Source organism: Cervus elaphus, chromosome 5 (genome assembly GCF_910594005.1).
Source record: "Cervus elaphus chromosome 5, mCerEla1.1, whole genome shotgun sequence".
Taxonomy (NCBI): Eukaryota; Metazoa; Chordata; class Mammalia; order Artiodactyla; family Cervidae; genus Cervus; species Cervus elaphus.
This window is the reverse complement of record NC_057819.1, coordinates 90,662,554-90,886,307: the sequence shown is the minus strand read 5'-3', so window position 1 is coordinate 90,886,307 and position 223,754 is coordinate 90,662,554. Positions and strand designations below refer to the sequence as shown.

The 223,754-nt window shown below is 41.9% G+C and overlaps 5 protein-coding genes and 1 non-coding gene across 22 annotated transcripts; 5 read left to right on the top strand and 1 right to left on the bottom strand.

Moving 5' to 3' along the window:
* Positions 1 to 8,171: 8,171 nt before the first annotated feature.
* ATAD5 (ATPase family AAA domain containing 5) lies at positions 8,172 to 42,993 on the top strand. Of its 2 annotated transcripts, none has more exons than XM_043903104.1 (23): positions 8,172 to 8,607; positions 11,543 to 13,455; positions 14,433 to 14,541; positions 17,676 to 17,831; positions 19,206 to 19,332; positions 19,874 to 19,955; positions 22,086 to 22,270; positions 23,915 to 24,072; positions 24,600 to 24,759; positions 25,211 to 25,540; positions 28,333 to 28,429; positions 30,004 to 30,083; positions 30,311 to 30,453; positions 30,546 to 30,696; positions 32,306 to 32,482; positions 33,234 to 33,367; positions 33,996 to 34,089; positions 35,078 to 35,142; positions 37,974 to 38,154; positions 39,755 to 39,936; positions 40,439 to 41,304; positions 41,755 to 41,910; positions 42,024 to 42,993. In XM_043903104.1, the coding sequence occupies exons 1-23, from the start codon at positions 8,542 to 8,544 to the stop codon at positions 42,100 to 42,102; spliced, it is 5,691 nt and encodes a 1,896-aa protein (XP_043759039.1). In that variant the 5' UTR covers positions 8,172 to 8,541; the 3' UTR covers positions 42,103 to 42,993. The 2 variants fall into 2 exon arrangements, with proteins under 2 accessions (XP_043759039.1, XP_043759038.1); XM_043903103.1 differs by having other exon boundaries at positions 41,752 to 41,910.
* On the top strand, positions 15,751 to 15,857 carry LOC122695724. Its single transcript, XR_006341482.1, has one exon. It is a non-coding gene; the product is annotated as a U6 spliceosomal RNA (small nuclear RNA).
* Positions 42,994 to 44,818: 1,825 nt separating the features above from the next.
* On the bottom strand, positions 44,819 to 49,869 carry TEFM (transcription elongation factor, mitochondrial). Its single transcript, XM_043903105.1, has 4 exons — positions 49,717 to 49,869; positions 48,380 to 48,843; positions 47,121 to 47,270; positions 44,819 to 45,473 (listed from the first exon to the last, which is right to left on the bottom strand). Exons 1-4 carry the CDS (start codon positions 49,835 to 49,837, stop codon positions 45,036 to 45,038), a joined length of 1,173 nt encoding a protein of 390 aa, XP_043759040.1. The 5' UTR covers positions 49,838 to 49,869; the 3' UTR covers positions 44,819 to 45,035.
* A 13,940-nt stretch (positions 49,870 to 63,809) lies between these two features.
* On the top strand, positions 63,810 to 94,334 carry ADAP2 (ArfGAP with dual PH domains 2). 2 transcript variants are annotated; one of them, XM_043903101.1, is made up of 11 exons: positions 63,810 to 64,044; positions 64,854 to 64,984; positions 66,805 to 66,896; positions 70,601 to 70,680; positions 71,918 to 72,030; positions 79,168 to 79,314; positions 83,802 to 83,885; positions 86,933 to 86,995; positions 88,315 to 88,392; positions 90,302 to 90,530; positions 91,796 to 94,334. In XM_043903101.1, the coding sequence occupies exons 1-11, from the start codon at positions 63,951 to 63,953 to the stop codon at positions 91,828 to 91,830; spliced, it is 1,146 nt and encodes a 381-aa protein (XP_043759036.1). In that variant the 5' UTR covers positions 63,810 to 63,950; the 3' UTR covers positions 91,831 to 94,334. The 2 variants fall into 2 exon arrangements, with proteins under 2 accessions (XP_043759036.1, XP_043759037.1); XM_043903102.1 differs by lacking the exon at positions 63,810 to 64,044 and adding an exon at positions 65,232 to 65,273 and having other exon boundaries at positions 64,850 to 64,984.
* An 8,289-nt stretch (positions 94,335 to 102,623) lies between these two features.
* On the top strand, positions 102,624 to 117,943 carry RNF135 (ring finger protein 135). Its single transcript, XM_043903100.1, has 5 exons — positions 102,624 to 103,062; positions 107,240 to 107,365; positions 110,429 to 110,588; positions 113,521 to 113,610; positions 114,574 to 117,943. Exons 1-5 carry the CDS (start codon positions 102,706 to 102,708, stop codon positions 115,101 to 115,103), a joined length of 1,263 nt encoding a protein of 420 aa, XP_043759035.1. The 5' UTR covers positions 102,624 to 102,705; the 3' UTR covers positions 115,104 to 117,943.
* An 11,085-nt stretch (positions 117,944 to 129,028) lies between these two features.
* Positions 129,029 to 190,527, top strand: RHOT1 (ras homolog family member T1). 15 transcript variants are annotated; one of them, XM_043903086.1, is made up of 22 exons: positions 129,029 to 129,261; positions 148,920 to 148,978; positions 151,113 to 151,194; positions 153,208 to 153,251; positions 153,569 to 153,622; positions 153,778 to 153,830; positions 156,459 to 156,567; positions 156,883 to 156,984; positions 163,484 to 163,582; positions 164,115 to 164,223; positions 164,980 to 165,100; positions 167,264 to 167,348; positions 167,932 to 168,077; positions 169,350 to 169,450; positions 171,399 to 171,529; positions 172,168 to 172,251; positions 173,279 to 173,398; positions 174,600 to 174,802; positions 175,865 to 175,960; positions 177,661 to 177,783; positions 187,860 to 188,003; positions 189,426 to 190,527. In XM_043903086.1, exons 1-22 carry the CDS (start codon positions 129,186 to 129,188, stop codon positions 189,541 to 189,543), a joined length of 2,259 nt encoding a protein of 752 aa, XP_043759021.1. In that variant the 5' UTR covers positions 129,029 to 129,185; the 3' UTR covers positions 189,544 to 190,527. The 15 variants fall into 15 exon arrangements, 13 of the variants coding, with proteins under 13 accessions (XP_043759021.1, XP_043759028.1, XP_043759030.1 ...); XM_043903088.1 differs by having other exon boundaries at positions 129,035 to 129,261; positions 148,924 to 148,978; XM_043903089.1 differs by lacking the exon at positions 129,029 to 129,261 and adding an exon at positions 129,391 to 129,495.
* The last annotated feature ends 33,227 nt before the right edge of the window (positions 190,528 to 223,754 follow it).

The following is a 223,754-nucleotide window of genomic DNA, read 5'->3' as shown; positions in this document are numbered from 1 at the left end:
CTCAGAAAATCTCCAGAAGATCTCAACTGGGTTCGATCCCTGGATCAGGAAGATCCAGTATTCTTGCCTGGGAAATCCCATGGATGGAGGAGCCCGGCGGGCTACAGTCCATGGGGTCCTAAGAGTCACACATGACCTAGCGACTAAACCACCACTGCCAAGTACATCAGTCAAGTGGGAGAAGTGTGTATTCCAGAATAACAACAGTGATGGCTATCAAGAGAAAATGGTATAATATTGGGGAGAAAATGACATCTTCCATTTTTCTCCATGTACTGAGTACATGTCATTTGCCAAAAAGCACTAAAATTTTATTTAGGAGACTAGCAATTTTGGAAACTTGTGTGAGCTACATTTCTAAAAATTGACAATAATGGAAATGTCTTCCTTACAAGGAGTATGCAAAGTCTGGTTAATATGACCAGGTAAAAGCACATACTTATGTACAAAATATTTAAAGAGTGTAAGGTATGTGTCTGACTCTGTGCCAAGTATTGGGAATCAAAACAGGAATGAGACCTAGGACTTGCCTTCATAGTTGACTGGGGGGAATCATACAAAGATAAATACAGAAATTTGTATTCTAATACATTGAATGCAATGAGAAGAAGCACAGAAACCTGCTGCCTAATCCAGCCAAAGGTAAAGTGGAAGGAAGAAGGAATCAGGGAAAGTTTCTTGGAAAAAGTAGCTTCTGAGGTGAGTCTTAAGGTTTTTCTTGGCATGGCCCCACGTGGGTCTGTCTTTTCCCTCCTGAAAACCTATCAAAATAACAACTTAAGGAGTTTAAAACTGGATTAGGAGACTTCCTTGGTGGTCCAGTGGTTAAGAATCCACCTGCCAATGCAGGGGACACCGGTTCAACCCCTGGTCTGAGAAGATTTCACATGTTTTTGTTGTTGTTCAGTCACTAAGTTGTGACCAACTTTTTGCAACCCCATAGATTTCCTTCCCCTGTCCTTCACCATCTCCCAGAGTTTGTTCAAACTTTTGTCCATTGAGTCAGTGATGCTATGCAACCATCTCATCCTCTGTCACCCTGCTCTCCTTTTTTCCTTCAATCTTCCCCAACATTAGAGAATTTTCCAATGAGTCAGCTCTTCACACCAGGTGGCCAAAGTATTGGAGCTTCAGCTTCAGCATAAGTCCTTCCAATGAATGTTCAAGGTTGATTTCTTTAAGGACTGACTGGTTTGATCTCCTTACAGTCCAAGGAACGCTCAAGAGCCTTCTCCAGCACCACAATTCGAAAGCATCAGTTCTACAGCACTCAGGCTACATCATGGTCCAACTCTCACATCCATACATGACTACTGAAAAAAACTATACCTTTGACTATATGGACCCTTTGTTGGCAAAGTGGTGTCTCTGCTTTTTAATATGCTGTCTAGGTTTGTCATAGATTTTCTTCCAAGGAGCAAGTGTCTTTTAATTTCATGGTGGCAGTCACTGTCTGCAGTGATTTTGGAGCCCAAGAAAATAAAACCTGTCACTGCTTCCACTTTTCCCCCTTCAATTTGCCATGAAGTGAAGGGACTGGTTGCCATGATCAAGCCAGTTTTTTCACTCTCCTCTTTCACCCTCATCAACAGGCTCTTTAGTTCCTCTTTACTTCCTGCTATTATAGTAGTATCATCTGCATATCTGAGGTTGTTGATATTTCTCCCAGCAATCTTGGTTCCAGCTTGTGAGTCATCCAGTCTGGCATTTCACATGATGTACTCTGCATAGAAGTTAAATAAACAGAGTGATGATATACAGCCTTGTTGTACTCCTTTCCCAATTTTGAACCAGTCAGTTGTTCCATGTTTGATTCTAACTATTACTTCCTGACCTGCATACAGTTTTCTCAGGAGACAGGTAAGGTGGTCTGGTATTCCTGTCTCTGTAAGAATTTTCCACAGTTTGTTGTGAGCCACATAGTCAAAGGTTTACCATAGTCAATGAAGCAGAAGTAGATGTTTTTCTGGAATTCCCTTGCTTTCTCTATGATCCAATGAATGTTGGCAATTTGATCTATGGTTCCTCTGCCTTTTCTAAGCCCAGCTTGTATATCTCAAAGTCCTCAGTTCATGTATTACTGAAGCCTAGCTTGAAAGATTTTGAGTATAACCTTGCTAGCATGTGAAATGAGTGCAACTGTATGGTAGTTTAAACATTCTTTGGCATTGCCTTTCTTTGGGATTGGAATGAAAACTGACCTTTTCCAGTCCTGTGGCCATTGCTGTTTTCCAAATTTGCTGACATATTGAGTGCAGTCCTTTAACAGCATCATCTTTTAGGATTTTAAATAGCCCAGCTGGAATTCTATTACCCCCACTAGCTTTGTTCTTAGAAATTCTTCCTAAGGCCCAGTTGACTTCATTCTCCAGGATGTCAAGCTTTAGGTGAATGACCATACTATCATGGTTATCTGGATCATTGCTACCTATTAGTCTCTTCTGCTTCTGTTAGGTCTTTACTGTCTCTATCCTTTATCATGCCTATCCTTGCATGAAATATTCCCTTGATAGCTCCAATTTTCTTGAAGAGATCTCTAGTCTTTCCCATTCTATTGTCTTCCTCTATTTCTTTGCATTGTTCATTGAAGAAGGCCTTCTTATCTCTGTTATTCTCTGGAACTCAGCATTCAATTGGGTGTATCTTTCCCTTTCTCCTCTCCCTTTCATTTCTCTTCTTTCCTCAGCTATTTGTAAAACTTCCTCAGACAACTGCTTTACCTTCTTGCATTTGTTTTTCTTTGGGATGGTTTTGATCACTGTCTCCTGTACAATGTTACCAACCTCTGTCCATAATTCTTCAGGCACTCTATCAGATCTAATCCCTTGAATCTATTTGTCACCTCCATTGTATAATCATAAGGGATTTAATTCAGGTCATACCTGAATGGCCTAGTGGTTTTCCCTACTTTATTCAGTTGAAGCCTGAATTTGGCAATAAGGAGTTCATGATCTGAGCCACAGTCAGCTCCAGGTCTTGTTTTCGCTGACCTGTATAGAGCTTCTCCATCTTTGGCTGAAAAGAACATAATCAATCTGATTTTGGTATTGACTGTCTGATGATGTCCACATTGTAGAGTCGTCTCTTGCATTGATGGAAGAGAGTGTTTGCTATGACTAGTGGGTTCTCTTGACAAAACACTTCTTAGCTTTGCCTTGCTTCATTTTGTACTCCAAGGCCAAACTTGCCTGTTACTCCAGGTTATCTCTTGACTTCCTACTTTTCCATTTCAATCCCATGAGGAAAAGGATGTCTTTCTTTGGTGTTATTTCTATAAGGTCTTATAGGTCATCATAGAACTGGTCAACTTCAGCTTCTTCAGTATCATGGTTGGGGCATACATAGACTTGGATTACTGCGATGTTGAATGGTTTGCCCTGGAAACAAACAGAGATAATTCTGTCATTTTTGAGATTGCCCGCAGGCACTGCATTTTGGACTCTTGTTGACTATAAGGGCTACTCCATTTCTACTATGGGATTCTTGCCCACAATAGTAGATATAATGGTCATGAGGATTAAATTCTCCCATTCTTGTCCATTTTAGTTCACTGATTTTTAAGATGTCAATGTTCATTCTTGCCGTCTCCTGCTTGATCACATCCGACTTACATTGATTCGTGAAACTAACATTACAGGTTCCTATGCCATATTGTTCTTTACAGCATAGGACTTTACTTTCACCACCAGACACATACACAGCTGAGTGTTGTTTCTGCTTTGGCCCTGCTGCTCCATTCTTTCTGGAGCTATTCATAATTGCCCTCTGCTCTTCCTCAGTAGCATATTAGACACCTTCCAACTGGGGGTATGGCCTTCTCATGTCACATCCTTTGGACTTTTCATACTGTTCATGGGGTTCTCGCGGCAAGAATATTGGACTAGTTTTCCATTCCCTCCTTCAGTGGACCACTTTTTGTCAGAACTCTTCACTATGACCCATCCAACTAGGGTGGTCCTGCATGGCATGCCTCATAGCTTCATTGAGTCACGCAAGCCTCTTAGGCACGACAAGGCAGTGATCCATGAAGGAGAGTGGAACAGCAGAGAACAAAAAGCACTAGTGAGTTCCACAAATTTTGGAAGATAGGAAGTGGAGGAGTAGTGATTGCCCAAGACTACTGCAAGAATTTATATCCAGAATTGCAGAAGAGGAACCATTCAGAAATGGGCTGACTCCCCCTGAAGACTCCAAGGAAATTCAGGCTATATATTCTTTAAAAATACTTAGTCACTTAAAAAACCCACAACCTATATTCTGACATTCCTCTTCTTATCCTATTTCCTGCATTATTTTCTCGTTAGCATTTAGCTCTACCTTACCTGTATAGCCCATGGGGTCCCAAAGAGTCAGACACGACTGGGTGACTTTCTTTTTTTTTTTTTTAGTTCTACCACTTTATTGCTACCAACCCATCTCCCTCCACCCTCATGCACACATGCTCAGTCATGTAATCCCATGGACTGCAGCCCGCCAGGCTCCTCTGTCCATGGACCTTTCCAGGCAAGAATACTGGAGTGGGTTGCCATTTCCTTCTCCAGACTGGGTGACTTTCAATCACTCACCGCCATGTATTTTACTTATCTGTCATTTGTGTCATATGTCTCTACCAACTAGAATATAAATCCTAAAAGGAGAGGAATTTTTGTCTGTTTTGTGTACAGCTGCTTTGTTCATAGCTGGCATGTATCAGATACTCAATATTTATAGAATGGATGGAAGGATGAATAGCACAGCACATTACAATGAGTTATGGGACTAACTTGGGGGTATCTGTTAATATTAGAGTTAGATATTTTAGGTCCATTGCCCTAGTCCATGCATTTAGGTGATTCCTCCCTACTGCTTCCATGAAACTACATGAGATATAAACACCTCTGCCCCTAAATAGGGGTTTCCCAGGTGGCACTAGTGGTAAAGAATCCACCTGCCAATGCGGGAGACATAAGATTGATCCCTGGGTTGGGAAGATCTCCTAGAGGAGGGCATGGCAACCCACTCTAGTATTCTTGCCTGGAGAATCCCATGGACAGATGAGGTTGGTGGTGGGCTACAGTTCATAGGTTTGCAAAGAGTTGGAGAAGACTGAGCGACTGAGCACCCACACATGCCCCTAAATAGATTGGAGAAACCAAGTCATCCAGAGAAAAGACCTCTACCTCTTAATACTAGGAAATTCCTCAGTGAAAATGCTGGTTCATCTTCTGATCATCCTACTGTAGAACCCACTAATGAGTCCTGTCCATGCTGAAAAACTTAAATCAGCATTAACAATTTTTTAAAACAGCTTTATTGAGTATAACTGATTTGCAATAAACTGCATGTATTTAAAACATATAATGTGATTAACTTTTTCATGAGGAAGCATTACCATAACCAAAATAACAAACATTTCTATCACTCCCCAAACTTTCCATGTAATGCATTCTTTTGTAATCCATGCCTTCTTCAACCCCTGAACACAGGCAATGATGCTCTGCTTCCTGTCAGTAGAAATTAATTTGCATTTTCTCAAATTTTAGAAAAATAGAATCATGCAGTATATACTCTTTTTTCATCTGGCTTCTTTTACTCACCAGAAGGATTTTGAGATTCATCCATGTTATTTCATGTATTGATAGTTCTTTTTTTTTTTTTTTTTTTTTTACTACTGAGTAGTATTCCATGGAATGGATATGTTTATTAATTTACCTGTTTGTAGGTTGTTCCCAGATTTTTACTATTACAAATAAAGTGTCTAGGAACATTTGTGCACAAGTCTTCATAATTTAGCTATATTGGGAATGTGGGAGGAAAGGAAGAGTGGAGGGTGGTGTTACAAGAGAATAAAATCCTTAACCGCCATAACAGAACATTAGTGAATACTGTTTAAAATTGTTAGATCAAGAAATAGCTGTGTAAAGATATTGAATTAGTTAAAGATAAACAGATATTTATAGTGCTAGAAGAATTTTGAAAGTGGTTGCCTCTGGGAAATAGAACTGGGGGTTGAAATAGAAATTAGGTGTTTTTTGATTAAAAGCTTTATGAAGCTCTTTGAATTTTAAACAAAATACAGGCATTACTTGAATGAATATAGAAGCTAATAATAATTTTTAAAAGTAAGGATTAGCCAGATGAAGAAGATAATAGAAAACAACACAGGCACATTGTAAATGCTAAATTGCCATACAAATATACAGCTCATTTAATTTAAAATTAATAAATGCCATAAGCTCCTAAATAAATTTCTGTAAAATATTAACTCGGTATCTAAAAATAAATTCAGTGCAAATGCTTAACAGCACAAGGCATTTTATTTTTTTTATTTTTTTTTTTAGCACAAGGCATTTTAAATGTGTAGTTTTTTGGAAGACTAAAAAGCACTGCATACTCTAGAAACCAGCAATTCCACATCTAGGTGTGTATCCTGGAAAAGCACTACCTGTGTTCAAGGAGACAAGAATGCTCATCAAATCACTGTTTGTCTAACAGAAAACTGAAGACAATTTAAACGATCATCACTAAGGAAATGGATAAATGAAAGGTGCATAGTTGGGTGAAATGCTCGGGAATGAAAGAGAATGAATCAAGCGGACCTGTATCATGGCTAGCTCTTGAAGACAACGAAAAAAATTGGCGAGTGATATTTAGGTTATTACCTTCCATGTAAAAAAAAACAAAGCTAAAGATTTTTCTACAGATACTTTTATATGTACTTTTACGTACATTATGTATCCACATACGTGGAATTCTGGATCGAACCCGGGTGTCCAGCATTGCAGGCAGATTCTCTACCGTCTGAGCCACCAGGGAATCCCCCAAAGAAAGTCTGCCATACTGTCCACTATCCACTGCAATCCACCAAATAGGTGATATGGGCTGCCTTTGCGGCTAAGAGGAAGAAACTGAATTTGGGGGTGCATATCGGAGAGACTTTCATTTTTTTTTTTTCAGTAATTTTCTAATCGATTCCTCTTCCTTCTCCCCCCACCCAACTCTAGCTCCGCCTCTTGCTCCTCCTCTTCTCTGTGCTCCTAGAGCGTGTTCTTATTCTACACGAGTTATAAACAAACCAAACCAAAACAACAAAACAGTTTATACTTAGAAGTTTAACCTTATCAGGGTTAACAATTTTCAAAGAGAATGTAATTACCTCTAATTTCATTGGAGACATTTGTACTTTTTATGTTGTCCAGACAATAGCAAATACCACAATGATAGACACAATTACTCAACAGTTAAAATCAGTTTGTATAACCCCATGAACAAGGTGGCTTCTCGTTATCATTTGATAGGTCTTTTACATGTCTTGTTTCAGCTCTTACACATCGTGTAGTTATGCACTCAAACAAAATAAATACAGTCTGTAAATTGCAAGTGTCATGTTAAAAAATGTAAAGCTAAACGTATGTATGAAAACAATGCAAAAGATATATGAAATTATCGTGACTACAAACTAGCATACTACTGGTACCCAGGGACAATTCGGACACACGGCAGCTAGCTGAGGCGATGACCGTGGGCTCGTAGCTGCTCGCGCGGACAAAATCCACAGGAAGAAATGAGTTCAATTAGGACTAGAAAGTCGCAGACACACACACACACACACACACACACACACACACACACACACAAATAAGAAAAAGAACTGGAAAGAAAAAAAAAAACGGAGTAAAAAGTCGAAATCTTGGATCCCCCAAGGGGGCGTGTCTCGAGATAGGACGCTTTGCCAAAATAACATTTTAGTCCGTGTGGGAGGAGTGTAATCAATCATTATTTCTTTTCCGGTACTTCTTGAATTTTCACTTTTAAATAGGGGCTAATCTGGGGCATCAAAATATAGGGGTTTAGGGAATTCCCTGGCCGTCCAGTGGTTAGGACTCCGCGTTTTCACTACTGAGGGTGCCGGTTCAATTCCTGGTGGGGAAACTAAGACCCCACAAAGCGGCCAAAAAAAAGTATACGGTTTTAATTTTGCCACCAACGGACTTAGTCAAAGCACATCCTCATGCGTGAAATTGGGCGTTAGAGGTTTGAAATCGGCAAACTCCCCGCTACTTTTAGATTCTCAACCAAACAGTCCCGCCTCCCGCAAGCTTGTCAAAGAAGTATTTTGGCCCTCTCGGCTCACCGTCCGCGCAGCCTCCGGAAGCAACCTAAGCTCCGCCCCCTGCGCTCCAGTCGGCGCGAAAACCCAATTGACAAGAACTCCCTCCGAAGCCGGGGGCTTGGTTCTGCGTTCGACCTGCTTTTCCCGCGGGACCCCTAGCCCCGATCACTCAGGACTGGAGTGCCCGCCTTGGGGGCACCCCGAGCTCACCGACCACGCCCGAGGGTTCTCGCTGCCCGCGCTTTCTCATCGCCTCTTCCCGCGTTCGACTCGGCTGAGCTGGGCCCAGCCTCTGCGACCACCCCTGGTTTTGGGCGCGGGGGGAGTCCGAGGCGGACCCCGCGGCCCAGGTCCTCGCTCCGGCTGGAGTCGGCCGCCTCCATGGCCTCCCGACAAGCCGGGCCGGGCCGCGAAAGGTCCTAGGAACTGGGATTCCGGAAAGCAAGGAGATGGTGGGGGTCCTGGCCATGGCGGCGACAGCTGCTCCCCCTCTGGTGAAGGACTACGAGATTGAGGTGAGCTTGAATATCTCCGTTTGTGAGGAGTGATCCCAGTTTAGGATCTATGAGGGCAAAGAGGGACCTGGTGAGGCCCCACAAGAGTTGTGACATTGTGTTCAACAATTGCTGGGGTGTATCGTTTCTTCAAGATGTGATAGGTGCTGACAAACGTTAGGATTGTGAGATGTTTGCGGGGACTTCAGGATGCCTAGTTAAGGACCAGCTCCCAGATCCTCAAATGTTGGAACTGGATGTTTTGGACTTGGTTAATGCCATGAATGTCATGAAGGATCCCACGGTCTGGTTTGAGTTCATGATAAGGAAGCAGAGAACTTTAACGTTGAAAAGAATCTTTTAGTTCTACTTGTCCACCCAAATCCACCTGCTCTAGGAATACCGATTAGATTGTCACTACAGAAATCAAACAGAACCCTTCATTTAAAAATCGCTTTCTCATTCTTCTATAGCTTAAGATATTGCAGTTAGAAGTCCCACCTTGCCATACTGTTATTCTCTTGTGTACATCAAGTTTCAGTGAAATGTACTAGCGGTTATTATTAAGAGCTTCTAACACCATGAAGTAGTGAAGTAGCATCTTAAAGTAGATGGTTGCTATATTTTTACACCTTTTCATCTCAGGCTCGCATTCTGTCTGATGTATTTATGCACTATATGTATGTCCTTGAAGTGAGCCAAGATGTGTATTTACTTATGTAACTGGGACACTTTCTTTTTAGAATTGAGTTCTGTTGTCTGCTTGTTATTAGTTGTTATGCTGGTGCTTGTTTGCTAAATCAAGGCAGTTGCTCTGCTTGTCTTAGGTGTGAAAAAGAACTTTTAATACTGGAATCACACAGTTCTTGCTTTTTGTTTGGGCAGTTTTCCCATCTTTTTGTTACAGTTTCTGCTTTTGATGCCCAGCTTAGAGAGTTATTTCATAGTAATAATATTTAATGTTCAGTATTGGAAGGGTATATCAACTCTGTAAATGAGGTGTTATTATCTGTATTCTGCGGATGACAGGTTAAGTAGTAATTAAAAGTAAGATAAACTAGGTTGTTGTTGTTCAGTCATTAAATTGTGTCTGACAGTTTGTGACTCCATGAATTGCAGCATGCCAGGCTTCCCTGTCCTTCACTATCTCCCTGAGTTTGCTGAAACTCACATCCATTGAGTCAGTGATGCCATCCAACCATCTAAATTAGGTTAGAAGAAGTAAATTAGAAAATTAAAAGTAATTTGCTTAAGGTCCCACACTAGTAGTTGACAGAACCAGCACTTGAACTTAGATCTGCCTAACTCCAGAGCCTATGGTATACCGCCTCTGATACCAGTTCAGGATAATAATACTACCAACTCGCTAGCATTTTCTTCTAACACATTTATCACTTCATTTTAAGAGGTAAAATTTTATGTGTCTGTAATTTATTTTGCCTTATATTTATCCAAATTTGCCCCAATACTTTTTATTGACTACTTCTTTGCCCACTGACTTGAGTGCTATTATTATCATATGCCAATTCTTAAATATCTCTTTTTCTGGTTTTCTAATCGGTTCTATTAAATTGCCTATTCATGCATCAGTGCTATGCTTTAATCATGATAGCTTTATAATACATTTAAATTTTCTAGAAGTATAATTTCTTTTTTTTTTTTTTTAGAAGTATAATTTCTTGATTATTTATCTTTTTTAAAAAAAAGGTTTCCTTGTTATTCTGACAAGTTTATTCTAACAAATGAACTGAAGGAAATTAAAAATAACGAAAAGACTGATGGAGATTTTTTATAAGGGCGATGAATAGTGTAGGAGTCAGGCAGTAACTGTTTTAATCGGTTCAGTTCAGTCACTCAGTCATGTCTGACTCTGCAACCCATGGACTGCAGCACGCCAGGTTTCCCTGTCCATAGGCAACTCCTGGAGCTTGCTCAAACCAATGTCCATCGAATCGGTGGTGCCATCCAACCACCTCATCCTCTGTTGTCCCCTTCTCCTCCCGCCTTCAATCTTTCCCAGCATCAGGGTCTTTTCAGATGAGTCAGTTCTTCTCATCAAGTGGCCAAAGTATTGGAGTTTCAGTTTCAGCATCAGTCCTTCCAATGAACATTCAGGACTGATTTCCTTTAGGATTGACTGATTTGATCTCCTTGCAGTCCAAGGGACTCTCAAGAGTCTTCTCCAACACCACAGTTCAAAAGCATCCCTTCTTTGGTGCTCAGCTTTCTTTATAGTCCAACTCTCACATCCATACGTGACTACTGGAAAAACCATAGCTTTGACTAGACGGACCTTTGTCAGCAAAGTAATGTCTCTGCTTTTTCATATGCTCTCTAGGTTGGTCATAGCTTTTCTTCCAAGGAGCAAGCATCTTTTTTTATTTTAATAGCATATTAAAATACTGGAAAATTTTAATTATTTGTAGTAAGTGCCCACTATAATTTTTGCTTAATTAGTAAATTTTGGGATCCTAGGCTTGTTCACTGTGTACCTGTTTCTTGGAAATAGTTAGAATAATTTATTTACTTTTAGCTAAAAAACCGTAAAGGGAATGGAAACAATGTTTATAAAGTTTCTATCATGGATTAGACTTTATGTGTTTGTATGTGACATGTTCATTGCAAATTCCGTTGGAGTGTGTGGTACTATTTGAAGGTTATTAAGTGAACAGAGGCCAACAGTAATTAATGTATTTGTACACAGATATAGTGTCCTTGAAACTTTCTATTGAAGTATACATACAATAAAGTACACAAGTTATAATTGTGTAACTCAATGTGACATTGAGATTTGATTGTAGATTTAAGTTTAAGGTTTTTTTTCTTCGTAATATATCGTGTTTATCAAGTAAGGAAGCCTTCTTTTTTTTTATCCCATTACGTAAAATAATAAATCCGTGAACTTTATAGTATTTTGCTTGAAATAAGTGCTTTTTTTCTTCTTTTAAATTGATAGGCATGCAAGAAGCGAAGGAAAGATGATGACAGAACTTCTTGCAGAACAATCACCAAGTATTTATCACCCATGGGGAAGACTGGAGACAGGGTTTTCTCTCCACCCAAGTCCAATAATATTCTGGATTACTTTAGAAAGACTTCATTCACAAATGAGAAGACTCAGACAACAAAAAAGTGCAAGACAAAGTCATCCACACCATTGCGTGCTGACAGCGGCAAAGACTGTTTGGAAATGCCCTCAAATACAGAGTGTAAGAAGAGAAGAAAGAGACTAAATTTATCTCATCGACTAAGTAGTATTAAAACTGAACATAAAACTCCAATTGGAATTAACAGTGATGAGAGCAAAGAAGATTGTTGTTTAGATAACGATTTTGTGGAAAGTAGTACTTCCGATTTACTTGACAAGAAACATGTCGAGGTACTTGCAGAAAGTATCCAAAGTCTCAAAAAACAATCAAGCACTATGACCTCCAAAAAAAGGTCTAAGAAAGTAAATCCTAAACATGGGCCCTCAAAAATCAATTGCAGAACATTGAGAAAAAGGAAGCACAGGGAGGTTATAGATCTATCTGAAAGCTTACCCTTAGCAGAGGAACTAAATCTCCTTAAAAAAGATGGTAATGATAGTAAACAGATAAGGCCTTCCCTAACTGATGAAATCAAAAGTACTGCGAATGATGCTGAGCCTAGAGATCAAATCACTGAAATACCCCTGTTAAATGACAGTACAATAACTGTCTCATATGAGGAATTTTTAAAAAGTCACAAGGAAAATAAAGTGGAGCAGACACCAGACTCTACAGTGTCAATTTGTATTCCTTCTGAAACTGTTGAAGATACAGTCAGAAGTGGTTGTATGAGTGACCCCGAAACCTATGAAATTTCCCAACAGACCCGCTTTAAGACAGTCACTGTTCTTGCACAAGTTCACCCCATCCCCCCAAAAAAGACAGGGAAAATACCCTCCATTTTCTTGAAACAAAAGCAGGTGGAAATGGAAAGTAGTCTGTCTGATCCTGAGAATGAACAGGCAGTTCAGAAAAGAAAATCTAACGTTGTTATACATGAGGAAGAATTAGAATTGGCAGTGTTGGAAGCTGGAAGCTCTGATGCTGTGAAACCTAAATGCACTCTAGAAGAAAGACAACAGTTTATGAAAGCATTTAGGCAGCCAGTATCAGATACGCTTAAAAATGGAGTCAAAAAGTCTTCTGATAAGCAGAAAGAGCTCAATGAAAAATCTTTAAATGAGGAAGAAAGAGATAATTCTAAAAAAGTCATGGAAAATCCTAATATCCAAATGGTTTCAAATCATGGCAGTTCACAGCCCCACACTGATAAAGGAAGTTTTCCTAAGGAGAAAAGTAAAACACTGAAGAAAAATAATAAAAAAATGTTAGCAACTGGTGGTATTCCAGCTGAAAATAAAGAGGGAAATACTCAGGAAAAAGAAACAACTCCTTCCTTTAAAGAGAAGCAAAATCAAAACAGGCTTAGAATGAGTTTAAGACAAAAGAAAACAGAACTTTTCAAAAGCAGCACATTATTTAACAAGGAAAGCCTTGTTTGTGAACGTACAGCAAATGATGACCCTCTAAAGATTTCCTCTCCGTGTAATAATAAGTCTTCAAGAAAAACCAGCTTACCAGTTAAGGATAAGGTTATACAGTCTAAAGCTGAGACTGAAGACAGCTTGGGAAATGTTTCTACACCCAAGTCAAGCAGAAGATCTGTAAGAAGTAGCAGCGCTCCTGCTACAGTAATCGTTCGAGGTACTGATTCTGAAGATGCACAAGAGGATAGTCCAGTCAAAGCTTCTACTCCAAAAGCAGCCAGTTTATCAGAGAAGCATCGCTTATATACAGCGGAATTAATAACAATACCCTCTGATTCAGAGAGCCCTATTAGGTAAAAGTTCTGTTTTGTCCTCAATTTCTGAATATTCTGTGTAAGTTATTAGATTCGAAGGAAAAGACGTCAAGCACTGGAGAATAGTTTGTTTGTTTTTTCCCCTAGAACACAGCTTATTTATAAGAAAAAGAAAACAGGGTTTCAAAAATGCTGCTTATTTTCCATACTTAAAGTCAGGCATGCTTTCAGAAGAGCTTTTATGTATTTCAGATGAGCTTTACACTCTTGTTTATCATAGTTGCTAATTCCTGGAGGAATATCCTTCAAATAAGAAATCTGTGCATTTAGCAAGCATGAGATTAAAAATAAGTTATAGAACTTTAGGTAAACTGAGACATATACTATGAGATATATACTTGCATGCTGGTTCTGGCCAATGTAAGAAAGATTTTGAAGTGAAGTGAAGTGGAGTGAAAGTTGCTCAGTTGTGTCCATCTCTGACCCCATGGACTGTAGTCCATAGAATTCTTCAGGTCAGAATGCTGGAGTGGGTAGCCTTTGTCTTCTCCAGGAGATCTTCCCAACTCAGGGATCGAACCCAGGTCTCCCACATTGCAGGCAGATTCTCCACCAGCTGAGCCACAAGGGAAGCCCAAGAATACTGGAGTGGGTAGCCTATCCCTTCTCCAGGAGATCTTCCTGACCCAGGGATAGAACCGGTGTCTCCTGCATTGCAAGCAGATTCTTTACCGACTGAACTATCAGGGAAGATAAGAAAGATCTTAGGGGCTAATTTTCTGGAAAACTTAATGATTTACAAAAGAAGCTTTATGTTTTCTAAGAGTTTAACATTGAGTTTGGCTTACATTTGAACCAGTAACTTGAAACTAATGGAGGGTTTGATTTTTTTTGTTTTTTACTTCAGAACTGTCCAGAAATTAGAGCTCTAGTTAGTTGTTTACTATATTTAATTGAAATTCTTAGACATTATAATCATAAAAATATTTGTCAATATCTTTCTGGTTTGCTTTCAGAATGAAATTCACCAGAATTAGTACTCCAAAAAAATCTAAGAAAAAATCTAAGAAAAGGTCTAAGAAATCTGAAGATGCTGATGAAGATTTTGAGACTCAGACTAGAAAGGTAATTGAAATATTAGGGAGTCCTGTAAGTGTATTCTGTTTTCTAAAACAACAACCGCTACTTTTGGAAGTGATACGCCAAAAGAAGATTCACATGATTCATAGATTGGTTTATGTTAACTACAACCCTTTACTATTTTAGATGATTCATTCTGTGAGTTAGCTTATGAAGAGATCAATATATCTTATTGTGAGATGAAAGCAGTTGATAAAGACCATGTAGTTTACTTAGAAAAGGTTTTCTTAATCATACTTATATTCCAATCATTTTCCTTAAGGCTGCTTACGGAAATAAGCATGATTGAATTTTTGTTTTATTTCTATAGATTAGAGGCTAAAAAGTGGGGTCTCTCAATCCTGGTACTGTTGACATTATGGGCTGGATAATTCTTTGTTGTGGGGGACTGTCTCATGCTTTATAGGGTGTTAAACAGTAACCCTGGCATCTATGGATGAGACGGCAGTGGCAGTCCAACTCGCCCAGCATTGGCAACCAAAAATATCTCCAGACATTGCTAAATATCCACTGGAGGGAAAAATCACCCTCAGTTGAAAACCACTATCCTGAAAGGAGAATGTGTAGGAATAGTTTAGCTGCTTTTGTAAAATAAACTGCTTATCCCCTCCATGAGAGAATTGGATTCTTTCTTGGGTGAGTAGATACAAGTGTGTGTGTGTCTAAAAAGCTACCAGGGTGATTCTCATGTAATCCTTGGGAGAAAGCCCCTGCCACAGAAAGTTGGTATCTCCTTTGTTTTTCTTTAGCAGCTGTCCTTTTTTTCCCTCTATTTTGACAGCTTACCACGTTCCAGGTATTATACTTAGTACTCATACCATTAATCTCGTGAAGTGAATATTTAGCCCTCCTTTGAAGGACAGTGGTGCCAAAGAAGGTTAAAACATTTTTGAGAGTTGGAGTGACACACAGTGCATTTTAAGCTGGGGGCATGGGAAGAGGGCTACCATAAGCTGATAAATAGGAAGAAAGTAGAGAACTGTCAGGATGGAAGTCCTGTTACATTAGGAGTAAGTAAGAGCTGGGAGGACAGGCAGCTCAGTCACAAAGGAGGGTATTGGCAATGGCTATTTTTTGAGGTGATTGGATTATGGTTGATTTTAATTTTCTTCATTTTTCTGTTTTTTGTTTTTCTATAAATAAGAACTTTTAAAAACTTTTATCAGAAAAATAACTATTAAAAAAAACAATTTCGTGCTCGCTTCGGCAGCACATATACTAAAATTGGAACGATACAGAGAAGATTAGCATGGCCCCTGCGCAAGGATGACACGCAAATTCGTGAAGCGTTCCATATTTTTTCTTAGGTGACAATAATGCCTGAGAGTTGCGTAAAAATAAAAAAAAAACAAACAAAAAACAATTTCAAGTAATAGCAGAATTTGCCAAAATGCTTGTGTATTTTTTCCCCATGCATTTACTAAAACAGATCTCTTTGTTAACTGGTTCAGTGATGGAGTTGTTAATTTAAATTTAGCTGGATTATTACCCTAAGGTTTATCACCAGCCTGTCAAAAATTTTGCTACCAGAACAACAGATATCTATCACTCTACTCCTGTAAAGCAAATTCCTAACATTCCTAACCTCCTTAGGTACTGAATATCCATGCCTGTTCTTTTTTATTTTTATTTTTTTATGCCTATTCTCTTTAACATTTTTTAAAAAAATTTTAAAAGTTTTGAAGAAATGGCAAGCATTTATTTAAAAATCACAGTAGTATATACATATAAAAGTGAAAGCTTTTTAAAATTTTTTGTCTTTTATTCTGTAAGGGTAACCCACTTTTAATAGTTATGAGTTTACTACTCCAAACTTTTTCCTATGCTTAAATAGATATATCATTTTTAAAAGAGATCATATAATGTAAACTTTTATAGCTTGTTTGCAGTATGTTTTTAATCCAAATGTAAAAACTTGTAGAACTCAAAATATGGAAAACACATTATCTGGAAGATAATATTTAAATACACAAAGTTGCTTAGTACATCAGTGACAGAGCCAGACCTGCAGAGTAGACTTTGTTCTTTTCTAGTGCTTTTTTCTATGCCTACTACCTTTTCAATTTCTCTCTAAAGGATTCAGCCTGTAAGTGACTAAAAACAAAGAAAAGATGCCATGAAGATGGAAATAACCAACAATTCCAATCTATACAGACATCTATTTAAAAAAAAATTTTTTTTTATATACAGTCATCTTTCTGGGTGTTTTTTTTACAAATGTAATTATATTTATCTGGATAGATTTCAAGTAAAAAAATGACGGCAAACCAAGTATAATTAGACACATTTTAATTTCATTTCCATGGTAAAATTTGAATAGGTATTTTTTTTGGTCCTTTATTTGGTGTGATCTGTGATTATATTTTTCTATTATGTATATATTTAGTGGACTTCATTTTTTAGAACACTTTCAGGCTCATAGCAAAACTGAACAAAAGGTACAGGTTTCCCAGATACCCTCTGCTACCACACAGGCAAAAACCTCCCCCATTATCAATATCAGAATAGTACATTTGTTACCATCGATGAACTTACATTGACACATCATTATCACCCAATGTCCATGGTTTATTTATTTATTTTTTTAAGTCTTTCAAAAAAAATTTATTTATTTAGGACTTGCTTTGCAAGGGCTCTCTCTAGTTGAAGCAAGTGGGGGCTACTTTTTGTTGTGGTGCCTGCCATTCTCTTCTGGGGCACAGGCTCTAGAGCTGCGGCTTCAGCAGTTGTATTGAATGGGCTTAGTTGCTCCATGGCATGTAGAATCTGCTCGGTCCAGGGCTCGAACCTGTGTCCCCTGTATTGGCAGGCAGATTCTTATCCATTCCGCCACCAAGGAAGTCCCCATAGTTTAAGTTAAGGCTTACTCTTGGTGTTGCATATTCTGTGGGTTTAGATAAATATATACTGACATGTATCCACCATTCTATTAATAGTATCATCCAGAGTAGTTTTGCTGCCTTAACAATCCTCTGTGCTCTGCCTGTTCGTCCCTTCCTTTTCCCCAGACAACCTCCTGTCTTTTTAGGGTCTCTAAAGTTTTATCTTTTCTATTTTTCTATTATTAAATATAAAATATTTGCCAGAAACCTAAATTATTATTTCACATTTGTGTTTAGGTAAGCCGTGCTTCAAAAAATGTATCAAAAGCAAAACAATTGATTGAAAAAGCAAAAGCTTTGCATATTAGTAAGTCAAAATCTCCTGAAGAAGTAGTGACACCTTTAAGGCGTTCGTCTAGACATCAGACGCTTCCTGAAAGATCAGAAACAGAAGTAAGTATTACAGATATTTAGTGGTATAAATTTTGTTCTCTTCTGTTTGAAATGAGAGAAGGAAACCCTTATAAAATTATAAGATAGAGTACTTGTAGGAAGCCTTGAAGTGGTAGGAAGAATATAATTTTCCATTCTTTTTTAAAGGACTTTGGCTGTCTTTTGCCCACAGAATACAATCTGAATCCTTATTAAGTCATTCAAGACCCTTCATAGGCAGAACTGGCTCTTGTCTTTCCTCAAAACAACCCCCTTCCTCAAGTACACACCTTTCACTCTGTCTTACTAAATTATTCATTTCTCTCCAAAGGGTACAGTTTTAACTCTTTTCAGTTTGTGGTTTCAGCTTGAAGTGTGTATTAGGTACTCAGTCCTACTGAAGGAATTCCTACTCAGATTTTAAGATCCTCTAAATGCCACCATCTTCTGTGTTTTTTACAACAACAACAATTTTATTACAGAGATATATAGCTTTATTAGAGAGATATCATTTCCATACCATATAGTTTGCTGTTTAAAGTATGCAATTCAGTCATAGAGTTGTGCATCCATCACCACAGTCAATTTTAGAACATTTTAATACCTCCAAAAGAACCCCCATTTCCTTAGCTGTCACCTGCCAATCTCCCCTCCCTCAGCCCTTGCCAAACAGTATAGATTTGTCTATTCTGGACATTTAATACAAATGATATATTATCACATATAATACTATATGTGGTCTGTTGTGTCTGGCTTCTCTCATTTCGCATAATGTTTCAAGGTTCATCCATGTTGTAGCATTAGTGTTTTCTTCCTTTTTATTGCCAAATAATACCCCATTATACGGAAATACCACAACTAACATTCATCAGTTGTTGGATGTTAAACTGTCCACTCATAAATTAGCTCTCCCTCTGTCCCCTAAACCCTGGTTCTAACCTTGATGCTATCTCTAGTTTCATTTGTCTTGTGTTTCAAGTGTCTGCTCTTGCCTATACATAGTAGATACTCGGAGATATATACTGACTGTATGAGTACTTATCAAACTTCATCTAAGATTTTTCTAGGATATATAGTTTTGAAAGGGAATAGCTAGAATTTTTATAGCTTGGTTGTGTTGATTCTTTTATCTGGAATATAGTTTGTTAGTTGCTTCTTTAAAAAAGAAAACTATGATCATAATAAATCTTTTTGATCATGTGAACTTGTATGGTGTAAGCACAGACTACTGCCATTCATATCATGTATTTTTTGTATCAGATAGTTTCTGACAGGGAGATGTATAGAATTGCTAATGTGATTTTCTTGTCTATGACTTCTAGCACTATAATCTTTTTGAAATTGTAATAACATTAACTGTATGTTATTAAAATTTTTTTTCTTATTCTGTCTTAGGACTCTGTAATAATAATAAGTTCAAGTCCTCCTCCTGTAAAGCAACCTGAGAAAAATCAGAAGAAACTTCAGTGTCTGAATGATGTGTTAGGAAAGAAACTTAACAAGACTCCTAAAAATGTCCCTGGTAATCAGATTTGATAATATTGATGGTAAACAGGAGGTTTGAGGGGGATTATATAGTTCTGAATTTTAGTTTAATTTAAATTTAAATTTCTTGTTTTATAACCTTTAATTATATTAAATATTTCTATTTTGATGAGTAAATGAGTGAAGTTATAATGTAGTTAGTAAAAAGTTTTACAAAGAGTAAGTGAGTATATTTTAAGTGATTGCATTTCTTTGTATCTGTTTAGCCTCAGTTAACTTAGTGATTCTGAAAGCTGACTGATCATCAAAATCATCTGGGTAAATTTTTAAAAATGTTAAGTTTTTAGGTCCTTTCCTAGACATTACTGACCAAGAGTCTCTAGAGATGGGTTGTGGGAATTTGTAACTTAAAAAAAAGCTCCCCAAGAAATTCTGATATTGATATTTCCAGATTGAGAGACCCAACTCATTATATAGAAAAATTTTAGTTAAAAAATTTTTTACAGAGTTCTGAAAGTAATTGAAGCTAAGTGGAAATGATAAGCCTTAATACTAACCTAAGTATTTATTTTTCTAAGGAAAAGTGAAAGTCGCGCCTTTATTTCTTACTAGAAAGACTCAGAAGACAGCTGATCCTGCCCTTGGTTTTGATGAAAGCAGGTCAGTGTGATACAGATTTTAAAATGCCAAAATATTCTATGGAATGTATTTTGTATTCATTTACTTTGATGAGAAAGATTTAAATTATCATTTGAAGCTTTAAGAAGTCCATTTTAAAAGATAATAATGTTGACATTGCTACAACTGCAATTTGAAGATCTTGATCTTTTGCAAATATTTTGTGGCCATCTCTAGACACACTAGTGGAAAAATAAATAGGCAAACCAAAAATACCAAAAAGCTGGTTTATGAACTTTGAAAATATTTAAATATTTATTATGTACCAGGCACTGTGTTTGATACTAGGAATATCATGGAAGTAAGACACATTCCCCATCTTCTTGACTGGTAAAGAACCTGCCTGCCAATGCAGGGGACATAAGAAACTCAGGTTTGATCGCTGGGTCAGGAAGATCCCCTGGAGAAGGAAATGGCATCTGACTCCAGTATTCTTGCCTGGAGAATCCCATGGACAGAGGAACCTGGAAGGCTACAGTCCACAGGGTTTCAAAGAGTCAGACACAACTGAGTGACTTAGCACACACACACCGTCTTCTTGAGGCTTACACTTTAGAGGAAAGACGATCTCTGATTAAGTGTTAATTGAGCCAACAAGTGAAGAAATGGAGTTGTGCTAAGGAGAGGTACAAAGTTCTATTAAGTAGATTTGGTCTGGTTAAGAAAGGATTTGCTGAGGAAATGATGCCTGAACTGAAGGATGAGCAGGAGTTCATTGGGGAGGAGCAGTGGTCCATCCAGAGGGACCATCTAGGGTCCCTGTGACTGCAAGGAGCATGGTAAATACAGGAAGTTGAAGGAATGTCCCCGTGACTTGAGCACAGTGAGCAGAGCGTGAGATTATGCTGGAGAGGGGGTACCAGCCTGTGTGGGTAGACCTTTAGGACACATGAATGGATTTTGTCACTATGCTAAGAGCAATGAGAAGCAGTCAGAGGGTTTTAAACATGAATGAAACTTAAGCATTTGAATTTTGAAAGTTTAATCTGACTGCTGGATTAATTTGGCTGTTGTACAGAGAATGGGATGGAGGAGGGATTAGAATGGATACAGGAGTCCTGGTGAGAGATAATGGAAGTGTGGACTCAAGTATTGGAGAGGATGTATGAAAGATTTTAGGAGATACATTTATTTGTTTATTTTTTGCCACACCATGTGGCTTGTGGGTTTTATTCCCCCACCAGGGATTGAACCTGTGCCCTTGGCAGTGAAAGCGTGAAGTCCTAACTACTGGACCACCAGGGATTTCCCTAGGAGATAAATTTAAGAACCCTTTATGATTAATTGGGCTTCCCTGATAGCTCAGTTGGTAGATTCTGCCTGTGATGCAGGAAACCCTGGTTCGATTCCTGGATCGGGAAGATCCGCTAGAGAAGGGATCGGCTACCCACTCCAGTATTCTTGGGCTTCCCTGGTGGCTCAGCTGGTAAAGAATCCACCTGCAATCCTGGAGACCTGGGTTCTAATTAATTATGATTAATTAGACACAGGGGCTGGGAGTGGGAGAGTTGAAGGTGGAAAGATGACACCTAAGTTCTGATCTGGGCCAGTGGGTGGCACAATGGAAGAAGACCAGGTTTAGGGACATGAGTTGAGGTTATTTTTTCTTTTTTTTCCTGTTTCAGTTTTATTGAGGAATAATTGCCTATTGTTAAATGCACATATCTTAAGCACACAGTTCTGACAAGTATATTATATCCGGATATAGCATCTTTCTTTTACTCCCGATTGGTTTACTTTTTCTTCTTCTGTGTCCCGGCCACCAGAGGAAAAGGTTGTCACCATTCTGGTTGATGTTACCATCGGCTAGTTGATTTCTATTGCCATTGGTTATTTTTTGTCTGTTTCCAAACATCACATAAACATTATATGTTATTTTGTGCCTAAGTACACGTGCTTGGTACACAACATACACACACATATTTTTTAAAATCAACTTTATTCAGGTATAATATGCGTATATTCATATGTACCCCTATTAAGTAAGTAGTTTGAACTGTTACGAACATTCATGTAGGAGCTTGCCATGATACGTCAACACCACTGTCTTATAGTGTATTTTTTTTAAGTGTTTATAACCTTAGCTGTCCATTTCTCATATTTTCTTAAAAGCCAAGATGCATCTGAAAGGTCTCAGGATTGTGATGTGCAGTTTAAAGCAAAGCGTGACTTCCTCATGAGTGGGTTGCCAGATTTGTTGAAACGACAAATTGCAAAGAAAGCTGCTGCGTTAGATGTGTACAATGCAGTGAGTGCCAGTTTCCAGAGAGTCGTTCATGTTCAGCAAAAAGACGATGGTGAGTTTATTATTATGAGATATTTTTAAACATTAGTAAGCAATATGAAACTATGTGAGTTGGTTTTAGGTGAGACAAAGGTTCAGGTATAATTCTTATGTGGAGTTTAAAGTAGCTTTTTATCCTCTCTATTCCTGGGAAATCCCATCAACAGAGGAGCCTGGTGGGCTACAGTCCGTGGAGTCACAAAGAGTCAGACATGACTGAGCAACTAAACCAGCACCACCACATCCTCTCTGCTGCAGCCTTGGGCTGAGAAAGGGGGTGGGGCAGGAAAGCCGAACCGCTTACCCCTGATGCCAGGGGAGGGCAGGCATGTGTGTGGTGCTGAAGTGAATGCTGTCCAGAGAGGTGCTGTGTTCTTGAAATCTGAGCCTGTGTGTGAACAGATCATCTTTGAAGAGTTTCTTAGATGAACTCCATCCCTGTCTTTGTCCAGTCTGCAGCTCACTGTTTAAGAGAAGTCTGTTTGCCTCCTTGCTGTAACAGCTTGTGCTGTTTGGTACCACACAAGTCTCTTGTGAACCATCTCCTGGAGTCGGTAACAGGGAGCCGTGCTCCATTGTTCTAACTCTCTCTACCCTCACATGTACCGCACAAGAGAGCGAGATGTTTCCACAAGCCTTGTAGGATGGATCCTGATCTAATTCTCTGTGGATTCAAGTGCACTGGCAACCACAGTCTTACTTGAGCTATTTAGTTTTTATAATTACTGATCATATACAAAGCTTTCTATCTTTGCTTTGTTGTTGTTCCTGAAAAGTGTTAGTCACTTCAGTCATGTCTGATTCTTTGTGACCACATGGACTCCATCCATGGAATTCTGGCTCCTCTGTCCAAGGAATTCAGTTCCTTCTCCCGGGGATCTTCCCAACCCAGGGATCAAACTGGGGTCTCCTGCATGGCAGGCAGATTCTTTATTATCTGAGCCACCAGGGAAGCCCCCTATTGTTTCCACCTAGTGCTTTTTGTCAGGGCAAAAACAGTTATCTTCTTCTCAGCTGGCTTTGTGGTTTGGTTTGGTGTAGTCCCTCTCCTCATGAAATGTTCACTCTGATCTGTCCTCCTTTCTTTTCCTTTTATGTTTCTGACCTTGATGGTTTTTGAGTTTTATTTAGCCTGTCTTTTCTCTGTTGTGTGACGTTCCCAGTCAGCCTTTCTAATAATATTCTACGTTTCCTTTTCTCTCAGTTCTGCTACAGCCGTTCAGTGGATGAAACCTTTCTTGTTACTTTCACCAGCTCAGTGTTATAAAGCATTTTCTAATAGTATGTTCAACTATAGAGATTAGTTATACTTTTCCTTAGGATCATGCCCATCATCACCTAGTAACAGAATCTGGATTTCAGGATGCTAATTGCCCCTGAAATTTTTAACCTGAGCAGCAAGGTTGATTTAAAAAAATGAAAAATGTGCAAATATTTGCTTATTTTTAACAATTAGGAGGGAAGACTAGGTAATTTTTATTAATTGTATTTGTTACAGGTGAGGATTTTGTTCCTGTGTACTCCTTTGAATTTTGATACTTTTGTGTTAACTGTGTAGTTGTTGTTGGGTCTTTCTGTGTTTGTTGACTTGGCATTTGGTAAATGGATAAGAATGTGAAGAATGAAGGTAATTAACGATTTTTCTATTTTTCTTTAGGGTGCCATTTGTGGCGTTTGAAACCACCCACTTGTCCTCTCTTAACTAAACTTAAAGAACTAAATACTAAAGTAATAGATCTCTCAAAATGTGTTATGGCTCTTGGTGAATTTTCAACATTGAATTCAAATTCGAAAAGTAATAATTCCACTGTTGGGGTAAGTATGAGAGCACTCAACATTATAGGACGTTTCCTTCACATTTTTCAGAGGGAAAAAATTTTACATGTCTACTGTTGGAGCCTAAAGATCATCTCTTCCTAGAGTCCAATTTTAAAAAATAAATCCCAATTGAAATACAAATCTCTTTTAAATTCTCTGAGAGCTTTAAAAACATTTTAAGAGTTAATGATAGCCAGTTTCAAAAGAATATTAGATTATATAGCACATTTAGATACTTTGTCAGTCAGAATTATACTCTAATAAATGTATAAAATACAATTAGTTTAAAAAAGTGCAATAAAAATATGAACTAAGTCCTTCTAAAGCTGTGCAAATGCAGCTTTGCCGTCAAGGGTTGTATTTAGTGACTAAAGTTAACCCTACCCTGATGTAGACTTACAGACAGAAAATAACTGGTAATATTCTGATTAATATTATTAATGTGAGTTTTTAATTAATTAATTAATTCTATATTAATTAACATAGAATGTGAGTTTAATTGAACATTTGGTTTTTTATTGCAGTTTATGGGGAGAAGGAAAGATTTGACTGAAGAAGTAAGAAATCTTTTGTTGGAGGAAATTAGGTGGTCAAATCCCAGATTTCCTTTGAGGAAATACTTCTCTTTGCTTCTAAAAAAGCGAACTGAGCACCAGGTACTTTCTGAGTGTCACTGTAAACAAGGTTAGTGATAATTACTATCATTTCCATTAACATTTCACTTTTGAAAATGCTGAGGTTAGCTATTGACTCTTGGAAGTGGTCACCACTGAGAGAACTTTTCTTGTGGTTGACAGTGAGGTTTGTTCAACTAAAGTAAAGCATCTTTTGTGATGCGTTGTTGACCTCTGCTGGCTTCCAGAGTGGCCAACCCCAAAACAGCATTAATTATGTTAAAATACTAATAATTTATTTAAGGAAAGTCTTAGATGAGGTAGTTTTTATAGCCTGTACAAAAGGCAGTCTAAATAACAATATAGCAACTAGCTTTCAGCATGCAATGTTTGATTCTTGGCTTTTCATTTTATAGTAATAAGGCTATTGGATATTTTGAAGTGGTATTAAGATTACTGGGTAATAAAATTAGTTTTCTGTTGATTGGTAAACACATGCATTTCTATAATTTCCCAAATAGAAAGTCCACAACTTGAGCCCATTGTCAGCCGAAAAGAAACCAAAAGGAAACGAGTGGAAACGGAAAATCATAAATCCAAAAGAAGGAAACCAAATAACTATTTAGAAAGTCCAAGAAAGATAAATGGGAAACCAGAAGAACTTGACAAAAGAAACAACTCCAGCGGCATAAAGCTAGATTCTTCCAAAGGCTTGTTTCCTAAAACATCCAGGAAGAAACAAACAGCTCTGAGTACAAGGTGTAAAGTGGAAACAGCAACAGTAGAAGATCCTGATATTCTGATCATAGATGATGACAAAGAGTCTTCATCAGAAGTGTCCTCTATTCCAGGTAAATTAGATTCTTCTCTCCTTCTGGTCCTAGACGGTTTTTGTTTGTTTTTAACCTCTCATTTTCCTCCTCTTTTTTAATGTATGCTCATTGCAGCATTCAAACAAAATAAGATGTGGAAGCCTCACTGATTAGGGTCTTACAGATAAACCACATTTAACAGATTTCTGTTTGGCCGTTGATTTTTCTGTGCTTCCCCAAATACGTATGCCTTTTTGAAAATTTGGGATCACACTCTACCTATTATTTTACACCTCTTTCACTGATTTTTCTGACATTAGTCCAATTTGGTCATCTAGCATATCTGGAGTATTCTATTGAACTGATTAATTTATTCATTTAGAGTATGTTTTGATCATTGTACAGCCGGTCTCTGTCTTTTTTTTAAGTGAAGTATACTTGATTTACAATGTTATGTTAGTTTCAGGTATGCAGCAAAGTGAATCAGTTATACAAGTACGTACATGCATTCTTTCTTTTAGCTTTTTTCCCCATACGGGCCATTTCACAGTATTGAGTAGTGTTCTCTGTGCTACATAGCCGACCCTTACTAGTTATCTACTTTTTATATAGTAGTGTGTATATGTCAGTCCCACACTCCCAGTTTATCCCTCCCTCCATCTGTGATTCTGCTTCTGTTTTGTAAAAATGTTCATTTGTTCCCTTTTTTTAGATTCTGCATATAAGCAATATCACATGATATTTTTCTTTCTGTGTCTGACTTACTTCACTCAGTATGACAATCCTAGGTCTATCCATCTATAATTCTTTTAAACTATTTTCAAGCATTACTCTACTAAATGAACTACAGATTCCCTTTCCCCACAAATTCCATGGGCATTTTGATTTTGCATTAGTTTGTAGGTTAACTTGAAGGGAACTGGTATCTTTCCAACGTTGTCTTCTCCGTCAGGAGTGTAGCCTCTCTCCATTTACTCAGGCAGACCTTATAGAATGTTCTAATGTATCCTTTTCGGAGAAGGCAGTGGCACCCCACTCCACTACTCTTGCCTGGAAAATCCCATGGACGGAGGAGCCTGGTAGGCTGCAGTCTATGGGGTCGCACAGAGTTGGACACGACTAAAGCGACTTAGCAGCAGCAGCAGCAATGTATCCTTTTAGTGGTCAAGAAGAGGCTTCATGAAAAGTATGCTACATTTGTCCTTTAGATCATTTCTTATAGTACAAATTATTTTTCATAATTTGCATTTCTTAAAGAAAGGCAATGCCAAAAAATGCTCAAACTGCCACACAATTGTGCTCATCTCACACGCTAGTAAAGTAATGCTTAAAATTCTCCAAGCCAGGCTTCAGCAATACATGAACCATGAACTTCCAGATGGTCAAGCTGGTTTTAGAAAAGGCAGAGGAACCAGAGATCAAATTGCCAACATCTGATGGATCATCAAAAAAGCAAGAGAGTTCCAGAAAAACATCTATTTCTGCTTTATTGACTATGCCAAAGCCTTTGGCTGTGTGGATCACAATAAACTGAAAAATTCTGAAAGAGATGGGAATACCAGACCACCTGACCTGCCTCTTGAGAAATCTGTATGCAGGTCAGGAAGCAACAGTTGGAACTGAACATGGAACAACAGACTGGTTCCAAATAGGAAAAGGAGTACGTCAAGGCTATATATTGTCACCCTGCTTATTTAACTTATATGCAGAGTACATCATGAGAAACGCTGGGCTGGAGGAAGCACAGGCTGGAATCAAGATTGCTGGGAGAAATATCAGTAACCTCAGATATGCAGATGACACCACCCTGGTGGCAGAAAGTGAAGAAGAACTAAAGAGCCTCTTGATGAAAGTGAAAGAGGAGAGTGAAAAAGTTGACTTAAAGCTCAACATTCAGAAAACTAAGATCATGGCATCTGGTCCCATCACTTCATGGGAAATAGATGGGGAAACAGTGGCTGACTTTGTTTTTCTGGGCTCCAAAATCACTGCAGATGGTGACTGCAGCCATGAAATTAAAAGACCCTTACTCCTTGGAAGAAAAGTTAGGACCAACCTAGACAGCAGAGACGTTACTTTGTCAACAAAGATCTGTCTAGTCAAGGCTTTTCCAGTGGTCATGTATGGATGTGAGAGTTGGACTGTAAAGAAAGCTGAGCACTGAAGAATTGATGCTTTTGAACTGTGTTGTTGAAGAAGACTCTTGAGAGTCCCTTGGACTGCAAGGAGATCCAACCAGTCCATCCTAAAGGAGATCAGTCCTGGGTGTTCATTGGAAAGACTGATTTTGAAGCTGAAACTCCAATACTTTGGCCACCTGATGCGAAGAGCTGACACATCGGAAAAGACCCTGATGCTGGGAAAGATTGAGGGCAGGAGGAGAAGGGGACGACAGAGGATGAAATGGTTGGATGGCATCACTGACTCGATGGACATGGGTTTGGGTGGACTCCGGGAGTTGGTGATGGACAGGGAGACCTGATGTGCTGCAGTTCATGGGGTTGCAAAGAGTCGGACACGACTGAGCGACTGAACTGAACTGAGTGCTTTGAGTAACATTTTTAATGTATACTTTTAAATCTTACAGTCATAAGACTTGTTTTTTGTTTGCTTGTTTACAGTCATAAGACTTTATGGTGGTTAGCGTTAAGGGGAACAGTTTTGATGAGAAGAATTTTCAGTGTAATGTTAAGTTTTTAAAATTGCCTTTTTTGGCAGTTTATAAACATTTCTACAAATACTTATTGTTACATGAAACAATAATGCAAATGTATAAGAATATATGTTTATGTCAAGGAACAAAATACTTCAATACATATTTTTTTCTTTAGATTCTGGAATTGAAGACATGCTTTGGACGGAAAAGTATCAACCTCAGAACTCCAGTGAACTCATAGGCAATGAGCTAGCTATAAAAAAGTTACATAGGTTGGTAAAATTTATAAAGGAATTGAGAAATAGTTTATGAATCTGGTTTTACTATTTATTTATACTGAAATCTAGACATTATGGGCTTCCCCAGTGGCTCAGATGGTAAAGAATCTGCCTACAATGGAGGAGACTCAGGTTTGATCCCTGAGTCGGGAAGATCCCCTGGAGAAGGGAGTGGCTACCCACTCCAGTATTCTTGCCTGGAGAATCCATGGACAGAGGAGCCTGGCAGGCTATTGTCCATGGGATCGCAGAGTCAGACACGAGTGAACGACTAACACAACACTAGAAATTATAAAGTTATAGATCACAAGGTAAAATCTTAAAAAATAACAATCCAAAGTGAAAAGTAAATGTACCTCTTCTCTCCTGTTTCTATTCCTTACTATTAAAGATGTCTTTTAAAACTTTCCAGAAAAAAATTAATGCATATATTTGCTCTTCATAACAGATAGGATCATATTACTACTAACTCAGGTCATAATCCTTTGTCTTCAATTCCCACCTCCAAAGAGTTCTGGAAATTGAAAGTTTATTAACTTTATTATATACATAATATTTATTATGACCTTCCCTGGTGGCTTAGAGGTAAAGAATGCCTGCAGCGCAGGCGATGCGGGTTTGATCCCTGGGTCAGGAAGATCCCCTGGAAAAGGAGAAGGCAACCCACTCTAGTATTCTTGCCTGGACAATCCCATGAACAGAGGAGCCTGGAAGGCTACTGTCCATGGAGTTGAAGAGTCGGACATGACTTTAGCGACTAAACGATGACAAAAGTTCATTATAGTTTTTATCGGTCCCAACCAGAAATATTCAGTGATTATAGATGTACTGCCACAGACCCACTAAAGGTATTATGTTACATGTAGTATTTGTTCCAAATTACATTTCTAGTATCTAAAAGATCCTGAATTCTAAAACTCACCTGGCCCAAAGGATTTCATATAAGGACTTGGGAGCCATAATAATAAACACTTTGAGATTGGCATTGTTCTAAGTACTTGATAGTTCTTAGCTCATTTGATCCTTAGAATGATCCTATGAGGATAAATACTGTTCCTCAGGAAGAATGAGTCCTAGAGAGGTTGAGTTATTTGTACGAGGTCACACATCTAAAAGTAGTGGAGCTCAATTTAAACTCAGGTGGTCTAGCTCTAGACGAGAATTTAATCTTTCTACTCATAGCGTCGTGTATGAGACATCTTTCAAGTCATTGTACAGTCTGTTCCATTTCTAAGTTTCCCTGTACTGGTTTCTTATGTGAGCATACCATGAGGTACCTTTTTCCTACTGATGCACTTTCAAGTTTTTCCTTTTGGAGGCTAATTTAAACAGTGTCATAGTGCATATCCTTGCACATATAGTCTTGAGTATTTAGGCAAAATTACTTCATTTTAAAATGTTAATGCCAGTGTAAAATTATTTTACTATATAATTGATTCAGAAGCATCATGGAATTCTTAAAATATATTGATATACCATATCTTCCCCCAACAACCATTTAACTTACTGTCTAAAAGCTATCTATATTCTGTGACTTATTTTTATTAACATACATTTTCTTTTGATAGTTGGTTGAAAGACTGGAAAAGAAGAGCTGAATTGGAAGAAGGACAGAATTTGAAGGGAAAAAGAGATGAGAAACAGGAAGGTATTTTGAGTCATTTTTTTTCCCATTTCGCTGAACATTTTTAGAATTAGATTAGCTAATCACTCTTGTGAGGCTTCTTATTTGGTATCTTATGTTTGGTTTTCTCGTTTTCGTACATTGAATTGCCAACATTTATCTGCAGGAAGATGTGGGATTTGGTCACTGGGTTTGGTGAGATAGAACTGCTGCCCATGCAATTGATTTATGTGTGTTTGAATGATTTTCAGATTCGTTGGATAGCAGAGACTTCAAAGGTAGTTCAGATGACGAAGAAGAAAATCGCCTTTGTAATACCGTTCTTATAACAGGGCCAACAGGAGTGGGGAAGACCGCTGCTGTATATGCTTGTGCCCAAGAACTTGGTTTTAAGGTTAGTTGACAGCTCTAGTGGATGAATACTAATGTAATGAAATGAAAAGAAATATAAACCATTCTGCCCCTTTTCATGTATTCTTCTTCTAGATATTTGAAGTGAATGCCTCTTCTCAGCGCAGTGGTAGACAAATTCTGTCTCAGCTGAAGGAAGCTACTCAGTCTCATCAAGTAGACAAGCAAGGTGTCAACTCACAGAAACCCTGCTTTTTTAATAGCTACAACATTGGCAAGTCACCAAGTAAGTGAATTATTTTCTTCAAATCACAGCCTTTAAGAAATGAAAATCTAAGAAAAGAATTTTAATAATCGATATTTTGCCATATTTTATCTCTTTCTACATATATATGTGCCTTTCAAATTTTTCTCGGGTTTTATGTTTTAAAACAAATCTCAGGACCATCACATAATTTTACTCATGTGTATATATATACTTTAGTATTTAGCTCTAACTGATAAGGACTTTTTAAAAGCATAATTGCAATGTCATAACCAGACTAACAAAGTTAACCACATACCTTAATTTGATCTGATATGTAGTCTGATTTCAGTTTTCTGTTGTTTCAAATGGTTTGTTCAAATCAGGATTCAAACAAAGTCCACACCTTAGATTAATGTCTCTTTTTTTTTTTGTATTAATGTCTCTTAAGTGCCTTTTCATCTCTCTTAACAACTCCCTCACTCTTTCTCTTCATGTTATTTGTTGAAGAACATGGGACATTGGTCATAAAATGTTTCACATTCTGGATTTGGCTGACTATATCTACATGGTATCAGTTAACACATTCCTCTTCCTTGTATTTCTTATAAACTGGCAGTTAGATCTGTGGGCTTGATTAGATTCCTTTCCGTTTTGGTGCTAGTATACATTCACAGATGGGGCTGCGCTTCCTGCAGTGTCATAGCAAGAGATACATAACAACTGGTTATCCCACTTTTAGTGATACTAAGATATTTTTTATTTTAAGATTATACCTCTTCCCTTGTGATGTTAAAATGCCTGATTTTTATGACATGACAGTGATACCTATGGTAATTTTTTTCAAAGCTCAAAATTTCCACTGTTTTTTAAACACCTATGATACACAAGAAATATAAGATCTCTGAAGGTGAGGGTATAGAAAAAGAATAGGACACAGTCATAGATATGTGCACGTATACTGGTATGTAAAGAAGATTCTGCTCTGAGTCCATGTGATAATAACTAGTGCATGTAAAGGCTGAATTGGGGTACAAGCTCTGGGATAAATGCCAGGCTGCTGTCAGGCTTCTGAAAGGTGGACATCAGCCATCTGTTTTTAACTTTGTATCCATCTTTCATATCTAGAAAAACATATCACTTGCTTGTAGTATCATTTACTGTGGGCTAAATCAAAGTTGGACTAGAAGACCTGTAATGTGCTCAGTGTACACCAATATCATTTTTCCTCCAGCCTTTAGTTGTGGCATGTGAACTCTTAGTTGCAGTACGTGGGATCTAGTTCCCTGACCTGGGATTGAACCCAGGCCCCCTGCATTGGGAGGGTGGAGTCTTAACCACTGGATGACCAAGGAAGTGCCCCTCTAGCTTCTTCTGACCTCTAGACAGAGTGAATGACGGGATTGTGAACATTATTTACTTCAAAAATGGAGAAGAGTATCTTTTCCAAATGACTGACTTTATCTTCTCTACTGATAGGCTAACAATACAGTAATATTTGAGTGTAAAGAGTATTGACTATAAGAATGAAAAAATTTTTATATATTTGCTTTTTAACTAGTATGAGTAGAAATATACTGTGGATAACTCAGTCTTGACATCTGTTTAATATTTAGAATATTTGTTTTTAAGTGCAGTTTGTTTTTGGCAGAAAAATTATGCTCCCCCAAGAAGGTTGTTACATCACCAAGAAAACTTCCTCCGCCATCACCACAAAGTAATGGACCAAAGCGAACACTTCCACCTAAAACTTTGGCAAATTATTTTAAAGTGTCTTCTAAGCCAAAAAATAATGAACAAATAGGAGCACTTCCAGAAAATAATAAAGGTAAGACACTAAATTGACAAAGAACCCCAATACATAAAAATTTGATCATATTTCAAAAAAAAAAAAAAAATGAGAAAAAAAAAAATTTGATCATATTTCATGAGTTCCTATTGTAATTTATTAAACCTCTGAAGGTCCTACTTGTAGCAGTCTTGATACTTTGTTTCAGTTTTGATAGGGGATTTCAGTTTAAACTTATTCTGTGGAAATAGCCAATGTTCAATCAAAAGTTGATTTGAAAGAAGATGGGGTACATATATACAATGAATATTATTCATCCCACTAAGAGAAACAAAATGGGGTTATTTGTAGAGACCTGAATGAACCTGGAGTCTCTCGTACAGAGTGAAGTAAGTTAGAAAAACAAATATCGTACATTAACGCATGTACGTGGAATCTAGAAAAGTGGTACAGATGAACCTGCTTCCAAGGCAGAAATGGAGACACAGACATAAAGAGGAAACATGTGAACCCGGCAGGGGAAGGGGAGGGTGGGATGAGCTGTGAGATCAGGATTTGCATACACATCCTACCGTGTGTAACATAGACAGACAGTGGGAAGCCGCTCTACAGCGCAGGGCGCTCAGCTCCTAGACGAGCAGGCTGGGGTGTGGGGTGGAGGGAGGCCCAAGGGGGAGGGGATATGTGCGTACATATCGCTCATTCACTTCACTCTACAGCAGAAACTACATTGTAAAGCAGTTATATTCTAATAAAAAAGTTGATTTTATATAAAATATTTTATATGCAGGAATCAAAAATTCTTTTGAACAGAAACAAATTATTCAGACGAAATCTACAAACACAACTAATTCAAATGTCAAAGAGTTTGGGGCTGAGGAACCCAACAGGAAAAATGCAACATCCCTCATTCTTTTTGAGGAGGTAGGTTTACAGAGGTATACATTTGTGATATCTCCTGATAAAAGCTTATTCTAGAGGTTACTGTATATTTTACTCTGACGATCTGTAGAACAGCCAAGAAAGTCAGGAATAACTGTATCTATGACCCGGGTTCAATCCCTGGGTTGGGAGGATCCCCTGGAGAAGAGAATGGCAATCCACTCAAGTATTGTGGCCTAGAGAATCCCGTGGACAGAAGAGCCTGGCGGGCTACAGTCCATGGGGTTGCAAAGAGTCGGGCACGACTGAGTGACTAACACTCATTTCACATTAAAGTGAATGAAACTGTCAACCATAGAAGAATTTTTCAGGAACATGATTCATGCAATTCGATTACTGTTTAGAGTTTGTAGAATTATACTGTCCCATACTTATCCAATTATATTAATAGGTGACTGTATGTCTTTGGTTTTAATATTTGATAATTTCTTTACTCTTTTAATAGTGTAAGATATTGTAAGTGCTCAGCGTGGTGTGAAGTCACACGGTTTACAAATTCATAAATTTTGTCTCTGACATATAGTGTATCTACTGTGTATACATAACTGATATTCAAGTAAGTGTATTGTTACTCACTATGTCAATATCCTAATAACCATTTTGTTCTTAGGTTGATGTCATTTTTGAAGAAGATGCTGGATTTTTGAATGCAGTCAAAACATTCATGGCAACCACGAAGAGACCTGTAATCCTCACGACAAGTGGTAGGTAACCAGTGATTTTACAATTAATTACTTTCAGTTAAAATATTTGGGGAAAGCTTCTAATTTTGGTTAGATATGTTGCTTTAGAAGTCTGCTGGCAAATTAAATTGGTTGTTTTTTTCCTAAAGTGAGGAGACTTTCTAGATCATTTTTATTAATCAACTAAGAATTATTCAGATTTGCAATTGATTTGTAGCCTTGAGTAATTATAAAACTTAATATATTAACTTGCAAATAGCAATGACTTTAAAAAATGAGTACTACTTTGAATTACTGTGTTGGGGTGTTAGACATTTAGGATGCCAACAACAGCCTACACAGATAGAGAAATTTATGGACAAGCTGGTGAAGGGGTTTGGGGAAGGAAAATAACAAATCTTTCTCTTTATGTCTTCCTCATACCTATAATTAGGTTACCAAACCTCATTTACTGGTCAGGATTTTTTATGGAACCTAACTTTTCTGCAGTTTCTTAATGTTGAACTTGGCCATTCCTTAGCCCCTGATAATGTTTCTTATGGATTAATTGCATATTTTAGCTGAAGTCAGCCATCATCAGCCTTACAGAATTGGTCCCCTTTTCTTCATAATTAGAATTTGGTTTTTAATTTTAAAATTTCATACAATATTTTTCATTATATATATTGTATTATAATATTTTCAATATTTGTTATTGCAGATATTCAGAATGTCTCTACTATGGATTTTTGTAGGAAAATGTGTTTGTGTTAGACTCAAACTAGAAATTAGAAATTAATGGCCCATTTAATAGTTAATGATTGTACTCTAAAAATATCGATAAAATCATATTAATCACAAGTGACTTGGTAGTTTAAAAGGTCAAGGTAGAAATTTAGTTCCTTAATGATTTATAATTTGTATGATGTTTTCATTACTGATGAAATATAGGATACTTTCATAAAAAACATATGACTAGAGAAAGTACCTTAGTGGTTTTAATGTTTAAAAATATGTTTTTTCACTATAGATCCAACATTTAGTTTAATGTTTGATGGCTGCTTTGAAGAAATTAATTTTAATACTCCTTCACTGGTAAGCTTTGAATTTGGATGATCATAAATTATATATCACAATTACATAACAAGTAATTTATTATAATATTTAGCTATATTTTGACTATTAAGGGGTATGTTAACATTTTTGAGTTTTAGGAGACTTCTAATTTTTTTGTTTTAACTTAAAAATTTTTTTTTCAAAATTTGAATATTCAAATTTTTGCTAGACTCTAATGTTCTTTAATTCTTTTTCATAGTAACCAGTGCTTTTTTAAGGTAAAATTTACATAGTTAAATTGCACTTAAGTATACAAGTTGAAAAATATGAACAGAGATAAACATCCATGTAACCATCACCCAGATCAAAATATAGAACATTTCCTTCACCTCAGAAAGTTCCCTTGGACCCTTTTTAGTCAGCACTTCCCTCTCCACCAGAGATAACCACTATTCTAATGTGTATTAACTCAGATTAATTTTGCCTGTTATGAAACTTTATGCTTTAATTTTCAAATTCTTTGTGTTTGCATACATTATAAACTCCTCGATACAATGCTCTGTTTTTTGCTTTAGCTGATCATATATCTTTTAAACAAATTAAGAAGGTAAAAAGTCAAGTTTTTGTTTACCTGTGTAATTTTGTATGTTCTTAATTTCTTTATGAAGATCTGAGTTTTTCTTTGGTTTTGTTTCTCTTTAGCCTCAAGAACTTTATTAGCAATTCTTACAGAACAAGTCTGCTGGCAGTGGATTATATTAGATTTCTTTCAGTTTTTCTGTCACTACTTTAAACATATCATTTCATTGAGTTTTGGTCACCACTGTTTCTTTTATGTCCCAGCAATTTAAACAGATTTTTAAAATTTATGTTTCTGCCCCATATGTGTAATGTGTCATTTTCTTCTAGATGCCTTCAAGATCCTCTCTTTAACTTTAGTTTCCAGTGGTTTTCTTGTGATGTTCCTAGGTATTATTTTTCTTCATATTTAACCTGCTTGTGATTCTTCATTATCAATTATCCTTAATTATATGTCATTCTTCCAGTTGGGGAACTTTGTAGGCTTATTTTTCCAAATTTATTTTATTTTCATTTTCTCTTTTTCCCTTCTGGGGATTTAATTACAAGAAGGTTGGACATTTACATTGACCCGCACGTCACTGAGATGTGCTGTTTCTTCCCCACGCCACCCCCTCAGTTGTTTTTTTTTCTGCTTATACTTCTGATTTGGTGATTTATATTGATTTATCTTCAAGTCTACTGACCTTTTTTTCCTGCCATCTTTGTTTTCCCATGAGGTCCATCCACAGAAATCTTTATTCTAATATTACATTAATTTTTAGTTTTATAAGTTCTTTTTGCTTCCTTTTTATGGATTCTATTTTTCTGTTGAAATTTCCTACTGTTCATTGTAAGCATGTTTTCCTTAAGCATAGTTTTACTAGCTGTTTTAAAATTCTTTCTTGCTAATTCCAGCTTTGTCATCTTGTGATCAGTCTGTACTTGATTGTCTTGCCTCTGAGGTATCGGTTACATTTTCCTATTACTTTGTATGTCTAGTAATTTTAGATTTTTATCTTGTACTTTGTGAATGATATATTGTACATTGTGAATGTATATATATATATATTCTGGACTCTTTTTTGTTCCTCTGAACAAGTGTTCTGTTCAATTCTTTTAGTTTTAGCTGGGCTGCTTTAAAACAAGCTCACGCACACGATCTTCAAGCATCAACATCAAGCATTGCGTTCTTTAGAGCTAGGATTTCTGTTTCTCTGCTTTCGTGGACCTCCCCCTCACTTTCTAGCTGCTGTGAGTTTTAGCCACCACTGTTACAGCCTGCACTCAGTCAAAAATCAATTTTAAAAGGTGCGGTGGGGATTCACCCAAGGCCATTTCATTTGTCCAGGTGTTGATTTCCCTTTGATTTTCTTCTGCCTTTGGTTATTCTCTTGTTCATTCAGATAATTGGCTTTTTATATTTTCTTAGGTTGATTATAGAACTTATTGATGGCAAGGTTTGTCTTATACTAAGTACTCTTTTGTTATTGAAAGGAGAATTCCTGGTCTGTGGGAAGAAGTCCCAGATGTGTGCAAGAATAATACATATATATAGAATAAAGTCAAAGATACCATAGGGAAAAATGTTTTTAATTGTCTTGTTTATTATAATGTATAAATGCTAGTAGTCTTGTAATTATCTGTGAACTGTGAATATAATTTTATATGTTTTAGCTTTTCAAGGTAAAAAGCTTTCCATAAACAATGAGAATTATATTGTTTTACAAAAAATATAGCAAATTAATTGTACACTAAATAAAATTTAAAAGTAAACTTTGTACATTTACTGCTAACAAATATCATGTATTTAAAATTTTTTCTTCTATTTCTCATTTACATACATTTATTCTTTTATGCATGCATTGATATAATTTACTAAGTCTGGTTTTCAAAAGTTATACAGTAAGTACTTTTCTTCCTGTATAGTATAATATTCATATTTATCATTTTAATGGCTGTAAATGTTCCATCAGGTTGTACCATTGGTCCTAAGGGATTGTCTTAAGGTTTAGTAAGATTGCCTTTAGTATTCAGGTTGGAGAATGTCCCATTTAAAAAAAAACCAAGATACAGTCTTGCTGTCTCATACTGTATACAGTTAATGAAAGCAGTATATATAGATGCTTTTAATTTGGTAACATATTTCCTTATATTTTTCAGTCATTCTCAATAAGAATTAAGATGTTTTAAAATTTTAGCGAAATCTGGCTTTTTGTTAGAGTATTGAGGTATTTCTGTTAACTCTTCAGTTGACCATGTTTCTTTCCTCTCTTTCTCCCTTTCTACCCCTCGCCTCCCCCCTACCCCAGCTAAATGTTGCCAGGTACCTACAGATGATCTGCTTGACTGAAAATTTCAGAACTGATGTAAAGGATTTTGTAACATTGCTAACTGCAAATACTTGTGATATCAGGAAAAGTATCCTTTACTTACAGTTCTGGATTAGAAGTGGAGGTGGATTTTTAGAAGAAAGGCCATTATCTCTTTGTCGTAAGTTGCTTTGTTAGAAAGGAAATTTCTGTTATGGGATTCTATATTAAAATATATGCTGTACCAAAATATTTGAAAAATTAAAAAATTTTAAGCATTGGGGTATTGTGTCAATATTAAAATAAACATATATACATCAACTTTGTTCCTGAAAGTTTTATAAGCATTAAATGTGGGTATTTACAATTAAACTGACTCTGAGACAAATGGTTACTTGTACATTTATAAACATATAGTTTCTTATAAATAAATAGAATTATATTATTTAGAAGCTTCCTTTTTTCACCTATTAAAAAATGTATTGGTGATTTTTCCATATGTAAATTATTTTTAGATGGCTGTATTGTAATTTCCCTGTTAGCTTCTTTAATAGCCTATAATCCTGTCTTTCCTAAGAATTCTCTTATTTCAAAAATGCTTTATTTCTTATCAATCTTCAGTGATTGTTACCTAATTCAAGTCACAGTCATTTTCTGATAACTTTCTTCATGCCAGGTCCTGTGTTCATATGAATAAGACAAGGTTCTTTCCCTCAAGAAGTTCATAGTTTGTGGTTTCCATGCTCCGTAGTCACAGTTCTTAGTTACAAATCTTGCTCTGGGAAATATACTAATATTTAAATTTTAAAAAGGTGAAGTTCTGTTATATTAAATCCCTTATCACTTTTTCAATTAGTTCAGAATTTAGTATCTTACTCTTTTCAAGTGTTTATTAATAATTCAATTTAAGCTGGCAGTTTCACTATTTCTTAGAAGCAAATATGATAAATAAGACGTGAAATATCCTATTATGAACAAGATAGTTAATAACTATCACCATATTACTGGATATAAAATGCAGTACCAAGAACTTTAACATTATTTATTTTCTTGAAGATCTTAAATGCATTTCATCCTGTCTTAAAAACACACATACATACACACAGATATACACTCAATGGAAATCAAACGGTAGAGAAATATATAACATAAAAAGTAAAAGATCTTCCCCACTTCTTAAAGGTAGCTACTGTTAGACCTTTATCTGTGCATATACAAATATTACTGCCTACTTATTTAGTAAAATTACCAGCACTATGTATAGTGAAATAATTTGCTTTTCTTCTACTTGACAGTTTATTGTCAGTATATAGTTCTAGCCCTCTTTTTCTCAACTGCATGCTATTCTGGAATATAAAATGGAGGTAACATAATTAACCATTACCTACTAGGCAACATTTAAGTCATCTTCAGTTTCTCATTAACGTATGCAGTGATTATCTTTTTAATTTTTCCCAATTTAAAAGGTGAAAAATGAATATCTTAATTTCCATGATTATTGGTGAAATTGTACATCTTTTTACGGTTTATTAGATATTTGTGTGTCCTTGCACTTTTTTCAGTTGGATTGTTTGTAAGCTCACCCCACATCCCACCCCCACTTAATTTATGTAGAAATAATGTTTGTATTGTTCTCTTTGTGAATTAGATACATAGATGGAGAATAACAAAATGAGGATTAGGTAGAAAAAAATGCCAAAGGATCGTGGGTGTTAAATAATTGCTTGTTACAGTCTGATAAAAATATGGATACTCAAGTTTTTCTTTTACTAATTTTCTAGGAGGAAATAGCAGAAATGTACCACTTGTTTGTTCTGAAGATGACCCTGATTTCAAAAATAACCCTAGAAATACAAAAAGGACTCCAACAGGCCTTCCCAAGTGTGACACCGGCTGTGCTGAGACCTTGTTCGGCCTTAAGAACATTTTTTCCCCGTCTGAAGACTTATTTTCATTTTTGAAGGTATTTTCAGCATCTGGTTTGGAATATTTATGTTCTTTTTCATCTTCCCAACACTCACTTATATCTTTTGAATCTAAGGTTAATTGTAATTTACCAATAATTTTTATAGGCTTCAGATTGCTGATTTTAACACATTGTACCACTTTAACAAATGGTGCATAGGCATTGCTTTAAATATATATTATAGAATATAGAACTTAGAGATATTTCAGATTAAAAAAAGTTTCAGAATAGTAGTTTTTAAACAAATGAACTGCTAATTATTGAATTAGGGTATATACTGACAATTAGAGAATTTAATTCTTCAATTTAACACTCCAAATTAATTTTTTAGACTCATAATACTGTTTTGATGTATTAAGGAAGTGTTAAGTTGATAAAATTATGAAGGGCAGAGACTCATTACTTTGAAGATAGACAGGAATGACACTATTCATATGGGTAGAAAAATGTTCAGACTGGGTACTGGTATAACATTTCTTTACTCACAACTGTTTTTCAGCACAAAATCAGAACAAAGGAAGAACGGTGTAAGCTCATCCACCTTCTTACAGAATTCCAAACGCAGAATGTGGATTTCTTATACAGTAATCTTGAGTTCATTCTGCCACTACCTGTTGATATCATTCCAGAAACAGAAAACTCTTCTGGTTCATCAATAAATGTGGACACCAGTGCAGCAACAGAAAACATGAGATGTCTTGCTGGGACATCTTTTGAAGGAGAGAAGCCTTTGAAAAAATCACCAAAAAAGAAACATAAGAAAAAGATGGTAACTTTAGATGACAGTGACTTATTTGACAGTGAATTGGACATTTCTGATGAATGTATTAGTCTTCCCTCTGCATCGTCTTCAAATTTAGAAGAAAGGAAAGCCAGAGATAAAGAAAGCAATCCAGAGACAAAGAAACCAAACAAATGTCTAGAGTCAAACGTCGAATCTATTCCTCGTCCTCATATAACACCAGCAGAAAAAAAATGTTCTGTCCTTGTTTCTCACTGTTTAAATTCTCTCACTGAGTTCGTGGACAACATGTCCTTCTTAGATGCCCTTCTAATGGATGTACGGGAACAGAGGGGGTTAGGTAAAGATGATTTTGGTTGGACAAATGGAAAGGTTAAAAGTGGACTTTGTGATGAGTTTAGTCTCGAGAGTAGTGATGGATGGACTTCGCAAAGATCTGGAGAAATAAAGGCGGCTGTAGAAGCTCTCAGCTTTACTAAATGTTCTTCTGCTATTTCAAAAGCATTGGAAACGTCTCTGAATTCTTGCAAGAAATTAGGAAGAGATCCCACAAAAGAGCTTACTTTTTATATTTCTCAAAGACGCAACAATGTACGCTTCAGTCAGTCTGCAGCTAATTTAGAGTAAGTCTTCTGTTTACTTTTTATTTTTCAATAATAAATGGTAAAGGGGAAGTTATCAGTTTCTTTCTCTTACTAATTTTGAAATGCTGGGCTTTATTGATCAGGTAAGCCCGTGATATTGTAGCTTCTAAGGAGACAGTTAAGGAGGCCAGCCTGATTTCTGGGAAGAGAAATAATGAGAGACTGGGGGCGGGGGGAGTAGATCTGGAAGACTCTTGGATCACAGGGAAGGGGTCTGGATTTGCTGTGCAGACAGGAGGTGGCCAAGAAAGTATGGAAGTGACTGATGTGTTGAAAATGGTACAGGAGGTTCATCTGGAATACAGTTAATCTAGTCTAGACTAGAATCAGGGTGGAGTAGAGACCAGAAGCTGGTTGTGTTTGAGACTGTTGCATTTTTATTGGACATTAAACATCAAAAGGTAATGCATTACTTTTAATTTACAGCAGTGCTTGGCAGAGGGTAGCAGTCATCAAAAGTGTATTTTCCAGCCGATCTCTTCTGAACCTGGGTAATAGACAAGCTAGTGTAATTGAATACTTACCAACTCTTCGAAACATCTGTAGGACTGAGAAGCTAAAGGAACAAGGAAAAAGTAAAAGAAGGTAAAGTTTCTTATAAAAAGAACATTTGACATAGCTGTTTACAGATTGATAAATATTCTTATCTGATGGAACTATTAATATTTAAATTGTATTTTTCCTTGTAATTTTGACAGATTCCTACACTATCTTGAAGGAATTCATCTTAACATTTCAAAAGAGACTATGAACACTTTGGCAGCTGACTTCCCTTAATATTCTACATTAAAAATCCCTTCTACAGAGTCTCACGTGGATCTCAAGATACATTTTTATATTGATTTTCATGGAAGTGTTTATTTCTCTTAATGTACATTTAAATAGACTACTTGTATATTTTTATTAGTGTGTAAATATTTAAAATGAAAAAATTGGAGTTACAAATTATTTATAATTATGGTAGTATTTTTTTTTCTGTACTTTTTTGCATTACCTGATTTAGCTCTGTTGGAGTATGTGTGGGGGCTGTTTCTAGAAGGTAGAGTTCCCTAAATATTTCTAAAGGTGCTTCAATGCCAAACTAACCTACACTTTCTCCCTTTCTCATGACCCTCAATCCACCTCTCTCCAACCAAGTGTCAGCGCCCTGTCAAATTGTGAATGTGAATCACCCAGGTGATGATCTTTTTAAAAATAAGTTTACACAATCCAGAATATGAAATAGCATGGACAATAGTAAGAAAACTTCCAAGGAAAGAAATTATGGATCATTTTTCAAAAAGTAAGTTTTTCCTGATAAATTTATTTTTAGTGTGCTCATCCAGGATACGTTACCATGTGAATCACTGAATACTGAGAAGGTGAAGTCAAGATTATGAATTGTAGTTTTCATAAATCTTTTTTTAGCAACAGTACAAATGTGATATCTTGTATATTTTGATAACTCAAATAGTTTGTCTTGTACATTTTTCTTGTATTTTTATATCATTGATGTTTTATTTCATAAAGATATTAATATAAATATTCTGGACAAACTGCTGTTCATTCAAACTATAACAGAGGATTCTTCTCTAGGCTTTCTACATGATAGCCATTTCCACTTAAGGTTATATTTTTGGAGAAAGTATCTGTTTTTAATTACAAGATTTTAAAATTTACAACATTTCACGTAAGATCATTTTTACAATCAGATAATCAGGGGTATCTGAAAATAGTTTCCTATTTCAAGTGTTTATATTACATATTAGCTTAATATGCAGTTACATTATCTGGTGAATTATGTTTTCACTTCAAAAGGTAAGGATCCTAATTTTCTACAGTTAAAAAACATAGACATATACCTGTGTACAAAATGTTTTTACCTCTTACAATATTTTTTCAATATATCTTGTATTGCTAGTACATTGATTTAATTAAAGGCTAAATGTAAGACTATGCAATGTTTAAACGGGAGTTTCAGATGAAATCATCTGGGTAGTATGGATATTGAATAGGTTCGGATATTGGCTCTATCTTATAGATTTTGTCCCTATACAAAAGAGAATATGATCTAAGGCACCTTTTTTTTTAAAAGTATATGGATTTATTTTTTCTACTGAATACAAGAGTCCACTACCTGTAGAGCATTTACCAGTTAATTTGGTCTTTAGTTATTAGAAAATTCTGACAGTTCTCATCAATTGAGGAGCTAAAGTAAAATTAACTCCATAGAATTGTATTTAAATGACCAAAAATCAAGAAATGAAAGAAGCATTTTCTTCCCTAGTATGGACACAGGTAATAGCTTTTTTCTTTTTTTCCGGTTTGGCATATTTTGGGGGAATACTTTCTCAGTTCTTAAAGTATCACCTTTAAGATATATACCTGTAAGACTTAAGATTTACTTTTGTGATAAAAGTAACCACATTTTGATGACTTTTCAGTACCTAGCGTCTTATCCTTTAAATGTCTTGAGTTGAACGCATTTCACCACAGCTATCCCCAGAAATAGGTGAGAAGGAGAATGCCGCCCACCTGGCCTGACCAACTGAACGGTTGGTGACGCTGTTTCCCAGAGCACAGCACAGGGGCAAACGAGGCGGCCTGGGGGAAGAGTGATTTCAGACATGTATTGGAGGTGTCTGCAACAGTTCCCAGGTGGAGATGCTTCTGTATACAGTCACAGAGGTAGAGATTTACAGCGTGCATGGCTGCAGGTCTGGAGTGTACATCAGAGTGCCTGGGGAGTTGGAGGCGCTGGAAGGGAGGACGTTCATGTATATTATTATCTGATTATTTGGACTTTTTTTTTTTTCAACAAGTATACTTCACTTTTAAAGGAAAGAAAAGACAATGCTTTGACATCAGGGTGACTTGGGTTCAGTGTAAGTGAGATATAAGGGGGGCCTGAGTTTAAGCAAAATGGAGAGAGATGGGGAAAAAAATTGAGTGCTACTTTTCTGAGAAGATGGTCTGTTGAGTAAAATATTTCAAAGTTAAAAAATGAGCCTGCACAAAATTCTGTAGAGCAATTCCCTTCAATTAAAAAAGTTTTAAAAATGAGCCTGTTGGGCTTCCCCGATGGTCCAGTGGTTAAGACTCCATGCTTCCACCACAAGGGGCACAGGTTTGATACCGGGTCGGGGATCAAATACCTCACACGCCACATGATGCGGCAACGAAGAAGAGAGCCTGTTAAACAAAACTTGTCTGGTGCTTAATAGACTGAGCTGATGAAGTGCCTTCTGAAGCCATCAAACCACACTGTACTCACAGAGCAAGAGGAGGACTCGACAAGTTGCATTATCAATTATATTTAGCTTTATTCCCACGATGAGCACCATCCAGAAAATTCATTAGTCCTTATTTTAACAATATAATAATGCAAATCTTTTAGTATAGATGGCACTTGCCTTTCAAGGAAGATAACTTTGTTTCCTGTTTTGGATGTTTAAGGAACATCATATTTTTTAACACTTAAACATGAAAGGGGGGTGGGGGGGGGGGGAAAACATGAAAGGCACAGAATCTCATATTGATTTAGCCTTGGTTTATTATTGTGTAAACCATTCAAGAGCCAAAAGTCTGACTCTAAACATCTAAATACATTCAAACGTGTGTTTTCTTCTCTGTTAACATGGATGTTGAAAACAGTTACTTTTACAACTTAGGAGCTAATAAATATAAATTCACAGAATATTAACAGCATGTAACATACTAACCTCAGAATTTTAAGATTCAGTATTAAGAACAGCCAGTTCATAGAAGGCAATAGCTTGTAATAATGAATCATATAACTCCTCCACTCTGTTGTGTTCGGTAGATGAAAACATCTGCCTGTAGCGGACTATCTTCTCGGGTGGGAAGAACACCCGCGGCTCATCTCTCAGGACAGACTCTGAGAGGAGCTGCTTCACCACCTCTTTCCCACTAGTCCGTGTGTCCCCAATCATCAGCTCAAAGTGCTTCCCCACTGCGTTTCGATTCACGCTCAGCACCTGATGACGGCCGTCCCGGGCAAAAGTTGTATTCAGTAAGGCGTACAGCATGGCTTCCGTCATGTGAAAATGTAACAGCACAGGAAACAGAGATGGGTTCTGAAATGAAGGTCCTGTTTTTTCCAGAACATAGAAGTCCGCTTTAGGCATCTTTGAAATGATTGACGAAATCTTTGGGAGGAAAAAAAGGTAAAATGAGTGAACAGGGCAACTAGGCCCGTGCATCCTAGAGCCCATGCTCTGCAGGAAGAGAAGCCGCCGTAATGAGAAGCCTGAGCATGCCAACCAGAGAGCAGCCTCTGCTCGCGGGAACTAGAGAAAGTCCACATGCAGCAATGAAGACCCAGTGCAGCCAAAACAAATTAAGAATTCATTGAAGTTTATTGTTTAGGCCTCCATCTCTGTCCCACTTCTGTTTGTTAAATATGTAACTTCCATTATATTGCCGTTGACAATTTTGAAGTAACTGACACAGACTTTTATGGAGGAGTAAGGATAGCCAAGTTCTTCTGGTCATGGTTCTAGCAGGAACAAGTTGAGCTAAAACAAGCCAGTTAATCCTCCTAATTACTAGTTTCTTCATCTGTGCAATGGGCTTCATAATCCCTAAGATCTATATTGCCTTTAAAACTGGACAAAATTGTCTTATTTATCTTTTAAAAAATTCTAGGGTAGTATATAGGGTTGGAATGACTAGCCTAGACTCAATCACCTCTGCCACTGACTAATCACGTCAGATGGTTGATTGAACCAGTTTGTATCAATATAATCAGGATGAACATTACTGCCCATCTCACCAGATTCTGAAGACTCAAATGAGACAATAAATGATAGTGTGTGAAGAACAAGCTTTATAAATATGGTGCAGAGCCAGAAAGATAAAGACCAATACAGTATACTAATGCATATATATGGAATTTAGAAAGATGGTAACAATAACCCTATATGCAAAACAGAAAAAGAGACACAAATGTACAGAACAGACTTTGGGACTCTGTGGGAGAAGGCGAGGGTGGGATGTTCTGAGAGAACAGCATCGAAACAAGTATACTATCAAGTGTGAAACAGATCAGTAGCCCAGGTTGGATGCATGAGACAAGTGCTCAGGGCTGGTGCACTGGGTTGACCCAGAGGGATGGGGTGGGGAGGGAGGTGGGAGGGGGGATCGGGACGGGGAACACATGTAAATCCATGGCTGATTCATGTCAATGTATGGCAAAAACCACTACAATATGGCAAAGTAATTAGCCTTCAACTAATAAAAATAAATCAAAAAAAAATATGTTGCAGAAATTTCTTAACATTGAGAACAGTATACCTTACCACTGATTTTCTCAGGATCGACCTTTGATTCATAAGGCATTTCTTAAATTGTTCAGTTTTTAAAAAGATCATAAGTGGGGACTTCCCTGGGGGTCCAGTGGTTAAGAATCTGCTTGCCCGTGCAGGGGACGCAGGTTCGATCCCTGGTCCAGGTAGGTCCCACGTGCCATGGAGCAACTAAGCCTGTGGGCCGTAACTGGCGATACTTGAGTACCTAGACCCTGTGCTCTGCAACAACAGAAGCCAATGCAATGAGAGGCCCACCCACCTCATCTAGAGAAAGACTGCACACAGCAGTGAAGACCCAGCACAGCCAAAAAATAATAAATTTTTTAAAAATTAAAAAAACAGAAGCGATGGAAAACGCAATAGGAACAGGTGAGTCTTAAGTACCCAAAGAAAATCCATCCTCACTATTTTATTTCATCCCTTTTAGGACTAAAAGATTCACAGGGAGCTCCAGCAGGTCAGGATTTGAAGGTGCAACTGCCTTACCTCTTCTAAATAGACAGATGATAGGTATGATCCTTTCATCAATTGGCAATATTCAGTTTGCTGCCAGTCCAGCACTGCCAATTTCCGATCGAGGTGAGCCCAGGCAATTCTTCGAGTACCAGAAACAATGGATACAATACTATTAACTGCCTGAAACAAAAAAGGCTGGTTTAATTATGTGTGAACATTTTAACAGACATAAGATTTAAGATACAAACTCAGAAATCCAAATTAGTTTATGTGATAGAAATAATATGTACAGTTTATGAACTAAGAATTATTAAAGAGTAGTTATTACTAAAAGGTAACCAGCAGTAGTCAGTTTACAGACAGAACTTTTACTTGTTCTCAGCACCTAGCTCAAAGCAAGTGTTCAGATATTCAGATGTTGCTGGGGAATGTGCTAGATACTGGGAAACAAGGGACATGACCCTACATTATAAGAAATACCACCATACGGTACGCTGTAGAGAGGAGAAATGGCCAGGAAGACTTACTGGAGGACTAGAAGACTGAGTAAAATGGTAACAGGAAGTTATTTCACCCAGATGTCTGCAGATATAGGCTGACACCTCTCAGACAGTGGAATAAAGAATGCAAGTGGCAAAAGGGCAGAGGGGTGGGTAGATTTCTGCAGAAAGTAACTTCCTTTATCCTGAGAGCTACTGGGAGCCACCAAAGCATGCAACATTCAGGTGTAACAGATTTACGTTTCAGAAAGAACAGGGACAGCTGTGAGAAAAGTGGATGGGAGATGGCTAGACTAGGCAGAAAGATCTGTTAGGTACTTGTTACACAATGAAATTTTAAGAATCTTAGTCACAGGGAGAAGCACAAACAGATTAAAAGCAATAGGAGTATAATTGGTATGTGGAATAGAGGAAACGAAAACAGCCAGGTAACTCCACATTCCTTCTATATAAGTCCTGCACAGACCTACTTCTCTACATGAACTATCCTTTCTTCCTAAAATGCCTTCCTCTTCCTACTAGCCTAGCTCTCTCTGGGATCCAGGCTGAGTTTTTCTGGTAAACATTCCCCAACACACAGTTCTCTCCACTAAATTGCCAATTTACTACCTGTACATCTCATGTCTTTGAGAATAACTATAAATAGATTGTTTATGTGTTTATCCCTGGGTCCACAGGACTAAACTATAATTGCCAGAAGAACCCTGTCTTGGTGCCCAGAATAGGACTTTGCAAAGTAGGTTGTCAAATATTTAGGCAATAAAAGAGACATTAAGAAAAAGAGTGTACCTTAACTCTCTCTCTTCCTATTTCTGGTTTGATGAGCTTTCTCAAGAGCCGACTTTCCTGTAACTTCTTTTTTTTCCCTTCGGTCTCTGGATTAAGAATGGAGTTACAAACTTGAATGGTGATTTTATACTGGAACAAGGGCACATTCATTAAACTCTCCAAATTCGGAAATGGTCCAAACTTTTCTCTGTGTTCTACAATATTGAGGGACTTTTTTCCACGAAGCAATTTGAAAGCTTCAAGTTCTTTATTCGATGCTGTATTCAACACATGCAAGATGGAAGCCTGCTGTTCTGAAGAGAAGAGCTTGTCCAGTGTCTTTCCAGACTCCTTTGCTGTCTCATCAGAAAAATCGACATGGGGAATGATTTTCTTTGGTGCAGTGGATTCTTTCCGACAGCAGGAATTATGTAGGGCCTGGAATAAAGAGTACCCTAATGGAAGTGGAAAACATCTCCATCTCCCTAAAAGAAAATTTTAGCAAAAGGTAAGTTGGACGTTAGTTACTTTTAGTGTTACTTGTGGCCCAACTAGGGCCTTTGCAAAGTGATACGGACTTTCCCATAATTTAAGAACTATCCATAAGAGATACAGTCTGATTTTTGTGGCTAACAAACCTAAATTTTACTGCATATAAATCTTATGTCCAATAAGAAGCATGTATTTAAAACGATTATTTCCAACTTTTTAACGTTTTTAAAATTTTTAACCTTAGAGAAATCTTCTTGCAATTAACTGATATTTTAAACAATATTTATCTTCACTAGTTTCTTTCTCATCCAGTGGAGCCAAATAAAACTAAATTTTAGAGAATTCCCTTACGCTGGAGTGGTTGGCGCTGTCACTGCCAGAGCGGGGGATTCAATCGGCAGGCGGGGAACCAAGATCCCGAAAGCTGCACAAAGCGGATAAAATAAAACTAAATTTTACCCGTTTACAAGAAATGTTTTAGCTGAGTGGTAAATTTAAGAGCGGTTTTTATTTTCTTTTGTACACTTATCACGATTTCTACCATAAGTCTACAAAGAAGAAAACACATACAAAAAGCAACTCTGTAAAACCAAGGGAAAGTTCTACATTGCGGTCACGGGACAATAACGCATCCAGAAGTAAGCAAGAGCCGTCAGACAGTGGACCCTCTGCCCTCGGCCAGAGTCGCTCGTGGACCCTTAACCCAGGGAAAGGAATTACAATCGCTCCGAGGCTAGGCGACCAGAACCGCCCCGTCTCCTCGGCAGAGTCTCCAAGAGGGAGACCTGGACACGGGACCTGAGAAGGTAAATACGCCAGGCGCTAAAAGCATATGGCAGATTCACCCAGTATTCCAGGTACCCTACCTCCCGCCAAGAGGAGACTAGGTACGTTCATCCTCCACGTTAAAGCAGTAGGTTCCCACGGTCCAGTCTTCCCCCACGGACTTCCGGTTCCTGCGTGCTTCGTCCCAAAGCGCCCGGCCATTCAAAGGTTCCGGCGGAAGTGGCGTTCCGGCCCGCCACTAGGGGCTTCCAGCTGGGCTGCAGGCAGCCGCTTCGTGGAGCTTCGATGCAGACTCCGTGGGCGTAGTAGTGCCGGGATCCGGAGCTCCCAGCTGCGCCGTAGGTTCATTCCTCTGCATCCGGAAAACGGCCTCGCCCACTGTGGCCCCTGAAGGTAGCAGGGCCGTATCTCTGGGAAGAGAACGCCTGGGCCGATTTTAGCTTGTAGTTGGCAAGATCCCTCCTTTGGGTAGCCTCCCTGGGTTTGGATCCAGGCATCTAGATTGGTGAACTCCTATCCGGGACCCTGTCTGGGGCGCAAGGAGGAGAGCTGGCGGGGGAACGTAGGCAGGAACATACATAACCAATACCCCAGGTAGAATGGACTACCTGGGACAGGCGCGAGGTGGTGTTTCAGGAGCCCAGCAAGCTGAAGACAAGCTCGAGGAAGGGAGCCGTAGGAGGAGGTGGCTTTAGCACTGGGCTTCAAAAATATCCCCTGTGGAAGGGATGGATGCAGATCAGGCTGGCACCAAAAATGTTTGTAAGGTAACTGGAAACCACCTGGACTTGTAGAGTCAGACTTGAGGTATCTTTCTGAAAAACTGACCATACGTTGAAGTGTGAAGCTCAATTAGAGGTAACAAAGTGTATCTGGAAGCTAGTGTATCCTCAAGGCATAGGCAACCGTCAGGAATTGAACCTGGGCAGTTGTGTGATCAGGCAACGCTGGATGGCTGTTTCTTGCTCTTTGTACACTCACTGCTAGAACAGTCCCCACTTCACCTACACCACGCTCACTTGACTGATCATCCCTCCTAGTCATAGAACCTAATGAGTAAATGCCTATGTACTTGCCCCCAGCCCCAGCTAGTGATTTTCTTAATCTATAGCTCAAAACATCTCTACTAGGATAGTTTATCAAAGGGGTGGTGAGGGGCATCCTCCTTCCCTGGTTTCCGGGCAACCTGGGGTCATTTCCCCCACGCCCAGTGAAGACAGGCTGCCTTGTCCTGCCTGCCAACATGCAGTGCCTCTCCAGAACCCTTTTGTTTCAGAGGTGTAAGATTCCTTATCCATAAAACCACTGATGTCTCTGTTGCTGACTCTGGGCTCTTCCACAAAAGATGCATGGTATGATGTGTGTCCTCAGTTGTGTCTGACTCTTTGCAACCTCATGGACTGTTTGCAACCCGCCAGGCTCCTCTGTCCATGGGATTTTCCAGGAAAGAATACTGGAGTCGGTTGCCATGCCCTCCTCCAGGGGATCTTCCCCACCCAGGGGTCAACCCCATGCCTCTTGCATCTCTTGCATTGGCAGGCAGATTCTTTACCACTAGAGCCACCTAGGAAGCCCATTTCATGAAAGATGGAGAGACTTTAATTTTGTGATGGACAGGGAAGTCAGGAGCATGGTGACTTTGGGAGGGAAAAGTGGTGGGTTTGTGTTTTTATGAGGCAGCAGTGTCTGTGTAGATACTGTCCAAGAGGTGGTGGAGATGTAGCCAGTTGTAGGTACTCATGAGAATTCTGGGATTCTTGCCAATTTCTGGGGCACTTATGAATCCAACACAAAGCCAACTTTTTGTGCAAAATTCTCCAAATCAATGGGAAATAATTTCCTTTTTACTCTGAGGCTTATTCCACTTAAGTGAAAGTAAAAGTTACTCAATCGTGTCTAACTCCTTGTGACCCCATAAGCTATACAGTCCATGGAATTATTCAGGCTAGAATACTGGAGTGGGTAGCTGTCCCCTTCTCCAGGGGATCTTCCCACCCCAGGGATCAAGCCCAGGTTTCCTGCATTGCAGGCAGATTCTTTACCAGCTGAGCCACCAGAGAAGCCCAAGAATACTGGAGAGGGTAGCCTATCCCTTCTGCAGCAGAGCTTCTGGACCCAGGAATCGAATTGGGGTCTCCTGCCTTGCAGGCAGATTCTTTACCAGCTGAGCTACCAGGGAAGCCCTAATTCCACTTAATAAAATGTTAATGAGTTGAAATGTATCTTTCAAAAAGATACATTAAAGTCTTACCCTCAGTACTAGAACCTGACCTTATTTGGAAAGATAGGCATTGCAAACACAATCAGTGAAGATTAAAATGAGGTCACACTATGTACATGGGATCAGCTCATCCAATATGACTGCTGTCCTTATAAGATGACCCTGTGAATGCCTGTGAAAATGGAGGTGGAGTTTGGGATGACATGGCAACAAGCCAAGGCCAAGGATCACCAGCAGGTCACACACACCACAAGCTAGGAGACAGGCATGGTACAGGTTCACATACAGAAGGAATCCACTTTGCTTGCATCTTGATTTCAGGCTTCTGGCCTCCAGAATTAAATGCTTAAAGTGCATTTCTGTTGCTTTAAGCCACCCAGTTTGTGGTGATTTGTTTAGCAACCCTAGAAAACCATAATATGGGGCCATAAGGAACCCTGGCGATTGATGCTTTCTGAGATGATGTGGTTCCCTGGTAAGATGCAACAAATGACTTTTTACCTGCTCAGCTTTGTAGACAGTTTCTCATCCTCTCTGAACCTCAGCTTCCTCATTTGTGAAATGGAGATCATGGTACCCACCTCATACCACCAAGAAATCCTGCTAAGAGGATTTCTCCTTAGAAACTGGATGCAGAGAGACTGGCATAGAATGTTACGTCCTCTATTAAAGCACTACCTCTTCTTTGGAGTTAATTATTAATGACCTTGAGGGGAAACGCCGTCATTTCTCAGAGCATTCATTCAGAATTATGTTGACCAGAGTCTGGAAGTAGCAAGAGGCAAACACTGAACATGATTTACTGTAAATCAGAATCAGTGGGTTCAAAATGAAAGACGTCATCTTCCCCAGAAACCAGCTCCTCACTTCCCTGTTTTTGTTGCTCAGATGCAGATGACCCTGGCTCCTCTCATTCCTATTTCTAGCCCATTTTACCCAGTTTCTATATTTTCAAAACTTTTTTTGACCATGACCCAGGAGATGTACATGTACATGTTGATGTACATGTGAAACAACAGCTTTATTTAAAAATACTTGTACCAACAAGGACCTATTGTATAGCAGAGGGAACTATACTCTATATTATATAACAACCTATAATGGAAAAGAATCTGAAAATGAACTTTACATATATGAACATTAAGAAAATTGTTATATATTGTTACATATTCATGCACATAAGAACATTATCAATATGTATAGCTCTACACCTGAGGCTAACACAATATTGTACATCAACTGTACTTCAATAAAAAGAGAGAGACGGGGACTTCCCTTGTGGTCCAGCAGTTAAGACTCCACACTTCCAATGCAGGAAGCACAGGTTCGATCCCTGATCAGGGAATGAAGATCCCACATACTATGTGGTGCGGTCAAAAATAAAATAAAATGTTGATTTTTAAAAAAAGAGAAAAATATTTGTGTTCTTATGTAGGATGAACTTTGACATTTTCTATTTCAATTTGTGTGTGTGTATCTCCACTTTTAAAAAACACTGATGTGTGTTTATTTGTTTGTAACCCTGGTCTGCTTTTAACCCACAGGACACTGGGTGGAGATGTCCAGTAGATGGTTAGATGTGTAAAGGAGAGGACTGTGATATGCCATAAAAAAAAAGACACTTTATCCCATGAGAATGTCTGGGCTGAGTCAGGGAGAGGGGTGGGTTGAAGAAAGTGCAGAGAGTCCGGGAGAGAACCTGGGAGCACCAGCCCTGGGCGCGAGTAGAGTATTTGGATTCCCCAAAAGATGGAGAAGCGATATTTGGAGAGATTCAAAGGGAGAGAGGACAAAGTCAACTTAAAACGGGGACAAAGGACACAGAGAATTTTGAGGTGGGAAAAAAAATTGTTTTTTAATCTGGGTTAATTGGAACCACTAAATTGATATTAATTTCACAACCCACTATTGTGTGGTATCTTACAGTTTAAGACACATGAAATTCTATCAGGCTTACCTGCAAAATGTCTTTTTTAACCTCTCCATTGCTGTGGCCACTCAAATCAGAACCTCCTGTCTCCACTGGGCTCCTGCAATAACCCCTCCCCCTCCTGATCTCTCTGCTTTCTGTCGGCCTGACCCTGTCACTGTCCTTCACATACATCCTCCCGGTCCGGACCCCGGTGCTGGTCGAACCTCCAACTCCTGCCCTGTGGAGGAGCCTCCCCCTGCTCTTCCAGGTCTTTCTCTCTGATCATCGCCAGGTACCCACGTACTGCTTCTCCACATTCTTGATGCATTCCTGGTTGTGGCAATGTTCCAGGAGGTGAACTCGTTATGGGAATCCCACTTCCCTCTACTGAGGATTAAGAAGGGGATGACAGAGGACAAATGGTTGGATGGCATCACCGACTCGATGGAAATGCGTTTGAGCAAGCTATGGGAGATGGTGAAGGACAGGGAAGCCTGGCTTGTTGCAGTCCATGGGGTCACAAAGAGTCAGACATGACTGAGGGAATGAATAGCAACAACAAGGATTAAGACAAAGGTGGATGTGCTGGACTTTCCTGGTGGTCCAGTGGTTAAGACTTCGTGCTTCCACTGCAGGGGGCTTCCCTGGTCATGGAACTAAGATTCCACAAGCCCTGTGCTGCTAAAAAATAAATAAGAGTGGGTGTAGTTCTGTTCGGGGACTAAGAGGAAGAGATTTTTATAGCCTGATAAAAAGTGGGAAAGATGTATGGGAGCGGAAGTGGCCACCTCCTCTTTTTGTGACTGACAGTGGGTGGGTGATATCACAGAAGCAGCCATCTCTCCATGGACAGGTAGCCCTGACAAGGGCTAGAACAGGCCTTGATGACATCGTGCAGCTGCAGGACCAACCCTGACACCGCCTACTTTTGGTTCAGTGAGGGAATAACTGACCTTGTTTAAGGCACTTTTCAATCAGTATTCTGGTACTTGGAACAGATAACTTCCTGATTAAGATACCCACTCAGGAGACAGTCCATGTGTTTTTGTTTGTTTGCTTGCTTTTGCTTTTTTTTTTTTTTTTTTGATGTGGACCAATTGTAAAGTCTTTAGTGAATTTGTTACGATATTGCTTCTGTTTTATGTTTTGGTTCCTTGCTGCAGAGGCATGTGGAATCCCTGCTCCCTGACCAGGGATCAAACCTGCACCCCCTGCACTGGAAAGCAAAGTCTTAACCACTGGACCATCAGGGAGGTCCCATGTCTCCTCATTTGACTCTGTCTTTTCAAGATGATCTGGAAGCTACCAACTAGAATATGTCAAAAAGTCATTTTTGGGGACGTTCCTGGTGGTACCGTGGTGCCAGTGCAGGGGACATGTGTTTGGTCTCTGGTCCAGAAAAATCCCACGTGCCCTGGAGCAACTCAACTCATGAGCCACAACTACTGAGCCCACGAGCCTCAACGACAGAACCTGTGTGCCCCAGCTACTGAAGCCCGTGAGCCGAGAGCCTGTGCTCCACAACGAGAGAAACCTGTGCACTGCAACCCCACTGGCCGCAACTAGAGAAAGCCGAACAAAGCAACGAAGACCCAGTGCAGCCGGTAATGAGTAAAGTGGTGTGTACATATCGATCCCAAACAAAACAAAACAAAAAGCATTCCTGTGGCTCAATAGGTCTCCTGGAGATAGAGGAGCTCAGTGGTTATGCTTAAACTTTGAGATCATTTAGTCCTGTGTTTTAACCAGGTTTAACCGGGCAAACCAGCAGCGTGAACTAGGGCAAGTGACATCACCTATCCGTGCCTCTTCAGATCCTCCTAGAGTGCATGAGGGATTCGAACCATAATTATATCTGTTATAATACCCAGCACATAATTTAAATTCTTAGGCCAACTATCAAAAGGAAAAACAGCATTCACACTTTGAGACCCAGAATCAGAATACTTGAACTGTATTATATATGTATTTATCAGTTCATTTCTATAAGAATAGTCTTCTCTTTTGCAAAATAAAGCTCAAAATACCCCTACCTACAAGGCAGTTGTCAAAATGAAATTATATAAGTGATTGGTAGATTAGAAAATGTTATACAGTGAGTGAGGTTATTAATTGGACAATTGGTTATATAGGTTGAGATGAGATGTGGTTGTCTAAGAAATGATCTCAAGGGGAAATACCCAGATGCTTTATAAGATAATTAGTTATGGAATTGATTTATGTGAAACTAAAAGAAATGAAAGTCTTTTATTTTGAACTCAATTTTAAAACTCTAGTTCAATAGGGAAGTACCCCAGCATTCAAATCAAAATGACACCCAAATCCCTTCAACTGTAGCAATAACTTCTCACTCAGGGCCCCAGGTAATGATGTAAAATGTAAACACTTAACTATCTTGTGTTTATTCAGGCTCTTCAGATTTCATAACTGGATTCTTCAACCCTCCAGATCCCTGGATGGTTGTATTCATAATACAAACTCCCATAAGCCTTTGTACCTTTGTGACGTGGCTCTCAACTCCACTCAATTCAAGTCAGTCAACCAATATTTTTTATTGTATAAAGGTACACATAAAATTCACCATTTTAACCATTTTGAAGTCTACAATTTAGTAGCATTCACAATGTTGTGCAGTCATCACATGATCTAGTTCCAGAACATTTCTAACACCCTAAAAAAACCCTTGTCCACCATGGAAGCAACCTAGATGTCCATCAGCAGACAAATGGATAAGAAAGCTGTGGTACATATACACAACGAAATATTACTCAGCCATTAAAAAGAATACATTTGAATCAGTTCTAATGAGATGGATGAAACTGGAGCCCATTATACAGAGTGAAGTAAGCCAGAAAGATAACACCAATACAGTATACTAACGCATATATATGGAATTTAGAAAGATGGTAACGATAACCCTATATGCAAGAGAGAAAAAGAGACACAGATGTATAGAACAGACTTTTGGACTCTACGGGAGAAGGTGAGGGTGGGATGATCTGAGAGAACAGCATCGAAACATGTGTATTATCAAGTGTGAAACAGATCGCCAGTCCAGGTTGGATGCATGAGACAAGTGCTCGGGGCTGGTGCACTGGGATGACCCAGAGGGATGGGATGGGGAGGAAGGCAGGAGGGGGGAGCGGGATGGGGAACACATGTAAATCCATGGCTGATTCATGTCAATGTATGGCAAAAACCACTACAATATTGTAAAATAATTAGCCTCCAACTAATAAAAATAAATGAAAAAAAAACTAACCACACACACAAAAAAAAACAACCCTTGTCCACACTACTTAGCAGTCCCTCTTTGTCCTCCCTTCCCCAAACCCCCGGCAACCACAAGTCTGCTTCCTGTCTGTATGGATGTGCCTATCTTGCACATTTCACACAAATGGATCAACCAATATTTTTCAGGCTCAGCACTGCTAGGTACCACGGGTTCAAAGATGAATATGACAACCTGCTCTTAAATGAGATCACTTCCAACTGGGATGAAAGAGAGTTAAAAAAATTAATGTACAATGTGATGTGATGATTATTGAAATAAAAGTATGAACATTGTGGGAAAACAGACGAGGGAGAAAAAGGATGTTGCAAGAAGTTAAGATTTGCATCTGGGGGTGGGGGCAGGGGTTTGCTAGACCAGCGAGGGCTGGGCAGGAGGATGGAGTAGAAAGGAGGGGGCTGGAGTAAGACAGGAAGAGTGTGAGCAGGGCAACCCCAAGCATGTCACCACCCCAGGGCCTTTGCACTTGCTGTCCCCTTTTGCTGGGACCCTCTTCTTTCAGATGGGTGCCTAGCTGGCTTAACCTTTTCCTTTTCAGATCTTTGCTACCATGTCACTTCCTCAGAGAGGACCTCCTTGACCTCTCTATCAAAACACAATCTTCCATATCCCTCTATCCCCTGACTCTGGTTGTTTTCCTTTATAGCATTTTCTGTCTCCCCCACTTGAAGGTAAGCTGCCCGAAGGCAGAACTGTTTGCTCTGATTATAACTGTACCCTCAGTACCTACTAAGCAGTACCTGCCACCTCGTATGCGTCCTGTAAATATGTCATGAGTAAATGAGCAAACACTTTGGCAGTATGGCAGTTGGGAGTCCCTCTCAGCTCTGTACTAGCTGCTGGTGAAGACAGAGTGGTATTGAACAGACAAATAGGTGAAATCCATCAGATTCTTCTGTAGGACTGCTTGAGTTTCAGCTGTTACACATTTTACACATGTAAAATCCCATGGACAGAGGAGCCTGGCGGGCTACAGCCCATGGGGTGGCAAAGAGGTGGACACAATTGAACAATTAAGCAAATGGCATTGTTGTTTAGTCGCTCAGTCATGTCTGACTCTTTGCAACCCAAGGACTGTAGCCCACCAAGCTCCTCTGTCCCTGAGATTTCCCAGGCAAGAGTACTGGAGCAGGTTGCCATTTCCTTCTCCAGGGGTCTTCCCAACCCAGGGATCGAACCCGTGTCTCCTGCACTGCAGGCAGATTCTTTACCACTGAGACACCAGAGAAGTCCCTATACTTCAATTTTTTAAGAAAGAAAGGAATACACTTTTGTGACCTCAAGTTCTCTCACTTTATTGCTTGCTATTTTTTTCACCCCCACTTGTTTCTTCATTTTTTTTCACAAATATTTATTGAATCCTTGTTTTGTGGCAGACAGGTGCTGGGGGTACACTGGGGATACACTGATCTGACTCTGTCTTCACAAATCTTGGATGAGTGAAGGAGACCCGTGAGCAAGTACAGCAGAGTTGGGTAGGTACAGCTTGAAAATTCAGTGTTAAAGAGGGAAAAGGCTTTGGGTATAAAGTTACTCATTACAGTGCTATGTGTAACAGTGAAAAATCAGTCATGATCTATGTGTCCAAGAATAAGGAAATATATATATCCCATGGACTATTATAAAGCTATTAAAATGATGTTGTGAAGCATCCATAGTAATATAAGATACAATGTAAAGAAAGTTTTAAAGGATAAGCAGTTATATGAAAAATATGGCCTAAATGATAAAAAGATGTATAAAAGACCAGAAGGAAATCCATGTAAATATTCATAATAATAAATCTTGGTGATAGGACCATTAAAAGAGCATTAGGTTGAACTGCACGACATTACTATTTTCATAAGTCAACTTTACACATTTTAACATAATATTTTGTTGCAAAGAGCTCAAGATGAACTTAGATTTGAATCCCAGATCCAGTCCTTTGTATCATCCAGTATGCATCGTCTCAGTTGTGTAACGCTGGTTGGACAAATTTATTTAGATTCTTTCTCAGGGCCTCAGGAGGCAGGTCAGGTGGTCTGATATTCCCATCTCTTTAAGAATTTTCCACAGTTTATTGTGATCCACACAGTCAAAGGCTTCGGCATAATCAATAAAGCAGAAATAGATGTTTTTCTGGAACTCTCTTCCTTTTTCAATGATCCAGTGGATGTTGGCAATTTGATCTCTGGTTCCTCTGCCTTTTCTTTCTTTTTTTTTTTTCCTCTGCCTTTTCTAAAACCAGCATGAACATCTGGAAGTTCATGGTTCACTTACTGCTGAAGCCTGGCTTGGAGAATTTTAAGCTGTATTTAAGCTGAGAAATCTGTATGCAGGTCAGGAAGCAACAGTTAGAACTGGACATGGAACAACAGACTGGTTCTAAATAGGAAAAGGAGTACGTCAAGGCTATATATTGTCACCTGCTTATTTAACTTAGATGCAGAGTACATCATGAGAATTGCTGGGCGGGAGGAAGCACAAGCTGGAATCAAGATTGCGGGAGAAATATCAATAACCTCAGATATGCAGATGACACCACCCTGATGGCAGAAAGTGAAGAAGAACTAAAGAGCCTCTTGATGAAAGTGAAAGAGGAGAGTGAAAAAGTTGGCTTAAAGCTCAACATTCAGAAAACTAAGATCATGGCCTCCGGTCCCATCACTTCATGGCAAATACATGGGGAAAGAGTGGCTGACTTTATTTTTCTGGGCTCCAAAATCACTGCAGATGGTGACTGCAGCCATGAAATTAAAAGACGCTTACTCCTTGGAAGAAAAGTTATGACCAACCTAGACAGCATATTAAAAAGCAGAGACATTACTTTGCCAACAAAGATCTGTCTAGTCAAGGCTATGGTTTTTCCAGTGGTCATGTATGGAAGTGAGAGTTGGACTATAAAGAAAGCTGAGGGCCAAAGAATTGATGCTTTTGAACTGTGGTGTTGGAGAAGACTCTTGAGAGTCCCTTGGACTGCAAGAAGATCCAACCAGTCCATCCTAAAGGAGATCAGTCCTAGGTGTTCATTGGAAAGACTGACTTTGAAGCTGAAACTCCAATACTTTGGCCACCTGATGTGAAGAGCTGACACATTGGAAAAGACCCTTATGCTGGGAAAGATTGAGAGCAGGAGGAGAAGGGGACAACGGAGGATGAGATGGTTGGATGGCATCACCGACTCAATGGACATGGGTTTGGGTGGACTCTGGGAGTTGGTGATGGACAGGGAGGCCTGGCGTGCTGTGGTTCATGGGGTCACAAAGAGTTGGACACGTTTGAGCGACTGAACTGAACTCAGGGCCTCAGTTGTCCCATCTGTAAAATGGGCACAAAATTAGTCTACACCTCAGGGTTATATTGAAGAGGAAATGGAATAATAATGCCCATACGGGGCCTGACATACAGCAATCCCTGAATAAATGGCCACAAGTGTGGGTGGTGTTTTCTTTCTTCTTTATTATGTATTCCAAATTTCCTATAATTATAGTTTTCAAATTGTGTACAACTAATAAACATAATTATTTAAAATTTCCAGGGAGTTGTGGCCTATCCCGTGGGGATCTTAAGCCCAGTCCAGGCTTGGGAATGTGGTTGAAGGCTTTCTTCCAGCCCTGTCGAGGCTGGGCTCAGCTCGACAGAGACCTTGACCCCGGGAGCAGCGCTGTTGTTCATGCTCTGAGGGACCCTGGGAGCTTTATTTACAGAGAACACTGTGTCCCAGGGCCCGACTGCCCCCTCACCCCAGCAGCTGCTGTATGGACTGAGCCGACAAGGGGGGTTGCCGCTGGCCGATCCCAGTGTTCCGCTGGGTCACAACCTCCTTTGGCACAGAGTTCTTCCTTTAGAAGCAGCTTCTGGCTCCCGAATGCAGAGCTGAGCTTGATTTTGATCACGTCCAATCCCCACGAGGGGGCTACAGAGTCTCTTCTTATGACTTTGAAAAGCATTTGGAACTAGATAATGGTGATAGTTGCACAGCACTGTGAACGGAATGAATGCCGTTGAATTGTGCATTTGAAAATGATTCAAATAGCCAACGTTATGTTAGAGATTTTTGTTGTAATTTTTTTTAAGTGGAAAAAAAAATCCACTTGTGGGAGGAAGACTAAAGGGAGAGAGGCTTGTCCTGTGGGGTTTGGTGGTCACTACAATAGGAGAACTGGATGTAAGCCCTGTTCCCACCCTTGCTGGCGATGACCTTGGGTACCTTAACCTCTCATCCTCCATGAGGGTAGCAAGCTGTCTTCAGATGGCCGTCATGGGACGCAAGTGTAATGAAATAGTGTAAAACTCTCTAAAATAACACTCAATACTTTTAAATTAGAATTATCTCCCCTTCCCAAAGAAAGAAGGAAAGGAAGAAATTCATCACCAGAAGTATAACAGTACTGGTTTTGGTTTGTTTCTGGGTTTTTTTGTTTGTTTGTTTGTTCTTGGCAAATCGTGAGGCTTGAAATTCTGTTTGTTTGTTTGTTTTAGTTTAAAAAATGTATTTTAATTTAAAAAAAGTTTGGCAGAGCCCTGCGGCATGTGGGATGTTAGTTCCCCCACCAGGGATCGAACCCATACCTGCTGCAAGGGAAGCACGGAGTCCAAACCACTGGACTGCCAGGGAAGTCCCTTGAAATTCTGTTAACTGGAAACTTCCAGAAATAAGGAAGAGAAGAAACTAAAGGAACCTCTCAATATCTGGCTTCTCACCGTGAAAGAGATGTTGTTTTTCCCCTTCAGTTGTTTTTTTGTGGGGCTTCCAGAGAGGCGATGCTGAGATTCATGGTGCAAAGGAGGGCAGCTCAGTGGGACAAAGGCCCCCAAGAACCATTCCAATATCACCATTCCGCCCTGGCATTGTCAGTGGAGAAATGGTGTCCTTGGCCTGTCCCCTGTTTTTCCCCCTCTTCCCCCTTGCCTTGCCTTCATACCTTAGGTTGCCTTTCCCATCTTTCTCCTGGGAGATTTATTTCTGTCTCTTTTTCATGTAAAGCAGCGGAAATGAATCATCTTCCGGCCTGTTTGGTAAACAGCCTCTGACCCTTCTCCAAGCTCTCTCACTGGTTCCTCTGGAGATGTTCCTAGGCCAGGCAGCACCCCCACATCCAAGACCATCCTGGCTGGTTATTCTTGGTCATATTCCCCTCCCCCAGGGCCTGGAGGCCTGACCTCCTCCACCCTGGAGAAGATGGGAAATGACACAGAGCATTCCAACAGATGATCCCATGAGCTGCCCAGCGGGGAAGCAAGGGAGCCACTGAGTTTTGAGGGCTTTGTGTGCCAATGACCATCTCAATGACCCTGTTCGGTGATCTCTCGACCCTCATTTTACAGATGAGGAGTCCAAGGCTCTGAGAAGTGAAGGAACTTGCCCAAGGCCACACAGCTAGTAAGTGATGGAGCCAAGATTCAAAGTCTGGCTTCCTGAATTCATTCCATTATACCATGCTGCCTTACATGTTCACATGCGTATATGCATGTGTGATGAATTGGAGATGCTGGCAGGTCAGCTAGAAGATCAGCTGCAACCCACCAGGATGGAAACCGAAGATCCATGTGCATTATGCTTATGACAGATAGGTGTTTGTATACAGAGGGAGTGACACGTGTGCACAGCGAGTGCCTTACCAGGAGCCTGTGCATCACTGAGGATGATGTCAAGGAGGGACAGGAATGGGGAAGGGGCAGGGGGATTCATGAAATGCCCAGATTCAAGACCACCTAAAACCCGCTCACACCTTAAGTGATGAACATTCTCAGATAAAAGTGCCCGGTGGTATCCCATTGGTAAAGCCTCACTTCCTGGGGAACACAGTCAAACAACTATTTATTGAACTTCTAAAAATGTGCAGGTGCTGTTTCTAGGAGCTGTGTGGGATACAGAAATAAAACTTCTGACATCAAACTAGTGTGTGTCAGAGGTTGGGGAGGAATTAACATAAATATATAAATAACTGTGATGCAAGGTTGGTTGAAAGCTCTCAGGGTCAAAAGGAAAAATGGACCTTATAAGGGCTAGTATTCTAGCAAGACGAGAAGCTGGAGAGATCACTCCAAGCTAGCTAAGTATCAAGGAGGGCTTCCTGAGGAGGTGGCATTTAACGTCTCTGTGTCTTTAAGTAGATGTAGGATCTCCATAGATATTTCCTACTAGTTCAGCTGGTAAAGAATCCACCTGCAATGCAGGAGAGCCCGGTTCGATTCCTGGGTCGGGAAGATCCCCTGGAGAAGGGAATGGCTACCCACGCCAGTATTCTTGAGCTCCCTGGTGGCTCAGTCGGTAAAGAATCCATCCGCAATGCGGGAGACCTGGGTTCAATCCCTGGGCTTTCCAGATTCCCTGGAGGAGGACATGGCAACCCACTCCAGTACTCTTCCTGGAGAATCCCCATGGACAGAGGAGCCTGGCGGGCTACGGTCCATGAGGTCGCAGAGCTCACGACTGAACGACTAAGCACTGCACAGGACCTATATCAGGAGAATGCCTTAACAGAAGTTAGAGCCTTGCTAGTTTTCCAAAGACATATGTCCTCATTCTCCTTTTACAGAGGCGAAAATTGAGGCCCAGAGCGGTTGATCAGGTTGTCCACAGTCACAACGCTAGCCGGTGATAGGCCAGGATTTGATCAGCGGCCAGAGTGAACGACTCCAAGCCCTGCGCTGGGTCCCTCCCAGACGGCCTTAGAGAGGAACGCGATCCGCGCAGCTGGGGGCGCAAACTGGACGCGCCGGGGGCGGGCCGGAAAGTCCAGAGTGGGCGGGGCTTAACGCCCCGGGGGCGGGGCTGGCGGCGAGGACTTGGCTGCAGGAGCTGAGGTTGCTTCCCGCTCCACCTGCGGGCGAGCGAGCTGGCCATGGGCGGCCGCGGGCCGAGGGGCGGCCGGGCTGAGCCCTGAGCCCTCCGGGGCCGGCCATGGGTGACCGCGAGCGCAACAAGAAGCGGCTGCTGGAGCTGCTGCAGGCGGCGGGCACCGGCAACGCGTACTGCGCAGACTGCGGGGCGGCGGGTAAGGTCGCGGAGGCGCGTGTAGCCCGGTACTCTGGACCGGCCCGCGGCCCGCGGGTCCCGTCCCCTGCCTCCAGACCCGGGCGGGTCCCAGACCCCCGCGCACGACTCTTATATCACCTTCGGACCCGGGCCCCCCACAGCCCTCTCCTCGGCCAGTACTGCCCCCACTCGAAGCCGGGCCCCCTGACCTCTGGACCTCGACGCTGGATCCCAGCCCCGGGTGCCCTGCCCATTCTACTCACCTCCCTCTGCCAGACACCCTGCCCACCCGGACCACGGTCCTTGACCTCTTCTTTTCGGACCCAGCCCCTTCCCCCACCCTCGGATCCAAACATCCCACACACCAGGGTTCCCAGACCCCGGACCCAGGTCTTCCCGTATGGTCCAGTGTCCGCTCCCGCGCCTCGGACGTCCCCGGGGTTCTGCGCGCTCAGACCCGGCGCACGCCAAGGGACTCTGACCCCACTTCCCAGCCGCAGTTCCCGGCGAGTTGCGGGTCAGTCCTTCCGCGCTCTCCTCTCAGTTCCTTGAAGTGCTGTCACTTCCACTTCGCGCCCGCCTCAGCCTCTCGCTCTTCATCCCCCGGACTCCTTCCAAGATCTTCATTCTGGCCGCCGCCGCAGCCGCCTCAGGGCCAAGTGGGCTGACCAGAGGGTTTCATGCTGGTATCTTAGTTCGCGCAAGGCGGGGAGGCGGAGAGAGAAGGCATGGGCTGTTGGTACCTGCCAAGCCCTTGCCTCTCCCGGCGCCCCTAGCCTAGCCCTGGTTTCTTCAGCCACCTCCCCACCCTGCCCTCTCACCCCGCAGATCCCGACTGGGCCTCTTACAAGCTGGGCATCTTTATCTGTCTGAACTGCTCCGGAGTCCACCGCAACTTTCCAGACATCAGCAAAGTGAAATCCGTCAGACTTGACTTCTGGGACGACAGTATCGTGGAGGTAGCAAGGGGCGCACGTGGAGAACCTTTGAACAGGAGCCTGCTCCCATTCTCCAGGGAAGGAAACTGAGGCCGAGAAAAGGGCAGTAAGGAGCCAGTTAGAGTTGCCTTAGACAGACACCCTGAGTTCAAATCCTGGCTCCATCGCTTACCTACTTGCAAGCTGCAAGGTCCGGAGCCTGCTATTTAACACTAGCTGTGGGCCCTTTCCACACGTGTATTATAAATATACCACTCTCCCTTCACAGAGCTGCTATCAGGATTAAATGCTGACTCAAGACAGGTACAAAGTAAGTAGTCAATTAACAGCTGCTGGTCTTAGTGGCTGAAGTCCTGGACCAGAACAGAAGTATCCTGATTCATGGTCCATAGCCGTTCTCCAGTCCCCCTAGCCAGGGAGGGAGCCACCTTGTTCTCCTGATCTCCAGAGATGGAGAACACTTTCAGCCTGGATGATGACACCATTCTGGCCAGAAAACCTTCAGAGAGCAGGCAGTCCTAAACTGGGCTGGCTGAGGACTTCAAGGACCCATGTTTACTGAGTACCCCTGTCTGTTCCAGGCACTGTGCTAGGCCACTGGGCTAGATGCTTTGTTCATTCATTCATTCATTCCTCTAAGCCTGCATTTGCTGGGTGTAGGAGAGAGCAGTGAAGATAAAGTCTCTGCTTATGTGGAGCTTTACATTCTAATGCAGGAGAAAGACCGGAAACTGGCATATAAACCTGAAGGTCGCTTCTTTGTGCCTCATCACTCCCCCGTTATGGGCTTCCCTAATGGCTCAGTGGAAAATAACCTGCCTGCCAATGCAGGAGACATGGGTTCGATCCTTGGGTTGGGAAGATTCCCTGGAGAAGGAAATGGCAACCCACTCCAGTATTCTTGCCTGGGAAATCCCATGGACAGAGCAGCCTGGTGGGCTACAATCCAGGGGGTCCCAAAGAGTCGGACACGACTGAAGCAACTTGGCTCTTGGCATTCCCCGGTTATAGCTTCTTCATCTTTGCAGGTGAGATCCCTGAAGCCCAGGGGGTTAGGTGTAGCCCAGGGGTCACTCAGTGAATAAATGGCACAGCTGAGATGGGAACCGTGCTCTGTGGAGACCCAAAGCCCATGCATATCCTGAGACACAGCCCAGTGGCCAGTGGGGAAGGGAAGAATAGGGTTCACTCTTTCCAAGAGACGTGGATTAAAAATGGGCTGTTTGTTCCACATGTGTCCCCAGCCCAGAAATGCCATTGATGTTACTGAGTTCTGACTGATGGCCAGGGCCGCTTCTGACACATATGCATGCCTCTGGGTCTCTCTGGTGCAATCTTCCTGACCTACATACTCTATGGGATGGAACACTGAAGTGCATCCTCCAGTTCCATCTATCTCCTACGGACCACTGCTGGTGGTCCTGGCCATCTGTGGAGGGCAGTGGAGAAAGTACATGAGCTTTGGAGTTAGGCAGGTCTGGGTTCAAATTCCAGCTCTCCACTGACCAGCTGTGTTACCAGCTAACCTCTCTGAGCCTTGGTGTCCTCACCTTATAACAGGGACAGTAGTATTACAGTGATTGAGGGGATCAAATGGAATAATGTGGGAGAGCTGTAAAGTGCTCTGCCTGTATGAGGCATGGTTGTTACATTGTTCCAGGCTGGGACTTCTGAGCATCACACGTGACCAAGCTGGGTCGGGAGAAATGTCAAACTCCAGGAGGAATGTCTCCTGACTCAGCCTAGGAGCCAGTGAGAACAGTGACCTTCTGGGTAGACTGTGGTTTCGTTTCACGTTTTTTCAAGTTCTAACTTTACCCCAAGTTGCTGTTGTCTTGCAGTTTATGACCCACAATGGGAACCTCCGAGTGAAGGCCAAGTATGAAGCCAGAGTCCCTGCATTCTACTACATCCCCCAGGCCAACGACTGCATGTGAGTGGATGATTTCCTGGTCCCACCCACTCCCGCCACTACCCCATCTCCAGTGCCTTTGTCTCTGACAGTCTTTTTTGTGGACCTGCCCAGCAGGTGGAGCCAGGAAAGCATTTGGTACATGGAGAACACAGAGATCTGTGTGAGGCCCTCTCTACCTTCGGAGCTTGGGTCGTCTCTTCTCCTTTCTGAGACTCAGTTTCCACAGCCGTGAAATGGGACATCTGCTTTAGTTTCTGTCCCTTTGCCTTGATGTTCTAATAGCCTACAGGTGATGACTAACTTGATTAAGAAGAGTAACGCCAGTATTCTAGCAGAATCAATGTGTTTCAGCTACTTTGCATGGAATCTTGTGCCCAGAGCTGTCCCACCCAAGCTCAGCATAGCTCCAAGGCAGCTGCTTAAGCCCCAGATCCCCAAATAATAACCATAGAAATACTTGCAGCTACTAATATTTATTGAACTTTACTATGTATCAGGCCCTGTGCTAAATGCTTGTGTATGTTAATTTTCGTTCTCTCAACAACCCTATGAGATCAGTATTTGGTGAAAACCATGTGGATGAAAAACCTGAGGCTGATAGAGGCAGAGCTGGGACTAGCCCATCTGATACCAGGGCCTTCGTGACTGTACCAAGACGCTGGGAAAAAATCCAGTGTACTGGGATTGCATGCCGTGGAGCAGCAGGAGGGTTCCGGTCCCCGGGGGTGACGGATGAGGGTGACACTGGTTACCTAGTGACCCCAGACCTCTGCAGGACTGACGGCCTGAGCCTGAGCTTCCCTCCCAGGCACTCAGCCTCCGGGTTGAGTGTGAGTGGAGTGTGAATGGGGAGAAGGTTTACCTCCAGGCAGACAGGAGGCATGACCTGCAGGAAACAGGCTGCGTTTCCGCCACCATTGTCCTCTAACCACGGCAGGATGCTGTTGGACCGTGCACAAACTATACAACCGTACCTAGTGTCCTGTCATTTCTTAGTATTTAAACATCCCGGGAGTGGCAGGGCAGGCCCAGCTTTCCACTCGGGAGACCCCGGTATGGTTCTCTGTCTCTGTCACTCTCCAGCTATGAAAAGGCAGACAAGGGAGCAGAACTCTTCAGGTCGTGGCAGCCTCATCTCTGAAATGTAGACAGTGATGCCCGCGTGGTAGCATGATGGTAGAGATTAAAGGAGATAACTTAGGTAAAACATCTCACAAGACACCCCTCATGCCATTTCTTTTTTTTAGGATTTATTTACTTGTTTTTATTGTTTGGCTGTGGGTGGGTCTTCATTGCTGTGCGCAGGCTTTCTCTAGTTGCAGCAAGCAGGGACTGCTCTTCGTTGAGATGCGCTGGCTTCTCACTGCGGTGGCTTCTCTTCTCGTGGAGCACAGGCTCTAGGCACACGGGCTTCAGTAGTCGCAGCACGGTGGGCTCAGGAGCTGTGGCGTGTGGGCCCTGGAGCACTCGGGCTTAGTTGCTCCTCAGCATGTGGCATCCTCCCGGACCAGGGATCTGACTGGTGTCGCTTGCCTTGCAAAGCAGATTCTTCACCACTGGACCACCAGGGAAACCCTTCATGCCAATTTTAATCTATTTCTACCTCCACTTTGGCATATTGGCTGGTGGCTGGCCCAGCTGTGGTATGTGCCAGGCTTAACGTGAAAGGGCCCCTTTTGCCTCACCCTTTGCTCCCAACCCTTTGCTCCAAGGGGAAGGGATCGGGTACTTGGTGAGCACCTACTGAGCTCAAGGCTCTCTGCCAGTGCTACACAGACACTATGTGTCATGACCTCTACTACAGCCCTGAACTGTAACCCCTTCTGGTTGAATACTAATGGCCTCCATCCCTAATTCTAAAAGTCCCCTGAATTCTCCACCTCCAGAATCTCGGTCTCCATTCCCTCTCCCAGCTCTGATTCTGTGATTCAGAGTTCCTCCATGTCCTGGGGGCAAGGGTAGTGCATTCAGTAGGGCTCTTGACTATACACGACAGAAACCCAGTTTAAACCAGCTCATGCACAAGGTGATTTTCTGGGTTCGGATCAGACCGCACAAAGAACGGAGGTGGAGCCACCCTCCGGAAGGACAAGCTGGAGGCTCCCGCACTATCAAGTCTCTGAAATCCCTCTGGTTCCCATTCCTGCCTCTTTCTCTCAGCCAGGCTTTCTTCCTGTTGTTGTTCAACTGCTCAGTCGTGTCCGATTCTTTGTGACCCCATGGACTGCAGCACGCCAGGCTTCCCTGTCCTTCACTATCTCCTGGAGTTTATTCAAACTCATGTCCATTGAGTCGGTGATGCCATCCAACCATCTCACCCTCTGTCGCCCCCTTCTCCTCTTGCCTTCAATCTTTCCCAGCATCAGGGAGTCAGCTCCTTTTCCAATGAGTCAGCTCTTCGCATCAGGTGGCCGAAGTATCAAAACTTAAGCTTCAGCATCAGTCCTTCCAATGAATATTTAGGATTGATTTCCTTTAGGATTGACTGGTTTGATCTCCTTGAAGTCCCAGGGACTCTCAAGAGTCTCCTCCAGCACCACAGATCGAAAGCATCAATTGTTCGGTGCTCAGCCTTCTTTATGGTCCGGTTCTCACATCCATACATGACTACTGGAAAACCATAGTTCTGCCTGTATAGACCTTTGTTGGCAAAGTGATATCTCTGCTTTTTAATATACTTCTTCCTGTAGCTGGGAGCAACACCATAGCCATGTTCCCAGCTCCAGCTCCCAGCTCCACCCTGGAGAGAGGGCTTCCAATCCACCTCTCTCAGTTTTGCTCCTTTTGGTCCCCACAGCCCAGCGCCAAGCTCTGATTGACCAATTTGGGTCAGGTACTCAGTTCTAGGTCATTCCCTGTGGCCATGGGATGCAGTCATATCAACCTGGGAACATTTGCCTGGAAAAGGCAAGAGGGAACCAAACAATTGGAATGAAGTCCCTCTCAGCTGTGTGGATTTTCTGTATGGGTTGTGGGTGACAATGTCCAGTTGGGCTAATAACAAACACCTATTATGTGCTCAGCATAGTACTAGGCCCTCTGTATGCATTTAAACGTCTCAACGACTCTAAGGGATAGGTAGATATAATATTACTGGAATACTCCCCAAGTTCAGAGGAGTAAAGTAACTTGCCCTTGGTCACACAGTGGATAAATGGTAGAGTAGGACCAGGTCCCAGATGGTCAGACCCCAAGACCACTGCTCTGTCCATTGTAGCATGCCCAGATCTCATGGCTGTGCCTTGGGGAGAGGCTCATGGACTCCTCTGGCTTAAGCTCATGAACACATAGTGTGATGTGGCAGAATAGATGGTCCAGGGGAGCTGGCATCTGTCTCAGTGACCTAGAGGATTGGGGTTGAGGTTGGAATAGCATAGTGGTTTGAATATAGCCCCTGGGGAGAGAGATTATTCCCTGGTGAGATACTGGCCTTGTCTGCAGACATTTTGGAGTATCACAACTTGGGAGGGGTTGCTATTGGTATCAGGGGGGTGGAAGTCTGAGATAATGCTAAACATCCTACAAAGCATGAGATAGTCCCCTATCATGAAGCATTACCTGGTCCCAAGTGTTAATAGTATGCAGGTGGAGAAACCATGGCCAGCCTGGCCAGGCAGCCAGGCACTGCTGTGAAGCTCCCATCCTCAGCTACAGGGTCTCATAAAATTGCCATGAAGAGAGGATGCATCAGACACAGCTGACTAAAGGTTCTCTCTTTTTAGGGTCTTAAAAGAACAGTGGATTCGAGCTAAGTATGAGAGACAGGAATTTATGGCCGATGGGAAAACCATCTCACACCCAGGTAAAGTTATTTTCATTATCTTTTGAGGGCTGATTCTGATGCATTCTAGAAAACGAAGTGCCTGAGTATTAGGAACAAGGTCAGCAGAGAGATACCTGCCGCTGTCCCTCTGGCCCCAGAGACCAAGGTGTGGGTTCCTCTGCTCCTAAAATAGCAACACATTGGCTGGTGGGGTTTTATGGTCTTCTTGGCCGAGAAGCTCATTCGTTTCAGGTCCTTGCAGGACCACAGGGTGTATAAGTCTTAGTATAAATTGCAAGAAGACTCACCCCCGGGCAGACCAGGTAGAAATAGACAACCTGCTTCTGGCTAAGGGGGCCCCTGGTGTGGCACAAGCCTTGAGAAGGAGAGTGGGCTGGTTTTGCCTCCCTCCCCACCTTTGTGCAGGGCATGACCTCATCAGTGGCCTTGGACCTGCAGCACATTCTACCCCTCTGCTGTGAGTCCAAATGGACACTGTCCCAGAGAGCAAAATGTACAAAACCGCTCGAGGACCAGAGGCAGCCATTGCTGAACGCTCGTAGCCGCCAGAAGCAGAGTGTTCAGCCGCCAGCAGGGACCCGGAGGTCACTCATTATTCCCGTACTTGGGAGACTTTCGGTTGGCTGCTATCAACGTGAAGTTGGGCCTCTTTCAAAATCGGTGCAGTTTCTCAGTTCTTAGCCTACTTAAGGGTTCCTTTAACTTTTAGTTTAGCTTATTTATTTATTTTTGGCTGTGCTGGGTGTTTGTTGATGCACTGGCTTCTTTCTAGTGGCAGTGCGTTGGCGTCTCGCTGCGGTGTCTTCTCTTGTTGCAGAGCGCAGGCTCTAGGCCCGCAGGCTTCCATAGTTGCGGCACGTGGGCTCAGTAGTTGTGGCGCGTGGGCTTAGTCGCTCTGCAGCATGTGGGATCTTCCCAGACCAGAGATCAAACCTTTCCCCTGCATTGGCAGGTGGATTCTTAACCACTGGACCACCAGGGAAGTCTCCACCTAAAGGTTTACTATGTCTTCTTAGGAAACAGCCAAGAAAGAAAGTTGGGGGGACCCCCAACTAAAATCATACAGCATTGCAAAGTTTCCCCAGGCCCACATCCTGCAGCTGAAATAGCTAAATCAGATCTGAGACGTTTCAGCAGCAGGTGGGCGGTCCATTCCACCCCTGAGACTGCACAGTATGGGGTCACCAACAGGCAGGTGAATTGCTGGTTGGTCTTAGAGCTGCGGTGGTTCACTCTTTCTCGTCTTTGGTGGCAGGTAACCGAGAAGGGTTCCTGTGGAAGCGGGGAAGGGATAACGCACAGTTCCTGAAAAGGAGGTTTGTCCTCCTGGCAAGAGAAGGCCTGCTGAAGTACTACACTAAAGAAGAGGTAAGCTTCCCTTACTGCTGCCGGAGCGAGGGCACTCACCCCTCTCTGGTCTATGGTTTGATCAATGGTGCCTGGTCTTGCAGATGAGCTCAGTCACTGAGACTTAGGTACCACATGCTGCTACTTTTCCTCATTATACAATCCATCCAGTCCACTGAAAACCTCACCTTCTCTTCACCTTGAATGGGCTTAAACTGGTCCATGATTAAGCTTTTGATGATCACTTGACTTTACTTCATTTATTCATTCACTCAGGAAATATGTATTGGACTTCCTTGTTGTCCAGAGGTTAAGAATCAGCCTGCCAGTGCAGGGGACTCCGGTTCGATCCCTGGTCCAGGAAGATCCCACACACTTCAGGGCAACTAAGCCTGTATGCCACAGCCCCTGAAGCCTGTGTGCCCTAGAGCCTGTGCTCCGCAACAAGAGAATCCACCGCAATGAGAAACCTGCACACTGCAGCTAGAGTGACCCCCGATCACTGCAACTAGAGTAAGCCCTCACGCAGCAATGAAAACCCATCGAAGCCCAAAAATATATATTCATCGAGCACCTACTATGCTAGACCTTATTCCAAGCACTGAAGATATAGCAGTGAACTAAACGAAGTTCCTGATCTCTTGGGGCTTCCATTCTAGTGAATAGAGACAGGTAATAAGCAAAATATATGTTACCTATCCAGTGGCAATAAGTTCTATGAAGTAAAATAAAAGAAAGTGAAGGGTTAGAGCATGATACAAGTATGGGGCGTGGGGAGGTGGTCAGAGGGGGCCTCTCTGATGACCTTTGAGCACAGAACACAATAAACATGAGTAAGTTATGTGGCTTTGTGGGGGAGGGGTAGAAGAAGCAGAGAACAGTATGTGCAGGAGCATGGTCATGTGTGCTGATTAGAAAAGATGACCCCTCTGAGAGGGTGCATCCCTGGTCCCAGTCTAGGCAAGCAGAAGCCTAGATGCCAGTTCTCCTCATCCCTTCAGCCAGGAGCTTTTGGTTCAGCACACAAACTTCCCAACCATGAGCCATAGCCGTGGCTTGAGCTGGGAGTGTATTTGGTGAGACTATAGGGCATGAAGGAGGCCAGAGTGCCTGGTACAGAGTGAGCAAAAAAAATAATGGAGAGAGATGAGCTCACATAGTGGAAGACTTTGAAAACCATAGGAAGATGGTTTTGTTTTGGTTTTTTTTTGGGAAACACCTTTATTGAAATGTAAATTCACATACCATAGGATTCACCTATTTCAGTTCAGTTCAGTCGCTCAGTCATGTCCAACTCTTTGTGACCCCATGGATTGCAGCACACCAGGCCTCCTTGTCCATCACCAACTCCCGGAGTCCACCCAAACCCACATCCATTGAGTCAGTGATGCCATTCAACCATCTCATCTTCTGTTGTCCCCTTCTCCTCCTGCCCTCAATCTTTCCAAGCATCAGGGTCTTTTCAAATGAGTCAGCTCTTCGCAGTTCACCTATTTAAAGTATGTAATTAATAGCTTTTAGTATATCCGTGGAGTTGTGCAACTTTCACCATAGTCAATTTTAGAACATTTTCATTACCCTAAAAAGAAAACCCACATGTGTGAGCTCTAGTTCTCCACTCTACCAGCCTCCCCCAGCCCTGTTGTTGTTTAGTCGCTCAGTCATGTTTGACTCTTTGCAACTCCGTGGACTATAGCCTGCCAGGCTCCTCTGTCCATGGGATTTCCCAGGGGGTTGCCATTTCCTACTCCAGGAGATCTTCCGGACTCATGGGTGGAACCCGTGTCTGCTGCTTGGCAGGTGGATTCTTTACCGCTGAATCGCCAGGGAAGCCCTCCCCTTGCCCTAGGCAACCACTAATCTACTGTCAGATTTGCCTGTTCTTGACATTTCATACAAATGGAATCATACAATATGTGGTCCTTTATAGCAGACTCCCTTCATTTAGCATTAGGTTTTTAAGGATCATTCATGTTGTAGCATGTATCAGTACTTCATTTCTTTTTATTGCCAAGTAATATTCCACTGTATGGATATACCACATTTCACTTATTTATTCATCAGCTGATGGACAGTTGTTTCCACTTTTTGGTTAGTATGAATAATGCTGCTATGAACATTCATGTACAAGGTTTTATGTGAATCTACGTTTCCAATTTTCTTGGGTAATTCTCCCTAGGAGTGGAACTGCTGAGTCATATGGTAACTCTATGTTTAATTTTTTGAGAAATTTTTCCAAAGTAGCTGCACCATTTTACATTCTCACCAGTAGTGTATGAGGGTTCTCCACACCCTCACCAATGTTTGTTATTATCTGTCTTTTTGATCATAGCCATCTTAATGGGTACAAGATAATATCTCATTGTGATTTCGATTTGCATTTCCTTGATGGCTAGTGATATTGTGTGTCTTCTGATGTACTTACTGGCCAATTGCACATCTTCTTTGTAGAAATGTTTATTCAGAGCCTTTTCTCATATTTTGATTATGATATTTGTTTTTTTTTTTGAACTGTAATAGTTCTTTTTATAGTCTATGTACAAGGCCCTTATTGGGTATATGATCTTTTAAAAAAAATTACATTCTTATTTCTTAATATTCTTTTTCATTATGGTTTATCACCAGAATATTTTTACAAAAAATTTTTGTGTTTGGATTTTACTCTGCTATTGGGAAGACATATGAGGGTTTTGGGGCTTCTCCGGTGGCACTAGTGGTAAAGAACCTGCCTGCCAATGCAGGAGATATAAGAGACCCAAATTCGGTCCCTGGGTCAGGAAGATCCCCTGCAGGAGGGCATGGCAACCCGCTCCAACGTTCTTGACTGGAGAATCCCTTGGGCTTTGGAGCCTGGTGGGCTATGATCCATAGCATCACAAAGAATCAGACATGACTGAAGTGACTTAGCATGCACGCAGGAGGGTTTTGAGCAGAAGAGTGATAAGCTTTGACTAAAACTTTTAAAAAGAGACACTCTGGCTGCTACTTGGGCAAGAGTGGGGCAGGAGGAGGCAAGAGTAGAAGCAGAGAAACCAGTTAGGAAGCTACTACAATAATCCAAGATCAGGATAATGGTGTTGGAGATGGTTAAAAGTGGTCTGCATGCAGTTTGGAAATAGAACCAGTGAGATATACCAAAGGATTGGACATGGGGTGTGAAAGCCAGAGGGATCAAGGATGATCCACAGGACTTCTCTGGTGGTCCAATGGTTAAGAATCCGCCCACCAGTGCAGAAGACACAGGTTCGATCTCTGCTCCAGGAAGATTCCACGGGCTGTGAAGAATGAAGCCTGTGTGCCACAACTACTGAGCCAAGAGCTCTGGGGCCCGTGAGCCACAATAAGAGAAGACATCTCAATAAGAAGCCCATGCAACTAGAGAGAGAGTAGCCTCCTCTCGCGGCAGCTAGAGAAAGCCCAAGGGCAGCCACAAAGACCCAGCACAGCAAAAAAATAAGAATGCATCCCAGATTTTTTGCCTTATGCAACTATGAGGTTAGTTTGTCATTTGCTGAGATGGCAAAGATTTAGCTCCCTGAGGGGATGATCATGAGTCCTTTTTCCTTTGAGATGCTTATTAGTCATCCACGTAGAGACTGAGGAAGCCGTTCTCAGAAGTTCTGAGTCTAGAGGTTTGGGGAAAGTTTTGAGCTGGAGTCAGCAGCGTGCAAACTGGTTGAGCAACAGGACTGGTTGGAATCACTGAGGTGGGGGGTGGGGGTGGATGAGAAAAGATGTCTAAGGACTGAGTATTTTAGGTATTTGTTACTGAGTGACACACCACCCTAAAAGTTAGTGGCTTGAAATAGCAATTGATTGTGTCTCATAATCCTCTGGGGCCAGGAATTTGAGCAGGTGGTGGCTGCTACAGGGTACTCCCTGTGACTTCAACTGGGTCATTCCCTCTGCTACATTTTCCTGGGCTGGGCTGGGAGACCCAGAAAGCCTTCACTCACATGTCTCGTGCTTTGCTTCCTTGTGGTTTTTCTCTCTGTGAATGTTCCTCATTCAGGAGTCCAGCTCAAGCTTTGTTACAGCATGGCGGCCAACTTCCCCCAAGCAAACGAGGATGCTGCCAGGCCTCTCAAAGTTTAGGCCAGGAACTGCTTGCTATTGGTCAGTTCCAGTCATGCAACCAAAACCAATTCGGTTCAATTCAGTTCAGTTCAGTCGCTCAGTCATGTCTGACTCTTTGTGACCCCATGGACCGCAGCACGCCAGGCCTCCCTGTCCATCACCAACTCCCAGAGTTTACCCAAACTCATGTCCATTGAGTCGGTGATGCCATCCAACCATCTCATCCTCTGTCATTCCCCTTCTCCTCCTGCCTTCAATCTTTCCCGGCATCAGGACCTTTTCCAGTGAGTCAGTTCTTCGCATCAGCTGGCCAAAGTATTGGAGTTTCAGCTTCAGCATCAGTCATTGGGGAGGGGATAGAGATTACGCCTCTTTTTTAAAAAAAAAGTATTTATTCCTTTTTTTGGCTGTGCTGGGTCTTCATTGTTGCACTGAAGCTTTTTCTAGTTGTGGCGAGCAGGAGTTACTCTCTAGTGGTACACGGGCTCCTCACTCTGGTGGCTTCTCTTGTTGTGGCGCATGGGCTCTAGAGCACATCAGCTCAGTAGTTGTGGCTCATGGACTTAGTTGCTCTGCGGCATGTAGGATCTTAGTCCCTGACTAGAGACTGAGCCTTCGTCCCCTGCATTGCAAGGGGGATTCTTAATCACTGGACCACCAGGGAAGTCCCTGATGTATATCTTGACTGTGGTGGTGGTGGTTACGTGAGCATATATGCTTGTCAAAAAAACTGTACTCTTAAAATGAGTTCCATTTATTGCTGACAAATTATACCTCAGTTAAGCTGAATATGTGAAAATTAACCACAAACTGAGAGTCCACTCAAACTCATCGTGTTGGCAAAATGTTAGAAAACTGGCAGCATCAAGTGTTGGTGAGGATATGGAGAAAGGAAAACTCTTCTGTGTTATTGTTGGAAGTAAATATTGGGGCAACCACTGCGGAGAGCTAGTAGTGAAATAACTTAGCAGTTTTCAGTAAGTCAAGGATGTACACACTTATGAGCTAGCAATTCCATTCCTAAGTATGTACTGTGACCTAGAGACACCCTCACAGATGGATGCCAAGGACGCAAGCTGACTGCAGCAAAAAATTAGAAACGATCTCAATATTTGTCACCAGGAAAATAAATGGATAACTTTTGGTATAGTCATTTACAAGAGCTGAGTAGATGGATTTATTTCAACATGGATAGAACTAAAAACTACCAGGTTGAGTGACAAAAGTAAGATGTAGAATGAGCTATATTATATGATACCATTTATGTAAATTAAAGCCACATAACACATGTAAGTTCATAAGCATGTGTATTGTGTGTATAAAAGTATAAAAAGTGAGCTAGAAGGATGAACATCAAACTCATGACAGTGATTGACTGTGGGGAATGGAGGAGGGGAAGGGACAGGGTAAGTAGTAATTAAAGGGATTTTGACTTTATTAGTAATGTCATATTTTTAAAATAAATTTCCTTTTAAGGAACAATATTGTCAAAATATACTTTTTTTTGTATTTTTAGTATTTTTCATAGTAAATATTTTAAAAGGAAAGTCTTCTAGTAATCTTTCAAGAAAGTCATTATGAAGAATGTTGGCCTGAATCTGTCCAAACTTCTTATGTATGTGCAAATAAACATATACACATATAGTTTATGTACATCATATATACACTATATGCAGGTAGCATATGCATATATATGTGTGTACAATTTTTGCATTTATAGGTTCCTACTATATATCCTGTCCTAGTACTTGGTATTTCTTACACGTAGATATCATGGATATTTTTTCATATTAGTAATATTGATTTAAATTTTCCTTAGACAATTCTGTGATATTTTGTTGTGTGGATGTGCCATGATTTATTTATTTATTTAACCCATTATCATTGATGGACATTTAAATAATTTTTTTTTTTACTGATATAAGCAACATGGTAATAAAACATCTTTTGACATATGTATTTGCATAGTAATGCAGTTACTTTCTCAGATAGATTCTGAGATGTGAAATTGTGGGTCAGGGCAAAACAGTCAGTGTTTTAATAAATAAGATCAAGTTTCCCTCTAGAGAAGACTGTCCATTAGAACTTTTGTCAGTGATGGAAATGTTCTATGTCTGCATCTGTCCAGAACTCTAACCACTAGCCACAAATAGCCACTGAGAACTGAAATGGGAGTACGTGTGCCAAGGAACTAAAGTCTCTCTAAAAAAAAATTTACTTATTTATTTGGCTGTGATGGGTCTTGGTTGCAGCATTCAGGATCTTTGGTCTTCATTGTGGCGTGCAGGAACTCCAGGAAGCTATGGGATCTAGATCCCTGACCAGGGGACGAACCTGGGCCCCTTGCATTGGAAGCACCGAGTCTTAGCCACTGGACCACCAGGGAAGTCCCTGAAGTCCTAACTTTAATTCATTTTAATTTTAGTATCTACATGTGACTACAGCTACAGCTACTATGGGACTAGATTGTTGGTATCATTTTTCTTCCTCTCATCAGTTATGAAAGGAAGCATTTGTTTTCCCTTTGCCTTCTTAGCATCAGGGAGTGCTCAGACTCTGTTCAGACCCTGAGAACAGAGTAGAGTGTGGGAAGGCATGCTCTGAGGCCCCCACCCCTGCTTTTACTTGTTTATCTATTTCATTTGATTGGCTTCCATGGATATTCATTATAAATTTTTTTTTTGGTTGCACAGCATGAAGGATCTTAGTTTCCTGACCAGGAACTGAACCCGTGCCCCCTACAGTGGAAGCATGGAGTCCTAACCACTGGACCGCTAAGGGAAATCCTAATGATTTATTTTAGAAAAAGTTCTATAGCTGAAAAGCTTGAAAAGTTCTAAGTTACGGTCTTTCCAAGCCCCCTTCCAGTTCAGAGAAGCCCACTGATTAAGCAGGATTGGTGGGATGGCTGGATACAGAGAGTGGTAGAATATCTGTGGATCTTGATATTATGGCAAGAACATTAAAAACTTATGTGGAGTTCCGAATTGGTCATGTTTGCCTTAAGGCTCACCGACGAAGGTGATGAGAAGTCACTCCACTGCTTGTAGGCATCCTGAGTATCCGATTCCTCTCTTTTAGGGTAAAGACCCCAAAGCTGTCATCAGCATCAAGGACTTGAATGCCACCTTCCAGACAGAGAAGATTGGGAACCCCCACGGGCTGCAGATCACCTACCGGAGAGACGGCCACGTTCGGAACTTGTTTGTGTACCACGAGAATGGGAAGGTGAGAGGATGGCGTTGCCACTCCAGCCTCCAGCTCAGTAGACCCGAACCTCGAAGGCCCAGCTCCCTGACTCCCTGGAGCAATAGGCTCTTGAGATTCGCTGCTGCTGTTTGCTTTAATCTGTTGTCACTTTCTGTTTTTGGCCACACTGCGTGGCTTGTGGGATCTTAGTTCCCCAACCAGGGATCAAACCCGGGCCCTCGGCAGTGAAAGCACTGAGTCTTAACCAACGAACTGTCAGGGAAGTCCCTGTTGTCACTTCTGGTCGGAGACAGAGTAGAAGTTAAGGCAGAGTGAGATCTGGGAGAGGAACCTGGAGGGGACCGGGGGTGTGTCTGGATGGTGCATAGCCACCCAGGGGCATCCAGTTAGCAGACAGGACTATGCCCAGAGGTGGCAAATCGGGTGCAGCCAGAGATTCCAAATATGAGAGGAGGGATGACTCGAAGCTCAAACAGTGCATCCCACGGCCTCCCTTCTCAGTGTGTGGTCCGGTCCCAGCTGCAGGATCATCACCTGGGCGCTTGTTAGAACTAGCGTCTCGGGCCCACCCTGGACCTGCTGAGTTAGAAACTGCATTTTCACAGGATCCCCAGGTGATATTCAGGCACACTGAAGTTTGAGAAGCTCTATCAAAGGTCCAGGAAGTCAGCTCCATCAGAGAAGAGCAGGACAATAGTACAGCTGCAAAGACAAAAGCCAGCTCTAAATGGTAGGGTCATGTGACTGGGCAAGGGTCAGAGATTCTAAGTGGAGGTGAGGAGGTGCAGAGGTGGGGGCTGACGTTCTATGAGTTGCTATTAATTCTGTAGCTGGGCACTTTTCTTGGTGATCACTATACATCATTCCTTTTCTTTTAAAAAAAATTAATTAATTAATTTGGCTGCACTGTGCGGCATGTGGGATCTTCGTTCCCTGACCAAAGATGGAACCATTGGAAGTGTGGAGTCTTAATCACTGGACTGCCAGGGAAGTCCTGTACGTCAGTTCTTAATCTTCAAAACAACCCTGGAAATGTTTTATCCCCATGTTACTGAGGCATGGGACTTCCCTGGTGGCTCAGCGGTAAAGAATCCACCGGCAGTACAGGAGTCACAGGAGATGAAAGTTCAGTCCTTGGGTCAGGAAGATCCCTTGGAGGAAGCCGTGGCAACCCACTCCAGTATTTTTGCCTGGAGAATCCCATGGACAGAGGAACCTGGCGGGCTACGGCCATAGAGTTGCAAAGGGTTGCGCACAACTGAAGCGACTTAGTACGCACGCACTGAGGCATGGGCGTGTTAGGTAATTTGCTCAGAGTCACGTGGCCGATGGTTCCTGAACCCTGCACCTGTCTGACACCTCGTGCGCCTCTGCTGGAGGGAAGACCCTTGACAGCAGGAGTCAGAAACTAGATACAGGGACTGGATCTTCCCAAGAGGCCCCAGCACTGCGATACTGACTGTGGATCGTCCTCCAAGCAGGCTTCGTGCTCTCTCCACAGTCTGGGCTGACGTCCCGGCGTGGTCTGAAGGGCTGGGGTTTGGAGTCAGAAGTTGGGACCCTGCTCCTGCCACTCCTGGCGTGTTACTAGGGCAGGTCCCTTCCCCTCCTAAGCCTGCTTATGTATGGTTGATAATACCCACTTCCCGGAGGGGTCTTGAGGATTGAGAGACTGTGAACCATGAATGTGAATGCATCTCATTACTGTGAAGTGCATTATAAACATTAGTTGTCACTGTTGTTATTTGTTCATGACTGTGGCAGCAGCGGAAGACAAGCTCTTGAGAGCCATTTCTGATCATTTCTGCGGTCAGGACGTCACTCTTTCAATAAATCCTTATGGCACCCCTCCCTGCAACGTGCACAGTACTGGGGTGTGTAGTGAATGAGGCAGAGCCATGAGTGGGCTTCTAGGATCTCATAGTCCTGGGAAAGAGACAGATGGGGAAATAGGCCCTGAAGATACTATGTGATGATGCTGGTGGAGGCCGTGCTACAGACACACACAGGAGACATATAAGTGGCCTAGTCTGCGGGAGGCGGGGGTTGGGGTGGGAGGGGGCAATCTAAAAGGTTTTCCAAACAAGGAGGTTCTACTTAAGAATTGTGTGAATATGCTGAGAAGGGGAACACTCAAACCAGCTTAAAAGGGTCATGAGTGGAAAAGAAACAGGGGTATTTATTTCAAGGGACAGAAGCATGGTTGGGCCACCTGAGAGATTAGAATTAGGAACTGTGGTGTGTGTGATTCTGTGTGTGTTTGGAGAGAGAGAGAATACACTCTTAACAGGAACACATTGTTTTATAAAACCAGGAGTGCAAGTGACATCTCACTTCTTTGCTTCTCTAAATGCAAGGATCTCATTCCCCAAACTGCCAAGAAGTCTAGTGCCACTCATTTTTCTCAGCTCCCTCCATTGGCTTTACCAGAATCTTGGGACTGGTGCAGTCCAGGAGGCATGGAGGTGATCCCTGGCTCTCAATCCATGGTGGGCTCACTGCTGTAGCCCCAGTCCACTGACTGGATACCAGTGGCTACCTCTCCACGCCCATCACTGCTGAAGGACTTTTGCTGAGGTGCCCACGATCTCAGACACTTATGGTACCTGACTCCCTCCCACTGGCTCAGCTGTAGAGCGTCTGACAACCTGGTTCTGGTCAGTCTCTTCTCCCTGGTGATGCCCCAGCTTCTCCCTTAGATGGGCATAAATGGGGGGCTACAAACTCACGCCTGCAGGAGCCAGGTGGGCAAATTAAAAGTGAAGTGAACAGCCTTAAGTCTGTGGCAAACAGGAACACATGTATAGAGAACTGAAACAGGCAAAACTTAAGGACAAACAAACCTGTATGCAGGTTGGATTTGTGACCGGAAGAGTCTTTCCAAAGTGAAGGCCTAGGTGGGTCTTCCGTGGGGATGATCCCCTTCCCTTAGTGCCTGAAACCCTATAAGGTTCTTAATGCCCTGGTCAAGAGAGCTTAGGAATACTGAACCAGCAAAGCTTGACCTAAAACAGAGAAAAGGTACTGATGTTTCATACCTTTGAAACCAAATTCAAATGAATTTCTCAATCACTGTATTACATCCAAGTGCAGCACAGCAGCTATTTGAACAGGTCTTTCCTCTCCTCAATTCTATACTCCTGTGAGATAGAATCTGATAAGCCCTGTTCAGCCTCTGTATTGGTCCAGCCCTCATCCAGTTTCTGTGGCCAAGAAGGGGTAGGATCATAGCAGCAAGTGTGACTGCAACTGTGGATGGGTGGTGCGTGGCTGAGAATGGGTGGGGCATTTTTCATAGAATCAGGGTTTGGGTGGAGCAAAAATCTATTCCATCTAAACTCACTCTCAGGATGAATAGAATGTTCTAGATAAAAGATGTATCAAGGGTGAGGGCAGAGAGGTGGGTGAGGCAGAGTGTTCCAAGAGAAGGGAAGAACATGGGAGCAGTGATTGCAAATGATTTTGTATGGAAAGAGCTCAGAGAGCAAAGTGAAAGTGATAGTGTTAGTCACTTCGTCCTGTCCCACTCTTTGTGACCCCACAGACTGTAGCCCGCTAGGCTCCTCTGTCCATGGGATTCTCCAGGCAAGAAGACTGCAGTGGGTTGCCATTTTCTTCTCCAGGGGATCTTCCTGACCCAGGGATCGAACCTGGGTCTCCTGCATCGCAGGCAGATTCTTTACTGTCTGAGCTGTCGGGGAAGTCCAGAGGGCAAAGTAAGTCATACTAAAGAACTTAAGACTCTCCCTGAGGGTAGTGGAGAGGACTCTAAGCTAGACTCAGTTAGATTTGCAATTTGAAAATCACTCTGGCTCCCGTAAGGTCTGAATGAAGAGTGGCAGAGCAGAGGCAGAACCAGCTGGAATAAGGGGTTCAGCAGGTGAGAGATGATGGTAGACACTGCTGAGGGAGGCACTCTCCCAGAGGGACACAGGAGGTCCACGCCAGCTTCAGCCTAAGTTGCACTCCAGGTGATGAGCATCTGCACTGATGGAGCATCCCCAGGTGTACCTGCCCCCACCTGAAAGCCGATCTTTGACATCTGACGACCTTTGCTCCTCAACGTGTCTCCCAATGACCAGCAACTCATCATCTGTGAACTTGTTAGGAATGCAGAATCTCAGGCCCCACCCCAAACCCACTGAATTCAAATCTGCATTTTAACGAGATCCTCGGATGATGCATACACACAGCAGCAAGTGCCAAGCACTGTGCTGGGCCGCTGCGTAGCTCCTGTGCAGTTGGCCTCGGTCCTTTCCCATGGCCCTGGGGATGTGTTTCCCACTTGCTCAGGTGCCGCCCTGGGCTCTGGCACCATCCTCCCAGGTGCCTGGGGTCAGCCTGAGTAGGACTGGGGGGTATGCATGTGTCCAAACCTGAAGATCCAGCTGGCTGCCTGCTACCAGCCTCAGCTGCCCGCCCCGGCACCCCACCCCAACCCCAGGCTCCCAGCCTGCACTCAGTCTCATTGACTGTCTGTCTGTCCTTTGCATGTCTCTCTGCAGGAGATAGTGGACTGGTTCAACGCCCTCCGTGCAGCCCGTCTCCAATACCTTAAAATGGCCCTTCCTGAGCTCCCAGAGTCTGAGGTGAGCTAAATGCAGACCCCAACTTCCACGGCTCCTGTCTGCCACCTCCTATGCTCCTGGTTGGCTGACCTCAAAGACACGCAGAGGCCAGACTCAGTTTGACTGCAGGAAAGACCTTGAGCCTTGGGGTTGGGGACCTCAGCGGGAAACCGAAAGCTTTCTCCTGGGGAGGCTGGGGGTTATGGCCTCATCGTTGGCAAGGCAGTCTCGAAAAAGCAGATCAGACTCTCCCCTTTGGGATACGTCACTCACAGTGTCAAAAGGCAGGATTTGGGCATCTCTTTCTGACTTCTCCCACTGAAATGCACAAATGGTCCCTCACATACTGCTTATAACATGCTGCTGAACCTGCTTTATCTTGTCGTCCCTTTTATCTAATCGTCCTTTGCAGCCAGCAGTTAGGTGAGGTGATTATTCCCATTCCAGTGATTAGAAATGGAGTCCCAGGAAGGTCAAGTGCATAACCGAAGGTGTTCTTCCCACTTGAACACCCCCCACTTTGCCCTTTCCTGGTCTGCTTTAAGGAAGGCAGTGGGATCTTTCCCATTGTCATTCTAACAGGAAGAGTCTGCCTTTCATGGCCAAGGTGACAGTGAGCCTGAGAACTTCGTTTCAGTTGTCTTCAGAGGTTGGGGCATCCACGTATATCCCTCAGGCTCGGCTGGGGAAGCTGCAGAGTGTGGGCCGGAAGGTGTGAGCTGGGAGGCCTGGGCCCTTGTGGATGCTCTGCTGCTGACTTGCTGTGTGACCGCTGCAGGTGGAGTCGCCTCTGTGCGCATCTGTTCCCACATCTGTAAGATGCGCTTGTTCTGGGTCATCTCCAGGGTCTCTTCTAACTCTGAGGTGCTGTACTCTGGGCCCTGTGTTAGGCCTGCTCTGGAAGGGTTTTGTAAGAGATAGGGCTGGAAAGACCATGTTAATCTTGTGATTTTTCTTTTTTGGCCATACCACATAGCATGCGGGGTATTATTTCCCTGATTAGGGATGGGACCTGTGCCCCCTGCAGTAGAAGTGCAGAGTCTTAACCACTGGACCACCAGGGAAGTCCCATTCCTGGGACTTTCTTATTCCCAACTGTTAGACCCTTCTTAAACCCTAAGTGCTCCTTAATTCCCCAGTTTGCAGGGACCAAAGTGTCCGGGATGGGGTCCACTCCAGACCTAGGGATGCACTGGGATGGCAGGTCTCTATGAATTCCTCTAGCCAGGCCTGGCTCAGGGCCCTCCCGGTCTGCAGAGTCAGCACCCATAGCGGGTGAATGCCCACTTGCGTGGGTGTGGCACTGGGGTTGCTGACTGCTGCTTGGAAAGACTGGAGGACAAATTGCAGACGCCCCACCTCATTGTCTGGGCAGCTCTCCAACTCGGCTGACCCGTGCGGGGGAAACTGGGCTTTGGTCAACATCCTCAATGTCCTCTTCCTCCCTCATCCACTATCGTTACCCCTTATCCACCCCTAGTTTCCTCCCCGCCTGCCTCTTTCCCTGTCTTTCCTCCCCCCATGTCTACATAGGGTGTGATGTTCTGAGCAACCACCCAAGTCTGGTTCGAGCTCAGGGATTCAGTGCCAGAAACCTGGGGGACCCCAGTGGGATTGTGGTCCTGTACAAAGAAACACATGGACCCAAAGGCAGGGAAGCTGATGTGTTACGAAGGGCAAGTGGCCTCACCTCTCCGAGCCCCAGTTTACTCATCTGTCACCACTGGGACAGTCCCTGCCTTGAGGGCTACATGTGTCCAGTGAGCCAAGGCATCTAAGGTGCAGTGCATAGTACCCCATCCCCAGCCTCTTTCTCCTTCTCAAGGCCTAGACTCACCCTGCTCAGGCTTCAGCTCAGACGACTGAGCAATTAGGAATCTTGTCTTTGCTCCAAATGAAGGAATTAAAGCCTCCAGAATGCATTTTAGGGAAAGGGGAGTGGTGTCCTTTATATTTTTGGTTTCTTGCTCACAACTTTCTCCCTTCAGACTTCCCATTCCTACTCCCAAACCTTACATCCCCTTTGCCCCTGCTCTTGACCCAGGCTCTGTTCTCATCTGAAGCTCTAGACTTGCCAGTTTGACACCCTGGAACATAGGAGGCCAGTGTCAATCCCTGGAAGCTTCTCTGAGTGTAGGACGGTCTTGCGGATCACATAACGTGGTATTCTTATTACATAGAAGGAAACAGGCCGAGAGGCATATGGTCTTACCAAGGTAACACCGCTGGTTGAGGTCAGACCTGGAGCTAGAACTCAAGTCTCCTGACTCCTAGTCCAGAGCTTTCTCTACTTAATCCATCCTGCCATCGCCTCCTATGGCCCTGGCTCAGAATCCCCACCTATGCCCAGGTCTTGGCCAAGGGTCTGATCAGAAGGTTCTGGCATATTTATACTTGAGCATCAAACAGTAGCAGTAGAGTATCACTAGGGTCTGGCTGGTCGGCTCTAGGTGGTGAAAGTTCTTCATCCTACCAGCGACATGTCTTTGGGAAAATCCTCAGTGACTTTTTCTGAGGTCTTGTTTCTTCATGCAGACCATGAAAATGATAACATCCACCCCACAGGGTGGTTGAGAATTACGTGCAGAGCCTGACATGCAGTCAGTCAGTCAGTTCAGTCGCTCAGTCATGTCCAACTCTTTGCAACCCCATGGACTGCAGCACGTCAGGTTTCCCTGTCCATCACCTACTCCCGGAGCTTGCTCAAACTCATGTCCATCGAGTCGGTGATGCCATCCAACTGATGACCCACAGTAGATACCCACCCTGATACCAGGAGGGTCTCGTCAGAACCTGACCTGTGTCCTCCTCCTGAAATTGCTGAAGGAACCCTTAAACTAAGTCTTTATACCAAGACTCAGCTGTGCTGGTTAGCTCTGCAGACATCTGGGGTGCTATTGTCAGGCTCTGTCGAAATGTTAGCATTGTATCCATACCAAATATAACCATGTGCACACATCCTTCCCCATTGCAAACTTCCCCCTTTGTCGGGGAGCCCAAGTTCGCTGGGGAAGCTCGGCCTCCTGGGGTGGGAGGCAGGGGGTCAGTGTGTGTCTCTCTTCCCGCAGCTTGTGCCCCTCATCACCAGGAACTATCTCAAACAAGGCTTCATGGAAAAGACTGGTCCAAAGGTACATCCCATGTTCCTGGGGGGGACTTTCATGGCCTTAGTCCCACTGGGCAATGGGGCCAAAGTGGGGAGGTGGGAAAATGGGGAACCAGGGGCAGGGAGGAGGGAGGAAGTGGAAGTAAATGGACTTTTGTGAGTTCCGGGGGTGAAGGACCAAGTGGAGATGGGGTGGCTCGATGGTGGTCCAGCCTCACTTCAGGCGCTTCTTCCTGCAACTGGGCATCTTCCTTCTTGATCAGCATCACCATCAGTGGCTCTCGTCTTTACACCATCTAACTGACCCTGTTCTTGGGAAAGCACAGTTGAAAAGCACAGCTCCTTTGGGGGGCAGCTCTTAAAAACTTGTGTGCTCCAAGCTGGGGCCCTACCAGGACTGTTCAAGTGAGGCAGGAGTAGTGATTGGTCTGAGAGAACTCACCTCGGTACCTATGCTTGGAGGCCAGTGAGGCCCCTGCCGCCCCAGGACATCTCAGACCCAGCCTGGATGCTGGTGGGGTGAGGCTCCAAGCCAGAAGATGGAGATGGTGGGGGGTTCTGCTGGGGGGGGGTGCAGGGAAGCAGGGAAGGGAGGAGGAGAAGGAAGAAGGAAGAAGCAAGCAGATGTGTGCGTGCTCAGTCTTGTCTGACTCTGCAACACCGTGGACTGTAGCCTGCCAGGCTCCTCTGTCCATGCGATTTCCCAGGCAAGAACACTGGAGTGGGGTGTCATTTCCTTCTCCCAGAGAAAAGCAGAGGAACTCCCTAAAAAAAAAAAAAAAAGAAAAAATCCCAAAGCAATGGCTTTTCGATGCTTTTTTTTTTTTAAGGTGTAATACGCTGACGCGATGTTTGTTAAGATGACAGTGAAAGTGTTAGGCATTCACGGTAAAGGAAGCCTCAGATGGCTGGGTTTATAAAGGGTTGCAAGTTTTTGTCCTTCACCAGCTGGTGGCACCGCCCCTGTGGCTCTTAGGGGGACTTTCCTTCCCCTGACCTAGGTTATAGAATTTGGCCAAGGCCAGGGCTTTCAGAAGCGCTGAGCAGTAGCCACTTCTGATTTCCCAGCTTCCTTTTTCTGAGATGTCTTGTCCACAGCCTGAGAAAGAGGAAAATGCTTCTTCCAACGCACATAGGGAGCGGCTGGAGGCCGCAAGGGAAAGCTGGGGTGGAAGGGGGGTGTTTGGAGCCATCAGAGGTCGAGGCCCAGGGGTGGGGGCAGCGCTGAGGTGTCCGGCTGCCAAGCCAGGAACTGGCCAGCTCTCTTGTCCTGGCCCAGGCTGGCTGTGTGCCCCCCCCGCCCCCGGCCTGGCCAAGCCTGATACGAAGTTCCCTCTTCTGCAGCAGAGAGAACCTTTCAAGAAAAGGTGGTTTGCTCTGGATCCCCAGGAGCGCAGGCTGCTTTATTACAAGAACCCGCTGGTAAGAGTCACTGATCGCCCCTCCGCTGAGCACCAGAGGTGGAGGTGGGGTCAGAGCTGGTCGGGGAACATGGGGATCCGACAGGGCTGGAGAGACCCAGCGAGAGACACCCCTCCATCAGTGGTTGTCTCTAAGTCATCCTTGTGCATGAAACTGTGCTCTCCCTCACCTTCAGGAAGTCCTTCACGTGTGTCCAGAAGCTGCCAGTGTAGCCCAGAGAGGGGTTCCCATCCTCTAGTCTCCAGGGCTCCCTTCCAACATGGAGGCTGTGGAGAGTCACGGTTGGGAGTGAGAGCTCTAGAACTCGACTGTCTGGGCTCTGGGACCAGCCCTGCCACTTTTAGGGGTGCACCCGTGGCATTGTGGCAGAGCACTCAGTTCTCCTTGCCTCAGTTTCCTCAATCAGGAGATGCCTTAATAACACTGCCATCTTCAGAGGTTGCCCTGAGGATTATTCTATGAGTTAGTATACACAAAGCACTTGAATTCTTAGTGCAGAGTTCAGTTCAGTTGCTCAGTCATGTCCGACTCTTTTCGACCCCATGGACTGCAGCATGCTAGGCCTCCCTGTCCATTGCCAACTCCCAGAGTTAACTTTCCATAAACACTGAGTATGGGACTTCCCACGTGGTGCTAGTGGTAAAGAACCCATCTACCAATGCCAGGGGCCTAAGAGATGCAGGTTCGATCCCTGGGTTGGGAAGATTTCCTAGAGAAGGGCGTGGCAACTCACTCCAGTATTCTTGCCTGGAGAATCCCATGAACAGAGGAATCTGGCAGGCTACCATCCATGGGGTCACAAAGAGTTGAACATGGCTGAAGTCACTTAGCATGCACACACGCAAACATTAAGTGTCATTTAAACAGATGTTGTTGTTTAGTTGCTAAGTCGTGTCTGACTCTTTGTGACCCCGTGGACTGTGGCCCGCCAGGCTCCTCTGTTCATGGGATTCCCCAGGCAAGGATATGGAGTGGTTTGCGGTGCCCTCCTCCAGGGGATCTTCCTGACCCAGGGATCCAACCGACCTCTTCTGCTTTGCAGGCGGGTTCTTTGCCACTGAGCCACCAGAGAAGCTCATTTAAACAGAGGCTGTATGTAATTTCCTTTATAGTTTGAGCCTTTTAAATTCTGGGGTCCACCTAGCTGAAATCCCCAGCAGAGGCCCCCACCCAACACACACACAGCCCTCTTACTAAGATGGACCTGGGGGCTCTCAGGCCTCCCACCCAACACACACACAACACAACACACTAATACGCAACACAACACACAGACACAGAGACACACATACCTCTTACTAAGATGGACCTGGGGGCTCTCAGGCCTCCCACCCAACACACACACAACACAACACACAAACACGCAACACAACACACAGACACAGAGACACACACACCTCTTACTAAGATGGACCTGGGGGCTCTCAGGCCTCCCACCCAACACACACACAACACAACACACTAACACGCAACACAACACACAGACACAGAGACACACATACCTCTTACTAAGATGGACCTGGGGGCTCTCAGGCCTCCCACCCAACACACACACAACACAACACACAAACACACAACACAACACACAGACACAGAGACACACACACCTCTTACTAAGATGGACCTGGGGGCTCTCAGGCCTCCCACCCAACACACACACAACACAACACACTAACACGCAACACAACACACAGACACAGAGACACACATACCTCTTACTAAGATGGACCTGGGGGCTCTCAGGCCTCCCACCCAACACACACACAACACAACACACAAACACGCAACACAACACACAGACACAGAGACACACACACCTCTTACTAAGATGGACCTGGGGGCTCTCAGGCCTGCAGGTGGCCCTCTGCCCTAGGTGTGGCCTCTGATGACCTCTGTCCTCTCTTCTCAGGATGCCTTCGAGCTGGGCCAGGTGTTTCTCGGGAGCAACGAACAGGGGTACCAGGTGTTCGAAGACCTGCCCAAGGGCATCCGAGGGAACCGCTGGAAAGCTGGCCTCACCATCGTCACCCCGCATCGAAGGTTTGTCTTCACCTGCCCCAGCGAGAAGGAGCAGCGTGAATGGCTGGAGAGTTTTCGGGAGGTCCTCTCCAGCCCTTTGACGCCCCTCAACCTCCTTGGTAAGATACAGGGCCCTGCGTGTGTTCCTTTGGCCAAGGAGAGTAGGCAGAAAGGGGCTTCTTCACTTGGGTTCAGCTGTGAGTCCTGAAACCGGGGTCGTGGCTCCTGACTGCCCTCTTTCCCTTTTCTTCTCTTCCGGCCAAAGAGAAGTTCAGACAGTGCGCATTATTGCCCCAAAACCCTCTCTGTCCACACTAAGTTCCTCTACTAGGAAGCTTCCACTAGTGGCATCCAGATGAGCTTCGTCTTGGCAGAGCTGTCGCTTTTGTTGTTGTTGAGTCTCTGAGTTGTGCCTGACTCTTCTGCGATCCCATGAACTGTAGCCCTGCCAGGCTCCTCTGTCCATGGGATTTCCCAGGCAAGAGTACTGGAGTGGGTTGCCATCTCCTCCTCCAGGGAATCTTCCCAACTCAGGGATCGAACCCACATCTCCTGCACTGGCAAGCGAATTCTTTACCACTGACCCACCAGGGAAGCCCGAACTGTCGCTTAGGTCCCGTTTTCTACCCTGCTCCCTCCCAGGAGCCAAGCAGCCTCTCTGTCCCTCCACTCCCTGCCCCTGAGTCCCTTTTCCCGTGAGAAATCCTCGGCCTGTTAGGAAGGTCACACCCGCCGGCAGCTCCTGGGATTCTGGGTTCCTCCCCACTCTTAGAGGGAAGGCTATTTTTAGGGTGCTGTTCTTCTCTGGGCTCTGGTCTGTCTGCTCCTCTCCTGTTCCTCCCCTTTGCCCCAGATGTGTCTCAAGCAGGCTTCCCCATCTGCAGACAGCCTCGTGGAAGGAGGGGAGACATTCTGAGCAGGAAACTTCTGGCCCAGGGCCTTCTGGCTCCTGGGACACCAAGGAGAAGTTTGAGTTTGGAAAAGTACAAGCTGAGTAGGTGACCCCATGCAGCCCCTGGGGAGAAACCCTGGTGCCCTTTGAGTCTGACCAGGATAAACACAGACTTGCTTCTCTCTCCAAAAATCCCAAAGCTGAAGGGCCTCTGTAATGGGCTGGGAAGTTGTTAACGAGGAACATTAGCTGGTGCTCTTCCCCCGACTCCGCCCAGGGGCCTGTGCTTCTGAGTCGCTGCTGCTGTTTCTGTTTCTGCTCTTCTCTCCTCCTCTGCTGTGTGTGTGTCCCCTTTATCTACCACTTTTTGGTCTGTTTTTTTTATTCCGTTTCCCTCTGCCATTGTTCCCCTCTCCTCTCGATGTCCCTTCCCGCTGGTGGGACTTCGCTGGCACAGCCACGCCCCCAGCCCTCTTTCTGTCCCCTCTGTAGCTCTGTCAACGGAGAGTGACTGCAGCCACAGGTGACCCACTGGCCACCCAGCGCACCTGGTGGAAAGGAGAAGTTACCACTTCGGCCTTGGGGGCCCTGCAGGAGTGCCCCCCACCCCCAGTCGGCAGCTGTCACGGGCAGTGAACTCTGCCAAGACCAGAGCTTTGGCCTTTACCTGCCGGCTCCCTGGGCCTCCCTGCTGCCCTAGGGGTCTGGGGAGCTGGTAAATGTCCTCGGGGCTCAGGGCACCGGAAATGAAGGCACTGCAATGGGAAGACACCCGTGGCATCAGCCAAGCTTGCTGGAAAAACAGAAAACGACAAAAAGTTTAATCTGAATCCAACCATGAGGAAACAATCAGACAAGTCCACATTAGAGAAATTCTGGAAAACGACTGGCTAGACACTTCAAGACTGCCAGTATCATGAAAGATCCAGTAGTCTGGAGACTGTTCTACATTAGATAAGACTAAAGAGACATAGCCACAAAATGCAATTCATGATTCTTGATTAGATCTTGGATTTAAAAGAAACAGTTTTTGAGATGTAATCAAGATAACTGGGAAAGTTCCAATATGGATGTATATTAGCTAGTAGTATTGTAAGATTGTGATATTGTGCTGTATTTGTGTAAGAGGATGCTCTTGTTTTTAGGGATACATTCTGAAGTGTTCAGGGATAAAATATAATATGTCTACAACTGACTTAAATGGTTCAGCAAAATATAAATGTATCTGTACATACAGAGTATCTACTTAGATATACTGTGTGTATTTATGAAAAAGAAGGTCTGTGTACACACACACTCGGGGAGAGAGAGAAAGTGGACCACTGTGCAAAATGTTAGCAACTTCATCTAGATGAAGTATACCTGGATGCTTATTGTCCAATTCATGAAAATTTCCTATAGGCCTGAAAGTTTTCGAATTTAAAAGTTGGGGGGAAATTACTTTAAAAGTATCCACTTTTCACTCTTCAAAAGTAGTGGGTTTTCCCCATGAATTGAAAATGTTCCTGGGAGACTTCTACCTTTGTGCACATCTTAGAAAATATAAAAGTATAGCTAATACAAAAGAACAAACAACCCCCTCCCCCCAAAGCACAGTGTTCCCATCTACACACTCTGGGAGGAAAGAAGGAGGGCAGGATGACAACTCAGCTGGACCCCAGGGAGAGAGCTATCCAGCCTGAGTACCGTGTCTGGCCCTGCCACTAATGCATGTGTGTGTGCTCAGTCGCGTCCGACTCTTTGTGACCCCGTGGACTGTATCCCCCCAGGCTCCTCCGTCCATGGGATTTTCCAGGCAAGAATACTGGTTGCTAATGAGACTGTTGGAAAACTCACTTTCCCAACTCTCTGCCTTGGTTTTTCTGTTTCAAATGAGGAAGTTGTAGCAACTGCTGAACTTTTGGAAGCAACAGCTATTTCTGAGCACCTCCCAGGTGCCAGACTCTGCTCGGGCAGGAACCCGATGACGTGGTCCCCGCTGTCACAGATTTCAGCCCACCGGACAACAGCCCTACCAGAGGGCAGGACAATGAGGCAAGTGTTCAGAAAGGGGAAGTGTGGGCTGCTGCGAAGGTGTGTGGCAACAGGGTTCACCCTGAGCAGGAAGAGGGATCCTCCTTCTTCTCCAGAAAGTGACGTCTAAGTTGAAACCTTAAACTGTTCAGAGATTAGTCAAAGGGAAGAGGGCCAGGAAAACACTCTAGGGTAAGGGAGGAAAATGTTCAAAGGCTCCCAGATGGGCAAGAGGAACAGAAAGAAATCGCGGGTGGCTGCAATGTTAGAGAAATAGGTCTAGGCTCTATGATTCTTTATTCCTTTGAGTGACGTGCAGAAAGACATTGTTTTCATTTCAGTGGAGACCCAGAGGGTTGGGAGAGTCTTTAAGAGAGTCTCTGGTTTTTCATGGGATTTTCCTTTGATCCACCGATCAGAGGACGAGCAACATCATCAAGCTGTCTTTCCTGAGGCTTCCTGACTGCCCGGATGAAGACATGGTTGCTTCCTCTTCTGGCTCCTAAAGCACCTTGAAATTGTCTGTTTCAGCACCTGCTGGGCTGTATGTATATTAAGGGTCATGTTACTTGCCTGCCTTTTTTTTTTTAACCACTCTGTTACACTCTGCTAAGTTCTGAGAATGAGAGAATCAATAAAGGAACTTGTGGTCCAGAGAGGAAGAAAGAGAAGAAAACAGGCAATTTGGGATTCTTAGGAGCCCCTCGGAGGGGCCGAGGACAGATATAAGAGATGGAGACTTCCTTGGTGGTCCAGTGGTTAAGAATCGCCTGCCAGTGCAGAGGACATGGTTCGATCTCTGGTCTGGGAAGATTCCACATGCCACAGGGCAACTAAGCCCACTTGCCGCAACTAAGACCTAATGCAGCCAAGTAAATAAATATTTAAAAAAGAACACTTTATTCAAGATGGTGGGACACAGGTACACCCATGGCTGATTCATGTCGATGTATGGCAAAAACCACCACAATATTGTAAAGTAATTAGCCTCCAATTAAAATAAATAAATTAATTTTTTTTAAATAAATTAATTTTTTAAAAAAGAAAACACTTTATTAAAGAGAAGAAGCTTGGCAAACTTTAAGTAGAATAAATGCAAAGAAAGTCACACTCAGGTACATTACTGCCAATCTGCTGAAAACCAAAGATAAAGATTTTGAAAGCAGCCAGTGAAAAATGACACATTACATACAAGGAAATACTGTTTCTTTTCAGAAACAAAGGAGGCCAGAAGACAGTGAAAATAAATCTTTAAAGCTCTAAAAGAAAAAAAAATCAGGGAGGGGACATATGTGTACTTATGGTGATTCATGTTGATGTTTGGCAGAAACCCAACACAATACTGTAAAGCAATTATCCTTCAATTAAAAATAAATTTTAAAAATTAAAAATAAGATTACAAAGAAATTAATTTCTAAGGGAAAAAATCAAATTAGAACGCTAGAGAAAACCTCTTTCAAGAATAAAGGATATGTAGATAGATATTGGGGCTTCCCTAGTGGCTCAGATGGCAAAGAATCTGCCTGCAATGTAGGAGTCCTGGATTCAATCCCTGGGTCGAGAAGATTCCCTGGAGAAAGGAATGGCTACCCACTCCAGTATTCTTGCCTGGAGAATTCCAGATATATATATCTGGAATACATATATCTGGAATTCTATATAGATAACAAACCAAAAAATCTTTAGAAAAGAAGGCAAAATGTCACTGAATTGAACACCTAAAAATGATTAAAATGGTAAACTTCCTGTTGATATTTTATCACAATAAAAAATGCATGAAGGTAGATTTTTATTTTTAAAAGGCAAACAAAAAATATTTCCCATAAAGATAAGCATAGATTTCTGACAGAATTGCAGTATAAGAAATACTAAAGAAAGTTCTTTGAGGTAGAAGGAAATGATACCAGACAGAAACTCTGATCTGATCTATAAAGCGTAATAGAAATGGTAAAGATATAAGTAAATAAAAGGCTGCCTATTTAAAGCAAGAATTACATGTGTTATGGTTTATAGCACCTATAGAGGTAATGTATATGACAACTACCTCATGGAGGCCTGGAGGGGAAGTAAATACAACTATTCACTTCAAGCTTCTTATATTTTACATGAAGTGATACAAAATGAAGTCTAAGTAGATTGTGAGAAGTCAGGGATGTATACTGTAATTTTTAATGACTCATAGCATGTAGTACAAAGAGGTATAGCTAAAAAGCTAACAAGGAAATTAAAACAGAATTTTTAAAAGCATTTGATTAACCCAGAAGGCAGGACAGGAAGGACAAAATGAATAAAAAAAATAGATGGGATAAATTGAAAATAAAGAGCAAAAGGGAGACCTGGTCATATCAATAATTAATGCACTCAATATTAGTGGATTAAACACTTACATTAAAGTACATGATTGTCAGAGAACATAAGGAATCATGACCCAATTGCATGCTGTTAAAAAGACATTTTAGGGTACATCCCTGGTGACCCAGTGCTTAGGACTCTGCCCCTCCACTACAGGGGGCACAGGTTCAATCCCTGGTCAGGAGAAGATCCTGCATGTCACAAGGTCTGACTCTTCCTCCATAAAAAGACATTTTAAGACATAGATAAGTTGAAGTAACAAGTATGGAAAAATATACACCATGCAGAAAGTAACAATAAAACGGCTGGAGAGGCTATACTGAGATCAGATAAAGTACTTTTTTCAAGATAAGGAGCAACACCAGAAATAAAGAGTAATGTTTCATAACTATAAAAGGCGTAATTCATTAAAAGACAGAATGGATCATAGATGTGTCATGTGCCTAAAAATATAGCCCCAGAGTACATGCAGCAAAAATGGGCAAAATTTAAGGGAAAAATAGACACATTAATATAATCATTGATCAAAAAAAGAAATCACATGGGAAATTAGATTTATAACTGAATGATAAAAGTTTCAAAATTGAAATGATGTTGCTAAAGCATTAATTAAAGGGAAATGCATAAGAATCAGTGACCTACACAGACAACTCGTGTTTGGCCTTCCCAGGTGGTGCAATGGTAAAGAATCCGCCTGCCAATGCGGGAGATGAAAGAGATGGTAGGTTCAATCCCTGGGTCAGGAAGATTCCCTGGAGGGAGGACACATCAACCCACTCCAGTATACTTGCTTGGAACATTTCGTGGACAGAGGATCCTGGCAGGCTACAGTCCATGGGGCCACAAAGAGCCAGAAATGACTTGAGTGAATGAGCACACACACAGGCAACAGAACCTACTGTATAGCACAGGGAGCTATATTCAATATCATGGGATAAACCATAATGGAAAGGAATATAAAAAAGAATGTATATATGACTGAGTCACTTTCTGTACAGCAGAAATAAACACACTATTGTAAATTACACTTAAATTGGAAAAGAAGAACCAATGACCTACAGCTGTACTGCCCAATATGGTGACAATAGCCACATGTTTTCATTGAGCATTGAAATGTGATTAATGTAACTGAGGAAATGAATTTTTAATTTTACTTCATTTTATCTAATTTTACAATTAAAGAAAATTTATTTTTTGCCATGCCACCTGGTATGAAGGATCTTAGTTCCCCAACCAAGAATCAAGCCCATGCCCCCTGCAGTGGAAGCATGGAATCTTCACCACTGGACTACCAGGAGAGTCCCTAAATTTCAATAATTTAAATTTAAAATAAGAAACTGGAGCAGTGTAAAACATTGTTACTTCAGACACATCTTAGTAGCTTTGGTAAGACATATTTTAATTTAGCCATTGCATTGCATAAGATATCTATTATTTTAGTTGTGGAAAAAAATTTAATGATATGGAAAAAAGTTAGAACTAAATTTTACAAAAAGTGAAGTATCTTCAATTAAGCTGCCAAATGATTACTTGGAGAACATGAGATTTTTTTTTCTAATAATGTCAGAGATCAACTGATTCAAAATTTGAAAAAACTGTAGACTTTTTTTTTTTTTAGTTTTAAGTGAGTTATGTGATACTAGACTAACAATGAATAATATGGGTAAGTTTTGTTTCAAAGGACTTTTACATTTATGAGGAAATGTCAATCCACGGCCTAAAAAGTCATGTTGTAGATGTTTTTGAATCTTATATCTCTAAGAAAAGAATTTCAGGTAGATATGGAAAACCCAATCTTTATTGTGACAGAGGGTTCCTTTAGCTATGTTAGGTCAAAAATTCAAATGTTGAAATTTTAAAATAAGGTTCTGATGATTCTCATGACTTTGTTCCATTGTATGACACAAAGTAAAAATATTTATGTTCAGTTTTTTGAAGCAGACTATGAAAACTGTCATGGATACAATTGTTAAAATTGCTCAGCATGTACATGAGAATGCTATGAAGCACTGCCAATTTATAGAACTGTTGAAAGATATGGAAGACAATTCAGTGAGCTCGTATTTTTTTAATTGAGTTTTGAACAAGTTTTACAATTATTTAATGTACTGTTCATTTCAACTCAAGATTTTCTTGAAACTAAAGGAGTGCTTGCAAAATAGTCAGTAATCGAAGGCCTAAGGCAGTGTGATTATGTTTTCTCACTGATGTCACACTGCATATGAATGAGCTAATTTTGAAGTTCTAAGAAAAGGTTAATATGTGACTTAGCTAAGCAGTTACAAGAACTTATGTTGAGACGAAAACATTTAATAATACAAATCAGTAATAATTTTTAAAACACTTTCTATCTTGTATTGGGGTACAGCCAATTAACAATGTTGTGATAGTTTCAAGTGAACAGCAAAGGGCCTCAGCTACACATATACATGTTTCCATTCTCCCCCAAACTCCCCTCATATCCAGGCTGCCCCATAACATCGAGCCAAGTTTCATGTGCTATACAGTAGGTCCTTGTTGGTAATAATGACAATTTTATACACTTTTCTAACATGAATCAATATACAGAACACTTTAATTATAACCAGGAGTAATATAAATTGTCCAAAAAAGCTGTAAGAGGAATTTGCAGGACACTTGATACTGAACTTGCTCTTAAATTTATATAGTCTCCCTTTAAAATAATACTAGTTTACACTAGAGTTTGCAAATTTATTCAACTTGGAGAGGCACAGTTTTCAAACTAATATGCTTTTCTTTAAAGTTAAAGCAATTGGAGAAGGAAACAGCAACTCACTCCAGTATTCTATTCTTGCTTAGGAAATCCCATGGATATAGGAGCCGGGTGGGCTATAGTTCATGGGGTCAAAAAGAGCAGCTGAGTAGCTTTCATTTCACCTCCATATATACATAACTTTAATATCATACCCATTGAGCAAAATAAGTTTCATAAAGGTGTTTCAGACCTTATTTAATCTAAATTAGACCTTTTGTATCCAGAACAACAACAATGTTCAAAATTTCACAGGTGTTTTATTATTTTATTAGTCCAATATTAAACATTTAAAATGCCTGTTCATAAGACTTGTTTTTGATAAGTTTATCTTTAGTGTATTATTTTCCAGATAAATACAATAAATAAATAAGATAAAATAAAGTTAAAGCAATTATCCCCAGAAGATGAAACAGTTTTGTCAAGGCAAATGTGATATTAAATGGTTCGTTTTCTTATTGTTTTGAAATTTTTTTTTCTGGATTCTGGATACAAGTCCTTAGAGATATAGGATTTGCAAATATTTTCCTCCAGTCCATAACTTTTCATTCTTTTAACAGTGCCAGTGAAGTCTTAAATCAAGGCATTGAGGTCAGGGTTTGTGATTTCCTTCATTTAATGCAGATTTTTGTTGGTGACAAAGTTTGGCATTAAAAATAGGGTGGCTTATATTTGTGTGTTCTGCATTCCTATAGAGTGGAAATATGGGTGATGTATGTTTGGTGAAAATTAATTCAGGGAAAACTAACCAGGAGTCAGGAGGCCAGAAGCAGGAAGCTCTATCAGGTACATATAACTCCATGTCAATACAGACCCCTATAGGAAGAGATGGACCTTGCATCACCAGCAGGAAGTGACACTGCTTTATTTCTGCCAGCAGGGGGCAGAAAGATTTTTTTTTTTTTCCTCGCCTGGCAACAGCTCAGCCAATAAAAAGCCACTGTACTTCAAACTCCTCCAATGGACCTTTTGTTTCTAGAAGTCTATCCCAACTTCCCTTCCTTCTCTATAATAAGAGTTTCCTGTCCTTTGCATAACTGGAGTTGTATGTGGTTCACCATAGTTCCCTGTCCTGAATTGCAGTTCTTTGCTGCTCCCAAATAAACCCCTTTTGCTGGTAAAATAACTGGCTGTTTTATTATTTTAGGTTAGCAGTTTACTGACGTTTCCCCTGACAAAATATGCTTTGTCCCTGAAGTGAGAACAAAAGAAAGGAGCCCTGACAGAATATATTAATGGCGGTTGCATACAAACTCAAGACCCTGGTCCTTTCCCATCTGACTTAGCATTAGAGCTCAGCATCACAGGGATGTATATTAACATATCCACTCGAATTTAACAACGATGTCCGACTCTCTCTATATAGAAGATGAGTTTGATCTGACCAACCGGTTTAACTACGAGAACTGGCACAGCCAATTAGATTGTGTGGCATATATTTTACCTGTACTGAATGAGCTAAATTCACAGCTCCAAACTTTCAAAGGACATACATTTCAAGTATTTAAGATACAAGTATCTTTCCAAAAAATTCGATTAACAAAGGTCTATATAAATGATCAATATTCTAATTCTCCTAGGCCTTTCTGAGTATATCAGGTTAAACAAAGTGCCTCTAAGTAAAAGAGTAACTGGTATAATTGATAGTGTCTGATTTGAGTTCAGTTCCTGGTTCAGGAAGATCCCCTGGACAAGGGAATGGCAACCCACTCCACTAGTCTTGCCTGGAGAATTCCGTGGACAGAGGAGTTTGGTGGGCTACAGTCCATGGGGTTGCAAAGAGTTGGACGCAACTGAGCAACTTTCACATTTTTTTCAAAGTCTTTTTAGTCTACCTCCCAGAAAATGAGAAAGTGGTTAATTCCAATAACTTTTGCAACACAGGTGGTTTCAAATTCTTTGCTTTTAACAAAAAAATAAACGAAAATCTAATCAAGTTGTCAGCTGAGAGGTTATTGAAAATAATGTCTGGTGGTGGATCACTATGCTCTTTTTTTCACATATAGATAGTGCAGACTTTGATGAGCAGCGCTAAAGAGTATTTCTTGTCATTTCCAGTGTTGGAAGTAGCCACAAATTTATATTATCTGGTACCTATTTTGATCCCAGGCAATATGGGGTGAAATAAAATATAGGACATTTTTAGTTCATTGCAACAGATAACAGAGATAAGGGTCCTGGTCTCTGCCATTCAGGTATTGCTCTGTAAGCCTGAAAGTTCATTTGCCTCTTGGGGACTTTGCTCTTCCAGCTCTTATATGTTATGTGTTTGTCATGCACATAAGACTAGAATAAGAGAGGAGGAAGAGAGAAAGCCCCACCAGGGCCAGGTGTGCTCCCTCAAGAAAACAGACTTTAGTTATTTTCATCCTGAAGTCTAGCAGGTAATGCGCTTTCAGCCAGCAGGGAGCAGTAAGGCAACAGTGGCACAATTCTGCATGTGATAACGATTTTAAAAGTCTAAAGGTCACCTAACTTTGGCTACACGTTAGAATCATCTGTGTGTGTGTGCTCAGTTGTGTCCGACTCTTTGCAGCCCCATGGCCTGTGGTCCACCAGGTTCCTCTGTCCCATGGAGTTTTCCAGGCAAGAATACAGGATCAAACCGGTGTCTTTTTTTTTTTTTTTTAATAAATCTTTATTGTTTTTTTTTCATTTATTTTTATTAGTTGGAGGCTAATTACTTTACAAAACCGGTGTCTCTTGCATCTCCTGTATTGCCAGGTGGATTCTTTACCACTAGTGCCACCTGAGAAGCCCCGGAATCATCTGGGTTAGGTTTTAAAAACTACCCATGCCGGGTTTCCACCCTAGACAAAGAAATCAGACTTTAAAGCGCTTGCTAGCTACCTGCACCCAGTCTTCTTCAATCCCTCACTGCTTGATGGAGTAGCTGAATGACACCTAGTGGGCGCATCTCAGAAAACAAGTTCTTGAATCCTCTCCTTTTTCTTCTCCAGGTCGCATTAATGGGGGTTGGGGAACATAAAGCTTAAGAAAATTTTGGGGATATCAGCACATTTCTTTCTTTTTAAAAAATTTTATAGTTTTAATGAGCTGGCTTTTCTCTTTTTTAATCGGAGGATAGTTGCTTTACAATACTGTGTTGGTTTCTGCTGTACACCAAGAATCACCTTTAAGTACACATACATTCCCCTCCCTCTTGAGTCTCCCTCACATCACAGAGCACTGAGCCCAACTCCCTTTGCTAACAGCAGCTTCCCACTAGCTATCTACTTCACACCTAGTAGTGTATATATGGGGCTTCCCTGGTGGTTCAGCAGTAAAGAATCTGCCTGCAATGCAGGAGACAGCAGGTTCCAACCCTGGGTGGGGAAGATCCCCTGGAGGAGGACATGGCAACCGACTCCAGTATCCTTGCCTAAAAAAATCCAATGGACAGAGGAGCCTGGTGGCCTACAGTTCATGGAGTCACAAACAGCCGGACATGACTCAAGTCACTGAGCACTAGCATGAATGTAGCCAATGCGACTCTCTCAATTTCCCCGCCTTCTCCCCTCACTGTGTCCACCAGTCCGTTCTTTATGCCTGTGTCTCTATTCCTGCCCTGAAAATAGGTTCAACGGTACCTTTTTTTTTTTTTTTTAAGATTCTATATGTGTGTGTGGGAGTTGTTTTTTGTTGTTCAGTTGCTCAGTTGTGTCCGACTCTTTGCAACCCCATGTACTGCAGCAGGCCAGACTTCCTGGTCCTTCACCATCTCCCGGAGTTTGCTCAAACTCATGTCCATTGAGTCCATGATACCATCCAACCATCTCATCCTCTGTCGTCCCCTTCTCCTCCTGCCTTCACTCTTTCCCAGCATCAGCGTCTTTTCCAATGAGTCAACTCTTCGCATCAGGTGGCCAAAGTATTGAAGCTTCAGCTTCAGTCCTTCCAATGCATATTCAGGGTTGATTTCCTTTAGGACTGGCTGGTGTGTGTGTTAATATACAATATTTGTTTTTCTCTTTCTGACTTACTTCACTCTGTATAACAGGCTTTGGGTCACTACAGCCGGACTCAAATTCCTTTCTGTTTATGGCATCGGCCTGTTTCTAGCAGCTTAGGGCGAGCTGATTTCCCAGTGAGCTCGCAGTAGGACTGGAAAAAGGAAACGAGGGTGGACGTGAGCGGCAGCGAAGGAGGAGCAGACCCGCAGAGAGCGAGGGAGGAGCCGGCGAAGACGTAGCGGGGGCAGGCGGTCCCCACGTGGCCCCGACTTCCGCGCCCGAGCCACGGGGGCGGGGGCGGCCTGGGGACCATGGCGGGCCTGGACGCGGGCGGGGCCGTCCCCGTGTGGCTGGCGGAGGAGGACTTGGGCTGCATCATCTGTCACGATCTGCTGGCCTGGCCCGCCACGCTGCCCTGTGGCCACAGCTTCTGCCGCGACTGCCTGGTGGACCTGTGGGACGCGAGGCGCGGCCGGTTCTGCCCCACCTGCCGCGAGGGCGCCCCCGGGCCGCTGCAGCTGCGGAAGAACACCATGCTGGAGGACCTGGCTGACAAGTACAGGCGGGCGGCGCGAGAGCTGGAGGCCCCGAGCCCGTACCCCGGCCCGGAGCCCGGCCCGGCATCTCGCCCGGCGCCCGTACCCGGGCGCCCCACGGCGCAGCCGCGGGTAGGGAGGTGGGACCGGCGGTTGCTCTCTGCCCTCAGCTCATCCGCGCCGCCTGCACCCCGGTACCCTCAGGGCGCTTCCTCTCTTCCTGATTGTTTCCGCTTTCACTTTAGTTTTCTCAGGCTGTACATAGAACCCGTTCTTTGCAAAGTTCAGAGAAATATGAAGAAGCAGGAAAAAAAAAAAAAAATCCAAATCTGAAATCCTGTCAACTTACTATCTACCCTGGCCTATTTCCACTTATTTCCTCTCTTTCTGCAGCCTGTCTATCTCTCTGACGATTTTTCAATTCAGTTCAGTCGCTCAGTCGATTTTAAATTGTGCTAAAATTTGCTTACGTTATATAACATAAAATTGCCATTTAACCATTTTTAAACGTACCGTTCGGTGGCATTATATTTACACTGCTGTGCAATGATCAACACGACCGAGTTCCAAAACCTTTTCATCACCACAAACAGTAACTCTGTACCGTTGAAGCAGTGACTTCTCCCTTCGCTCCAGCCCGTGGTACCTTCTCATCTACTTTCTGTCTCTGTGACTTGGCCTCCTCTATGTATTTCATACAAGTGGAATCACGCAGTATTTGCCACTTTGTTTCTAGCCTTAGCTTCTTTCAGTTGCTATACCATTTTCAAGATTCATTTGTGTTGTAGCGTAAATGTGAAATTCATTCCCTTTTTTTTTTTTTTGGTAACTATTCATTCATTTGTTTATTTTCAGTTGCACTGGATCTTCATTGCTATGAAGATTGCTTCATTGCTCAGGCTTTCTAGTTGTGAGTGGGGGCTACTGTCTAGTTGCAGTGTGAAGGCTTCTCATTGCGGTGGCTTTTCTTGTTGCTGAGCACTGGCTCTAGGGCATGCAGGCTTCAGTAGTTGCGGTTCTCCTGCTCTAGAGCACAGGCTCAGAAGTTGTTGGGCAGCAGCTTAATCACTTTGAGGTAGAGGGAATCTTCCCAGACCAGGGATCGAACCCATGTCCCCTAAATTGGCAGGCGGACTTGTATCCACTGGGCCACCAGGGAAGTCTGAACTTCATTCCCTTTTTTGTGGCTGGATAATGATTCCCTTGTTTGATTATACCACTTTTTTTTTTAAAATCCATTCAAACACTGATGGACATTTGGATTGTTTCCACCCTTTGGTTATCACAAGTAACATTGCCGTAAACATTGGTGTACAGATATCCGAGTTCCTATTTTCAGTTCTTTCCAGTAGGAGCAGAATTTTTGGCTCACATGACAATTCTGTGTTTAGCTAGCTGAGGAACAGCCAAACTGCATTCCACACAACAATATTTTGCATTCCCATTAACAAAGTAGAAGGGTTCCAGTTTTCGTCAACTTTTGCTCCAGGGACTGAGATCAATTTGCTCCTAGTCTGTTAGCCACCGGGACTTAGGATATTGTCAGTTTACACCATGATCTTTTGCCCCGGACACCTGCAAGTTTGACTCCTCTTGCGGTATTTCTGAGCAATGCCCACCACCTCTCTGGGCTGAGCTTCAAGTTAGGTGAAACAAAGATGAATGAGCACCCTGTGTCATTCCCTCAGACAGCCCCAAGCCTGGTTAGAACAGGCATATGCAATGGTTTGTGACTAAGATCTCTTCTGTGCCTTTGGGAACCAGGACCAGAGTGTCATGCTGGAAATTTTCAGTACTGTCACTGAGCCAGGAAGAGAAATGAGGCAAGTGCAGGTCAGACTGTCACAAAGCTTCCTACTGCCAGTTTGTGTTTTTTTGAGTCAGTGATTGCCAGAGTTCTGCCTCAAAAAGTTGGTTCTGACAGTTTCTGCTTGTTCTGTGATGTTTCTGTGTGTGATGTGTTGGGGCAGGCTAGGGAGTGATGGAGAGCCAGAAAGCTTGGAGCTATCTACTCCTCTTTTTTTTTCCAAAAATAATTAATAGACTTTACTTTTTAGAGCAGTTCTAGATTTATAGAAAATTGAGCAGGTATTGCAGAAAGTGCCCTTACTCCCCTCACAGTTTTCCTTATTTATTACTCTCTTGCATTAGTTTGGTTCCTTGGTTACAATTTATGAACCAGTATTTTAAATTTTGATTTATTTTTTTGGCTGCACTGGGTCTTCATCGCTGCCCATGGGCTTTCTCTAGTTGTGTTGAGTCGGGGCTACGCTCTAGTTTCAGTGCTTGGGCTTCTCATTGCGGTGGCTTCTCTTGTGGAGCAGGGGCTCTAGGGCACGAGGGCTCAGTGGCTGCGCTGCACAGGCTTACTTGCCCCGTGGCATGTGGAATCTTCCTGGACTAGGGGTCAATCCCCTGCACTGGCAGGCAGATTCTTAACCACTGGACCACCAGGGGAGTCCTGTGAACCGATATTGATACATTGTCATTTACTAAAATCCATAGTTGCAGTTCACTCCCTGTTGTACCAGTCTATGGATTTTGACAAATGCGTGAAGTCAGGTATCTGCAGTTATAGCTATACTGCCTTGAAAACCCCCTGAGCCCCACCTTTCTGTATCCCCTCACCCCCCGCCAACCCCTGGCAGTGACTGATTTTTTTGCTATCTCTTTGGCTTTTCCAGAATGTCATACCATTGGAATCACACAGTATCTAGCTTTCTCAGACTTGTTTCTTTTACTAAACATAATTAAGGTTTGTGGCTTGACTGCTCATTTCTTTTTATTGCCAAATAATATTCCATTGCATGCATGTCCCACAGTTTGTCTATTCACCTTTTAATGGACATATTGGTTGCTTCCTTTTTTTTCCCCCCTTATAATTAAAGCTGTTTTCTTCTTCTTGGTTATAAATACAGCATTGGAAGTTCCCTGGTGGTCCAGCGGTTAGGATTCAGGGCTTTCACTGCCATGGCCTGGGTTCTATCCCTGGTCAGGGAACTGAGACCTTACAAGCCGAGTGGTGTGGCCACAGATGAATAAATACAGCATTATCCCTCAGGTCCTTAAAACTATTTGTTAGTATAGTGACTGAATATACTTTGCATTGGCTTTCAGATTACAATTGCTTATGGATGGTAGGATATTGGATGGTTTAAAATGTTTCTTCTTTCAATTCTGTGCATTTTCTAAATTCAGCACGATAAGTGTGCAGTTTTATGGATAGAAAAAGCACCAACACTTATTTATAAAAGTTTTTAATTTGCTCAGGTGTCTAGATAAGGGCTCCACTTCAGAATTCCAGCTGCCAGAATGTTTAGGAGTGAGACCTGGACATACAAGAACAAACAATGTTACCAGTGGTCAGCCACCTTCCTCTGCAAATTAGTCTGCATATGACTTCTGAAACACATGCTATTTTGAGGGACATCAGTGCTTCTTAGAGATGAGAAATTAGTTCCAGTTTTTGAGGTTCCAGCATAATTTAAAAAGTGAAAGCTGTCCCCCCAAAGTTATTAAAAACTCTGGTTTATTTAGAGTAGAATGATGAAAATCTTGTATTTCTGTGGTTCTATGTAGGACCCCTTTGGGAGGTAATTCAGATTTCTCCAATGAGTTCTGGGCCCCGCCTGCCCTTGATGCTTCTCCAGGTCTTGAGGTTGTTGCCAGAATATGTTGGTGGCCAAACTTCCTCCCACTCTCAGCCAGGCAGCTGCGCAGATGAAGCTCTGGAAGTGGAGTTGTTTAGCATTCTCATCTGAATGTTTCTTTGAATGTGAAGGACGCCAATAAACAAAAAGAGCTTGCATCTGTACAGCAATCTAGAATCTCCACAATCCTTTCATAGTAGATGCTTTTCACTGTTAAAGGGAACGAGAGGTGGTCGCTTTAATTTTTGAAAGGAGTGGTGAAGACACAGGATGAGTCAGAGGTGAGAGTGGGCCTGAAGCCTGAGCCAAATGCCTTCCACGCAGCTTACCAGCTGCCACCTGCACCAAATCCCCAGGCTCCCACCCTGCTTCCTCTCTGACTTCCCCAGTTCAAAATGACCCCAGTCTTCCCTTCGTGCCTCACTCCCACCCCCCACGCCCCCGGCCCCATCCGATGGATGAACTCTGCTTCCCTGTTATGGCCGCTGAACAACCAGTAGGGGGACGTGGGCATGCGGAAGGTCTGAGGACATTACCTCCTTTTCCTCTAGACATTTTTGTCACTTCCTTGACCGCTTCCTTTATCCAGTGTTTAGGGCTCCCTCTGTCTAGGGCTGGTTCCCGGGTCCAGCTTTATCTTCTGCTTTGCTCTTTTAAAGGTGGAGGCATCAAAGAGCATCACAGAAGTTGACCAGGAGCTGGCAAAGCTGGTGGAACAGCTTATAGATATTGTCAGGAACCTTCAGAGTCCGAGACAACGCCCTGAATCTGAACCAGATAAAGAAGTGAGCATTCTGGCTGTGGTAGGCTCATCTGGGAGAAGAAAGGATGTGCCAGGGGATGGGGCTAGGGACAGCTCCCTGGGACCTCTGGGAAGCAACATGAATATGTTTGCCCTTGAAGGATGCGCTAAATCCCAATCTTTCACCTTGCAAACACAGATAACTGGGAGTTTGGAATGTTTGAGGTGAGGTGTGAAGGCTTCAGGTAGGCTTGCATCCATCCTTATCACTCCACGTAACCACCTTACTCCCCGAAGATCACCAGTGATCTCTGTGCAAATCCTGCAGACCTTCTAGCTTTTATTCTCAGTGGCCTTTCAGCCGCCTATGACATAGTTGACCACAACATCATTTTTTTTTAAATTCTGTATGATTTTTAAGAGCTACATTTCGTTTACAGTTGTTACAAAACATCGGCTCTGTTCCCAGTGTTGTACAACACGTCCTTGTAGCCTAACTCATGCCCAGTAGTTTTTACCGCTCACTCCCGGGCCCCATGTTGCCTCTCTCGCCTCTCTCCCACTAATTTTTTTTTAATATTTATATATATTTAATATATGTGTATACCTTTACAAAACACTGTGTAATAACTGAATATATTTAAAAGACAATGTTTTTTTGAAACCTGTTCTGCCATGACCAGAGATAAAAGATCTTTTCCCCCCCTTTTTTCTTTTTTAAAAAATTTCATTATTGGAGTACAGTTGCTTTACACTGTTGTGTTAGTTTCTGCTGTACCACACAGTGAAGCAGCTACACGAACACACACAGTTCCCCCTCTCTCTTGAGCCTCCCTCCCATCCCACTCCCGTCCCACCCCTCGAGGTCACTAGCGAGCACCGAGCTGGGCTCCCTGTGCTATATAGCAACTTCCCACCAGCTACTGCTGACCACAGATTTGTTTTCTGTATATCAGTGAGTCTGCTGCTTTTCACAACTTCATTCTTCGAGCTTTCTTTCCCCTTAGCTCTGAGATACAAGTCTTCCAGTCTTTCCCCATGTCTCTCTGGCTGCTCCTTTTCCGTCTGTTTGGCAGGTTTACTGTCCTCTGCTCAGCAGTGAAAAGCTGGGATTCCTCAAGGCTGAGTTGTAGGTCACTGTCTCTTTCCCTCAGATGGCCCTGTCCACACCTGTGGCTTTAATTACCCACCCTGTGCACAAACATAACTTCAGCCTGGACCCTCCTCTGATCTGGTGTCTTCCTTCTCATCTTTTCCTCTTGGCATCTCAGAGGCACATCACACTTAATCTGTCCTGAACTGTGTCTCCTCTGGGTACCCCATCTGAGCAGCTGACCCTGTAACCATTCCAGGTTCCCAAGTCAGAAATCTGAGGATCATGTTGCCCTCCTCCATCCCCTGGCTAAACATCTCTTGAACCTATTTACTATTCTGGAGCTCCTTAAAAACGTCTCTAATCCAATGCTATGACCATCTCTGATCTGGATTTCTACCAAAGCCTCCTAATCACTCCGTTCTGTTCCCACTATAGTGTCACACTTCTCATCACGGGGCCCATACCATGGAATGTTCTTTTTCGCTGTCATGTAGGTCATGCCTGCTCATCCTTCAGACCTCGACTAGATTATCACTTCCTTGAAGAAGCCTTCACTGATTTCCTTGAACAAGTCAAGTCCCCTTACTAGAAGCTCTCATGTATGTGATTCCATGTACCTTTCATTTGCAGCAGTTGTCACACGTGTGACTTGATAGTGATTGGTACCATAATTTATTAAAGTCTTTCTTTCCTCTTCCTAGCACTGGACTCTAAGCTCTAGGAGGGCAGAGACCTTGATGACTTTTGTTCTTTTGTTCACTCCTGTTTTCCCAGGCCTGGCACAGTGCTGGGAATAGAGTAAATGCTCAGTAAATACCCAGAGTATTTGAATGAGTGAATAAATGGGTCCTCAGGGATGCAGTGTGTTGGGGTAGAAAGTCTGAGAGTCTGTCAGTCCTGACGTGGTTACTCACTAGTGTTACGACCTTGGGCCAGTCATTTCATCTTTCTGAGTCTCAGGCTTCTACCTGTAAAACAAGAACAACAAATGATCTGTGGCCTGCTCCTCATTGGTTTAATGGGGAGTTGTTTTTTTTTTTAATATCTTGTTTGAAAATGTGCTTAAGCAATGTGAAAATGTGGGAAAATCAAATTAACTGTGGCAATTTAGTTAACTAACCCTAACCCTAATCCTGCAAATGGCGACCCACTCTAGTATTCTTTCCTAGAAAATTCCATGGACAGAGGAGGCTGATGGGCTACAGTCCATGGGGTCAGATGCGACTGAGCGCACACACAGCCCTAACCTTCTTTTGCAAAATGGGGGTGATAAACCCATCTTGGAAGGTTGTTAGGCAATTAGAGGTGAGCAGTGGAAAATACGCAAGAGGTAGTACCTACTCCTGTTATGATTGACCAAAAGAATGGAAAATGGATTTTCCTAAGTTGGGAAGGAGAGTCAAGTCCTGGAGGTAGGAAAGTGGTGAGCAGATGAGAGACTGTGTTGGGGAAAAACAGGACCTGAAGGTAAAGAAAATCAGAGTATATGTTGGAGGCCCCAGAGACTGGATGCAGGCAGCATGATTGTCTTGGCCCGTGGGAAGAGTTATTATGATAAGATGATAGCAGTCGGGGAAAGACTATTTCAGCCTCTGTGGCTTATCTTAGTGCCTATCTGTATTATTTATTTTGTAAAGCCCCTATAAGATGGGCCTAAAATTTTAAAACTTTTTGGAGGGTATGAGCTTAGAATTCTGTGTCTGTTGTACAGAATACTAGAAAATACGTAGCAGTTTAAGAACCACAACCCAACCATAACCCCATCACCCAGAAATTGCTATTCTCTAATGTCATTGCCATAATAATGTATTCCAGATTGTTTTCAAGGCATGTATTTTGAGGGCCTAATTATATTTTGAAAAACCTGTTGGGAGGTAAGTAGAAAATTATAGATGGTTGGCAGGACTGGAATATATTTGTTGCGTTCCTTAAAAGGTTGTCTTTCTTTCTTCCTTCCTTCCCTCCCCCTTCCCCCTCCCTCTCTTTCATTCTGTTCTTATTCATCAATAGACTTTGTTGGAAGGGGTGGACGTTTCCTTGGCTTCTCCCAAACTGAGTTCCAGCCCACCTGAGCGAAAAATGAAAGCTATTCTCCATGACTTAGAAGAGATCCAAGAAAAATTACGAGAAAACTTCACGCAGAAAGGGGCCTTTGAAGAACAAACACAGGGTGAGTTGATGTTATTTGGTAGAGGAGGTTGGATTATGGAAGCTGGGGCAGTGTTCCATGGCTTCGTTTTGAGGGAACAGGATCTCTGAGCCCAGCTGCGTGTTCCCTGGGATGTGAATGAGGAAGGAGTGGGCTGAGCTATTTTTGTGGCTGGATGTGTTTTTGGACCTGACTGGAGGTGTGATGTAACACAGGCCCTTAATAGACAGAAACTCATTTTCTAAGACTTATAAATCCAGAACCTAGACCTGATTTTGCTAGCTCACTGCACACCTATTTTGCTTGAGGAGATTCAGAAATAGGCAACTTTTTAATTTTTCACTAGTAAATGTCTTATTAATGAAGAATGCAACTTTGTATACAGTTCTTGATAAATTCTATTCAACTATAATCTCTGACCAGTGTTAACATGTTAAGTAGTAACAATGTAGATTATAACAGAACTTTGCTGGTGGCGCAGTGGGTAAGAATCCGCCTGCCAGTGCAGGGGAAACTGGTTCAATCCCAGGTCGGGGAACTAAGATCCCACATGCTGAGAAGCAGCTAAGCCCGTGCAACACAACTACTTAGCCTCTGCTCTAGAGCCCGAGAACCACAACCACCGACGCCCGCACGCCCTAGAACCCACGCTGTGCCACAAGGGAAGTCACCGCAGTGAGAAGCCTGAGACCGCAGTTAGAGAGCAGCCCCCGTTCACTGCAACTTCAGAAATAAAATGGTTTTTTAAACAATCCAGCTTAGAAAATTCAAGTATGTCTTAGCAAGTACGATTTTTATTATCTTGGCTATTTTTGTTTTTTTAAAGCTTATTCCGCTGTAGGGGAAAGAGGAGTCTTTTTTGGGGGGGACGGCAGCTTCAAGGCACGTGGAGTCTTAGTTTCCCTAACCTGGGATAGAACTTGCACCCCCTGCACTGGAAACTCACAGTCTTAACCATGGGACTGCCAGTCGTCGTTGTGAACCTCCAGGGAAGTCCCTATTTTGGCTGTTTTGATTTTGATTGTTTGGGCCAGTCCAGGGCAGCTTTAAAACACAAGATCTGAATATTTCCTGAACCGTCATTCCCTGAAGTTCTCACAAGATTGTTTTTAAGACAATAGATTAGCTGTTCTTCAAGTCAGCCCTTTAACAGCTGCTAAGCAATTTGGCTGCCTCCTCACAATGGTTTCCTTTGACCCTATGTAAATAGACCATGAGCTGCCACGGAAATCACGCAAACAGCACAGTGTTTCTCGAGGCATGGCCCAGGACTTTCTGTAACACTACAAAGAATGCAGATAATCTCCAGTTTGTTAGCCTATTTTTTTTTTCTAATGTGTTTTTTCTGACTTTGATATCAATATTATGCTCACGTCATAGTATTAAGTAAAAATCTTCTCACCCTTAAAAAATGAAAATTCAGAATCCAGGCCCCGTTGCCAAACTATTGAGCTAGCATCTCTGGGACTAAGTACCAAGGATTTGTATTTTTACCAACTTTGCGGGGGGTTTTAATGCATACTACAGTTTTGATAACCATTTTGGGCTTACCCAGTATGGGTGATTATTTGTAATACAAATTTAATTATTGGGGAGTGCAGTTGCCCCTTGAACCCATGAGGATTAGGGGCACCAAAAACTTAAAACTGCCCCAAAACTTAATTTCCAGTAGCCTGCTGTTGACTGGACGCCATACTATAGCGTGAACGGTTGATTAACACACACTTCGTATGTTTTGTGTACTATACACTATATTCTTACAGTAAAGCAGGTTAGAATAAAAGAAAATGTTATTAAGAAGAGCGTAAGGAAGAGAAAATACATTTACAGTACTGTACTGTATCTATCTACACCGTAAGTTTACATCATCCAACTCTTCCGTTCAGTTTATGCTGCTGTCCCTTCAGGATACAAATGGGGAAGATTTCACCTTCATGGTCCATATCCTAGCATTTCTCTTACTTTCCCTTCTGCCACTTCCTGTGGTCATTGTAAGCACACAGTGGCTTTAAGGTAATAATAAAATTTAGTACAGTTTGGGGTTAGCTCAGTCACTCAGTCATGTCTGGCTCTTTGCAACCCCATGAATTGTACCCCACCAGGTTCCTCTGTCCATGGGATTGTCCTGGCAAGACTACTGGAAGGGGTTGCCATTTCCTCCTCCAGGGGATCTTCCTAATCCAGGGACTGAAGCCTCATCTCCTGAGGCTCCTGCATTGGCAGGTGGATTCTTTACCACTGAGCCACCTGACAAGCCTTGGGATTAGCAGGTATAACTATTATATACAGGATGGGTAAACAACAAGGCCCTACTGTATAGCTCAGGGAGTTATATTCAGTAGCCAGTGATGAATCGTAATGGAAAAGAATATGAACAAGAATATATATATGCATACATGAATCACTTTGTTGTATAGTAGAAATTAACACAACACTAAATCAACTATACTTCAATAAAATGAAAACCAAATTTCAATATATTGAGAGGAAATAGGTATCAGCAGTTGTGGTGAATCTCATTTCAATTCATATTTCCCAGTTTAATAACGGTTTAAAGCATTGACCTGAGGAAAAAAAAAAAAATAAAGCATTGACCTGAGGTCATGGAGATTCTGGGGGTGAGGGTGCTGTGATCTCCTGGAACCATATTAGTTAATTTATTTGATAAATATGCTTTAAATACTTCCTATGTACATGGCAATGGGTAAATGCTTAGAATACAGAGATGAATAAAATCTCTGCCAGCAAGGAGCATAGGACTCAGTGTGGGGGGGGTGGAGTCCACAGTAAGAATATGGGACTAGATACACCTAAGCTGGATGTACTCCCTGATCAAATGCTGATGATGAGAAAGACAAGCTGTGTGTGTTGATCATGATGTTTGGATATCTTCTATGTGCCTTTTTTTTTCTGATGGGACTATCTCCCTCTCCCAATGTGTTTGATTCCATAGTTGAACTCCCAGAAGTTCCATCTTCTTCCTCATGCCCACCGCCTGACCAGAGCCGCCTTGCACCCAAGAAGGCTTCCTCGTTTGCTCGATGTAAGTATGTGATCCGCCTACAGCGCGGGTTTGACTTGGTGGAGCAAGGAGCTATAAGAGCATGTTGTGTCCATCTCTCTGCTGTTAGACCCCTTGGCTTGTTCCTCCACACCTGGCCCCTCCCCATGGGGAGCTGATGACAAAGGCAAAAGGGGTTGAAGACTCCCGAATTCCAGGCTGAGCCAGACCCCTGAGCTCTCAGAACACAGGCAACCTTTGGGCATCCATGCCAGAGCCACCACTTACAGCCAACTGCCAATGCCCCAACCTGGCTAAACTACCATCACTGCCCAAGTCTGGAATAATCCTTGAGGGCATGGATCCTGGAGCCAACTGCTCCACTCACTAGCTGTCTGATCTTGGAGAAGTCATGTAACCTCTCAGAGCCTCAGTTCCCTCATCTGTAAGATGGAGATAGTAGTACTTACTTCCTTGTGGGATTGTCATCAGGGTAAGTGAGTAAACGTGTGTAAATATGAGTTTCAGTAGGAATGCTGTGTATTAGCAATTATTTACTCCCTTAGTGGAAAACAGTATGGAATATACAAAATGAATAAGACATGAGCCTTAATCAGGAAGCTTAGTATAACCAGAGAGATGTAAATAGCCATGGTCATCAATCACTCTACTCTTGGTAGAAAATGGTAAGTATCACTAGAGATCAGGTAAAGCATTAGGGGAAGAGCAAGAGGTGACTTTTGTGGGGTGAGCTTCACAGACAGCTTCCTGAAAGAAGGCTCATCGGTAAGTAGAAATGAAGGTGGGAGAGGCGGGTATTGTTACTAGAACAGCATCAGGGGTATGTATAACAAGGTTCCACTGTAAGTTGACATTCCGACTGTAATGCTAGTATAAGTAAAACTGTATCGCATTCAAAGATACACAGATGCTTTTCGCTATTTGAGGACCTCGTAGCATGAACCATCAGAGCTGACTGGTCATGTTCTGGTTTTTTTCCTCCAGGGGCCATCAGTCCAACCTTTGAGCTTCGGAGCCTCTCCTGTAATCTAGTGGTGTCCACGGACCTCCGGACAGTGACTGTGTCTGACTTCCCAAAGCTCAATTCCTGGAGTCCTGAGAGGTTTGCCTCCAGCCAGGCCTTGTGTTCCCAGGCCCTCTCTTCCGGGCAGCATTACTGGGAAGTGGACACTCAGCGTTGTAGCCACTGGGCAGTCGGGGTAGCTTCGCGGGGGATGAGGCGTGACCAGATCCTGGGAAGGACCACGGACTCCTGGTGTGTAGAGTGGAAAGGGACCAGCAAGCTCTCTGCATGGTGCATGGTCAAGGAAACTGTCCTCGGCTCAGACAGACCTAGTGTGGTGGGCATCTGGCTGGACCTTGAGGAGGGAAAACTTGCCTTCTATTCCAAGGCAGATCAGGCGAAGCCTCTCTTTGAGTGCCCAATCTCTGTCTCTTTTCCTCTACACCCTGCCTTCTGGCTGTATGGCTTATACCCTGGAAATTCTCTGACTATTAGGCAAATGAATGTGTAAACATTCCCCGGGTGTTAAAGCACATCGATTTCTGGGTCTCTCTGACTTTTAGCAGGGTGGCAACTTAAGAATCCCATTTTCAGCACTTCCCTGGTGGTCCAGACGGTTAGGAATCCACCTGCCAATGCAGGGGACATGGGTTCAGTCCCTGATTCCAAAAGATCCCACGTGCCACAGAGCAGCTAAGCCAGTGCGCCATATCTACTGAGTGCTGGAGCCGTGGAGCCCATGCCCGGCAACGACAGAAGCCACCACAGGGAGAAGCCAGCACACCCCAAGGAAGAATAACTCCCGCTCACCACAACCAGGGCCCTGCCCAGCCAAAAATAATTTTTAAAAATAAAGGAATCGCAAACAAATAAGGAATGAACTTTCAAAGTTGAGGGATGCAAAGTAACTGTTTAACTTGGCTAACTTGCATTGTTCAAACCCTCCTGGTCCAAAGAAAGGACAGGCTCTTGAGTAGGAGATAATATCTAAGCCCTTGGAAGCTCCTGCCTGATAAGACTGTCTTTATCGGAGGCCCTTGGGCCACTCAGTATCAGCTCGATCTCTGGAGGAGCTGGAAACTAAGATCAGCCATATGAGCAGTGATTCTGCCTACAAAATAAAGTGACTCAGTGTCCGACTCTTTGCGACCCTGTGGACTATAGCCTGCCAGGCTCCTCCACCCATCGGATTTTCCAGGCAAGAATGCTGGAGTGGGTTGCCATTTCCTTCTCCAGGGAATCTTCCTGACCCAGAGATTGAACCCAGGTCTCCCTCATTGCAGGCAGACTCTTGATCATCTGAGCCACCGGAGAATCTGCCTACCATGGGCCAATCAAGGCTTTGGACACTGAGTCTTGGATGTGCTTCCCTCGTTGGCAGTATTCCGTGTGTGTTGTCACACATCATGCTGGGAGAATTAAGCAATGACCCTATAATGAGAGGGCCTTTTTCCATGTCTGATTTTAACCTATATCCTTTCATTGTAATAAACTGTAGTCACAAGTATAGCAGCTTTGCTGAATTCTGTGAGTCCTTCTAGTGAATCACTGACAATGAGATTGATTTTGGGGGTCCTCCTCCCCACCCACAGGGGGCATGCTGTCAGGCATGTGTAATGTTATTAGCACACATTCAGTGGCTTCAAACAACACACATTTACAATCTCAAGGCTTCTATGGGCCAGAGTCAGGGTACAGCTTAGCTGAGGCTTCTGTTCTGGAGTCTTGAAAGCTGCAGTCGGAGTGTGAACTGGGGCCGGGTGACGTGGAGGCTCCCCTGGGGAAGGACTTGCTTCCAAACTCACGTGGTTGTTGGCAGTATTCAGTTCCTTGTGGGTTTTCAGACCGAGGACCCCAGTTCCTTACCCAGTGGGCCTCTGCAACGTAGCTGCTTACTTCATCAAAGCCACAGAGGGAGATCAAGTCTCCCAAAAGGTGGACATTCAATCTTTTAACAACTTTAATTTTTTTAAAAATCGTTAACTTTTAATGGAAGAGTAGTTGCTTTATAATACTGGTTCGGTTTCTGCCATACATTCAAGGGGGGGGGGGGGCATCTATATACCTGTGGCTAGTTCATGTTGGTGTGTGATAAAAATGTTTTTTAATTTATTTAGTTTTGGCCATGCTGCATGCGGGCTTTCTCCAGCTGCGGTGCGCAGGCTTCTCATGCAGTGGCTTCTCTTGTGGAGCACGGGCTCTCGAGCACAGGTTCAGTAGTTGTGGTTCAGGGGCTGAGTTGCCTCATGAATTGTGGGATCTTCCCAGACCAAGGGATCAAACCAGTGTCTTCTGAGTTGGCAGGTAAATTCTTAATCTCTGGACCACCAGGTCAGTCCCGACATTAAATCTTCTGTAATGTAACCACACGGACATATAACCAACGCATCCCTTCACCTTTGCCTTTTTCTGTTGATTAGAAGCAAGTCACGGGACCTGCCCACATTTAGGGGTGGGGATTCACAAGAGCATGAATACCAGGAAGTGCGGGGGCGGGTCCTTACAGTCTGGCCAGCACATGGTATCATCTCATACTTGATTTCCCCCATTTCTTTAGAACCATTTTAGCCCATAACAGAACAGATAGAGAAAACTACACAAAACGCATGTGCAGCGTAAGGAATAATCATTATTGTTATTAAGCACCCTTTACACTTCAGGTCAAGAAATAAAACCCTGCTACCAACCCCAGAGGCTCTTTCCCCATTCCAGTTACAAAACCCTCTCTCCACCTAAAAGGCATCTTGACTTTTACAGTAATCACTTGCTTGCATTTCTTTAGAGTTTTAGCACCCAAACATGCATCTTTAGCACAAACTCAAAGAAAAAACAAAAAACAAACCCTGATATATCTTAACAGCTTTGTTGAGATATAATTTGCGCACTATAAAATTCACCTATTTAACGTGTACAAATCAATGTGTTTTAGTATATTTAGAGCTGTGAAACCATCACCATAATCTAATTTTAGAACATTTTCATCACTCCCCATAGAAAGAACCCTCATACCTATTAACATTTGCTATGTCTTTGAAGTCACCTGATCTACAGCCTTCCCCTCCCTTTCTTCGCCTTACAATCCATCTGTAGGCCCCCAGGTTGCATGAGCACCTGCTGGAGAGATGGAATCCAGCTCTGCTGGGCTGGGTTGAACAGAAAGTCTTGCTACACAAACCAGCCAGGTGACCTCTGACAGTGCATTTCGCCTCTTTGTCTTTCCTCTGTAAAATGGAAATCATTATTATTGGCCCTTCCTTCTGTTCCTCGAAGTGTTGCAAAAGAATTAAAGTTACAGGTGAAGACGTTGGAAGAATGCCAGGGTGGTTATAAACACGGCAACAATGACAGAACTATATTTTCTTTCTCTTTTTTTGGCCACACCATGCGGGACCTTAGTTCCCTGACCTGGGATTGAACCTGTGCCCCCTGCATTGCAAGTGCAGAGTCTTAGCCATTGGACTGCTAGGGAAGTCTCAGAACTATACTTTCACATCGCCTACCTTGGTCTCTGGTGCTTCTCTGGTAGCTCAGCTGATAAAGACCACCTGATTCAGGAGACCCCAATTCAATTCCTGGGTCGGGAAGATCCCCTGGAAAAGGGATAAGCTATCCACTCCAGTATTCTTGGGCTTTCCTGGTGGCTCAGAAGGTAAAGAATTCTCCTGCAATGCAGGAGACCTGAGTTCAACCCCTGGGTTGGGAAGATCCCCTGGAGGAGGGCATGGCAACCCACTCCAGTATTTTTATTTTTTCCCACTCCAGTATTGTTGCCTGGAGAATCCCCATGGACAGAGGAGCCTGGCAGGCTATAGTCCATGGGGTCACAAAGAGTCGGAGAGATTAAGCACAGCAGAGCACCTTGGTTTCTAACATCTTTAGATTCACATTCATTTCCACACATGTTCTTGGAAACAGGAGCACCAGAATTCTTCCCCCATGATCTATTCATTTGCTCTCTGAGCCTCATAAACTACCCTGTGTGATGAGTATTATCACCTTTTTTTAACACTTGAGAGAGGGGAGTGGGGGCCTGGACCAACCTAGGGGTTTGGGCAGGATCAGTCAGCTGAGCATGGCAGATCTGGGAGCCGGCCCAGTGTTCCCACTCTCCAAGTCTCAAAGCTTAACATCCTTTGATAAGATCCTGGCTGAGACCCAGACCTGGCTGTCCACTTTGATAAGATGCAGAACTGAAGCCATGAGATGCCCTTTCTTCCATGGTCGTTGGTGTCAGGTCTCAGCGTAGTGGCCTCGAGTTCCTAAGCAGGGCCAGGGCCTCTCTCTTTGTGCCAAATGACCATTAAAAGGCTCTCTGTTCTCACTTCCTGCTTTGTGGAGCCTTTATCGGGTCACCCAGAGTCACCTTGATGTTTGCCTTTCATTTTTTAAAAAAAGTGTTTTACTTTATTATTTATTTATTTGGCTGTGCTGAGTCTTAGTTGTGGTGTGTGGGATGTTCTACTTGCAGCACGTGGGATCCAGTTCCCTGACCAGGGGTGGAACCCAGGCCCTGCATTGGGAGCACAGAGTCCCAGCCACTGGGCCACCAGGGAAGTTCCTGATGTTTGCCTTTTAAAACTTAGAATCTAGAGGCCAGGGTTTTAGCCTATTGAAGTCTTTTGGTTAAATACCATCCTCTCAGGTGGTGTGGATAATGGGGCCTCTGTCAGCGTGGGGTGTAATTCTTTGGTCACATGACTTCCCCAAACTGGAGCCAGAGCACAAAAATCATAAAGGTGGGAATGAAGGTTATCATTTTTGGATTCTTTGCTGTTCTTTCAAGCTTGCTTTCTTTTTAAATATTTATTTGGCTGTGTGAGTTCTTAGCTGCAGCGTGAGAGATCCAGTTCCCCGTGTGTATGCGCTCAGTCGATTCAGTCTTGTGTGACTCTTTGCGACCCCGTGGACTGTAGCCCACCAGGCTCCTCTATCCATGGGATTCTCCAGGCAAGAATGCTGGAGTGGGCTGCCATGCCCTCCTCCAGGGGATCAAACCCGTGTCTCCTGTGGCTGCTGCATTGCAGGCGATTCTTTGCCTTTGAGCTACCAGGGAAGCTCCCAGTTCCCTGACCAGGGATCAAACCCAGGACCCCTGCCTTGGGAGCCCCGAGTCCCAGTCACTGGATCACCAGGGAAGTCCCTTGCCTCGAGTTTTCTGTCAGCATATCCTTTTTCATACAGTGTGAAAAATATCAATAGCACCCTTTTCTCAGACAAAACTGGAAATCCTCCCCAGAGGAAGAACTGAAGTTGAAATGCCAGTGGATGAAGGACCTCTCACTTGGGTCTGCGCTGTGTGGGGGAAGCAGCCGCCCAAGGACTAAGCCGGAAAGACTTCCCGTCAGGGACTCTGAGGGCAGCCGCTCACCCGGTCTGGAGATGTTTCTGTCAAACATCTAAGTGATTGTTGACACGATGGCTCAGACAGTCAAGGATCTGCCTGCGACGCGGGAGACCTGGGTTCGGTCCCTGGGTTGGGAAGATCCCCTGGAGGAGGGCATGGCATCCCACTCCAGTACTCTTGCCTGGAGAATACCCGTAGACGGAGGAGCCTGGAGGACTGCAGTCCGGGGGGGGGGGGGTCACAGAGAGTCAGACACGACTGAGGACTGAGTGATTAAGCAGGGCACAGCAGGATTTCCGGTTCCTGGATGAACCACCTGCTAAGGAGGAAGGCACCACCTTCTTAAGGCTCACGACAGCTCCTAATACAGTTCTGTCTGTCTGTCTCTTGTTTTTCCTCCCTCAGGTACTTTTTTTTTTTTTTCTAGAAAAGTTTAATTTTTTAAAAAAATTTATTTATTTTTGGCTGTGTGGGGTCTTCATGGCTGCACGGGCTTTTTTCTAGTTGCCACGAGCAGGGGTGGCGGTTGCTCTCTAGTTGTGGTGTGCGGGCTTCTCATTGCAATCGCTTCTCTTGCTGCTGAGCACCGGCTCTAGGGCATGCGGGCTTCGGTAGTTGTGGCACGTGGGCTCAGGAGTTGAGGCTCCCGGCTCTAGAGCCCAGGTTCAATGTTTGTGGCTCAGGGGCTTAGCTGCCCAGTGGCGTGTGGGATCTTTTCAGATCAGGGATCAAACCTGTGTCTCCTGCCTTGACAGGCGGATTCTTTACCACGAAACCACCATGGAAGCCCCAGGAAAGTTTAATTTGAAGACTTTATTTCCTAGCTGATTATAGAGACAAATCACAAAATGAAACAATGCTGTTCTCTGGGAGCCCTCTCAGACTCCTCTGCTGTGTTGGAGGGAGAAGTCTCTTCCCTGGGGGCACCTGGGGATTTTGACAGGAAAGGGAGAATCTTCCCTGGCGTTTGCTCAGCTCCATCATCCCTACTCTGCTGAGCCGTTAGACCCAAATTCATCCTTATTCATAATTGCTCAAAACCCTAAGCACTGGATCCTTCCAGATGACTGACGCTTTCTTCCTTAATTATAAATACTTAGGTTATGCTGAAGATTTGTGATTTTTTTCTTCCTAACCAGCCATAGGCTTTTTAAGGACAAGGTTTCTTAAGCTTCAGCCTTTCATGTGCCATGATTTTTGTTACATCTTCAAATCTCCTGTACCATTTTTTACTTAATGTCTTTCTTAAACCAACTCGCTTTTCCCTCTTCATGTACATGGACTTCAAAAGGAAACTTTAAAAAGTTGATATAAACGGAAGCCAGAATCATATGTTTGAAATGGAGATAAGCATAAATGTATGTTTCAAGGAAAACAAAACACTATAACTAGCTTGGAACCTTTGTCTTAAGTTTCTGAACTGAAGTGCTCTCTCTCTCTCTCTCTCTCTGGCTCAAAAGGAGATTATCAGGTATTACAGATTTGCTGAGGCTTTCATCTTGACTTAATCAGGATGGAAAGATAATAGAGAAAAGAAAGGTTTCTGTCCATAAGACTTACAGTTTCTGCTGTCCCTACACCACTTATACACCTCTTATTCTACCAGGTAATTCTAAGAGATTGGTCTGGTGCAGTATGGAAGACTGTGTTTCCTTCTGTGCTCAGTGAAAATTTTTACCTTTATTCTTCAAACTTATGGCTTTGGTCAGTGACATCTCCAGGACTCAATGTCTGGGCATTGCCACGGCAGCTTTTCTGGTACAATTAGTACCTTCCCCTCAATTAGTCACCAAGTTCTGACCCTAGCTTCTGCCTTCTCAAGGCATCTCATCTCAGCCCCCAACTCTTCCCTCTGCATCTGCGCTCTGGTTCAGACTCTCATCCCTTCTCTCCCAGATTATTTTAATTCAAGCTCCTCCGTCTCTAGTCAGGAGCCCTCTCCCCATCTATTCTCATTCTAATGTGAACTTTCCGAAATGGGAGTTAGATCATGTCACTCCCCTGCTTAAAACTCCTGGGTGCGCCTTAAAGGCTCCTAAAATAGAAAGTTCTGCTTCCCGTCTCTGCTCTCACCTACCTCTAGCCCCCATTTCCTGTCATCTCCGCAGATACAACCTCCTGCCCAGCTTCCTTGCTCTATGTCACATCATATACTTTTGCAATTGCAGTTTGCTTCGCCTGGAGTCTCTCTCTTATCCCCCTTGGCCAGAGTTGAAAACTGTTTACCCAGAGTGGATCTGGTTTCTACCAAGGGGACTGGAGTCTCTCAATGTCACTGTGTCTAACAGGGTGATGTGTGCGTGTATACCGAGTTTAGCTCAGATCAAAGCTGATGCACTAATTGTAGAAGAAGGTCCAGGAAGGTCACTCAGGCTAAAATCATGGTCATTTTCCTAGGAGCTTTATGGGGATATTTGCAGTTTTTCTGGGTTAAGGCATTGTGTTGCCTTGGAGGTTGTCTGTGAACACAGCCAGGCAGGGGGAGCAGATTACTAGAAGTGAGACAGTCACACAAGTTGTGCTGGTTTTGACTAGGGGTGGGATGGGGAGAGAAAGAGATTTAGATTATGAGATGCTACCTCTCATGAAAGGTTTTCAAAAAAGGCAGTTTGGGCTGATGGGAGAATGATTGGAGGATTCTGGTGAGAAAGATGAATGGCCAGACTCCCTTATCCACAACTTGCCTACCACGATGTCTATGTTGCTCATTACTGCTTCCTTAGAACCTAGTACAGAGCAGTGCATGTGGTGGAAAACAATAAATATTTGTTAAATCATTTTATAAACATGATACCCTACATTGTGTGCATGCTAAGTTGCGTCCTACTCTTTGCCAATCTATGGACCGTAATCCACCAGACTCCTCTATTCATAGGATTCTCCAGGCAAGATTGCTGGAGTGGATTATCATTCTCTTCTTCAGGGGATCTTCCTGACCTAGGGATCAAACCTGCGTCTCTTAATATCTTCTGCATTGGCAGGCAGGGTCTATACCACTAGCATCACCTGGGAAGCCCTGGTATCCTGCAGTAATATCTCACTTAAAGCACTGCTATCCAAATATTTCTATTACTTTGATATAAAAGACATTATTAGTGTTGACATTTTACAAGAGATGATTGTACCAAAAATTAATTTCTAATCTTTAGCACATTTTCTCTTTCCTTTGTACTCTCATCTTTTATGTACATCATTGTTTTTTTTCTTTTATTTTAGTTGCACTAGGTCTTCACTGCTGTACATGGACTTTCTCTAGCTGCATCGAGCAGCGACTGCTCTTTGTTGTGGTGCATGGGCCTCTCATTGCGGTGGCTTCTCTTGTTGCAGAACACGGGCTCCAGGCGCCCTGGCTTCAGCAGTTGCAGCACGGAAGCTCAGTAGTTTCAGCGGGCAGCTGCAGGGCATTCAGGCTTTAGTAATTGCTGCACACGGGCTCGGCAGTTGTGACTCTAGGGTGCAGGCTCAGAAAAGCACAGGGCTAGTTTCTCTACAGCATGTGGGATCTTCCCAGAGCATGGAATGAACCCATGTGCCCTGCATTGACAGGCAGATTCTTATCTACTGTGCCACCAGGGACGTCCCATCCATGAGTTTTTAATAACCCAATTAATACCTGTGCATGCCTGCAAAAGTTCAAATTTGCAAAGGTGTGGAGGGTAAAAGTTACAGAAATACATGTTATACTTAGTTTTTAAATAGTTGTGATTGTATAAAGGGTTTTATATTCCTATTTTTTAGCTTATTTAGTGAATACTTTTCCAATGTCTTTGATAGGCATTAGTTTTTCCTTTTTTTGCCATTTAAATTTTTTTTAAATATGAAAATATGATAACACATTTATAGGAGACTTGGAAAATACAGAACAAAGTTACATATAGTCCCACTATATATTAAAATTATTTTTTAAGTAGATGAATTAAGATGCCATTAGTTTTAATGACTGCAAAATTTCCAGTAATTTTATATCATACTTAATTTAGCTGTTCTTCCACAATTGAATATTTTTCCACTTTCTACTATTGTATAATGATGCTATAAATAGAATATGTTTATGTAAATGGACTTCCCAGGTGGCGCTAGTGGTAAAGAACCTACCTGCCAATGCAGGAGACATGAGATGCAGTTTCCATCCCTAAATCAGGAAGATGCCCTGGAGGAGGGCATGGCAACCCACTCCAGTATACTTTCCTGGAGAATCCCATGGACGGAAGATCCTGGAGGCTACAGTCCATGGGGTCGCAAAGACTCAGACATACATACATACCAAACAATGACTTCCCAGGTGGCGCAGTGGTAAAGAATCTGCCTGCCAATGCAGGAGATGCAAAAGACGGGGGGTTCAATCCCTGCGTCGGAAAAATCACCTGGAGGAGGAAATGGCAACCCCGTTCAATATTCTTGCCTGGAGAATCCCACAGACGGAGGACCTCAAAGAGTCGGACATGACTGAAGTGACTTAGCATGCATGCATAATATGTACATATATATTTCTTCTTTTAGATTATTCAAAGAGTCGGACATGACTGAAGTGACTTAGCATGCATGCATAATATGTACATATATATTTCTTCTTTTAGATTATTTGCTTGGAACATATTTACTTGTGGTAATTTCTTTCCAGATATAAGCAAATTATAATTTTACTATTGTACAGAATTTTTTGTTCTGTGGAAATGGCTTGTGGCCTAAATTTTTTTTTGAGAATCACTGGTTGGCATAGATAACAAGTCAGCACAAATTTTAATGTCTCTGCAGTAATTAAAAATTATAGTAAATGCATTTTTGTCATTCAGAGTTTACAATTTGGGCAGGCAGGCTAATCAATTTGCCCTTGGAAAGGTAAGGCAAATCAGCAAATGAATCTCAAATTTAAAAATGCAGTTGCTGGGCTTCCTTGGTGGCTTAGTGGTAAAGAATCTGCCTGCCAATGCAGGAGACATGGGTTCAATCCCTGGTCCAGGAAGATACCACAGGCAGCAGAGCAACTCAGCCTGAGTATCACAACTGCTGGGCCTTGTGCTCTAGAGCCCAGGAACCTCAACCATTGAGCCCACATACTTGCATGCCCTCAAGCCTGTGCTCTAGGAAAAGAAAAGCCACTAAAAAAAAAAAAAAGAAAAGCCACTGCAGTAAGAAGCCTTCACAATGCAATGAAAAGTAGCCACTGCTCGCTGCAACTGGAGAAAAGCCCGCGCATCAACACACACCCAGCACAGCCAGAAATAAATAAATAAGTAAAATTATTTAAAAAATCCATGTACTCTAAAAAAATAAGTAAATATTAAAAAATGCAGTTGTTAAGGATGATATATGAACATGTTCCATATGTTAAGTAATGTGATAAATGTTTTATTGCATTATTTTATTTAATTCTCAAAGAGCTCTATGAACTAATTTTGCTGATGGGGTTTTTCAGAGCAGTTATGTAGCTTGTCTAATATTGCACAGGTAACTAAGTACTGGAGATGAAATGTAGACTCCAGAGCTCATGCTCTTAACCTGGACATGAGGGAATTCATGCCACCTAGGGGCAAGAAGGTCTGAGAGCCTTCTCAATATCAATTATCTCTTAATCAAGAGTGTTTTTACAATATTATCTGAAAGCTTGAGAAAATTCAAAAGAAAACTGGATGCAACCTCATCACCAGATGAGGTTCTTGTCTGGAAAAATGTCCCCTTAGTATGGTTAATTATAATCAAATACCTTTTTAAAGTAATGGTGCTGAATGATGTCTCTTCTGGCCAAATTAAAGAAATAGAATCCACGTCCTCTGGAGACCAATCCATGTGACTACGCAGAGGGCATGGATGTTTGACCAATGAGTCAAGAACAAGTGCATTCAAAGGTGAGATAAAAGATTTACTCTGTTATCGAGTCATTAGACTTTTCTGCTCTGCCAGAACAACTTGGCAGGAAAAGAGGAAGTCTTCCTGGAAGAAACAGAAGACAAGAGTGAAGATGGATGCCACTTTGGGTTTAATTTGAGAGACCAAAGATAGATGGATCTGAAGAGTGGGACCAATGCCAACCCATCTTATCTGGCTTCCTGCCCAGGACTGTGTCTAACTCAACCATCAGAGACCAGCCTCTCATTCCACCCAGTGTCGGTCATTTAACACTCACTGTATCTTTTACCCAACAGGCCTGCCCAGTAGCCCTGGAGCGTTCCACTGTCCTGAATCTCAGACAGAGGCTATGTTGCAAGTTCCTTCTTTGATAGGTATGAAAGATGAAGCCTCATCTCTTGGGGAAAGTACTTTGTTCAGACTTTCCAGTGTCCCCTTCACAGTTGAGGAACCATGAAGTTTGTCTTGTGAAGGCAGAACTGCTTCCCAGCATTCCAGAGGAAAATTCCACCAGTGCTCTAGATACCAATCTGTTCTCTTGGCTTCATCCAATCTACTTAATATCCAGTCATCAATCTATAATATCCCAACTGTAAATTCCACTGCCAACAACTCCATTCTCTGACTTCTATTTTGCTGCAGTGTGGGTCATGGTGTGGCTCAGTCCTCAGGCTCAGAAAGTTATACGGAAGTCACTTCTCTCACGAGTTATTTTATTTATTCAGCATTTGTGTATAATACAGACCATGTTCCAGACATTCTTTGAAGCATGTTCCTATTATATTCACTCATTTAATCTTTGTAACAATCTCATGAAGTGTTATTTCCATCTGGCAGATGAGGCTTAGAGAAGCTTAAGCAATTTGCCTGACAATGCACAGCTAGGAACTGGTAAAGCTGAGGTTCAGACTTAGGCAGGCAGATTCCAGAGTCCCTGATTTTAATCACTGAGCTACGCTGTTTGCAAGAGAACTTCAGAGTGGCCCCTGATGGATGTCTGCTAACATAGGAGAAGGGTATAAAGCTCAAGGCAAGGCAGGAGGCCAAAGCTTCAGAAGTATAGCTGATTGGGAGATGGGAAGGGATGGTAAAAAGGAAACTTACATTGCTTGAGAGGCACACTCTGGCTTGTCAGGCTCCCCACTCCCACTAATTAGGGAATGTTGCTATTTTTTTTAATACCAAACCATTAGTCCTTGCCAGTGAATAGGCAAGATGAGTTAACCTGGAGGAGGGAGAGGAGGTGGGAGATGGTAGAGCTGAAGGACCGTCAGCAATAGGAGATGGAGGGCAAGCTGCAATTTCACTCACGCCTGACCTTAATGGCACAAGTTTTGGTTCCTTGCTGGATGGAACTCCATGTACTCTCTTGAAAAAAACAATCCAGTGATGTCTGGGTAGTAGGTCTTTTTTTTCATCCTAGATGACACGGTAGCACTGGATTGCATTCTGAACGGGTGTTGTAACATTTGTGTACTGTTCTACATTTGGGTCCAGTGACTCAGAAACGAACAGTGCCTTCTTAAATAAAGAAAAATCCCCCTGCCATTTACTGCGTTGGGATTCTCTTCAGTGTGAACACTTGTTCGAATCTTTGAAAGTTCTCAACTTGAAGGTTCATATGTAGAGGACTTACCATACTAAAAATTCTGAGGAATATTTTCCTCTGAAAGAGCAGGCCATCAAGCCTTGTGAAGTTCATCTTATTTGCCTCCATCCTGGAATATGACTTATTACCTCCCAGTGAGCAGAGAGTGTGTCTTTCCTGTCTTCCTTCTTATATCACAGAGTGATTTTTGGAAGGGCTTCCACCCCTATGCTCCTTAGGGATATCATATAAATAAGACAGTGAAATACTGTTGTAAACATAACAATGAATTTGCCTCAAAATCTACGGATTTCAACTTTTCAGTGAGCTTTATGACAGTAATGACCTCTGAGATTACAGACCAAGTAACATGAGTCTGGCAAATGCTTGACATATATTATCTTTATTCTTCACAACCATCCAAGGAGGTATGTACTATTATCATTATTGACATGTTACAGAAGAAAGGGCAGTCTTGGAGAAGTAACAGCCTTACTCAAGATCACATAACTATCAGGTGATGGGCTCTGGATACACCCATGCAGTTTGCCAGCATGGTCTTAACTGCTACACCAGACCACAAGGCTTTTCTTAGGAGAAAAGAGGGTTGGTATAATATATATGTCATTTCCTTTAAAAAAATTCATTTTCAGGGACTTCCCTGGCGGTCCAGTGGTTAAGATTCCACTCTTCCACAGTAGGGGGCATGGGTTTGATCACTGATCCGGGAATTACTATCCTGCATGCCAGCATACCACGGCCAAAAAAATAAAAAAATCATTTTGTAATATTTAACATAGGAAAAAAAAAAGGAATATTATGCTTAGTGTTTCTTCATTTATTCTAGATACCTTTCTATCATCTCCCACTGTATTCTAAGCTCTGTTCAAGCATTAGACATATAGCAACAAATTCCTCTGGATGGAGAAAGTCAGGAAGAAATTAAGGCAATGTTAAACAAATCAATAAGAGTTTATTATTCAATGCCACCTACATGCCCAGTACGGTGCTGGGCAAACTTATGTAAAGAAAAGTATCAGAAGACCCTGCCGAAAGTAAACCATACACAGAGAGGAAAAACATTTAGTTTGGTTACAAAGAAATGAAGCTGTTTACACTGAAAGCATAGAACCTACCTCATTATTTAGAATCATATTTTATAAGCATCCCAGGTAAAAAGCAGCTAGGATGGTGGACTCTGGGTAGTGGAAAGGGCTCGATCCTGGGAGTCAATCAGGCACTTTCTGAGGGCCTTGGCCAGTAAGCTGGGGGAATACTGCTGAAAACCTGGTAGACAACGTCGCTGCTCACCTGGAGCTTATAGTCATTCTGGTGAGAATATTCCCGCCCCGAGTCACACTGCCAAGTTCTAGCTATCTGACCTTGAGCGAGGAACTTCTCCCGCCTCTGTTTTGTAAAAGAAATGGGGTCAAGACTAGCGACTCTGCCACTCAGATTCCGGGTCCAAAGCTTATCCTGGCCGGTGTTCCCCGAGGAGGGTGGGTGAGACTCCCGGGCGATGCGCTGCGGCGCACGGCACAGCTGGGGCGCCGGGGCGGGACCGAGAGCGTTCGCGTTTCGAAACCGCTTGTCCCTCGCGGCACCCCGTCCTCCCCGCCGCCGCGGCGGAGCCGGAGGAGGCGGGGCCGGCGCCTTCCCGGCTCTCGAGTGGGGAAGCTGCTGAGGAGGCGGCGCGGCGGGCCCGGGCGGCCGAGGCTCGGGAGGGGCGGCGGGGGGAGGCTGGCAGGCGGCGCCGGCGGCGCGGGGAGAGCGGCGCGGCGGGCTGGGCGCTCGCGGCGAGAGGAGTCCGCTCCATGCCTGCGGGCCGAGGCCGGCCCCAGCGAGCCGCCGACATGAAGAAAGACGTGCGGATCCTGCTGGTGGGAGAACGTGAGTCCGCGCGCGCCGGGGTGCTAGCCGCGGCCGCCGCAGCCCTTGCCGCCCCGCTGCCCTTCCGCGCCCCCGGGCCTCCCAGCTCCTCGGCTCTTCTCTTTCGGCTGCGGCCCTCGACCTCTCGCCTCTCCCGGGCCCTCCTGAGACCTCTCTCCCTGGTCCCCACGTCGTGTTCCACCCCCCAGCCGCGTCTCCATTAGCCCCTGACGGCCCGGCCTTCTTCATCCGAAGGTCCTCGCCTCCTTTCCCATTTGGAATCGTTTCCTCCCGGGCCTCCCGGTTTCCGAGGCCGCCGCTTCTCAAGCCCTCTCGTCTTCCGTGGAGATTCCCCTGTCCCCGCCAGGCAGGTGCTGGAACAGGCAGGCAGACCGGCGGCCAGTTGGAATGGCGTGAACCGGCTCTCCCGGGGAAGCCAGGGGGAGGGCTGCAGGACTGGGCGACTTGTGGGCAAGGTCAGGTGTCTGCCTGATTTTGCGCTCGCGGACTCCCTCCTAGACATTGTAAGACGCGGAGCATTTTTTAAAACGATCTTTGCTCTTTGCATTGGAATCACTGGGTATTTTCCTCAAAAACGTATTCTCAAGTTCAAGTTATGCAAGTGTTCAATGAATGCTTATCTGAGGAGGGTCCGTCTGTTGAGAGGATTATTGTAACCCTGAAGTCTAGTTGCCCTCATCTTTTAAAACATTGTAATAGAATACAATAGAATCAAACTTGGTAGTTAATTTTAAAATAACGGGCACACGTGAGACCCAAATAGACCAACATACATGTGGCACCCTACCCCCATCCCCAACCCTGAGATTCATAGATTTCACTTTTGAAGATTTAGTAAAGGAAGCATGTCTGTTCACTGACTTGGAGCCAGAACAGCAGGGACTGCTTGATATCTGTTATGCAAAGTACATGACTCAATTGGTAGGACTCAAATAAGAAAGAGGGCTGGGGAGGACTGGATTGTTTGTTTTGAAGTACATCTGGTAATGCTCTGGTTTTCCCAGGTGTCTCAGTGGTAAAGAATCCACCTGCCAAATAGGAGACACGGGTTCAATCCCTAGGTCAGGAAGATCCCTTGGAGAAGGAAATGGCAACCCACTCCAGTATTCTTGCCTGGGAAAGCCCATGGACAGTGGAGCCTAGCAGGCTATAGTCCATGGGATCACAAGAGTCAGACACAACAGTGAAAAAACAAGTTAAGGCTCTACCACTGCTTGCTTTGAAGCTTTCTCTTCTAAGCTCCCGTTCCATTCTAGACTAGCTCCTTCAGGTCACTGTGATGCTCTCCAAGGAAGAAAACTAACATACTTTTTACTGTCTTCTGTAGTGTTCTTTGCTGTTCATTGAAATCCTTGTTCACCTGCTATTGAATCAATAGAAATTTTCCTTTAGAATCAAAATTTAGAAGTAAGCTTAGCCAGACACGGTTTACTTTTTGGTTTGCAGCTGTGAATTTTAGTTTTAATTTAAACCACATATGTATTTCAGTCTGTGTTTTGCATGGACTTTCTTGACAAAGTTCAGGAAGATGATTCATGTTGATGCATTAAATGGAGCAAGGTAGGGAGAGTGAAAAGGTTGGCTTAAAGCTCAACATTCAGAAAACTAAGATTATGGCATCTGGTCCCATCACTTCATGGCAAATAGATGGGGAAACAGTGGAAACAGTGTCAGACTTTATTTTTCTGGGCTCCAAAATCACTGCAGATGGTGATTGCATCCATGAAATTAAAAGACGCTTATTCCTTGGAAGGAAAGTTATGACCAACCTAGACAGCATATTAAAAAGCAGAGACATTACTTGGCCAACAAAGGTCCATCTAGTCAAGGCTATAGTTTTTCTAGTGGTCATGTATGGATGTGAGAGTTGGGCTGTGAAGAAAGCTGAGCGCAGAAGAATTGATGCTTTTGAACTGTGGTGTTGGAGAGGACTCTTGAGAGTCCCTTGGACTGCGAGGAGATCCAACCAGTCCATCCTAAAGGAGATCAGTCCTGGGTGTTCATTGGAAGGACTGATGCTGAAGCTGAAGCTCCAATACTTTGGCCACCTCACGCGAAGAGTTGACTCATTGGAAAAGACCCTGATGCTGGGAGGGATTGGGGGCAGGAGGAGGAGGGGACGACAGAGGATGAGATGGCTGGATGGCGTCACCGACTTGATGGAATCACTGACTCGATGGACATGAGTTTGAGTAAACTTGTGATGGACAAGGAGGCCTGGCATGCTGCGATTCATGGGGTCACAAAGATTCGGACACGACTGAGCGACTGAACTGAACTGGACTGAGGGAAAGTAGTGAGTAGATGATGGGCTGAAAAAAAACTGCTGCTTGAAAGACAATTTTTTTTTTTAAAGCAGTAATTCTCTCTTTTGGTTTTAGTATTGAATTTAGCAGTTACATGTAATCCTTAGTCTGTAAAGTATGTAAATGGAAATGCTATACATATGTAAGATACATGGTCAGCCTTAGGACATTTAAGTTAAGATGTTAACAGTGTTATTTATGGCAGTGGTTTAGTTGCTAAGTTGTGTCGGATTTTTGCAACCCCATGGACTGTAACCCGCCAGGCTCCTCTATCTATGGGATTTCCCAGGCAAGAATAAAGCCTTCATTTCTGAGGAAGACATTTTTCTCAAAGAGAATAGTACCAAAAGCTTTAGGCCAGATACCATATATACATGATTTTTTCCCACATTTAAGAATACTAGAAAGAGTTATACTTATTGGAAATACATAATTTCAGTTAGTTACATTAAAGGCTTGTATCCTGGGGGGAAATTATTGAAACATTACTTTTTGAGATTTAATGTATCTTGACAGCTGCTTAACCTAGCTGTAAATGCTGGATAAACAGAGTGACCAAGACTGTTTTGTTTTTTGGCCCCGCTGTGCAGCATGTGGGATCTTAGTTCCCTGACCAGGGATCAAACCCATGCTCCCTGCATTGGAAGCATGGTGTCTTAGCCACTGGGCCACCAGGGAAGTCCCAGGACTGTTTTAATACTGGTCCGATACACAGATTTATCAGAAATAATAATTCTGTTGTATTTTTAAGATGGTTCAGTTCAGTCGCTCAGTTGTGTCCAACTCTTTGCGACCCCATGGACTGTAGCAGGCCAGGCTTCCCAGTCCATCACCAGCTTCCGAAGCTTGCTCAAACTCATGTCCATTGAATCAGTGATTCCGTCCAGCCATCTCATCCTCTGTTGTCCCCTTCTCCTCCTGCCTTCAATCTTTCCCAGCATCAGGGTCTTTTCCAATGAGTCAGTTCTTCGCCTCAGGTGGCCAAAGTATTGTATTTAAGATGGTTAACTAAGGAAAATAGGAAAAGAAAAGAAAAAGGAACATTGTCCCTCTGGTTATTGTTTCTCTATCACTTGAGTACATTTTATTGCTGTTAGTGTCAGTCCCTGCACACAGCAGCAGTGTCACTCACTGAGGCTCCCAAATACTTGAGTGGTTTCAGCATTCCGTTGGCTTAACCTGTACTGTACTCTGGAGGTGAAATGGATCTTTTCTTGGCCCATCCAGAATTTGCATTCTGAGCCAACAAGGTTTTAACACTAACTAGTTGCTTAATGCCTATTGACTGCTTAGATCAGAAAAGCTAGGCTGTCTATAAATATTAAAGTGTTTATTTGCAAAGAAAGCCAAAGTATTTTTAAGTATCTTCTTTACCTTAATTATTGAGCATATTGAATACTGTTCAGGCCAAATTAAAAGTCAAATACCATTCTTTAAACAACCTTTAAAGATGCAACCACACAAAGCTTAGTTTTTCAGGTTATGACTTTTCATAATCAATTTCATTGGCCAGAATTTGCATTTAGCTAGATTTGCATTAGTATGCCTAACAAATGTTCTTATTATAGTATGAGGAATGAGCCTTATTAACCTTTTATCCAAATCATGTATCTACATTAAAAGTACACAGGATAGTCTTAGTTTTAGTGGCCTTGTTTTAGATTAAACTGAGATTTATTGGTCTTCTGGTCAAATTAATTAAGAAAGTGGAACTGTTGTCTCTTTTTAAATAAATTCGGTAGCTCTTTTTTTGTCTAACTGCTTAGTTTATCATCAAAACCTCTGCCAAACTAGCTCAAGCTTTGGTTGGCTCTGGCCTAGGCTTTTGTAACATCTCCTTAACTGGTGTCCCTGCTTCTAATTTCGTCTATTCTCCATGTAGCAGACAAGAGTCATCTTTAAAAAATATCTCAGATCTTGTTACCCAGGTTAAAAATTCTCTGATGATCCCTACTTTCGCTTAGAATAAAGGCCAGTGGACTCTTTAAAGCAGGCCTCACGAAGTCCTTCCCAGTCCGGCCCTTGCTTTGCTCTTGTCCACTCTCTCCTTGGTTTGCTTTCTCTACCGGAGGGCTCTGACCCAGGCCTTATCCCTCATCCCTTGCATAAGTGTTCACTTTTTGTTGTTGCTTGGCCTGGAAGCAAAGACCGTGGATTTGTCTACTTTATTGCCATTTCCCTGGGGCCTAGAATAGGCCTGGCACAAAGTAGGCACTCAAATAGTTGTTGAAAGAATGAAAGAGTTCAAGCTAGTTTATTTAGACTTTGTTTCCTAAACCACTCCTCTTAGTCATAAAAATGTGATCATTCTCCTTTCTTTTTTTTTTCATTCTCCTTTCTTAAAATCAAATCTGCTGTGGTTATTGTTAGGATCTGAAGGGGCAGCATTCATCCAGTCTCTTGTTCCATGTTCTTAGCTTTATTTTGTTGGGGGAGATTCCTGTGTTCTGGCAGTGCGATGTCTAGTTCATGTCTTCGCTGCCAGGAATTGTAGTCCTTGCCAAAAGAGGTCAGCTTCTCCTTGAACCAGCAGAGGCCATTTAGAGGTTTGAAGGAGTTAGAGAAAGATTCTTTAGGTATAAGAGTCAAAGAGACTTCAGGAATAAGCTAGTATTTATTTTAGAGAAAGACTTTCCGTGATCCTTTTTAAAACCACGTTACTCTCCATTCTGTTCGTTGTTAGAATGACATTTAAAGATTAAACTGCTCCAGTTTCAATTACACTGTGTCTGGGTGATAGATACTCAACACAGCATGGTACCTACTATCACCTGGGTGATTGGTCACAGGAAGTCCAGTCTACTAGGTTGGTGCAAATGTAATTGGGGTTTTGGACAGTGAATTTTAAATCATTATAGCTAGGCTCAACCACATCTTTATTAATGAAAATAGGAACCATTACAATCAACACATTTTTGCCAATGAGAAATAAGTTGATTTATTCCTGAAGCATAAAAATCCATGCTTTGGGATTCAACAAACTCTTGGAAAGCATTTTCTGCCTCGAGCTGCTTGTGAAAGTGTTTTCCCTGCAAAAAGTTGTCGAGATGCTTGAAAAAGAGGTAGTAGGTTGGCGAGAGGTCAGGTGAATATGGTGGATAAGGCAAAACTTTGTAACCCAGTTCGTTCAACTTTTAAAGTATTGGTTGTTCGACCTGCAGTCAGGTGTCGTCATGAAGATTTGGGCCCTTTCAGTTGACCAGTGCCGGCTGAGGGTGTTGCCATTTTCGGTGCATCTCATTGGTTTGCTGGGCATACTTCTCCATTGTAGTGGTTTTGCCGGGATCCAGAAAGCTGTAGTGGATCGATCAGATGGGCAGCTGACCACCAAACAGTCACCGTGACCTTTTTTTGGTGCAACTTCGGCTTTGTGGAGTGCTCTGGAGCTGCTTCTTGGCCCTGCCACTGAGCTGGTCATCGCAGGTTGTTATATACAATCCACTTTTTGTTGCCTGTCACAATCTGATTAAGAAATGGTTTGTTGTTGTGTAGAATAAGAGAAGACAACACTTCAAAACGACAGTTTTTTTGATTTGTGGTCAGCTCATGGGGTACCCACTTACTGAGTTTTTTCGCCTTTCCAATTTGCTTCAAATGCAGAATGACCATAGGTCCATGTTGAGTCCTTCAACAGCTTCTCACGTAGTCGTAAAAGGATCAATTTTGATGATGCTCTCAGTGGGTTGTTGTCAACTTCTGACGGCTGGCTACTGCGCTCATCTTCAAGGCTCTCATTGCTTTTGCAAATCTTCTTGAACCACCATTGCGCTGTATGTTCGTTAGCAGCTTCTGGGCCAAATGTGTTGATGTTGTGAGTTGTCTCCACTGTTTTAAGACCCATTTTGAATTTGAATAAGAAAATTGCTTTTTGTCTAACATTATTTCCCTAGTCTAAAATAAATATAAAATAGACAGCAAGTAATAAGTCATTAACAAAAACTCATAAAGCGAGAAATGTGCATTAAAATGGTATATAACATAACCACATTTAAGAATATATTCCAGTATCAAATGGCAGAATTCTACAGTGCAAAACCACAATTACTTTTGCACCAACCTAATACATAGTCTGTTTTGTTTATATAGAGAGCTCTTCTCTATCCTCGTTATACATGTACTGAGACTTGTTTTCTGCTGTCGTTTCTGCTCTTCTGGCGCCAGTTGGGCACTAGTGTTGATGGAGTTTGGAGGAGAGGGATAGACCACAGCATTTGTCCTTCTGCGGCTGACATCGTCTGCATATGGTTGATGAAATTTTGTTTGGAAACAGTGCTCAGCTATTTCCCCAAATGCTAAAGTCTTGCAGTTTAAAATACAACATTGTCACTCTCCTCCTCTCTTTGTATTCTAATTACAATAATTTAGGAAGAACCAACAAGACTTCTTAATAAAGAAGCAGATAAAAATGAGTAGATCCCTTTGCTGCTTGAAGCATGGGGTGTTTGTTATCAAGAAAAATTTGCCGAAATGGCTTGTAGGATGGTAATTGGAACCAGAGGATGTTATTTCCACTTCATGAATATTAAGAATTTGCTGTCATTTAGAACTGGATGTTCAAAAGATCTGATGAAAAGACAAAGAAATTTTTAGCCTGGATAAATCTGGATAATTTACTCTATAGTGATGAATTATGCTTCCCATGGATGACCTACTTAGAAGCATGGAGTTTCAGACTGAACTGTAGCATATTGTTGTATTGAACTGAATCAGAAGGCCTTCTGTCCTTGGAAATAACTGTGGCCATGCTTGTAATTTTTGTAGACCAGTTTAATATTTGTCAGGCAAAATAGAGGAAGTGGAGACCATCAGATGGCTGGCTAACAAAGGATAATTTTTTTGTCCTCCATATCAGTACTTATATTGTATATAATTATTAAATTTAATTATTATAAAATTGTACTATATAAAATATATATTGTATTTATATTAAATATAGATTTTAATTGATACAATAACTAGAGAAGAACTTGGGATATTATTCCTTTATGGAAATAATTTTTATTTTTTGGAGTAGTTAAAATTACATAGTGCTTATACTCATCTGATATTGTCATGGGGACTTTGTGTTTTTTTGGCCTTGACCAGGGATTGATCCGGCACCCTTAGCAGTGAAAGCATGGAGTCCTAACCACTGGACCCCCCAGGGAATTCCCATAAGGGATTTTTTGATCATAGGCTTGTTTAAATAGCTTTAAATTTCTAATATTCTAAAATATTTTTCCTTATCTTCAAGGCATTCATTTATTTCTCAATTAAAATTAACTTGAAAGTGGCCTATTTTAACTTTAAACCTGCTGCTTTATTATTTCTTTGATAGTCTCACTCAAGGTTAGGTGGGTAGACCTTAAGAGAAGCAAAGCAGCCCTAGTTTAGAGTCTCCAAAGCATTTTGAAACTAAATCATATCTGTGTAACCCTTCATTAGTTAAAGCAGCTATCATCTCACTGCTCCTCCAAATGGAAACCCAGAATGATACTAGTGAGAACACGCCTGCTTATTTTCTTCCCAATTCACTGTACTCTTGTCTCTCTCCTGCTGTTATTTTGAACTCGTTTTAAAAAAGGAAATCACTCTTGGATTTTTATGTGGAAGAGATTCATGTTCTTTGATTTTTTTTTAAAGGTCTTCTATTAGACAATTACTTCAGAAACTAGATAGGATTGTTTTACTGTGATGAGTGCTACACTGCCTCAGATTCCTCAACAGATGAGGCAGAATATGAATGAGTAAACAGAATATCACAGTCCGAAAGATAGTATCGATACAAATTTATTCCTGCTTTTCGGTAGCGGACATTTATTCCTGCTCTTTGGTACCGCTCCCCTGAGTCTGTATGATCAGGCATAAGTAAAGTTTTTAAACTGTCGCTGTCCTTCCACGGCCGCCTGTCCCCGAGCTGTCTGCTCTCCTGCCTCTGAGGCCTGCCCTGTTGGAACAGACACGGGGGCAAGAGCCAGAACGGCCCTGAAGAGCTGAGCTGTGAAAAATTCTGATTTTCTTCAAAATAGTGATCTTTCTCTTCTGAAAATATCACTGGAAATACAAAGGGTCCTTGGGGAAGCAGAAAGGGACTATGACTAAAAAAGGGTTGTTCTGAGAAGAACGATAAGAATGGGTGCACTTTAAAGGTTATGGTTGAGGGGAACTTTAAAGATAACACGGAACACCTGTTGAAGACCTGCATTTTGCTAAGGGAACCTGAGTGATGGTGATTAAGGAAAAACAAGCCCTTAGCTGTTTTAGAAACTACTAGACATTTTGATATTGTTAATTGACATAATTTTGAACATTTTGTTTAACATTTTGAGTTGAGGATTCAAGGGTAGGTTTCTTCTGAAACTGGTGAGGGCCTTAGAATGGTAGGACACAAATAAAATTTTTTAAAGATAATGAGTTGGCCAAAAAAGTTCGTTTGGGTTTTTCTGTACAATCTTATGGGAAAATCCAAATGAACTTTTTGGCCAACCCAATACTTCTAAAAAGGGGATTATGAGAAGAATCAGGACATTAAAGTAGGCAGACGTCTCAAGACCCAAGAGTGGGACTTGTTTTCGTGACCAAGGAGCATCTGAGTTGTTGCGGATCTGATTCATTTTTTTCCCATTCCTAACATAGTAGATCAAGGATAACATTACAGACCTTACAGCTGACCTTTGAGCAGCGTGGGTTGGAACTGCGCAGATCCACTTATCTGAGGATCTTTTTCAATAGTAAAGTACCCCACAATCCACAGCTGGTTGAATCCGGGGACGAGGATACAGAAGGATTGCTGATACAGAAGGTCGACTCTAAGTTACAGGATTTTCAGCTGTGCATGTGTCAGCGTCCCTCACCCCCGGTTGTCCAAGGGTCAGCTGTCTACGATACCCAGGAGAGCTCTTCAGAATGGAAGAGTTTCTGGGGACCTCTGTGCTGGCGTAGTTGTGGGGTTTAGGAGACCAGGAAAAAAGCAGGCATCTCTCTTGGGGCCAGAGAGGGCCCGAAGTTCAAAGGTCACGGGTATTGTACAGGCATTGGATCTTCTAAAAGGTTTGGTAAATATCTGGAATAAGAAGAGGGTGGCTTGGCTCATTTTAAGATAACCTTTTGTTGTTGTTTAGTCGCTAAGTTGTGTCCAGTTGACCTTTGAACAATACAGGGGTTGGGGCACCAACCCTCTGTGCAGTTGAAAATCTGCATGTAACCAGCCCTCTGTTTACTGTTTTCCTCTGAGTGTGATCCCAAGTCGCAAATCTGCAGATTGTATAGTACTGTGGTATTTGCTATTGAAAAAATGTCTATCAAGGGGGACCTGCACAGGTCATACCTGTGTTGTTCAAGCCTCAGCTCGATTTTATCTCCATTGTGAATAATCATGTGGAATTAGGTTGGATACTATAAATGTAAAGATGAGTACTAACTTGAGCTGGCTGAAGGTTTGGAGTTGCTGGAACCCTAAACAAGGTCGTGATGAAAGGAGTCATTTAAGTTATGCAATGCTGAATGTAAGTCATCAAGTACTAGAAATTCTTGGACCCGATATTGGCTTCATGAGTCCCTCTGTATTCTTACAGATAGATGAATGTTTTTGTCAGATCACTGTCCCATACACAGTTAAACATAACAGATACAATTTGGGGATCTGTCTGCCATTTCCAGAGTACTGCAGAGTAAGTTACCATTAATGTAACATGCACTTTTGTCTGTTACAGGCCTGTTTTCTAGCTGTGCTACATGCTGATTTAGATAAATCATAAAATATAAACATTAATAGCATCTAATCCATTTTTTTTTTTTTTTAACTGATGGGAAAATGGAGGCCCAGAGAGAGTCAGTGACAACTCAGGGTCATCTGTTAATGGCAAAACTGGTTCCAAAATCCTGCTCCAGTGCTTGCTTAACTCCTTTAATTCAACAACACAACTACTCCTCCTCAACACAACTACTACTGATTTGTATATTTAATGTGTGCCAGGTATTGTCCCAAGCATTATGCATCTGTCATCTTAATTAATCCTTTTACCACTTCTGTAAAGCTGTTCAGTATTCTATTTTATAGATGAACGAAGTGAGACTTCGTGACTCGCCTGAGGAAACACATAGCTCTGACACCGAGATTGCAGTTCAATTCTGTCTCATTCCAAAGCCTGTATTCTTTTTTTCTTTTTTTGGTGAAATGTTTGTATAAAATGTAAAAAGATTCATATAACAAATACCCATCACCTGGCTTAATAAATAAAACATTACCAATCAGTTGAAGCCCCCTCCTCATTGTATTTCCCTCAAAGGTAACCAACCACTTTCTTGAAATTCACATATGTGCTCTTAGCCACTGCGCTCCATTTTACTAAGTGCATTTGCTAGGAGCTACAGGTTGATCAGTGAGCAAGCAAAACATGTTCTCTGCCTTTGTAGTTTCTTGTGGGTGATAGTGCAATACTTGTTTCTTAGTCTTTCTGGAGATACTCATTAGCACGTAGGACACGTCAGGTTTTTGCCAAGGAGGTCTAGGAGATCCTTCAGGAGACCACGGGTGATGTGCTGGAAGGTTGCTTAGATGTCTTTACTGATTTTTTTTTTTTCCTTCTAGGGAGCTGCTTTTATGAGCTTTTAGATTTCCTGCTACATTGAGAGAGACTTCTGGGAGGAGAAAATATTCACTTCTCTTCCTGATCTTCCTTATCTCCCCTTCCCTTTTTAAAACAGAATGATTGAGCATAGCACTCGATCCATACTTATTTTATGGCAGTTTATCTGTTGTTTTATACATTTTCCATATTATCCCCCAGAGTATCTAAGACTGAACTTTCTTAGAAGACAACTAGGTAAATACCTATCAAATAAACTGGTTAGGAGTCTGCAGAAGAAAGCTGGGCCATTAGAAGCATAATACTCTGTGTTCTTCTAGTGTTTTTCCTAGTCTGGTTCAGGCAGGGCACAGCTGCGCCTGAGCGAAACTTGTACTCTTGGACAGAAATTCTGTTAACAGTGTCGCTCAGTTTTTTGAGCCATCCTTTCTTTTGAGAAATACAAAACCATCATGCTGTCTACATTCTGACAGTTTTCTGAAACTACCTGGGTGTCCTATAGTTGAATTCAATTTTGACACTGACTACCCTGGATTAGCCTCAGATCCTACAAATTAAGGGGCAAGATCCCCAACAAGATCACCTTAACTTTTTAGTTTCCACCTGCAAGTGGGGTCCCCAGACTATCCACACTTCTTTCTGGCTGACTGCAATTAGGGGCTTCCCACAACCCCTTGGGTTCGGTAATTCACTAGAAAGACACACAGAACTCAGGACAGTGCAGTGCTTAAGATTACGCAGATGAACAGCCAGATGAAGAGGTACCTGGGAGAAGGTCTGGAAGGGTCCTGAGCTCAGGAACTTCTGTTCCTGTGGAGTCAGGGTGTGCCACCTTTATGGTTCATTGATGTGTTCACCAGCCAGCAAGATCCCTGGAGCTTTGATATGTCCAGAGTTTTCATACAGGACTTCAATAGGTAGCCCCTTCATTGAACTCAGTCTCTAGCACCCCACCCCCACTTCCCCAGAGGTTTGGGGTGGGGCTGAAAGCTCCAACCCCCTAATCACATGGTGGTTTTTTCTGGCGGCTGACCCCTATGCTGAAAGCTGTCTAGGCCCTCCCTTCTCCCTTCCCCTTTAATAAGTCACCTCATTAGGACAAGCTGAAGCATGGTTGAAAGAGACTATAACAAAGGACACTCCTTTCACTCAGGAAATTCCAACGGATTTTGAAGATGTGCCAGGAACTAGGCATAAAGACCAGATGTATTCTTTATTGTATCACATCCTTCTTTGCTGGTTGTGATTTTGGGATTTTGCTGGTGGGCCAATGGTTAAGAACCGCCTGCCAATGCAGGAGACAGGGATTCGGTCCCTGTCTGGGAAGATTCCACATGTTGTGGGGCAGCTAAGCCCGCGCACCACAATTACCGAGCCCGTGCTCTGGAACCTGGGAGCCACAACTGCTGAAGCCCTAGAGCCTGCACTCCGCAACAGGAGAAGCCCCTGCAAAGAAGTCCACACAGCGCAACTAGAGAAAGCCTGCATGCAGCAGTGAAGACCCAATGCAGCCGAAAATAAGTGGATAAAAAATAGCTATAATTTCAACATTAATTATTTTTTTACTAAAAAGTTGAGCAAAGTAACTTTAGAATTTTTTTTTTTTTGATTGCCTCAGCAGTTTCCTGCTATTCACAACTCTTCAGTTACTCTTAAGACAAGCTTTGAATGGGAGAGTTCCAGGAGCTCTGAAGGGTAGACCTGATTTCCCAAAAAGCAGTGCTAAAGCTACAGCAATACCACTGTGTTTGGGGCAAGGTGAAATTAAGTTATGTACCTCAGTCTGGTTGATGTGCTAGAGGTTCTGCTCTCCTTTACAAGTATAAAGTTAGAAAATTCCATTCAGTGTTTTCAAATATCTGGTTATTGTGTTAATGCAGACTCATAGATGTTAAGTGTATTAATATTTTCTATTCGTAACAGTCTGATATGAGTGAAATGGCTTAGGAGTAGTTCAGAGGAGGAGGGGGAAGGCTTCAATAGCCCCAGGATGTCAGATCACACGAATTGTGAGGTAGAATTTGAGCTGTCCCTCAGTTCAGTTCAGTTGCTCAGTCGTGTCTGACTCTCTGCAACCCCATGGACTGCAGCACGCCAGGCCTCCCTGTCCATCACCAACTCCCAGAGTTTACCCAAATCCATGTCCATTGAGTTGGTGATGCCATCCAACCAATCTCATCCTCTGTCATTCCCTTCTCCTGCCCTCAATCTTTCCCAGCATCAGGGTCTTTTCCAATGAGTCAGCTCTTTGCATGAGGTGGCCGAAGTATTGGAGTTTCAGCTTCAACATCAGTCCTTCCAATGAACACTCCTAAAGGACTGATCTCCTTTAGGATGGACTTGTTGGATCTCCTTGCCACCCAAGGGACTCTCAAAAGAGTCTTCTCCAACACCACAGTATAAAAGCATCAATTCTTCGGCGCTCAGCTTTCTTTATAATCCCAACTCTCACCTCCATACATGACCACTGGAAAAACCATAGCCTTGACTAGAGGGACCTTTGTTGGCAAGGTAATGTCTCTGCTTTTTAATATGCTGTCTAGGTTGGTCATAACTTTCCTTCCAAGGAGTAAGCATCTTTTAATTTCATGGCTGCAGTCACCATCTGCAGTGATTTTGGAGCCCAGAAAAATGAAGTCTGACACTGTTTCCACTGTTTCCCCATCTATTTGCCATGAAGTGATGGGACCGGATGCCATGATCTTAGTTTTCTGAATGTTGAGCTTTAAGCCAACTTTTTCACTCTCCTCTTTCACTTTCATCAAGAGGCTCTTTAGTTCTTTACTTTCTGCCATAAGGGTGGTGTCATCTGCATATCTGAGGTTATTGATATTTCTCCCGGCAATCTTGATTCCAGCTTGTGCTACCTCCAGCCCAGCGATTCTCATGATGTACTCTGCATATAAGTTAAATAAGCAGGGTGACAATATACAGCCTTGACGTACTCCTTTTCCTGTTTGGAACCAGTCTGTTCCATGTCCAGTTCTAACTGTTGCTTCCTGACCTGCATACAGATTTCTCAAGAGGCAGGTCAGGTGGTCTGGTATTCCCATCTCTTAAAGAATTTTCCACTGTTTATTGTGATCCACACAGTGAAAAGCTTTGGCATAGTCAATAAAGCAGAAATAGATGTTTTTCTGGAACTCTCTTGCTTTTTCGATGATCCAGTGGATGTTGGCAATTTGATCTCTGGTTCCTCTGCCTTTTCTAAAACCAGCTTGAACATCTGGAAGTTCATGGTTCACATACTGTTGAAGCCTGGCTTGGAGAATTTTGAGCATTACTTTACTAGTGTGTAAGATGAGTGCAATTGTGCGGTAGTTTGAGCATTCTTTGGCATTGCCTTTCTTAGGGATTGTAATGAAAACTGACCTTTTCCAGTCCTATGGCCACTGCTGAGTTTTCCAAATTTGCTGGCATATTGAGTGCAGCACCTTCACAGCATCATCTTTCAGGATTTGAAATAGCTCAACTGGAATTCCATCACCTCCCCTAGCTTTGTTCGTAGTGATGCTTCCTAAGGCCCACTTGACTTTGCATTCCAGGATGTCTGGCTCTAGGTGAGTGATCACACCATCGTGATTATCTGGGTCATGAAGATCTTTTTTGTACAGTTCTTCTGTGTATTCTTGCCACCTCTTCTTAATATCTCCTTCTTCTGTTAGGTCTATACCTTTTCTGTCCTTTATTGAGCCCATCTTTGCATGAAATGTTCCCTTGTTATCTCTAATTTTCTTGAAGAGCTCTCTAGTCTTTCCCATTCAGTTGTTTTCCTCTATTTGTGCTGATCACTGAGGAAGGCTTCCTTATCTCTCCTTGGTATTCTTTGGAACTCCGCATTCAAATGGGTATATCTTTCCTTTTCTCCTCTTCTTTTTGCTTCTCTTCTTTTCTCAGCTATTTGTAAGGCCTCCTCAGACAGCCATTTTGCTTTTTGCATTTCTTTTTCTTGGGGATGGTCTTACTCCTTGTCTCCTGTACAAAGTCACGAACCTCCATCCCTAGTTCATGAGGCACTCTGTCAGATCTAGTCCTTTAAATCTGTTTCTTACTTCCACTGTATAATGGTAAGGGATTTGATTTAGGTCATACCTGAATGGTCTAAGTGGTTTTCCCTACTTCTTCAATTTAAGTCTGAATTTGGTAATAAGGAGTTCATGACCTGAGCCACAGTCAGCTCCCAGTCTTGTTTTTGCTGACTGTTTAGAGCTTCTCCATCTTTGACTGCAAAGAATATTATTATTCTGATTTCCTGTTGACCATCTGGTGATGTCCATGTAGAGTCTTCTCTTGTGTTGTTGGAAGAGGATCCTTTGAAGGAGGTCACCATTATCTTCATTACCTCCACCACAGTTTGGCCCCAGGTAAATAGCAGGGAGGGGACACAGCTCCATCCATCAACAGAAAATTGGATTAAAGATTTACTGAGCAAGGCCCCGCCCATCAGAACCAGACACAGTTTCCCCCTCAGGCAGTCTCTCCTTATCTCCTTATCGGAGGGCAGACAGAATGAAAACCACAATCACAGAAAACTAAGCAAACTGATTACATGGACCACAGCCTTGTCTAACTCAGTGAAACTGTGAGCCATGCCGTGTAGGGCCACCCAAGATGGACGGGTCATGGTGGAGATTTCTGACAAAACATGGTCCACTGGAGAAGGGAATGGCAAACCAGTATTCTTCCCTTGAGAACCCCATGATTAGCATGAAAAGGCAAAAAGATAGGACACTGAAAGATGAACTCCCCAGGTCGATAGGTGCCCAATAGGCTACTGGAGATCAGTGGAGAAACAGCTCCAGAAAGAATGAAGAAATGGAGCTGTTCTTGAGAGATGGTAAATGTTTGGTAAAGTAGACCAGAGAAAGGGGATGGTATTTTAGATGAAGAAAACCATGTGAGGGGGGCCAGGATTTATCATGGCTTGTTTGTGCCTACACAGAACAGAATGGCTTTATTTGAGTAAATCATATATGAGGACTAGCAGGAAAGACAGATAGATGATCTGGGGTTAAATTATGATTTTCAAAGGCCAGTAGAATAGCAACACTTTGATGCGGTAGGTAATTGAGAGTCAGGGATGGCTTTTGATCAGGTGAGTTAGGAAATGTAAAGAATGTGCAAGAAAGATGTATTAGCATTTATATTACTGATATATTAATGAGAGGAGAGACAGGATAAGGGGGTAGAAAGTTGTGAACTAGGAAGTGTTTTGGTAAAGGTGCTATATTTAGGGGAAACTGGGAACAGAGGAAGGAATGAGTATTAAAACTGTCAGAGGAAGTTTGACAGAACTTGAATGATCAGTACAAAGAAAGGGGTAGGCAAAGATGGTTATGCCTTTTTTTTTTTTTTTTGGAATTTTAGCTTTTTATCCTGATGTGTAGAAAGAGTGTTCCTTGTTGGTGAAAATCTCATAAATCCATTGGAATATAATCTCCATGAATATAAAAGTTGGGGAAACATAATGCCTTGATCAGTAGTATCCACCTGACTTGGAATAGTGCCTTGAGTGTAGAAGTGCTCAAGAAATGCATAGAAGGGATGCAGGAATGCATTTAACATGTCAAAGTTGAAGTAAATTTCAGTTGCCATCTGTAAATTTAGAATGTGACAGTTTTTACCACCAAAGTGACTTTTGTTTTTTAAGAAGGAAAGTTAAAACCTTTATTTATTGAGACTCAGTGATAGGTCAGGTGCTCTGCTAAGCACTTGCACATATATGATGTTGTTTAATTCTTACTGGAACCTTGAAGAGATGGTATTATTATCTCCCTGAAAGTGTTGACTTTTTCTAGTCCCCCAAATTATACATATTTATAAAATCATATTGTACGTGGTGAAGATGATACGTATTTGAGACTTGCTTCAAAATAATTCATGGGAAAGGACGAGAGAGAATATGGAAAAGAGATGAGGTTGGGTGATGGGCTCACATACCCGATTACACTGTTGTCACTAATTCTGAAACGTTTCCATTTTTTAATAATAAAGGAAAGAAAAAAATCATATTGTTCAGGGTGATATATACTGGCCTAACTGCCATTTTTTTAAATAAAATGAAACAGTTTGAGCCTCCAGATAATGACTGTAATGGATTATAACCCATAGAGTAATATAATAATCCATGAGACCACACTCATAAGAAACAGAAGGGAAAGTTTTTTCTTACAGGAAAATGTAAAGTAATACAGGAGAATAGATAAAAAATCACCATCTAGCAGCCACGATAGCAGTACTTGTTTTAGGCAAGAAGCTTGAATGGCTGCTAAACCTAATAGCCAAAGGTTTGATGAGAACCACAACATTTACATAGTCTCAAAGTACCTCCTTATAGGATATTTTTTAATTAGAAAAAAATAACTTTACTGGAGAAACCTAACACCACCTCCTCCAAGTGATGACAGCGAACATCACAGTAATGGGACAAATTGACATTATCACTTCTTGCATATTCTGCAAAAAAAGCAGAGCCTGAAATTAATCGTGGGATAACATCATACAGACCCAGTTGAGAGAGATATTACAGAATAAATGACTTTAGTCTTCAGAAATGGGAAGGTCATGAAAGATAAAGATGGAGGAAAGCCTCCAGATTAAAGGAGACTAAAGAGATATGACAACCAAATGGAACGTTTGATTCTGGACAGAAAAGATTTTCCTTTTCTATAACGGATAATAGTGAGACATGAATAAGGTTTATAGATTACATAATAGCACTGTTTTGGGTGTTAATTTCCTGATCTTGACATTACTTGATTTAACTGTGGTTATGTAAGAGAATGATACTGTTTCTAGGAAATACATACTGGCGTGCTTCAGGGTAAAGGGGCATCATGTTTGTGATTTACTCTCAATTTTTTTTTAAAAATTTTATATGTATATTATATATATATATAGAGAGAGAATAATAATGCAAATATGGTTAAATGCTAACATGTGGGGAATTTGGTTAAAGGATAGACATGACTCCTTTGAATTATTTTTGCAATTTTTCTGTACATCTGGAATTTTCTAAAAATAAAAAGAGCCACAGCTGCTGGATTAGTCACCAGTGAATCAGTGAATTATTTTAATTAACTTACGTAGTATTTGTGTATGCGGTGCTCACTGACTTTGGGGATTGTCATGCATTTTCTGTATTACTAATGTGTTAAAATGGGTTATTCTCCTAGGTCTGTAACTAGTCTTCTAGTGAGACCATGAGAAAATCACTGTGGCTGGGTCCCAGGCTCTTCATCTGAAATTTCTGTGGGGAGCTGGATAAGTTGACTTCAGTACCTGGCTCCTAGCAGTTCTCTGATGATGGGCTCCAGATTCTCTGACTCAGAGAAATGTTACCTTATTGTCAGCCCTTTGAAGAAGGCCCAAGCCTTCTCACACATGTAAATTGAAAGGATTGAGGAGTCAAGAGCCAGAAGATGCCTGTTAAGCACCTGGACTGCCCTTTATCAGCTGTAGCCGCTTGTTTGCAGCACGCCCTCTGAGTTGTTTTCGCCACTACTCTCCCTTCCAGCCAGTCATTATTTTTCCACAGACTTGACTTGTAGTTTTAGTCACACTTTCTTTTAGTCACTTATTTAGCAAAGGAATGTGACTTTCCTTGACTTTAACATTTTCCGGCTCTTTTATATTTAGACTTTTGAAAACTATAGTTTGCTATCATAGCAGAGGTCAACAGGCAGGTGGACTGTTTTCCTCTCGAATCACAGAAGGACTTTAGTTGATAAGCATTTGAATGTCTAATAATAGTAATCATATGATCAGAAAATGATGGGAATGAAAGTCAAATTTCAGAAAGAAAATTAAGAATTTAAGTTTGTACATTAAAAAAACTGCTAGGTTAGGAAATGTAACAGGAAAGTTTCTTTGCTCTTATTAACCCTTTAAATATGATACCTTAGAAAGGATGTAAAGATGTGAAGAAATAGACACTCTGATCTTCTATTGGTAATGATGTAAATTATTCTTTTTTGGCAATAATAGTGTCTATTAAAAGCAAAAAGATCATGCATGCTAACTTGAGTTCCTCTTCTAGGAACTTATCCTGTAGAAATTAACATTGCAGCCCTGTTCATCATTAGGGGATTACATTAATAAATTATGACATATCACACACTGGATTCTTATACACTTATCAAAAAATAATGTAGGAAGCTTTTTAAATGTTAATATAAAATGCATTATTATTATTGCTTTTAAAAATTGTGATAAAATATACAAAACAACATAACATTTTTACATTTAGTAAATATTCCGTTCAAGGGCTTTAAATATGTTTGCAATGTTGTGTAACCATCACCACTTGCTACATTTAAAACTTCTTCAGCACCAACAAAAACTCTGTTATTTATTAGATAATAACTTTCTCTTCCCTCTCCTGGGAGATTTTTAAAGATTGTCATGGAATACTGCCCTAATACATAATTAAGTGATAAAAATTGTAAAATCATATAAATACTTTGATTCTACTGTGGTAAATTATTATAATATGTTAATATGAGTGTGGGAAGATCTGGGAGACTACACATATTAAACAGTTTATGGGGGATACTATGGGAGATTTTACATTTATACTATATATTTTAGTAATTTTTTCTTTTAAATGGTGAACATGTGTAACTTTTCTAAGCAGAAAAAAAAGATGTACTGAAAATTGGTAATTTAGATGCCTCTGATCCTCTGATTTTAGGTAACAAATAACAGACTTCGCTGTGTGGTTGCTAAATTTGAGCTTTCTAGAATCTGAATACCTTATTAAAGTAATCCTTTTTTCTTTTCACAGCTAGAGTTGGGAAGACGTCACTGATTATGTCTCTAGTCAGTGAAGAATTCCCAGAAGAGGTAGGCATTGTGATTTCTTTCCTACATTTAAGTTTTTTTTATCAAAATTGAGTTAAATGAAAATACATTTTAGGGTTTTTTTGGCATGTGTTTCCTTTCTGATAGTTAATGACTTTTTAGAAAGGCTCATGTTAGTTTTTACAGGACATCTCTGAAATATAGGAGAAAGAGTCAAACCAGTTCTGAGTTCACATAAGGCCTTTGTGTTTCTTACTTTTGACCTTGGCTAGGACATTTGTTATCTCTCTGTCTTAGTTGTCTCATCTGTAAAATGGGAACTGAAAGGGATATTAGGGATCATCTAAGCTGTGTAATTCTTTCTTAAAAATAAAATGTTTTTATAAGCCCCAAATAAAGAACAGATGAGTATTCCTTTAGTTGAAGTAAGGATGAAGTGTCTGGCTCCCCACCTGCCTTCTGTCTGACTCTCCCCAGTCTTTGAGACATCATTAGAGCCACTAGGATTCTGATACACATGTTTGAAAATCTCAAATATTATCTACCTACATCATTTTACAAATAAAAAATCTAATTCATTCCACCTTGCCCACCTCGAAGAATTGTTGTGGGTCTCAAATGAGATAAACTTACTGAAATACCACCAAAAGCATGGTGGTTTTCGTTTTGCTGGCAGTGTATCTATTTACATGTTGGAAGATCCAGTATGGTGAACAGTTGCCTAAAGCATTATGTAAAGATATTGTTATGAGGAATGGGATCAATGAAAATGAGATAAAGATTATTTCTTTTTATTTTCTTTCTTCATGTAATATGTATTATTAGCGTCATGATTTGCATTTATCATTTATTTACTTTTGTTTAATTAGGAATATCTGTGCAACTTCATTGTTCAAAGAGGGATTTAATGTATTATGTGGTAGTTATTTCAGTAATTACAATTGTCATGTGACCATTGTTTCTTTCACTTTTTTTCTCTTAAATAAGATAGTTAAATCATAACTTAATTTGAAAAGTGGAGTGTATTATCATATGTGGTTTGTGAAATCAGCAACATTAGTTATGATCACTTACAGTATAATACCTAAAAGTTTTTTGTGATATTTTAACTTAGTTTAGAATTGTCATTTTATCATAGTCCTTTTGGGTGTGGATAAGGAGTTTTTTTCATAATGGGGTTATTATGCTTAAGGATTATATAGCCAAACAGTTATCTTCTAGAAGAGATAAATTTTGATAATTTATTAATTTATTTGAGGATTTCTTTTTTTTTTTTTTGGCTGCCCTGAGTGGCATGCAGAATCTTAGTTCCGTGACCAGGGATGGAACCTGTACCTCCTGCATTGGGAGTGCAAAATGTTTTTGGGTTGTTTTTTTTTGGTTCAATAACTTTATTGGACAATCAGCAGTTCTCATCCACATTAACTGTCTGTAGAGTGGTGACAGGCACGTAGGTAGCCCAAGTGTAGAGCTTGTTTGGTGAGTCTTCATCTTAATTTCATTTTCTGGAAAGCTGCATACGGATCCACTATGGGACATTCCTTATTCCTTTGGCCCAGACAGCTCTATTGAGCTGTGTCAATGCGAACATCTGGGGTTCCCATCTCCTTCATGGCCAGTTTCTGGATTTCTTTGAGTGCCTGAGGGACACACTTCTTGAAACCCACTGCATGGATGCACATGAATGTTGATAGTGTATTCTCCTGGTCCCCACCTCACTGATGGTGGATCAGCCCTTCTTCTACCTGTCTTTCTTTGTGTGGGTGCCATCCTGCTGGATGGTAGTTGAAGACGACAGGAGCACGGAATCTTAACCACTTGAGGATAGGTCTTCACTTGCAGAATATCTTAAGCCTTCAACAAAATAGAATGAAAACTACATTTTAGAAATCTAATTTTTAAGTATTGTTTTGGGAGCTAAAGTATCCTTAATATATCCTGTGCCCACACAGGTATAAATGTGCCTTTTTTTTTAAAGTGTTTTATCATATAGCTTTAATGTGTATTTGCATTTATGGTAAAGCACAAAAATAAACATTTAAAATTATAGTAAACACCTGTAAAGGTAAGCATGGGTGAAAGGGCTAATGATGCATGAATTTACATAATCTACTAAAAAGTTTGATTGCTGATATTCAAAGGTTTTTCCTTCTTTTATATTTGTTTGCAAATGAAGGTTCCTCCCCGGGCAGAAGAAATCACCATTCCAGCTGATGTTACCCCTGAGAGAGTTCCAACGCACATTGTAGATTACTCAGGTAGTAAATGTCTTCTCGCAGGTGAAGCTGTAGAGTTAATTTAAAAGTCCTTAAAAAGATACTTACTAAGCGTTAAAAAATGTTTTAGGAGGGGTGTCTCTTTTTCTCGCAGTAAATGATCATTTACTCTTGTCTCATCCCAAACCCCGCAAAAAGCCTTTACCTTGCAGTACTCTGTCCCTGATTTACTAAGTTGGGTTCCATAATAATGAAAGGGAAAGGGGAATGGCAAAGGACTAGATAAATCATAACCCTCCTTGAATTAGCATATTTGCAGAGAGTTCTCTGTTATTTTGTTATCAGGCATTCAGGTATGCTCTGGTGATGTAGAAAGAGTTCTCATGTGAAAATTTGTTGAGTTCTAAGTTTATTTTTTAATTTGTCAGAGTTTGCCTAAAAAAAGTTAAAACAGGTTGCTTATGTTAAATGATAATGGAAGCACATCTGTATTGTTTTTAATAATGTAAAGTTTTTCTGCACAATACTACTTACTTTTTAATCATTAAATTATTTTGCTTTGTTCTGGAACTTCATTTGTAAAGGAAGGGTCAGTAGTAACATGTATCTCTGATGAGGGCTGTTGATAATAGGGGAAACTGTATATGAAATCAGGAGGTATATGGGAAATCTCTGTGCCTTCCACTCAGTTTTGCTATGAATCTAAAACTGCTCTGAAAAATGAAATCTATTTTTAAAAATGTGTATAACCACATTGGTAATACTTTGTTGTGCTGAGCTGGTATACTATCCATTCTAAAAATGAAATACTAGAACTGTACAGTCTAATACATGTGACTGTTGAACACTTAAAATGTGTCTAGTCTAAATTGAAATGTGCTCTAAGTATAAAATACAAGTGGATTTAGAAGACAGTATGAAATAAAGAACAGTATCTCATAATTTTTCTGTTGGTTACATGTTGAAATTTTAGTATTTTTGATACTTTGGGTTAAATTAAAAAGTCATTTTACCTGTTTCTTTTTACTTTGTTTAAGGTGACTACTAGAAAATTTAAAATTCCTTGTATGGTTTCTATCATGTTTCTGTTGGACAGTACTGTACTAGAAGCTGAGTGGAGTTGGATGCTCCCTGCCAGAGTCAGTCTCATAACTAGCTCTATGTATAGGATTATTCCTTTTCAGTGTGTGTAGCTACATGTTTAGATGCACTTCAGTATTACAGTTGAAGCTTTAACTGCTTGATTATTCAACTTATGAGAAGATATTTGAAATATGGCCAGTTATTGAGCATTAATTGAGATACCATTGTACTCATTTGTAACATTAGTTTATATGTCAGAAATAACATTTAGAGGGGAAGCAGTTAAACGCAAAGTGATCTAATAGATCAATAATTGCTTTGCTCTCCGTTTGTTTACTTCTCTCTCCTATCTCTCTCCTAGCTATGTACCATGCCCGTCCCCTGCACCTGTGGGATTATAGGCATATCCCTCCATGAGACCAGTTCTAGCCAGAGAGATGGGCAAGTGAGGGATTGCTTGACTTTTCGTTATCATGCTCTGGCTTTGCCTCTGGGGCCTGGTTAAAATTACTTCTGTCGGCTTTCTAGATCTTAAGCTTGTATTTCCCAGACTCTCACCTGGCTTTTTGACCCTGTGTGTATAGACTTTTTGTCTGGGCTTCTGACTCTTTAGTACCCAGTCTTCTAGCTAGAGTTTCTGATCTCTTTTGCCAGGCCCTTCTCAGCTTTGGGTCAGATGCTGGCCCAGATTTATCACACAGTGCCCTGTGCTGTTCCCTGCCTGACTTATCCCCGTGTAGACTTGTCTCTCGGTGCCAGCCAGCTTCCTTATCATAGTTCCACTCTTTCCTTTCTCTGGCTTGGCCTTTTCTTTGCCACTTGTCTGGAAGTACATCTTGTAAATGACATGAGGAGTGAGGGAGGCTTTGAGGGATGTTAGATGGATGTCAGATGGATTTTAGCTTGGTTGTTCATTCATTTTTATGAAAGTGTTTAAAATATGAAAAAAAAAATTGACTTTGTCATTTGTAGAAGCAGAACAGAGTGATGAACAGCTTCATCAAGAAATATCACAGGTGAGTTAAAAAAAAATAGTTCTAGGTTTGTGGGAGAACAGTGATGATCCTGTGCCTGCCATTTCCTTCTCTCACAGAGAGGGCTTTTTCAGTTCTTTATTATTATTTTTTTTTCTTTTTTTTTTTCAGTTCTTTATTGTCGCTGCTGACTTTGAGTATGTATTTTTGCCGTAAATCCTTTGCTCTTAGAGGCATGCTAAGTTTTTAATTTTCAAATTTTTTTCTTTGTTTGACTGAAATACATTAACTAGCTGGTAATTAAATGCTACATTTGTTATTATTTTAAAATACCATCGATTTGTTAATTTTTCTTACAGGCTAATGTCATCTGCATAGTTTATGCTGTTAACAACAAGCATTCCATTGATAAGGTATGACTGTGTGACTTTTTTCACTATACTTTGTTAAATTTCTGTGGGGACACTTTAAAAATTGATCCTCAATTTAGAATTTTAGAAGTCCTAGGGTGGAGTATTTTCAAGGGAGATCCCCATTAGGCCTTAACTCCTTTTAATTTTCATTTTAGGTAACAAGTCGATGGATTCCTCTCATAAATGAAAGAACAGACAAAGACAGCAGGTACTTTTTTCTCTGTCAAACTTTGTATATTGAAAAATTTCAAACTTAGAGAAAAGTCGCAAGAAATAGTGCAATGAACATCTGTAAACTATTCACTTAGATCTACTAGTGAACAGTTTGCCATATGTGCTTTATCTAATAGGTCTGTTTATACACACACACCTTCATTAGAGAGAAATTACTTGAGGCTGCATACATATTTGAGAGCAGAGCAGAAAATAGAGCTCTGAAACTGTAATGTGCCCGCTCTTGAGATGCCCTTTTGAGGACTGGCATTACCCCAGTCATTGAATGTTCACTATCTGAAATATGTAAGAGCACAGTCATTATCACTGTTTTAAAGTCACTTTGTAATGACTTACTGACTGAGCTGAAAGGAGCTCTCTAGAGCTATACTGTCCAGTGCAGTAGCTTCTAGTCAGTTGTGGCAATTTAACTTTAAGTAAAATTAAATAAAACTAAAAATTCGTTGCCTCAGATGCAGCCACATTTCAAGTGTTTAATAGGCACTTGTGGCTAGAGGTTAGGGTAATGGAAAGTACAAATAAAGTTCATTTCTGTCATCATACAGGTTGTATTGGACCAGACTTCCTTGGAGGAAGCAATGCCTCTGAGCTCCTGACACTTGCTTTTCTTGCTTATTTCTTGAACTGTTTTGAGGACCCTTTTGAGAAGTCAGTTTTGCCAGGATCTATGAAGCACTAACTTGAACAACTGAATTTTTAAAATTGACTCTACCATGACAGCTTCCTAAACTGCTCTCTGGAAACTAGCTGGCTCGTCTCGTGCCCCTTTTAGTGCGCCATCTGAAAGTGGCCTTCAGTGTTGGGGAGGTCTGCTGAGATCTAATTAGATCTCATGAGCGTTCTCAGGTGTGGGTGTACCCTTACCCTTCCCTGAGTCAGAGGAGCATGTTTATTTCTCTCGTGGTGGATTTGTTCCAAGGTGGTCTGTTTCATTAATGTATGGACTTCACACATTCCCAGTACCTTCTTTCCTGGGCCTCATACCTTAGGTTTATATTTGTTACACACATGTTCTTATCTAGGACTTCTGTGGACCACTATCACAGTGGTCCTTAGTCAGATGTGCCCATCACTGTCACCTGAGGTACCTTACAACAATATAGATGCCTTTGCTCTACTGTTTGAGTTTTAGGATTAGTACATTTGGAGTAGGGCTTGGACTTGTGTGCTTTCTTTTTTTAAGATCCGTAAATTATTCTGAGCACACCTTTGGTTGTAAAGCAGTGCATTTTTGGGAACTCTCCTGGCTCTATTAACAACCTATGTTTGGGTTCTGTAGTGGGCCAGTCCTTTTACACATAATAACCACACTAGGTGGTTAAATAAGTGCCTGCAAGTGTTTCTTTTACAATCTGGAGTCCCAGCTAGATGATTTGCCTTCTCTTTAAGCTCTCTTGTGGGTTGTACAAATAATTGTTCTCCTCTGGGCTAGTTCTCCTTGGTAATCCCCATTCAGATTTCTGATAGGCCTTTCAGATTTAATTTATTGAAAATAAAATTCTTTATTCCCTGCCTATTCCCCGCTGCCCCCACCCACAGATTTCTCTGTCTTTTCTGTCTCAAAAGATCTGTTCATTGTGGGGACTTCCCTGGTGGTCCAGTGGTTGGGACTTCGCCTTCCAGTATGGGGAACTAGGATCCCACATGCCTCTGGGCCAAAGGACCAAAACATAAAACAGAAGCACTGTATTGTAACAAATTCAATTAAAACTTTAAAAATGGGAAAAAAAAAATCTACTCCTTTCTTCCAGCCAAAAAAATCTATGTACTTTTCTTGATTTCTGTTTTCCTTCAATCTCCATATCTAATCTACCATTGCTCCTATCTGTTCTATTTCAAAAATACATCTCAAATCTGAAAATTTCCTCTCTGTCTTCACTATGCTAATCCAGGATACCACATTAAAAGAACTTTTTTATTATTGAAAAAAAATCAAATATATTCAAAGGTAGAGAGAACAGTATAATGAATCCCTCTGTATCATCCAGCTTCAACAATCAACAACTCATGGCCAGTGTTGTTTCATTTATCACACCTCCCTTTGGGATCATTTTGAACAAATCAGACATCATACCATATAACTATTTCGATATGTATCTCTAAAAGATAACAAATGAGTGCATTTAAAAATGTCTGTCAGATTATGTCATTCACCTACTTATAACCCTTCTGTGGCTTCCCATTTTACACTTAAAACACACTCTCTTTACTATAGCTGTAAAGTCCTTTGCATCTGGCCTTTGCTCTTCTCTCCAGCTCCACTTCATATGTCTTCCCCTTTGACTAGTACTCCTCAACCGCTCTGGCATTTTTCTGTTCTCGGGACTCATGGGGATGTTTCTTCAGTTTGGAGCTTTTCCACATGCTGTCCCCCTTGTCCCAGCCAGCTCTTTCCAGGCTCTTCACCTGAGAGATTCCATCTCATCCTTCACTTCTTGACTCAAATGCCACCTTGTCAGAGGGATTGTTCCCTGATTACCATGTATAGTTAGCCCTCTTCAATTACTTTATCACTGTACTTTACCAGGTTATAATGTACATTAAAATAAAGTCTCATGTCTTTTGCCTTCCTTATTATTACCATGTGCCCTGTTTATTTCAGGCTGCCTTTGATACTGGTTGGCAACAAATCTGACCTGGTGGAATATAGCAGTATGGAGACCATCCTTCCTATTATGAACCAATACACAGAAATAGAAACCTGTGTGGAGGTATGCCTTCTCATTTGATTTTGAAATTTACGATTGGTGAATTCTCACTAAATTGAGGTTCAGAATAGGAGATGGGGGAAGATGTGGGGTGGAGTAAATTTCCTGTTTGTGAAGTCACGTAAATCAAATAAAACAGAGAATTTGGGATTGGCCTCTGAGCTCTTTGTAGACAATCATATGGTGATATCCAGTAAGAAAAATGCATTTTTTCAGTTTCTTCAAGGAATCTTGATAGTTAAAAAAAATTTTTTTTAATGTTTTTAGCTCGCTCTCTCTGAATTGCTTTGAGTGAAGCATTTAAAATTTTCTTTTCAGTGTTCAGCAAAAAACCTGAAGAACATATCAGAGCTCTTCTATTATGCACAGAAAGCAGTTCTTCATCCTACAGGGCCCCTGTACTGCCCAGAGGAGAAAGAGGTAAACCCTCCATCCCATCAGACCATGTTAGTAAGGACTGGGATGTGTAGGTAGCAACTCCATCATGATACTGATGGTTAGTCACTCTTAAGTATTCATATAAACTGCTGAAATTTAAATTTATTGCTTATTAAACTGTTGTATTTCCTAGATACTTTTCTTCAAAGACAGTCAGATTTAATGCTCAGAATAATATGTCAGGTCGAATACTATTTTAAGAAATGTAATTAAAACAAACAGAAGAATTGGCAACCGAAACAACAAAAAGTCCAAAGACTTAACTAATGGTCTGTTTGCTTTGCGACTATAAAATCCACTAGCTTAATAACACATACAATCGAAAAACTTGTTTAATTATTTGACATGGATACAATATATAATACAATTGGAATACTCCCTCTTGTTCCATAGTTTAGGCTTCCCTGGTGGCTCAGATAGTAAAGCGTCTGCCTGCAATGTGGGAGACCTGGGTTCAATCCCTGGGTTGGGAGGATCCCCTGGAGAAGGAAATGGCAACCCACTCCAGTACTCTTGCCTGGAAAATTCCATGGACAGAGGAGCCTGGTAGGCTACAGTCTGGGGTTGCAAAGAGTCAGACACGACTGAGCGACTTCACTTTACTTAGAAACACAGTAATTCCTTAATGAGATATCTAAAATTTAACGATATTTTACCATAGAATTTTTCTGCCAAAGTGTAAAGGTGTTTGTTTTCTTTAATTACCTGTAACAGGCAAAATTATTTAAGTCAGTAAACTTAAGGAATTTCACACGTTCTGGTTCTTTCCACTGCCAGTCACCATAGACTTTCAAAATTAAATTTTAAATTGAGATATAACTCACATACCATAAAGTTCACTTTTTTGTTCTTTTCAGTGATTTTTAGTGTATTCACAAAGTTGTGTGTTCATCATCACTGTCTGGATTCAGAGCATTTCATCACCCCCAGAGAAACCCTGTACCCATTAGCAGTCACTCCCATTCCCTCCTCCCCCTTCCCCTAGTTTTTGGCGACCACTAGTCTACTTTCTATCTCTCTGGATTTGCCTATTCTGGGCATTTCATATGAATGGAATCATACAATATGTGGTCTTCTGTGTCTGGCTTCTTTCATGTAGTGTAATGTTTCCAAGATACATCCATGTTGTAGCGTTACTAATACTTCATTCCTTTTTATGGTCAAATGACACTTCATTGTATGGATATAGCATATTTTGTTTATCCATTCAATGGTTGGTAGATAATTGGGTTGCTTCCACCGTTTGGCTGTTGTGAATACTGCTGAGAACACTCACATACAATTTTGAACCCGTTTTGAATGTCTGTTTAGCAGTGGAATTGCTAGGTCACATGGTAATTCTATGTTTTACTCATATTGAGGAACCACTAAAATTAAAGTCCCAGTTTCTCCACATCTTTGCCAGCACCTGTTATCCTCCCCCTGGCCTTTGTTTGTAGTTATCCTGGTAGATGTGAGTTTGAACTGCATTTCCATGATGGCTAATGATATTGCACATCATTTCATGTGTTTATTAGCCATTTGTGTATCTTCTTTGGAGAAAGGTCTATTTAAGTATTTTATCCATCTCTTAATTGAGTTATTTGTTTCTTTTGTTGTTTTGAGTTTTTTTGTTGTTGTTGTTGTTTTGAGTTTTTAAAGAGTAGAAGTTGGCTGGGGGAAAAAAGCTTCCTGAAAAGATTTTTTTCAGGGAAAATTTGTACTATAGGTGAATGGTTGGAGAACTGACCCATGGGCCAAATTTGGCCTGCCACCTGCTTTCTTTTTTTTTTTTTTTAATTGAAGCTTTACAGAATTATGTTGGTTTCTGCCAAGCATCAGCATGAATCAGCCACAGATACTTACATGCCCCCTTCCTCTTGAACCTCCCTCCCCATCGCACCCCTCTAGGTTGCAACAGAGCCCTGGTTTGAGCTCCCTGAGTCATTCAGCAAATTCCCATTGGCTTTCTATTTTACTATGGTCATGTATGTTTCCATCTTATTCTCTCCATACATCCCACCCTTCCCCCCTGCCACCACGTCCATAAGTCTGTTCTGTATGTCTGTCTCCATTGCTGCTCTGCAGATAATTTCATCAGTACCATCTTTCTAGATTCCATATAAATGTGTTAGTATATGATATTTGTTTTTCTCTTTCTGACTTCTTTCACTCTGTATAATAGACTCTAGGTTCATCCACCTCATTAGAATGGACTCAAATGCATTGCTTTTTATGGCTGAGTAATATTCCATCATGTATATGTACCACAGCTACTTTATCCCTTCATCTGTCGACCACCACCTGCTTTTATATAGCCTGTGAGCTAAGATACATTTTGCATTTTTTAATGATTGGGGAAAAAGTCAAAAAGAATAATGTTTTGAGATATGGGAAAATTTATATGGCCTTCGGATTTCATCGCTCACAGGTAAGCTTTATTGTAGCACAGCCATGTTCATTCCCTCATGTGTGTCTGTGCTTTCCTGCTGTGAAGGCGGCCATGGGGTTGCAGCAGAGCTAGTCTGTGGTAACTGTCATCACACCACTGCTCTACGCCCTGCGAACTGCGCTGACACACTTCAGACTTGGCAGCAGCATCTCATGTGCCATGTACCTCTGTACCGTAGCATTTTGTTTTTTTATTACCAGTACATACATATGCCAAAACAAGAAGAGAAAAAAAGTGGATCTTCAGATGGCAAAAGAGATATATTTTCTGAGCTATAATTCCAGCATCAGTTTTTTTTGGACCTCCATGCACATGCAAAGGAAGTTTCCTTATTTCCTAATCCATTTGACCATGCAGTTGAGGAGATTCCACCCAGCCTTCAGTTGGAACTGATTAATATGATTAACAGGCAAATATCATGAAAAGAATCAAATAGAATTCTATAAATGCCTTCCAAGTGATGAATGTTTTCAAAGAAAGTTATATGTTTATGGATCAGTGTCACTATTGGGATTGTTTATCTGTGCAAAAAGACATTTTCGTAGATGAAATATGTGAAATCTCATTACAAATCAGCATTAATAGCTGAATATCTGCAATTGATTTTCATGATAGGGAAAGTTAGCTTTTTTTTTTAAAGTATAGTTGATTTATAATACTGGGTTAGTTTTGGGTATGTATCATAGTGGTCTTTTTGTTTTTGTAGGATTTTTTGCAGATTATATTCCATTATATAATCCATGGGGTCGCAAAGAGTCGGACACGACTGAGCGACTGAACTGAACTGATATTCCATTATGGTTTATTACAAGATAGGGAACACTGACTTTGAACCCCAACTAAGCCAATCGTTATCCCTCCAAGAAGAATTCCATCCTTCTGTAATATTAGTAGACCTATAGAGCAAAGGTATACTCAGTTATTATTATATTTTAAATTTAATTAATAAAAACTTTGTGGAAATTTGGTTATCTCTTTGCTGTGTAAGTACCTACATGATGTCCTTGATTTTGCCTGTTGGTCCCCAATGCCTAAAGTATTTGCTATGTCTTTATTTATTGTTAGACATTATTATTATGTCTTTATTAATTGCTTTACCATAAACGTGCTGACCTCTGGTATAAATATTAATCTGAGTTATCCCTTAATCTGACCCTGATTTAGTCTTCCTTAATCCTGGTTTATATTCTTAATTGAAATGTTTCTTTCTAACTTGCCCTTAATTCAATATTTCCGAAGTTCACCTCATAATAGTCAGTAGGTGTCCTTGTTAAAAATACAGGTTCTGGAACTTTCCTAGTGGTCCAGTAGGCAGTCTTGTTCTATAGAGATTTACCTCTGAGCTTAGCCTGGCAGTACATTGAATCCCCTCTGTTAGTTTGTTCTCAGTTCTCTAATTGCTGCTTTTTCCTTAGGCCTATTATTAGTTCTGCTAATCTGCTAATCCTCCCTTCCCTAATAAACACTTACTACCATCTGTTAGTCATTTCTTAGGCAGACCTACCTAAGGTAGAATCTGTAACTTTTAGAGACTATATGCCTTGATTTATACAAGTAGAAGCCTTGAGTCTAAACTTACAATAGAATCTTTTATTTAGATAACATTCATAAGCTTTTAACATAGATTGAGGTAGGTAGGTCAAATCAAGATAATTAAAGCCCGAACTGGAAATATGTTTCCAGTGGTTGATGGACTCTGTATGACCCCTGGAGTCTTCTGCTTACCTAATAATGAAACAGATCTGTGTGAGGATTAGATTACTTATATGCAAAGTGAGTTTATTTTTATTACTGTAGAATTTGTCTCTTTTGGAGAGGGGTGGGACTTGCCTTCTGGCTCCGTGGTAAAGAATCCTCCTGCCAATTCAAGAGACATGGGTTCGATCCCTGGATCAGGAAGATCCCCTGGAGAAGGAAGTGGCACCCCATTCCAGTATTCTTGCCTGGAAAATCTCACAGACAGAGGAACCTGGTGGGCTCTAGTCCATGGGGTCACAAAAGAGTTGGACATGACTTAGCAACTAAACAACAACATTTTTAAGTTTTATTGAAGTATAATTTTTAATGTGTTTAAGAAGTAGTCATTTTTTGGTGTTGTATTTTAAGATGGTTAATATTTAAATATCATGTTGAGCCAGTACCTTAGAGCACTTTTGCTTCTGATGCATTTCAAGCTTTAATGAAAAATGCATCACTGTTTATTTTTCTTCAGTTACTTTTTTTAACATAGCATTTTATTTATTTATTTTTTTTCATAGCATTTTATGATATAAGGAAAAAACACTTGCAAATAAAAAGTTATTTTTAGATTCTGGTTTTTACATCATTTTACCTATTGCTCCTTTTTGAAACATCTAGATTATTATGCAACAGATTTTTAAAAAAAGAGAAAATATAATGTGATCTTTAGTAATCTTGAATATCTAATATTAGGATCATATTTACAGAAGCAATAACTTTTTTTACTTAAAGAGTTATCCATTACATGTATATGTATGGCTGAGTCCCTTTGCTTTTCTCCTGAAACTATCAGCGAAATTGTTAATTGGTTATACCCCAATACAAAATAAAAATGTTAAAAAAAAGTTATTCATGATTATGGATGTGATAGGTTATAGTCCATTTAGCATTCTTTTATAAAGACATCCCTAACCATGCTCCCTAAATGTTTGACTTCTTTTTCTCAGTTCTTTCTAATCTCTTTATATCTTAGATTTCAGCTTTTTATTACTCTATCAAATTGCTCTCCTAGAGCCCCTATTTAAACCAAAAAAAAAGGAGGAGGAATTGTGCATATTTTGGAAGATAACTGTTCTTTACTATTTTTAAAAGAAATTATTTTACGCATTTAGATTTGTTATGATAGTGTGACCAAAACTCATCATCATTGCTTGCTCTGGATAGCTGTATCATGGGAGTAAATAAACTAACAAGTATTCATTTTCTCACTTCACCATCTCATTTCTAGCACTCAGATGTCCATAAGATATCTCCCTCCATATTTGCAGTGTTCAAAGATCTCCCTGAAAGTTTTATTTTCTTAGAATTGTTGACCATGATTTTCCTATAGCAGTTATACAAATTAGAAGCACATGGGCCTTATTTTAAATAGTCAAATATTTGTTCTATCCATTATAAATCCTAAAATAAAAATTGTTGAAATACATTTCTAGCAGCTTTTCTTATAAAAGTTTTACAGTCACAAAAGGCAAATTTCTTGTTTTAAAAAATATAATTCTTATCTCATAATAGGCAAGTAGTAAAAAAAAGAACTTTTGCACATCAACCAGTGCTGTTTTGTCATCTTCTTGGGAAGCAGTACATTTTATATCCCAGCTTCGATACATACACACGTAAATACAAGTTACAGATCGAAACATTTGGTCCTGTTTTGCTGTTCAGTTCAGTTAGTCTCTCAGTCCTGTCTGACTCTTTGCGACCCCATGAATCTCAGCATGCCAGGCCTCCCTGTCCATCACCAGCTCCCGGAGTTTACTCAAACTGATGTCCATCGAGTCAGTGATGCCATCCAACTATCCCATCCTCTCTCGTCCCCTTCTCCTCCTGCCCCCAGTCCCTCCCAGCATCAGGGTCTTTTCCAGTAAGTCAACTATTCACATGAGGTGGCCAAAGTATTGGTCTATTTTGCTGCTAGAAGGTCAAAAATCAGAGAAGTTGAGAGAAAAAAGCCTTTGCTGTAGTTTTATAAGTCAGCTCATGGAATGAGAGAGGGCATTTCTTCTGAATGACTGGAAGAATGACTTTTTCTAAAGATGGATTTCTCTTTTGCTCATCTTCAGAGGTATGTGGTCATGAAGGGAGAGTTTAACTATTCCAGTTATTGGTCTAAGTAAATATTGTCACATTTACTTAAAGTGGCTTGAGGATAAAAGTGGCTTTGCTTTAGTTAATTTTTCATTTTTGTTTATATTTGATGTTATGTATTTGACAGTGAAAACATTCAGAATTCTCAGTATATTTATGAAAATCGTATTTTAAAATCCCAACTATTTGCATTAAAACAATTTATTTTTCCTCAATGATTTACAGATGAAACCAGCCTGTATAAAAGCCCTTACTCGTATATTCAAAATATCCGATCAAGATAATGATGGTACACTCAATGATGCTGAACTCAACTTCTTTCAGGTAGCCTTCTTTTATTTCAGATATTTGTATATCTTGATTTTTTTTTTTTTTTTTTTTTGCTGAGAAAAGCTATAAAAAATTTATTGGCATGACCAATGGTATTTTGATAAACATGGGTCTCTCTCATGTAAAATCTCTCTTTCACATCAGGCTATTTAATCTCTACCTATGGGATAAAATCTCTTTTGCTTAGGAGTTGAGGGGACTCTGAGAGAGTGTCATTTCACAGTGTACAATGGGTGTATTAAGAATGACTTGAAGTCTGAATTCTGAATTATTTTTACTTCTCGGTTTTGTATAACATAGTTAAACAAAGCGCTCTGTGTTTTAGGAACTCGATGGGGAAGGTAGGGAAAACATGCCCTTCTTGGTCTGACATGCTTTACTTAATACAGAGTAGAGGCTGTCCTAATTCAGAATTTGTTGCCTTTGCTTGCAACTCCTTGTCTTAATGTTGCTCTGTGGATTAATATTTGTATTTGTGACTTTAATGCTGATTTGTTTTTAACTTTATTTTTATATCTCTTGCCAGAGAATTTGTTTCAACACTCCCTTAGCCCCTCAAGCTCTGGAAGATGTCAAAAATGTGGTCAGAAAACATATAAGTGATGGTGTGGCTGACAGTGGATTGACGCTGAAAGGTGGGTGAAAGGTGCTTTTCTCCCCCTTTCAAACTTTTAAAAGTTTGACAGCAGGCAACAGTCTTTATAGTGCTATCTAGATGTTTAGGGAAACGTCTGTATTTACTAGTGTACCTAAAAATCTAACCTGGATGTTTCAGAGTTGGAAGAGGCAGGCCATCGGTGGGGATAATTACCTCCACTGTCAGTATCAATTAGAGGTAGGGAAATTTATTGGATTTCAAGAGTGCAGAGTTCCCTCTGAAGATAAAAGAATTCTGAAACAAATTTATCTTAAAATTCTTATTACTCATAAGCATCCTCTAAATAGAAATTGTTTTTAAGGAAGACATTTTATCTCCCAGTCAAATTTACCAAGTACCGAATGTTCCAAGTACCAAGTAAAATATGTTATAGCGCCACAGTGAAATCAGAAATCAATTATCTTGTTATAGAAATAAGCATACAGATGTAGAAAATGATTTCATTTGTTTTTATCATATAACTTTGTGAATGTCAGTATACACCTTGGGATGTGTTTTTGGCCCTTTCATCCAGTACCACCTTTTGCTGACCTGGGTGTATATGTGAAATGATTCTGAAATCAGCTCTTTGAGACACTCGTGAACTTGGTTTTGATCTGACCTTCAGTATGCACAGCTCGTACACATATGTTCGTGAGTGTAGCTCTTGCCATTGTGTGTTACATGCTTGTCTCCCATGTGACCCTGTACCCATTTTCACATCAGCTATATTTACTAATTTATTTTATTTCAGGTTTTCTTTTTTTACACACACTTTTTATTCAGAGAGGGAGACATGAAACTACTTGGACTGTGCTTCGACGATTTGGTTATGATGACGATCTGGATTTGACACCTGAATATTTATTCCCCTTGTATGTACCTTTGGCTTCTAATTGATTTCACTTGCCAGTATTTTAAAGTTTTATTTAGCACGTAGGTAGTAGGTTTTGAGCTACTTGGGAATAATTTAGTTTTATAGAGCCGTTTATAGCAGGGTTTGTCAACCTCGGCACTGTTGACATTTTGGACCGGATAATTCATTATTGTAGAGCCTGTTCTATGCGTTACAGGATGTTTATTAGCACATCCTTAGATGCCAGCAACACCTCTTTCCCTAGTCGTGACAGCCAGAAATGTGCCCGTGGGAGTGAGATGATCCCCACTTAAGATCCACTGATTTATAGCATGGCTCAGCCTCTTGGTCTTCTTATGGAGAAATACAGTTATCTTTTAAATTCATTTTATTGAGGAAGGAGATGAGAGAAGCTAGATGAACTTGTTTTTAGAATCAAAGGAGTCAAAAATACATTGGTTAGCATTTTCTTAGCATTAGTCTTTGTCCTCTTTGAGTTTTATAGCCTGTTCTCAGTTCAGGATAAAGTACTTTTCCTAAGCAACCAGTCTCTCTGTGGTTATTTTCCTTTAAATAGTGATGTGTTTAAGCTCTGTTTGTTTAGCAATGAACCCAGCATCATCCTGAAATAGGAGACTGCCTTACTGTAGGATGCCTTTCCTGTACCCAAGGGAAGTAGGCTTCTCAGGGAGGTGACTTCCCAGGATCTGGCCTTTGAGCCTTTTGCCGTTTTTCTTCATTCTTTCAATAGCACATGATCTTCATGTCCTCCTTTTTTTAATTTTAGCATGGTACTGCTAGCTCTCCTTGTAAGGGTTCAGAAAAACTGTCGTTTTTTTTCCTTCCCCATCACTGAGGAAGCAGAAGACTTTCTGGTTGGATTCTTGGTCCACTAGTCAATTCTAAGTTGAAACTCCCCTTGTCAAAGTTATTCAAACTTCGCTTAAGTAATTTCCCAGATTTTTCAATAAATATGTATGGAATGAATGCATTTGTCCCAAGACCTTTTTATCAAGCTTTCTTTTCTGTGCCATTTATGTGGGTAGATAAATTCTACAGAACGTAGAAGGTTGCTTATTGCTTTCTAAAGAATGACAGTAAGGAAACGCCATCTTTTATGGCTTTGTGACTTACACTGAAATCTCTTTTAATTTCTTTGTGCGCTCTACCTTCAATTTTTTGTAAAATAACCCCTTTAGAGCCACGTCTTGAGTCTCATTAAACTCTCTACTCCCGTCCTTCACATTGTGGAAGGATAGGTACATAACACAGATTTTGCGATGTCACTTTGCCTTCAAGACAGGATAAAGCTGAAGCTTCTTAACCGGGTATAGAAAGTCATTCATGATCTGTTCTGCTCTGACTCATTCTCTGCCTTCACTCTAGAAGTAAATACTAAACTACTTCTAGTCCGCAAATCAGATATTATTTCCCACCCTGGACTTCTGCCCACGGTATTTTTATTCTTCCTCCTTCTCCCTCCAACCCAATTCATGTCTGTTATCCTTCAAGTCTCAGTTCAAGTGACAGTGTCTCTCAGCAGTGCTGACACCTTCCCATCCCCAGACCAAGGTGTCTGCTTTCTCAAGAGCTCCCCTAGCTTCTGTAGTTTGCCCACTTAGCGGTTGCCTCTTTCTGTTGAGATAGTAAGATTATCTACTTGTCTTCTGTCTCCAGCTTGAATGTGGTTCCTTAGAGGTAGGGAGCCTGTCATGTTTTCATGTCCCCAGTATCTCGATGCATTGGATAAATGTTTATTGATTCAAATTTAGGGTGGGTCAAAAATCAAATCAGGCAGAAATAACATTTCTTCACATCATTTTCAACTCGTTACAATGTTGATACTGTGTAAAGCTCATAATTTTGACTTACAGTTAGTTTGTAGGAGAAGGTACTAGAAACTGATTACAGTTTAATCAGTATTGTCTGTACATTTTTTAATACAACTTGCCCTTCAGATAGTTAAGAAAGTGTATGTGTCACCTTGGAAGGAGCACTACTGTGGCTCTTCTGGGGATTACCATAGCAATGCAGTGACTTCCCCTGGGAAAGTCTAAATGGCTGCAGCAAACATATTCTGTAAGTGCTTTCATCTTACAGAAAGAACTTGTTGCCATTTCATATTCATTTCTCAAATTAAATTTTAATATTTGATTAATGATTTTACTTTTTTTTTCAACAGGCTAAAAATACCTCCTGATTGCACTACTGAATTAAATCATCACGCATATTTGTTTCTCCAAAGTACTTTTGATAAGCATGATTTGGTAAGCTTTCAGCTGCAGCTTTCTGTGATATATGATAAAATGTTTTTCTGTGAATAACATAGCTCTATTCCCTGAGCTATTGGGTGCTCATGTCATGTGTGCTAAGTCGCTTCAGTCATGTGCGGCTTTTTGCGACCCCATGGACTCTAGCCCACTAGGCTTCTCTGTCCAGGGGGTTCTCTAGGCAAGAATACTGGAGTGTGTTGCCATTTCCTTCTCCAGGGGATCTTCCTGACCCAGGGATCAAACCCATGTCTCTTACGCTTCCTGCATCGGCAGACGTATTCTTTACCACCAGCCCTGCTCATGTCACAGAGCCAAAAATTATTCAAAAGCTCTTAAAAGTAGCAAAAATACTTTTTCTTATTTACTTTATTATTTTCTCAAGATGAAAAGGTCTAGTTTCTGATAGATTCTTGCATAGGTTTCTGTACATGCATGCAAGGAGTTTTCTTGATAAAATGTAAAATTTATTTTCATGGGTTTTTGGAAGCATAGCTTTACAAGATTAGGAGGCTCTTGTGTTCGGGAATTATCCTCTTAGATATCTAAACATTATGTATACTTCCTTGTGTATCTTCAGGATAGAGACTGTGCTTTGTCACCTGATGAGCTTAAAGATTTGTTTAAAGTTTTCCCTTACATACCTTGGGGGCCAGATGTGAATAACACAGTTTGTACAAATGAAAAAGGCTGGATAACCTACCAGGGATTCCTTTCCCAGTGGACGTGAGTATAGAGCTCACTTCTTTCCTCTAGAGTTACAGCTGCTTTGAAATTGTGGTGCATTACATGCATTATTTTGTGAATTTGTCAGATCTTATGAAATGCTTCAATCTTAGCTGTGAGCAGGATTTATTAACATAGTGCCACTGCTATCTCTAAGATGAACTATAGATGTTTATAAATTTATCAGGAAGGGATGTGGTTGCTTTTGGATTATGTCCAAGGAAATAGTAATATCAAAATGGAACTGAACATTAATACTTTAAAAACAATTTTATTGGAGTATAGTTGATTTGCAATGTTGTGTTTTGATACTTTTTTGGTTAAGGGAATAGAAATCATCACTGTTACTGCACAATCCTTTTATTTTTGGAATATGAGTGTGTTAAGTCACTTTAGTCATGTCCGACTCTCTGCAACCCCATGGACTGTAGCCCGCCAGGCTCCTCGGTCCATGGGATTCTCCAGGCAAGAATATTGGTGTGGGTTGCCATGCCTTTCTCTAGGGAATCTTCCTGACTCAGGGGTCAAACCCTAGTCTCTTCTATCTCCTGCATTGGCAGACAGATTCTTAACCATTAGCACCATCTGGGAAACTCATATTTTTTGGAATGTGGGGAGAGCATATTTTACAAAGTGGAAGACACTTTGAGGGATTGTTGTTTGCTTTGAATGCACTCAGGCTTAGTGAGGGTGTCTACAGTCTAGTTACAGCAAAGTTGACCTATTGTCTAGGGCGATAGGAAAATCCTCTGCTTGTGCATAATGATTTAATGCTTTAGCCTTGGTGAGAATAACTTTCTCAACACTAGGATCTGGTCTCTTTTTTCAACTCATAAGAAAGGCTAATTAATTTCAAGTGCCTTTCATTCTTTTAGTTTTGCACCTTTTGCAAACCCTTTCAGTATTAAGTCCTTAACTAGCCAGTATTTGCAGTACAGTATGTGACTTGGGAAGCAGATAACAAAATATCTGTGCTTTAGATCTTGCCTAGAGCACTGGGTGCTCTTGGTGCTCACTGCTCGTCTGTGTGGCTTTGCTCTTTCCAGGCCGATGGAGTAGATACAAGAACCCCCTCCACCCCTTATGTTGCATTTCCTCTTTCTTCTCTACCCTAAGAATGTCACAGTAGGAAGAGCCATGGTTGGGCACATGGGAAATTAAAGCAGTCTGACAAAAATTATCTCGGTCTGGTGTTAAAGCTATTTGAGCTGTTGTGATTTTTTAAAATAGATATTCTTTTAGAAACTTCCTGCATTTTCAACTTTTTCCTAGGCTCACAACCTATTTAGATGTACAGCGGTGCCTGGAGTATTTGGGTTATCTAGGTTATTCAATATTGACTGAACAAGAATCTCAGGCTTCAGCCATCACAGGTAAGTGTGTAAATACCCTTAATTAGATTTTTCTTTTTTCAAGATTCCAGTTTCATATGTAAAAAGAGTGAAAATAAATGCATCTTCATTAGTCTTCCTGTCTGTACTCTTGTTTGCCCATGATTTGACAATCTCCTTTGAATTGAAATGCTTGATTTCTTGTTTATCAAGAAAGAAAGAGTAAAGGTTTTACTTCTAGTCTACCCCTGAGGGTACTTCATGGATGAAAATTAGGAAAGGCTATAGGCATTATGACCAACCTAGATAGCATATTAAAAAGCAGAGACATTACTTGGCCAACAAAGGTCTGTATGGTCAAGGCTATGGTTTTTCCAGTGGTCATGTATGGATGTGAGAATTGGACTGTGAAGAAAGCTGAGCGCCAAAAAATTGATGCTTTTGAACTGTGGTGTTGGAGAAGACTCTTGAGAGTCCCTTGGACTGCAAGGAGATCCAGTCAGTCCATCCTAAAGGAGATCAGTCCTGGGTGTTCAATGGAAGGGCTGATGCTGAAGTTGAAACTCCAATACTTTGGCCACCTCATGAGAAGAGTTGACTCATTGGAAAAGACCCTGATGCTGGGAGGGATTGGGGGCAGGAGGAGAATGGGACGACAGAGGATGAGATGGCTGGATGGTGTCACCGACTTGATGGACATGAGTTTGAGTAAACTCCAGGAGTTGGTGATAGACAGGGAGGCCTGGCGTGCTGCGATTCATGGGGTCGCAAAGAGTCAGACACGACTGAGCGACTGTACTGAACTGAACTGATAGGCATTAAAAGTATTTACAGTCCCTCTTGTGTTTTAATTTTCTTCAAACATTAAAAACAATGGGTATTAATGCATGATCCTGATATTGAAGTGATTGTGCATCTCAGTTTTATAACTTTTTACCACATTAATAAATGTTTTACAGATTTTGTAATGTTAAACAGGCATCCTTGCCAAACAGTGTGCTCCACTTAAAAAATATATAGATGTAATATGAAATAATAAATTAGGGAACTGATCATTTCAAGAAATTTTTATATCCTAATTAGTGGGAAAAAATAGGCACATATCTTACAGGAAGCCCTGTTACAAGACGACAGCTTATGTGAAATTGACAGAGCAAGTACCCTTTAAAATACTTAACCAATTAGACAGTATTTACTTCAGCACCAAAGAATAAGGAACTAATTAGCCAGCATGAGGTTCTTTCACTCAACAAAATATTGTGGACGTATTTCCGTTATCAATAAGTGTATTTTATATATCTTTAATATTATATAATGTATCATCATATGGATAGTGTATAACTTACTGAACTATTCTATAATTTTGTGTTTTTTATCATTTTCAGTGTTCTGCTACTATAAATAGTGTCTCTGGTGAGCTTTCTTGTAGTCAAATCTTTGGGTGCAGCTTAAGGAGGTCTCTTTCCCTCAAGAAAGATGCCCGTTGCACTGCTGATACAAGATTATTTTCAGCACTGCCTCTTTTACAGATTTACCTTGGAAATTTAGAGTGCCTATCACCTTTCTGTTTATAGACCCAAAAGAGTAAGGTTTTGAGGTGGCATCTTTCAGTTTATAATTTGTTACGATGCAGTGTGTGCTACATTCATTGTAATTTTTGTTCCTTTTGGGGATACTGTTTTCTTATGTAAAGGTACTATTTATTTGATGATAAAATAAATACGTGGTTACTAGAAAAAGTCAGTTGTAACTGACTTTCAGAAATGTACCTTTTTCACTAAAGAGGCCCTTCTGTGTTATCTTCTGTACTTCATTTAACATACAGGTTGGCTATCATACAGTTTGTTTACTGATCAAATGTTTCATAAAAATAATAAATATTGTAAAAAAAATAATAATAATAAATAGCAGTATCATATTTTGCAGAAGGCGAAGTGAAGGCTCAGTGAGTGTACGTGGTACATAATTAGCTTTTTATTTTCCTTTTTAGTAACAAGAGATAAAAAGATAGACCTTCAGAAAAAGCAAACTCAAAGAAACGTGTTCCGATGTAATGTAATTGGGATGAAAAACTGTGGGAAAAGTGGAGTTCTTCAGGCTCTTCTTGGAAGAAACTTAATGGTGAGAGCTCAGAAAGTTAGAACTTTACTCAGTGGATTTTTATAGTCATGTGTTTACATAATTTTTTCATAACCATTGACCTTTTTAGATGATACATAGGTGTAATAGTAAAGTACAACTAAAATGTAACAGTAATCTCTTTGAACTAGCTTTATCTTTGCTTCATTGGTGTTAGCCATCGTTTTTTTTTTTTTTTAACTTTTAGATGGAGATTAAATAAATACACATACGAAAGTATCAGACACAGGGCTTGGCATGAAGTAAAGGTAGCACTCTACATTGCTGACATCTGATTGTGACGACTGCCTTGAGTAAAGAGGTTGACATATTTTCAGGTGAAATAGCAGGCCAAATCCTAGTGTAATGAGAATTGCCAGCAGGTGGCTCAGTGAGTGCAGTTTACTTCCTTGTCAGCTACTGCTTTCCCTTTCTACAGAACAAATGCATCTCTTATTTTAGAGCCTAAGAACTAAGAAACAAAATCAATATGCTCTTTGTACTGATAAATAATATATAGCATAGGGAAGAATATCCTTTTTTCGGTAACACACCCACACATATACACAAGTACATGTGCTGATGAAAACTGGTTACTGTGATTTCTTACTGTAAATACTGAGATTTTTGGTTGTTTTCAGAGGCAGAAGAAAATTCGCGATGATCATAAATCATACTATGCAATTAACACTGTTTATGTCTATGGACAAGAGAAATATTTGTTGGTAAGTTTTCTGCATATAAAGATTATTAATTATTGGGTACATTTTTTAAATGACTCTTTGAGAACATAACTGGATTTGATTTAACGGCTTTTGTGTGGTTTTATTTTTCTACCTGACTTAGTCATTAGATTTAATTTTAATTCTCTTAAATCTGTGTGGTGATTACATGGGTGTAGATACAAGTAAAAATTTATCTATTTGTGTGCTTACGTGTATGTAATACCACCATAAAAAAGTAAAAAAAAAAAAATGCAATCCACTTTGCTCTTTCTTTCATTTATATTTTTAAAATTACATCCTTTACTGTTGACTAGAAATTAGTTTGAAGGTTTTAGTGCAGGTGTGTGGTAATTTATCTGTGGTCAGTGATAACCTTAATGTACCATCCTTTGCTTTGTGTTTTTGATTGGTGGGGAGGAAGAGTGGTGTGGTAGAAAGAAAAAAGACTTGGGAGTCGTGTGTATGTGCTCAGTCATGTCCAGCTCTGCCACCCCGTGGGCTGTAGCCCATCAGGCTTCTCTGTCCATGGAATTTCCAGGCAAGAATACTGGAGTGGGTTATCATTTCCTTCTCCAGGGCATCTTCCTGACCCAGGGGTGAAGCCAGGTCTCCTGCTTGGCAGGCTGATTCTTTACCACTGCGCCACCTAGGCTTCCCACTGGGAATCATCTGAATTCAAATTTTGGTTTGAGTTATCTTTGGCAGTTGACCTAATCTCTGTAACCTGTTTGTTATCTTTAGTAGGTAGAGAATGCATGTTAAGGGCTTACCCAGCACACTTATACTCACTCACTAAATGTTAGTTTCTGTAGGACGTTAATCACCATTTTTCATCTACAAAAATCAGAAAGCTACTTGTTTATCTCTGTGTCTTCTAATGAGCCTGAAAAATTATGCTTAACTAGTATTTTTTTTAACTAGTATTTTTAAATTAAGTCAAGTTAAGCAAGTAATAAAACATCATGACTTTAATTTTGCATCAGTGTTATGATACTTACGTTTCTCATTGTCTTTTTCTTTTTCCAAGTTGCATGATATCTCAGAATCTGAATTTTTGACTGAGGCTGAGATCCTTTGTGATGTTGTGTGCCTGGTATATGATGTCAGTAACCCTAAATCCTTTGAATACTGTGCCAGGATTTTTAAGGTTTGTTTCAATTTTGGCCCATAACTAAGTTTAACTTTGTAAGGAGTTTAATGGAATAGTAATGTGTTTTCTAACCAAGGAAATGCAAGAAAATTATCTGTGGAGCTTTTTAAAGATACATACATCCTATCCGTAAAGGTTCTGGTTTCATTCTGAGGTGGTACAGTCCCAGACATTTGTATTTTAAAAAATACTTTTTTCTACAAGTGATTCTGATGTGCGTCCCTGGTTAAGAACCTCTACATTCGTGAAAGTTCTTAGGAATGCACATGGTTTACATATTGCCAATTATACCAAGGAGATTAATAGAGCAACGAGATAAACATGAGGCTTCAAAAGTTGTAAGTTACAACAAGATTCAATAAGAGTAAAAAAACTTTATGTACAAAGGAATTTACTCTAGGATTGTTTTTAATAGCAAAAACCTGGAAATAATCCACATATCTAACAATAGGAGGGTAGTTTACCAAATTGAGATAAAATGATCCTGTGAAATTTATATAGTCATTAAAAATAATGGTTTTGAATTCTGAAAACATGGGGAATTCAGTATTTTTCAATAGTAATATCCAGCGTGACTGCCACTATGTAAATATCTGTGTGTGTGTGTGTGTATAAGGACTAGAAAGTGCTTAAGGACTAGAAAGTGAAAGTGTTAATCACTTAGTCATGCCTCTTTGTGACCCCATGGACTGTAGCCCGCCAGGCTCCTCTATCTATGGAATTCTCCAGGCAAGAATACTGGAATGGGTAGCCATGCCCATCATCTCCAGGGAATCTTCCCAGTCTAAGAACTGAACCCAGGTTTCCTGCATTGCAGGCAGATTCTTTACTGTCATGGGCTACCAGGGAAGCCCTAAGGACTAGAGGTAATATAAAAAAATGAAAATAGTGTGTTTTAGGATAGAAGAATTTAGGTAGATTTCTATTTCAAAGTATTAGATCTTTTAAAAAAATTTTTTTAATTATAGTGAATTTGAAGAATTGTTATAGGTTTGTATCGTTATCTGCATTAGAAAAGTGGCCCTGGTCTTATTATGTCACTGACCTAGACAACTGCCAGTCCTTGCCTCTTCATTCACTTTCTCCCTGAAACTGTGGATGATTTGCCTATCTAGAGAAAAATTTCAGTGCCCCTTGAATGAAATTTAGTAATTTTTGAGCTTGTCATCAGATTTTGATTTCACTTTTTATTCTATAGCAACACTTTATGGACAGCAGAATACCTTGCTTAATCGTAGCTGCAAAGTCAGACCTGCATGAAGTTAAACAAGAGTATAGTATTTCACCTACTGATTTCTGCAGGAAACACAAAATGCCTCCACCACAAGCCTTCACTTGCAATACTGCTGATGCACCCAGTAAAGATATCTTTGTTAAATTGACAACGATGGCCATGTACCCGTAAGTACTTGCTCTGCCGTCATTTTCATGTTGCATGGTTTGTGGTAACATCGCATGTCATTGTTAGCCATGAGGGTGGAATCTCTGTCACATGGAAGTTGTTCAGCAACAGAGACTTAGTAATGAGAAGGGACAAGTTTGAGTAAATGCAAGTTTAGTTTGAATACCAGAATAAAATTGTATAAACATAATTATATAAAGTATGTATAATATGACAATATTTGAATATTTTTGAGCAGGCTGTAACTATCTTAATAGGATAGTACAGTAAAACTCAGCCCCTCACCCAGCATTAAAAAAATAAGTCTTACTACCATTAAGTGGGATTGACATCATGCTAATAAAGCATTTTCATATGAACAAAAATTTCATTTTTATATTTTTTTCTGCTGATTAATTGACTTTGAGTATGTGAAGGATTCTAAAATCTTTTATGAATCTTTGTTTAAATTATGGGTATGTTTGAATTCAGGATATAACATCTTTTTTTAGTGCTGTTAAAAGCAGTTGTAATTGGAATTCCCTCTATATAAATGTTTTACATTAAGTGTTATGAGCCACAAATTTTATGTACATTTATTGTATATCTGTACATGCATATGCACAAGCACATAAGTGTGGTCATCTTTGTAGTTTACTAACCGCCTTAAAATTGCATGGCTCTTAATGGCATTCTCCTCAAGTACTGTGTTCGTGTAAATTCTGTTCTGTGACAAGGTAGTTTTTCAGGCAGTGCGTTTCTCAGAACTTCATAGTTTATTTTATTTATTATTATGCTATTCTCTAAGTTATTTTTTTCTTATGAAAACTACAGTATAACAGAGTAGTACTCAAAAATTGCTAGAAGCTGAGGTTTTTCAAAAAGGGTGTTAATTTGTACAGATTTTTCAAAGCAGAGTTAATTTTATTGCTATTCCATTAACTAATACATTTTAAAAAATGCAGCAAACCCTTGAAATTCTATTTGTATTGGAAGAGAAGTCATTCCTGTTACTATTAGATAAGCAAAACCTTATTTCTGTTTTACCTTTGCTTTAAAACTCTCATGTATGTTATCTACAGAGAGGATCATTACAAAGACAGACTCTACCGAGACATGGGCAACACTGATAGAATAGAGAATTTGAGAAAAATCTGGGTCTTTCTAAAAACTGCTTTGTAAGTTACTTTTTCTTTATGGCTTCCTTTGTAAGTTACTTTTTCTTTATGGCTTCTGTGGAATTTTGTTGACATTTTCTTGTAGATGACCAGATCTCTTTCACCATAATTAGTAATTATCCAGAAACGCACTGCTTGGTCAGTCTTACTGCCTAGCTGTATACTATGGTGTCTTTTTTTTTTTTTACTATGTAAATGCACTATCTTAATCTTGTAAATAACTGCAACCGTGTTTTTTGATCTGCATATTTTAAAATTTTACTGCAATATTTGTGAGTGTGTGTGTGTGTGTGTGTGCACGTGTGTATATGATAAATGTACATACATGGACACTTGTTTATATGGTTAATCCAAAATTACTTCTCATGAAGCATCTCCCTGTTGCTAAGCATACTTTGCATCCCTCCTTTTTGGTGGGCGGAGCCTGTGTATGTTGAAGAGTCAGATTCAGTTATAAAATAACAGATGGATTCCAGTATGACAGCTGGCAGTGACTTAGTACCAGTGCTGTGTTCATCATCACAAGTCAAATTTTAAAATGGAGTATCTCTAGCCTATAAGAGTCTTTTGAAAAATTAATTCTTGTTTTTCTTCATGTTGAGAATTAGGCATTATTGGGATGCTGCTAATCTCCACAACCATGCCACCGTGTGCTGTGGTCTCATCAGATCTCACAAGCTAAGCCAAGTCAGTTTGGGCCAGTCCTTTGAGAAGGACTTCTCCTTTAGAGAAGCCTCTAAAAAATGTTCAGGTGTTACAGGAAGGGATGTAATTGATTCATCAGGTAGCACTCTTCTGAGTGGGTTCTGCGCCAGTACCTCTTGAGGGGTGGTGTGATGGCCTTGTATGTCTGAGTGGCTCTGACCCCCGAGCAGTCACTGGGGACCCCCTACTTTGGTTTTTAAGTGGAGGTTAAATGGCTCCACGTGCCTGTACCAACTAGTGCAACTCACTCAACCAGAAAGGAGTCAGAAAGCCTCCCTAAATTTCTTATCTAAGATCAATTGGATCCATTGTTGATTTTTACACCCTTACCCAGAGTTTCATGTTATCATACTTAGCTGCTATGTTAGCAGATACTTAGCTGCTGGTAGCAGATGAAAATTAACCCCATATTTTGGGTTCAAGTAGAAATACATGAAGCACTTTGATTTCCTTGGGGAGCCATGGTGCTTGAAGGATTAAAGACGATGTTCATATCTCCTCAGGTTGAATATACATACTCGTCTTTTGACTTTTTTGTGTATTTGTCACTATTCTCCTTCCTGGTTTTCAGGCATGTGTGTATCCTGAGGGAGGAGGAGGGGGTGGTTATTTCAATGCTAGCCAACTCTGACCTTTCGGTGGATGCTGTGGCTTACTCAGTTTTTCTTTTATTGATTTAGATGAGGGTGCCATCTATTGCTGTGCATATTTATTCCACTAAAACTCTTGTACTAATAATTCTATCCCCCCTCCAAAAAAAGCAAACGTGTTAGCTGATTTTCCTCAGATTTTCTATAGGGAGGGAGGAGGGAGCTATTGCTGTTGATTATATTTTTTGTAAACGTGGAATTCTGCACAACTTTAGCATGCCCCACGCTGTCCTTTTCCTTAGTGTTGCTTATGCCTAAGTCTTTTTTTTTTAAGTTGGCACACTCTGACTTGTGCCGTATTTGTAAGTAAGAACTCAACTCCTGTCCTTCTGTGTGTTTTCGCAGCCATGCCCGGTTACGCTGTATGTGCACCTGCAACAGGTGTACCTTTTGCATCTGTCAGAGCTTCCTCAACTCAGACTTGCTGCAATCTGTAAAGAACAAAATCTTCACTGCAGTTCTTAACAGGTTCTTAACTTTATTTACTGGGTACCAGGCATTCTGTTAAAATACAAAAGGAAAAAAGTGGATGACTATTTATTACATAGATACTCACTACCAAGACAACAAGCCAACTGATGCCCAACTAACTTCCACTAAAATTCTCACTGTGGTGACAATGTTTAGTTCTGGAATCATCCTCAATGTTTAAAAATTAGTAGATATATTTAGGGGACTATAAAGTAAGATTTTTGCCTTTTTAATTCAGAAAGTTAAAGTGTTTTTTAAATTAGAGGATAAAAATGTGTAGGGAAATTGAAAATCTTTTGACTGAGAGTTGCAGAAATAGATTAGGACTTTAGTAAGGAAAAGAGACATTGATCCCAAATGTTATAATGTATTCAGCTTGTATTAAAATAGTACAACTTATAAAACCATACTAATGTGAACAATGTCTTTGGTTTGAAAAACTTGTTTAAATTATTTATAATTTTATTTTTTTTACTTTTTAAGTACCTTGGATATTTATTTGAAAAGAAGACAATAGCCAACTTTAAGGATTCAAAGGAATATGGAAAAGGAAAAAGATCTATAGCACTAGTTTTTTAGGTCTTTATAACTGAACCCAACACATGAAGTTTGCCTAGAACATAATACACTTTTAAAAAAGAGCAACAGCAACAACAAAATAGGTTGTATACAGTCCCTCAAAGCAGTAAACTTAGAAGTTATGTTCTTATTCCAGTCATGCTGCCTTTGTTCAAATTGATTTTACATCTTGTGAGCATTTAAGAGCCTAATTATTTTAATATTAATTTGTATCTAATGTCAGATTTTTATGAAATAGGTTTTTTAAATCATCCAGATGTCATTGGGAGCAGGGTTTAATTAAGACACATGATCAAGCTAAGTAGATTTTGGTTAGAAATGAATCTTATTTGGGTTACTGTTGGACTCCCACTGAGGGCCAGAACTGTACCAAATGAGTAGGCTGGTTTGTGTCCACCAGCAGTGTAGACATGGCTACTAAACGGTGAGGCTACATCTTATATGAATCAGAAACGGACTCTGCAGGCATCCTACAAGAGTTTCAGTGATGTTTTTTGAGCACTATCAGCTCTGGAATAAGAACGCAGCTGTCTCAGGTGATTGCTTTGAAGGGATCACCACTCTCATTTGGTGGTGAAGTTCTGCCTCTTGTCTTTTGAATGGCACCTTATAAAGAGTAACACAGATTCTCTCATGATGGCTATCTGAAAAAATGCAAGGCTAGTTCAAACCAAACAACATTCAGGAGCTGTGGAGTCAAAAATGGTATAGTTGGAAGAGATTCTAGGATTCATCTGGCCTAACCTCCCCTTAGACTGACTTCCTGAGAGCCCTCTTGAGAGAGTATTGTTTATCTGCTGATGGCTTTCCTCATTGGAGAAGGTTTTTGCTTCTGCTTTTTTTTTTTTTTTTTTACTAAAATGATTGCCCTTTAACTTTCTCTCCTTTAGTTTTAGTTCTGCCCTTTAGAACAACATACGACTATTCTACTCCCTCTTCAACATAGCAATCCTTCAGACATTTGAAGACGGCCATCATGTCTCCCCTAATTTTCTCTTCTCCAGGTAGAACATCCCCATTTCTTTCAGCTGTTTCTTAACTTACTCGGTTTAGTGACCTCATCATTTCTCGTTTTCCTCATCTGAAAGCCCCTTAGGTGTTCAGAGTACCTCTTTACAAGTGCCCCTGAGAATGGAGAATGGTGCTTCAAGTGTAATCTGACTTTGCATAACGGTGGGCAGTCATGTTCCACAGTTAGGACAGCACCTGTCTACTGCATGAACTCACTGTGTAGAAGCCCCAACCCACTGTGGATGTGTATTAATCTTGGGGTTAATTGAAATCAGATTTTTTTCATGTGAAGTGTTATTAAAGCAGTGTACCCTCCTCTCTAATTGTCTTTGACATTTTTAGTTGACTCTCTGAATCTAACTGCAGATACATATATATCTCTATTAAATGTCATATTCTTTTCGGTCCATTTGTTCTAGCTCAGTCATTTCAGACATTGTTTCTGTCATTTGTCCCATTATATATCTTTCTCAGCATTGTGTTATTTGCAAATTTGGTAGCTATGTTTTTTATCTTTCAAGTTAGTGATAAAAAGTAATGTTAAATACCAAGCGATTAGAGAGTGAGGTCGCTCAAGCAAGCAAACCCTTTAGTGCTCTACTAGAGAACTCTTTTCCCAGTGACACAGATTCAGAATTTTGGGGGAAAGATTATTCTGCCAGTTAAAAATATTTCATTATCCAGCCCATGTTTTACCTTGTTATCTTACAGGAAATTTCATGGAGAGCTCTTTTGAAATCGTTACAATTTCTACCACATTCCTCTGATCAACCAATGTGTTAATTTTATATAAGTAGAAAGTGACATCTACTTGGTGTCTTATTCTTGATGAACTTACCCTGGCTCCTAATAATTGCTGATCATAAACCATCTGTTTCCTTCTAGAAGTTCTCGATTGTACATAATTGCAGATTGATTTGTTGTCTGCATCTTCAGTGACAATTTTAGTTTTAGGTTGGTTTAGTCAGCTTCCCAGTGAAAGAGGTTGGGTGTGCATTAATGGATGAGATTGCTTATCATAAATTCTCTGTATAGTGATCCTTGAAGAACAATCAGTACATTTTATCATGCCTACTTATAAACTAGAAATAATTTAATGGTAATGTCAGCATACATCACTGACATGTGGTAATCAAGAAGGGAAAGATTGAAAAAGACGAGGAGGGGAACCCATGTACTTTTCAAAGAACTCCTTCCTCTTCCCTGGTAGGTATTTCACTAATTTATTTTCTAGAAGTCCAGTGGAAATTTATGAGTTCCATATTGAATTTTCTAATTCACAAAAGGATTGTTAGATGCAGGTAGGCGAGGGTGGAAGCCAAAAATGGAAATGCCTACAGGGCCTGGATGGATAATATTAATGAAAGAAGGTGGCCAAGGAGAAGTAAGAGGTGGGGACAATGACAGGTCCTGTCTGAAAGAGGCAGCCGTGTCTCAGCTCCAGCTATTGGTCGTTGTCCAAGTGTGGTATTGCCAGGACTTCCGATTCTCTGACATCAGATGTCAGGATTTTTATGTGAAAATTTCTGCTATTTAAATGAAAGCAATGAAATTTTAAAAATTCAAAGTATTAATCAGAACAAAGAAAACATGTTTATAGGCCACCAGTTTGTAACTTCAGTCTTAAGACATAGCCTAGAGTTGTGAAAATGCAGACCAAAAAAAAAAAGTACACCTAAGGAATGAAAATTTCTTTTACAAACACCCCCCACATACAGTTTTACTCCTTTCTCTTTAAAAACTTGAAAAAGTAATCTCATTGGTGGAGTGAGAATGGAACCACTTTCTTCACCATTGGTTTGCTGTGCCAGGTATATCTTAATATTACATAAATGGAAAAAGATTTAGTAATTGAGTAAAAGTCATACAAGGATTTTTTACTTTTCATTCAATAGGGAGGATTTCTTACTCAATAAGCCTTAGGTCTTTGGTTTTAGAAATCTTCTGTGCCTAGCATTTGGTTTAGAAGTGTAAATGAGCAATTTAAAATTTTTCCTTTAAGCCAAAAATTTTGTTAAATGTCTGCAAAGAAATTAATAAACAAATATTGGTATATGCATGCTGTTCTCAAGTTAGTACATTGTTTTAATGTGCTCATAAAAATGTTGATCACCAAACTAGAAATTACTTCCAGATAATATGTGTTTGGGCCCACATCCTCCCCTTATGTCATTCTCCCACCACTTTGATTTATTCATTCAAGTACTTAAATACCTGCGTTAGATAGGATCCTGCTGTGAGCTGGGGTGAAATTTCATACAAATATGAAAATCTAGACATGTATTTAAATACCTTTCTAAATATTATGTTAAAATTTTTTAAACTTTGATTATATTTTCAGTGACCTTAGTGCCTTATGCTAACAAAACCTGATCTGAGAGGATCTATGTCAAATTAATTAATTTACACTTAGGCAGTTTCAACAGTTCCAAGATTTCTGAAATTGTCCATGTTTCCCCTGTCTTTGACCAGAAAAAATTGTCTTTTTTTGTTTTTGTTTTTAGCTAATTGACCATCATGACATATTTCAAGTAGAAAGTAGTAATAAAAATTTTTTTTCTTTCAACTTTAATTGAATGAATATTGGTTTCAACATGTATGAGAAGTGTTTTAACTACATATCTGACGTATGACTTTGTTCTTTAGTAATTATGGTCTCAGCCTTTAGATCTGGATAGGTTTATGTTTTTCTTGAGAACAATTTATGAATAGCTGGAATTATTTGAATTTAAATACATTTGGAGGGTGATTCATATGTGGCCAGATGATTTCAGTCTTTGGCAATGCTTTCATTTCAATCCATGCAAATCACGTTATTGGAGAAAAATACCTTGTGATTATATTTTAGTTATAAATACCTCTTAAATCTAAAGGTGTTAAAATGAACTCTGTAGGAATGGTCTTGCTTGTTGGTTTGAACTCTCCAGGGTTTTAGTCTATTAAGCATTTATTGTTCTAATTTCAGCACACTTTGCTTTGCATGAGGATGTTGCTCTACTCTAGTGTTCAGTGTACTCTAGTGTGCAGTGTAGTCTAGTGTGCAGTGTAGTCTAGTGTACCAGTGTACTCTAAGTGTACCAGTGTACTCTAGGTGCACCAGTGTACTCTTAAGTGCACCAGTGTGCTCTAGTGTGCAGTGTACTCTAGTGTACCAGTGTGCTCTAGTGTGCAGTGTACCAGTGTACTCTAGTGCACCAGTGTACTCTAAAGTGCACCAGTGTGCTCTAATATGCAGTGTACCAGTGTGCTCTAGTGTGCGGTGTACTCTAAGTGCACCAGTGTGCTCTAGTGTGCAGTGTACTCTAAGTGCAGCTCTAGTGTGCAGTGTACTCTAAGTGCACCAGTGTACTCTAGTGTGCCAGTGTACTCTAGTGTGCCAGTGTACTGTAAATGTACCAGTGTACTCTAAGTGCACCAGTGTACTCTAGTGTGCCAGTGTACTCTAGTGTGCCAGTGTACTGTAAATGTACCAGTGTACTCTAAGTGTACCAGTGTACTCCAAATGTACCAGTGTACTCTAGTGTGCCAGTGTACTCTAGTGCACTAGTGTACTCTAAGTGCACCAGTGTACTCTAGCCAGCACTTTAGTTTGTCCCTTCCTTTAGATGTTCACTTTGACTTGTTTGTCTGTGCCATCTAGTCATTTTTTAACTCTTCTTGATCCTTTTCCCAGCTGTGTTTCAGTGTATAGTCCTCCCATTTTTCCTAACCTGTAGCTTAATCATATTGTTTATTTTACAATTTATCGTTTTGGTATAGTTTTCTTTGATACATATTTTGGTTCTCTTATTTCTTTGTATTATGTGTTTATTATTTGATTATTTGTTCCTATTACTTCCTAAGTTTGGTAACAGTATTTTACTTTAGCAACAAAGTGTGTTGCTCCACACTGAGTATGATGGACAGTCATACCCATGTATTTTTTTACTCTGCTTTTTAATGTATTTTTAAAAATTGGATCCATGAGACATTTATTTTAATCCATTCATTAATGACTTACTTCATTTGCCCTTATTACTTTACTAATCACCTAAGCTCTTCCACATTGCTTAAAGTCATGTTACTTAATATAGGAACTCTATTTTTGAAGAAAGGTGTTTTACAGTTGTCACACCAGAATGACCTGCCTTTCACAGGATCGCCTTATAAAGAGGATGATTTCCTAGAAATCTTAATGTTACAGAGATTCCATCGGGAACATAAGAGTCCATAAGATACTATGTTACAGTAAAATACTGTATTTTAAGGAAGTGCATCCTGTGTTTTAATTTCATATGAAACTTTTATATTTATATGAAAGGTCCTTACAAGGCTTTTCTTTGAATTTGAATACATATACATGGTCATACCTTTAAAATTGCACCAGAGTTGTGTTATAGATTCTTGTGAAGTAAGTTGCTGCTGTTTATAGTTTTAAAATTTTTTGCCATTTGATTAGTATTTTGAAGGACACCACAGAGTGGAGTTTGCTTATTCCGACCTTGATCAGTAGTTAACATATAAACTTTATTTATTTCCCATGTATCTACAGTCATCTGTGAATTTTTATTCCTCTAATGCTTGGTGAAGCATTTCTTGACATTGCACACCTGTGTCCTTTTCCTAAGTTTGTTACTGTTTAGGCATGCTCAGTTAACAGCTTTCTTATGATCTGTGTTGCAGTTCATCTTTGTTGAACACTATTCTTAACCTATTTTGAGAAATATTAAAATATTTCATACCTACTAGGTATGAATTGTTCAACTAGGAGAAGTGTCATTATTAAAATTATAATTAACAGTAATGGCATTATTATTAGAGATAAATATAAAAAACTACTTCACCAGGAAGAAACATAAAACAGGGAGGAGAGGAATAAAAGCAGGGAGATCCAGAGACATTTTTGTTTTAAAGTTGAAAAACAAAAGATTTAACTATAGTTTCGATGACCTCAGTGTAATTTTCAGTTTGAGATTGCAGATAGGAAAAAGCTATGTATGATATCTGTGAACCCTAGTTAACTTTAGGTTACATGCATTACAGTTGCATAGACTGTTTCAGAGTATTAACTTAAAAATGCATACCTGAGATACATGTATGGGAAGAATTATAAAACTAGGAAACCATTCATTTTTAGTGCCTTTGCACACCTCGGAGTTGTGTTTGGGAAGGGTGAAGTGGTGAGATAGAAGAATAAAAAATAGGAAGTTCAAATTTATTTCTGAGAAGTTGTATGGGAGGACTGATAAAAGTGACTGGGCGGTACTCTTCCACAGTCTCCTAGCTTCACTGCTTTTGAGTATGTACTATTGAGCTTTTCTTTCCTCTGCATAATAGCCTGCAGTCTAAGGCTAGATTAGTTGATAGCTGGACCTTTCTGAATTCTCCTCTTGCCTCAGATTCTAATTTTTGCAGACATTTAGGTCTCTGCAGTACAGGTATACCTTATTTTATTGTGCTGTGCTTTATTGTGCTTCAAAGATACTGTGGTTTTTACAAATTGAAGGCTTGTGGTAACTGCATTTTCAGATGATCGTTAGCATTTTTTTAGCGATATTTATAGTATTTTTAAATTAAGTATGTGTATGGTTGTTTTTTTAGTGATAATGCTATTGCACACTTAATAGACTACAGTATAGCAGAGACATAATTTTCTATGCACTGGGAAACCAAACAGTTGATCTGACTCACTTTATTGCAATACTCAGTTTATTACAGTGTTCTGGAACTGAACTCATAATATCTCTGAGGTATGCCTGTATAGTTTTTATACCTCATATATAAAGTCTTGTAACACATTATAGAGAACAAAATTAAAAATACCTATTTGGGAATAGCTGGAATAGGTTTAGTTCCATTGAGCCCTTTATAAAGGATTTGATTATTTTATGATTCTGAACATTGCAATTGATAACATTCCCTTTATTATTGGTTAAATACACTGAACCCCATAAAGATTTTAGTTAATATTCTTATATTTATTGTAAATTGCAGAGTTAATCAGAGCATGTTGTATGCCTTCTTTAAGGCATTCTTTGTAAAGGTACATAGCAATTTTGGTCTGTTACACACCTTCTGCGACCTTCACACAGGTTTTAATTTACCTCTTTATTGCCTGAATTTTGGAAACATTTCCTTCTTTCTGCTTTATTAAGTAGCAGCCTTAATAATACCCAGGTCCAAACTTGTTGGTTTGCTTCCACACTTGGGTCAAAGAGCGCTTGTTATCTGACTGATGTATGGGCCCAGAGCACTTTTAAGCCAGAAAGCCAGCATTCAGGACACAGGGATTCTCTGCCTAAGAACTCAAAAGCTGTAGCAAGCTTCATACAATTAATTAAGGTTATATTTTACCACTTAGTCATTATTTCTTACGTTGTGAAAAGAGATACTGCTGAACCTAAATTATTTTATTCCACATACAATAGAGAAATGTGTGATTCTGGTATATCAATAGATTGGAAAAAAAGAACTTTTTTACACACACACACACACATTTTTGACCCTGTAATTTTCATTTTGGGGAAGTCTGTGTTAAGGAAACCTTTAAATGTAGTGAAAAATCTTATGTAAAATAGCGTTTATCACTTAAGTTACAGATATCTGTAAATGGAGATAACCGCCAATAAAAATATAATGCATCTATTTAAAAGGATGTTTCTATAATTCATGGAAAAGACCTTATGTAATATATTTAAAGGATATAAAATATATAAATTATATGCATTGTGCTTGCAGCTATGTAAGAAATACATTTTAAAAAGTCTAAAAGGAAATACCACAAATTTCATTTAGTTGCCTTAGGTGACTCTAAGTGATTTTTTTCCTTCCTACTTTCATTTTCTCATATAATGTGCTTATATTACTTTTTTAATAGCCAGAAAAACTTAAGAAAAAATATACAATAAGACATTATAATTTATTCCAAGATATTTTATATGAGTCATTTGGAAAGAATTGTGGAAGAATTGCTTTTTGCTTGAGTTTAGACATGAATTAGGGAGCAGCTTTTTGAAACTATTACTCTGCTTCTGCTTGAGACCTGAAATGACAAGCATGGCTCAGTTCTTCACACTTATGGGGTACAATTAAGATCACACTCTTGTCTATTCAGGTGTTGTTAGGCAGACAATGCAAATGTTCCTTCCATTATAAATGTGTTTTCCTTATAAATAGAGCCTGGTTAATGTAGCTTTTAAATGCATATGGTAAAAGTGTAAAATAATTCTCTAAGTAGCTTTCTGTCTAAAAAGTAGTTTTCCATGTCTAAAAGTATCTTAAACATCTACTGTAACATCAGTGGAGTCATTGAAATATACTTTATGAGTTAATGGTGGCCTTGAGATTTAAACTAGCTGTATATTGAGCATGTATCTATATTGTTTCTCATCTATAAATATGAAGCACTGTTTTGCCTATTGAAGGCTGTACTATAGCTTAGGGAAAAGTAATAATTACTGTCTGGAAATGCAAAAGAAAGCTAAGCAATAAAGTCAGGCAGAATATATTATTTCATGAATGGTACTACTTCTCAAAATACAACAAAAGGAGAGGCTTCCCCAGTGGTTGGTTCAGTGGTTAAGACTCCCTTGCTTCTACTGCAGGGGTTGTGGGTTTGATCCCTGGATGGAGAACTAAGATCCCGCATGCCACACAGTGTAGAAAAAAAAAAAAGCCACACAACCACAGCAATAGCAAAGGGAGTTAGCTGTGCTAACAGATTCCATACTTGAAGCATATTTATGGGAAACTATTTTCACTGATTTTAATGTCACTATAGCTAACATTAATCCTAACCCCGTTTTACACTTACTTTATAATTAAGTGTAAAAAAAAAATTAAGTGTAAAAATATTTTCTGTTAGTGAAGACGCATGAAAATCAGAGAGACCGAAGCCGAAGCAGAACTCTGATGCTCTTTGAGCCCATGTTCTCACTTTCAGTCCTCTGCGTCTCTGCTGACTTGGAGTTGTAAACTTTGAAACTCTCGTCATAGGACCATGACAGTCAGAGTTTGGGATGTTTTACTCTTTTTTTTTTTTTTTTTTTACAGATATATGTTTGTAGTTTTTAGTAATCAGAAATTAGAAGCATCTCTCAACTTCATGACTAATAGTTGTTAGCCTCATTTTGAGTAAGTACTTCTAGTCACCGAATATTGTCAAGTACTATTTGTAGTATTGGTTTCAAGGGCTTCTCTTAGTCTTTCAGATATACCAAGACCAGCCTCTGGGGGATACACAGAGAAGGTATATAACAGCCTTAGGTTTCCCTGCATGGTATGTGAATGTTTTAAAAGAGTATATATAGATAGATTTTTTTTTTTTTAGTTTGGCAATATTCTAGAGGATAAATTCATTTTAAATATAGAAATCATCAGATGCATCATATAATAGGGTGGCAACTCAGTTTATGTGTGGGATGTTTAATCAAGAGATATTATTTCAGTCCCCTTCTTTTGTGAGCTGTGCTGTGAACTGCAAACTGTGTGCATGTGTATAAAAGGTTAAGAGCCCGGGTAGCTGAGTGGGGTGCCATGCTGTTAGCAGACGACGAAGGCAGTATTACTCACCAGGTGCACGCCGTCAGCTCTGTAGAAGATTCCATCTTCATGGAGTCATCTCACGGTCCACTTTTTCTTGAAGCCAGGTAACATTTCCCACAACCAGTGGGGTTGGCTATGTTGGAGTTTTTCCTGTTGGAAAAACTAGAAAAAACTAAAAAACCTAAGTATTTTCTTCCCTAACTCTTTTTTTTTTTTCTTTTTAATGAAACACTGCCTGTTGGAAGAACTAACGTGCAAGGTGGCATGAATCTGTGTTATCACTTTGCTTTGTAAAATGATAATTATGTAAGGAGTGACTTTTTTAAAAATAGAAACTGGGGAGGATAAGGAATTGGAGTACTTTGTGTTGTTTCCCTGTGGTGATAAGGCATGGAGCACTCTGCTTGTATTAAAAACAGCCTTGCTTCTTAGGGATGTACAGATTGCATTGTGTGATAACTAATCTGATTGTTGACTCTTGACTATTACTGAGGCAAAGTAGTTTTGTACAATTTATATATTCTTGGCTCTTAACTCTTTTGCTTGTGTCAGTGTCTTGGTCTTTTAATGATGTCTGACTCTTGCTTCAAATCTGTTTATTAGTTCAGTTGTAAAATAACCTAGACAGTTTCTCTAAACTCTTAATCCTGTAAGTTTTCTACATCACTTCAATTGTGTTCACTTAACTAAACCTTCTGTGACAGTTGAATAAACTGTTCCAACTTTTTCTTTAAAGCTTAATCTTCTTTATGGTAAGCTGTCATACTTGAGACCCTTGGGGGTGCTTAGCAGTGTTATTAACTGAGCATGCTCACAAACTCAGTTTGTGGTACAGGCTGTCCCGGTTCTTGTCATGCATAATATGGCTTCTTTTGTGTCATTTACCTTTCAGTCCATCATGTTACATTATGTCCTTTGGTTGGTACCATTGTCACTGCCTGTCTGACTAATACCAGAGTTTGGTTTGTTTGTTTTTTCTTCTTTCTTTAATCAGCAGTAACCAAATTAATGCAAACTGGTAAATCTTCCCCCTCCCCTTTTGGGATTTTTTTTCGTAAATTTTTATGGGACTCAGTGTTTCTAAAGTTGATTTTAAGCATTGCTGTTAGAAAAGTATTGTCACTTGTCACTTAACTGCTTACAAGATAGGTTTTGGTTCCTGGGGACAGGAGATTCCATGAAATTGACTCAAAATTGTGTGGTTGCAGTCTTACCTCTCATTTTGAAGGACCATGCTGGTATTTAAAAAGCGGCAGGTTGATTTGTCTAAGTTCTCCATTTCCCTTGTGAAGAAAATTTGTAACATTTTAGATGTTGTTTACTCCCAAATGTCTACAGTATGTCTTAAGACAGTGACTATCTAAGCAGTGTACATATGGCCTTATTGACAAATGCTTTTGGTGACCATTACTGTATGCAATTAGTCTGACAAGTGTGCTAATACTTCCCTAAAAATAGACTATCCACATAAGTGTTTTTTTCATACTAATCATGTTTTAAACATTAATTATATTTTTTGACTACAGGCACGTGACACAAGCTGACCTCAAGAGCTCCACGTTTTGGCTTCGAGCAAGTTTTGGTGCTACTGTTTTTGCAGTTTTGGGCTTTGCCATGTACAAAGCATTACTGAAACAGCGATGATTTTAAAAAAAAAAAAAAGAGATACTGGCCCTACCAAAAACAAATACTTTTATGTACATTCTGAATGCTTTAAATTCCACTAGAAATATTGAGATATTTATACATTGCAGAGTTACTTTATTAATATTTGTAATTCATGCATAAGAGTATTTTAATGATAGTTATAACTACAGTATTGGCTAGCATATGGAAAGAAACAGCTTAACAGCCAAACTAAAATGGCTAACTTTCAGAGGCCAAAAGGGAATATTTTGTAAATAATGTACATATTCAGACAAGATATGGTCTCCCAGACTGAGTTCTAGAAACTATGTTTCTGGACATTTCGACATGATATTGTTAGTGCTCAGCTGGCTCACTCTCCTAGATTTAAGTCAGCTCTGAGATTGTATTTTACTCATCGATCACTTATTTATTTCACATTTATTCAGAATGATCTTTGGGTACTTTGAGTACACAAGGCACAATTTGCCATTTTCTCTCCGTTTTTAAAAAACATGACTTTCTTTCAGTCCCGTCCCTTATGGTAGGCCAGCCTTGAAGTCATCGTGCAGTCTAAAAATTGTGTAGTTGAACGTGAGGCTCTCCTCTGAGGGAGGAGAAAGCTCAAGGCACTTAGCAGAGGCGTCACTCGTGTGATTATGTTGCTTCCTTTGTCAGTATGTTGAATTTTATAGCCCTTTGAATCAAAAGAGAAAACAGATTTGTATATTATCAATGTTTTTAGTTTAAATAAACAGTCACCATTACTACTACTGAATTTCCTCCCAAAGTGTAAATTGTTCTATAATGGCTGTGTCTATTATAGTATATTACAGTAGCTGCATGTGTCATGAATTGTTCTATACCTGGCTAGGATAGCCTAGAAGCAGCACTTTTTTAAATGGTAAAATAAATCTGATGAATATAAACTCTCATGATAAACCTATTTTTTCCATCATTGACCTTTTCAAGTATTTAAATAAATAACTGCTGTGTACTGTGCTCTTGAGTTTTTTGTCTCATGAAAGTAAATGTTTCTGGGAATTTCCCCAGTGGTCCAGTGGTTCGGTCTCAGCCTTTTCACTGCTGTCGCCCGGGGTTCAATTCCTGGTCAGGGAAATAAGATCCTGCGAGCCACACAGTGTGGCCAAAAAAGGGGGGAAAAAAGTAATTATTTCTGTACAGGTGAAATGAAATTCCTCTGGTTTCTGTCTTTCTTATCTTGCAAATTATTTTTTATACAGAAAGATAATACTTATTAGGAAAGAAGACAAATATATGTATAGGAGGAAATCTACTTTAAAGTTGTGGGGAAATCTGTTCTTAGGAAAGGGCAGTTGTTTTTCCCTACACATACCTAACAGATGTAGTTTTACTACTATGATTTACATGTTTATTTTCTCCTTTAACATGGATTCCCCCCCCTTTGCCATTCTGAGGAGTGTTTTCTCCGAAGATCACATTCCTTGAGCAGCTAGTAACAATATAATTTACTAGCTATAAGCTTGTAAAATATTACGTGCCATGCTCACCTGCTCACTTCCCCATCTCCCTCCCTCACATTTTCATTCTGAATCTGAGGAAAAGGAGAATTGAGTGAAGAAAAGTCTGGTGACTCCTCATTTTCATTATTTCCTGAGAATTCCTCATTTACCAAATAAATTTAAGTTACACAGCTTCCAATTCGGTTAATTCTTTCCTTCCAAGTTCTTCCTTGTTCCGACTGAAATGTTACTGTACATGAATATGCTTTGTAGATTGTTGTGTTTGTGAGAAACAGAGGGAAGAAGGTAGTTTGCCCAAAAGGTGAAAAGTAGTGTGTTTACATGTTGAGATTTTTCTCTCTTAATCTTTTCATTTAAAGTGTTTGATTGTCAAGAAGGCAGACTGGCAGCTGCCCTGTTTCTTTACCTGCTCTCAAGAGCAGCCTTCCTCTCCTCTCAGTCCAGGTGGGGGTGGGTTTGCAGAGGAAACATTGCCTTCTCCTCTTTAACTTCCAGGCTCATGCGGATCTTTTTCCTTCTTTTATATCCATGTTAGGGACTAGTTAATATAGGAAAATGTGTGAATGAATACAGCAAAAGGCTTTTACAGTATACTCAGATGATTGCTATAGGAATTTGAGGGTTGAAAGGAAACCTTTCACTTTGTGCCAGCGGCATTCCCTTTTAAAAGGACAGTTCTGAAACTGTTTGCTACAGCGTTTTAATGAATTTTTGAGATGGTCCTGTGAAGGAACATCACTTTGAAGATTTGTAGTCCCTTGTCGTGATGTAGTAACTTAACCTTAATGAGCACATCCCGTGCTGTTGCTTCTTGCCATCCATCTGTTCTTTCTCTTTCACATTTGACCAAAAAAATGGGCCATGTACCACATCGGCAGAGCTCCCAGTGCTATGGTTGGAGTGGGCCCTGATGTTAGGAGATTGGGGAGCATGTCATCATTCTGAAGTAGTCTGTGAAAGAAGAGATAGGAAGGCTGTAGGTACCTGTGCAGATCGGCCCATCACCTGTCAGGGGAAGGCACTGCAAAGGAGGCGTCCTGCTGAGCCTGTCCTGAATGAAAGGGGAGGAGGCAACTGGATAGCGACTAGCAGAGGGGAAACAGAGGTAAGTGCTCACATGATATAGAGTGGAAACCTTTCCTAAACAGACCCTCAGAATGCAACTGGTGTTAGCTTTGGTGCCTCTTCTGTCTGAACTGTACTAGTAAATGTCCATGTAAAAGTGTCTTTATTTTCTTTTCTTTTCATGCCTGCATGCTAAGTCGCTTCAATCATATTCAACTCTTTGCAACCCTGTAGACTGTAGCTCACCAGGCTCTTCTGTCCATGGGTTTCTCCAGGCAAGAACACTAGAGTGGGTTGCCATGCCCTTCTCCAGGGTATCTTCCGGACCTAAGGATCAAATGTGTGTCTCTTTCGTCTCCTGCAGCGGCAGATGGGCTCTTTACCACTAGCGCTACTTGGGAAGCTCTTATTTTGTTTTATTGGAGTATAATTGCTTTACAGTTTGTTTCTGTTTCTGCTGTAAAACGAAGTGAATCAACTATGTCTATACATATATCCCCTGCCTCTTGGACCCCCCCTCCCATCCCCAACCCCCATCCCACCTATCCAGGTCACCACAGGGCACCAAAATGAGCTTCCTGTGAAAAGTGTCTTTAAAATATATGTGCACATCTTAAAAATGGGTACATGACCTAATTTTCATTAGCACATTTATCTATTTGGCATCATCCTCACATTTTTGAGTCCATGGGTTCTTAGGAAGCTGACTCTGGACTACATGCTTTTTAAGAAACACCCTATGGCAAGACTCTAAATTTATTTAATGTTTCTATTAATAATACGAGACTGCACCATGCTGGTAGCCTGAACCAAAAACCTTGATCCCCAGTTTCACAGTCCCAATAACCCATTTGTTAAAACCTCTAATCTTGCAAATAATTCTTGTTTTTTAAACCGTATTTGTCAAAAGGCTCCATCAGTGGGGGCGAATGCCTGTTGACCTGTTTGGCTCTCAGCTCTCTGGAAGTCTCCGACCTGTGAGTATCACAGCTAATATGTTTCAGATCTCTCTAGTGCATCCCACATTCAAAAACTCTCCAGTTGCCTCCCATGGCATGCTCACACTTGTCACACCCAGTTATTTTTGTTTCAGAAGGTACGGACACCTTACTGGAAAGTGAGATTTTGGTTCATTTGGAAACATTTCCTAAGTTCATGGTGCCATTCTGGTTCCCAGCTGTATTTTCCAATGAAAGCGTTTTGCTCTGTAGATTTTCTCTTCTCCTTTAACATAGAGAGCTGCAGAAAGTCAGACAGTGAAACTGAGAGATTGAAAGCTGCCTCTTGGGTGCACACACACAAGGAGGCATTGCTGGTATTATCTCCTTACGTTGAAAAACCCAAGTTTCATGAAAACACTTTTCCTCGTTCAGTATTTCCTACTCATTCTTCACAATATAGGTCTTTTATAATCAAATAACCCTTGGAAGTGTTCGTTATTCGAATGATATTGGTATATAGGATGTGGTGTAACTTAGGGGTCACAAACTTTTTCTGTAAAAGGTCATAAGAGAATAAATATTTGAGACTTTTGTGGCTGCTCAACTATGTCATAGCAAAAAAGCACCCGTAGAAAATTGCGTAAACGAGCACGGCTGTGTGCCAATAAAACTTTATTTATAGGCCCTGAAATTTGAATTTTTTATAATTTTCATCTGTCAGAAAGTATTCTTATTTTGATTATTGTAACCACTTGTAGAAACTATTCTTAGCTCGCAGGCTGTATAAAAACAGGCTGCAGGCCAGACTTGACCAACTCCTTGGTGTAACTGATGAAGATACTAGTAGTAAACACATAGCAGGTTAAAAACATTAACCTGATCGTTTGGAATTCAGAAAGGTGCAGTGCTGGGAAGAACTTAAGACGACTTTAGTCACGTTTTACGTGTTTGAATGGTTCCCTTCTTACTGAAGATACTGTTCACTAGGACATGGAGCCCTGGATGAGCTGGCAGCAGCCTCGGAGGGCAGCATTGTGCTCATAAAGGGAGTGTCGTCCTCCTCTAAGCACACCGGGAGCCGTTCCCTTGGTACTTTATCAGCGTGTGCTTTCCCTTTGTCCAGTTAGCTTACTGTCGTGTGTAGAAGGTGAAAGAGTCCCACAGGAATGTTCCGTTTGACCTCTAGTTATCTGGGACTATCCCTTGTATTCATGACAGTGTCATAATGCTTCTTTAGATTGTAAAGTCAGAATTTCAGAGCTTAAGTAGACCACAAAGATCATCTGTCCAGCTCCATACTTTCATTGCATAAACTAAGCACAAAGCCACACTATTAGTGTATGTCTGAGCAGGGCTGGAACCCAGATGTCCTGACTTCCCAGTTCAGCCCTCTTTCCACTGGAGGAACCAGCCTTAACACTTGCCCTGACTTTATACGTTTAGTAAATATGCTGTATGTTCAGTTTAAAAAGACAGGCCAACAACAACAAAAAAGAGACAGAGATAGCAAACCAATAAAGAGTTTGACATTTCTATCACTAAGAAGGGTTAAAGTTGGCAAAGCAAATTTTCTGGACGCTTTTCAGTTCCTCGGAGGCATTTTGCCTTCCCTTCTGGTAGCTGTCACCAGGTAATTGATGATGTCTATTTAGAGGAGTACAGGCTTGGCGGTTAGGTTTATTTCAGGTGTAGATAATTGAGGGAAGGTAAGGATGTAACTACTCTTTTAAAAGCAGTCTTTATGGTTTTTGTTTAATTGTTCTAAAATGGTTAATGTTGAAAAAAATTACTGTTTTGCTTTTTATTTATAAACAGAAAAGTACCTTGGAACAGGGGCTTTAATTGAGGGGAAAACAGAAGTTTTGTCAATAACTGTTTTTATCTCTACTTCTCCAGTCTGCCTCTGGGATTTCTGTAATTCCAGCGTCTTTTATCCCAACTTGTTCTGTATACCGTCTAGAAGAGCATCAGGGACTGAGTGTGTCTTCACATCCTGGTGGTGGTGGTGGTGTTTATAGTCCCAAAGTCGTCACATGGACCACAGCCTGCCAGGCTCCTCTGTCCATGGGATTTCCCAGTCTAGAATACTGGAGTGGGTTGCCATTTCCTATGCCAGGGGCTCTTCCCAACCTAAGAATGGAACCCTTGTGCCTCCTGTATTGGAAGGCAGATTCTTTCCCACTGCTCCTGCCTAACCTTAAAGTACCCAGGGGGATACATGCCAGTCTGCTTGGGTCTAATTTAATTTTCTTGATTTATTCAACCTTTTCTTGAGGAACAGCATTACTCAGTCCCTGCAGCCCTTGTGGATGCACTTGACCAGCAGCCCTGGAGACTGAAGGATCTCTTAGTACTACTGACAGTTCACTAGGTTGCTGGCAGAGGAGCAGAAAAACATGGACTGAAGAGCTAAGAGTTGGAATGCCAACTCTGCCTCATTCATCGTGCAAATCCCTTGACTTTTCTGGTTCTCTCTCCTGTCTCTCTAAAATGAAGATTGGGGTCATTGTACACATTCACTGAGCCCCGTCTCTGGTGGTATTTCACCTTCTTCTGTTCCCGGGAAAATATATCTTTGTCCCCACAGCAGACAGCACCTGAGGGCAAGCCTCTGCCCTGCCCCCCACACTTGAGCAGGGCTGAGCCATTGCATCTGGGTGAGCTGCCGAGGCTTGGGTGGCAGCCAGATTTTTTTCCTACATGTATCTGACAAATGTCTTGATTAAGCTGTCTGGGGTATTGGGGCCAGTAATACGTCCCTCACCCCTATTGTCTTGGCAGGCGGTGCAAATAGCTGATTTTCCTGTCTGGCTGACTGCTTTCTCAGTCTTCTGCTGTTCAACCTGTGTTCACCCTTTTAAAAGTGTTGGCACACCCCAAGATTCTGTCCTGAGTTTCCTCATCCTTTCTATCTCTGCTGTCTCTCGGTGATCTCATCAAGAACCCTGATTTTATTTTTTTTTTTAACTTTTTATTTTGAAATAATTTGAAACGCTAAAAGTTGCAAAAATGATAATAGGGTTTGCCTATTCTGAGCGTTTCATATAAATAGAGTCTACAATATGTGGTCTTTTTGTAACTGGCTTTCTTTTTTTTTTTTTTTTGGCTGTGCTGGGTCTTCATTGCTTTTTTTTTTTAGTCAGGCTTTTCTCTAGTTGTGGCAAGTGGGGCCTACTGTTGGTTGCAGTGTTTGGGCTTCTCATTGCAGTGGCTTCTCTTCTTGCAGACCACAGGCGCAGGCTCACAGCATGCGGGCTGCAGTGGTTGCAGCACAGAGGCTCCGGAGCTGTGGCCCGAGGGCTCTAGAGTGTGGGCTCAGCAGTTGTGGCTCATGGGCTTAGTTGGTCCTCGAAGTGTATGAGGTCTTCCTGGGAAGCGCGATTGAACCCATGTCCCCTGCATTGGCAGGCAGATTCTTACCCATTGCACTGTCAGGGAAGTCCAGCTTCTTTCTCTTTAGTATGTTTTCGAGGTTCACCCACGTGGCAGCATGTATCCGTGCTGCATTCTTTTCTCTGGAGAGGAAGCGGAATCATATTTCATTGTATGGCTATGCAATATGCCTCAGCAATATTGCAAGTTTGGTATCAAACCCCAAAATAAAGCAAATGTTGCAGTAAAGTAAGTCAACTGAACTTTTTGTTTTCCCAGTGCATGTAAAAGGTTCTGTTTACACTGTATTGTAGTTTATTAAATGTGTAATAGCATTATGTCTTAAAAGAAAAATGTGCATGCCTTAATTTAAAAATACTTTATTACTGAAAAAGTGGTCACCACCCTCTGAGCCTTCTTGCCTCAGTGCTGATGGCGGCAGACTGAGTTGGGGGCGGTTGCTGAAGGTGGTGGCTGCGGCAATTGCTTTTTTTTTTTTTTGATTTTTCAAAGTGAATTGTTTATTGTTGTGAGTTTTATTTATTTATTTATTTATTTTATTTTTTATTAGTTGGAGGCTAATTACTTCACAACATTTTGCGACAATTTCTTAACAAGAGAACGATGAAGTTTGCCACATCAATTGACTCTTCATTGATTTTGCCACATCACATTGACATTTGCCACATCAATTGACACAAATGATTTCTCGATAACATGGGATACTGTTTAGCAGCACTTTACCCACCGTAGGACTTCTTTCAAAATTGGAGTCAGTTCTCTTAAACCCTGTCACTACTTTATCAACCAAATTTATGTAATATTCTAAATCCTTTGTCGTCACATCAACAGTCTTCATAGCGTCATCTCAAGAAACCACTTTCTTTGCTCATCCATGAGAGGCACCTTCTCACCCATGAAAGTTATATCATGGGATTGCAGCAATTCAGGCACATATTCAGGCTCCATTTCTAACTCTAATTCTCTTGCTGTTTCCAGCACGTCTGCAGTTACTTCCTCCACTGAAGTCTTGAACCCTCAAAGTTACCCATGAGTTGGGATAAACTTCTAAATTTCTTTTAATGTTGATATTTGACCCTTCCCCATTTATCATGAATGTTCTTAGAATGTTGAATTCTTTCCAGAAGATTTTCAATTTATTTGCCCGGATCCATCAGAGCAATCACTCTCAATGGCAGCTGTCACCTTACAAAATGGATTTCTTAAGTATTAAGCCTTGAAAGTTGAAATTACTCCTCAATCCATGGGCTGCAGAGTGGATGTTGCTTTAGCAGGCATGAAAACATTAGTCTCATTCTGAGTCACCAGCTGCATTAGGCCCTAGTGAGAGTTAACTTGCCCTTTTGATGTTTTGAAGCCAGGCATTGGTTACTCTCTACTAGGAAAGTCCTAGATGGCTTCTTTCAAAATACTGTTTCAGTTCACTTCAGTTCAGTTCAGTCGCTCAATCATGTCCGACTCTTTGCGACCCCATGAATTGCAGCAGTCCAGGCCTCCCTGTCCATCACCAACTCCCAGAGTTCACTCACACTCATGTCCATCGAGTCAGTGATGCCATCCAGCCATCTCATCCTCTGTTGTCCCTTTCTCCTCCTGCCCCCAATCCCTCCCAGTGTCAGGACCTTTTTCAGTGAGTCAACTCTTCTCATGAGGTGGCCAAAGTATTGGAGTTTCAGCTTCAACATCAGTCCTTCCAAAGAACACCCAGGACTGATCTCCTTCAGGATGGACTGGTTGGATCTCCTTGCAGTCCAAGGGACTCTCAAGAGTCTTCTCCAACACCACAGTTCAAAAGCATCAACTCTTTGGCGCCCAGCTTTCTTCACAGTCCAACTCTCATCCATACATGACCACTGGAAAAACCATAGCCTTGACTCAAAGACGGACCTTTGTTGGCAAAGTAATGTCTCTGCTTTTTAATATGCTATCTGGGTTGGTCATAACTTTCCTTCCAAGGAGTAAGCGTCTTTTAATTTCATGGCTGCAGTCACCATCTGCAGTGGTTTTGGAGCCCAGAAAAATAAAGTCTGACACTGTTTCCACTGTTTCCCCATCTATTTGCCATGAAGTGGTGGGACCAGATGCCATAATCTTAGTTTTCTGTTTGGCTGACGTTAAACACCAGTTGTTCAGTGTAGCCACCTCCATTAATTATCTGAGTTAGATCTTCTGCCCGGCCTCTGCATCAGCACTTTCTGCTTCATCTTGCACCTTTATGTTATGGAGATGACTTCCTTCCTTAACCTCATGAACCAACCTCTGCTGGCTTCAAATTTTCCTTCTGTAGCTTCCTCACCTCTCTCAGCCTTCATAGAATTGCTGTGGATTGGGCTTCGGCTTAAGGGAATATTTATTTGATTGGTTTGATCTTCTATCCAGACGACTTAAACTTCCCCCACAACAGCAATAAGACTGTTTTGCTTTCTTGTTCACTGGAGTAGCACTTTTCATTTCCTTCAAGAAATTCTGTACGCTCACAGCTTGGCTAACTGGCGAGAAAGACCTAGCTTTCAACCGCTCTTGGCTTTTGACATGCCTTCCCTGTTAAGTTTAATCATGTCTAGCTTTTGATTTAAAGTGAGAGATGTGTGACTCTTCCTTTCACTTGAACACTTAGTGGTCAAGGTAGGGTTATTAATTGGCCTTATTTCACTATAGTTGTGTCTTGGGGAGTAGCGAGGGCTGGAGAGAGGGAGAGACGGGAACAGCTGTTCAGTGGAACAGGTGGGACATACACAGCATTTTTCAATTATGTTTGCTGTCTTACAGGGATGCAGTTCATTGTGCCCCAAAACAATGAAAATAGTAACATCAAAGATTGCTGATTACAGATCACTATAACAAATATGATAATAATGAAGTTTGAAATACTGCAAGAATTACCAAAATGTGACACAGAAACATGTAGTAAAGCAAATGGTTTTGGGAAAATTAGCACCAATAGAGTTTCTCAGCACAGGGTTGTCACAAACCTTCAATTTGTTTAAAAAAAAAAAACAGTAAAAACCACAGTGGTCTGTGAAGTGCAATAAAACAAGATATGCATGTACCACATTTTGTTTTTTCATCAGTTGATTGTCATTTTTATTGTTTCTAGTTTTTGGCTAGTATGAATGATGCTTCTATGAAGAGTTGCATACAAGTTTTTGTGTGGACATATGCTTTGATTTCCATTGGGTATATACCTGGGAGTGGAATTGCTGGACCATTTGGTAACTGTCTTGGAGGAACTGCCAAACTGTTTTCCAAAGTGGCTACACCATTTTACATTTACCAGCAGCGAATGAGGGTTCTCGTCTCTCCACATCCTTGCTGAGACCCTTGTTATTATCTCTTTTTTGTTGTTATTGTAACTATTCTAGCGAGTGTGAAGTGGTACCTTCATTGTGATTTTGACTATTACCAAATTTGCCCAGAATGGTTAGTACTGTGATATTTGTCAAATTTTCCACTTCTATCATTTCTTCTACATTTACTAATGGGAGTTGTTATGTTAAGGGAAAACAGTGCCTTTTCCCTCATGTATTTATTCAGTGATTTTTGTTGGCTAGTGTGTATTTGTTCTTTGGATCATGATCCTTTGCTGCCATTTACTTTGTTGCTCAGTGCTGCTCCTTGTTCTTATCTCAGGCTTGGCCGACGGCAGTGCCTTCATCTTGGTTCATGTGCCGTTTCAACATGTGCCCATTATTTTCTGAGCCCTCCTGACTTTCTGGCCCCACAAGAGAGGTTCCAGGCAGCTTTTGTACTTACGGACTTCCCAGGCATCCTCTTGTACTTTCCCTGTCCTAGTCCCGACACAACTATTTCTCTAAGAAACACTGGTCCTTTTATTATTTTATTAGAAACCAAGATCCTGGAAGTAGGTATAGCTCATGGCTACTAGCAGCACCTTGGCTTTAAATCCGGTCCTCCGGTAACTCCCAAATCAGTTTTACCAGCCTTGGCCTCATTCCAGAAATCCACACTTCTGTTTTGTTTCATGCCTACCATTTCCTCTTGGATTTCTCCTTAAATAGAGCCCGAGATACTCAGCACTAACCACCCCCTTCCCAGTTTTCCCATTTTACCAGAGTACACTGCCATCTACACTGTTACTCAGGGCAAAGCTCTGGAAGTAATCTTCTGCTCTCCCCAGCCCTGCAGTCCATCAGCATGGCCCGTGGGCTCTACCTCCAAACTACGTAACTGTCCGCTCTTCTCCAGTTCCACCACAACCACCTACATCTGGGCCTCCGTGACCTCCCACTTGGACTAAATGCAAGTGAACTATTGGTTTCCCATCCCATTCTTTCCCTTTTAAAATCTATTCTCTCACATTGCTGTGACTATCTCTCAGGGTCTCCTCATCACACTTAAATAAAATCTAGAGTCCTTGCCCTTATAAAGTCTACCTGAGGTGCTCCTTGCTTGCTTCCTGGCCTTACCTTTTGTTTCTCGACGTATTATGTACCTGCTTCAGAGCCTGGGCACTGACTATTCTCTGCCTGGAATGCTCTTCTCTCTGATTTTTGTCAAGCTGCCTCATTCTTGTCATTCACGTCTCAGTTGAAATGTCACCTCCCCAGAGAGGAACCTTTTCAGACCATCTAATCTAAAAAAAAAAAAAAATTCACAGAAACATCACCCCGAATTCTTAGCATCTCATCATCTGTGTTTCATCCTTTTTTTCCCTCATGTGTATTCCTTCATTAGTTGAGTATCTTCCCGTGCTTGCATATAAACTTTGTGACTGTAGGGCCGTGTCTGTCTTTTTTAAAATTGAGATATAATTGGCGTTATATTAGTTTCAGGTGCACAACATAATTCAATATCTGTATACATTGTGAAATGATCATTACAATAAGTCTAGTTAACGTCCATCATATACACAGTGATACATTTTTTTTTTCTTTTAATGAAGACTTTTAAGGTCTATTAGCAACTTTCAATTATGCAACACAGTATTACTAACTATAGTCACTATGCTGAACCTTACATTCCTATGACTTACTTATTTTATTATAACTGGATGTTTGTACCTTTTGACCCCCTTCACTCGTTTCTCCTGCCTTCAACCCCCAACCCCTCACCCCTGGCCGCTACCTATCTGTTTTCTGTCTGTGAGCTGGGGGTGCTGGTTTTTTAGATTCCACATGTAAGTAAAATTGTATGATATCTGTCTTTCTCTTAACTTATTTTTGCTTAGCATAATTCCCTCAAGGTCTATCCATGTTTGTCACAAATGGCAAGAGTCCATTCTTTTTTATTGCTGAATAATATCCATTGTGTGTGTGTATGTATGTGTATATATATATACATACCACATCGTCTTTATCCATTCATCCATTGATGGACACTTAGATTGTTTCCATATCTTGCCTATTGTAAGTAACGATGTAATGAACATGGGGGTTCATATTCTTTTCAAGCTAGTGCTTTTGTTTTCTTCAGATAAATATCCAGAATTTGAATTGCTAGATTGTAGGTAATTCTATTTTTAATTTTTGGGGGAACCTCCTTACTGTTTTCTATAGTGGCTGCACCAGTTTGTATTTCCACCAACAGTGAGCAAGGATTCTCTTTTTGCCATATCCTTGCCAACATATATTTCTTGTGTTTTTGATACTCCAGTAGGTGTGAAGTGATAGCACATTGTGGTTTTTATTTTCATTTCCCTAATGATCAGTGATGAGCAACCTCCCAGGTACCTGTTGGCCACCTGTACGTCTTCTTTGGAAAAATGTCTATGCAGATCTTCTGCCCATTTTTCATCCTTTTCAAATTGTTGTTTTGCAGTTGAGTTTCATGAGCTCTTTATGTATTTTGGTTATTAATTCCTTATCAGGTATGTGACTTGGAAATATTTTCTCCCATTCAGTAGGTTGCCTTTTCATCTTGTTGATGATTTCCTCAGAAAGGAAAGTTTCTGTGCAGAAGCTTCTGAGTTTGTTACAGTTCTATTTGTTAATTTTGCCTTTGCTTCTGGAGTCAGATCCAAAAGCTCATCACCAAGATTAATGCCAAGATGTTTTAATCACCACTTGTATACTCAGAGCCTTGAACAATACTCGGCTCAGTTGTGCTAAGTATTTTTTTTTTTTTTTTTTTGTGCTAAGTATTTTAATAAATATTTTGTTTGAATGAGCAGACAAACAAATGCATTGCAGGCTACTTGCCTTAAAACTGTATGGAAGTCAGTGCAGCTTATTGGACTGAGTGAGGAAATAAAACTAGAGGGAAAGCCAAATATTTTCTGCTGAGATGGCTCTGACAGCTGAGACGCTATGTGGAGGGGCCTCAGCAAAATCAGATACTGAACAGCAGAGATTCAGGTAATTCAGATCCAGTGGTCATAGGCTTCAAAGTCAAGCATGGGGTGTGTGTGTGGGCTTTCCTTCAAGCCATCTGGTCAGCTGTCCTTAGCATGAACTCAGAGATTTTGCTCCTACTGCTGCACTGTCAGGAGGGATTCCATACTGCTTGGTCGTTCATTCATTCCGAAATGTATATCTGGAGGCTTCTGTGTATAAAGTGCTGGGCTGGGTATTGTGAGAACTAAAGATAAGATATGGTGAGATAAATTTTTATCTTCTAAGAGTTAATGTGTAAATGTCTGCATTTGCACTTAGAAAAATAATAACTGTTAAAAATAATAATAATAATAACTGTAAGAGATAAAATTGAGTGCAATGGGGATTCAAGCGAAGGAGGAATTTTCTCAAGTTGAGGCGCTCCCAAACAGCTTTATGGAGGTCATAGTCAATGTGGACCTTGAACAGTTCACACATAAGAAGTATTTAGTTAGTTTCACTTGGGCTGAAGGAATTCAAGTTCCTGTGTGTCTCCTACTTCTGGGGCTGGAGACCAGCAATCACCTCTTTGAAAGAATTTCCTTTCAGTGTGGTATGTAAAGCATTTTTGACACACACTTCTATTAAAAAATACCAAGGTAGCAGCTGAGTTGAAACTTTTGAGACGATCCAGTAGTTAAGAATCCACCTTCCAAAACAGGGGACATGGGTTTGATTCCTGGTTGGGGAACTAAGATCCCACAGGCTGCAGGGCAACTGAGCTCTCATGCCACGACTACAGAGCCGATGCCACAACTAAGACCTGATACAGCCAAATAAATAAATATTTAAAAAGTAATAGTGGACTTGAAACAGGATAGGTGTTCATCTCAAACAACAGGAAAGCTGTGGTCACCTGTTAGGTGTCAATGGGAGCTGAAACGTGGACCAGGTTGTAAGCCCGGTGCAGTTGTATCATCTTAACGTTGCACTCAAGGTTCTACCACATTTTAGGACTCCCGTTTGGGGAGTGAGAATTATTACTTATGAAAAATGACCTTTAAAACCAAAATAAAGATGCTCTGCCTGCCCAGCAGTCAGTGAAAAAGATTTGAGAGGCATGCCATCTGCCAGGAAAAGCGCCTCTCACGTGGCCAGGACCGTGGAGCTCTCAAGGCCACTGAGAGGTGGGAGTGGGCAAGAGCTTGCCGGAGGGTGTCCTGCTGACTTCTCTGCACCAGTAGAGCTACCTGCTTTTAGAGGTCCCTGCTCCACTCTCTGCCCAGCTTATATTTTTGCTAAGTCTAATTTTTCAACGGATTTTCTGTTTGTGAATCATAAATTCTGGAACAGAAAACATGTAATTCTGAAAGGTATGTGAAACAGGAAGAGTGGTATGTGTTGCTTCACGGGATGGTTGTTTAGAGATGGAGGACCCAGCCCAGTAAGCATCTGGTCTTTACACTGCACTCCGGTAAGGACTGACCTCCACCTACTACCTCCAAGGAACACTTCAAGTGCTGCTTGTGGTGTGTTTGAACTAAGGCTGTCAAGAACAAAATGGAAGGAATTGCCTAGCTGTCCAGTGGTTAGGACTTTGAGCTTTTGCTGCTGAGGGTGCAGGTTGAATCCCTGGTCAGAGAAATAAGATCCCACAAGCCACACAGCCAGAAGAGAAAAGGACAATCTAGATTTCGATATTTCACACAAACCTAGGCCTGGGAAAATGGACAGATCATCATTCCTCCTGAGCTTAGGTCAGTCTGCATTGTGTAGGAGTGCTTGGTGAGGCAGTATCTATTTCTTTCCTCTTTGTGTGATATTTTAAATGTGCTTACATTAAGAGGACACCCAGGGACGTCCCCAGCGTTCCGGTGGTTAAGATTGCGAGCTTCCACGGGGGTCCGGGTTTGATCCCACTTGCCATAGGACAGCTAAGCCGGCTTACCACAACAAAAGATCCCACATACTGCAGTGAAGATCCTGCATGCCACAGCTAAGACCTGACCACACAGCCAAGTAAATAAGTAAAAATAATTGTTTTTTAAAAGAAGGCACCCAATCTGCATATATCTTTGTATGTGTCTGTCAGTCACTCAGTTGTGTCCAACTCTTTGCAACCTCTTGGACTGTAGCCCACCAGGCTCCTCTGTCCATGGATTTCTCCAGGCAAGAATACTGGAGTGTGTAGCCATTTCCTTCTCCAGAGATCTCGAACCCAGATCTTCCTCATTGCAGGCAGATTCTTTACCATCTGAGCTACTCGGGAAGCCTGCATGTATCTTTACGCACTTACCAATATGAATTCCTAAATTCCCCAGCTCATGGGTTGGATTCCCATTCATCTTGTTGATAGGATGGGTCTATTAGGGTGCCGCTTCTCTAAAAACTCAGAAACAACAAAAAAGGCAACAAATCCTTCCGAGAGAGGGTGTGGGGTTCTAGCAGACGAGGGTAAAATGCCTATCCCCGGAGATAACCTCTCTTGTTCATCAGTGAGTCATCTGTCCTTTGATTTCTCAAGCTCCTGGAGAGACAGGAGCCCAGCTGGCAGGACCCTGATATGTGCTTCAAGCAGTGGGTAATTTGAGGTGGAGAGGAAGGGTATTGGGCCCTTCTTGGTTGAGAAATAACTTTTGATTCCTTGTAGAGGGCAATACAGCATAGAACATTCTGGGTTGCAAGATGAGAACGTCCATGCACCAGCATGCTTCTGCCTTCAGGGTCCAGTCTGAGGCCCTGGGATGGAGGGGTCATCAAAGCCCTTTGACCTCTTGCCAGATCAGAAATGGAACCGTGGTTTAGAAGCATCAGAATTTGGTAGGTCTCATTTTCTTTCCCCACTCCCTGCCCCTCCCCCACTACAAAGCCCTAGAAGGAAAGAGCAACTTAGCCCCCTTACCAGCAGTACTGAAGAATCACCCCCACCCACCTCCAGATTACCCCCCTCCAGCCTATATGGGAACTGTGACCCTGGGAGAAAAAGTGCTGACCTACGAACTCCCCGCCCCAAATTCTCCTCAAATGCACCCAGGGCAGAGTTTTGACTGAACTCATCAATCCTTTCTTGGGAACCTGTTCTTCCCAGCTTCATTTTCCTTTCCTTGTTTCCTTTATTTCTAGAATTCTGAGAGCTGTACTGTTCATTGTTTCTACCCATCATTATTAAGGGAGAGATATGGAAACATTCCCATGGTAACAGTTTCATCTCAAAATATCTGAATGCTATTAGCTGCTTTCCCACTCCGGGGAAAAGACTAGATCCTTCTTTTTTTTTCTTCCTCATCTTCAGAGTACAGTTGACAGATTCTCTCTACACTGCAGGGAGGCCTGCCCAGGTCAGGAGAAGAGATGGGAAAGCTCAGAAAGTCAGATTTGTTTCTTGGCAGACTTTACTTTCTGAACTAAGTGGAAACATTTCAAAAAACTTAAAATGATATGGCTCTCACACTGACCCAGAGAATTGCTGGTGGGAGCCCTGATGAAAATACCAGCTTCTCTGGGGAAAATCATCACCTGAGAACACATGAGAGGGGCCAGCACAGACGCGGTCCAGAGTCCCACGTGCCACGCTGATTTACTGCAGAGCAGCCTGGTTTGAGCAAGCTCGGATGTACATGCTGATAGTCGTAGGGAGGCAGGGACGGACAAGGGGACAAGAGAGGCTTATATTCAGTAACTTTATGTTCATGACAGGCTTTATGGCCAACCAGGGATTTTCAGATTGAACTATGTTCATGGAAGAGACAGGATGCGCTTGTCTTAAATAAGTATATTCATTACCTCACTGTTTTTGTGGGTCAGACATTTAGGAGCAGTTTAGTCAGGCAGTTGTGGTTCAGAGTCTGTAATTAGGTTGCTGTCATCTGAAGGCCTGACTCGGGCCTGAGGACCCCTTTCCAAGATGGCTGGCTCATACGGCTGTTGGCAGGAAGCCTCAGGCCCTCACCACTTGGGCCTCTTCCCGTAGGGCTGCTTGAGTGACACTGCGGGCAGCTCGCTTCACCACAGAGCAAGTGAGTCAGGAGCTAGAGAGCAAGGGGGAACCCACACTCTCATGACCTCGTCTCAGAAGATGTACATTGCTTCTGCCATATTCTGTTTATTAGGAGTTACTCAGTCCAGCCCACACTTAAGGGGAAGAGAATCAAACCCCACCTTTTGTTTGGTTTGGTTTGGTTTGACCTCACTGCAAAGTATGTGGGATCTTAATTCCTCAACCGGAGATTGAACCCACGTCCCTTGCAGTAGGGGCTTCCCCGGTGGCTCAGCGGTAGAGAATCTGCCTTCAATGCAGGAGACGTATGTTCGATCCCTGGGTCGAGAAGATCCCCCGGAGAAGGGCATGGCAACCCACTCTAGTATTCTTGCCTGGACAATTCCCATGGACAGAAAAGTGTGACAGGCTACAGTCCATAGGGTTGCAGAGAGTCGGACACGACTGAAGCAATGGATCATGCATGTATGCCCTTACAGTAGAAGCTTGAATTCTTCTTTTTTAAAAAATTAACTTGTTTATTTGGCTGCATCAGGTCTTAGTTATGGCATATGGGATCTTTGATCTTCACTGTGGCGTGCAGGATCTTTTTTGTTGCAGCCTGTGGGATCTAATTCCCTGACTAGGGATCGAATGCAATCCCCTTGCATTGAGAGTGCAGAGTTTTAGCCACTGGACCACCAGCGAAGTCCCTGAAGCCCCACTTCTTGAAAGTAGGACTATCGAAGACTTGTGAACATTTTTTAAAACCATCACATCATAGTAGTTATGTAAAAGAGTGAGGCAATGCTATCTGTACTGATATGAGGCAATCTCCAAGATGCATATTCAGTGAAAACAGCAAGATGCAGAACAGAAAGTCTGGATACCATTTGTGGTTTAAAAAAGCAATGAGGGAGACATATGCAAATATACACACATATGGTCTCACATATGTAGATTATCTCTTAGAAGATATACAATGAACTGGCCTCGAGGTAGGAGAGAGATTGGCTTCTGAACTTTTGAATTTCATTTGTGCAACTATTACTCTTCAATAATAAAATTTAATTTAAAAATAGATTAAAATAGCAGAGATAAATAACATTGTTGCAAGAATTCAGGGTAAAAGGATGACCAGTTTGAGTGGAATGAAAGCCACCGGGGCAGATAATTTCTGGGGATTGGTTTGCTTGTTGGCTTGCTAATTTTCTTTGAAGCTAGTTTGCTTTCTTTGAAGGTGTGTGTTGAGATAGGAGGCTATAAGCAAGATGGTCAAGGAAAATAGACTGAGTTCTCTGAAGGAAGGCACTTGGAAGAGAACCTCCTGTAGCTCCCACACCATATATACCAGCATTTTGTGTGTATCTGTTGTCCTTTCTCTCCTGTTATTACAGAAAAATGTCCACAAGGCAGCCCCATTACTTCAGCACTAGCTTCCAGCCCCTCTCATCTGCATCCTCCAGCAATTCTTTTTCTTTGTCTCTCTCTCCCCCCCACCCCTGCACTGTCATCATCTTTTTTTTTTTTTGCCTTTCTTCTGGATTTTATTGTTTGTTTGTTTTGGCTTCACTGCCTGGCTCATGGGATCTTAGTTCCCTAACCAGGGACTGAACCCAGGCCCTCGGCAGTTAAGAACTCCGAGCTGTAACCACTGGATGTTCCCTGGAACATACATACAAACATATTGTTATTTCTGCCATTTAAAAAAATTATCTTCTTGTCCCTCGCCTCTGTTCCCCTTTACAATAGCATTGCTTGAAAGTTTCTCCCGTGTCTTCTGGTATGTCATTATGGTTTTGATTTGCATTTCTCTTACGGCTAGTGATGCTGAGCATCTTTTTACGGGCTTATTGGTTATTAGTATGTCCTTTTTAGAAAGATGTCTGAGTCCTTTGCCTATTTAAAAATTGTTATCTTTTTATTATTTTTTTATCTTTTTATTATTAAGTTGTAAGAGTTTATTTTCTCATTCTGTGAGTTGTCTTTTCATTTTCTTAGTAGTGACCTTTGAAACACATAAGTTTTTAATTTTAAAGAAGTCTAATTTATTTATGTATTTGTTATGTTGTTTGTGCTTTTGGTAACATATCAAAGAAACTGTTGCCTAACCCAAACTGTTGCCTAACTGTTGCCTAATTCCAAATTCCAATATTTATACCTATGTTTTCTTCTAAGAGTTTTAGCTCTTATATACATTGAAACCTTTGGTCCATTTTGAGTTAATTTTTTATATTATATGAGCTTATATACACTGAATATCTGCTTTTCATGTGGATATTTAGTTATTCTAGCACCATTTGTTGAAAACACTATCCTTTTCCTATTGAACAGTCTTCTCTAGGTCCATCCATGTTGCTACAAATGGCAATAGTTCATTCTTTTTATGGCTGAGTAATATTCCATTGCATATACAAATACCACAACTTCTTTACACATTCGTCTATCAATGGACACTTAGGTTGCTTCCATATCTTGGTTCTGTTATAAGCATTGCTGCTATGGATGTTGAGGTGCATGTATCTTTTAGAATTACAGTTTTTATTTTTTCTGGATGCCCAGGAGGGGGACTGCTTGATCATATGGTAGTTCTCCTATACTGAACTCTTGTTTTATCTCTCTCTATTACTCTTATCACCACTCTTCATACTATACATTTTGTATAATTAGTTAGTCGTTTCCCCAGCACTGTAAACTCTGTGAGGGCAGAATTTGTTTTTTGTTTTTGCTTGCGGCTTTATCCTCAGCTTCTTGCACAGTGCCTGGCACACAGCAAACACTCAGATATTTGTTTAGTGAATACATAAAGAGAGCCTGTTGGCACAAGGGGGTGGGTGGGAGAGTGTAATAAAAAGGAGGGGAAATTAGCACATTTTATAGAGCTGTTTCCAAAGTCCTTCTCACATATTTAATTCTCATATCCCAGAGGTATAGTATTATCATCATGCTCATTAAAAATATAACAGAGCTGCAGCTGAAGGACTGTGGGTAACCAGTCATGGATCCAGCTGAGTAGCAGGGCTGGGACCTGAACCAGTGTCCTCTGTCAGATGCCTTGATTGAGGTTCGTACCCGTCAGCAGTGGCTTCATGTGTGTGTGCTCGTTGCTCAGTCGTGTCCAACTCTTTGTGACCCCACGGGCTGGAGCCCGCCAGGCTCCTCTGTCCATGGAATTCTCCAGGCAAGAGTGCTGGAGTGGGTAGCCATTCCCTTCTCCAGGGGAGCTTCCCAACCCAGGAATCAAATCTGGGTCTCCTGCATTGCAGGCAGATTCTTTACCATCTGAGTCACTAGGGAAGCCCTCTTGAGCGCCTTTCAGCTTTAATTTTTGCTTAGGACCACATCCCAAAAGAAGGAACGGAGCTTCTGGCTCGGGCTTGGCACAGGCAGCTCCACATTTCCGAGTCAGAGCACCTTAAGGAAACCCCGGTGTGACAGAGAGAGCGCAGCACCTGCAGATGCTCAGGAGAGCTTGGCACTTATTTTTAGCCAGAAGAGGAAAAGTGCCGAATATCTTCTAGGAGAGTTGGCAGCTGGCGGGCTGCTGATACAGCTGTGTTTATGTAAGCCAGCGGCAGAGGAGAGCATGAGGGTTAAGAAGGAGGCAGGAGTTTGCTGAGTCCATCTATCCAGTTACCAGTGCTCTGATGCCCACTGCCTTTTTGGGGGGAGTTTTGGGTCAAGAGTTATCGCTGAGGAGAGAGGGTTGTGCAGATCATCTAGAGACTGTAGAGAGCATGGGAGCAACCCCCGCCCCATATCAGAGCATTGTCAAAGCAGTCCCTTAGATGTGTCCACTGGCTCTTGGCCTCTTCCCACCCTATCATCCAGGAGCAAACAAAAGAACAGGAGTGTCCTTGTGGCTCAGTGGGTAAGAACCTGCCAGCTAGTGCAGGGGCCACGGGTTCCATCCCTGGTCCAGGAAGATCCCACATGGCCCGGAACAGCTAAGCCCAAGTGCACGTGCTGCAACTACTGAGCCCACGTGCCGCATGTACTGAAGCCCGTGCACCTGGAGCCCATGCCCCCCAACAAGAGAAGCCCTCACAACAAGAAGCCCGTGCACCGTAACAAGGAGCAGCCCCTGCTCGCTGCAGCTAGAGAAAGCCCGCGCACAGCAATGAACACCAGCACAACCAAAAACAAATACATAAAATTATTTTTAAAAAATTAAAGAACAGAAGCTCATTCAAATGGTACAGCTGTAAAGCACCGCAGTTCATCTGATTCTGATCGTATTTCTCAAGTGTCCCAGGTGAAGCAATCCCTAACACCCCATCCAACAGAAGTTGTCGAACAGTGGGCTTCTGTTTTCTCATGTGCTATGCTTAGTCGCTCAGTCGTGTCCGACTCTGCGACCCCATGGACTGCAGCCCGCCAGGCTCCTCTGTCCATGGGATTCTCCAGGCAAGAACACTGGAGTGGGTTGCCACTTCCTCCTCCAGGGGATCTTCCTGACCCAGGGACTGAAACCAGGTCTCCCGCATTGCAAGCGGACCCTTTACCATCTGAGCCACCAGGAAAGTCTCTATTTTCTCGTAGAGTCAGAGAATAAAGCTCTGAAGGAGCCATCCGCAGGTTCTCTTGAGAACTAATGGGAAACTTTTTCCAGTAGGGATTTATTTTTTACCTTTAATTATGAAAATGTTCAAATAAAAACAGAAACAAAGCAGACAGCATAATGAACCCTCACGAACCCATCAGCCACCTTCAACAATCATCAACTTGACCAGTCTTATCTCATCTGTTCCCCCACCCACTCTGAAGTTGTTTTGAACAAATCTCTGACAGCACATCATTTCATCTGAAAATGTTTTGGTGTGTACCTCTCAACGATAGGGAATCTAGAAAGAAAAACAAAACATGATACCATTTTCACACTTTAAAAAAATAAACTTCTCATTAAAATACAGAGTTCAGATTTCTCCAGTTGTTTAAAAAAGTCCACCACCCCCCCCATTTTGTTTAAATCAGGATCCAAAAAAAGATTCAGCTCTTTCTCTCTCTGCTTTGCAATTTATTGCTAAAGAAACGAGGTCATTTGTCCTGGAGAGTTTTCCACGGTCTGAATTTTTCTAACCACATCCCTGTGGTGGTTTTCAACATATTCCTCTGTAAGTTTATTTGTTAACTATCAATGTGTTTCCTGTAAATTGGTGGTTAGATCTAGAGACTAGGTCAGACTCAGGTTTAGTTCTATTGGAAACATCCTTCAGAGGAGGTGCTATGTGCTTCCATCGGAGGAAGCGAATGACCGATTTCTTTTTGTGTTGCTGGCAGCCTGGAATCATTGTCTAGACCCCACTCACTGACTAATGCCCCGTCATTTTAAGGAACAAGTATGGCTGTCTCTGAGTAACACAATCAGAAAAGCATTTCCTGGAATATGCTTGTCCGTTTGTTTGTATTTCCCAGTCATGAAGACAGCCCTGCAAGTCTTGGTGGCTGCACCCTGGGGCCCATCCCAGAGCCCTTTAGGGAACTGTCGGCCCGGGACTCTGTGCAGGTGGGTTGGCTCTGTGGGGTGCTGTGGCTACTTTTCCCCACTAGAGGACACTGTGGCTCCAGGACTTCATGTGGTTCCCAGCCACTCTTGCAACTCCCAAGCCTCTCAGAAGGCCAAGCCTTTGGTGTGCAATTATTAGGCACCAACTGTGTGCCTCCTGGGTCGAGGGGAGAAAGAGGTCAAACATAAAATTTTGTGGCACTGTTTCCCAAGCTAGTTTCTTTGTATTGTCTTTTAAAAATAAACCCAGGTACTTCTCCATCTTTTTGATAACACTTTGGACCCCAGTGCTGTAAACTGCAAATTTGGTTCCTCGGTTTGGGGGAGAAAAACAAAAAATGGCAATATATGGGCTTTTCAGAATGTGAAGGGATCCAGGAAAGATGTCAAAGTGTATTAATCTCTGAAATAATTATTCATGTATTCAACACCATGTATCGAGTATCCAGGAGGAAGAGGGTGCTGATTGAGAGGTACTCTGTGCCAGGCACTCTCTTCCTTTTTACTACATGTGTCAAGCTGTGTCATCTTGTGTGTGTGCGCTCAGTCATGTCCAACTCCTTGCAACCCCATGGACTGTAGCCCGTCGGGTTCCTCTGTCCATGGCATTTCCCAGGCAAGAATACTGGAGTGGGTTGCCATTTCCTACTCCATGGGATCTTCCCAACCCATGGATCAAACCCACATCTCTTGAGTCTCCCGCATTGGCAGGTGGATTCTTTACCACTAGCGCCACCTGGGAAGCCCTGCATCATATTAGCCTCATTCAAATCCATGGAAACTAAGGTTCATTGAGCCTAAGTGAACTAACCTGCTGGAGGTTATCTTACTAGATGCAAATGGAAGTCTGTATGAATAAAGATGTGTGTTTTCCACTAACCCCCTGGATACCATATCAAAGGGCATCGTTCTCAGAGGTAGAGAAAGTGAGGTGATTCTGAAGGCATCCTTTCCTTGTGGAGGTCCTGCTGTAGCATGGACTCTTACAGGTACCCCGATAAGTGGTCAGCCTCACGACACACAGGCTCTGCTGCTGTCCTTGATGCAGGGGCAGGTCACAGACCACCACTCAAACGGCTCCACCGGGCTCTGCTGCCAGGACGCCTTTGTGTGGACTGCCCACTCCCCCTCCCCCTCCGCCGCTGCGACCAAGGCCCTCGGGGCATCTTTAGGATTCAGGCTTTAACCCATCCATCCACTTGGAATATATAGCAAAGCCAAGACAGACAGCCCCTACTTTTTGCAATCTAGTTCCACGGAGGAAGACAAAGGAGACACATGTGTTATCAGGGGAAAACAACAAGCTCTGGCAAATTCTGTGCTAATGTAGCAAATAATTTCAAACCCACCCCCGGCCTCGTCCCCATTACCTCCCAGTTCAGTCCTGGCGGCACAGCCGCACTCACAGCATAGGAGCCCCAGCTGTGAAATTGACTGAAGGCAGTTACGTTATTGAGAGAGAGTGACAGCTGGCAGTTGGGAGGATGGACTGACGGGCTTAAGCTGGGAAGGAAGATACAGGTGGCGGGCATCTAAAGGCACAGAGCTTGGAGTGCTTGGAGAGGCCCAGTTGCCCTCGACACCTCAACCTCAGGCAATCAGAGCCTCAAGGTTCTGGGAAGGGAGGACGAGCGTGGGTATGCTCCAGCCCCCAGCCTTCTCCAGAGGAGCCCTGAGATAATGAATGAGCCATCAGCCTGCGCCTCTGCTCTCCCGTGAAAGGACCTCCCACCGCAGACCGTTCCTCTGCAGATAGAATTGTGCCCCAGGAGCCATCTGGCAAATGTGCCCGCTCCTTCAGCGGTTCTGGTATTTCCCTGGCTTGCAGCCCCTTCCTCTTGGATATAAATTGTTGCAGCGAACCACGCCAGTAGAATGCTTGCTGGCGCTTCACTGGCTTTCCCCGAGCCTGGTTAACCCCATGGCTCGCAGCCTATGAGGCTGTTCACAGCTAGCGGATGTCTCGGACGCCTGTGTGTCTCCTCTCTGCTGTTCTTGTGTATTTGGGAGTATGCGGAGCAGGCATACAAGCTGCAGACCGGAGCTGCCTCCGCCGCAGCCACCAGCTTGAGCGGCTGGGAGGACAAGCGCATTTCCGTTGCAGGACGTCCTTCACGGAGAAGGGACAGGTTAACTCCATCTCTCTGCAGAGGACTCGGCCCGCTCCCCGAGGAGCCACAACAGGCCGCCACAGCTGTAGGACAGATCACGTGCTCCGGCCGCACGCGGGAGGCTGCCCAGCAAACCCAGACTGCCCGCGCCAGCCCGCCGCTGGGCCCCCATTTTGCACAAAGCCACGTCCCTCCCCTGACCCAGACTGACGGTGTGCAAGGCTGGAGAATTATGGGTCACCTTGGAGCCACTCGCGAGCCAGCCCCCTATTTCCAGCCTGCTTTCTTGATTCTAATTTAGAGAATAGAGAAAGGCAGGAGACGGAAGGGGAGCCTTGTGAGTCTCTCATCTCCTTGGTGACGATGCTTTATGGACAGGGGGGCCAAGCGGAGTCGTCAACCATAAGCCCCCCTCACCCCCATTCAGGGAGTGCTAGATTGTTCCAAAGGGGTGGGAGAGGAAGCAGTCAGTGCAGAAACTCCCAGAATGTCTCCATCACCCTAACAACGAGCGGGCAGTTTCTATGCAGATTCACACCTTCCTGCCTCAGTACATGCAGTTCCTTCTGTCTTGAACGCATCAAGCTTCATCCACCTGGCCAACTCCTACTTGGTGGTCTCTTAAGATTCAGCTCTGGCATCACTTACTTGGACCCCCTTTCTGCCACCACGTGCTCTGCATACATCTCTACCCAGTACCCATCACATTGTACCATTTTTTTTCCCCCTAGCTTTTTAGCATGTCTCCTCCACCCGACTTAGACCTCAGTGAGGGTCTAATTCATCTCTGTGTCTGGAGCTTCAGTCTGTAAAAATGCTCATGGCAGTGTTCCGGAGGGGAAAATCAGAGATCGCAGAATTGAAAGATGGATCTTCCTACTGAAATCCCCTAGTCCCACCCACATGGTTTGCAAGAGACAGAACTGAGGTTAGGAACCTGTGCCTCCCCCAGGGTCACCTGTCTACATAGTGGGCAGAGCTTGGACATGAACCCAGGCCTGTGAACTCCTGGGCCTGCTCACAAGTGCTGAGGAATCCCATCCTCATGTGCATTTGTCCTCTCCAGCTTGGGTAGAAGGGCTGACCAGAAATGATTAGGCTTCTGAGCTGGTAGCAGGAGGATGAAGGATTAAAATGAAAACAATTGAATTTCAGAGCCCGAAGAGATGTCACAAGTCATCTAGTCTGACCTCTGCATTTACAGATGAGGAGACGGAGGCCCACGGGGTTGAGCTGCTTTGCCCAAGGTCGCTCAGCAAGCTGGTGGCAGAACTAGGGCAAGAATGCCGGCCTCCTAATCCCCAGGAGACCTGGAGTGAACCTCCCACTCCAGAAAGATGATGGCCAAGCCCCCCTGACCAGCTGCTGTCTGAGGGGCGGATCCCTGGAGTCCTGGACTCTTCTGGCCTTTTCTTTCCCTCTCTCAGTGGCACGGCACTTAAGTAGGGTGCATGCTGCATAAATGATAAAGCACGACTCCCTTCCAGGGAGGAAGGCCGCGTCTGGGCAGGCAGTGTGACAGATGGTATTTACAATGTGTACTGAGAAGTTCTCACACAGCCTCACTTGGGCAGAGTGGCTGAGATGGAGGAAGCAGATTTGCATGCCCACCGTCTCACTCCTGTGCCTGGCATTCCTGCTGCTGTTGCCGCCGCTGTGTTTCTGTCCAGTCTCCCTTGCGCTGGTTGCCCCTGGCCATCCTAGATCTGGAGCTCCAGGATGGTTGGCTGCTGCCGCTACATCCTCATCATCAGAAAGGACCCCAAGGCATCCTTCAACAGAGCAGATGCTGGACTCACTGACATTCTGCCTGAAGGAGGCCGAGGAAGTCTTCTGAGGCCAAACCCTGGGCTGCGTTCCTAGGAATTCTGACCTCTGGGAGCCCTTCCCCAGGCCTGGAGAAGGAGAAATAGGAGAGATTCGTTCACTGAGCAGGTCGTTGTTGCCGTTCAGTTGCTCAGTCTTGTCCGTCTCTTTGAAACCCCACGGACTGCAGCACACCAGGCTTCCCTGTCCTTCACGATCTCCTGCAGTTTGCTCAAACTCATGTCCACTGAGTCAGTGATGCCATCCAACCTCGCCCCCTTCTCCTCCTGCCCTCAATCTTTACTAGCATCAGGGTCTTTTCCAATGAGTTGGCTCTTCGCATCAGGTGGCCAAAGTATTGGAGCTTCAGCTTCAGCATCAGTCCTTCCAATGAATATTCAGGGTTGAGTTCCTTTAGGATGGACTGGTTGGATCTCCTTGCAGTCCAAGGGACTCTCAAGAGTCTTCTCCAGGACCACAGTTCGAAAGCATCAATTCTTCAGCACTCAGTCTTCTTTATGGTCCAGTTCTCACATCTATACATAACTACTAGAAATAGTCATCGCTTTGACTAGACAGACCTGTCGGCAAAGTGATGTCTTTGCTTTTTAATATGCTGTCTAGTTTTGTCATAGCTTTTCTTCCAAGGAGCAAGCATCTTTTAATTTCATGGCTGCCGTCACCGTCCCCAGTGATTTTGGAGCCCAAGAAAATTAAATCTGTCACTCCTTCCACTTTCTCCCCATCTATTTGAGCAGGTGCTTGCTGTGAACCTTCCAGGTGCCAGGAATCATTTTAGAAGTCAAACATTCTGCTGTCAGCAAACAGAACCAAGTGCTTTTCCTCATGGAGTAGATGCTCAAGCAGGAAGTTTACCACAGGCTTTGTGGCAGATTGCCTCCAGACTATGTCCCTTTCACTCTGCACAAACTCCCGTCTGACTCTGCAGTGGGGGGTGACAGCAAACCACTCCCCCTCCTGGGGACCCCGCACACGCAGCTTAACAGCAGCAAAGCAGGAAACAATCCAATGGCTTCTGCTTCACAGCCAGAGACCCTCCCAACATTCTGACTTCTACCAGCCTACAGTTGGACAAGCCCCACCTACTTGCCCTGGGAGAAGGTCACTGCAGGTCGTGGTCAGGACCTGTGTATTTAACTCTTTTTTTTTTTTTTGGCCATGTGGTGTAGCTTGCAGAATCTTAGTTCCCTGACCAAGGATCAAACCCCCAGCCTCCTTCATTGGGAGCATGGAGTCTTAGCCACTGGATTGCCAAGAAAGTCCCTCTTTCACTCTTAAAATAAGAAGCTTGGGGGCTTCCCTGGTGGCTCAGTGGTAAAGAATCCACCTGCCAATGCAGGAGACATGGGTTCGATCCCTGGTCTGGGAAGATCCCACATGCCATGGAGCAACTACTGAGCCTGTGCTCTAGAGCCCAGGAGCCGCAGCTGCTGAGCCCACATGCTGCAACTACTAAAGCCTGCGTGCCCTAGAGCCCGTGTTCCTCAGCAAGAGAAGACACCGCAAGGAGAAGCCTTCACACCACAACTAGAGAGTAGCCCCATCTCGCCACAACTAGAGAGCCCACGCAGCAACAAAGATCCAGTGCAGCCAATAAAGAAAATAAAAACCCAGAAAGCCTCATTTTCATTTAAAAAAAGAAAAAGAAATTTGGTGAAAGGGATGGAGAATCAAACCCCCTCTGGGTCTGGGGAATCTTACTGTCCCCTCTTTGTATCTGTTCTGCCACCTCAAAAAGGCCGGCTTTTTGAGGATGAAATGAAATGACAAATATGTAAGTGCTTTGAAATAAAAGCAACAGAGATACAATTGTATTTTTATTATGCAGAGAAATCTTTTCTGTAAAACATAAACTTGTTTCTTATCGAGGGCTGAGACTAGTAACTGTGTATTAGACCCCATGTCAGATCAAGAGACATCCTCTGTCTTTCATTAAAGAGACATTTGTTCGACTTCTACCATGTGTTGGGTATTGTGATGGGGGTGACACTGAATAAGCCATAATCTCTCCTTCAAGGAATATGTATTTGGGTACAAGGAAGGCAAAACTTAAATAATGTAATGCAAGGTCAAAAGAAAAAGTGATCCAGAGGAAGCAGTGGTTCCACTTGGGCGTGGAGGGTTGAGCAAAGACTTCTGAAGGAGAAAGCATCCATCAGAGAACACACAATTGAACTCGAAGGTGCTGTTTGCTACGGACACAGGGCCTACCTGTGGCATAACCAGAGGTCACACAGAGCGTTGGCGGCCCAAAGAGAATCCAGAAATGGGACCCTGGGGACAGCCTACCCCCAAGGAGGTGGCAGAGAAGGAAGAGGAGACCCAGAAGAGCAGCTGAGAGTTTCCCTGCTTGTGTGTGTGTGTGCTAAGTCATTTCAGTCAAGTCCAACTCTGCAACCCCCTGGATTGTAGCCTGCCAGGCTCCTCTATCCATGGGATTCTCCAGGCAAGAATACTGGGATGGGTTCCCATGCCCTCCTCCAGGGGATCTTCCCGACCCAGGGATCAAATCCACATTTCCTGCGGCTCCTGCATTGCAGGCAGATTCTTTACCACCGAGCCACCTGGGAAGCCCTTCCCTGCATGTGCGATTGGCTAAATCTTGGAACTGGGCAAGTTTCCCCTGTGCTTTTCTGAGCTTTTCCCTTTTGGGTGCCCACGCCTCTCTTTGAAAGGATCTGGTGTCTATGGACCTAGACGTCTCCAGTGATTTAAGTTCCCTGGAAAATCGGGGGCCCTGGAGTGAAAGGGGAAGAGACGAAAGGCGAAAGGCGAGAAGAAAAAAAAAGTCCATTTAGCAACCTTGTTGCGTTTGATCTCAGAGACAGCGGGCAATAATGGAAGAATGTTGGAACTGGGGACGGAGGAGGGTTGGATTCCAAGTGCCGGTCTCCTCCCTGAGCCGCACCCGCTGTTCGGACTTGCAGACTTCAAACATGACTGGGGGATTCCGGGAAGACAAAAGAATTCAGGGCCGGGGCTTGGATCTCAGTCAAAAATAACTCATGTCTTCATCTCAAGCAGCTCGGGGCTGTTTGCAGGTTTCTCAGAAGATGGAGCTGGATGCAGGCAACGGGGACCATGAGGGTCAGTTTTAGGTTTGCTTTGGGGAGAAAAAAAGTGCCTTGAGGGGTGTGGGCCTAGCTGAGGGAGACATCCGGATAGGAAACTGCTGTTGCAGACGAGGCCTAAGCTGAGAGGTTCTGGAGAAAAAGTCACCCCCTTTTACCCCTCCTTCTCAGCGCTGCCATTTGCTTTGAGCAGTAATTACAGCTCTTAATGTTTCTTCCCTGTCTTCTCATTAGCTCACGGTGTCCACAAACAAACTCCTGGGCCCCCCTCACCACCCTCCTTCCCTCTCCCTGGCTTTCCTGCTTCTCTGATAGCAGGTCCATTGTGCTGGTGCTCCCGGCTCATCAGAGCATCAGTTCCTTAAAGAACCCCCTCTCCCTCTCTTGGTGGGTGCATCTGAGACACTCAGCCCCCAGGCAGCTCTTCCTCCCTTATCCCACTGGGCTGTAATTAGAGGATTATCTAATTTTCTCCCAGGAGGCCAGGGTCTGGATCTTATTCCCTTTGTATTCTCAGCACCTCGGCCAGGGTCTGGCAAAGAATGGACACTCACAATGTGTTAGTTGAATTGCTCTCCTGGGCTGCTGCCAACTTAATCTTCCTAAAATGCCGCTCCAGTTAGAAGCCGCCACCACTTACTTCTTCCATCGCCCATTAAGCAAGGTCCAGGCTCCTCAGACTGGCACTCAAAGACTTTCTCGACACGACTTCTCACCCGTCTGGCCATCCCCAGTTTGTGCTCACCCACCGAGTTGTTCCCAAGACAGTCAGTGGCTTTCCTGTCTCTCTGCTTTTACTGCTTTGGTTCTGTCCCCCGAGAAACCCTTCCACACTCTACTGCAAAGCTGCCCCCTCTGTCAAGGTTCATCTCCATCGCTCATCCTGCTCCTCTGAGTTGAGTCTGACACTTCAGGGTTTGAACTGCTCTCTTCCAGGCTCTTATCCTGGTCAGCGTTCACTTAGCATCTGGCTGTCGTGTGGTTAGTCGCTCAGTCATGCCTGACTCTTTGTGACCCCATGGACTGCAGTCCACCAGGCTCCTCTGTCCATGGGATTCTCCAGACAAGAATACTGGAGTAGGCTGCCGTTTCCTTCTCCAGGGGACCTTCCCAACCCAGGGATCAAACCCGCGCCTCCTGTGTCTCCTGCATTGCAGGCAGATTCTTTATCCCTGAGCCATCGGAGAACTTCAAAAGAGGTCATGGGTGTTGAGCTCTTACACAGTGAAGAGCAGAGTGTCAATGCCAGTCCACCTCTACTGACTGTCATCTCCAGGCAGACCCAGGGTTCCCTTGGGCGGGGCCCGTGAACCTGAGTGCCTGGCCTTGCAGCATCCAGTGAAAGTGGGTGGTCACCGTGCCCTTTCTCTCCTCTCTCCCCATTAGGACTCAGAATGTGCTGGTCCTCAGGTCGTCTCAGAGTGGGACCAGAGCTGTCAGAGAGCCCAGCTACTCCTACCCATCAGGGGTTCTGGGCCTTGGGACCCAAGGTCCAGTCCCACTGCCTGCTGGGGGGTGAGCTGGCCCCAGCTGCACTTTCCGTTGGGGCTGAGGAGAGCCACGGGCTGGCTGGTGAGGCGGAGGCAACGCTGAGGGCAAAAGGTGCGTGTGGCCTCAGGTTCATAGGAGCTGCTGGATGTCACAGCTGGTCTCCAAGTCCAGATGGCGGCCCTCCTTCCAGCAGGGACTGGGCGCGAGCTCCTGAAGCGAGAGTCCTTGCTGGAGTTCAGGAATTCTTCCCCAGGAGACTTGGGAACACTGTCTCCCAAGGTGGGGTGAGGCGTTCCTAGGACTGATGGAGGAACAACATCCCCTTCCAGATACTTCCCAGAGCCCCCCTCTCCCCTTTATTCTAACTGCTGCTGCCCTCACGACCGCTTCCTTGGATCGTTGTTGTTCAGTCGCTCAGTTGTGGCCGACTCTTTGCAAGTCCACGGACTGCAGCACATCAGGCTTCCCTGTCCTTCACCAACTCCCAGAGGTTTACTCAAACTCATGTCCATTGAGTCCTTGGATGGTTCCTCCCATCTCCCTATGCTTAGGGTTAGGGAGGCCAGCCTCCTAGACAGATTTTTTTTGACCAGGGATCGAAAGGCAGTCAAAGTGTGGAGTCCTAACCACTGGGCCACCAGGGAATTCCCTGGAGGGATCTTTTCAAATATTACTTTCCTGCTCACAATCCTTTGGTGGCCCCCATATTGCCCTTAGGGCAAAGTCCAAGTCCCTTTCTCAGGAAACTCCTCACAGCCCTTGAAACCTTCAAACCCTCTGCTCCAGGCTGGGATCTTTTTTTTTTTTTTTTTTGATGTGGACCACTTTTAAAGTCTTTCTTGAATTTGTTACAATATTGCTTCTGTTCTATGGTTTCTTTTCTTTGGCCTTGAGGCTTGTGGGATCTTAACTCCCTGCCAGGGACTGAACCCTTACCCCTTGCATTGGAAGGCAAAGTCTTAACCACTGAACTACCAAGGAATTCTCCCAGTCTGGGTTCTCTACATTAAGTTCCTTGCTCTAATTTCCAGCCATGCCAAATTGATTGTAGTTTCTTTTCCAAACCATACTGCTGCCCAAGCCCAGCCTCTGTCCATGCCATTCCCTCCGCCTGGAAGGTCTCCCCTCCAGCTTTCCCACTTTGCTCCGTTTGGGGGCATATCCTTTGGGAAGCCCTCTTGGACCCACAGGAACCCCCTCCTTTGGGTTTCTATACATCCCTTGGACTTCCCTGGCTGTCACTCCCAATTAAACAGCTTCTGGAGGTCTGGGTCTGGATCTTATCCACCTCTTGATTCCCAAAGTTCTCTCTCTGGCACTTAGTAGGAGCCCAGCAGAGGTTCAGGGAACTGAACGGAGCCTGCTGAGGTCCCTTCCACTGGAGGGGATGACAGAATTGGATGGATTGATAAGAGCTGTCCCTGGGCTGAAGAAAAGGCAGAACCCAAAGAGCAACTGAGGTCAGAGACTGCCCCGAGACCAAGCCCTCTCTGAGCTCTTCTTCCCTCTCCCCTGGAACTGCCCACTTCCTGACCACTTCTCCAGCCAGGAAGATCTAAGTGTAACACAGCCAGCAGCCAGGCAGGTCCTGCAGGTGAGAGGAGCGGGGGTGGTGGGGGGCGTGCCACTGCCCCCGGGCCCCGGCTGCCCCTTGTCCTTTGGGCTTCTTTCCACAACGGAGTCCATCGGCCTCTCTTCTGTCCCCTGAAAGCTGTTTCCAAAATCACATCCTATGCAGACAGTTTTATTTACAAGGAAATCTTGGCAGGATCTTGACTTGTTAGTAGAGTAGGGGTGGGGGGAGGGTGGTGAGAAACAAAAATAGTTGGAATGATCACACTTTCTGAAACCAGAGATGAAAATTGGTGTCTGTAGCAAACTCACCTAATTAGAATGGAGTTAATTTCCTTCTCTGGGTTTAGGGGGAGCAGTTATTGTCGGCTGAGATGGTCACAGGTTGGATCCTGGGGTTATGTGTTTGCTTTATGAAGATGAGCACATTAATTGCAACTTGCACTACTGGAAAAGAGCATCCATTTCTGAGAGGCAGAGAGAGGAGCAAAGGCCAGTGGGTGAGTGGGTAAGAGGGGTGGAAGAAGGCACCTTTGGTGTGGGCTGGGGGCTGACTGGGGCACATCACCAGAAATGAATCCCTGAGGCCCTGGGAGAGCAGGGCACCTGTCCCAGCCGGCCACTGGCCACTGGCACCGTTTCCAGGCAGAGCCTCTGCTTAAGGGAGACTGCCTCTCCTGGGAGGTCTTTCCTGCAAGCAAACAGCACCAATTTTTTTCTTTAGAAGATCCCCTACTCCTCTGGCTCTAACTCGATTCCTACTTGCTGTAGTTTCTTTACCTCTCATCTTGCCTGGTCCTACCTTTGTCTGCCTGGTTCAGTGAAGCCAGGACACTGTCCCAAAGCTCTGGGTGTGCGGAGGGCAAGATTTCAGGGTTTGGGGTCCGGGACTCCTCTGATTTCTCCCTACCTGAGCCTGCCCGGACCTCCCAGGATCCGGGACCTTAGTGAGGGAAGGGTGGCGGTGGGGGCGGGGATCCTGTCTTCCTAGCATCCTGCCCCCATTTCACTCCCAGTTAACCCCGACATTGCCAACTTAGCGAGAACCTCGCCCGTGCCACCTTCACGCGTCTGCTGCCTCCAAGTCAAGTTAGCCCGGTGGGTCTCGGCAAGTAGACACTGCACACCCCCCCATCCCTCACCCCACCCGGTCCCACACGGAGAGACAAACCCCGGCCGGGCCGGAGGCAGGTGGCGATGGGGCCCGGGCCCGCGCAGCCCCACCCCCGCCCGGGGCCATGCAGCCACTTCCCCGCCGAGCCCGCCGCAGCCCTCCTCCTCCCCGGGCCGCGGCGCTCTGACCGACTTGGCCCGGGCGGGGGCGCCCGGGGGTGGCGGGTGGGGGGCGGCGGTCCCGGGAGCAGCCCCGCCCCCGCCTGCGCACCGCCCCCGAGGAGTCCGCGGGGAGGAGGAGACTCGGGCGCAGAGCGGGGGCCGCGGGAGGCGAGGAGGGAGCGCGCGGGGAGCCGCGGGGCCGGGGCTGGCCCAAGGGCGCCCTC

Bases quoted from the DNA above. Each gene is read 5' to 3' on its own strand.
- ATAD5 (XM_043903103.1), top strand. From the start codon at position 8,542: ATGGTGGGGGTCCTGGCCATGGCGGCGACAGCTGCTCCCCCTCTGGTG. The intron at 17,832-19,205 runs GTAAGTATTACA...ATTCTGTCTTAG, and splicing joins CTGAAAGATCAGAAACAGAA to GACTCTGTAATAATAATAAG. The intron at 39,937-40,438 runs GTATTTTCAGCA...ACTGTTTTTCAG, and splicing joins ACTTATTTTCATTTTTGAAG to CACAAAATCAGAACAAAGGA.
- TEFM (XM_043903105.1), bottom strand. From the start codon at position 49,837: ATGGCCGGGCGCTTTGGGACGAAGCACGCAGGAACCGGAAGTCCGTGG. The intron at 48,844-49,716 runs GTAGGGTACCTG...ATTTTCTTTTAG, and splicing joins TAGTCTCCTCTTGGCGGGAG to GGAGATGGAGATGTTTTCCA. The intron at 45,474-47,120 runs GTAAGGCAGTTG...TTCCTCCCAAAG, and splicing joins CATCTGTCTATTTAGAAGAG to ATTTCGTCAATCATTTCAAA.
- ADAP2 (XM_043903101.1), top strand. From the start codon at position 63,951: ATGGGTGACCGCGAGCGCAACAAGAAGCGGCTGCTGGAGCTGCTGCAG. The intron at 64,045-64,853 runs GTAAGGTCGCGG...CTCACCCCGCAG, and splicing joins CGCAGACTGCGGGGCGGCGG to ATCCCGACTGGGCCTCTTAC. The intron at 86,996-88,314 runs GTACATCCCATG...CCTCTTCTGCAG, and splicing joins TGGAAAAGACTGGTCCAAAG to CAGAGAGAACCTTTCAAGAA.
- RNF135 (XM_043903100.1), top strand. From the start codon at position 102,706: ATGGCGGGCCTGGACGCGGGCGGGGCCGTCCCCGTGTGGCTGGCGGAG. The intron at 103,063-107,239 runs GTAGGGAGGTGG...GCTCTTTTAAAG, and splicing joins GCCCCACGGCGCAGCCGCGG to GTGGAGGCATCAAAGAGCAT. The intron at 110,589-113,520 runs GTGAGTTGATGT...TTGATTCCATAG, and splicing joins CTTTGAAGAACAAACACAGG to TTGAACTCCCAGAAGTTCCA.
- RHOT1 (XM_043903086.1), top strand. From the start codon at position 129,186: ATGCCTGCGGGCCGAGGCCGGCCCCAGCGAGCCGCCGACATGAAGAAA. The intron at 165,101-167,263 runs GTATGTACCTTT...TTTTTTCAACAG, and splicing joins CCTGAATATTTATTCCCCTT to GCTAAAAATACCTCCTGATT. The intron at 177,784-187,859 runs GTTCTTAACTTT...TGTGTATAAAAG, and splicing joins TTCACTGCAGTTCTTAACAG to GTTAAGAGCCCGGGTAGCTG.